General features: G+C 43.4%; 1 protein-coding gene across 1 annotated transcript; it reads right to left on the bottom strand.

Moving 5' to 3' along the window:
* Positions 1 to 45,331: 45,331 nt before the first annotated feature.
* LOC137339250 (cadherin-18-like) lies at positions 45,332 to 282,854 on the bottom strand. The gene is made up of 11 exons (XM_068001882.1): positions 282,392 to 282,854; positions 236,448 to 236,742; positions 211,935 to 212,054; positions 101,785 to 101,952; positions 91,373 to 91,560; positions 91,008 to 91,261; positions 79,926 to 80,062; positions 77,416 to 77,537; positions 76,981 to 77,098; positions 70,855 to 71,106; positions 45,332 to 45,955 (listed from the first exon to the last, which is right to left on the bottom strand). The coding sequence occupies exons 1-11, from the start codon at positions 282,611 to 282,613 to the stop codon at positions 45,465 to 45,467; spliced, it is 2,367 nt and encodes a 788-aa protein (XP_067857983.1). The 5' UTR covers positions 282,614 to 282,854; the 3' UTR covers positions 45,332 to 45,464.
* Positions 282,855 to 288,358: the final 5,504 nt, after the last annotated feature.

The raw sequence follows: 288,358 nt of genomic DNA, 5'->3' as shown, positions 1-288,358 counted from the left end.
AGCGAGCCCAAACCTTGCAGCAGCCTGCATCGATCTCACTGCTTCTGCTGAGCATCAACAAAACTACATACACCCAGAAGGATTTAGACAGTGAAGTTGAGGAAGTAGCACAGAGTAAGTCGCAGTTCATAGGAAAGGAGGAGCAATTAGTGGTAGCTGATCAAGAATAGGCACGACTGACCAGAAGCACAGCACAGTCCTGCCCTTGCATTGAGCAACTCCGACCTTGAGGGGTCTCCTCACACATTGTTGGAGCAGGGCTGTGTGCATAAATTAGTTATATTCGTGCAGAATACACTGAAGGTCTGGTGAATATGTTGGAGTGCACTAATCATAGATGAATTGCTGTCTGCACTGCAATCTGCCATGGAGCACATGGCACACCCTGTTACATCTGCAGCGGAGCCCTGAATAACCCAGGCAATAGGCACGACAATGTGATGATGACCCTTTAATCTGGTTTAGTGATGTTGGTTAAGGGATAAATATTGGCCAGGACACCAGGGAGAACTTCCTTACTTTTCTTCAAAGTAATATCATGGGATCTTTTATATCCGCCCGAGAGGGAGACGGGGACTCGGTTTAACGTCTCATCCGAAAGACAGCACCTACTCAGTGCTCCCTCAGCACTGCACTGGAGTGTCAACCTAGATTTTGTGCTCAAGTCTCTGGAGTGGGGCACACAAGGGAATCACTTAGCAGGAGTCGTATATGGGTATTGGAAGTCAAAAGGCGCCAGAACAAAGAGTAGATCACATTAATACAATGCAAAAAACGAAATAAAGAAAGAAGTTGCATTTATATAGCACCTTTCACGACCTCAGGACGTCTCAAAGTACTTTACAGCCAGTGAAGTACTTCTGAAGTGTAGTCATTGTTATAACGTGCGGCAGCCAATATGCGTACGGCAAGGTTCCACAAACAGTAATGAGACAGTGACCAGATAATCTGTTTTGGTCTTGCTCTGCCATAGTTTTGCCAACCTATTCTTTGACCTCCATGGTGAGGCCTCATTGCAGGGAAAAGTTGTGGAGCAAGAAGCAGATGATTATCACTCAACACCTGGGGGTGGATGGGGATGGTGTGGGAGCCCTCAATCAGTCAAGACATCTGATATGTGACTAAGATCTCAGTAGTATGTTTGATAATCATTCTGGTCTTAGAGTAAGGTTTGTTTTACCTGTGCTCTGCTTTTACCAGTTGTTGGCACAAGGATGTCATAAGCCATGGCTACAGAGGGTGCCCTTGGTTTCCCATGAGCCAACCTTCCACTTGTCCTTAAGTAAATATGGCATAGATGAATACCTTAAAGTGAACTCATTGGGCCCGATGTTAGCAGGGCTGCGGGTTCTCGGCGGGGGGGCTATCAGGCGCGTGGGTAATGCACCTGGTGAAATTAGTCAGCTCCCCGCGCGATTGTAGGATCCAATCCACTAATTGGATCCACTTACCTGCTCCTCCGGGTTCCCCACTGTTGATCTGCGCGTCGGGCGGGCTGCGCATGCGCAGTAAGGTCTGTCAGCTGGAGGTGCTCTATTTAAAGGAGCAGTCCTCCACTGACTGATGCTGCAACAAATAGCAAAAATTACAGCATGGAGCAGCCCAGGGGGAAGGCTGCTCCCAGTTTAATGATGCCTCACTCCAAGTATCAATACATGGGGTGAGGAGGAGGGGGAAGGACACAGATCCTCCTCCCGGCGTGCGGGAGGAAGCGGCCTGCCTCTGCCACCAGGAAGGCCTGGCTCAAGGTGGCAGAGGAGGCCACCAGCGCAACCAACATATCGCCCACCTGCACACAGTGCAATGGCGCTCCAATGACCTCAGTAGGTCAGCCAAAGTGAGTACACGTAGTCTTTCCCCGACACTCCGTCTGCCACATCACTGCCCCCACCCCACATCTCCTTCAGCACTGCCAACACTACTCTGTCACATCACCCCTCATACCCGCTCAAACCTCATCCTCATCTTACCTGCACCTACTCACCTCGCCAGTACTCATCCCGCTATTACCACTCAACCCAATCCTCATACAATCTCATGGCTCTCTCTCTCATACTCACCCTCTTGTGCATCTCTTTCACGGCCAGCCTCACTCAACCTGCCACTACCTGTGCTGCAGCCACAGGGCATGCATCACATATGTGCAGTAGGCAGCGTAAGGCAAATGTGTCGTGAGCATGAAGGGGATGCACAAGGGTGTCTGAGGGTTTGTCATGGGTGTTACTTATATAGAATTTCTGACCAACTCACATTACATATTATATTGGCACCACTACTGCCATGTCTTCGTGAATCCTGTCTGGTTTCTGCAATAATGCCCTCTCCTGAGGATCACTATGAGGACCCACAACTGATGCCACCCACTGTGTCACTGCAGAGTGGGTGTAGGTGTATTTGCAGGGCTCTTTTGCGCAGACGACTGAGAGACATCGGCAATGTCCCCGGTTGCACCCTGGAAGGATGCGGAGGAGAAGTTGTTGAGGGCAGTGGTGACTTTGACAGCAACAGGTAAGAAGATGGTGCTCGGGCCAGCCAGGAGCAGCTCGGCATGAAAGAGGCTGCAGATGTCCACGACTACATGTCGAGTGACTCTGAGCCTCCGTGTGCACTGCTGCTCAGAGAGGTCCAGGAAGCTGAGCCTCGGTCTGTGGACCCTGTGGCGAGGGTAGTGCCCTCTGCGACGCATCTCTCTCTGCGGTAGCCCTCCCTCCTGCTTTACAGGTGGATGTGTCACAGCACTCTGTTGTGGAGCTTCACGTGTCAGAGATGGACGGCGTGGATGGCGAGGCTGGTGAGGCTGGTGATGCTGTTCGTCCTCCGAGGAGGTCAAGACTGCATCTACGGCGGCACCCATCTGCAAGATAGGTACATGTTTCTGGACCCCGGGGTAAGTGTGCAGGTTGGTGACTTTGACTGTCAGGGGGAGGGTAGTGGAGGCCAAACTTTGTCCCAAGGGACAGAGTGGCCTCCTGCAATGGGTGAGGGTCTCCCCCCACCCCCCCTACCTGTCAAATGGACCTTTGCAGCTGCCACAGGCTGACAGCTGCAACACGTCCATTTGACCTGGGAGTGTTTCCCCCAGTGTGTGAAACAGTCCCACTTTGTTCTAAAATCCCACATAGTCCCTTAATCAGGTCAGTTAATGATCTGAAATACCTAAATAAATACTGTCAAGTGGCATCCTGCTGGCTTTAATTGCCTGCGGGATTCCCACCAGCGGGGGCTGCGCGCGCACGCCGGCGCGTCAGCGGTGAACCCGGAAGTGCGCGGGTTCGGGGCGGGCTCCGGTACCGCGCCGGGATGCTCCGATTTTCGGAGCCCCCCCCGCCAGGAACGCACCCGATAGCGGGTGCTAAAATAGAGCCCATTATATAAGCAATCGGGGAAGCAGGTTTTAATCTGCATGATTCAGTACTGATAGTCACATACCAGTTAGCCTATATCAACCAAAAAGGGACTTCACTTTGAGAAAATAAAATACATTTTGACTCATATAGGACACAGCATTGTCCCAGTGGACTATCAACGGTATGGGTGCAATCAGTGCCCCCTGGGGGGGTTGATTTTCATCCTCATTGACTGGAGAGTAACCTGGCGGAGAGAATCACCCAACCGTCATAGGACACACCCAATTTAATTCCATTGAAATCAATGGAATGAAAATCAGGCAGGTTCGATAATGGGCGGGTGATCCACTCCACCGGATTATTGCCCAGTGAAGGTGAAAATCTACCCCCTGTAGGATTGTGTTTATCCAGGTAAGGCTTGGTGGCTGTCCCTGTAAATCTAGTTAGAATACATTTGGGTAAAATTTTCTGGAAAATTGCGCCAAGGGGCTTAAAGCCAGCTGTAGCAACAAAAGACAAAACATGATCCAGCTGAATTCAGTACAAATGTTGCAAGGACAGTTCCAAACTGGTTTTTAAACTGTAGGCTTGAGAGGAAGAACCACGCTACTTTTGAACAAAAACAAGTAGAAATTGGATTCGGCCCATTTTCGGGCCCAAACAAGCAAAGCGCGCACCAGAAGCCAAAGGCCGGAGGCTCACCTGAAATTGAGCCTCGGGCTTTATTTTAATAATATAGGCATGCTGCCGGCGCCTGTCATGCCTCCAGAGGCAGTTCACTTGAAGTCAGATTAAAGTTGGACTGGTCCTCAGTTAATTTCTGGGGTTGGGGGGGGGTGGGGGGTGGTTGGTAGGTAAAGGAAGAACCATAGTGGGGTGGGGGTAATCTCAGGCCAGAAGCGGACTTCAGGAGTGTGTGGAGCTAAGAGGAGCTGACAAAAGTTGCTGAGAGTTCCTTAAACAGGCGTTAGGCCTCTGATTAGCATATGCAAGGGGCCTAATGCCTATTTAATGCAGCCACACGGGATGCCTGAAAATCATCCGAGGCTAATATGGTGTTGGATGCTTTTTTAAGGTGATCTTGGGGCACAGGGCATTGCCCTGAAAAAGTGTTAATTTTAGCCCCCGTTTTCCATCTAGAAAACCGGCTCAACGAGGAACAATTTCTGCCCCAAACAGTCTATTTGTTTTGTCTAGTTAAATGTAACCTTCAAGCTTGCCCGGATTTGCAACGTTGTTGAATTTACCCTTTATAGCATCTTTAACATAGCTAAGCATCCAAGGTGCTTCACAAAATGAGCAAAAAATGAACACTGAGCAGGAATTGGGAGAAGAGTTAGGAGAGGTGGCCAAAGGCAAGGTTGAAGAGGTAGATATTGAGGAAGCTTTTGAAGATGGGGAGAGATGAAACAGACTAAAACAAAAAAAAAATGCACTGCATACTCCTTTGGCAGACATCGGTTTCTGTGTTTTCAATTTAAATATATAAGTAGGCCTAGATTTTCCTTTACCGGGCAGTCCTGGATCATTATTGAGCAAAAAATGGGGCAGGGTGGCCTATCGCTGTTTCCCCACCCCAAGAAAATGCCCGAGTATCCTTCCATGCTGTTGAGGGAGGGCCCCTTCTGTCTACCATATTCTCTCTCCGCTGTGTAAAAATAACAGCAGCGGAAGTGGCTTAGTGGAGCAAGTGAATTCCCATCCCTCCCACTCAGCAGCCACCAGTGGTCCTCTGGAGAGCCAGATGGATTCCACAGCAAAAGGCCACGATGGACCTGGAGCAACCTGCAGGTAAGTTTAGTATTATTTTTATTCAAATATTTATCACAATTTTGTCAAAGTATATTTTCACATCATTTTAAATATATTTTTAAGCATCTTTGATAGCATTTTTTAAAGTTTTAAGACTATGGACTGTGCCTCAAAAAGCAGTGATGTCTCCGTTAGGTCTGCCCCATTCCTTGGCCTCGAGGTAGTAAATAAGGTTGATCAGAAGGACCACTGCAGTGATTGCCAGTCTGCACAAGCACCAGAAGTGACTGCTGGTACCCATACATCCCTAACTCCAGGTCCAGGTGAAACTACTTCACTGTGTCCCCTCAGCAATGCATCAGAAGGCTGCACCTCCAAAACAAAACAACTACTGAGTTGTGCTAGCCACCAGATAGCTGTGAGCACAACTCATGGTGCGACCTACAGCTGCCTAAGATCCAAACCAATTGCCAAAGGAGTCCCGTCGTCATGGTCCATCTTTGGCAATCAACGCAACTCAGTTGCTTGCTCTTCTCCACAACTACCAAGGCTTCCATTTGGAGCTCATTTTGCTACTCATTCATGTAGGCATTCCCTGACCTTGACCATAATCATTCTATACATATCCCATCAGTGACAAAACACATCTCACTGAAAATAAATCTGACAATCTTTCTACTGTTTTAAACCACCGTGCCTCCCTTTGGTGCCTGCTGTAGTTTGTTCTTTTAACGTTAGCCTCCTATTATTCCCACAGTGGCAGGGGGCTCTGAGGTGGCTAGCTGATGTTTTGCAGCTTTATATGATTATATATGGTATTTCCTTTCTTTGGTTGTGGTCCATTTTCCCTTTAGGAAGAAAATAGAGAGAGTGAAGGCACTCTGTGTCATCACATGGAATCTAGCACTAGTTTCAGAAGGCATTCACTGGCAAGCCCTTCCCCTTCCATGGGCTAAAAAGCTAGATCCTCTTTTGCCAGCTTAGATTAAATATAGCTGCAACTGAAAGGGTTTAAACTGTGGGCTTGGTGCCCTGAAGAGTCACAGCTGTCAGTAGCCACATGTCCTCGGAGACTGGCCCCAGAGTCTGCACATTGGTGTGACGTTCTTCGAACATCATTCTTTTCAGTTGAGGAGTGGCACTAACAATTACTTGCATGAAGGACCTTAAATGGTTCCAATGGATATTTAAATCAGCTGACTCCATCAATTATGACAAAGTCAGCACTGCAGAGTGTCAGTAGACACAAAACCGACAAAATTATCCACATGGAATTTGAGGGTTGGTAGTCTGCCATGGCTTCCATTAAAAATCCTATGCAAACATCTTCCTATGCATTTTTCCCTGTTAAATATCTCCACATCTACCTGATCTGCTTGCCCGTTCCCTTGTCTCTGATGCCTGCAGATAGCACAAATAGGATTTACAATATTACAATGAGCACATAGGCGTCACACTGGACCTGTCACACTAGAAAATATTGAAAAAAAAACACTGCTTTGAGTTTGCATGCAATTGCAGGTTCTATAAATCATGCTGGTTTTCCCCTGAGCACTGAATCTTAGATTTTAATTTCTTATATTTATATTTTTGAATGTATATGTTACAATATTCATCTGTTTATTTTTTTTTTATTCGTTCACAGGATGTGGGCATCACTGGCAAGGCCAGCATTTATTGCCCATCCCTAGCGAGATTTTTTTTTTACAACTGAGTGGCTTGCTAGGCCATTTCAGAGGACAATTAAGAATCAACCACATTGCTGTGGGTCTGGAGTCACATATAGGCCAGACCGGGTAAGGACGGCAGGTTTCCTTCCCTAAAGGACATTAGTGAACTAGATGGGGTTTTTTTTACGACAATCCGGTAGTTTCATGGCTATCATTACTGATACTAGTATTTTAATTCCAAATTTTTTTTATTTAATTAATTCAATTTTTTAATTCGCCAGCCGCCGTGGCGGGATTTGAACTCGTGACTCTGGATTTTAGTCCAGGCCTCTGGATTACTAGCCCAGTAACATAACCACTACGCTACCATACCCTGGTATGGGGGCCGGATTTACTCAGCTGTTCAGGCAGAGTCCCACTGTAACTCAAGTTGGAGTCCAGCAGATTGATTGGAAACTCTGCTGACATGCAGATGCACTGTGTCCCAGCCTTGTATGGGGTTTGAGAGTGACCTTGTTTGGGGGAGGAGTCTCCACCCACCTCATACAAGGCCGCTGATGCATAGGGAGCACAGACTCCCTATGCCGGGGATTATCAGTGCCTCGATCCTAATGGAACCTGACCTATGCTCGGAGGCCAGTACACCGAGTCAGACAAAGAGTACTGGCCTCCAGAAGGGTGCAAGTTGCCCCCAACAGCAGGGAGGGTCCAGGCCATGGAAGCAAAGAAGAAAATGTCATTTTTAAAAAAAAAATTCAATCCCCTAACAAAGAGAGCTGAAGGTGGGTGCAGACATGTTTCCTCTGGGGGGGTGGGGGGACACTCCCAGATGGCAGCAGATGCCTGAACTTCAAGTTGCCTGGAGCTAGCATGTGCCCGCAGTGGCACAGGCACCCATCAGTCCTATGCAAAACATGGTGCCCCTTGTTGATCCAACATACTTTGGTGGGGTCAGCACTGGAGATTGTAGTAGTGTTGGAAAATTGTAACATTTTTCTTGCCTTAAATGGCTGTGGTGGTTATTTTTTTTAAAGAGAGAACTTGAGCCCAAAGCTCGTGGCCTTTGACACTGGTATTCTGTGAATTAACCAAAACCGCAAAATTCTGGTTCCTTTGATCATCTTTAGAATTCAATTTGCCATTCATTCTAATGAGCATATATTGGCCTGGTACTCATCATAATTTATATGAATGACATTGAAGCTTTACATAACCTTGAGTGTTATTGGAGTTTAGGTTTGACAAGTATATTTTAGAGTACAATCTCATGTTCTGTGCAGTATTATAAATGTTATGTAGTAACATTAGGTTGATCAGTATTCCGGAAAGGATTCTGACAGACAATATACAAATGGTTAGAATCGCTTAAGAATGACTTGCTTGGAAATACTCTGCCTGTAAAGTGCTCATTAAAAATCAAGACCGAAGCATTTATAAATTTGAAATGCAATAAGAATATGTCCTTGTTGATTTGAAATATTTAAAAATGTGTCAATCCAACCCGTTGTCATCTTATGACATCAATCATTAAAATTGTACAGACAAATGAGACAAAAGGAAAAGTGTTTGAGTGGTTACGAAAATAAATTATTTGTTCAAGTTTACATTGACAAGCCTTTCTCCAGCAAGCTTCCTTCCCCCAAAGCATCGTGCATGACCAATCTTTCCCAAGCCAAATGATGTTCATAATGGCTTTGAGTACTTTAGCATTTACTTATCAGACTTGTTTGCACTGAATACATTTTAAGTGATTCAGTAGCATTTAGCACAACAACCACATCACCTCCTCCACACACGTACAAATAATTTTGTTTCCAGTTGCAATTTAAAATATTTTAGGGGGTTAAATTGGATAACCCCCCAAAACGGGTACAGGGATCGTGATAAACCCATGCCTGTTCATTGCGCTGCAGGTAGCACATTAAATTCGTGCTGCCTGCTGGTTTATGTGATTGCTGCGTGCAGCCAATGATACCCGGGCTGCTCATTGGCTGCACGCAGGGGCCCTGATAGCGTGAGTGGCTAGCACTACTTAAAGGCAGTCTGCACCTCTTAATGGGGAGGTGCAATGTGGCTGCAAGAGGTGATGGGAGTTGTATGAAAACTGAATCTCGACTGTGATACTTTAAGGAATGGCTGAACATGCGAGAGAGCGTGCACCCAGGTTTTCTGATAATGCACTGGAGGCCTTGGTGCAAAAGGTGGAGAGAAGGAGAACATCCTGTATCCACAGGGGGGCAGGAGGCCCTCCAGACATACACTCAGGAGGTAATGGGAGGAAGTAACTGTGGAGATCAATGCCAGGAATATAGCTCCAAGAACATGGATGCAGTGCAGGAAGAAGTTCAATGAACTGACTAGAATTGTCAAGGTGAGTGAGTTCAATCTGCAAATGGCATATCCTACCAACTGCACAACTAGCCTCATCTACTGCTCAATTCACTATAACCCTAACACCCACCTACTAACAATCTCTATCAATCAGTACTCAACTTTTTAATTCATATTCTTTACCTCACCCTCACACATTTAGCACTGTTGCAAGCCTCACACTCACATCTTGCAGCTCATGCGCACTGGCAGCTATTCAAACATGACAGCCACATCATCCAAACATCTTGTAGGACACTCACTGACACGCTTTCATAGGAACATAGGAACAGGGGTAGGCCATTCAGCCCCTCGAGCCCGCTCTGCCATTTGATAAGATCATGGCTGACCTGTGATCTAACTCCATATACCTGCCTTTGGCCCATATCCCTTAATACCTTTGGTTGCCAAAAAGCTATCTATCTCATTTAAAATTAGCAATTGAGCTAGCATCAATTGCCGTTTGAGGAAGAGAGTTCCAAACTTCTACCACCCTTTGTGTGTAGAAATGTTTTCTAATCTCACTCCTGAAAGGTCTGGCTCTAATTTTTAGACTGTGTCCCCTACTCCTAGAATCCCCAATCAGCAGAAATAGTTTCTCTCTATCCATCCTATCTGTTCCCCTTCATATCTTATAATCTTCGATCAGATCACCCCTTAACCTTCTAAACTCCAGAGAATACAACCCCAATTTGTGTAATCGCTCCTCATAACTTAACCCTTGAAGTCCGGGTATAATTCTAGTAAACCTACGCTGCACTCCCTCCAAAGCCAATATGTCCTTCTGAAGGTGCGGTGCCCAGAACTGCTCACAGTACTCCAGGTGCGGTCTAACCAGGGTTTTGGATAGCTGCAGCATAACTTCTGCTCCCTTGTACTCTAGTCCTCTAGATATAAAGGCCAGCATTCCATTAGCCTTATTGATTATTTTCTGCACCTATTCATGACACTTCAATGATCGATGTACCTGAACCCCTAAGTCCCTTTGGACATCCACTGTTTTTAACTTTTTACCATTTAGAAAGTACCCTGTTCTATCCTTTTTTGGTCCAAAGTGAATGACTCACATTTGTCTACATTGAATTCCATTTGCCACAGTTTTGCCCATTCACCTAATCTATCAATATCCCTTTGTAATTTTATGTTTTCAACTACACTGCTTACAATGCCCCAATCTTTGTGTGATCGGCTAATTTAGATATGAGACTTTCTATGCCTTCATCTAAGTCGTTAATAAATATTGTGAATAATTGAGGCCCCAAGACAGATCCCTGCGGGACTCCACTAGTCACATCCTGCCAATGTGATTACCTACCCATTATCCCTACTCTCTATCGCCTTTCGCTCAGCCAACCTTCTAACCAAGTCTGTACTTTTCCCTCGATTCCATGGGCTTCTATCTTAGCTAACAGTGTCTTATGTGGGACTTTATCAATGCCTTCTGGAAGTCCATATAAATAACATCCATTGACATTCCCCTGTCCACTACTTTAGTCACCTCTTCAAAAAATTCAATCAGGTTTGTCAGGCATGACCTACCTTTCACAATTCCATGCTGGCTCTCTCTGATTAATTGAAAATTTTCGAGGTGTTCAGTCACCCTATCCTTAATTATAGACTCCAGCATTTTCCCCACAACAGATGTTCGGCTAACTGGTCTATAATTTCCTGGTTTTCCTCTCTCTCCTTTCTTAAAAAGCGGAGTGACGTGCAATTTTCCAATCTAGAGGGACAGTTCCTGAATCTAGAGAACTTTGAAAGATTATAGTTAGGGCACCTGCAATGTGCTCACCTATTTCCTTTAAAATCCTGGGATGGAAACCATCTGGTCCTGGGGATTTGTCACTCTTTAGTGCTATTATTTTCTTCATTACTGTTGTTTTACTTATGTTAATTTTATCGAGTCCCTGTCCCCGATTCAATATTAGTTTTCTTGGGATTTCCAGCATGCTATCCTCTTTTTCTACTATAAATACTGACGCAAAGTAATTATTCAACATGTCCACCATTTCCCCATTGTCAATGACAATATCCCCACTTTCAGTTTTTAAGGGGCCAACACTGCTCCTGACCACCCTTTTTTTCCTACTATAACTATAAAAGTTCCTCTTGCCTCTTTCTTGCAGGAAAAGGTGGCGCATAACAGTAGGCAGCAGGAAAAACTGGAGGACGACAATCATGCCTACACGTTTTAACCCCCATGGAGGAGACAGTGCTGTCAATCATGCGAAGGGGCATCATTGAGACCATGCCCACTGGACGAATCAATGATGAGGGTCTCTGCATATCTAATCCTCCTTCTCTCTAGACACTTCTCCCTCATCCCACAATTTCTTCTGACTCAAGCTGCAGATGGTGTAAGCATACACTTCTTAATCTCTCTTTTCACATCACCACAACCCAACCATTGTCATTTTTTCATATCCAAGAACTGGAACCTTCCCAGCCAGTGGAGGATGAAGAATCGTGACGAAGAAGAGACACTGTCACTCGATCTTACACTCGCAGCTACCTGCTCAGATACTGATACTGCGCGCACTGCTGCGTGGAGTCTCAGACTGATGCTATCGTGGCTCTGGGTACTACTGTTGAAAGGAGTTTCCAGGGTGTCTCAGCAGTTCAGCAATCCGCTCTCCAACAGATCACTAGGATTGCTGAGGTGCTGTCCCGGGAGAGTGGCACTGGCTCCATGGAACAGGAACCTGCTGTCCTCTCATTCCTGCTCCCACCCCTGTCATTCCGCAGTGCCCTTGCTGTTTTCTGTCAGCCAGCCAGCCCAGAATGCTGCAGCTCAGGCAGAGATGGTACAGTATGAAGCCGGACTGTCTAAGCCCAGAGCTACTCGAGGTCGTCCTCCAAGCCTACCTGTAGTTTCCTCAATTGAAGGTCAGCAGCCTCCACCTCACATGCTGCAGCTACTGGGGAAGCACCTCGAAGGTGCACTAGGAACGGTAAAGGCACACGAAGACAGGCACCAAGAGATTGCACAAGGGTCATTAAGTAATGCATACAAAATTAAACTAATGATTGAATTGATAAATTTGGATTTGAATTTGCATTTGGTGGTGGGTTTTATTTCTGTGGTGATCTGAGGGAGGAACCAATAAGTGTTGTCATCAAGAGGACAATGTGATGGTCAGCGAGAGAGGAAAGGTAGGGATTGAGAGACTGTTGATGAATGGGGAGGTGTAGTTGAGATTACTGGTATTGCTCATGAATAATCTGATCACGTAGAGCCCTGGCAGAAAGGGGCTGTCAACGTTAGAGCTTCCCTTCCTCTTCTTCCACTTTTCCTCCTCCTGCTCCTGCTCCTGCTCCTCATTTTCGCGACTGATCGATGACAAGAGCTGTACTCTCAATGACCAGGCTGCACAGCATACTACCACAAATCTCGATACCCACTCAGCTGAGTACTGCAGGGCTCCTCCGGAGCAGTCCAGGCAGCTGAAGTGTTGCTTGAGGATGTCGATGGTTTGCTCTATAATGTTCCTTATGGTGGCATGGCTCTCATTGTAGGCCTACTGTGCATGTATGTGTGAATTCCTTACTGGAGTCATGAGCCATGTCATGAGGAGATAACCTTTGTTGCCCAGTAGCCAGCCTTTGACTTGCCCTGCTGGTTCAAGTACAGGTGGAACAGAGGACTGCCGCAGAATGAAAGGATTATGACTGCTGCCAGGATAGCGGGCTATGACCCGCATGATGCACTGCCTGTGGTCGCACACCAGCTGCACATTAAGAGAGTGGAATTGCTTTCTGTTCATGAATATGCCCGAGTTCAGATGAGGAGCACATAAGGCAATGTGTGTGCAGTCAATGCCACGCTGCACCATGGGAAAGCCTGCAATGCAAGCAAAACCTCATGCTTGCTCCTCCTGTTCGTCTCTGGCAAGAGGGAATGAGATATACGTGTTTCTCACTGTATAGAGAACCTCAGTGACCTCCCTAATATTGCAGCGCACTGCAAACTGCAAGATGTTGCATATATCTCCAGTAGCGGCCTGAAAGGAACCAGAGGCAGAAAAATTAAAAGCCATGCTCCCTTGACAGCTACAGGCAATGCTGTCCTTGCCCTGCTTTGAAGCTGCAGTTGTGGCTGCAACAGTTGACAAATTTCAGGCAAGACCTCTTTTGTGAACCGAAAATGTCTCACTAGTCATCGCTGAAGTTGAGGTAAGAGAATTGCTCCCTGAAGTCCCTCTTGGATATGGCTTCCTGCTGAATGCCCTGCTCCTCCTCTTCCCTCTTCGAGAGCTTGTCCCACTCTGCGTGGCCTCTCTTCATTCTCCCAGTCATGTTCAATTCCCAGAGGAAGACCTACCAGGCCATCAATGTCTAGAAGTAACTTCTTTCAGCACATTATTTTAAATGACACAAACAGGACCAGCCAGACCACTCCCTATAGAGCAATGAAACTTTAGCCAAATATAGGAAACCTCCAAAAATGCGTATAATTGCACCAGTAGCCAGACGAAATAATCCAGTAGTTAAACTTTAAGTACTTCATGAACCCTTTAAGTAGTGCTGGTGAGGGCCCTTCATGCCGTTTAATGCGAGGTTAAGACAGAGTGTGGAGTTCCAAAATGGCAGCGGTGGATTCAAATCAACGTTGCACTCTGATTCGCATCATAATCTCCCTACTCTGCATGCTGCCGGTGGTCGTTAGGTGCGCCCGCAAACCCGTTTCCCAAGATGGTGTCCTGCACACTTAGTCGGAAGTGTGAGCGTGCATCTTGCACCCCATTTTGAAACTTTAGGTGCCCATGTAGCATCCAGAAAACAGGAGCTACGTGGCCCAATTTAACCCCCTTAAACTATACAAGAAGACACCAATATAAGGACTGCTATCCCTGGGTTTCACACTTTCACACCCTAAATGCACCTATTTTTGGGGTGCAAAACACAGGAAAAAATTAAATTAAAATGAACAAGCATGCATCCTGTCCCCACTGTGATTATGTTTGCTTTTGGCTGCTATTTTGCCTGCAATTAATTATGCTTGTAATAGATGTTCCCATTTAAATTAGATAATAATGGGGTCAAGGGACATCATCCCTGTCTGCTATTAGCTTTCCTGCATTTCCACTGGTCAAACTTCAAGAGCGAAACCCGCCTATAAAATAAAAACAGGCCACAGGGTTTTTGCCTGTGGCGTTCCTGCAGCATTTTTCTACTGAACGTTGTGGGAGTACCTTGTAAAAGTTATCGCAAGGTGTTCCGTGGATTTTGCATTCCTGCTGGTCAGATTTTTTTTTCAGTTCAGAGGCCAGCACTTGGATAGAATTGAAACAATCCCTTTAGAGCGGCCTGCAGCTTCAATCCCTAATGGAGGTTCCTTTAGAAGACCCTTTCAACCCAGCTTATTTAAAGCAGATGCATGAACCCCATTTGGATGTCAGGCAGTACCTGTGTTACCCTCGAACAAGAAATGCATCCTGTCCACTGAATGTTCTTGAACCTGACTTAGGAGCAGGGTCTTCAAAGGCTGTGTTTTACCAGGAAGGTGGTAAGACAGTTTCGTGCCCAGCTGGAGGATAACCTTCAGTTACAGCCCAGGGCAAGCATGGCACTCCCTGTATCTGTCAAAGTGACCACTGCAATGACCTACTTTGCCTTGGAGTCAATACAGGGTGGCACTGGAGATATCTTGAACAATAGGCAGTCTGCAGTTTATATCTACAAGTGACGAGACCCCGTTCATACAAACAAACAACTATATGAAGTTTTCAATCAAGGCCAGATATATATAGGCTCCAGCTTTTTGCTTCTGCTATATAGGATTTCCCAAAGTGCACGGCATACTAGATGGGACCCTTGTGCTCTCTATATGAACAGGAAGGCCTATTGCTCCATCAATGTGCAGCTGGTGTGTGACCATTACATAAAGCAAGTGGTGGCCAGATACCCAGGTGGAATGATGTGTTCATTCTGAGGCAGTCATTTGTGCCCCCACTCCCCACCCTCCCTTTGCAGATGTGATGACCATGAAGCAAAGAGCTGGCTCCTTGATGATCAAAGGTACCTACTACTGCCTTGTGCTTTCTCAGCTGATACGGGCATATTACAGAACAGCATAGGCATTCTGAAGCAATGCATCTAGTGTCTCGATAGGTCAGGGGGTGTACTGCAGTACTAGCCTGAAGTTACCCACTTCATCATGGCTTGTTGCATCCTGCTTAACATTGCAGTGGAAGGAAGCATCTGCCTTGAGGGGCTGCAACCGGCGACTGAAGAAAAAATACCAGGAGCTGCAGAAGAGGAAGTAGAAGCGATAGCCCCACAGGGGCCTGCAACTGCTGGAAGAGCAACTTGTGAGACCCTCATCACAGTAACCTTTGCCTGAGCTAAACACAGTGCACGTATTTTGCTTCCCCACATTAAAGTCTTCTCTTAACCCAGCAGTAAATATTGCTAACCATGCATTACATACAACCACCTATTGCTTTCCCAGAAGTGCCTTGCATCTTCTTTGCTGTTAGTTACCAACTCCCCCAAAATCTGACTGTCCACACTCAACAATTACGATGCCTGAAGTCATTTATTGTGCATATATTTAATGTGTCTCTGTGTCCAGTGCCTGCCACCATGGTGCTTCTTCTTAACATTCATTGAAAACTGTACTTGACTACTTAATATTGTGCTTCTTATCAGTGGAGGCCCCATGATAGGTGCCTGTTTGGTGGCTGGCAGGCCTTGTTTTCAGAAGAGGTACCTGTGATCAAGGAGGCTGTAAATCTTTGTCAATTTAGCCCTCTGAATGGCTTGCTTTAGGCCATGGAACTTTCACTGCTGTTGATATATCCTGGTCCTGCCTCCTTACTGGCTCTTGTGAAGTCCTCATGGAGTGGGGAGGAGTTCAGTGGTGGACTTTCCCATCTTGAAAGACAGAAACTTCATCCTTCTGCAGTTCCATCCAGCCCCTACTGGAAGCCTCCACGTCACTATCTGCAGATCTGTGTTGCAGGAGATCCCATAGCAGCAATGATGTTGCTAAGGCCCCGATCAATAGTTCTGTCCATTTGGCCAAGCTAATCAGATAACCTTTCCAAATAAGAGGTAACATTGCTACCCAAGACCTTTATGGCATCAGTCTGAGCATGCAGGGGAGAGGCAAAGACTGGCATACTTGCCTTTGCCGTGAGGGGCTGTGGTGTGCATGGCCCTGCAATTTCCTCCCCACTCCAAAGTTGTTATGATACTTTGGCAGCCTTGCGATAGCCACATAGAATGGAGCATTCAACATATCAGCCACATGCACAAAGCTACTGGTCATTTCACCCTCAGAATGCAACAATCTCATTCTCAGTAAGGATTCTTCTTTTAAAAGATTGTAAACAATTTTACAACACCAAGTTATAGTCCAGCAATTTTATTTTAAATTCACAAGCTTTCGGAGGCTACCTCCTTCCTCAGGTGAACGATGTGGAGAACTGTTGAAATCCCGACCTCTTAAAAGAGGTCGGGATTTCAACAGTTCTCGAAGAAGGCAACCTCACCTTCTAGCAAGATGCTTCCTCTTCCACAGCCCTGCTAAGCTGTGCTCAGTGCATCACACAATGACCTGCCCTGAAGCTGAGTATTTAAATCCTTTAGGGATGATTGATCTCAATTGGTTCTTGACAGAGACGCAGGGATGTGATGAAAGGTGAGTTCAAATGGTGTCAGCTTGTGTGTTGCAGCAGGCTCCACGTTTAGTTCATTGCCTTCTATTGTGATTGAAAGAGAATAAACTTCCTTCAGTGGGCCAGCTATGTATGACCCCATTAGCAATTGGCCCCCATTAGCAATGGTAAACACCATCAAGATTGTGAGGACAATCATGTGCAGCATACAAGAGATCCAATTGGAAGAGTGTTAGGATTTTTTTTTGCCTGCATTTGCAAGAGAAAGGGGTGTCGGGCAAAGGGCCAATCAATGCAGTGCAGAAGCAGGCAGCGAAGTCAATCCTGCCCTTTTGTGCTCCAACCCAAGAACTTCTTGGGGTGACTGGGTTTATAACCAATGACAGTGCACCACATACATACACATCACACACATTATAAAAAGGAAGAGATTAGTGAAAGTAAACATGGATCCCTTAGAGGCAGAGACAGGAAAAATTAGAATGGGGAATAAGGAAATGGCAGAGACGTTAAAGAAATATTTTGTATCTGTCTTCATTGTGGAAGACACAAAAAACATAACAGTGCAGAACCAAGGGTCTAATGAGAGTGAGAAACTTAAAGTAATTAAGATTAGTAAAGAAAAGTACTGGAGAAATTAATGGGACTAAAAGCCAACGAATCCCCTGGACCTGATGGCCTCCATCCTAGGGTTTTAAAAGAGGCGGCTGCAGAGATAGTGGATGTATTGGTTTTCATCTTCCAGAATTCCCTAGATTCTAGAACAGTCCCCATGGATTGGAAGGTAGCAAATGTAACCCTGCTATCCCAGAAAGCAGGGAGAGAGAATATAGGGAACTACAGGCCAGATAGCCTGACATCAGTAGCAGGGAGAATGCTAGAATCTATTATTAAGGAAGTAGTAACACGGCACTTAGAAATCATTAGGTAGAGTCAACACGGTTTTATGAAAGGGAAATCGTGTTTGACAAAACTGTTAGAGTTTTGAGGGTGTAACTAGCGGGGTAGATAAGAGGGTACTAGTGAATGTAGTATATTTGGATTTTCAAAAGGCATTTCAATAAGGTGCCACATAAGAGGTTGATACACAAGATTGGGGCTCATGGGATTAGGGGTAATATATTAGCATGAATAGAGGATTGGTTAATGGACAGGAAACAGAGTAGGAACAAACGGGTCATTTTCACGTTGGCAGGTTGTAACTAGTGGGGTGCCGCAAGGATCAGTGCTTGGGCCTCAGCTGTTTGCGATATATATCGCTGACTTAGAGGGGACCGAGTGTAATGTATCCAAGTTTGCTAATGATGTAAAGCTAGGTGGGAAAGTAAGCTGTAAGGAGGATGCAAAGAGATTATAGACAGGTTAAGTGAGTGGGCGAGACGGCGGCAGATGGAGTATAAAGTGGGGAAATGTGAAATGATCCACTTTGTTTTAGGAAGAATAGAAAAGCAGCATACTTTTTAATTGGAGAGAGACTAAGAAATGTTGGTAGTCAAAGGGATTTCGATGTCCTTGCACACGAATCACAGAAAATTAGCATGCAGGTACAGCTAGCAATTAGAAAGACAAATGGTATGTTAGCCTTTATTGCAAGGGGGTTGGAATATAAGAGTAAGGCATTCTTGCTGCAATTTTATAGGGTTCTGGTAAGACCACACCTGGAGTACAGTGTACAGTTTTGGTCTCCTTACCTAAGGAAGGGTATACTTGCCTTAGTGGGGGAGGGTGCAACAAAGGTTCACTAGATTGATTCCTGGGATGAGAGGGTTGGCCTATGAGGAGAGGTTGAGTAGAACGGGCCTATACTTTCTCGCGTTTAGAAGAATGAGGTGTGATCTCATTGAAACCTATAAAATTCTTAGCATCTACCTTGTCAAGCCCTCTGAACAGTTGTTTCCCCTGGCTGGAGAAACTAAAACTAGGTTTCATAATCTCAAGATAAGGAGTCGGCCATTTAGGACCAAGATGAGGAAAAATTTCTTCACTCAGTTGTGAATCTTTGGTATTCTCTACCACAGAGAGCTGTGGGTGTTCAGACATTGAGTAAATTCAAGACTGAGTTCGATAGATTTTTGGGTACCAAGGGAATCAAGGGATAGAAACATAGAAAATAGGAGCAGGAGTAGGCCATTTAGCTCTTCGAGCCTGCTCCGCCATTCAATATGATCATGGCTGATCCTCTATCTCAATACCATATTCCTGCTCTCTCCCCATACCCCTTGATGCCTTCTGAATAGAAATCTATCCAGCTTCTTCTTAAATATATTCAGTGACTTGGCCTTCACAGCCTTCAGTGATAGAGAATTCCACAGGTTCACCCGCTCTGAATGAAGAAATTTCTCCTCATCTCAGTCCTTAAGCTCCTACCCCGCATCCTGAGTGTGGCCCCTTATTCTGGACCCCCCCAGCCAGGGAAAACATCCTCCCTCCATCCAGTCTATCTAGCCTTGTCAGAATTTTATATGTTTCAATGAGATCCCCTCTCATTCTTCTAAACTCGAGTGAATACAGGCCAAGTCGACCCAATCTTTCCTCATACGACAGTCCTGCCATGCCAGGGATCAGTCTGGTGAACCTTCACTGCACTCCCTCTATGGCAAGTATATCCTTTCTTAGGTACAGAGACCAAAACTGCACACAATACTCCAGGTGTGGTCTCACCAAGGCCCTGTATAACTGCAGTGAGACATCCTTGCTCCTGTACCCAAATCCTCTTACAATGAAGGCCAACATACTATTTGCCTTTCTAACTGCTTGCTGCACCTGCATGTTTGCTTTCAGTGACTGGTGTACAAGAACACCCAGGTCCCTTTGTACATCAACATTTCCCAATCTATCACCATTTAAATAATACTCTGCCTTTCTGTTTTTCCTTCCGAAGTGGATAACTTCACATTTATCCACATTATACTGCATCTGCCACATATTTGCCCACTCACTCAACTTGTCTAAATCGCCTTGAAGCCTCTTTGCATCCTCCTCACAACTCACAATCCCACCTAGTTTTGTGAAGTCAGCAAACTTGGAAATATTACATTTGGTTCCCTCATCCAAATCATTGATATATATTGTGAATAGCTGGGGCCCAAGCACTGATCCCTGCGGTACCCCACTAGTCACAGCCTGCCACCCCGAAAAAAAAGTTTATTCCTACCCTCTGTTTCCTGTCTGTTAACCAATTTTCAATCCATGCCAATATATTACCACCAATCCCATGTGCTTTAATTTTGCACATTAACCTCTTATGTGGGATTTTATCAAAGGCTGTCTGAAAATCCAAATAAACCACATCCACTCGTTCTCCTTTATCTATTCTACCAGTTACATCCTCAAAAAATCCAGTAGACTTGTCAAACATGATTTCCCTTTCATAAATCCATGTTGACTTTGTCTAATCCCGTTGATATTTTCTAAGTGTCCAGTTGTCACTTCCTTTATAATAGACTCTGGCATTTTCCCTACTACTGATGTTAGGCTAACTCGTCTGTAGTTCACTGTTTTCTCTCTCTCTCCTTTTTTAAATAGTGGGGTTACATTTGCCACCCTCCAATCTGCAGGAACTGTTCCATAATCTATAGAATTTTGGAAGGTGTCAACTAATGCATCCACTATTTCCATGGCTACCTCTTAGTAATCTGGGATGCATATTATCAGGCCCTGACGATTTATCAGCTTTCAGTCCAATTAATTTCTCCAGCACTATTTTTTTTACGAATAATAGTTGCCTTTAATTCCTCCTCCTCACTAGTCCCTTGGTTCCCTAGCATTTCTGGGAAGTTATTTATGTCCTCTTCCGTGAAGACAGAACCAAAGTATTTGTTTAATTGCTCTGCCATTTCCCTGTTCTCCATTATAAATTCTCCCGTTTCTGACTGTAAGGGACCTACATTTGTCTTCACTAATCTTTTTCTTTTTACATACTTGTAAAAACTTTTACAGTCCACTTTTATGTTCCTTGCAAGTTTACTCTCATACTCTATTTTTCCCCTCTTAATCAATCTCTTGTACTTTTTTGCTGAATTCTAAACTGCTGCCAATTCTCAGGCTTGCTACTTTTTCTGGCAACTTTACATGACTCCTCTTTGATCTAATACTATCCATAATTTCTTTTGTTAGCCATGGTTGGGCCGCTTTTCCTTTTGTGTTTGTGCGCCAGAAAGGAACGTATAATTGTTGCAATTCATGCATTCGTTCCTTAAATGTTAGCCATTGCCTATCCATGTCATGCCTTTTAATGAAGCTTCCCAATCTATCATAGCCAACTCACTCCTCATACCTTCGTAGTTTCCTTTGTTTAGATTTAGGATCCTAGTTTTGGATTGGACGACTTCACTTTCCATCTTAATGAAGAATTCTATCATGTTATGGTCACTCTTCCCTAAAGGACCCCGCACAACAAGATTATTAATTAACCCCTTCTCATTGCACAATACCCAATCTAGGATAGCCTGTTCCCTGGTTGGCTCCTCAACGTACTGGTCTAAAAAACCATCTCGTACGCACTCCAGGAATTCATCCTCCACAGTATTATTGCTAATCTGGTTTGGCCACTCTATATGTAGATTAAAATCACCCATGATTACTCTCATACTCTATTTTTCCCCTCTTAAATCAATCTCTTGGTCGTTTTTTTCCTGAATTCTGAATTGCTCCCAATCCTCAGGCTTGTTACTTTTTCTGGCAACTTTATATGACTCCTCTTTGGATCTAATACTATCCTTAATTTCTTTTGTTGCCATGGTTGGGCTGCTTTTTCTTTTGTGTTTTTGCACCAGAAAAGAATGTATAAAAGTTGCAATTCATGCATTCATTCCTTAAATGTTAGCCATTGCCTATCCACCGTCATGCCTTTTACTGGTCTAAAAAAAACCATCGCATACACATTCCAGGAATTCATCCTCCACAGTATCATTGCTAATTTGGTTTGGCCAGTCTATATGTAGATTAAAGTCATGCATGATTACTGTAGTACCCTTGTCACATGCATCTCTAACTTCCTGTTTGATGCCATCCCCTACATTACCACTACTGTTTAGAGGCCTATAGACAACTCCCACCAGTGTTTTCTGCCCCTTGGTGCTTCTTAACTCCACCCAGACTGATTCTACATCTTGATTTTCTGAGCCAATATCCGTTCTCACTATTGCTCTGATTTCATCCTTTACTAACACCACCACCCCATCTCTTTTTCCTGTCCTTCCTAAATATCGAATACCCTTGGATATTCAGCTCCCAGCCTTGGTCACCCTGCAGCCATGTCTCTGTAATCGTAATTATATCATATCTGTTTACATCTATTTGCATTGTTAATTAGTCTACCTTATTACGAATGTTTTGTGCATTCAGATACAATAACTTGAGAATTGTCTTTTAACATTTTTAGACATCTTAACATTTTTTTGTACTATGGCCCTATTTGTCTTATTACCATTTTTTTCTAACCCGGGCCCTATTTGTTAGTGCACTCTTTTGTTTGTACGCTCTGTCTCTTCCTGACACAATCTGGTTATCCTTACCCCAATCACTTTCCTGCACTGCTTCTTTGTCTTTTCTCTTGAGCATTCTAGATTTCTCTCCATTGGGACCCTCCCCCCCTCCCCCTTATTTAGGTTAAAGCCCTATCTACCTCCCAGTTATTCAAATCGCTAGAAGTCTGGTCCCAGCATGGTTCAGGTGTAGTCCATCCCAACGGAACAACTCCCTCTTTCCCCAGTACTGGTGCCAGTGCCCCACGAATCGAAACCCACTTCTCCCAAATCAATCTTTGAGCCACACATTCATCTCCCTGATCCTAATTATCCTATGCCAATTTGCTCGTGCCTCAGTTGCTGATCACTTTGTTACACATTTTTAGCATTTTCTAGGCACTAATTTTTACTATTAGTCGCAAAACTTGAAAAATAAAATCAAATACTTCACACTTCAAGATTCACAGATTGTTCGGTTTTCATGAAACAAAGGTAAAGTAATCCAAAGATAATTTTTGCAACTCAACAGTTTTTGATACTTGAATTGTGTTTTGCATCAAGTTCTACTTTTCTTTCAAGGATGATTGTTGTTACATTTTTGGCTTTTCAGAGACTATTTTCTCATTCAAAGGCTTTGACAACCATTTCCATAAGAGAGCCATAGTCCTTACAATTTGAACTCTGTGTTCTTCATTTTGCATAATTTGCAGAATTCTTCACAGCATCAGCTGCAGACTCAGATAGGTCTAGGAAGCACATTAGTGAGAGAAGAATTGTCTGTGGATCACATTTAAAGGAATGGTGCCAATTAAAGTAAGTATCATGATAGGAGGGGAGATTGGGAGTAAAAATTCTACAAGCCTTTGGAGACCCTCAAAAAGCATCGCAACACATAAGTAGCCTTTTTGCCACAGCTGAAGGGGCAGTGGGTTCGCAAGTGGCAGGCAAAAATGAACAGAGAGAACCCTAGTTGCAGGCATGATTCTGCAGATAAATGACATAGCAGCCTTGCACTTGATCTCCTGGTTGTCTTCTGTGCCGCTTCACAGTGCCTTCTCCATAGGTTAACATTGCAGCATGTCTGCAAGGAGCCAAGTTGCAGGCCACATATGTCCGTTACTGTCCCTGCAAGTACCAGCCCTATTCTGCAAGCATCCTTAAAGCAGATGTCACAACTCTGCATCTGTCCTTCTGCTGACCCTGACCCTGAGGTTGGTGTGCAAATGCCTGCAGAAATGATTGGTAGGTGTGCACTCTTGATCACCCTGGCCCGCCTTTTTCATGCTGTACTATTAAAGCATGTCATGCTGTGATTGTGACGTTTCTGAAGAACCATCCAGCATTAACAGTTAGTCAGATATCCACGTATCTTAGTGATTGCATTGGGAGTCTGCGGGCACTGCTCATTTTTGGAAGAGGAGCTTCCATCCAACACTACATCTGCTAAAGTGAAGTAATTCCACCTCTGTTTTCTGCTGTAGTTGCCAATGGGAGGCGGCCTCTACCACCTAGGAGGACAAGAGCAGCAGGCACATGGGAACAACACCACCTGCATGTTCCCCTCCAAGTCACACACCATCCCGACTTGGAAATATATCGCTGTTTCTTCATCGTCGCTGGGTCAAAATCCTGGAACTCCCTTCCTAACAGCACTGTGGGAGAACCATCACCACACGGATTGCAGCGGTTCAAGAAGGCGGCTCACCACCACCTTCTCAAGGGCAATTAGGGATGGGCAATAAATACTGGCCTCGCCAGCGACACCCACATCTCATGAACGAATAAAAAAAAATGGAACACCAATCGGGCAGTCTGACCTGCCTGGCATTCCTCTATAGGTGCTCTCTTCTTCTCAGTGAATTCCCATTATGAAACCCATTGGTTCCAGTAATGGTGTGAGGGATGAGCAAATAATTATTAACAACAACTGGCATAAAGTCTTGTTTGAGTCTATCTGCCAGGAGAAACAAAAAAACAAATTACTACAAGCGTACCAGAAAAACACATCTTCCAATGCTGTGGCCTTTAAGTGAATTGTCACTTGATCTGTCAGTCCCTAGCAAACCTCAGCTGGTTTCTTTGGTGTGTTGTACTTGGTCTTGTGTGCAGGACAACAGTACTTACTTTTGAATACAGTAATGAGGCTCCTGCCTGTTTTGAACAAGAGCTTCAGATGCCTTTCACAGAGATTGCTGGACAATCCACTGGGTTGCACAATGGGCAGAAATCAGGCTGAACTGATTCCTATCCAATCTATAGCTACATTAAACCCTCTCTGTGGGGCATAACTGAATTTAAAATCAGCTTCAGTATCTTTAAAACAAAAAACCATAAATATACATTTAAATTTGCTTTCTCACTTTTTTTTTATTCTAAGAAGGTGTAAAAATAAGAGTCCCTTGGAATAAAAGCTTTTTTTCCACCTATCCTTTTGGGAAGTTTTATGTAAAGTACATCAACCAAATGCTAAGGGAACCCTTTAGCCTGAACACCTTTAAGAAATTGAATAATATCACAGGAACATAAAAGATCCACTTGTTTTATATCCTTAATTCCTTTGAAGATAAGATAAAGGTGATTTTCACAAATAACAGATGCACTTAATATTTCTCTAAGATTACAATATCATGAAGATGATCCTATAGAATATTAATGAGGAGGTAAATACGCATTGTGTTGAATCTTAGCTACCTCAGTATTTGTAGACAAAAATTTGTGACACTTGCTGACAGAGTTGTACCCAGCTTACAATTCCCTAAAATGCACAATTCAATTCACCTTGATCAAAAAGGTAAAGAAAGCAACCATTTTAGATTTCATAAACTGAGTGGAATCCATTTTAGATCTGGGTTACCAAAGCTTTCCAGTATATATACGACCTTACAACAAAATTACTACATTTGTCACATCTGCAAACACATAATATAAAATATTATAAAACACAGCACAAACCACAAGGACTACTAGGGGTCAATTTTAATTTCTATCGCCTGCTGTTAATGGGGCGTGAATGACCTCAAACTGGGGTTGGTGATCTTACCGCTCTGTTAACATCGCTGAAAAGGCCAACAACATTTTGAAAGGGGCCTACCGCTAGGCTCCCAAAGCGCTCGCATGGCTCAGGCAGTAGGCCCCTTTCAATATGCAAATCAGGGTCCTAAGACCCCGACTGCCATTTTAGGTTGGAACTGCTCGGAGTGTGCGCTGGAGAGGCCCAGCAAAGGTAAGCATGGAATTATATTTGTGGGTCCCAATGGGTCGCTCCTACCCCAGGACCCCCACCCTCTGTGATCGCAACCATCCTCCGCACTTACCTTGCTGGTGGCCAGGGCCAGATATTGGGAGGGCTCAATCCGGTGTGCTGAATTGGGATGCCCATTTGGTGCCCCGCAGCTTGCCAGCCCAATGTTAATGAGGCCTCAAAATAATGCCCGCCTCTTCGCCATTGGTCCGTTTGATCCTCTGCCGATTAGTCACTCGAAAGTCAAAATCCGAAGTCTTTTTGAATTCATTTTGAATAAATCAATCCTGAATATGATGCAGAAGCAAGTAAATAAACATTCAGAAGCATAACACTGATCTTCAAAAAGTAGAATATCATGCACACAAAATATACCTTGCTGATACCTTATTGAAAAACATTTATACAGTCTTTGACATTAAATTTAGATAATTTCTGTATTCATCAAGGTAACTGACATTTGAGCACTCCTAGTTTCCATATCAACTAAGCTGATTAATTGGATAATAAAGGTGTCCAGTTCTATTAATCAACTTAATTTTTCTTGTTTATCCTCCCTCCAAGGCCAGGATATCCCTCCTGAAGTATAGTGCCCAGAACTGTACACAACACTCAAAGTAGGGGTAGACCAATGCTTTGCTTAAACATCAGCATTTTCTGGGATTTGTCCTGTATCCCTCAACTGAAACATCCCAAGATCCTGTTTGCCTTTTACACCACTGCTGCACACTCCATTGGCAGTTTAAGGATGTTTCCCTTTATTACGTCCTGTAGATTTTTCCTGTTAATTTTGTTCACCCTATTGGTTTCCCTTCTTCAGATGTTGCCTTTTTCTACACAAAACATCTCCCACTTTTTGGTTTATCTCCCAACCCATCCAGATCAATTTGCAAATAGTCCACTTGTTGACTATTATTTACAACCCTCCCCCCCCCCCCCACTTTAGTATTATGGGCAAATTTGGAGAGCTTTGTTACAGTCCCTTCCTCCAAATCATTAATAAACATCATAATTAACAACTGTCCCAGAACCTATCCCTACAGTAAACAGCTAGCCATGCTCCAATTCAACCCAATTAGTTATCAAAAGCCCCCTTCCCATTCTGTGCTTTTCTAAGTATATTAAATCTTTGGAGTTCCCTTTGTCAAATAACTCCACTGTATCTTCAAAGAACTCTAGTAGATTTTTCAAGCAAGATCTGCCATCTGTAATGTTATGTGGACTACTTATTTTTACACTGTGTTGCTCCCAATGCCTCATCATTCTTTCAGGATACCTTCTATTACTTGACCCACCACTGATGTTAAGCTCACAGGACTTTAGTTCCCTGGTTTATCCTTCTGTCCCTTTTTTAAACTTGGCAGCACATCCACTTCTCTGCAGCCTTTTGACACATCCATCAAGATATGACAAATTCTATTTACTACTTCCTTTAATACTCTATTGTGAAGTCCATCAGTGGCAGGTGCCTTGATCGCTTTCAGTGTCCTTATTACTTCTTTGTGGGTGATTTTTATATCCATCAGCTTTTCTTCCTCTTGCCCTTTAAAACCTAATCCTATATGGGGAATGCAGTCCTCAGATTCATTTCACTAACACAAAGAATTCATTTCGGACATCTTCAAATCTTTTGTCGTGTTCCTCCAGGATCCCTCGGGGTCCCACTGTTTATTTCTCATCTACTTTCCCCGAATATATTTATAGAAACCTTTCACATTTTGTTTTTATATTTGTTGCAATCCTAATTTTGTTATTTATCTTGGCTCTCCTAACCAGCTTCTTTGCCTTTAAAATCTTTTTTCCTGTACTCATCCCTGTCTTGAATCATACCTATAGTTTTATACTTTTTTAAAAATCTTATTCTCTACATCACCTCTTGCTGCCCACATTGATCTCCTGCTGTCTGCATATTTCACTCGCCAGAAAAGTATGCGGGTTAAATTGGGTAACCCCTGAAAACGGGCGCAGGGATCGCGGTCCATGATTAATCTGCGCCCGGTCTCTGCGATGCAGGCATCACATTACCTTCCTAAAAGCATCCTGCAGCTCTTAAAGGGGAGGTGCATTGTGGCTGCGAGAAGAGGTGGGAGTTGTTTCAAAACTGAATCTGTGCTGTGATACTTTGAAGAATGGCTGCACCTGCGAGAGAGAGTGCATCGGAGGCCTTGATGACGCAAAGATTGGTGGCATTGTAAGTAGTGTAGATGAAAACATAAAATTACAAAGGGATATTGATAGATTAGGTGAATGGGCAAAACTGGCAAATGGAATTCAATGTAGACAAATGTGAGGTCATCCACTTTGGATCAAAAAAGGATAGAACAGGGTACTTTCTAAATGGTAAAAGGTTAAAAACAGTGGATGTCCAAAGGGACTTAGGGGTTCAGGTACATAGATCATTGAAGTGTCATGAACAGGTGCAGAAAATAATCAATAAGGCTAATGGAATGCTGGCCTTTATATCTAGAGGACTAGAGTACAAGGGAGCAGAAGTTATGCTGCAGCTATACAAAACCCTGGTTAGACCGCACCTGGAGTACTGTGAGCAGTTCTGGGCACCGCACCTTCGGAAGGACATATTGGCCTTGGAGGGAGTGCAGCGTAGGTTTACTAGAATGATACCCGGACTTCAAGGGTTAAGTTACAAGGAGAGATTACACAAATTGGGGTTGTATTCGAGAGTTTAGAAGGTTATGGGGTGATCTGATCGAAGTTTATAAGATATTAAGGGGAACAGATAGGGTGGATAGAGAGAAACTATTTCCGCTGGTTGGGGATTTTAGGAGTAGGGGGCACAGTCTAAAAATTAGAGCCTGAGCTTTCAGGAGCGAGATTAGAAAACATTTCTACACACAAAGGGTGGTAGAAGTTTGGAACTCTCGTCCGCAAACGGCAATTGATACTAGCTCAATTGCTAAATTTAAATCTGAGATAGATAGCTTTTTGGCAACCAAAGGTATTAAGGGATATGGGCCAAAGGCAGGTATATGGAGTTAGAGCACAGATCAACCATGATCTTATCAAATGGCAGAGCAGGCACGAGGGGCTGAATGGCCTACTCCTGTTCCTATGTTCCTATGTTGATGCAAGAGGTGGAGAAGGAGGGGTCTCCAGTATCTGCAGAGGGGTAGGAGGCCCTCCAGACATATGCTGAAGAGTCAGTAGGGTAGGAGGTAAATGTCAGGAGCATAGCTCCGAGAACTGAATGCATTACAGGAAGAAGTTCAATGATTTAAACCGAATTGTCAAGGTGAGTGAGTTCAAGCTTCAAGTGGCATATCGTACCAATTGCACCACTAGCCTCATCCACTGCTCAATTCACTACACCCCATCACCCAACTACCAACAATCTCTTCCAATCAGTACTCAACCATTCAAGTCATATGCTTTATCTCACCTTCACACCCACAACTCACAGGCCACACACACTGACAGCTATTCAACCATGAAAGGCACATCACCCAAACATGTTGCAGGACACTCACTGACACACTTCCTTCTTTCTTGCAGGAGAAGGTGGCGCATAACAGGAGGCAGCAAATGGCAGTGGCTCCATGGAACATGAACCTGTTGTCCTCTCTCAGGGTGACAGTATTCCTGTCCCACCCCTGCCACTCTGCCAGTGTCCTTGCTGTTGTCTGTCAGCCAGCCAGCCAGCCCACTCCCTGTAGAGTCTTGAAACTTTATCCAAGGATAGGAAATCTCCCAAACACTTACAAATGCTCCAGCAGCCAGAACGTATAATCCAGCAACTAACCTGTAACTCCTGAATGATCCTGAGGAGTAAATAAGAACTTAACTAATGCAAATAATCACTCCCTCAAATATAAGGTCCAATGAAGAGCTTTAAACGAAGATGGCATCGTAAACAATAAATTGATGAAGTTCATAAAAGACGTGTGGTCTATACAAAAATGGCAAGTAGCTAAAGAAACGTGCCTTCTGCCCAGAAAGTTCAGACAGACCAAAAAGAAAATGTCTGGAGTTTCCCCTACCTCGCCACAAGGGCTAGTACCAACGCCGATTGGCCTAGCATCATCACATGACCAACTACAGTGTGTGTGAAGGTACACTCCATACACACACACACACAAAAAAAATTGTAGTCATGATGTGGAGATGCCAGTGATGGACTGGGGTTGACAATTGTAAACAATTTTACAACACCAAGTTATAGTCCAGCAATTTTATTTTAAATTCACAAGCTTTCAGAGGCTTCCTCCTTCGTCAGGTGACGTCATTCACCTGACGAAGGAGGAAGCCTCCGAAAGCTTGTGAATTTAAAATAAAATTGCTGGACTATAACTTGGTGTTGTAAAATTGTTTACAAAAAAAATGAGCCACTACAATCCCTTTAAATACAGCTGGTAGGTGGGTTCTTCATGCCCTTTAAGTCATGTTCAGCTGTGTGAGGTTAAGACAGTGCGTTGGATGGAGTGTGGAGTTCCAAAATAGCAGCAGTCCCTTTAAATCAGCATTGCACACTGATTGGTCAAAGAGGTTGGTTTTAACAAGGGTCTTAAAGGGGTGAGGGAGCTGGCGATGTGGAAAGATTGAGAGCTAGATGACTGAAGCATGACTGCCAGCCTCAGAGTAAGGCAGAAGCAGGCGGGGGTGGCGGACACACAAAATTACAGATATCAATCCATCATTCTTAATTCCTATAACCATCCCTGACTTTGAATCATATATTTGCTTTTATATTTTCTTTATCCCTTATCCCCTGCATTACTTCATGTTGCCCACATTAATTTCATACTGTCTGCATTTTATCTCTCTGGAATGTATGTACTTATTTTGCTGTCCCCTAATTATGTCTTTGAATACATTCCATTTACTCTCCGTACCTAGCCCATGTTAAATGTATGCTAATCCATTTATTCTGCCATTTACAGCGACTCCTGATCAATCTTTTATTTCTTAACCTGTCCCATTATCACCTTCCTTGCCTTGCACCATCATCCCTTTTGTCATTTTATCACTCCTGCCCTCTACCCGATCACAGACCTTCCCTTTTGTTCTTTCCTCCCCTTCCCTTCCTTACCCCCCCCCCCTTTCCCTGGCTCTGTATTTGCTCAAAAACTTTAACTCTTTTAGTATCTTCTAATTCTGATGAAAGGTCTTCGACCTGAAACGTTAACTCTGTTTCTTTCTCCACAGATGCTGCTTCAATTGCTGAGCTTCTCCATCATTTTCTGTTTTTATTCTTTGTTCCTTTCTTGAAGTTTTCTTTCCTGCAGTTAAAAATCTTTGCTGCATTCCTCTCCTCTTCTATTATAAGCTTAATTTTAAACTCTATCATACTATAGTTGTTGTTAGCTAGCTGCTCACCATTCCCTGGCCATTGTTTAGCAGTCTAGCATTACTCTCCCCTGTGTAGTCTCCATGACCATTTAAATCATGTAATAGTACATAATCATGCCCACAAATAGTAATTCACTTTTCTTATTCCCACTATAATCTGCCCATCTAACCCTAGGTGAACTGAAACATCCCACTGCAATAGTATTTGCTCAATTGTATTAAGGGCACGAAGGCCAATTATAACACTCCAACTGCCATGCCAGCTGAGATCAGCTAACTCAGCACAGGCCAGCATTGAATGCAGGACCTTTTGGTTTGTATGATTTAATTCAACACCAGATGGTGCCTTTACTCACATGGCTATTAGAGGAGCTGGCTTCACTTCTCTAATCTTTCATTGCTGTACTCTGTCCTGGACCATCTGTGTCTCTGACATGGCTGCAGTCAATCCCTATCTACAACAAAACTTGACAATGAACTAGAAACTACAAGAAATACTGGTATTTATATAAGTCTTTATCCTGGCTCTCAGAGATTACTCAAAACATTTCACATCCTATGAATTACGACCAGTGCAACAACTTCGTCTGCAGGCAAATGTGGCATTTGTACACAGCAAGACAACCACAAACAACAATGAGATGAGTGACTAGTTAATTGGTTTTTGATTGTGTTAGTTGAGAGAGCCAGAACACTCGGAAAATACTCGGCTCTTTTTCAAAAAGTGTCATGGAATCTTTAACGTCCATCTGAACAGCCAGACAGAGCCTGTGGTTAACTTCTTAGCCAAAGGATGGCATCTTCCACAATACTGCAATCTTTCAGTACTGCGCTGGAGTGTCAGCCTAGATTATGAGCTCAAGTCCATAAATAGGGCTTGAACCCACAAACACCTGACTTAGAAGCAAGAGTACTAACTAATGAAAATGCTCCTGTGGTAGAGCACTATTCTTGGACACCAAAGAAAATAAATTTTGTATTGACTGCAGCATTGTATTCCAGAATGGGCTGTTAGTCACTTGTACCATACTTTTCAAATTTCACTTGGTTTTATTGATGTTCCTAAAAATAAATGTTTGGAAAACATTCACTAAACGTTTTACTCTGGGATTAAACTAAAAAAATTGTATGTTTTTTTCCCTCTTTTTTATTTTCCTGATCTAGTATGAAAATAAAGGCCTCACTTCACTGGTCAGCCTTTCTTTGTAGAGCCAGTATAAGACACAAGCCGTGAGAGGTGCTTTTAGACAAAATCCACTCAAACACCAAAAACTCAAACTGTGGACTATATTCAAAATGTTGCAAATAGGTTTGTGTTATCTAATATCTGGGATGTCACAATTTGTAGAATCATAGGGGGTAAAATTCTACTTCAGTGCAGGATGCAAAATGAGTGGTAGTTGATTGGCTGCCCATTAAAGACCATGCCTCAATTTTCTCTTCTATTGATGTGAATGGAAAGGAAAATTGGACGAGTCAAAGTTTAATTTTACCCTCGCACAATCTTACAGCCCATTGTGTCTGTGCCAGATCGCTGAAACAACTAGTCACAATCCCACTCCACCCCCCACTGCTTTCAATTTTTTTCTTTTCAAATATTTATCCCCTTCCCTATTCAAAGCTATTATGGATTCTGCTTCTGCCACTGTTTCTAACAGGGCATTTCACCTCCTAACAACCCTCTGCATAAAAAACATTCTGCTAACCTCCTCTTTGTTCTTTTGGTGATGATTTTAAATTTATGTTTTCTAATTGCCAACTCACCAATGAGAGGAAATAGTTTTTCCCTGTTCACCTTATCAAAAATCCTTCAGAATTTTGAACACCTCGATCGGATCTCCTTTTAACCTTGTCTGTTTTAATGAAAGACCCCCAGTTTCTCCAGTCTGTCTTCATAACTAAAGGTTCTCATCCCTGGTATCAACTCTTCTATATCTTCTCCAAGAGTTAGCCATCCTTCCTTATAGTAGGGCTCCTCAAATTCGACACAATATTCTAATTGCAGTCAAACCAACCATTTGTATAGGTTCAGCATCAGCTCTTTGTTTTGATACTCTATGCCCCTATTTATCGAGCCTAGCATCTCATATTTTTGTTGCAGACTTATTAATTTGGGGGGAGAAACTCAGCTCATTTTGCACCTGAGAAATGGGCGGCCAGCGGTTGGAAAGTTGGGGGGCACCTCGGCAGGTCCTTTGATGCCCAAGGCCCATCTGATGAGATATTCAGGCAAGCCTGCAAATGGGTGAGCAGCCTGGTTGCCTGAAACAGGCATCCAGGACCCCAATTGCAAAATTCAGGTACAAATGTGCAGAACTTGTGCCGTCCATGCTCCACCCAGTTGTATCAGGTCCTGAGCGGCCTAACCAGCAGTCTTTAAAGGGACAGCTGGAGGCTGCTCAAAAAACATTACATCTCTCCGCATTAAATTTCATCCAACATTTGTCTGCAAAATTTACTAACCTGTATTCTCCCGAAGTCACTCACAGTCCTCTTCACGTTTAACCGTGCTTCTTATTTTTGTGTTAACTGCAAATTTTGATATTATATCCAAGTCCAGATCATCTGTATATTAAGAAGTACAGTTGTCCTATTACTGACCCCAGAGAACAGAAGAGAGCAATCAGAATGATTGAGGGGGTGGAGGAAATGGATAATGAGGAACGTTTATGTAAATTGGGCATATTCTAACTGAAAAAGGGAAGGTTGAGAGGTGATATGATTACTGTTTTTAGGATTTTAAAGGGATTACATAATGTAGACCATGACAAGCTGTTCTACATTGGCCAGAAAAGTTGAACCAGAGGACACAGCCTGAGCTTGAAGGGGGGTAAATTCAAAACTAAGCTACGGAAACAATATTTTAGTGAGCGAGTGGTCAATCTATGGAACAGACTCCCTAGGGAAACGGTGGAAGCAGTCAGTATTGATTCATTCAACTGCAAATGAGTTGGAATTCTTTCAGAAAATAAGATTTGGGGTACAGGATATGAATAATTTTAAACATGACATATGCTAAGTGTAGCATGCTTGGGAGGAACAAGTGACTTTGGACCTATGGTTCCCAAAGCTCTCCATCACTGAGATTTTCCTTGCATCATGATTGGGTCTGTTGTATACTAATTGCGAGAGACTGATTGTCATAATTAGTCAACAACTCCATCATCATTATATCATACGTCTACCAAGATGGTAGAAAGCAAAGTGATGGAAGGTGTCGTCGACAGTGTAATCAAGCAGCACTTACTCACCAATAACCTGCTCACCGACGCTCAGTTTGGGTTCTGCCAGGACCACTTGGCTCCAGACCTCATTACAGCTTTGGTCCAAACATGGACAAAAGAACTGAATTCCAGAGGTGAGGTGAGAGTGACTGCCCTTGACATCAAGGCAGCATTTGAACGAGTGTGGCACCAAGGAGCCCTAGTAAAATTGAAGTCAATGGGTATCAGGGGGAAAACTCTCCAGTGGCTGGAGTCATAGCTAGCACAAAGGAAGATGGTAGTGGTTGTTGGAGGCCTATCATCTCAGCCCCAGGACGTTGCTGCAGGAGTTCCTCAGGGCAGTTCCTAGGCCCAACCATCTTCAGCTGCTTCATCAATGAAATTCCCTCCATCATAAGGCCAGAAATGGGGATGCTCGCTGATGATTGCACAGTGTTCTTTTGCATTCGCAACCCCTCAGATAATGAAGCAGTCCGTGCCCACATGCAGCAAGACCTGGACAACATCCAGGCTTGGGCTGATAAGTGGCAAGTAACATTCTCGCCAGACAATGACCATCTCCAACAAGAGAGAGTCTAACCACCTCCCTTTGGCATTCAATGGCAATACCATCGCCGAATCCCCCACCATCAACATCCTGGGGGTCACCATTGACCAGAAACTTAATTGTGGCTATAAGGCCAGGTCAGAGGCTGGGTATTCTGCGGTGAGTGACTCATCTTCTGACCACCCCAAACCCTTTCCACCATCTACAAGGTGCAAGTCAGGAGTGTGATGGAATACTCTCCACTTGCTTGGATGAGTGCAGCTCTAACAACACTCAAGAAACTCCAGGACAAAGCAGCCCGCTTGATTGGCACCCCATCCACCCCCTAAACATTCACTCCCTTCACCACCAGCGCACCATGGCTGCAGTGTGTACCATCCACAGGATGCACTGCAGCAACTCGCCAAGGCTTCTTCGACAGCACCTCCCAAACCCGCAACCTCTACCACCTAGAAGGACAAGGGCAGCAGGCTCATGGGAACACCACCATCTGCACGTTCCCCTCCAAGTCACACACCATCCCGACTTGGAAATATATTGCCGTTCCTTCATTGTCGCTGGGTCAAAATCCTGGAACTCTCTTCCTAACAGCATTGTGGGAGTACCTTCACCACACAGACTGCAGCGGTTCAAGAAGGCGGCTCACCACCACCTTCTCAAGGGCAATTAGGGATGGGCAATAAATGCCGGCCTTGCCAGTGACGCGCACATCCCATGAATGAATAAAAAAAATGGACCTTGGTGTTTTCTCGTCCAGCAATTCTTATGTTCCATTGAACACTACCGTTTACACTCCCTGGGGTCAGCATTTTACAAATCCTTGCTCGCTGTTTTTAATTGCTGCCTTGTCTTTCCAGGTATTAATATTATCCTGCATTATGGCCTCGAGAAGTTTACTCACTATTACAACTTATATTTTAAGTTGCAAAATTAATTCTACACCAAAACTGAAGGTGGAATATAAAATCTCCATTTGTGTTTTATATAATCAGTGATGATAAATTTAGAAAACTATCACAGTTGCAGATAATTTTTTTAAAATAATTGAAATTCTTAGAGGTTGTTACAGTATGCTTAAAAAATACAGATTTGCTGTTTATCAATTTGCTAAGTGAGTGTACTCTGTTACTTACTTTATTTTTTCTGGAAGTGATATCATAAAGTGGAGATCAGACTTCAAACTATTAGCCGTCTTCCTGTTATCAAGAATTTTGAGAATTTATGTGAAGAGAATATTGCTTGGGTAGGATATTAAAATATTTGACATCAAAATATGATTTTCATATTCATGTCACAACTTTGAGTGCAGTACTCCGGTGTGATAAGAAATTGCAATGCACAGTTAGCTACTGAGCATCCTTCAAGTAGCCCCACATCCTGTGATGTCTTTTTAAATTATTTATTTTATTGGATCTTAAAGTTTTTTTTACAACCAGTACAACTCATAATAATGCAGAAGAGAAATTTCACTTCCTAAGCCATATTGATTTCCTTTATCCCTAAGTTCTTCATAGAATTACAGAATGTTACAATACAGTTTCAGCCAGTCATCCAGTCAAGCCTGCACTGGTGTTTTTCTCCACATGAACCACTTAGTCTAATCCCACTGTACTTCTCACTCCCCATACCATTTAATATTTCTGTCTTTCAAATAACAATGTAATTCCCTTTTGAGGATTCAATTAAAGAAGTACTTATGGACTCTGCTTCAGCAACAGTTTGAGGCAGAGAATTTCACATTCATGCCATCCTCTGTGCAAATACATTTTTCTAACCTTCCCTTTAATTCTTTTTGTGATTATCTTAAATTTGTGCCCTCTCATTATTATCTCTTCCTCAAGCTAACCTGATGTGGAGATGCCGGTGATGGACTGGGGTTGACAATTGTAAACAATTTTACAACACCAAGTTATAGTCCAGCAATTTTATTTTAAATTCACAAGCTTTCGGAGGCTACCTCCTTCCTCAGGTGAACGATGTGGAAATGAAATCCTCGCAATGAAGTCGCATTTATGATTCACAGAACAATGCTTGGTGATAACAGACAGTTTTTTCAACTGCCCGTTGCCAAGGCAATCAGTGTGCAGACAGACAGGTGTTACCTGCCAGGTCTCAGAATATACAAATCACCAAAAAAAACAACAAACAAAAAAAAAAACAGAGATAGAGAGGTAGAAACATAGAAAAGACAGCAACTGACCCGTTATATTAAAAACAGATAACATTTTTTCGCTGGTGGGGTAACGTGTAGCGTGACATGAACCCAAGATCCTGGTTGAGGCCGTCCTCATGGGTGCGGAACTTGGCTATCAATTTCTGCTCGACGATTTTGCGTTGTCGTGTGTCTCGAAGGCCGCCTTGGAGTACGCTTACCCGAAGGTCGGTGGCTGAATGTCCTTGACTGCTGAAGTGTTCCCCGACTGGAAGGGAACCCTCCTGTTTGGCGATTGTTGCGCGGTGTCCGTTCATCCGTTGTCGCAGTGTCTGCATGGTCTCGCCAATGTACCATGCTCTGGGGCATCCTTTCCTGCAACGTATGAGGTAGACAACGTTGGCCGAGTCACAGGAGTATGAACCATGCACCTGGTGGGTGGTGTCCTCTCGTGTGATGGTGGTATCTGTGTCGATGATCTGGCATGTCTTGCAGAGGTTACCGCGGCAGGGTTGTGTGGTGTCGTGGACGCTGTTCTCTTGAAAGCTAGGTAATTTGCTGCGAACGATGGTCTGTTTGAGGTTGGGTGGCTGTTTGAAGGCGAGTAGTGGAGGTGTGGGGATGGCCATAGCGAGGTGTTCGTCGTCATTGATGACATGTTGAAGGCTGCGGAGAACATGGCGTAGTTTCTCTGCTCCGGGGAAGTACTGGACGACAAAGGGTACTCTGTTGGTTGCGTCCCGTGTTAGTCTCCTGAGGAGGTCTATGCGATTTTTTGCTGTGGCCCGTCGGAACTGTCGATCGATGAGTCGAGCGTCATATCCCGTTCTTACTAGGTCATATCCTGTTGGCCAGGAAGGCCTGCTGCAGCAGGCCACAGCCAGAGATCAGAGGGAGCGAGGGAGCTATCATAGGCCTAGGAGGAGTTCGGCGGGGTGGGGGGGGGTGCCAGGGATAAGATCGGGGGGTGGGGGTGGGGAGAAGATTGGGGAGGGCCGGCGGGCTGAGGAAGAGATCAGGGGTCTCTGGAGATCGGGTGAAGAGCTGGAGGTAGATGGGGCCCACCATGGTGAGGGGAGGAGGTGGCTTCATCACGGGGAGGCGGGGGGAGATTGGCTGATTGCGGGGGTCATGTCGGACAGGTGAGCTTGTTGGGCCTGGATGAAGCACTTCTGTTCCTCTTGGCCCACAAGCAGTGCAATAAAAGATCCGGCCCTTCCCGTCTGCTTTTGCCTGATGTGAATCAGAAGTGATGGGAAACCTTAACAGGTAAGGTTAAATTTATTTATTATTCCAATACACAAAATATTAAGTCCCTCAAGTATCTCAGTGATGCCTTTTTAAAATTTTGGCCTGCCAGCTTTAAGTGGGGATGGGCTTTCCTGGTGCCTGCTCTCCACATGCTGACAAACCTGCCTGGGTTAAACACAGGAGCAGGCGTGTTGGAGCCAGGATGCTGTCCTGCTCTGAAAACCAAATATTTTTACACCCCACCCACCCCCAACCCACCCGTTCTTGAGGGTTAAAATTTACCCCCTAGATATTGAATTTGCTGAATAATATAATCATCCATGCCTTTGTTACATCTGACTTGACTATTCCAATGCTCTCCCAGCTGTCCTCCCACCTTCCCCCCTCCATAAATTGAGCTCATCCAAAACTCTGCTGCCTATATCCTAATGTGCACCAAGTTCCGTTCACCCATCACCGCTGTGCTCGTTGACCGACAATGGCTCGCGGTCCGGCAACACCACGATTTGAAAATTCTCATTCTTATTTTCAAATCCCTCCCTGGCCTCACCCCTCCTGTAACCTCCTCCAGCCCTACAACTCTCCAAGATCTCTGCGCTCCTCCAATTCTGGCATCTTGCACATTGCAGATTTTCATCGCTCCACCATTGGCGGCCGCGCCTTGAGCTGCCTCGGCCCGAAGCTCTGGAGTTCCCTCCCTAAACCTCTCTGCCTCTCTCTCCTCCTTTAAGTCGCTCCTTAAAACCTACCTCTTTGACCAAGCTTTTGGTCACCTGTCGTAATATCTCCTTACGTGGCTTGGTGTCAAATTTTGTCTGATAACACTCCTGTGAAGTGCCTTGCCAAGTTAAACGTGCTACATAAATGCAAGTTGTTGTTACTGATTGTTGTACGTGTGTGTGAGACACAGTATATATATATTGCTTATATTTTAATAAAACTATAAATATTCAAAAATGCAAGGCACCATCAAAAAATGTGATCAAAAACATCAAAATCCATGTAAAAAAAACATTACTAGCACGTCAAGCATAAATTGTAGCTTTTTGTTTTAAAGGGGGTAGGAAAGATTAGAAAGAGTATGCTTTGTTCAAGCTACCTGTGGTGTAGTTTCCTGAGGTTAGATTCAACTAGAGCCATCCAGCATGGATGGGGACATATCCTTGCCAGTAAGAAACTTGCCATTCTGCTGAAATATCAACAAAAAATTCTTCAGGCTATTTTTTTTTCCATAACAAGGTGGGAGTACTAAAACAAAAAGTACTGTCCCAAGACTTGACTGATTTATTTTTTTAGGGAACAGTGTTTGAAGCTTTAAGCTATGGCTTTGAAATCTCACCATGTCAGAAACTCACCCAAGCAAATTCAATCAATAGAGCGAGTGGAGGGGAAAGAAATAGTGCAGAAGCCGATGGACTGAATTAATGTGTCAATGGACATACAGTGGGGCCAATTCCATCAAACGGTGTGTCAGTTCGAAAAGGTTAAGAACTATAGCAGATCTCACCAGAATAGCAATGTGGTAATAGCGCTCAGTTTTCTGGGGAAAACTCACTCGCATAATCATCCTGCAACATCATTCCCAGGACATGGCTGCAGTGCAGAATAAAAAAAAAATCAATGATCTCATCAGGATTGCCAAGGCAAGGATTTTATCTTCACATCTCTCATACTTTGAATACAGCCCCCCAGCACTACTATTCCTTCCCTCCCCTGCTGCTCATTGCAAGCACATCGCAACACAGTACCACACCTTCTTCTGTTCATACTCACTCGCTCAACACTTGCTGCTGCCCTCAAAGCTGGCACAAGCAACATTCTACTTTTATTGCGTTAGAACTGAACTGTTCAGGTAGCTTCTTTCACACTTTGCTTTTGCTTTTTTCCTACAGCCACCTTCCCCTCTGGCAGACATTTGCTGCTTCTCCCTTCCAGCATGCATATTATCTTAAACAAAATCGTCACGACCCTTTCAAAGGGCACTAACACCAAGAACAACTTGCGTCCTTAACATATAGCACCCTTAACATGGTAAAACATCCCAAGGCGCTTCACAGGTGCATTATCAAACAGAATTTGACACCGAGCCACAGAAGGAGATATTAGGATTGGTGACCAAAAGCTTGGTCAAATAAATAGGTTTTAAGGAGTGACTTAAAGGAGGAGAGAGAGATAGAGAGGCGGAGAGGTTTAGGGGGGGAATTCCAGAGCTTAGGGCCTAAGCAGCTAAAGGCACATCCACCAATGGTGGAGCGATGAAAATCAGGGATGCGCAAGATGCCAGAATTGGAGGAGCGCAGAGATCTCAGAGGGTTGTAGGGCTAGAGGAGGTTACAGAGATAGGGGCTAACCAACTACCACTCCCCTTGCAGGACTAGCTGATGAATAATTGAAGGAAGACTGCGAGAAACGTGAAGTGCGGGGAGAGGTATGTCATGTTCCAATGGAGGATGCTGCCATTTATATCATTGGCCGAGGGCGGACATGCAACATTGGAGTTGGCGAGGCTGAAGTTCACATGCACTAGAGTGTTTGACTCTTTACCTTTCCTCAAATCACACATACAGACAGCGTGGCAACCTGGTGGTGCATTGCGCTGCCACTCATCTGCTACTGGTGACCAGTGTTCCTTGTCCTTATTATGACCCAGGCTCTGCAGCTGCACCACCGTTCCGAAGATGTACTGTCACTCACTCGGATCTTTCCAAGCACCAGCACAGAGATGGGAACCCCGGGTAGTCTAGATAGTGAGATATTGGCAGGGTAAGGGTTTCTGTGAGCTTTCCTCCACTTCTGTGAACTCCCTACAACTACACCTGCAGCTCCACGTGGTCCTTCCACCTGGTGCTGCTGCTTCTCTTCCCCCTCCTCCTCCTCTAGCCAGAATGGAATGGCCAAAAAAATTCACATCTTCTGAAGTAGCCAGTAGATCTTGAGCTTTCTGAATGTTATGCAGCCACTACAACCAAAAATTTAACAATTTTGCAGCCAAAGTCGACAGAGAAAAGCAAGTAAGATGTCTACCAGACAATTCCAGTGATCCAAATGAGAGCAGGTGCGTGCCTCTTTAAACGGCACTCGAACTGGTCTCATCCCTCCTGTACCACCCACGATTTGTGGCTGGGTTTACAAAAGCAGTGCTGACTCACTCAAAAATGACTTTGGCGTCCCAAAGACATCATAGGACCCTGATTTAAACATATTTAGTAGGCTCCTGCCTGCTTCCGGCAAAGCCTACTTGAAAATCGCATCGACTGGGCCTCAGGTGGGTCAATCAGTGAATTTTTTTAACTCTAAAAAATGAGACAAAGGAGAGACAAAAATTTTCCCTGGTTATGCACTTGGAAAATTTGGATCGAGGTAAAATTTGATGGGATGGGGAAAATTAAAGGGGGAGGGGTTAAAATAGGACAATAGTCTCCGCATAATTAGGAAAGGTTCAAAAGGAATTTCAAGCCACTGAGGCTGATGGTTGTGAGGGCTAATCGACCAAGTCCAGACAAAAATTAAAGTGAAGGAAACCCAATTGCCCCGATTTTAAAAGTAGGGCAGGAACGGTGTGCGCGAGCCTCAAAGTGGGTGTCGCAGGCGAAGAGTGGAGGCCTGTCCTATTTTTACGGCATTTCATTTAAATGAAAGTAAATAACTACCTGGCCGGCGGGCGGGAGCAGCAATTTGGTGGCAGGAGGCCGCAGCCAGGGACTCATGAGAATGGTCCCTGGCAGTCAGTGGGAGAAGGGGTCTGAAAGCGATCGGGGAGGTGGGTTTCCAGCTTGACCGGTGTGGGGGGAGGGGGGGGGGGGGGGAGTTCGTTTGCTGGAGAGGTCCAAGGACTCCTTGTGGAGTCTGTGGGGATTACCCCTGCTTCTCCTGAGCCACAAGGAGTTCTAAAAGAAACAAATGTTTTAAACTTATCCTGGCCTCTTCTGGCCAGTGGGCCCCTCCCGCCGTGGTTCGGTTGCCGGGCTGCAGACAGTGCGAGACTCCCCTTGATGTGAGGTTAATATTACGCCGTGGCGCCGATGACGCATTGGGCTGCGACTTTTGAACGTTAAGTAGGCCCCCTCCTACCTTTAGCAGGAGCTTCCCCTCCCACACACCATTCTCACTGGGTGAGGGGGTTAAAATCCCAGCCAATGTGCAGGCATTTCAGAGAAGTATTGGTGCAGCCCAGGACTTGACTCTCTATTTAATGGCTGCTGAAATGGTTGATTGGAAGGTGGCCTTTTTTGGATAGTCCATGGCACCATCCCAATATGTCAGCATCATAGCACACCTGGAAAGTTGTGCAGGCAAGCTTGAGGCTACAGCTCATCATTAAATTCACTAGTTGGACCAGCATCCTGCCATACGGTAGTTGCAGATATTCTTGCAGCAGATGTCACATCTCTGCGTCTGACTCTCTCAAAACCCTAACCTGGTGAAAGCAAGTCTCCACAATCATTGCCAGATAGGTATGTCAAGGTCTGCAGATATTATTGGTGACAACTTGGCAGATGCGGTCAATCAGGGTATGTTGGCTGTTGAGTATTCTGGGCCTGCCTTCTTTCATGCAGTGCCACTGAAAACACACCATACTGTGATTGGAGTGCTTTTGAGCAAGCATCCAACAATACAATTGAGCAGGCATTCACATATCATGGCATTCATGATGTCATCGGGTCCACTCTCCCAGCTTCCTTTTGGAATAGGAGCCTCCACATGTACTAATCAGCTGCCAAAGTTCACCTCGATCTGCAGCTCCGTGTGGGCGACAGGAATGCATATTCATCAAATTATCCCTATCCAGGCCTGAGGAGCAGAGGTGAGAGCATGGGGGAGAATGGGAGGCCACTGCTTCCATCCCTCTACATTCTTCCACCATGCTGTTCCTCTTCCAGACTGAAAAATAAAGTGAAATTTACACAAATACCCCATGAAAAGAGAAGAAAAAAAATAGGAGAAAATCAAATTATAGTCCAAATGGTCTAATGTTAGACCACTGAACATCATAGACTTATACACAGGGCATTGTTTGTGCCATTACCATGGAGGTGAAAATGGGTTATGACCTGTTTGCGGGTCCATAACTGACGGTGTGCATGGAGCACGTGCCCGAACAGGGAGTCTGAGGCAGGCCCTAAGCTGGGCCTCATTTCAATGATTTAGGTGAGCTGCCAGCATCTGTCAGCCTCCAGAGATGTCTCGCCCATTTGAAGCAAATTAATTTGATGGCAGCGGCCCTCAGCTAAGTCCCAGAAGGGGAGGAAGAGGACAAAGGAAGGGGGTGCTGCTTGCAGGTCGGTAGCAGCCCTTGAGAGTACTGTGGAGTTGGGAGGAGCAAAGAAAATGTACCTCCCTTTTTGATGGTGGCCGCATCCACACCTGGAAAACCTGAGTGGAGCAGTCCTGACACCTGCTCTGCTCAGGGCAAGCCAATTTCTCAGAGAGGACCTAAAACAGGTTTTAGGCTCCTCATTAACATATGCAAGGGATCTTCTGCCTGTTTCCGGCAGCCGCCAGGGATGCCTGAGTAATCGTCTGACCCAATTTGTAGTTGGACGTATTTCAAGCACCCATGAGGTGTGGTAGACAACAATGTGAAATTGGTACTTTGGGCACTGTTCTGCGTCTGAAAAACGGGTGCAGTGAAGTCCAATATCTACCCAGAAATAAAATACTGCGGATGCTGGAAATCTGAAATAAAATCAGAAAATGCTGGAAATACTCAGCAAATCGGGCAGCATCTGTGGAGACAGAAACAGATCTATTCTGACGATAGGTCATCGACCTGAAATGTTAACTCTTTCTTCTCCACAGATGCAGCCTGATTTGCTGAGTATTTCCAGCATTTTCTGTTCTTATTCCAATATCTACCCCATATCTGTTAAAAAAAACTCACAATCGATTTGCCCATCTGTCTTCCAGTTTCATTCCCCTTTTTTTGTCCCTTCTCATGACTTCTCACTGCCTTACTGAGATATTTTTCATCCCACTTTTGTTATTTCAATATCTCCTCACTGCTCGACTGAGATGATCTAGGTAAATCCCAAATCATCCTGTAGTGTCACCTCTTTTTAGCTTTACAAAAACATGTTCACAGCATATTAACTGTTTCTTTACAATAGCCGTTTGTGTACCTGATTCTTGGCTTTTACCCTTGTTGTTCTCCCCTCTCCTCTTCGCTTTGTTCAGGCCTATACAGGAGTGCATTTGTCTTCCATTTCCCAGTTTCGCTGAAAGTATCTTCCCCTGTGTATTTCCAATATTTTCTTTTCGTTTCAATTTTCCAATATTTACCATTTTTTTTCTTTTCCAATCAAATCTCTACTCAAGAGTGCTTTGAAAATTGAATTGAAAGATTTACTTCAATGTTACCTAATGAAATTAACCAGAGTTAAAAGTAATAAACATCTGATGACTAAATTCCTCATAATTTATTGAGGGGGCTAAGAGCTGTATTGGGACTCCAAGAATGCCAGGCCCAAAGATCTTAATATTGACATTTTAGCTCAGCAAACACAAGTTATTTGTACAATAATCCACAGGAAACCTGTCCTGGCTCTTCAACACACACGCTTAACAGAATATACATAACTTGAATACAGTTCCTCCGAATTGGGAAACAAACTCTAGATTCTGTTTGCAGTGTGTGCAAGCTATTGCTACATTACTACACTTAGTTTAGGAAGCATACTTCACTTCCTTTATTGGGCCAACATTATGATTACCTGCAATTCCTTCTTCAATTACTCACAGCAGCACACAGCATTAGCTATGGATCTCACAGTAGGTTCTCATTGCTAACGGCAAGCTCAATACCCATGAACAAAATGGTCCTGGGGGAAAAAAAAATCTGGCAGATAACTTCAATTTGAGCATGGTAAGAACACCTGCATGAGGTGGCTTAGCTTGAAGGGATCTTCATCAACTTACAATGCATGTTACCTACCATTACTTATAGCTGGAAACCACCACTGTGCTCATCAGTGCAAGCTCTGAAATGAAGGTTTCTTTTAATTAAATATTGTCCAATTCAGAAGTGCTTGCGTATAAGGTTCATTGTTATAGAGCTCTTCTGGTGCTATTGATCTCCCATCTATAAACTGTACTAATTATAAATTATCCACCTCTCTATTTTGGTACCTTGTATATATGAAAAATACTATCAAGGTAGTTTATAAAAAAAATGGTAATGATGCTCTACAACACCACAATTTTAATTCCAGATCTTTATATGCCATACTATATTAACCCATGTAACCAAACTGCCTATTCTTAAACTATAGCACAGTATCTTTATTATGGAACAATGAACTTTATTAAACAATAAAAAATATACACCAGGGAAAATATTTTGTTTATTCTTTATATTTTCAAAATGTGTTCTTTTCATTTGTTTGTAGAACCCATGTTTCAAAATATTAAAAGGGCACTTGTTGCTACAGTAAAATTGTGTAACAATTGTAGCTTGAGAAATGAAAATCTGACTTTTTTTTTTGTTTTACATACAAGTGTTTTACTATGGTAGTGAAAACTAAGTGGTTCTTTCTGATTCTTCTTCTCCATACAGTTCAGCCAGTTTTTTGAACTGAGGTCCCCAGTCACCAAGGTAATTATAATCCTGTTCAGAATGTGTGGTGACTGAATCCAATGAACTTATCGATCCTGCTACGGATCCATGGCCTTCATATGCGTATGTCTGGAGAGAGTCATATGGAGGAACACTTAGATCCAGGTCAGCTTCCTGCAGTTTTTGCTCAATAAACTCATGAATGTCAGGACTGTTCAGGACTGACGGTGGTCTGTGTCGGGGCACGGGTTGTACATCTGGTCTGACGTCTCGACGATATCTCACTTCTTCGGCCGCTGCGGGGTTTCTCAGTGCTGTGATGTCGAATGCCTCCGTGTCCTCTTCCCCTCCTCCCTCATCGTCGTATGTGACCACATTCTCTCTAATATCTTCTTCCGAAATAATGAGAGGCTCTTTCTTACCCCGCTTCAGGGTGATGAACAGAACGACGATAGCTGCAGAGACAAGACAGTTAAAGCAATGAGTTTTCAGGGAAAAGCAAGTTGGGGGATGCAGTCCTGCTGATCATTTTAGCAGTATCATCTCAGATACTCGCGTGAACTTTTTTGCTAAAATTTCAACCCCCTCGGTATGCTTTCTGGAGCATGATGTAACAAAGTAACACTACAAAGGCAAAATAGCAGATTAGCAGCAATTATATTGAACATGATTCAAGATTTTTGAATTTATTTCAACTTTGGGAACATGCGGTCAGATCCAGATGAGAGAACAAATGATTTTTGTCACATGACTCTCGTTTTAAGAGAAAATTTCCAACAGACAGCTCTCAGTGCAAGCACTTCAAATGAACAAGTTAATGCCTGATTTAAAATATTGACCGCAGGAATTTAGTGTAAGTGCCTTAAGCACTCACAATTTCCCTGTATGTTCAAAGTGGTTTGCAATAGTTGCCGCTTCTCAGTCCTATAGTCAATATAGTTTGTTCAGGATAAACAGAGGTGATTTTTTTATTTATTGATGAGGCGTCTCACTAAAGAATAGAATAAAAAAATAGACTGAGATGAATTACAGTGATGCATTTGGTCCAGATTGATTTTAAGTCCACGATGTGAATAAGTGGCTATCTCCAATACACCATCACTGTTGCTTAATCTTCTTTTCAAGTTGCAGTGCATCTTAATGGCTGAAGCACTTGTGTCTTAATTTTTCCTGTAACAATATATTTGAAAAATAGAACAATAATAGGTTTTGACCCAGATGGATCTCAGATGAAGGGAAGTCTGTGAATCATAGTAGCTTCAAACAGGAAATTAATGCCACTCGATAGTGCATTTTCCAACAAGCCAATATTTTTTTATATAACTCGATTGCTTGTGTTGCAAAAAGAAAAATAAAAATAAATTTACTAATATTTGCCACTGGGACACCCCTTTAAGGCCTCACCTTTTTATTCAATCGCCAGTATTTCTCTGTGTTCTTGGCCTGTTTGACAGACATCCCTCTATTTAGGAATTGTAAACAATTTTACAACACCAAGTTATAGTCCAGCAATTTTATTTTAAATTCACAAGCTTTCAGAGGCTACCTCCTTCGTCAGGTGAACGATGTGAAAAATCGTTCACCTGACGAAGGAGGTAGCCTCCGAAAGCTTGTGAATTTAAAATAAAATTGCTGGACTATAACTTGATGTTGTAAAATTGTTTACAATTGTCAACCCCAGTCCATCACCGGCATCTCCACATCATGTCTATTTAGGAAGGTTACTGAATAATGAGCTCATTGAGTTAGCTGGTCCCTGCTGGGATGACAATTGGAGCACTTCAAAATGCCTCAGCATCTTGGGGATAGAGTAGGGAAAGTCCACCAAGGTTTCTGCTCCTGGTGACAATCCTGTGATCCTTATCATACACGTATCCTCTTTGCATGGGTGCGAACAGGATTGGGCTGAGCTGTGATGCTGCCCACAGCTGAATAGTCAGCCAACACTCATTTATTAGGCTCACATGAAGAATGGCTACTTGGCAGAGGTACCAAACGGCACCAATACAGTATACATTTGAAGCAAATTTCAGAAAGACAGTTTTGGTTGAGTAAACTAGAACGTAAAGAAATTGTTGGCAAGCTGGCATTGATATGGAACTAGGAGGTTCAGCTCCAGAAATATACTAGCTTCAATAATTACGCTTCACCTCCCAAGACCTACGTTCCAATTCAGCTCAAGGAAAGAGAATGATGTCTTTTTTCACTGATCACTGTCGAAGGTTGAAATTAAGGTGAGTTTTCACAGTATCAAATTCCCAGTGGATTCAAGTCCAAATAGGTCAACCACAGCTTACTTATCACTGACAGACAAGCATTGTCACTGAACTTCACCAGACCCTAGCCTGAAAGTACAAAGTAAACTTGAAACAAAGTACAATACGTATTGGGGTAGATTTCTACATTTACCCGCTCGGGCAGGAATCTGGCAGGGCAGATCGTCCACTCTTTGTAGAACCCACCCGATTTTCATTCCATTGATTTCAGTGGGTTTTATAAAAGGCGGACAATCCACTACAGCAGATTACCGCCCAGGTGGTAAAGATGAAAATCTGCCCCATCATTTTTAAATGCTGTGTCTGTTCCACAAAGAAAACTATCAGATCATAGAATCATAGAATGGTTACATCATAGAAGGAGGCCATTTGGCCCATCAAGCCCATGCCGGAGGATATGAAATTTTTGTGTAATTCTTTATCAAAAATATTTTAATGATAGCGCAAAATACAGCCACTCACATATGTATGTATATGGTATATAGAACAGATTAAAAAGTAATATATAGTCTTTTTATGGACCACCTTCTTTGGGGGTGGGGGGGGGGGGAGTGCTAGCTGATATAATCACTCCAAGGAATATTTCAATAAGCCCAGTCCCAGAACAACATTTAAATGCCACAGGAGGAGGCCCCCCAACCTAGGATGCCTACTTGCCCCCCACCCGCACAGAAATACAGCTAGAATCCGTTCTGACCTCATAGCGCACAGCTTCATGAAGGCATTTGCCTTATCAAGACCAGCGCACATCCTCTGATTACAAACCAGAGGTTTTAAGTTATACAACTTGACATTGGAACATAGAAACATAGGAACAGGAATAGGCCATTTCGCCCCTTGAGCGTGTTCTGCCATTCAATGAGATCATGGTTGATCTGTGACCTAACTCCATGTACCCGCCTTAGCCCCATATCTCTTAATACCTTTGATTAACAAAAATCTATCAATCTCAGATTTAAAATTAACAATTGAGCTAGCATCAACTGCTGTTCGTGGAAGAGAGTTCCAAACTTCTACCACCCTTTGTGTATAGAAGTGTTTCCTAATTTCACTCCTGAAAGTCCTGGCTCTAATTTTTAGGCTATGTTCCCTAGTCCTAGACTCCCCAACCAGCAAAAATAGTTTCTCTCTATCTACCATATCAGTTCCCCTTAATATCTTGAAGACTTCGATCAAATCACCCCCTAATCTTCTAAATTCTAGGGACTAATTTGTGTAATCTCGCCTTGTAATTTAACCCTTGGAGTCCAGGTATCATTCCAGTAAATCTGCACTGCACTCCCTCCTAGCCCAATATATCCTTCCTAAGGTGCAGTACCCAGAACTGAACACAGTATTCCAGGTGTGGTCTAACCAGGGCTTTGTATAGTTGTAGCAGAACTTCTACCCCCTTGTATTCCAGTCCTCTAGATATAAAGGCCAACATTTCATCAGCCTTTCTGATTATTTTCTGTACCTGTCCATGACATTTTAATGGACCCCTAAGTCTCTTTGGACCTCCACTGTTTCAAGCTTTTCACCATTTAGAAAGTACTCTGATCTATCCTTTTTAGGTCCAAAGCGGATGAGCATGCTGCTATTAATGCAAACCTACCATTGTTGAAAACATGAGCCAAGAAGTGACTGTTGCAGGTATTTGCAGGCAAACGCTTAACAAGTTTGCATGACATTTCTCTATCCACACTTTTAATGGAGCAGTTAACCCATTTTAAAAAAATGGCGATAAATCTACTAATGAGGAAATATGAAAATGAATAAAATATAAGCAGTCAGCGATATGTACAAAGTAGTTTCAAAAATCTTTTCAGCCATTACCAGGGCGGCGGGTTCGCGGTGGGGGGTCGATTGGGCGCGTGAGTAACGGACCCGGTGAAATCAGTCTGCCCCGCGTGCAATCGCAGGCTGATTGGATCCACTTACCTGGTCTTCCGGGTTCCCCGCTGCTGATCTGCGCGGCGGGCGGACTGCACATGTGCAGTAAGGTCTGTCAGCTGGAGGAGCTCTATTTAAAGGGGCAGTCCTCCACTGACTGATGCTGCAACAAATAGGAAAAATTACAGCATGGAGCAGCCCAGGGGGAAGGCTGCTCCCAGGTTTAATGATGCCTCACTCCAGCTCTTACTGGATGGGGTGAGGGGGAGGGGGAGGACAGAGATCATCCCCCTGGCGGGCGGGAGGAAGCAGCCTGCCTCTGCCACCAAGAAGGCAGAGGAGGTCACCTGCACCACCAACATATCACGCACCTGCATACAGTGCAGGAAGAGCTGCAATGACCTAAGTAGGTCAGCCAAAGTGAGTACACTTACTCATTCCCCTACACTCCATCTGCCACATCACTGCCCCCACCCCACATCTCCTTCTGCACTGCCAACACTACTCTATCACATCACCCCTCACATCCACTCAAAGCTCATCCTCATCTTACCTGCACTTACTCACCTCGCCAGTACTCATCCCGCCACTACCACTCAACCCAATCCTCATACAATCTCATGGCTCTATCTCATACTCACCCTCTCGTGCATCTCTTTCACAGTCAGCCTCACTCAACCTGCCACTACCTGTGCTGCAGCCACAGGGCATGCATCACATATGTGCAGTAGGCAGCATAAGGCAAACGTGTTGTGAGCATGAAGGGGATGCACAAGGGTGTTTGAGGGTTTGTCATGGTTTTTACTCATATTTAATTTCTGACCAACGCACATCACATATTATATTGGCACCACTACTGCCACGTCTTTGCGAATCTTGTCTGGTTTGTGCAATAATGCTCTTTCCTGAGGATCACAATGAAGACCCACAACTGATGCCACCCATTGTGTCACTGCAGAGTGGGTGTAGGTGTATTTGCAGGGCTCTTTTGTGTAGACGGCTGAGAGATGTCGGCGATGTCCCCGGTGGCACCCTGGAAGGATGCGGAGGAGAAGTTGTTGAGGGCAGTGGTGACTTTGACAGCGACAGGTAAGAAGATGGTGCTCAGGCCAGCCGGGAGCAGCTCGGCATGAAGGAGGCTGCAGATGTCCACGACTACATGTCGAGTAACTCTGAGCCTCCGTGTGCACTGCTGCTCAGAGAGGTCCAGGAAGCTGAGCCTCGGTCTGTGGACCTTGTGGCGAGGGTAGTGCCCTCTGCGACACATCTCTCTCTGCGGTTGCCCTCCCTCCTGCTGTGCAGGTAGATGTGTCACAGCACTGTGTTGTGGAGCTCCACCTGTCAGAGGTAGACGACGTGGCCGGCGAGGCTGGTGATGCTGTTTGCCCTCCGAGGAGGTCATGACTGCAGCTACGACAGCCCCCATCCGGAAGATGTACGTCTGAGGGGGTCCACAAGGTAGGTACATGTGTCTGGACACCGAGGTAAGTGTGCAAGTTGACGAATTTTGTTGTTAGAAGGAGGGTGGTGGAGGCCAAACTTTGTCCAAAGTGACGGAGTGGCCTCCAGCAATGAGTGAGGGTCTCCCCCCGCCACCTATCAAATGGACCTTTGCAGCTGCCACAGGCTGATGGCTGCAACTCGTCCATTTGAACTGGGAGTGTTTTCCCCAGTACGAGAAACAGTCCCAGTGGTATGTAAAATCCCAACCCTCCTAAAATATCACGTTAATCAGGTCTGTAAACGACCTGAAATACCAAAATAAATACCTTAAGTGGCATCCCGCCGGCTTTAATTGCCGGCGGGAGTTCCACATGCGGGGGCTGCGCACGCATGTCAGCACGTCACTGGGGAACCCGGAAATGGGGCGGGTTGGAGCCGGGCTCCCGACCCGCCCCGGGAATCCCCGATTTTCGTAGCCCCCCCGCCAGGAACGCACCCGATCGCGGGTGCTAAAATAGAGCCCATTATCTTTGTTTTCTCAGTAACTGAAATAACAACAGCAGAAATCAATGCTTGCGACGTAATAAGACATAAAAAGTTCTCAATAGTATGGTTACATTTATCTCAAGAGCCTAAAGTTTGAGTTAAAATTGTTCCCACAGCTAGCATCCTGTCAGCTGAAGAGATATAACCAATATGCTGCAGTCTGAGCAAGCGGACTGTGGAGAGATTGCCCAGTATGCATCAGTATGATTCTCTCAAGTAATTGTGCAGAACAAGTCAAGCATATCTTTCCTCAAGCTGTAATTAAGTGTTTGTTTTATCTTAGAATTTCAAAACAGTGAAAGCATGAACTTTAGAACTATTTGTGGTACCTTTTGGCAGGAATATTGTTGTCAAGTGAGATTGGCAACAGGTAATGGACCCCCCAAACGTGAGAAATCTCATCCCCTATAAAGAGGAAGCTTTGTTAGATCCTCAAAGCTGGAGATAGGGAAGTAGGATGGCAGATGCCAGCTGCAGATTTATGATTACATAATGCTTCTCTCTCTGTGTTTTCTAGTATACCTCACATCACCTACCAGCAAACTACAACATGGAGTTCTCATGTCACTCATTGTGTTAATGTGAACTCTGCTCCTCAGCAACCCTTTCTAATCTCTCTTACACTTTTCTTCCTCTAGATGCATCAGTCGAAGCAGAACCATGCACCGGTGGATCCACCCAGCCAGCACATCAAAGTGAAATCACTCACTCTTCCTTTCGAAGTACCGGCCCAGAGACATCCACTCCAGGGAAATAGAATGTGAGCCAAATGGGAGCGCACAGAAGACAAGCTCAGGGATGTAACACGAGGAGGAAGAATTGCTGACCGGAGGGTGGGGAGACATTATCACTCTACTGAACAGCCTGTGGATTCACATCTGACAGGTCCTGCTGTTAAAAGGATGCATCAAGTGTATGGAGGGCACTGGACTCATGTCAGACATTGTGCTGCAGATGGTTGGTGAAGTGGAGGAGTGCACTTGTGCAGTGCCATGTTGGATGGTGTGATAGCATTACCGTTCACTTTGGAATGTGTGACAGCTCCAAGAACATCTACAGTGGAAGCTCACATGACACAAGCCCTAAAGGCAGTCTATGGTTTCTGCATGCATGTGCACACTGCTGCCATCGAGGCCTCAGATGCCAGATTGGAGAAGGCTGTCCCCTTCCAGCATCCAAATAATTGGGACTGGATTGCAGGCAATTATCTCACATGACTTTGTTGATCTCATTGGTACAATTGGGTCTCCTTTCTTGCAGATCCCCAACCATACGGAAATAGCACCCAGTATGAGTAGTATAGCTGGACTGGCCACTCATGATGCTTTTGTCTCTCAAGATGAAAGCACATGCAGGCTCTCCCTCCATGCCCCTCCGATATCTGCATATGCGGCTGGAAAGGTACAAGGCCAGTTGCTCATATAGCCTAAAATATAGTCTTCAGCTGGTCCATTTCAGACCTGAGCAGCTGTGAAATGAGAACCACCTCAGTCCCAAGAGGCTCCCATAGAAATGCAACAGCAAATTCACCTCATTTGCACCTGTCACACAGGTAACAGCCAGAAGAAACATTGGATTAAGTTTACAAGTTCATCCAGCACATCTCTGTTGTTCTTCCTCTTCCTCCAAGAAGCAAAGATACAGGGAAATTCCCAATTGGCACGTCAGTGTGCACTGTTTGAAAACAGGGAATTCACCTAAAAGATAGAAAATGGGGGGCTGTAATATCACCATGTCATTACCACCTTGTTCGAATGCCCCCAATCGCTGGCTACTGTAAATGACAGTGGAAAATGGGGTGGGCATGAAAGTGGGTGAGGATTCAATATAATGGATCCCAGCCCACCTGATTTGTACCACAAAACTGGCTGGATGTTGATGTACCAGAGAGAGAAAAAGAAAGAGGAAAAGAAAATGAGAGGAGGGGAAGCAAAGAAAGTGGAACTTTTATATATTCTAAATCATCACAACATCTGTGTTTTTGTTTATATAATTAGAAACCAGTGATTGTTCATATAAATTATTTATGTCACTATGTTTTTTTTAATTTATTCATCGATCTGCAATGGGTAAGGAAAATACCATTCATTTATTTACTTTTCAGAAATCAATCTAAAATCACTTTACTGTCTATGTGAGACCTCTGACAAATTTTGGCCTTGAAAATCTGGTTATGCTAGGATGGCACCTGCCAATGCTCTCCAGTGCTGACACTACCAGATTTTGCGGGGTAAAGTGGGAGGACATCTCACTTGCATGGAGTCGGTGGGTGCCCGTGCCACCATGGGTGCATAGAAACATAGAAAATAGGAGCAGAAGTAGGCCATTCAGCCCTTCGAGCCTGCTCCGCCATTCAATATGATCATGGCTGATCCTCTATCTCAATGCAATATTCCCGCTCTCTCACCATACCCCTTGATGTTTTTTGTGTCTCGAAATCTATCTAGCTCCTTCTTAAATATATTCAGTGTCTTGGCCTCCACAGCCATCAGTGGGAGAGAATTCCACAGGTTCACCACCCTCTGAATGAGGACATTTCTCCTGAATGTCCTACCTGTATCCTGAGACTGTGACCCCTCGTTCTGGACCCCTTGGCCAGGGGAAATGTCCTCTCTGCACCAAGTCTGTCTAGCCCTGTCAGAATTTTATATGTTTCAATGAGATCCCCTCTCATTCTTCTAAACTCGAGTGAATACAGGCCAAGTCGACCCAATCTCCTCATACGACAGTCCTAACATCCCAGAAATCAGTCTGGTGAACCTTCGCTGCACTCCCTCTATGGCAAGTATATCCTTTCTTAGGTAAGGAGACCAAAATTGCACACAGTACTCCAGGTGTGGTCTCACCAAGACCCTGTATGACTGCAGTAAGACATCCTTGGTCCTGTACTCAAATCCTCTTGCAATGAAGGCCAACGTACCATTTGCCTTCCTAACTGCTTGCTGCACCTGCATGTTTGCTTTCAGTGACTGGTGTACAAGAACACTTTGTACATCAGCATTTCCCAATCTATCACCATTTAAATAATGCTCTGCCTTTCTGTTTTTCCTTCCGAAGTGGATAACTTCACATTTATCCACATTATACTGCATCTGCCATGTATTTGCCCACTCACTCAACTTGTCTAAATCACCTTGAAGCCTCTTTGCATCCTCCTCACAACTCACAATCCCACCTAGTTTTGTGTCGTCAGCAAACTTGGAAATATTACATTTGTGAATAGCTGGGGCCCAAGCACTGATCTCTGCGGTACCTCACTAGTCACTGCCTGTCACCCCGAAAAAGACCAATTTATTCCTACCCTCTGTTTCCTGTCTGTTAACCAATTTTCAATCCATGTCAGTATATTACCCCCAGTCCCATGTTCTTTAATTTTGCACACTAACCTCTTATGTGGGACTTTATCAAAGGCCTTCTGAAAATCCAAATAAACCATATCCACTGGTTCTCCCTTATCTATTCTATCAGTTACATCCTCAAAAAACTCCAGTAGGTTTGTCAAACATGATTTCCCTTTCATAAATCCATGTTGACTTTGTCTAATCCCGTTGCTATTTTCTAAGTGTCCTTTAATCACATCCTTTATAATAGACTCTAGCATTTTCCCTACTACTGATGTTAGGCTAACCGGTCTGTCGTTCCCTGTTTTTTCTCTCCCTCCTTTTTTTAAATAGTGGGGTTACATTTGCCACCCTCCAATCTGCAGGAACTGTTCCGTAAGCTATAGAATTTTGGAAGATGACAACTAATGCATCCACTATTTCCATGGCTAGCTCTTTTCGTACTCTGGGATGCAGATTATCAGGCCCTGGGGATTTATCGGCTTTCAGTCCCATCTCTTGTGCCTGTCTTCCCCAAGCCCACCATCGGGGTGGGGGTGGTCGAACCAGGCGTCCCCACCCCTCAAGACACCATCCTTCTTCCCCTTGGCCCTCTGTGTAAAGGGAGGTGGGGCTGATCCAATTTTTTTTTCAGAAAATAAACTCACTTTTCTTCAGGGATCCAAGCTATTCTCCTCGTCTGGAATCCCTCGGTGGGCCCATTTGCATCCATCTGGAGGCGGGTATATATCCAATCTCTCTGGGTGTACCATCCTCCAGTAATACACTGGGTCTCCTCTGAGACAAAAATGTGGGAACTCCTGGCATATAGAATCCCAGAACCCAGCTGCCTCCCCCCTTTGGTCTGATTGACCTGGTAAAGGCCGACCGGAAACTCCAAAGTCAGTAGGGACCTGGAATAACCAGCAACCAGCCTTTTTCCAGTGGGTTCTGCCAGACCACTGCTAGAGTATGGTAGGAGTCTAGTGGAACCCTTGAGTAAATTTGCAACTTTCATTCCCAATTCTTTCACTGGACATCTGTTGACCCCTCGCTTGCCACAGTGTAATCTCCAACTAGCTATGAGCAATGCCATGGGAGATCTTCAAGTACATATAAATGTGATTTACCCCAGGATCACGTCAAGTTCACTGTTACAATTTAGAATGTCTTCTCAGCCCTTCCATTGTTTTACTGCTTTGTAGTGTATGGATAGTCAACCAGTATCTTTATGTACAGTAGATTCATCTTAATATTATACACAATCTTACAGAAGGAAATTAAGCAACAGTGTACAGAGAAGGCGGCAATAGGTTGCAATTCTGGACAGGCAAGGTGGGTGAAGGATAAGACCACAGATTGAGTACTTCAATTAAGCTGGGAGCAACGATACAAGCTTGTTTTTAACTTAAGTCACATCAAAGCAAGTAAAACTCATTTGTTTAAAAGGAATTAAACAATTAATAGATTAATTTATAAATCACCTGGCACGAATTCACTGTCAATCATAGTGATACCAGCATCAAGGCAAGGTGTGATAATGTAGAGGTGAGCTTTCAAATTTTAAAAATTCTGGCAAATTGAGACCAGTTGATACCATATACAAGTGGAATATATAAATGAAGTTTAAAAAAAATTCTGCGATAATAAATGAATTGTAATATTGACAGGTATGACAAGAAGAGTCTACGGTAAGTTTAATGGTGATTTAGGAACAGACACCAGAAAGAAAGAATTTGCATTTACTATGGCATGATTTATAACTCTTCCTTTTAAGGTTTGGTTCAATGAGCTGTTCATCAGCTGTTCCCATTAAATGGACCCATTTCTCCTATGGTCTGAAACTTCCAATCCTTTATGAGCTGTGAACAGAAATAATGTGCCACATGATTAACAATTCATCTTTTACCTCGATACTTTACATTGGAAGTTGCACTCTTGATCTTTCCGACAGTTGACAAAACGATTTAGTGAAATTGAAGTCAATGGGAATCAGGGGGAAAACTCTCCAGTGGTTGGAGTCATACCTCGCACAAAGGAAGATGGTCGTGGTTGTTGGAGGCCAATCATCTCAGCCCCAGGACATTGTTGCAGGAGTTCCTCAAGGCAGTGTCCTAGGCCCAACCATCTTCAGCTGCTTCATCAATGAACTTCCCTCCATCATAAGGTCAGAAATGGGGATGTTCGCTGATGATTGCACAGTGTTCAGTTCCATTCGCAACCCCTCAGATAATGAAGCAGTTCGTGCCCGCATGCAGAAAGACCTGGACAACATCCAGGCTTGGGCTGATAAGTGGCAAGTCATTTTGGGGCGGACAAGTGTCAGGCAATGACCATCTCCAACAAGAGAGAGTCTAACCCCCTCCCCTTGACATTCAACGACATTACCATCATCGAATCCCCAACCATCAACATTGGTTACCATTGACCAGAAACTTAACTGGACCAGCCACATAAATACTGTGGCCACAAGAGCAGGTCAGAGGCTGGGTATTCTGCAGCGAGTGACTCACCTCCTGACTCCCCAAAGCCTTTCCACCATCTACAAGGCAAAAGTCAGGAGTGCGATGGAATACTCTCCACTTGCTTGGATGAGTGCAGCTCCAACAACGCTCAAGAAGCTCTACACCATCCAGGACAAAACAGCCTGCTTGATTGGCATCCCATCCACCACCTTAAACATTCACTCCCTCCACCACCGGCGCACTGTGGCTGCAATATGTACCATCTACAAGGTGCACTGCAGCAACTCTTCTAGGCTTCTTCGACAGCTCCTCCCAAACCGGCCATCTCTACCACCTACAAGGACAACGGCAGCAGGCTCATGGGAACACCACCGCCTGTACGTTCCCCTCCAAGTGACACACCATCCCGACTTGGAAATAAATCTTCGTTCCTTCATCGTTGCTGGGTCAAAATCCTGGAACTCCCTAACTAACAACACTGTGGGAGAACCGTCACCACACGGACTGCAGCGGTTCAAGAAGGCGGCTCACCACCACCTTCTCAAGGGCAATTAGGGATGGGCAATAAATGCCGGCCTTGCCAGTGACGCCGACATCCCATGAATGAATTAAAAAAAACAATCCCTCAGTAGTGAACTGGAGTGCCAGCCTAGATGGTAAGCTGAGATCCTGTTATGGAACCCACAAACTTAGAGGTGAGAGTAACAATGAATACATTTCAGATAATGAAGAATAAATTAAAATCTTTAAAATCAATTCTATTATCTGAACAAAATGGAGATATTTTGTAATATTTTAATGGGATAAAACATCACTTCTTTAACCTGATTGAGAAATTATTTTGCACAAAGGCCTAAATTTTTCATTTGCCCTTATTTTAATGCTGGTCTAAGCTTATATCTTCTAATTTTTAAAAATTCAATTAATTTACTTTTTTCCATTTGTATTTATGTTAATAATGAGGTAACATTTGACAGATCGTTGTTATTTTGTTACTGATTAAGAAAAATGAACATTTGAAATTATAAAAGAAATGTATTAAAGCTCCATTATTACCAGCATTGTATAGCCTTGGGGAAACTAACTGATTGGATGGTCTGTCTCTGGCATACAGAGATCATTTAAAGAATGAGCAGGTTTGGTGACCAGGCATTTTGCTATTCAATGGCCAAATTATTTCCCAGTAACCAGCTACAAATTATTACTCAACAAACCTGTTGAAATTGAATCATGAATCATTTAGGGCTCAATTTTCAAAGTAAAAAAAACGGGTGGGTTTGGGGCGGGGGGGGCACTGAAAATTGCCACCATTTCAGACCTGCCCTCAATCCGCCTCCAACCCGCCCATTTCCGGTTTTCATCAGGGCGGGAAGAGGGGAGGGCGACCAACCCATTCCCAGGAGGCGGGTTGGACCTTAAAACCTTCCAAGGAGGCCAGGCCTCCATTTTTCTCGAATTTCCGATTTCAACCCCGGGTGGCCGGGGTTCCCGGGCCTTCTGTTTTATGCCTCGTGAAAGGAGGCAAGACGGCCCGAGACTAACAGGTAGGTGCCTAGAAAGGCACAGCTTGTGGGCCCAGAGAAGCAGGAGTACTTCCCCCAGGCCCAACAAGCCTACCTGCACCGACCCCCCCAACGATCGCAGACACCCAACCCCCGATCACGGATCCCCGACCCGATCGTGGACACCCCTCAATCGCGGACACACGACCCCTGATTGCGAACCCCCGACCCCTGATCGCAGTCCACCCGACCCCGATCCGCCCCCTCTGACCCCCAACCCCGATCCTCCCCCCACTTCGATCCTTCCATCCTGACCCCGAACCTCCCCCGCCACGCCGATCCTCCCACCCCCGACCCTCCTCTTCAACCATTGTGGACCCCGCGATTACCCCCGATCCCGACACACACCCCCCATAATTGACCCCCGATCCCATCCCCCATGACTCACGACCCCATGCCAATCCATGCCCACTTGTGCCAATCCATGCCCACCCCTGCCAGGTGCCCATCCATGCCCTCGTGCCCAACCATGCTCCCCCCCCCCCATCCATACAAACAAAGACTTAACTGCAGACTTATCTGACGACGTCCTCTCCCTGGCTGATCTCCTATTCAACTGAGACCAGCCTGTCAATCAGGCCAGTCAGTCGGACGGGAAACCGACAAAAAAAATAAGAGACGTCCTTACGTCAAAATCGTAAGGACGTCTGGGAAACCCGTACTAATGGATTTCCTGATCTCAATTTGACCCACCCGCCCCCTTCCCGGCTCAGTTTTAAAATTGAGCTCTTAGTGTGGATGTCTCCGAGCTTCAACAACACAGAATAGACTTGCAATCAGCATTCGTTTCCAGAGCTGTTACTATTACGTAACTGAACTAAACCCTCTTATGAAGTTTGTAGTAAATACATTTTAAAGAATGTTACTAATAGTCTGCAGTAATTTCAAGGCAAATAATCTCATTTTAGGATTCAAATAGGTCATATATCAAACAAACCCATCCAAGTGTCCATTACTTTCTATGACATTAAATAAAACTAGAATGTCCTTTCTAAGCATTAAGCACCCTCTTATTAGACTGCTCATGAATTAGATGCCTTGCCTTCTTAAAATAGTTATTTGTTGAAATAAAGAATATTTCTAAATTATTTATTTGCTTTTCATTCCCTTTTCAAAAGGGAAAAAAACATTTCAAATCACATAAATATCTGAACAAAAGAAAACTTGAATTATTAACTTGTCTATACATGTAGATTTCCCAAAGTACATCTTTCTGGTGCTTGGTTCCTATGTCCTGAGCACAGCGAGCATATTTAACAATGATAATCTTATCCCTACAGAGTTAGCTGAGAGATTTATTGGTTTTTCCTCCAGTACTGGTACCTAACATTATTGTGAATCCTTTTATGATGTTCTGATGATTCAAAATGTAATTTTCTACCAGGAACCAGGCCATTGCTCATAAGCAGTCACCATGCTTATCTTGTATGATCAGGCTATTGGGTTCGATTAGCCATTTATTATTATTTGAATGCAAGGGCTTGGTGATTACTACTCTCTGCAGAGGTAACTCTAGTCTTTATGGGCAGTCCAGAAATAAATCTGATTAGATAAGGCGCTGTACAGATCATGTAACTATTGATTTAACAGCAGTCAAGCAGCATATTATTTCAAGCACCTGCCAGTGATATCGCAAATACAGCTTTCAATTATGTAAATAGTGAGTATGGGATACAGAACATCTGTTTAAAACAATTAAAAATACTTTATACATGCTGTTCATTGTGCAAGCTTCATCATGTGCTCCTAGCTAACACCATCTTTGCCATTTTTTTGTGTCAATCATCTGGCTGACTGTATCAAAAGTACATAGCATGATTACAAATTAGATCAGAAATGAACGCTTGGGTTGATTAAGACCTGAATGCCAACACTCCAAAACTCCAATTTTCAAAATGAAACACTTCAAAATCCACCGAGAGCGCAGTGTGGCAATATAAACAAACACATTCCCCCAGTCAGCTCTAAATAAGTTAATATCTGACCTAAATTGCATATACTAAAGCTCCTGCAGTTGATGATGCATCTTGGGGTCAAGTTTATTATTTTCCATACTGTCTCATTCATGCTAAAGTTTAGAAGGTAGTAATTAGAATCTCCGTGCCTAAAACCATCAGCCAACCACCACTGATTCCATCTGCCTCACCGGATGCTGTCTCAGGTTGAACTGGGTTGTTCGCAACCTCGGTATTCTATTTGGCCCTGTGCTCAGTTTCCTGACCCCGTATCCTTTCCAGTACAAAGACCACCTACTTCAACCTCCATAACATCCGCCACTGCCTCAGCCCATTTGCTGCTGAAACCCTCACCCATGCTTATGTTGCCTGCAGACTCGAGTATTCCAATGCTCTCCTGGCTGGACTGTCATCCTCCACACTCCGTAAACTTCAGCTTGTCCAAAGCCCTGCTGCCTGTATCTTAATCTGCAACAAGTCCCGCTCACCCATAACCCCTATGCTTGCTGACCTACATTGGCTCCCAGTCCCCCAACATCTCCAATTTAAAATTCTCATCTTCATATTCAAATCCTTTCATGGCCCTCCTCCTCCCTATCTCTGTAACCTCCGAGCCTACAACCCTCTGGGAACTCTGCATTGCTCCAACTCTGGCCCCTTATGCATCCCCCACTCCCTTCACCCCAAAGTTGGCAGCCGTGCCTTCAGCCATCAAGGCCCTAAGGTCTGGAATTTCCTCCCTAAACCTCTCTGCCTCTCCATGTGCTTCTCGTTCTTTAAGACCCTGCTTTAAAACATATCTCTTTGACCAAGCTAATATCTCCTAATAGCTTCTTTCTTGGCTCTGTGTCAATTATGTCTGATTACACTTCTGTGAAGCACCTTGACATGTTTTCCTACATTAAATGTACTATATAATTGCAAGTTATTATTAATCTTGTTGTTTAATACCTTCCTCAATATAGCATATTAGGAATTTGATACATACAGATTAATGTAACATTGCATGTACTGGATTTTGTAATTTATGATAGTTATTATACTGCTAAATTTAGCATTTTTGTCTCAGCCATGAACCAACAGACTGAATGAAGATGGGTTATCATAGTCATTTGGATGGTAATTAGTAAACAAAAGGGAAATCATTCTGAAGCATCTCATGCCATTCTAATAGAATGGTTCCTGGTGACAATTAAGGGGCCAGCATCAAAAACTGTTAATTTATGCAAGTTTCTGTAGCTTTGATACAATGGAAAGACCCCGGCAAGGTCAGTCAGTTGAAATGGCTAGTCATTGACAAGAATAGGTTAGCAGCAAGGATTGTTTTCATTCAATGTTGTTGATCAGCTATTTTAGCTTAATTAATCAAGGAGAGATATGTTGAAGGTGAAATTGGTTTTCGGCAGTAGCCATAAAACAGGTGATAACGAACTGACAGCCTGTTTTACACCCCACCCAATATTCTATTCCACGGACTGTAACGAAAAAGAAAATCATGTGGAGTGTAAAATGGGCTGCCAATTCACTGCCACCAGTTTTGCGCTATTGCCGAAGACCAATTTCACCCCCATTGCTTCCCCACACTAAGGCCAATTTGGAGCCCTCAGCAATTGACAGCTCAGCGGATTGACAGGATAATAAAGACGTATGGGACAGAGAACTTTCTCTCTTTGTTTCAGTCACAGAATGGGTGCATGGAAACTCAGGCAAGTACTTCTCACGATCATGTGACCATTCATTTTAACGTCAGAAAACGGGCAGTGTGAACTCAAAGTTCCAGTATGTGATCCAGGCAAGCAAGACTCCCCATACCAACAGTGCCGACTCATAAAATTCTCACCATATCAATAATGATTATCAATTTCTTTCTCTTATGGAAGCCAAGAAGGTACCAAGGGCAGGACATGGAGGATTGGATATAACCTCTTATGATGAAACAAAATGCCAGTAATATCCTCTCCTCCCTGAAAACATTGACCTTCCCTTATAAGAGTGTAGCTGTTACCTCCATGATTGTCACACCCAGGATTGAACATCCTCTGTTGAGTGTTACAAGAATTACAGCCAGGAAAACTTACACACTCAATGAGATGTACAAGGGCCTCATGGAGTAAGCAGCATGCAAGAAAAAAGAAAGAACATGCATTTATACAGTCCTCAGGATGTCCCAAAACACTTCACATGCAATGAAGTGTTTTTGAAGAATAGCCACTGTTATGATGTAAGCAAATGCAGCAGCCAATTTACACACAGCAAAGTCCCACAAACAGCAAAGAGAAACATGACCAGCTTATTTGTTTTTTTGGTAGTATTGGTTCAGGAATAAATGTTGGTGGAACACCAACAGAACTCCTCTGCTGTTCTTTCAATAGTGTTACGCGATCTTTTACTTCTACTTGAGGGGGAAGATGGTGCCACGTTTTAATGAATCATCCAAAAGACAGTGTAGCACTCCCTCAATAAATAAATAAAATAGGCGTACATGCATTATGTTTGCTCACAATAACTTATCCATCAATTCTATCAGTACATTTGTATCTTTTATTGCTAAATGTATTTAGCAATAAAAGATACAAATCTAGATTTAGATCGAGAGTCTAGATTTAGGCACATATGGGTTGATTTTAGGAATTTGCGCTTGCGGCATAGAGATCAAATTGGGAATTTGGGCATAGAGATCAGTGGACCCTGCAAGATTTTCTACTGATTAAAATTCAAGAATTTACATCGAGTTACATCGAAACTACAGCACAGAAACAGGCCATTCTGCCGAACTGGTCTATGCTAGCGTTTATGCTCCACACGAGCCTCGTCCCTCCCTACTTCATCTAATCATACCTGGATACCCTTCTGTTCCTTTCTCCTTCATGTGCTTATCCAGCTTCCTCTTGAATGCATCAATGCTATTTGCCTCAACTACTCCTTGTGGTAACGTGTTCCATATTCTTACCACTCTTTGGGTACAGAAGTTTCTCCTGAATTGGATTCATAAGTGACTATTTTATATTTATGGCCCCTGGTTTTGGACTCCCCCACAAGTGGAAACATCTTCACTACGTCTATCCTATCAAACCCTATCATTATCTTAAAGACCTCTATCAAGTCACCCCTGAGCCTTCTCTTTTCTAGAGAAAAAAGCCCCAGCCTGTTCAATCTTTCCTGATAGGTATAACCTCTCAGTTCTGGTATCATCCTTGTGAATCTTTTTTGCACCCTCTCCAATGCCACTATAGCCTTTTTACAATATGGAGACCAGAACTGTGCACAATACTCCAAGTGTGGGCTAACCAAGGTTCTATGCAAGTTTAACATAACTGTTTTGCTTTTCAATTCTGTCCCTCTAGAAATGAACCCTAGTGCTAGATTTGCCATTTTTTATGGCCTTATTAACCTGTGTCACTACTTTTGGTGATTTGTGTATCTATACCCCTAGATCCCTTTGCTCCTCTATCCTGTTTAGACTCTTATTATCCAAGCTGTATGCAGCCTCCTTAATCTTCCTACCAAAATGCACCACTTCACTCTTATCTATTTTGAAATTAATTTGCCAATTACCCGCCCATTCTGCAAGTTTATTAATGTCTCCTTGCATTTTGATGCATTCTTCCTTCGTATTAACTATACCCCCAATTTGGTGTCGTCCGCAAATTTTGAAATTGTACTTCCGATTCCCGAATCCAAATCGTTAATGTAAATTGTGAGCAACAGTGGTTCCAGCACCGATCCCTTGTGGAACACCACTTCCCACCTTTTTCCGGTCTGAGTAGCTACCCTTAAACCCTACTCTCTGTTTCTGTTTTGTAGCCAAATGCTATCCATTCTGCTACCTGTCCCCTGACTCCACATGACCTGAGCTTAGTCATGAGTCTACAATGTGGTACTTTATCGAAGGCCTTTTGAATATCCAAATATATTACATCTATTCTAATGTCTACTCTTTCTGTTACTTCTTCAAAGCATTCAATAAGGTTGATCAAGCATGGCTTTCCCTTCTGAAATCCATGCTGACTATTCTTTATTATATTTTCGTTCTCCAGATGCCTTTCTATTACATCTTTGAGTAAAGAATCCATTATCTTTCCTAGCACCGATGTTAGGCTATCTAGTCTATAGTTCCCTGGGCTTGTTCTATCTCTTTTTATAAATATAGAAATAACATTAGCTGTCCACCAGTCCTCTGGCACTAATCCCTTTTCTAGTGATTTTTTATATATATGTGATGGTGCCTCTGCTATCTCTTCCCTAACTTCTTTTAATATTCGCAAATGCAAGCCATTTGGACCAGGGGTCTGATCCAAGTTAAATTTAGGTATGGTGGTTTTAATGGACAAAAGTTCCTGATATATGCTCTCAATGTGCAAAATTCTATGTCTGGAGCAAAAATTCCACAGGGCAGAAGTACTGAATGATATATTTGGTCACCCCAATTTGGTGACACAATACTAAAGCAAGAATTGAGTGTTGCTGGTACCATTGTGCCGTTAGCAATTTGCATTGTGTAATGCAGCGACAGATAGCATGGGTGATGGCTCCTGCATTGACAACAGGGATTTGTTGATTCGGATCCCTTCCTTAATCTTTCTTAGCAATATGGCAGCATCACTCTCAACGGCAGAATAGAACCAATAAGAAAGACATATATAGTCGGTATGACGTCTACAGTCACCAGCAGAGCCATTGGAGTCACCAATGAGCCCTTTAAATCCATTGCTGCCATTTGGCACAGCTTGGCTATGACCTCCTAATAGACAGGCCAATTTATAGAATTCATCGGGGGTCAATACACTCCTACCCAGAGTGGGTCTGTTCCTTGGTCTCCTGATTTCTCACAGATGTATCACCGTATCTCCCTGCTTTTCTTTGGACGTTTCTTTCAAGTACTAAAGCAGCATACTGCTCTTTCTAAGTTATCCAATTGTAAACAATTTTACAACACCAAGTTATAGTCCAACGATTTTATTTTTAATCCCACAAGCTTTCGGGGGCTTTCCCCTTCCTCAGGTAGTGTGGAAACTTTCCACACTGCCTGAGGAAGGGGAAAGCCCCCAAAAGCTTGTGGGATTAAAAATAAAATCGTTGGACTATAACTTGGTGTTGTAAAATTGTTTACAATTGTTAACCCCAGTCCATCACCGGCATCTCCACATCATAAGTTATCCAAGTTAGGGCTCAAAATCCCTGGAGTACTACTTTACTGCTGGATGTGTGGCGGGGCAGGACTCCCCCCGCCCCATCCACCTGCCATTCTGCATTGACCCTGAACACATCCCAAATTCCAGGGACGGTGTCAATTTGCAGGAAAGAGACAGATGCCTGCTTTGTCAGGGATGCAGGGAGGTAGGGCCGATGCAGCCGAAGATCTTTTCCTCCCCTTAAGAAATGGTTCATATTACTGCTGCTGCTTTCCTAATGACAATCAATCATTCTTGCCTGTATGAAACCAGCATTGCGGGCCACACTTCAGAAAGATGATATCCTGACACATAAATACACCTGCATGCATTACGTTGGGAGCAGAAGAGATGGAATTGGCAGGATTTCTGGTCGACGATGTCATCCCAGCAAACCCGTCTCTTAATTTGATGTTAACACCACCATTGAGATTTTTTGTTATTCGATCAAGAGGCAGAGACTTGGCAGAACCAGGTCCTGCCCCAAATTCCAGCTCTCCCACCCAGCTTCCACTTCAGATGCATCCTCTCAGGCCCAGGATTTTTAGGCACCCCAACTTTAGTGTTTATAATATTAGCAAAGCCTGGTTGTGTAATTTATAGCGTGGATGGAATTGAGGTTCAACTACTGAAAAGACCACCCAAGGTAATTGGACCCATCTCTGATAATTGGCTCAAATGGTGCTTGATAAAGTATACAAAGCTGACATTTCGATGCAGTATTGAAAGGGTTCTGTATTGTAGAAGGTGCTTTATTTCGGATAAGACATTAAACCAAAGCTCTGTCTGCCTGTTCTGGTGTTTCAGGTGGATGGAAAAGATCCCATGGTCCCATTCATATAAAAACAGGGAAATCTCCCAGTGTCCTGGCCAACACTACCAAAAACAGGTAACTGCTGTTTGTGGGATCATGCAGTGTGCAAAATTGCTGCCACATTTGACCACATAACAACAGTGACTGCATTTCAAAAATAATTAATTGGATGCAAAGTAATCTGCGATGTCCTGAGAGACGTGATGATGTACTATATAAATGCAAATTCTTTCTTTAGTGATAAGCATTTACCACTGAGTTAAATCCCATATAGGAAACCAAATTGATTTTAACACTCCCTAAACATTACTTTCTGATTGGTGTTGCGTTGGTGCACAAGTTACAAATTATTCAGGAATTATCCCCTAACCTGGATCTAACAAAAACTTTGGAATTTGTAAAATGGAACCATTTTACTTGGTTTGAAGTAAATCAAATATGAAGGAAGATGTTTCACTGCAGTAACATCCATATAACATCACAGAAAAGAAAATAAGCTGTGCAAATCCTCAGGGCACCATTTCTGTCTCACACATCACAGATGACTCTGCCTGCTCTGCCTCTAAGCAAAGATAATCCAAATGGATTACTAATTTTATTAGTTTCATTCTTTCTTGTCTATGAGTTTAACGGGGAACTGAAACCACTGCCACTGTGTATTAAAAAAAGTCAGTATGGCTTCAAAGTGACAGTACTTCTCTTCAGGTGATACAGTGCATTAAAAAAAGTTGTAAGGTGGAGTCTCCAAAATGTGAGGCACGGATGGTGTGCAGAGGCTAGAGGTACATGTACTGTTGGCCCATTGGATGTTTTTAGAGATGACGTTGTGCAGGAGCTTCATTGTGCTATTCTGATGGTATTGAGGAGGTATCAGTTTGTGGTAACGTACCTTTTTGGGCTGATGAGACAAAGCAACATGATAGTGTATTTCACAGATCTGACCCTACAAAAGCTTTTGCTTTGTTTTACTTTTTTTGAAACCCTCAGAAGATTTTATATACTACCCAATTAAGGGCCCAGAATTTACTCGGAGCTGCTCCCCTTCCGCCGCTATAATTATGTTGGAAGTGCAGCGGAAACTCTGTTATGCATGGGGTTTCTTTTGAGAAGAATGGAAGCGATAAACAAAAAGAAATGTGCTTGGCCAAGGCTATTGGGAATTTGCCACTTTAACTATGACTGGATCTATCCACAGAACTACTGGGAAGGAGAAACACAAAGAAGGGAATTTAAAACTCTTAAATTACTTTCAGATGCCATCCTTCACCTCACTAACATAATTGGCCAAGACTGGTTCAATTGTACCTTAGCCCATGTCTCAGAAGAGCACCCCAACTGCACCAGAATGATATTTCCATATTATCACTCAGTCATTCTTGTGGCATATCTGAGTGAGATTATCAACTTAATACTACTTCTGTGCTGTACATCCATGCTAACTAGGAATTGATTGAGACTACCCAACCTCATTTCACATAAAGCCAAAGGAGAAGAAACCTTCATCTCATCACCTTGGATGGATTGAAGTCCAGACTCATTGGGAGAGGGATGATATGCTAATCCACTGCACTGCCCAATCCCAAATATGAAATTATTGAAAGATATTAATTATTGGTTTGCTGGCAGGTATAGGAAAATTATTGTCTCGCTGAGAAGGATGGTTTTGTAATTCCTCAGCTGGCACATTGCAACACTGAAACAAACATTATCCACTAAGAATAACATTATGTATAACTTAATTGGCAAAGACTGGTTCAATTGTATCTTAGCCCATTTCTCAGAAGAGCATTCAATTGTAATAACAGTCCTAAATTACTAAAAGAAGTTCTTCAAGCACAATTACAAACATATGAAAAAGTACAGAAAAAGCCTGCTACATGGTGACATGGTGCAATCTACATGCACCATCATCTTTTCCTAGTTAGCATGGATCAATTCCTAGTTAGCATGGATGTACATCACCTTTCCCATTCGTCCCCTTCAACGTGCAACCCTGAATGGCATATACAAGACTGGAATTGTCCCTTTCCAAATGCATCATACTGTGCTTGACTTCCATTGAAGTCAATTGGAAAAGAAAATCGGGCGGAGTGTAAAACGGGCAGCCGATTCGATATCGCCCATTTTGCGCTGCCACCCAAGAATGATTTCTTCTCAAATGCATCACATTGCACTTGGCTGCATTGAAATCCATCTGTCAGATACAGATTGCATCTAAATGCATCTAGATCTTCATGCCTTTTGTAAACTTGTGGATCATTTCCCCCAATGCCTTTATCCAGATCATTAGTAAAAATGGTGACGAGCAATGGCCCTAATATAGATGCCTGTAGGACTCCACTAGTGACTGGCTCCCATGCAGAGCTGTTACCATTCATTACGTGTGCGATGTCCGATCTCCGTTCAGACTCCGTGCGGACCCGTATCTTATTTTTTGCAAATAAGAAGTGCAGGCTACCTTTAAGAGATGCGAGCCACTCATGCGATATCAGGGCCCCCCTGCTGGTGAGAAGTCACTGAACGAGCAGCTAGGCCTGGCTGCTCATGCTGGAATCAGGTAAGTGAGCAGGCAGCATGAATCTCACATGCTGCCTGCATTGGAACGACCGGGCGCGGGTTAATCGCGGCGGATTTGGGGGTTATCGAACATAATCCCATACTCTTTAATACTACGAGATGCAGTCTTTCTCTTTAATACTATGGGATGCAGTCTTTCTTAGCAGACTTTTGTATGGCACTTTATCAAAGATATTTGAAAATATAGATACAAAGGCCTAGGAAATCTGTGGGGCTCTTCCTGTTCCCCAAGGGACAGGCGGAACCCCCAGAAAAATGGTCTAAATAGCTATTTACGTCATTTTTTCGATCTCCAATGATTCCAGCCATCTCCCCCCAAAGATTTGGCAAGAGATTGGGGGCATGCACCTTGGTGGAATTTCAGAGCCACGATATCTACCACACTTCCATCATCCACAAATATTGTAACCTCCTAAAAAATTGAGGTGGTGAGATAGGTCTTTCTTTCTCAAAAGTCATGCAGCAATTCTCTAATAGCCCCTTCTCTTTCAAGATGATCATACAATGCATCTCTAACTTACCTATAATTGAAGTTAAACTAATGGGCCTATAGTTTTGTGGTTCTGACTTACTATCCCCACATGGGCCTATATTTTTTAAAATTAAAAATTGGAACACTTTAATTTTGCTCATCATGTCTCCTTTTTATCTACTGAACGTGTCTTTTCTATCCCTTAATTCTTCAAAAACGTTATCTTTCAAGTGTAGATCTTCCAAGTCCTCTCCTACCAGTACATGTCAGATGTTGCTTGCAATATTCCAGTATGGCAGGGGGCAAGGACTTGGCAAATCTACCCTTTAAGTGCTACTTAATTTCTTCACCTTCTTGGCTCCCATTATCATTTTTATAGGTAGCAAATTCAAAAAAGTGAGTTTCAATTGGCTATAAGAATAAAAAAAGTCAATCTTTCAGCCAAACAAAAGCCAGGAAGGATATGGTCACAACAAAGATGAAACCAGGCTGAATCGGTGATGTGCTAGAGGCTAAAAATAAAGTTATGGATGATTGTTGAGTTTTCACCTTTCAAAGCCATTTGATGTACGGGGTGCACAGACAGAATCAAATAGGAATTATCAGAAGGATGATTGACAGATTTAGATACATTTTTTAAAGTGATATGTATCTTTATTTCTACTTCTTAGTGCTGTGGATTTCCATGCATCTTTAAATATTGGAGTGGAATCCATCTTGGGTGGTAAAGCAAAACAGGTGATAGTGAATCAATTGGAAAAGAAAATCGGGTGGAGTGTAAAACGAGCTGCCGATTCACTATCGTCCGTTTTGTGCTGCTGCCCAAGAAAAGTTTCATCTTCATTAAGTTCTTACTACTATCGCTTCTACAAAGGACTTACCCAGCAGGATGACGATGCACAGTAAAATGGCTATCAATGCCCCAGTGCTCAAACCAGCTGCAGAGAGGTATGCTTCAGCGCTGCATGTTCGAACCTTGCCATTCCTCTCACAAGCACACACCCTGATAGTGAGAGTACTGGTGCTGCTCAGAACGGGATTTCCACTGTCAGAAACCACAATTGGTAGCTGGTAGACTTCCTGGAGGTGCCGACTGAATTTTCTTCGTCGTGTCATTACGCTCGCTGTGCTGTCTTTAACAACAAACATTATACAATTGATTACATTTTGGTGAAACATACAACAGAATGTAAAATATTAAAAATAGACACCACAAAGAAAAAAGGACTTTTACTGGACATCAACTTAGAAAATACATGCTGTGACATTAGTGTAAGAATGGTTAATAGACTCAGAAGTTGGAGTTATGGTATCGAAATTTACAGATGATGCCGAATTGGGTGGTACAACTAATAATGTGGATTACTGCACCAAAATACAGGAAGACATAAATAGGCTTGTAGGGTGGCAGATAAATGACAAATGAAATTCAATATAGCGAAGTGTGAGGTGGTTCATTTTGGTAGGTGGAATAAGGAGGCCACTTATTCCTTGGAAGATAATGAGGTAGAGGAGCAAAGAGAACTGAGACTACAGATACACAAATCATTAAAAGTAGCAACACAAGTTGGTAAGGCCATAAAGAATACAAACAAAGTATTGGGGCTCATTTCTAGAGGAATAGAATACAAAGCAAGGAGGCAGGGTTGAATTTATATAGAACATTGATTACACCACACTTGGAGTGCTGTGTACAGTTCTGGTCTCCATATTACAAAAATGTTATTGAAGCACTGGAGAAAGTGCAGAAAAGATTTACAAGAATGTTAATAGAATTGAGAGAATGCAACTAGCAGGAAAGATTGAGCTGGCTAGGTCTGTTTTCTCTGGGAAAGAGAAGACAAAGAGGAGACCTGATAAAGGTCTTTAAATTTAGGGTGGGAAGAGGTAATTAGAGTGGAAGGAGGCTTGGGTGGAGTATAAATGCTGGCATAGACTAGTTGGGCCGAATAGCCTGTTTCTGTGATGTATGTGTCCATCCATCATGTACTGCCTTAGGGCAAGTCCTAACTCAAGTCTCACCCATGAGATTCTTGAGCCATTTAATATGGAACACTAGCTCAAATGGTTTCCCGTTATCTTCCTTGCAATTTTTATCTTTGGAGTACCTTCTCCTAGATGGGCTGCAAATAGGCTAAAGACCTTTACAATGAGGGGGTGGGGCACCCGCACAAGTACTCCCGCTGGATGTCAATCCAGTATTCAGATCTCTGGTCCCCACTTGTCAGGGCTGTCTGGAGTGAGGCCTGAACCCAACACTTGTTACTCAGAAGTGGGAATACTACCGCTGAGCCAGTGGTAACTCCGTCCGGATGCGGGTACCCTGCTGGATGTCAATCCAGTATTTAGAGACCATAGTCTAGTCTCTACTCGCCGGGGCTGTCTGAAGTGGGGCTCGAACACTTCACCTTCTGACTCAGAGGCGGCAATGCTACCACTAAACCAAAGTCTCACTCCCATATAATATGTAATTCTATGTAATTCTATTTATGAAATTAAGTTTGTCCACTATTTTAATGGAGATGCTAACCCATAATTTCAAGGCTTCTTCTATTTTCTGTTGCACTGGCTATTTACTGAAAAATATTCAAATTAATTTTCATGGGGATTGTCCTAATCTACCACCAAAATTACAGCAATATATTGGGTCAAACCCCCACGGAAATTCACGGCGGGGGGAACTTCATAATTACTTGGCCTGGATCTTAAGTTACATTATTGTGTGAATAAGGCAGTGCTGGGAAGCAACTGCAACTTGTTCAGCAATTCAGTCATTATTTATATCTTTTCTTGGCTGTATTGATTGAGTTATGAACTACGAGAGCTGGATCCGCTTTAGGCCCTGAACAGCTATCACCAACACTTCCACCATGTCAGTCGAGATTAAAATCAAAGTCAGGCACTAGAAATTTAAAGACAGATGCTGGGAATTTCCTGGGGGGGGGGGTGGGTGGGGGGAGGGGAGTGGGCGATGAGGGTCTTCTGATCTGTTGTTATTTGGACGGAAGAGCGGCAGAAACCCCAGTTTCCATCAATCTTCCGTTGACGTTACACTGGCCAATTGGGAGATCCCCCCTGAGGAAATTCCCAGCGAACCCGAGGTCAAGTTTCCGCTTGCACACTCCAGTGAAGAACCTTGCCCACTGGGAGAACATTTCGAGAAAGGACATGCACCCGACCCACGATTTTCTGTCCTTTAAAACCATGGCTTGTATGCATGTCATTTCCCAATATAGAGGCCCAGTGGGCAATGCTCAGCACCAGGAGGATTCAACCAGAGAAATAATCCAGACGTCAAAGCACTTTACCACTGCCACCCTCAAAAATAATCGGAAATCAGATTAAGTCTGTAAAATCCCCTTGTTGCATCTAATGTAGTAATATGATTGGCAAGCCGTTCTGATATATATGTGATATATGTTTTAGATATGTGATTGATCAGACTACCAGGCAGCCAGGTAGGGTGTCTTGGGGCAGTGGGCCATCGCTCTATGGGAGGAGGAAGAACTAATGAAAGTGCTTCATTTCAAAACAACCCTACTTTCTCTTTGCTGAGTACCAGCATCCGAAGCAGTGTTTCCTGCCAGGATTTTATAAAACTAAACCAGAGATTTACAGGAGTCTATAAAAGAAACATCCTTTATCCAAAACGCAGATCTCATCTAACACAATGAGGGGAGGGAGGTTCCATTTTACCCCTCATGACAAAAGATTCTTATTGTGTTATGGAACTGTGACAATGCAAGTGAGAATGGTAGTAGATCTAGAGGACCCCCACATACTGTCAGCTGAGACTGGACTTCTTTCTGAAGTGTGTGCATGGCATTACACATTGCAAATTTCAAATATTAATACTTGCATTTATATAACAGCTTATCATGTTGAAACGTCACACAGTGCTTTGCACACTATCCAGGCAAATTGCTCAAATCAGCTAAATGCTGATTAAATTACTGTACAATTCACTGTATAGGATTTGGGTCATGCAATCAATGTTTATTATTTTTAACAATAATTAAAGTTCATTGAGCAGCAAAGTTTAGGGGTCACATTTTTTTGCTCTGGCAGCATTTTCAGTTGTAAGGTATTAGAAATTATAAACCAAGTAATCATGTTTGTTCAGCGAGATAGTTTCAGCTTTCTAATGCTAACAGGTTGAAATCTCTTAATCCCAGTGATCACTCGATACTCGTATAATCTGAACTCCATGGGGGCAATGTTTACATTGGACGCAGCCAGAAAACTGACAGTTGCAGATCAGCCACCCATTACACACCCCATCTAATCTTCCTTTCCATTTGGAAACTCAGGCGGGGTGTATAGCAGGCAGCTGATCCAAAACCGCTAGTTTTCTGCTCACGGCTAAAGTGAAATTTAACCCCCACCATGTCTCACCCATTTATTTTCAATTTAACACAAACAATAAATGCTCCTTATAGGAAGCAAATTTTAGAGATGGATAAGAACAAAAGTTGATAAGTGGCTTTAATATCATTCACATATATATCTTACTCATTAGTCCAAAGAGTTTTTAGTATATTTCTGTAAATAAATATCATCACTTATATGCATATATGTATCGTAGTTTGGATCAAAGATGTTTTCATCTAATTTTCATTTTTTTTCTACTTTTATTTATTTTTTCTTCATATGATTCATGCCCCCATGAGGTAACAATTCTGTAAATATGATGGTGAAAGTGAAATAAAATATTTATGTCTTGAAATTCACCTTCATAATGCATTCACATGAAATTCCATTATCATTTATTGCAATGGAGGGGCTAATAGGTTAAAAACAAATGGTGTAATGCCTCCGTTAAAATCAAAGGCATTAAGCATTCATATGCTAATATGTAAAGGGCCTAATTTCAAGGCATTTATGTTTGAAATTGATTGGAACTCTGGCATGAATTCTCACAGCTGAGAGGGCATGTGAAAATGAGGGTCTACGAAGAAATGGGGATAAAGCCAAACATTTATACTGTTATCCTGTCAGATGTTTCAAATCTAACCATCTATGTGAAAATAAAGCAGTCCAAATGGATGACTTTCAAAAAGAATGCTGTTAAAGATAAATATCATGACACCATCTTCATCGTCAACAGTAAATCGCATACAAGTCAAATTCATTGGGGCATTCATTCATGAACTTGACTTCAAAGCAAAAAAAATCACTATTAGGAAATTAACTTAAAAAAATGCTAATTTTCAAATTAATGTGTGCATTTGAAAATATATTCAGGTTTTATTTCTTAAATTATAAATATGTGCATTCAGTGATTTCTAAATTTATAACTGTATTATTGTATTTTTAAATTCAAGATTAGTTAATGAACTAATTTAAAATGTCAGAGCTGTGATTTCCAGCTCCTTTGACCTGAATATTGAAACTTAATTTTCAGTTTATGTCATGCTTTTAAAATGTCAGTCACTGCTTTGAGAAGTAACCTAGCAACCACTCCAAACACTAAATCAGCTGTGCAGGGGGCTCGCTGTTACCTGTCACTTGTTATGGAAGCGACAGAGTCAATTAAAGTGGAGGTGAGAAAAAAAAAATCTTTACACAGAAGGTAGTCAGAAAATGGAATTCGCTGCCAGAAAGTGTTGTTGAAGCAGAGGTATAAATTCTTCTAAAAGGGAATTACATAGTTCCTTGAAAAAGGGGAATATTAAAGAGGATGAGGAATGAGGAGGAGAGTGAGATTAGACTAGGTGGTTCATGTGGAAATAAAACACTGGCACAGATTTGATGGACCAAATAGCCTGTTTCTGTACTGTATTATTTTTTGATTCTTTATTCCTTGATACTAATAATAGTAGGCTAGAAATTGCTGTGTGCATTGTTGTATGAATGCTTAATAGTCTTGTATCAAATTCCTCTGTCTACTAATTTAAAGATGTGGAGATGCCGGTGATGGGCTGGGGTTGACAAATGTAAAGAATCTTACAACACCAGGTTATAGTCCAACTGTTTTATTTGAAAATCACAAGCTTTCGGAGGCTTTCACCTTCGTCAGGTGAGTGACCTCACCTGACGAAGGAGAAAGCCTCCGAAAGCTTGTGATTTTCAAATAAAACAGTTGGACTATAACCTGGTGGTGTGAGATTCCTTACATTTACTAATTTAATGGAGGTGTTTATCGGTTTAAAATTTGAAAATCGGGGATCGAAAGATGCTTTTTCCTGTGCTTTGGACTCCGAGGGGTAGATCTTGACTTTGTACTACTGAGTAAAATGGGTAATTGCGAGTCGGCAGCCCGTTTTATGTCTTTCATAATTTTTTTTTCCATTGGCTTCAATCGGGAGAGATGTAAAATGAACTGCCGACTCGCTATCAGCCGTTTTACACTATCGCACAAGGTCAAGATCTACCCCATATTTTCTTATTTCCTGTTCTGGAAGAGAACCAGAATGGAAAGACATCTTTGGCCTTTCCTTATATATTGAATGGTATTGAATGTCTTGGATTACCTCAAGATACCTCTTTTGGATATTGGAACACGTTGATGTGTGCTTGGAATGAATCAGCAAATTTTATGTAATTCAATAGTTATTTTGCGAGTGAGATTTCTAAATAACCTCATTACAAGAGAGGATGCTTTTTTAAGGGGAATACCGATTTCCCATGCAGGAGAGCTCAGTACAAATTTCAGCCTTGAATAGCATTCAACCTTAGCTGCTCTCAGCAGTTCAATTTAACTCATTCTTAATCAAGCTGGAAAATGATGCATCCATGATAGCAGAATAGCCTGTTTATGTTATGGGGCAGGGAAGGAGTGCAGGAGAAAGAGATGGATGGGGGATTCAAGTCACTTTGAAAAGTCATAATCCCAGGCCAAAAACTAATGTTGACAGTAATAGCTCAAACCATCCTGCTTTCAGGGTCGAAAGAGTACAGCACAGAAGACAGAAAGGCAATACAATTAAGTGTACGGTAAAGCAGTGTACCAGAACACTTTTTGAAGTAATTTATGTGGCTGATTATATTCTGAGTGGGATCATTACCTTCATTATCTCGCAGTGTAAAATTTGGATTTGGAGGAAACCCCTCCACAAGGGAAAAGTAAAATCTTGGTCCGTTGGCAAAGTCATCCTTGTCCACAGCGCTCACTGTCTGAATGACCTAAAACAAGTGCAGCAAATTACGTAAATCTGAATGATATTTTCATTTGTGTCTACTATAAATATTGATACAACAGACCAATTCTTATTCATATGTTTGTGCAAAAAATACTATATAATATACTTAAAGAAAATTGAAACATAAATGTCATATTTTTCTCCCTCTTTACTCTGTATGCATCGTAACACAAACACAAAGATGTGAATTATAATATTTATCATAGCCAAGTGCTTTTGTTGTTGGTTGATTTCTGTATCTTGTAAAATAATGTTGACAATTTATGGCAGTTAATACAAATGCAAATATTACTGGCATACCTGAGCAGGTTTGGCATTTTCACAAAGGATTGTGTCATAGTCCTTGGCAAGCTCTGGAGTGTTGTCATTAACATCAAGAACTTGAATGGCAACTGGAACTTGAGTAAATTGAGATGGGTTGTCTATGAAATATAAAAATCATTACAGAAATAGGCTTATGTCTTCCTTCTCATCCCTACACTACAACTGGCACGTCTTTAAATGATGAATTCATAGGGGTAAATTTTACAAGCTCGAGACAGAGAGGCATCTCTTCCACCAACCAATGCATATCAGAAAACTGCAGGGAGGGTTGTCTCAATTTTCAACTATGTGTTGGCGGTAGGTGAGGTGCCACACTACCGGCATGGACTCGGAAGATTTAGACCATGGTTTTTAAATATGGTGTCAAGGTTTTAAAATTAGCTTTCTTCAGTATGAGTGTGACCCCAGTTCATTTTTATGTTCATTTTTTTTTCTTCTTTCATCACAGTGCACTTGTATAAAACACTGATTTTTTTGATAGTTTATTCATTGCAAAAAATAACAAATGAGAAACTCCAAGTGGTTAATTAGTCAAAGAAATCACTATAATACTGGGTGGCGGGGGTAATTTTAACCTAACCTGCGGAAATTGATGTGATCGGATGGGCCACCAGTTTTACATCGCACACGATTTTACTTAAGTCAATAGAAAGTAAAATCGGGCGGGGAGTAAAAGGAGCAGCTGATCTGATCCCGTCAGTTTCCCGCCGGGCAGGTTAGTTTGAAATTATCCCCTGGATTTTATGCAGCTTGAAGTAGAAAATCAACAACTTTATAAGAACTTATATTTTGAATTAATTGTTGTGATCATCAGGATGAAATGATGCCCATGCTGGGAAATGGAAGAGCTTGCAACAAGCAAATTTGAGTGGCGGACAGCATGGCTGGATGCAGGGTATTTAAACTCGAGTCAGAAAATTGCACTGTGGCTGTCAGCCCCTAAGTTTTACATAGAATTACATAGAATGAACACCACAAAAACAGACCATTCGGCCCAAGTGGTCTATGCCGGTGTATTTATGCTCTACGTGAGCCTTTCTAGTAATGTCTTTCTATTACATCTTTGAGTAAGGATTCCATTATCTTTCCTACCACTGACATTAAGCTAATTGGTCTATAGTTCCCTGGGCTGGTTCGAACTCCCTTTTTAATTATAAGCTGCCCGCCAGTCCTCTGGCACTATTCCCTTTTCTAGTGAATTTATATATATATATATGTGATATATTAAAAAATTCATCTCTTCCCCATCTTCTAATATGCGCGGATGCAATCCATCCGGATCAAACTTATCCTCTCTAAGTTTGATTAGTTTATCAATCATCTACCCACCCCCCACCCCCACCCCGCTTCCCATCTTAAATGTCTTTATATCTTTTTTGATCTCTTCTTCTAATGTCATGCCCACCATGTTAGTCTCCCTGGTAAATAATGAGGCAAAGTAATTATTTAATATCTCTGCCATTTCACTGTCATTACCTGTCGGTTTATCGTGTGTATCCCTTAGTGGTCCTATCCCTATGCTGATTTTTCTTTTGTTATTTATGTGTCTGTAGAATACTTTACTATTTATTTTTATATTCATTGATAATTTAATTTCATAACCTTCCTAAGTGTTTTTTAACTTCTTTCCTAACCTTTTCATATTCCCTATTGTCATTCTCTCCTTTGTTGTCTATGTACTTAGTGTATGCCTTTTTCTTTAGTTTCAATATTGCCCTTATTTCTTTATTCATACATGGTGTATCATTACGGGCTAGTTTGTTCTTGCTTTCTAGTGAGATATATTTCTCCTGGACTCTATTGATCACCGTTTTAAATGTTTCCCACTGTTGTTCTATTTCTTTGTTTATCTGTAAATTTTTCCAATTTATTTTCCCTAGTTCCATTCTCATCTCCTGAAAATCAGCTTTTTTTCCAATTTATTACTTTGGTCTTTATCTTACTTATGTCCTTCTCAATCTTTATCTTAAACCTTATTATGTTGTGATCGCTTTTGCCTCGATGTTCCCCTACACTTATTTCTCTTATCTGTTGTGGTTCATTTCCCATTACTAGATCCAGCAGTGCTTCCTCTCTTGTTGGGCTTTTTACATACTGGATAAGAAAGGAGTCCTGCACACATTGTAAACACTCAAATCCCTGTACCCCTTTACTTGGCTCTTCTTGCCAGATTTTTTGGGGATAATTAAAATCGCTCATGATCCTTATTCTATGTCCTTTGCTCAGTTCACATATTTGCTTACATATTTCTTCCTCCACCTTCTTTCCACTATTAGGTGGTCTGTAGTATATCCCTATTAGCATGATCAATCCCTTCTTATCTTTTATTTCAATCCATATGGATTCTGCTTCTTTCCTTCTGTTGGTTTTGTCCCTTTTTTCTACTGCCATTATGTTATCTCTAATTAGTATAGCTACTCCGCCCCCCAAAAGTTTGATAACTTTTGTACAACTTAAGTTAGTGAAACATTTAATCTCTTACTTACCAAGTTCTGATGCAATGACTGTGATGTTATGCCAAGGTATGCTTTCTCTATCAAGTTGCTTTGTGGTTTTAATAGCCCCACTGTTAGCATCTATGTTGAAATATCTCTCGACTTCATCACCATGTTCAATGAAGTATCTAATTAACAGGAAATAATTAAAATTTACTTGAAGATTCACAAAAAAGGCACAAAAGGCAAAACTGCAACAATATATAAGATGAACAAGAAATAAATGTAATTGTATGACTTAGATTGAGTCTGAATTAATTATTGCACTGAAAAATGCCCTTCTGCTCTCCTTATTTAAACAACTATCTGTCTGAAGCATCAATGTTTGTTTTCACAGTGAGCAGATTATTACTTAAGAGAACCTTGTGTTTACTTTAAGCAGCCTCCCACTAATCTGAACAGTGACAGAATAGAAAAGTTAGCAATTTTTTTTATTAAGGAACCAAGATTGAAAACAAAAAAGAAAAGCTTGCAATTATATGGCGTCGTTCATGGCCTCAGGACATCTCAAAGCACTTTACAACCAATAAAGTACTTTTGAAGTGTAGTCACTGTTGTAATGCAGGAAACACGACAGCCAATTTGCGCACAGCGAGGTCCAACAAACAACAATGAAATAATGTTTTAGTGATGTTGTTTGAGGGGTAAATATTGGCCAGGGCACCATGCGAACTCCCCTCCTCTGAGTAGTGTCATGGGATCTTTCAAATCCACATGAGAGGGAAGATGAGGCCTCAGTTTAACGTCTCATCCGAAAGACAACACTTCCAACAGTGCAGCACTCCCTCAGCACTGCACGGAAGTGTCAATCTAGATTATGTGCTCAAGTCTGTGCAGTGGGATTTCAACCCACAACCTTCTAACTCAGAAGCGAGAGTGCTACCACGAAGCCAAGGCTGCCAAGAGGAAAAGAAAAGGCTAGGTAAATCAGAAGGTAATTAGCTGTGAAGCTTGGGTTTTAAAAGTATGTACATTGTCGTGTAGAAAGGGCAGACTAAGAAAGATAAGGAGTAGTACTAATTTGAGGTCCAGAAAAAGAATGAGATAGAGGAGGAGACTGTGCAATGAGGCTTGATTTCAACACACTTAGGAAGTAGAGAGAATAAAGTGGGTGTAGAATGGTATGTTTAGAGCTTTAAAGGAACAAAAGAAGCAAGTTCAGAGTGTCCCTAACCACAGTAGTGTCAATGAAATAAAGATAAGTACCTCTATCTTGCGGAGGCTGAACGCCAACTCTCCGACACCTCCTCCTACCTCCCCCTGGACCATGACCCCACCACCAACATCAAGCCATAGTTTCTCAGACCGTCACTAACCTCATCTCCTCTGGAGATTGTCTCCCCACAGCCTCCAACCTCATTGTCCCCCAATCCCGCACAGCCCGCTTCTACCTCGTTCATAAGATCCACAAACAGGATTGCCCCGTTAGACCCATCGTTTCAGCCTGTCCTTGCCCCACGGAACTTATTTCTACTGATCTCAGCTCTATTTTTTCTCCCTTTGTCTAGTCTCCTCCGACTGACATCCACGACTCTTCCCATGCAGTCCGCCACTTTAACAGTTTCCATTTTCCCGGCCCTAACCATCTCCTTTTCACCATGGACGTCCAGTCCCTCTACACCTCCATCCCCCACCAGAACAGCCTGCGGGCCCTCCACTTCTTCCTTGAACGGAGGCCCAACCAGTTTTCATCCACCACCACCCTCCTCCGCCTGGCTGAACTTGTTCTTATGTTGAACAACTTCTCCTTTGACTCCACTCACTTCCTCCAAATAAAAGGTGTCTCTATGGAGACCCGTATGGGTCCTAGCTATGCCTGCCTTTTTGTGGGATACATGGAACATGCTTTGCTCCAATCCTAATCAGGTCCCTTCCCACATCTCTTTTTCTGGTACATTGACGACTGTATTGGTGCTGTTTCCTGCTCTGGCCCCGAACTGGAAAATTTCATCAACTTTGCTTCCAATTTCCACCCTTCCCTCGCCTTTTCATGGTCCATCTCCGACTCTTCTCTTCCCTTCCTCAACTTCTCTATCTCCATTTCTCGGGATAGGCTGTCAACCAATATCTCCTATAAACCCACCAATTACCTTGATTACACTTCTTCCCACCCCGCTTCTCGTAAAGACTCTACTCCATTCTCCCAGTTTCTCCGTCTCCATCGCATCTGTTCTGACGATGCCACTTTCCACACCAGTGCTTCCGATATGACTTCCTTTTTCCTCAACCGAGGATTCCCCCCAACTGTGGTTGACAGGGCCCTCGACCGTGTCAGTCCCACTTCTCGCATTCCTACTCCTCACCCCTTCCTCTCCCTCCCAGAAACATGATAGGGTCCCCCAGGTCCTCACCTTCCACCCCACTAGCCTCGACGTTCAACGGATCATCCTCCGACATTTCCACCACCTCCAGCACGATGCCAAACACATCTTCCCCTCCCCTTCCCTTTCAGCATTCCGAAGAAACCGTTCCCTTTGCAACACCCTGGTCCACTTTTTCATCACCCCCAACACCTGCTCTCCTTCCCACAGCACCATCCCGTGCAAGCACAGGAGATGCAACATCTACCTTTTCAAGTCCCCCCTTCCCAACACCCAGGGCCCCAAACACTCCTTCCAGGTGAAACAGCGATTTACTTGTACTTCTTTCAGTTTAGTTTACTATATTCGCTGCTCATGATGTGGTCTCCTTTATATTGGGGAGGCCAAACGCAGATTGGGTGACCACTTTGCTGAACACCTCCGTTCAGTCCGCAAGCGTAACCCTGCCCTGCTGGTCACTTGCCATTTTAATTGTCCGTCCCACTCCCACACTGACCTCTCTGTCCTCGGCCTCCTACACTGTTCCAATGAAGTTTGAGGAATGGCACCTCATCATTCGATTAGACACTTTATAACCTTCTGGACTCAACAATGATTTCAATAACTTCAGATCATAACCACTGCTCCCATTTTTTTCAAACAGCAGGTGCTGGTAATGGTTCTGCTGTTTCCATTTACAGCTCCTCTAGACCCATCTTTTGTTTCTTTACTTGTCCCATTACCACCCTCCTTGTCTTGCACCATCATCCCTTTTGTCATTTAATCACTCCTGCCCTCCACCCTATCAGAGACCTTCCCTTTTGTTCTTTCCTCCCCTTCCCTTCCCTTCCTCCCACCCTTTCCCTGGCTCTGTACTTCTTCCATTTTTGATGAAAGGTCATTGACCTGAAACGGTAACTCTGTTTCTTTTTCCACAGATGTTACCTGACTTGCTGAGTATTTCCAGCATTTTAAGTTTTCATTAAAGATAAGGAAGGTTGCAGACAGAAATCACCAATCACACAACAAGCAATTAAGGGACATCATGGATTCAAACAAAGAAAAGGTCTGCTTGGACAAGAGAAGTGGGTATTAAAAGGTGTTAAAAGTAGGGATGAAAAATCACAGTGATCAACCATCAATTATCTGCTTGAATGAAAATCAGAGCAGCTTTAGCTGGTAAGGACTATTAGTTCTTATTCTGCAGTCTTTCAAAGTTTCTTTAATTGGTTTCTTGGTGCATTGGATGCTTTTCGACTGTTTTCATCTTTTTCCTATCTGATTTATCAGTTCCCCGACTATGCTATGGGTGTACTTTATCCTCTCAAGGACTAACTTACTTTGTTTGAAGTTCAAGTGAAGGATTTGGCTGAGTGAAAAGCTAATTTAGTCAAGTTGAAAAAAAGCTTAACTCACCAACCAAAGTGTAATGAAGTTCAGTTATATACAACAGACTGCTTCAGTGTCTTTATTTTCTGGATGACTCTTATAAAAACACAGCCTAAAGCATCAAGTGTAATGAATGGGTTGTACTTAAATTATCATGAGCGGATAACTTGTTTAAGTGCTAGGCTGTACTCAATGATCGCAGAGTATAATGATCTCTCGTCTGTATTATATAATATTGTTACTTAGAGAATATAATTTCAAAGATATTCACCAGGAGTAGGTAATAGCTTGAATTTTTAAACCAAAAGCAATACTGCCTGAGGTAATTCTTAGAACATATTTGAAACCTCAGTGGAATTTAAATTTTGCCTACCAGCATCTATAATAAATGTAAGAGACATTAATCTGCCTCCTCTTCTAACATTAAACACTTGTAAACAATTTTACAACACCAAGTTATAGTCCAGCAATTTTATTTTAAATTCACAAGCTTTCGGAGGCTACCTCCTTCCTCAGGTGAACGATGTGGAAACATTGTTCACCTGAGGAAGGAGGTAGCCTCCGAAAGCTTGTGAATTTAAATTAAAATTGCTGGACTATAACTTGGTGTTGTAAAATTGTTTACAATTGTCAACCCCAGTCCATCACCGGCATCTCCACATCATGACTACCATGAACATTAAACACAGTAGACTATTCACTATAGGTATTGTGGAGTTTGCACCTAAATTAAGCTATCATTCTTTAAGAATAACATTTGCATGGAAGTCAGTACTTAAAAAGTATTCCCTCACAGATTCAGCATTCTGAGTCCATTCAAGCTCTCATCACATAGTAATGTATATCCATTTTTATGCTAGAACATTCAGGGCCTGAAATTGCTGGGATCCCACTCCACCATTGGAAGTGTGGCAGGTCAGGACTTCTATTTGTCGACTGCTCTGGCCTTTGATCCCATCCCAAATCCTAGGCATAGGGTCATTTTATTTAATGTGGGTGTCTGCCCCAAGTTGCCAGTCTAATGACTTAACAGGCCATAGAGAGCGAAACAGTTTTTTAATAATTCGCTGCAGGGAAATCAGGGCCTGTAACCTGAAGTAATCAATCCTCTCTAGCCTTCAACCCAGGAATTTTGGGTTCTCAATAATTTGTGATAGACGTAATCATCCAGTGATTGACTCAAGAAGTGCAGAGAAAGGCTGTAAGCTAGGAGCACATGACTGAAGAAGACCATACAATGAACAGCATGCATAGTATATGTTAGTAGTTTCAATCAAAAATGTAACCTAGGACATAAGAAATAGGAGCAGGTGTAGGCCTTGCGGCCCCTCGAGCCTGCTCCGCCATTCAATAAGATCATGGCTGATCTTCGACCTCAACTCCACTTGCCCGCCCAATCTCCATATCCCTTGATTCCCCTAGAGTCCAAAAATCTATCTATCTCAGCCTTGAATATATTCATGATGTGGAGATGCCGGTGATGGATTGGGGTTGACAATTGTAAACAATTTTACAACACCAAGTTATAGTCCAGCAATTTTATTTTAAATTCACAAGCTTTCGGAGGCTACCTCCTTCGTCAGGTGAACGATGTGAAAATTTCACATCGTTCACCTGACGAAGGAGGTAGCCTCCGAAAGCTTGTGAATTTAAAATAAAATTGCTGGACTATAACTTGGTGTTGTAAAATTGTTTACAATTGAATATATTCAACAACTCAGCATCTACAGCCCTCTGGGGTAGAGAATTCCAAAGATTCACAACACTCTGAGTGAAGAAATTCCTCCTCATCTCAGTTCTAAATGGCCGACCCCTTATCCTGAGACTATGCCCTCTAGTTCTAGACTCTCCAGCCAGGGGGAACAACCTCTCAGCATCTACCCTGTCAAGCCACTTCAGGATCTTGTACGTTTCAATGAGATCACTTCTCATTCTTCTAAACTCCAGAGAATATAGGCCCATTCTACTCAATCTCTCCTCATAGGACAACCCTCTCATCCCAGGAATCAATCTAGTGAACCTTTGTTGCACTGCCTCTAAGGCAAATATAACCTCCCTTAGATAAGGAGACCAAAGCTGTACACAGTATTCCAGGCGAGGTCTCACCAAAGCCCTGCACAATTGTAGTAAGATTTCCTTACTCTTGTACTCCAACCCCCTTGCAATATAGGTCAACATGCCATTTGCCTTCCTAATTGCTTGCTGTACCTGCATGTTAATTTTCTGTGTTTCTTGTACGAGGACACCCAAATCTCTTTGAACACCAACACTTAATAGTTTCTCACCATTTAAAAAATATTCTGATTTTCTATTCTTCCTACCAAAGTGAATAACCTCACAATTCCCCACATTATACTCCACCTGCCACCTTCTTGCCCGCTCACTTAACCTGTTTATCTCCCTTTGCAGACTCTTTGTTTCCTCCTCACAGCTTACTTTCCCACCTAGCTTTGTGTCATCAACAAACTTGGATACATTACAACTGGTCAATTCATATAAGTCATTAATATAAGTAATTAATATTAATATGAGGCCCAAGCACTGAGCGTTGTAGCACCCCAACCTGAAAATGACCCATTTATTCTTACTCTCTGTTTTCTGTCTGTTAACTAATCCTCTATCCATGCTAATATATTACCCCCAACCCCATAATCCCTAATCTTGTGTAACAACCTCTTGTGTGGCACCTTATTGAATACCTTTTGAAAATCCAAGTATACTACATCGAGAGGTCCCCCTTTATCTGCTCGTTACATCCTCAAAAAACTGTAATAAATTTGTCAAATATGATTTCCCTCTCATAAAAGCATGTTGACTCTGCCCAATGATATTATGATTTTCTAAGTGCCCTGTTACCACTTCCTTAATAATGGATTCCAGCATTTTCCTTACTACTGATGTCAGGCTAACTGGCCTGTAGTTCCCTGTTTTCTCTCTCCCTCCTTTCTTGAACAGCGGGGTTACATTTGCTAACTTCCAATCTGCTGGGACTGTTATAGAATCTGGGGAATTTTGGTAAATCATAACCAATGCATCCACTATTTTTGCAGCCACCTCTGGATGTAGGCCATCAGGGGATTTATTAGCTTTTAGTCCCATTAGTTTCTCCAGTACTTTTTCTCTACTAATATTAATTACTTTAAGTTCCTCACTCTCATTAGCCTCTTGGTTCCCCACTATTTCTGGTATGTTTTTTGTGTCATTTGTTCACTACAACAGACACATCCAATTTTCAGTTGAATACTGGTATGACATTTTAAAATTATACGTATATTGATGATACTGCACTGAATATTGTTAATTTATGTTATTTCTTGTAGCATTTTGATTCAACATTTAAGTCAACTGACACAAGATTCAGACTCATTGTCATAGCAAGTAGAAATGTTAATTAGCAAACAGAGGGAAGAATATTGTATACTATTTCAAGCATTTCATGCCGTGATGATGGAATGGTTCCAAGGGACACCTCAGCTTCTGGCAATCAAACTGCTTATTTATGCAACTTTCTGTAGCTTTGAAACAATGAAAGGGTTAGTTAGAGGTAAGAGTGATACTAACTTACACTGAGCTACTCCTACCCTTGTCTTGACTGAGATTGTTTGAATCAGCACAGACTGAGGTTCGAACCTGGGACCTTCTTGATTTACATGGTTCAACTGCTCACTGCCTTAACCAACTACTGGTCTTCTTTAGAAATTAAATTGACAGGATTGTATACCTTTGAGCACTTCTATGGTATCTAATTCAAATCTGAACTATCCATTGAATTCTAGGATGTGTGACTTGATCAAAGACTGTAGCTTCTTGTTTCTGCTATCTATATATTTTGGCTCTGACTGGAAAGAATTAAGAAAGCGGCAGCGATCCAAGCTGGCAGACAGGCTTTTGAAACAGAATGATGTTAAAGAGAAAACTTTTGCCCTCACTGAGAAATGCGGGAGGAACCGTTAGTAGTCATCTTGTAATCAAGTAAGATGGCCCACTGAGGTAGGAAAGCATGGCGTATTCTTTATTTTGCATCATTACGGAAAGATAAGTTGTACTGTCTGAATTAAATTAGTCCAATCATAACTGCCATTCTGTATGTTCACCTTACTGTAAAACAAAGGAGCATATTGATTTATATCAGGCCTTGTTTCACCAAGTGTTTAATTGGTTCACCTTCGGGAAGGTGGAAGAAGCATTCAAGTAAAAGACACAAATTTATGGTCCCGATCACAGAATGGATGCTACTGTTAACTCCCCCCAGTCTCCCTCTGGATTGTGCTAATGTGCAAGTAGATATAGGGCAGCGTGAGTCAATTCCCATCAAAATAAGATGCTCAGACCACTTTTGGGAGTGACTGACACCACTGAACCTGAATTTGTAACAATTATTTTATAACAAAACAGAGCAAACTACAGAAATAGGGAGGTAGGTATTTTACTTTGTTATCACTGACTTCTACACGAACAAGCCATTGCTACCATTGTCACTGTGGTTTGACTTTCAAGACAAAATGGCAACATTTATTAGTTAGATTCAATGGTAATCTGTCCAAGGCAATTGGTTTAATTAGTCTTGTAGGGTTTCATAGCCAGTCAGTAACAAATCACTGATTCAAGCAGTTAAGAAGAGGTGCCTCTTGATCAGCATTTGCCTGTCTCTATCAGTTACTAAAGTCACACAGACATCCCATGCTCCCATTATACCACACACGAGGCTGCTGACATGTCAAGATTTCAGCAAATGGAGTCTAATAGTTCACTGTAGTGTTCCCAGGACTGCCCTGATGCCAACTATTGCAATATTATCAAGATCTCCTTCAAGAGATGATCTCACATATATTTAATTTTTCTCTTGGAAGATGGAAGAGGGGAGAAAAAAACAGAACAGATGGGAGTTGTTTTTAAAAGTTACACTAACACCTGCATTGCTATGCTACTTTCTCAGACTGAAAATAACTAATTATTCCTGTCAGCTCATTTAAAACAGAACAAAGTAGCGTAAACGCTTAAATCACACTCAATTCCTATGTAAATTAGAGCTCATAAAGAGTTCAAGATCACCTCCCCAATGGCAATGTAAGCAGCAGAACTATAACTCAATGCTATCTTTTTGCATAGCTGAAGAAATGGAAGCAGAACTCTATTGCAAATCCTGATTAGAATGGGAGTAGAGCAGCTACTTTTTAATGAACTGCTGCTGGAGAAAAATCAAGTTCGACTGTCTTAAGTTAATCTTTTTTTTAATATAAGAAGTGACAAGGTGTACAATTAAATGGTTCTGTTGGCAGCATAAAGCTAAAAGTTGTGCTGACTTTTGCAGTCTTTTTCCTGTTTTCTAATTTGTATTTTCCAATGGCTTTGTCAAGGTGAGGGATGGGTCAGTGCTGCAGAGCGAAACACTTTTCCACTTTTAGTAAACATTTGCAGCAATAAGTAATCCCAGGTCAGGTGCAGCTTAGAGCAGCTGCAGAGTGGTGTTCCCTTTTACTCAGCAGAAAAAAAATGTGATTTGACCCAACCTCAGAAGAACACTCACACCATTGTGACTGACACATTTAATTCAAGTGCCAGCCATCCTCCTAGTTCTCTCTGTTGTGAGCCCACTGAGTTAGTACTTCACCGTTAGTACTTCACCAAACCAGTACCTCAAAGCCTTAAGATGATTCCGAGATAAGAGTTTCATCCAGTCAATCTGGCCTGGATCAAACTCCAGCCACAGTGGTGGAAGGGCCTATGCTAATTCACTGCACCACCCAGTCCTTTATACTTGTTTTTAATTAAAGATTAAAACAAAAATGATGGATGTGACCTGACATCTTGGTATTGCAGATAAAATCATCTTCCATGCATCGTTTCTTTTTCAAAATTGTGAAAGTTTCATGACAGTTGACATTGCCCTTCAACTTAGTGTAAAAAAAAAATCATTTTTTGGTGAAAGCTAGAGCTAAATTATTTATAGCTTTTCAAAATCCCTTGTGTGTTTAAACATCAAAACTACCAAGAGTGTTTTCTGAGTAAAAGATTTACAGGCCTTACTTCAGCCACTTGATACCATATATTGTATTGATTTCATGGCTGGTGGAGTACTTTCCCTCGTGCAATCTCTAAGCATGCTTTGAATTTAAAACTAATCGACTCCTCAATCTCGGCCATTTCCCTTAAATTCATTAATTCATTGTTTAAGGCAACATCAGTAGTGTAAGCATTAACATGAAGATATTTGAATAATAAATTGCAATTTCTATATATATATACAATTGTTCCACTAGCCTGTTGCATAGCAGGTTGGAAGCATTTTCTTCCTGTTATCCACAGTATTGGACACATGTGTGCCAGCTAAGCAGTGGATGGGCTCTCTGTTTAAAGAAAACATATTCATCCTACATATCACCTCTAGTTAGTCCCAAACATGGCACAATTTGTAATATGCCAAAGGACATCAATATACTACGCAGTTTGAATAAATCTTTAATTTTACATTTTCTTGTGAACTCCTGCTACTTTTGCAAGGGAAACACCAGTGTACTCCAATCATTGCTTTGTAAGAGCTGCTGTTGGGAAAAAGATTAAGTGAAACTCCTGTGCGCTACATAATCTTTTGAAGCTTTTAAATCTCCTCTATTCAACTTTATAAAGTACTTAATATTGGGTGTTTTTGTTTTAAACTTTGCTTGATTCTTGATTCATTCGCATTTTATTGTTCAACTTTGTTGTGATGGGAATGTAACATTGTGATACTGTGGCAGAAATCATTGTTCCATATAATTCTGGCTGCAGGTCAGAACTAGCTTAACAAATGCTTGATGCTTCTTTCATTTTACTCAGCAGTCTTTATAAAAATTAATAGATTTTTGTTTCCATTCCTCAACCTTTCTCATTGCTACATCCCTCTCCGTCTGACAGCAGTGCAGTCTGGGCCATGAACTTTGTAACTGCCATCAATGCCAACTTCTTATTGTAATCAACATTCAAATAGTACAAATCAGCTGATGACAGTTTATCCTGTTCCTAAGGTGGAACACTATGTACAGTTCATTATACTGCAGTCCATCCAGAAAGTGAACCAAATCATCTAAGTGAAGCAAGTGGGGTTCAATGTTGGCCAGCTCTGGAAACGTACACATTTCTTATTTCTTTTGGAAAAATATAGACTGGAAACTTCAAATAGCACAATTTTAAATGAACTGAATGCTTGGAAGTGCAATGCTTTAAGTGTGGACTAATAACTTAATATATCAAGCATTAGAAAATTCATTAAATAGGAACTTTTATGATTACTGTTAGCTAGGGTTTTGAACCTTAGCATAATTTACTGTTCAACACGGCTAATATGTAAACTTATAATGGAGCACTAACATTATCGGGTGTTTAATTAAATGTAGTAAGACCCTACCTGATGAGGCTTTTGGCACTGTCAGGATCTTGTGCGGTCACTGCTCCAACCACAGATCCTCGTTTCGCATTTTCATAGACATCCATCACGTAAGAGGGCACTGCAAACACAGGAGCTTCATCCACATCTCCAACAATAATTTTCAGAGTCGCAGTGTCCTTGAATGGGCCCAGGCTCCAAAAGCGAGATTCAATGTGAGTGTTTTCTCCTTCTATTTTAACAGTATACACTTTCTTCTTTTCATAGTTCAACGGCTGAATGCATGAATAGACCACAGAGATAATTCACTTGTCCATTAGATTTAGTGGGATTCAAAACAATAGAAGATCGTGCATTTCAATTTTACAGAAAAAAAAACTTGTTACCTTCTTTAGAATAATAACTCCTTCCCTGGTAGCTTTGTCAGTGGAAATGGTAAAAACCCCTACACCATCTCCATCTGTGATACTGTATCTCATATCTGCGTTCACTCCAATGTCAGGATCAGTTGCCTTAATCTTACCTACAGCCGTGCCCACTGCAGCCGACTCAGGGACATACAGCTGATAGTGTTCTGCGAATAAATTGAGGAGTAGTAAACCAATGATATATTTAAAACGTTGCATGTTGAGCATAACTTAAACGTAATCTCTAACAAAACGTTATCACAGATACAAAGCCACTAGTGAATTGAACTAATATGATGAAGCATGGCGGCATTCCAAAGCTATGTTTTAACTTAGGGCGAGCGGGGTACAGGAGTCCTTCATGGACTCCTCGACATGAGGCCCAAGCCATTTTATCACCCAGATCTGATTTGAATAGTTCAAATCCGTCTCCCACCTGAAAACGGTGAGACTGATGTGATATCCGGTGGGCAGGAATGGGAATCTTGCCGGGAGCTGGACGCCACCGGGAACCCATGCGAACGGTTTCCGTCAAGGTAAGTCGGGCAGAAGGAAGGTCTGGGACAATCGCGGCCGGAGGAGTGGGGGGATAGCCCAGGGCAGAGCAGGCCAGGTGGAGCATTCCTGCTCCTGCTCCTCCTGGACCACAGGGAACCCAACAAAAATGTAAAAATTAACTGCTTACCTAAGCCTCTTCTGGCCCGAAGCTGCATGCCACCAGCTTTACACTATTTATGAGATCCCCGCCTGCCTGCATGCTCCTGAAAACCCGGGAGTTAAAGTGGTACCAGGCGGGCAGGGTTAAAATCACCACTCAAGCTTTTTAACGCTACTTGTTCATATTAATTTTATATTCATGTATATTTGTCAATGTAATAATTATTAAAGAAAATTTAAGTCAAATATTGTTTTGCTTGATGGCAAATAAATGGCACTCAAAGTTAGAGAATGATGAGCGAGGCTCTTTTTGTTCATTTTTCTTGATCATTGTCCTACCACCACTTCATGTTGCAATAACAATCCAGTAACAAACCTAGCTGAGGAATTGGCAGACACACTCCAGCATACAATGAGGAAAGTGAAATGTTAACACAGGATTACAAACCAGGAATTACAGAAAATTTGAGAAGAGTGCAGACTGGTCCAGAAATCAAATCTGAATTTGATCACTTTATTGTCTGAGGCCAAAACTGACTTTTGTCTTTTAAAGGTAAATTTTGGGAAAACACTTTGAGAGGATACTCCCTGCGACATAGTGGAAAGAATTACTCTGCTCGCTATTTGTAACATCATAAAAGCATTTTTAAAAATTTATGACCTATTACACAGAATGACGAGAGCTATTCATTCTTTCATGTTGGCTGAAGGTTGTCAGGAATCCCTAGTTTCAATCAGGCGTATAGAATCAGGTATCTTTATTGGCAGAGCTCATTGTTTCTGTTGAATTATTTGAGACTGTCTTGAGATTCAAATAGCAGTCAAGAAATTACTTAGCCTCCACTAGGAGGAATGTAAACCATTAGTATCCTGTCCAGGAGAAGCAACCATATTAAAAGAGGGCTACAACAGGAAGCCATTGCAAAAAAATAGCAATCAGAGAATGGCAAGCCTTCATTTGGTCAGCCACTGGATCTCATATATAATCTGCTAAGATTAAATGGGAAAGAATTAAGGGTAGGGCTACTAAACTAGATGCCTCCATGTGTTACACAGGATTAGCAATAAGCACATATGTCTGTTTGAGGGTTTTTTTTCACATTCTGTAAATAGGTGCACCCGATGAATGAAACCAGTATAAATGGGTGTGGCCTAGAAGCAAAGGTAGCTTAACAAGGAACAGTGAAACAGAGTATGTGGGTTTGGCTCAGAAGACAAATTAGTATAGGCAGGAACAGTGAGTACAGATTGGAAGTGAAACCAGTACAGTTAATAGGCAGAGTTTGCATGGATAAGAAGCAAATTAAGTGTGGTTGATAGTGGCAATCTGCAATCCAAAAGTAGTAAGTGAACAAGGTTAGTGTGGACAGGGAGCTGAATGAATATGGGCAGGGAGGTAGAGAAGTAAAGATACCACCAATGGAGTTTGAAGTACCTGTGATGGAGAGTGGTGTCCTTAATCCGTTTGATGACTGTGTTAGACTGGCACAGGCTAAATGTGAAAAGCGGAATTAGATATGTAATTTGCGAGATTAATCTTAGATCTCAGAAGGACTGAAAGAAAGTTAGGTATACTGATGTTAGATGGTGTTGGGAGAAAGTGGGGAGAAGCGGAAACTGCCCTGAGTAGGTTATGCAAGCTAGATGTTTTGTTATTAGGGTAGAAATTACAATCAGCATTGTTTTTGTGCAAATATTTAGTGGTAAATTCTTCAATCTTGCACTCCCAGTGGGGAGTCGTGTTGAAAAAGAATGTGGATCCAAGAACTGGCCCTACAGTGTTGCAGTCCTACATACTCCCTTCAAGTGTAGCTCCTTGCTGGGACCATGGGATCACGTGAATTTACTCTTCAATTAGCTATTAGCAGATTCCTCTCAGTGCTATTTTAATGCTCGTGTTGAACATGTGTAAAACCCGCTGCTGCTTAAAGAGGCAAAGGCAGCATTGGATGATGCAGGCAACCTGGGTGACAAGGATAGCAACCAGATCGAAGAAGCTAGCAGAAAACTGTATGGGGGTCAGTCCTGCATATTCTTCTGATGGAGATAGGGAGCAGGAAGGATGGGGTGTTTGGAGTCAGGAACTGGAAACCTGCCAAGGATGAGTTATGCACTTAGTGGAGAGAGGAGGCTGTTATCTTTCTGAATCCCAGAACTCCTTGGCAGTGCAGGAAAAAGTGTAATAACCTCACCAGAGCAGCCAAGGTAAGCTACCTGCTACCCGACCCTTGCTTGCAATCTCTTTATATGTGCCACTCCTTCGTTCGTTGCTATCATGGTGCCAGAGGATCAGAGATGAAAGTGTAATCTGACAGTGGGGTGTGGAGGCTCTGCAGAAGTCAGTCCCTGGCCCCCAAGCTTAGGGATTGAGATCTCTAGGGTCCTGCTCTAAAAAGAAAGATGCTGCATGAACATTGCACACGCATGGAACCACTGAGGATCATCTTAGAGGACCTTTTAACAGATGGCAGACATCATGGCCAAGTGCAGTCCCATCCTTAGTGTTGAGAAGGATTCAACACAATACAAGGTTACCAGCAGTGAGTGATGGCACCACAAACATCTGTATCTGTCTCTCCTGGAATGTAGGCCAGCAGACCAGCCAGGGCACCCAAAGTGGATGCTTTGATGACTGGTCTTCAGTCCCTGAGGGACCATTTGAAGAGAATAATGGAAAGCACATTGCTAGAGTTTGGGGGCACCATCTCTCACGGTTTGCAGGACGTAACTGATATAATTAGGTCGGCCTATTATGCTGTTCAGTGGACACTCAGCTCCAGGACCCAGCGCTAGTGGTGTACATACAAACGTCCGAATTAAGAGCTGGAGTAGGTCATTCGGCCCCTCGAGCCTGCTCTGCCATTTGATAAGATCATGGCTGATCTGACTGTGACCTCAACCCAACTTTCCCGTCTGCCTACTAGAACCTTTGACTCCCTTATTAATCAGGAATCTATCTAACTCAACCTTAAAAATATTCAATGACCCTGCCTCCACCGCGCTCTGGGGAAGGGAGTTCCACAGATTCACGACCCTCTGAGAAAACATTTCTCCTCATCTCCGTCTTAAATTGGAGACCCCTTATTTTTAAACTGTGGCCCCTAGTTCTAGTCTCTCCCACAAGGGGAAACATCCCCTCAGCATCTACCCCTTCTTCTAGTCCCCTCAGGATCTTACATGTTTCAATGAGATCACCTCTCATTCTTCTAAACTCCAGTGTATACAGGCCCAATTTGTCCAACCTTTCCTCATAAGATAATCCCCTCATCCCAGGAATCAGTCGAGTGAAGCTTCTCTGAACCGCCTCCAAAGCAATTATGTCCTTTCTTAAATAAGGAGACCAAAACTACACACAGTATTCTAGATGTGGGGCGTCATTTTAGCACCCGCTATCGGGTGCGTTCCTGGCGGGGGGGCTCCGAAAATCGGAGAATCCCGGCGCGGTACCGGAGCCCGCCTCGAACCCGCGCACTTCCGGGTTCCCCGCTGACGTGCCGGCGTGCGCGCGCAGCCCCCGCTGGTGGGAATCCCGCAGGCAATTAAAGCCAGCGGGGTTCCACTTGAAGGTATTTATGTAGGCATTTCAGGTCATTAACTGACCTGATTAAGGGATTATGTGGGATTTTAGAGCAAACTGGGACTGTTTCCCACACTGGGGGAAACACTCCCAGGTCAAATGGACGTGTTGCAGCTGTCAGCCTGTGGCAGCTGCAAAGGTCCATTTGACAGGTGGAGGGGGGGTGGGAGACCCTCACCCATTGCAGGAGGCCACTCTGTCACTTGGGACAAAGTTTGGCCTCCACCACCCTCCTCCTGACAGTCAAAGTCACCAACCTGCACACTTACCCCGGGGTCCAGAGACATGTACCTACCTTGCGGTCCCCCTCAGATGTACATCTTGTGGATGGGGGCCGCCGTAGCTGCAGTCATGACCTCCTCGGAGGGCGAACAGCATCACCAGCCTCACCAGCCTCGCCATCCACACCGTCCACCTCTGACACGTGGAGCTCCACAACAGAGTGCTGTGACACATCCACCTGTACAGCAGGAGGGAGGGCTACCGCAGAGAGAGATGCGTCGCAGAGGGCACTACCCTTGCCACAGGGTCCACAGACCGAGGCTCAGCTTCCTGGACCTCTCTGAGCAGCAGTGCACACGGAGGCTCAGAGTCACTCGACATGTCGTCGTGGACATCTGCAGCCTCTTTCATGCCGAGCTGCTCCTGGCTGGCCCGAGCACCATCTTCTTACCTGTCGCTGTCAAAGTCACCACTGCCCTCAACAACTTCTCCTCCGCATCCTTCCAGGGTGCAACCGGGGACATTGCCGATGTCTCTCAGTCGTCTGCGCAAAAGAGCCGTGCAAATACACCTACACCCACTCTGCAGTGACACAATGGGTGGCATCAGTTGTGGGTCCTCATAGTGATCCTCAGGAGAGGGCATTATTGCACAAACCAGACAGGATTCGCAAAGACATGGCAGTAGTGGTGCCAATATAATATGTAATGTGAGTTGGTCAGAAAGTCAATATAAGTAACACCCGGTTCTGGTCACCCTATTATAGAAAGGATATTATTAAACTAGAAAGAGTGCAGAAAAGATTTACTAGGATGCTACCGGGACTTGATGGTTCGACTTATAGGGAGAGGTTGGATAGACTGAGACTTTTTTCCATGGAGAGTAGGAGGTTTAGGGGTGATCTTAAAGAAGTCTATAAAATAATGAGGGGCATAGATAAGGTAGATAGTCAAAATCTTTTCCCAAAGGTAGGGGAGTCTATAACGAGGGGGCATAGATTTAAGGTGAGAGGGGAGAGATACAAAAGGGTCCAGAGGGGCAATTTTTTCACTCAAAGGGTGGTGAGTGTCTGGAACGAGCTGCCAGAGGCAGTAGTAGAGGCGGGTACACTTTTGTCTTTTAAAAAGCATTTAGACAGTTACATGGGTAAGATGGGTAGAGAGGGATATGGGCCAAGTGCAGGCAATTGGGACTAGCTTAGTGGTATAAACTGGGCGACATGGACATGTTGGGCCGAAGGGCCTGTTTCCATGTTGTAAACTTCTATGATTCTATGATTCTATGACAAACCCTCAGAATCCCTTGTGCATCCCCTTCATGCTCACGACACGTTTGCCTTACGCTGCCTACTGCACATATGTGATGCATGCCCTGTGGCTGCAGCACAGGTAGTGGCAGGTTGAGTGAGGCCGGCCGTGAAAGAGATGCACGAGAGGGTGAGTATGAGAGAGAGCCATGAGATTGTATGAGGATTGGGTTGAGTGGTAGTGGCAGGATGAGTACTGGCGAGGTGAGTAGGTGCAGGTAAGATGAGGATGAGGTTTGAGTGGGTATGAGGGGTGATGTGACAGAGTTGTGTTGGCAGTGCTGAAGGAGATGTGGGGTGGGGCAGTGAAGTGGCAGACGGAGTGTAGGGGAAAGACGACGTGTACACACTTTGGCTGACCTACTGAGGTCATTGGAGCGCCTACTGCACTGTATACAGGTGGGCGATATGTTGGTTGCGCTGGTGACCTCCTCTGCCACCTCGAGCCAGGCCTTCCTGGTGGCAGAGGCAGGCCGCTTCCTCCCGACTGCCGGGAGGAAGATCTGTGTCCTCCCCCTCCTCCTCACCCCATGTATTTATACCTGGAGTGAGGCATCATTAAACTGGGAGCAGCCTTCCCCCTGGGCTGCTCCATGCTGTAATTTTTGCTATTTGTTGCAGCATCTGTCAGTGGAGGACTGCCCCTTTAAATAGAGCACCTCCAGCTGACAGATCTTACTCTGCATGCGCAGCCCGCCCGACGCGCAGATCAGCAGTGGGGAACCCGGAGGACCAGGTAAGTGCATCCAATTAGTGTGTTGCCTGCTATGATCGCGCGGGCAGCCCACTAATTTCACCGGGCGCGTTTTCAACGCGCCCGATAGCACCCCCGCCGAGAACCCGCAGCCCTGCTAACTTTGGGCCCATGGTCTCACCAATGCCCTTTACAACTGTAGCAAAACATCTCTACTTTTATATTCCATTCCCCTTGCAATAAATGACAACATTCCATTTGCCTTCCTAATCACTTGCTGTACCTACAGACTAACTTTTTGTGATTCATGTACTAGGACACCAATATCCCTCGGTACCTCAGAGTTCTGCAATCTCTCTCCATTTAAATATACTGCTTTTCTATTCCTCCTGCCAAAGTGGACAAGTTCACATTTTCCCACATTATACTCCATCTGCCAAATTTTTGCCCACTCACTTAACCTATCAATATCCCTTTTCAAACTCCTTGGGCCCGATTTTACCAGGGGTGCGGGTTCTCGGCGGGTAGGCCAGCGGGCGCATTGAAAACGCGCCCGGTGAAATTAGTGGGCTGCCCGCGCGATCATAGCAGGCAACACACTAATTGGATCCACTTACCTGCTCCTCCAGGTTCCCCGATGCTGATCTGCGACTCGGGCGGGCTGCGCATGCGCAGTAAGGTCTGTCAGCTGGAGGCGCTCTATTTAAAGGGGCAGTCCTCCACTGACAGATGCTGCCACAAACAGCAAAAATTACAGCATGGAGCAGCCCAGGGGGAAGGCTGCTCCCAGTTTAATAATGCCTCACCCCAGGTATCATTAGATGGGGTGAGGAGGAGGACAGAGATCTTCCCCCCGGCGGGCGGGAGGAAGCAGCCCACCTCTGCCACCAAGAAGGCCTGGCTCGAGGTGGCAGAGGGGGTCACCTGCGCCACCAACATATCGCCCACCTGCATACAGTGCAGGAGGCGCTCTAATGACCTCAGTAGGTCAGCCACAGTGAGAACACGTAGTCTTTCCCCTACACTCCGCCTGCCACAACACTGCCCCCACCCCACATCTCCATCGGCACTGCCAACACTACTCTGTCACATGACCCCTCATACCCACTTAAACCTCATCCTCATCTTACCTGCACCTACTCACCTCGCCAGTACTCACCCCGCCACTACCACGCAACCCAATCCTCATACAATCTCATGGCTCTATCTCATACTCACCCTCTCGTGCATCTCTCTCACGGCCAGCCTCACTCAACCTGCCACCACCTTGCTGCAGCCACAGGGCATGCATCACATATGTGCAGTAGGCAGCGTAAGGCAAATGTGTCGTGAGCATGAAGGGGATGCACAAGGGTGTTTGAGGGATTATCATGGTTCTTACTTCCATTGAATTAAAGAACAACACACATCACACATTACATTGGCACCACTACTGCCATGTCTTCGCGAATCCTGTCCGGTTTGTGCAATAATGCCCGCTCCTGGGTATCCCTATGAGGAGCCACCACTGATGCCACCCAGTGTGTCACTGCAGAGTGGGTGTAGGTGTATTTGCAGGGCTCTTCTGCGCAGACGACTGAGAGACATCGGGGATGTCCCCGGTTGCAGCCTGGAAGGCTGTGGAGCAGAAGTTCGGGAGTGCAGTGGTGACTTTTTGACAGCGACAGGTAGGAAGATGGTGCAAGGGCCAGCCAGGAGCAGCTCGGCATGAAAGAGGCTGCAGATGTCCACGGCTACATGTTGAGTGACTCTGACCCTCCGTGTGCACTGCTGCTCAGAGAGGTCCAGGAGGCTGAGCTTCGGTCTGTGGAACGTGTGGCGAGGGTAGTGCCCTCTGCGACGCATCTCTCTCTGCGGTAGCCCTCCCTCCTGCTGTGCAGGTGGATGTGTCACAGCACTCTGTTGTGGAGCTCCACGTGTCAGAGGTGGACGGCGAGGCTGGTGAGGCTGGTGATGCTGTTCGCCCTCCGAGGAGGTCATGACTGCAGCTACGGCGGCCCCCATCCGCAAGATGTACATCTGAGGGGGTCCGCAATGTCTCCGCACCCCGGGGTAAGTGTGCAGGTTGGTGACTTTGACTGTCAGGAGGAGCGTGGTGGAGGCCAAACTTTGTCCGAAGTGACAGAGCGGCCTCCTGCAATGGCTGAAGGTCTCCGCCCCCCCCCCGCCCCCCCTGTCAAATGGACCTTTGCAGCTGCCACAGGCTGACGGCTGCAACACGTCCATTTCAACTGGGACTGTTTCCCCCAGTGTGTGAAACAGTCCCATGTTTATCCAAAATCACACACAGTCCCTTAATCCGGTCAGTTAATGACCTGAACAACCAAAGTAAATACACTCAAGTGGCATCCCGCTGCCTTTAATTGCCTGCGGGATTCCCACCAGCGGGGGCTGCGCACGCACCCCCGCACGTCAGCGCGGAACCCGGAAGTGGGTGGGATCGAGGCGCGATCCAGTCCCGCTCCGGGATTTCGGGATTTTCGGGGCCCCCCCGCCGAGAACGCACCCGGTAGCGGGTGCTAAAATCGGGCCCCTTATGTCCTCTTCACAACTTACTTTTCTACCTTCCTTTGTGTCATCAGCAAATTTAGCAACCATACATTCGATCCCTTCATCCAAGTCATTGATATAGATTGTAAATAGTTGAGGCCCAAGCACTGATCCCTGTGGCACTCCACTTGTTACATCTTGCTAACTTAAAACTACTTATGCCTACTCTCTGTTTCCTGTTAGCCAACCAATCCTTTATCCATGCTAATATGTTACCCCCTACACCATGAGCTCTTATTTTGTGTAGTAGCCTTTGATGTGGCACCTTGTCAAAAGCCTTCTGGAAATCCAAGTACACCACATCTACAGGATCCCCTTTATCCACGTTGCTTGTTACTTCCGCAAAGAACTCTAATAAATTAGTCAAACACGATTTTCCTTTCACAAAGCCGTGTTGACTCTGCCTGATTACATTGAGATTTTCTAAGTGCCCTGCTATAACCTCCTTAATAATAGATTCTAGCATTTTCCCTGTGACAGATGTTAAGCTAACTGGCCTCTAGTTTCCTGCTTTCTGTTTCCTTCCTTTCTTGAATAGAGGAGATACATTTGCTATTTTCCAATCTGATGGGACCCTTCCAGAATCTAGGGAATTTTGGAAAATTAATATCAATGCATCTACTATCCCTGCAGCCACTTCTTTTAAGACCCTGGGTTGAAGTCTGTCAGGACCTGGCGACTTGTCAGCTTTTAGATCTAATATTTTTTTCAGAACCCTTTCCCTGATGATTGTAAATGTTTTAAGTTCCTTCCTCTCTTTCACCTCTTGATTCACAATTATTTCTGGCATGTTATTTCTATCCTCTACAGTGAAGACGGATGCAAAATATCTGTTCAATTCATCTGCCATTTCCTTATTCTCCATTATTAATTCCCCAGACTCACTCTCTATAGGACCAATGCTCACTTTACTTACTCTTTTCCTTCTGAAAGTTCTGATCATATCCCACTTTAATCCACACTATAGCTCTTATCCTCCTTCCCTTGACCCCATATTCAGACAATGCTGAGTTGTTATTTGGAGGGGGAATACTTCAGCCTCAGTTTCTGGTGTAAACTCTCATTTGCAACAACAATTTAGCCACATATACCAGGGTCAGTGGAGAGGTTTGTGCTGGGGAGAAAATTGAGCTTTTTACATTGCTTTTGACAGGGGTTTTGACAGGGATTATATTTTTTTTTAAAAAGAGCTGTTCTAAGGTAAAGAGAGCCCAGCTGCTAATGTAACTGTCTGTCAAGACCATACGCAGCAGGAAATCAGGGACGGCAGAAATAAAGCAATCGTCTGTGCAATCTACAATGCCGTTGCAATATGACACGAAGCTCTGGTGAGACAGGTTATCATTTTAGAATATGTAGCATATTGATTAAAAATTGATACATACTTTGTGGGAATCTGGGAGGATTGTCATTGGCATCAGTTAGAGTTATATTAATAGTTGTAGACCCTGACAGCCCTCCTATTTGTCCAGCCATATCTTTGGCTTGAATGACGACAGAATACTGCTCTCTTGCTTCTCTGTCCATATTGGGTAAGGCTGTTCTGATGATTCCTGCAAGACATTGGAAAGAAAATCAATACTTCAGTGTCCACAGAATAACAACAGCTTATTTAGTGCAAGAACACCTTTCCACAGAATCCTGCAGCGAGATTAAGGGTTATCTATTAGATGTGTGCCTTGGGCTGGTAAATATCACACACCTTTCCTGAATCACACTAATACGAAATTGGTCTGAGAAAAAAGATCAGTATTGCATACATTAATTTATTGTAGATTAAATACAATATATCTTTTTGATACATATTAATGACCTGGATCTGGGTATAAAGGGTACAATTTCAAAGTTTGCAGATGACACGAAACTCGAAAATGTAGTAAACAATGTGGAGGATAATAACAGACTTCCCGAGGACATGGACAGACTGGTGAAATGGATAGATACATGGCAGATGAAATTTAATGCAGAGAAGTGTGAGGTGATGCATTTTGTTAGGAAGAATGAGGAGAGGCAATATAAAGTAAATGGTATAATTTTAAAGCGTGTGCAGGAACAGAGAGACCTGGGGGTTAACATACACAAATACACAGGCAGCATCTGTGGGGAAAGTTGAGAAGGCTGTTAAAAAAAGCTTATGGGATCCTGGGCTTTATTAATAGAGACATATAATACAAAACCTTTATATATCACTGGTTAGGCCTCAGCTGGAATACTGTGTTTAATTCTGAGCACCACACTTCAGAAAGGATGTCAAGTCTTTAGAGAGGGTGCAGAAGAGATTTAATAGAATGATACCAGGGATGAGGGACTTCAGTTATGTGGAGAGTCTGGAGAAGCTGGGGTTGTTCCCCTTAGAACAGGGAAGGTAAAGGGGAGATTTGATAGAGGTGTTCAAAATCAAGAACGGTTTTGACAGAGTAAATCAGGAGAAACTGCTTCCAGTGGCAGAAGGGTCAGTAACCAGAGGACACAGATTTAAGGTGATCGGCAAAAGAGCCAGGGGCGACATGAGGAAACATATTTTCACGCAGCAAGTTGTAATGATCTGGGATGCACTGCCTGAAAGGGTGGTGGAAACAGATTCAATAATAACTTTCAAAAGGGAATTAGATAAATACTTGAAGGGGAAAAATTTACAGGGCTATGGGGAAAGAGTAGGGGAACAGGACCAAATGGATAGCTCTTTCAAAGAGCTGACACAGGCACGATGGGCCGAATGGTCTCCTCCTCTGCTGTACCTACTATGATACTATGAATGCCTAATGCTTAAAATTTAAAACAAATCAGAAGAAAATTTGTCTTGAAGTAAAAACTGAAAACATTGGAAATACTCAACAAGTCAGGCAGCATCTGTGGGGAAAGAAACAGATAACATTTCAGGTCGATGATCTTTTGTCAGAACTGGAAGAAGTTGAAGATCAAAGAGTTTTTAAGCAAATACAGAGCCAGGCAAAGGATGTGGGGGGGGGGGGGGGTGGGGGGAGGGGGAGGAAGGGGACGGGAGGAAAGGACAAAAGGAAAGGTCTCTGATAGGTAGAGGGCAGGAGCGATTAAATGATAAAAAGGGATGAGGTAAGGAGGGTGGTAATGGGACAGAAGTAAAAGATGGGTCTAGAGGAGCTGTAAATGGCAACATCAGAACAACCCAATTACCAGCACTTGCTGTCCAAAAAAATGGGAGCAGTGGTTATGTTCTGAAGTTATCGAAATCATTGTTGATTCCAGAAGGTTGTGAAGTGTTTAATCGAAAGATGAGGTGATGATCCTCGAGCTTCCGTTGAGCTTCATTGGAACAGTGTAAGAGGCCGAGGACAGAGAGATTAGGGTGGGAATGGTACGGGTAATTAAAATGGCAAGTGACCGGAAGGTCAGGGTCATGCTTGCGGACTGAGCGGAGGTGTTCAGCAAAGTGATCACCCAATCTGCATTTGGTCTCCCCAATTTGGATGAGACTGCAATATGAGCAGCAAATACAGTACAGTAAATTGAACAAAATTCAAAGAAATTGCTGTTTCACATGGAAGGAGTATTTGGGGCCCTGGACGGTGGGAAGGGAGGTGGTGAAAGGGCAAGTATTGCAACTCCTGCGTTTGCATGGGAAGGTGCTGTGTAAACAGGAGCGGGTGTCGGGGGTGATGGAAGAGTGGACCAGGCTGTTGGGGATGGAGTGGTCCCTTTGGAATGCTGAATGAGGAGGGGAGGGGAAGATGTGTTTTGGTGGCATCGTTTTGGAGGTGGCAGGAATGGCGGAGGATGATATGTCGAATGTGGAGTGGAAGGTGAGACAAGGGGGACATCCTATCATGGTTCTGGGAGGGAGGAGAAGGGGTGAGGGCAGATGTACGGACGGACATGGTCAAGGGCCCTGTCAGCTACAGTGGAAGAAAATCCTCGGTTGAGGAAAAAGGAAGTGATGTCGGAAGCACTGGTGAGGAAGGTGGCATTGTCAGAACAGATGCGACGGAGAAACTGGGAGAATGGAATAGAGTCCTTACAGGAAGCAGGGTGAGAGGAAGTGTAATCAAGGTAGCTGTGGGAGTCGGTGGGCTTATAATAGATATTGATTAACAGCCTATCCTCAGAAATGGAGATAGAGAAGTCGAGGAAGGGAAGGGAAGAGTCGGAGATGGACCATGTGAAGATGAGTTGCTGAGGAAAGAGATGTGGCTGTGAAAGCAAGTTTTAGTAGATACCTGATCAATCATGAGAAGGGAAACAGAAAGCTACGGAGGTAAACGAGGTAAAAGAGACAAACTGAAATCCCGTCGGAGAGAGGAGCAGAACTTTTCAAGGTGGGCATTCCCGGAAGAGAAATGGCCGTGAACTAAACACTAAATAAAAAGCAAAATACTGCGGATGCTGGAAATCTGAAATAAAAAAACAAAATGGTGGAAATACTCAGCAAGTCAGGTGGCATCTGTGCAGAAAGTTACAGAGTTAACATTTCAGGTCGATGACCTTTCGTCAGAACTGGAAGAAGTTGAAGATTAAACAATCTTTAAGCAAGCACAGAACCAGGCAAAGACCGCTCTGACCTTCCCCTCTCTGACCCTGAACGATCAATCCTCAGCTTCATCCTTTTACGCCCCTGCCTCAATGAATTTCGAGCTCGACACAATGCTGAGCTCTTCTTCCGTCGCCTTCGCCTACGCGCCCACTTCTTTGGCCAGGAATCCTCCCCCTGCACAGCGGACCCTTTCTCCCGCCTTCGGAATTCTTGTTCCACCTGGATCCCTCCCTCTGGCTTCTTGCCCTCTCTTGATCTTTTCATCGGTCGCTGCCGATGTGACATCGGCCGTCTCAATTTCTCTTCTGCCCTCACTCACTCTAACCTACCTCCCTCTAAACTTGCAGCACTCCGTTCTCTCAGGTCCAAGTCTGACATTGTCATTAAATCTGCTGACAAGGGCAGGACTGTTGTTGTTGGGCAAACAGACCTCTTCCTTGTGGAGACTGAACGCCAACTCTACGGCACCTGCTCCTACCTCCCCCGGACCATGACCTCACCGCCAAACATCAAGCCATAGTTTCCCAGACCGTCACTGACCTCATCTCCTCTGGAGATCTTCCCCCATGACCTCCAACCTCATAGACACCCAACCCCACACAGCCCGCTCTTACCTACTTCTCAAGATCCCTAACAGGATTGCCCCGGGAGAACCATCATTTAAGCCATTTCTTGCCCCCACGGAACTTTTTTCTCCCTATCTCAACTCTTTTTTCTTCCCTTGTCCATTCTCTTCCAACCTACATCCGCGACTCGTCCCACGCCCTCCGCCATTTTAACAGTTTCCAGTTCCCTGGCCCTAACCGTCTCTTCTTCACCATGGACGTCCCTCTACACCTCCATCCCCCACCGGGACAGCCTGCTTCTTCGCTTGAATGGAGGCCCAACTTCTTGATTTGCTAACATGCAATCAGATTCACAAAAAAGGGAGAATGTTCAAAGTAAACTAGTTGCAACGCATTGAACTGCAATAAAAAAAACACCCAAAGCAAGTATTTTGCCACTGGCACACATCACTGAATTGAAACAGTGAAGATTAACCCTTTTGAGTACTGAATGTCTTTTGGAACTTGCACGTTTGTTACCTCCCCATCCGCCACCACCCTCCTCCACCAGGCTGAACTTGTTCTTACGTTGAACAACTTCTCCTTTGACTCCACTCATTTCCTCCAAATAAAAGGTGTTTCTTTGGGAACCCGTATGGGTCCCAGCTATACCTGCCTTTTTATGGGATACCTGGAACATTCTTTATTCCAGTCCTACTCAGGTCCTCTCCCTTACCTCTTTTTCTGGTGCATTGATGACTGTTTCAGGGTCGTTACCTGCTCTCACCTTGAACTGCAAAATTTCATCAGCTTTGCTTCCAATTTCCATCCTACCCTCATCTTCACATGGTCCATCTCCGACTCTACCCTTCCCTTCCTCGACTTCTCCATCTCCATTTCTGGGGATAGGCTGTCAGTCAATATTTCCCACAAGCCCACCGACACCCACAGCTACCTTGATTACACTTCCTCCCACCCCGCTTCCTGTAAGGACTCTATTACCTTCTCCCAGTTTCTCCCTCTCTGTCGCATCAGTTCTGATGATGCCACCAGTGCTTCTGCTATGTCTTCCTTTTTCCTCAACCGAGGATTCCCCTCCACTGTAGATCACAGGGCTCTCGACCGTGTCTGTCCCATTTCCTGCACATCTGCCCTCAACCTTTCCCCTCCCTTCCAGAACAATGATAGGTCCCCCTTGTCCTCACCTTCCACGCCACCAGCCTCCACATTCAACATATCATCCTCCGCCATTTCCGCCATCTCAAGCGCGATGCCACTACCTGACACATCTTCCCTTCCCCTCCCCTTTCAGCATTCCGAAGGGACTGTTCCCTCCGTGACACCCTGGTCCACTCTTCCATCACCCCTGACACCTGCTCCCGTTGACACAGCACCTTCCTATGCAAACTCAGGAGATGCAACACCTGCCCTTTCACCACCTCCTTTCCCAACGCCCAGGGCCCCAAACACTCCTTCCAGGTGAAACAGCAGTTTACTTGTTCTTTCAATTTAGTATAATGTATTCGCTGCCCTAAATACAGCCTCCTTTACATTGGGGAGACAAATCGCAGATTGGTTGATCGCTTTGCTGAACACCTCCGCTCAGTCCGCAAGCATGACCTGACCTTCCGGTAGCTTGCCATTTTAATTCCTCTTCCCTCTCTGACCTCGGCCTCCTATACTGTTCCAATGAAGCTCAACGGAAGCTCGAGGAACAGCACCTCATCTTTCGATTAGGCACTTTATAACCTTCTGGACTTAACATTGATTTCGATAACTTCAGATCATAACCACTGCTCCCATTTTTTCGGACAGCAGGTGCTGGTAATGGTCCATTTACTGCTCCTCGAGACCCATCTTTTGTTTCTTAACCTGTCCCATTACCACCCTCCTTGTCTTGAACCATCATCCCTTTTGTTATTTAATCACTCCTGCCCTCCACCCTATTAGAGACCTTCCCTTTTGTTCTTTCCTCCCCTCCCCTTCCTCCCCCCTTTCCCTGGCTCTGTACCTGCTTAAAAACTGTTCAATCTTCAACTTCCAGTTCTGATGAAAGGTCATCAACCTGAAACATTAACTTTCTTTCTTTCTCCACAGATACTGCCTGACTTGTTGAGTATCTCCAGCATTTTCTGTTTTTATTTCAGATTTTCAGTATCCACAGTATTTTGCTTTTGTCAAATTTGTCTTGAAGCTGGTTAACGACGAGGTAATGTAGAAACATTTGACCAATTTGACTTAAATTATGTTATTTTGCCTCATCAATCATTTATGTTTCAACATTTTAGACTTTAATTAACTACAGTTAACACCAGATAGAATTCCAATGGACCAAATTAGTTTCCATTTAATCTCATGAATATATTTACATCCAGACAAAAACTCTAAATGATTCACAATGCAATTAAAATACCTTATTCACAATGTTAACGCACAATATGATTAATATTTCAATTTTTTGCCTAACTCTGCCTAAAGGCAGCACCTGTTAATATATAATTTTTAATGATTGCACCTTCCTGAAACACTTTTGTATCAACATTTTATAACAGTAAAGTAACAGTAAAGTTGACTTTGTTTTAATCTTAAGTATAATTTTTCCAAATTAATGCTTTTTGTGAATAATGGATTTGCCACTGAATATGTTAAATCATTGTGCTAAATAAAGGGAACAGAATGTTTAATTATATTGCTAAGTCAGTAGAGTATAAATCGGAAGGTGTATTGTGTTGTACAGTCCCTGCCCTGGTGGGACCACACCTTGAGCATGTGTTCAGTTTTAATCACCAAGCCATGGAAGTGGTGCAGTGAAGAGCCACTAAGGTGCTTCCTGGCATCAAAGAATTAAGTTATGAGGAAAGATGAGAGAAAGTGAAGGTTTTTAGCCTTGAAAGGAGGAAATCGACCATATAGAAATATACAAGATATTAATAACACAGCTAAAGTTAATCCAGAGTACTACAAGCCAGGATACCAGAACAAGGGATACAGGTTAAAACTGGTGAAAGGCAAGTTTAGGGCAGATGTTAGGAAAAGATTTTTGACACAAAAGAGTGACACTTGGAATGGTCTTCCAGGTAAGGTGATGGCGGCAAAAATCATTCGGGAGTTAGTTAGATAACAGCAGGGAGGGGATTCTAGATCTTTTATCTGTATAGATGAGCTAAAATGGGCCTGCCTCATTTGTATCTCTCTTGTGATCTTGCATATACACACATTCTTAAAAAAAAATCACTGATCCAAATTAGGGATAGTGTCAGTGAAGGTTGAAGCAGACAAATCATGCGAGTCACATGGTTTGTCAGTGATTCCTACACAAAGTTCAACCATTAGAGTTACTGACTGGATCAATCACATTTCTTTCAAAAATACATTTGTAAATTGAGATCAGCTCAACTGTAGAATTTATTCAACGTTTAATGGTTTTGCTCAGTTTCACAATAAATAAGGAACTGGTTCCCATATAAGCAAGTAACACTCGCGCCGGACAAGTGCCAGGCAATGACCATCTCCAACAAGAGAGAGTCTAACCACCTCCCCTTGACATTCAACGGAATTACCATCGCCGAATTCCCCACCATCAACATCCTGGGGGTCGCCATTGACCAGAAACTTAACTGGACCAGCCATATAAAAAATGTGGCTACAAGAGCAGGTCAGAGGCTGAGTATTCTGCAGCGAGTGATTCACCTCCTGACTCCCCAAAGCCTTTCCACCATCTACAAGGCACAAGTCAGGAGTGTGATGGAACACTCTCCACTTGCTTGGATGAGTGCAGCTCCAACAACACTCAAGAAGCTCGACACCATCCAGGACAAAGCAGCCCACTTGATTGACACCCCATCCACCACCCTAAACATTCACTCCCTTCACCACTGGTGCACTGTGGCTGCAGTGTGTACCATCCACAGGATGCACTGCAGCAACTCGCCAAGGCTTCTTTGACAGCACCTCCCAATCCCGCCACCTCTACCACCTAAAAGGACAAGGGCAGCAGGCGCATGGGAACACCACCGCCTGCACGTTCCCCTCCAAGTCACACACCATCCCGATTTGGAAATATATCGCCGTTCCTCCATCGTCGCTGGAAATCCTGGAACTCCCTACCTAACAGCACTGTGGGAGAACCTTTACCACATGGACCGCAGCGGTTCAAGAAGGCGGCTCACTACCACCTTCTCAAGAGCAATTAGGGATGGATAATAAATGCTGGCCTTGCCAGCAACGCCCACATCCCATGAATGAATAAAATAAAAAAGCAGTATCCTATTATTGATATCACCCATTCATTTTGCAGTCTTATTGCATATCTCTTGAGGAACTCCTATAGGTATGCTTCTTTCAGTAACGTCATTCATCCTGGATTGTCAACTTTTTAATTAATTTTAGTGTCTTAATGCCTAAATTGTGCATAGGGGTGGCACAACAAGTCTTATTTGACAACCAGTCATCAAAACTTTAGGAACAGTAATAAATAGAGATATGACAGGGTTAGCTGGCAGCACGTACATACGGTTTCCTAGAGCAATACGTTATGGAACCAACCAGGGAACAGGCTATTTTAGATCTTGTATTATGTAATGAGACTGAGTTAATTAGTAATCTCACAGTAAGAGATCCTCTGGGGAAGAGTGATCATAATATGATAGAATTTCACATTGAGTTTGAGAGTGACATACTTAAGTCAGAAACTAGAGTCTTAAACTTAAATAAAGCCAATTACATATGTATGAGGGGCGAGTTGGCTAAGGTAGATTGGGAAACCAAATTAAAGGGTATGACAGTTGAAAAGCAATGGCAAACATTTAAAGAGATATTTCAATATTCTCAACAAATATACATTCCAATGAGAAATAAAAACACCACGGGAAAAGTGATCCGTTTGTGGCTAACTAAAGAAGTTAAGGTTGGTATTAGATTGAAAAAAGAGGCCTTTAATGCTGCCAAGAAGAATAGTAAGCCTGAGGAGTGGGAGAGTTTTAGAAACCAGCAAAGGATGACCAAAAAATTGATTTAAAAAAAGAGAAAATAGAATATGAAAGTAAACTAGCAAGAAATACAAAAACGGATTGTAAGAGCTTCTACAAGTATGTAAAAAGGGAGTAGCAAAAGTAAAGGGTGGTCCCTTAGAGGCTGAGACAGGAGAAATTATAATGGGGAATAGGGAAATGGCAGATGCATTAAACAAATATTTTATATCTGTCTTCATAGTAGAAGACACAAAAAACATACTGGAAATAGTGGGGAACCAAGGAGCTAATGAGAGTGAGGAACTTAAAGTAATTAATATCTGTAGAGAAAAAGTACTTGGGAAACTAATGGGACTAAAAGCCAATAAATCTCCAGGATCTGATGGCCTACATCCGAGGGTTCTAAAAGAGATGGCTGCAGAGATAGTGGACGCATTGGTTGTGATCTTCCAGAATTCCCTAGATTCTAGAACGGTCCCAGCAGATTGGAAGGTAGCAAATGTGAGCCCGCTATTCAAGAAAGGAGGGAGAGAGAAAAACAGGGAACTACAGGCCAGTTGGCCTGACATCAGTCGTCGGAAAAATGCTGGAATCCATTATTAAGGAAGTGGTAAAGGGCACTGAGAAAATCATATTAAGATAAGGCAGGGTCAACATGGTTTTATGAAAGGGAAATCGTGATTGACAAACCTATTAGTGTTTTTTGAGGATGTAACTAGTAGGTTAGATAAAGGGGAACCAGTGGATGTTGTATTTTTGAATTTTCAAAGGGCATTCAATAAGGTGTCACACAAGATAAGGGCTCATGGGGTTGGGGGTAACATATTAGCATGGATAGAGGATTGGTTAACGGACAGAAAACAGAGAGTGGAGATAAAGGGGTCATTTTCAGCTTGGCAGGCTGTAACTAGTGGGGTGCCGCTGGGATCAGTGCTTGGACCTCAGCTATTTACAATCTATATTAATGACTTAGATGAAGGGACCGAGTGTAATGTATCCAAGTTTGCTGATGATACAAAGCTAGTTGGGAAAGTAAGCTGTGAGGAGGACACAAAGAGTCTGCAAAGGGATATAGACAGATAAAGTGAGTGGTCATGAAGGTGGAAGATGGAGTATAATGTGGGGAAATGTGAGGTTATTCACTTTGATAGGAAGAATAGAAAAACAGAATATTTTTTAAATGGTGAGAAACTATTAAATGTTAGTGTTCAGAGAGACTTGCGTGTCTTCGTACAAGGAACACAAAAAGTTTGCATGCAGATACAGCAGTCAATTAGGAAAGCAAATGGAATGTTGGCCTTTATTGCAAGTGGGTTGGAGTACAAGAATAAGGATGTCTTACTACAATTGTACAGGGCTTTGGTGAGACCTCACCTGGAGTACTGTGTACAGTTTTGGTCTCCTTATCTAAGGAAGGATATACTTGCCCTAGAGGCGGTACAGCGAAGGTTCACTAGATTGATTCCTAGGATGAGAGGGTTGTCCTACGAGGCGAGGTTGAGCAGAATGGGCCTATACTCTCTGGAATTTAGAGCAATGAGAGGTGATCTAATTTAAACATATAAGATTATGAGGGTGCTTGACAGGGCTGAGAGATTGTTTCCCATGGCTGGAGAGTCTAGAACTAGGAAGCATAGTAAGTGGTCGGCCATTTAAGACTAAGATGAGGAGGAATTTCTTCACTCAGTTGTGAATCTTTGGAATTCTCTACCCCAGAGGGCTGTGGATGCTGAGTCGTTGAATATGTTCAAGGCTGAGATAGACAGATTTCTGGACTCATGGGGAATCAAGGGATATGGGGATTGGGGAGGAAAGTGGAGTTGAGGTTGAAGATCAGTCATGATCTGATTGAATGGTGGAGCAGGCTCGAGAGGCCATGTGGCCTACTCCTGCTCCTATTTCTTATGTTCTTATGGATATTCACATTTTCACAAGCTCATAATCAGCGTCACTGTTGAGCTGTCAGCTTTTAGGGAGCGGTGCAAGCTTTTCTGAGCCAGTTGTTCAGCTTTTTCTAGATTGGCAAAAGACGTTGGACAGTACACCCGTGAGGTACTGAAGGTTGTCAGCACCTGTGAACCATACTCTCAAATGAGTTTGTGCTTTCAGAAGAGGAGGGAAAAAAGCCAAGAAAGAGAAACTGTTCATGTCAGCTGCTGTGAGATGAAAGTTATTTCTTCTTACATATTACAAAAGTCAGTTAAAAGCAGCCAAAATCAGGGGCTGTATAATTCATATGAAGTCGGTTTTACTTTGTGGCGGGATCGGAGCCCAAAGCTTCCAGTACACCCAGAAGAAGATGGAGCAATCCCGATCGATTTTAATTGCTGGACCTGATTTTAATATTTGACATCTGTCTTCCATCAGAAGCCAGCGGGAATGATATCATGGCCAGTGGATGAGAGCAGGAATTGGGTGGGTAGGGGGGGGGGGGGGGGGGGATGGGGAGCTGAATGCCGCTGGGGACCTAGCAAATGGCCCCAGGCATAAAGTATGTGCAGCAGGACGGTGGGGGGAGGGGGGGGAGTTCCCAAGCAGATACCTATGTGGGCACGGAGAGGGAGAGTGGAGGTAGGGGAGGCCCAAGGATTTCTCCTGGGGTCCAGAGGAGCGCTCCTACTCCTACAAACTTAGCTAGGCCTCTTTTGGACCCTCTGCTGCCTCCTGCTAACATTGCGGTGCTGATGGCATAATTGGGCCGTGTCTTTTGCATTTTGGAGAGGCCCCACCTGCCTGCAGCGGGAGCCTCGCATAACTTGAAAGAAAATTACACCATGCGAGGGAGGGGGCTTAAAAATTCCCCCATGATGTCAGTGACAACAAGAGCCAAAACTAATAGCTTTTAAGTCCAGATTATTATCTTTGAAAGAAAGACTGTTGACCATTGGGAATTAAACATATTTCACAAATTTACAACCCTTCAACCATTTCTGCTTTAGACAAGAATCTGGTTGGTTAATGGCTTTTGGCAACACACATGCAACACTAGGTAGAATCCCATCCCAATTCACACTCCCGCCCGCTGGAATAGATTGTGTTGGCTTCGGGCAGGAGACAGATGTCAAATATTAAAATGAGGCCTGGCGGTTAAAATCGGTTGGCCAAGCTCCGTTCTCTTTCTCCGGGTGCGCCACGAACTTGGGGACCTGCATACACTAATCCCTCCCCGGGTTAAAATCGACCCCAGTAATATTTGATGCTATTTCTGTAACTATAATTTCTACTTCCTAAGCCACAATTCTGGATACCAGAATGTAGTAAATTGCCACCAGAGTCTGGCTGATCAGGCTTACCGAAACATGACCTGACTATGTGACTTGTTCCTTGTCCATCCTAATACAATATTTTGTAGCCTCAGGTCATAGGAATACAAGTAACTAACAGTGCGATCAATATACTAACTAAGAGGGAATGCTCAACATTTTATTATTTGAGGTGTCTGTTGAAGCAAACATTGAGGTGTTGGCAGTTAAACATTGACTTACATCAGCCTTTCAATTTTAGGCAGTGCTGTATTGTGAAGTATTGCCTGTAAACAGGAGCAAATCATATCCTTCTGTGTCTTGCTGACTTACATTCAGATACATATAGATTGGGAATCTGAATCTCAGCAAATATAAGTTTGACATTTGTTTAAGACTTTCCTTAACAGAAGCACCTCTTGCTTCTGATCATTTGTTTCTTTCAGTTTTCAAAAGCCCATCGGCAATGATTAAAGGTTACACCTGTCTGTCAATCACTCCAGTACCTCTATTTCTTACAGACACGATAAGCAATACAAGGATAAAAGCCATCAGATTAGGAAAGGAGTCCTATTTCATTCTGATTCACAAAACATTCATGTAACAGTAACCCTATTACTTCTCCACAATCAGTTTGGTAAACGTGAGCATGATTAGATCTCTCAGTTCTTTCAATTTCTTCCAATTCATTCCAATTATTATTTGATCTTCCACATCATTCCAATTATTACTTTGAGCAATATTTGTTCTCATCAAAGGACGACATTCCAGAAGAATTAACATTTTTATACTTAGCATGCAATAACATTATAAGATCAAATAAGAACTAATCAATACAATAAAATATGAAATGAGAAAAGGCTGTTTGTCCCAACAAGCCCAATCCCTGTACAGACCAAGTAGAACTTGTGCTATCATGAACTCTGTCCCACTTAATTAACCTCCTGAGGGAAATGAATAACCATAGGAAAAAAACAATTGCAAAGATAAAAACACATTCTGTGAAACCTCTCCCTGATCCTAGAAGGTAATCGACTGAAAATCAATTAAAACAATCTATTATTATTGAACCTTGATCCATTGCATTCCACAGATAACATTCCCATGCTCCCAAAAGCACATATCCATTGATTATTTGATTTTCTGTATCTGTATTTATCCTCAGCTTTCAATCCTCCTCTTAACCAGTTATTCATCCAGCTCTTTTATTTAAAGGATTTAATCAACGTAGCAATAACCATTTTTGTTGGAAGTCTATTCCACATATCTCTTGCTCTGTGAGGAATAAGAAAAGGAAAATAAATCTTCTAATCTCTAGTCTTGCTTTAGGCTTGTTAATTTTGTACTTGTGTCCTCTAGTTCTGTGATTGCCATTTAAACTAAATTAAATGGCAGCCTTGGTTGAATACAATAAAGAGCTTTCTATCATTATCTTAACAATGTGCTTCAGACGGGTATAAATAAATCCAAGACTAACAACTAAGCAGATCCAAGTACGGTCAGTTAGATTGACTAGGGTTAATTAGAAGGCTATTTGTCTGCAGAACTAGCTTTGGTCCTATTTAAGACACATATAACACATTCACACACACAAAAGGTAGGTAAGATCGAAAGGAAGATTTCTATTTGAATGTTTTTTGGTGTAGTATTTGCCCAAAAACTTGGTACAAAAAGAAGGGTGTCAAATTTTTGGGCAAGTACTACAAATTCACTGAGGGACCAGGACACATTTTGATTAAAATCACATTGTCTGATACTCATTCTAAATGTTTGAAACAACAACTTATAGCTATATAGTGCTTTTAACATAATAAAACATCCCAAAGCACTTCACAGAGATGGAAATAACAGAAACCAAAAAGAAAAGGAAAACAATTAGGGAAATTTAATGCCTTTGTTAAAATAGTGAACAAATACATTTCAAACATGTGCATTAACACATTCGTTACTAATTTCACACAGCTTGATTTCTATTCCACAATCTCTCGAGGTATGGGGGAGGGATATGGGGCTGACCTAATCAGCAAAACAGTGACAACATTTGAGTTATGGGCACTGATTTGCAAAGGAAATTGTGGGTGCGTTGGGGGCGGGGAAATCCTGAGCGGGTGAGAAAGCCGGCTCCAATCCGCTGACTTCCGGGTTCCCCACAGACGCGTCTGTGTGCGCGCGCCTCACGAGTGCGGACGTTCCGCCGGCTGATAGTTAAAGAACCAAATGTACCTCATTGAGGTACTTAAGGTACTTTATTTCTAACGTAGTAGAGAGTTAAAACGATTTTAAACTCACCTGGGTGGCTTTCCCACGGTTTCCGATTCACGCCTGATGAAACAAGGCGTGAAGGGCTGGATCAGGCAAAAATATACAAAATAAATTAAATAAAAAACCAATGCGCAAAGTTAAAAAACAAAATAAACCTACCTTTCCACCCTGCTCCAGTGTCTCCTTCTCCAATCTCCCCCTCTCCCCCCGATCTTCCCCTCTACCCCTCCCCGCCTCGATCTTCAGCGCCCTGCACACTCTGTTCCAGCGCCGGATGACGTCTCTCTCTCTCTCTCTTTCTCCCTCCCATCCACCCCTACCCCCCCGCCCCTCGGCGTTGCAGCTCCTGTTGGCAGCCAGCCTGCCAATTGGCGTGAAACCAGGAAACAACTTTAATCACCATCATTTACATCGCAAATGCGTCGGAAAAGGTACGTTTTTTTTAAACTCGGGTTTGCTACGCACACCTTCACCCCCACCCCAATCCCACCCCCGCCGCTGCCAACCCGTCACCATTTCAAAATTGAGCACATGGTCTCAGATGTACCACATATAACGTTAGATTACTGCTGATACCACATTAACATCCTAAATAGGATCTATGTGATAATGAAATGATGGGAGCGATTTTCAACTGCTGGACATCCATTTCTCACTTGAATAAAGGGGCGGCCAGCAATTTAAAAATCAGTCGGGGGGGGGGGGGGGGGGGTGAGGGCGGGAAGTCACCTTGAAATCCCCATAGTTGTCCAAGGCTCACATGATGCACTTTTTACCAGACAGTGAGTGGTCTAACCAGTGGTCCTTAAAGGGCCACTAAAGAAAAGATCCAGAATTTTTCTTTTTAGGAGAATTTTTGTGGGTTCTCCTGGCTCCACGAAAATACTGCGGCCCACTGCCGGCCAGTGCTCAACCTTCTTCGGGATTGGTTCCCCCCCACCCCCCTGCACTTACAGGGCTAATCTACCGGCTGGCTCAGCCTGGCAGCTAGCTTCCCACAACTGGCAAACTGCAGTGGAGCATCAGCTCGCTGGCGGAATTCAAATGAGGCCCGAACTTGAAAATGGTTCGGGCCTCTTCATGCTGGCTTTGGGTGGGGGCTACTCTGTCGACATTGCACCCATACCTGGAATTGCACCTTGGAGTCTGGATCCTAAGGCTGCTATAGCAACAGTAGGAGCGTTCATGAGAGATACTTCTCTTGCACCAATGACCTTAGTGACCGAGGTCTCCACTTCACATGCCACTGATGTTACTGCATGCTCAATTCCAGTTTTCAGTACAGACAACCAGTAATCCATCATTTGGGAGATGACAGAGCCTTTCCACGGATCCATTACCTCTCACTGTCTTATGTGAGGAAGCAAGTAACGCCTCAATAGAGACCGAGTATCATAATGACCTCTGTGCGTAAAAATGCTAAGGTCTATATTCCCATGCAACTTGGGAACCTTGCAACCGTTCCTACTCTGTATGACCTTGCCACTCATCTTCCATCACCATCGCTACCTTTTCCTTATCAAGGTTCAATGACTCCCATATGCTTCCTCCTTAGGATCAGTATCAAAATCTCCGATAACACGTGCATCTGCACTGCTGTATATTTCAAGCAGGGGTAGTGATGTTTACTACTCTGCTGAGTGCTGCTATTCAGAAATAGCTCAGGGTGAGCGGGTTCTCCTTTCTCTATAAAGAGAATAGAGCATACATTATGAGTGAAGATTTACCTTATGCATTTGGGTACACCTTGTTATTACATTCATTATGATTTGCTTGTGCACAATCGTTGTGTACAACATGCGCAAACCATAGAAGATTTAAATTATAGGTCCATATCAAGAGTTTTGCACTCTCCATCAATCGTTGAATGTTCACACTATACAACCTCTCTTCTAAAAAGCTTTACAGTAGTTTCCTCATAAGGAGTGAGCTGTTTCATGTCTTGGGATCCACAGTGACCTCCTGTTATATGAAAGTTTGGCCTGTAAATAGAACAGGGGATTGACACACAAAATCAAGTCCGTCGAAATTCCTTCCTGCAATACGATTTTTTCCGATCTTGGCATATTTAATGTAATTTTCATAACTGCTATTTTTTGTTCTATTCCTTTATTTGCTGCATCCTTGCTATCAGTTCTTTATATCAGTATAATGCTTTTTGAACATATCTTCAGCAGCTATCAATTTCCCTCGTGCATACATGTCCTGTGCTGTTGCGTGATATTAATATTCATGGACTACTTAAGTGTTCTTTTTTAAGTTGTGCAATTTCTTCTGGACCACCCATTAGGTGCTGAAAATTATCAATACCATGTTAACTGCTGGAGGAATCACTGCTGGATCTATTAATGGGAAATGAACCAGAACAAATAAGAGAAGTAAGCAGAGGTTATCCAAGCAATAGTAATCATGACATAATAAGGTTTAAAATAATGATTAAGAAAGACATAAGTAAGACAAAGACCAAGGTAATAGATTGGAAAAAAGCTAATTTTGAGGAGATGAGAATGGAACAAGGATAGGTAAACTGGATTTTTTTTTTGACAGTCAAAGAGATAGAACAGCAGTGGGAAATATTTAAAACGGTGATCAATAGAGTTCAGGAGAAATATATTCCTCTAAAAAACAACAACAAACTAACCAATAATAAAAACCATGGATAAATAAAGAGATAAGAGTAAAAATGAAACAAAAAAAAAGACATATTCCAAGTACATAGACAATAAAGGAGAGGATGACAAAAGGGAATATGAAGAGGTTAGGATGGATGTCAAAAAAACAATTAGGAAAGCAAAGAGGAATTTCAAAATTAAATTATCAAGGAATATAAAAAGAAATAGTAAAGTATTCTACAGACACATAAATAACAAAGGAAAAATCAGGATAGGGATAGGGCCGCTAAGGGATGTACACGATAAACTCACAGGCAATGACAACAAAATGGCAGAAATATTTAATAGTTACTTCACCTCAGTATTTTCCTGGGAGACTAACACAGTGGGCATGAAATTAAAAAAGGTATAAAGATATTTATGATAGAAAGGGGGAAGATATTTGATAAATTAATCAAAGTTAGAGAGGATAAGACCCCTGGTCTGGATGGATTGCATCCGCCCATATTAAAAGAGGTTGGGGAGGAGATAGCAGATATATTACATATATATAAAAATTCATTAGAAAATGGAATAGTGCCAGAGGACTTAGGACAGCTAATGTTATTCCTTATATTTAAAAAGGGAGGTAGAACAAGTCTAGGGAACTATAGACCAGTTAGCTTAACGTCGGTGGTAGGAAAGATAATGGGAATCCTTATTCAAAGATGTAACAGAAAAACATCTAGAAAATGAAAATATAATAGAGTCGTCAGCAAGGATTTCAGAAGGGAAAGTTATACTTGACCAACCTTGCTGAATTCTTTGAAGAAGTAACTGAAAGAGTAGACAAGAGTAATGCAGTAAATGTAATATATTTGGATTTTCAAAAGGCCTTCGATAAAGTATCACATTGTAGACTCATGATTAAGGTCAAAGCATGTGGAGTCAGGGAACAGGTAGCAGAATGGATAGCAAGCTGGTTACAAAATAGAAAACAGAGAGTAGGGGTTAAGGGTAGCTACTCAGACTGGCAAAAGGTGTGAAGTGGTGTTCCACAGGGATCGGTGCTGGGACCACTGTTGTTCACAATTTACATCCACGATTTGGATTCGGGAATAGGGTGTACAATTTCAAAATTTGCGGAGGACACGAAATGGGTGGGGGTGGGGGTACAGTTAATGCAAAGGAAGAATGCGTAAAAATGCAAGAAGACATTAATAAACTTGCAGAATGGGCGTGTAATTGGCAAATGAATTTCAATATAGATAAGTTTGAGGTGGTACATTTTGATAGGAAGAATAAGGAGGCCACATATTGCTTGAAGAATAAGAGTCTAAATGGGGTAGAGGAGCAAAGGGATCTCGGGGTACAGATACACAAATCACTAAAAGTAGCAATGCAGGTTAATAAGGCCATAAAAAAAACAAGCACAGGGGTTCATTTCTAGAGGGATAGAATTGAAAAGCAGAGAAGTTATGTTAAACTTGGATAGAACCTTGGTTGGACCACACTTGGAGTACTGTGCACAGTTCTGGTCTCCATATTATGAAAAGGATATGGAGGCACTGAAAAAGGTGCAAAAAAGATTTACAAGAATGATATCAGAACTGAGCGATTATACCTATTAGGAAAGACTAAATAGGCTGGGCCTGTTTTCTCTAGAAAAGAGAAGGCTAATGGATGACCTGATAGAGATCTTTAAGATAATGAAATGGATGATAGGGTAGATGTAGAGAAAATATTTCCACTTGTGGTGAGTCCAAAACTAGAGATCATTAATATAAGGTAGTCACTAATAAATCCAATAGGGAATTCAGGAGCATCTTCTTTACCCAAAGAGTGGTAAGAATGTGGAACATGCTTCCACAAGGAGTAGTTGAAGCAAATAGCATAGGTGCATTTAACAGGAAGCTAGATTGACACATGAAGGAGAAAGGAATAGAAGGATGTGCTGATAGGGGTAGATGAAGTAGGGAGGGAGGAGGCTCATGTGGAGCATAAACGCCTGCATAAACCAGTTGGACCGAATGGCTTATTTCTGTACTGTAGACTCAATGTAGTACGGTTGATGTGTATATGGACTTTCAAAACGCATTTGATAAGGTACCACATAATAGACTTGTTAGGAAAATTAAAGCCCGTGGGATTAAAGGGGCAATGGCTGTGTGGATACAAAATTGGCTAAGAGACAGAAAGCAGAGAGTAGTAGTGAACAGTTGTTTTTCAGACTGAAGGGAAGTGCGCAGTGGTGTCCCCCAGGGTTCACTATTAATGACTTGGACTTGGATATACAGGGCATGATTTCAAAGTTTGCAGATGTCACAAAACTCAAAAATGTAGTAAACAGTGAGGAGGATGGTCAAAGACTTCAGGAGGACATAGACAGATTGGTGAAATGGGCAGACACATGACAGATGAAATTTAATGCAGAGAAGTGTGAAGTGATACATTTTTGCAGGGAGAATGAAGAAAGGCAATATAAACTAAATGGTTCCATTTTAAAGGGGGTGCAGGAATAGAGCGATCTAGGGGTGCACATACACAAATTTTTGAAGGTGGCAGGACAAGTTGAAAAGATTCTTAAAAAGGCATATGGGATCTTTGTCTTTAAAAATAGAGCACAGAGTACAAAAACAAGGCAGTTATGCTAAACTATTATAAAATACTGGTTAGGCCTAAGCTGGAGTATTGTGGCCCATTCTGGGCACCACACCTTAGGGAGGATGTCAAAGGAGATTTGCTAGAATGGTACAATGGATAAATGACTTAGAGCAGAGAAGGTTAAGGGGAGATTTGATTGAGGTTTTCAAAATCATGAACGGTTTTGATAGAGTAAATAAGGAGAAACTGTTTCCAGTGGCAGAAGGGTCGATAACCAGAGGACACAGATTTTTTTTTATTCGTTCACTGGATGTGAGCGTCGCAGACGAGGCCAGCATTTATTGCCCATCCCTAATTGCCCTTGAGAAGGTGGTGAGCCACCTTCTTGAACCACTGCAGTCTGTGTGGTGAATGTTCTCCCACACTGCCGGTGTCTAGTGGTCCGATGTCGGGTGGTCCGTCCGGTTTTATTCTTACTATGACTTTTTTTAGCGAGATTGTACAACTGAGTGGCTTGCTAGGCCATTTCAGAGGGCAATTAAGAATCAACCACATTGCTGTGGGTCTGGAGTCACATATCGGCCAGACCGGGTAAGGACAGCAGGTTTCCTTCCCTTAGTGAACCAGATGGGTTTTTATGACAATCCGATAATTTCATGGCCACCATTACTGATACTAGTCTTTTTTTAATTCCAGATTTTATTTAATTGATTGAATTTAAATTCCCCAGCTGCCATGGCAGGATTTGAACTCATGGCAAATTGAACTCATGGCAAACTCATGGTAATTGACAAAGGATCTAGAGGCTGCACAAGGAAATTTTTTTTACGCAGCAAGTTTTTATGGTCTGGAATGCACTGCCTAAAAGGATGGTGGAAGCAGATTCAATAGTAACTTTCTAAATGGAATTGGATAAATACTTGAAGGGGATAAATTTGCAGGGCTATGGGGAAAGAGCAGGTGAGTAGGACTAATTGGATAGCTCTTTCAAAGAGCCGGCACAGGCACAATGGGCTGAATGGCCTCTTCTGTGCTGTATGGTTCTATGATTCTATGAACACTCCATTGCAGAGATGAGCATTGTCCTTTTATGGAGAGATCTTGATTTTGTGCGATTTTGTAGTAAACGGAAATAAAAATCGGGAGAGATGTAAAACGGGCTGCCGACTCGCTATCACCCATGTTACACTATAGCACAAAGTCAAGATCTATCCCTATGTCTCTAATACTGGCCTGTTTGAATCTGCTTTGCCTCTATTATGCATAGAAAGTGTGTGCTCTACAACTAGATAAAGGGATCTTTTAACATTTACACGAGTGACTTGTCAGCTGCTTGGAAGCATTAAAGTATCATTATTACAGTGCGTTGTAAATGGCTGCTGTTCCTCGCTTATGAAATTGCATGTTTTTAAGACGCAATTCTGTAAATGGGTCATAAATTTTGAGTGGAGGTAGGCAATTCTACAATGTTTTCAAACAGAGGGGAATATGGCTCAGGATAACTGACATTATGCTCTTGGACTAATATTACTTTGTGCACTATATTTAATGCACTAACACATTTTTGTCAAATGCCCTTGTGTGCTATTTTAGCCAAGTTACTGACATCTGCTTAAATGACAACATTAAAATAATGGTTCTGACTCCATGAAAATAGCAAAGACGAGAATTTGACCCAAACCCGTTAAATGGTGCACTAAAATGGCGCATAGAAGAACCTCATCCCCTCAGAGGCAAAAATAAGCAATTGCGACAGATGGATATTGTAGAAAACTAAATAACAAAAAATGCTATAAAAGATAAAATAAAAAGGGAAGACCAAAAAAGTAGGAAAATAAATAGAAAAAACAAGGATTTTTAGAGTAAATGAAAGACAATGATGTAATAGTTAGGATCTGGAATGCACTGCCCGAGGGGGTGGTGGAGGCAGATTCAATCATGGCCTTCAAAAAGGAACTGGATAAGTACTTGAAAGGAAAAGATTTGCAGGGCTACGGGGAAAGGGCGGGGGAGTGGGACTAGCTGGATTGCTCTTGCATAGAGTCGGCGTGGACTCAATGGGCCGAATGGCCTCCTTCCATGTTGTAAATTTTCAAAGATTCTATGATTCTATGAAAAAAAATAAGAGAAGCAGCAAAATCATGAAAAAAAAAGTTAAATTATAAACCTCCAAACACTAATGTTCATGGCATTCATAGAATCATAGAAAGTTGCAGCACAAAAGGAGGCCATTCAGTCCATCGTGTCCATGCTGGCTGAAAAAGAGCTATCCCGTTTAATCCCACTTTCCAGCACTTGGTCCGTAGCCCTGTAGGTTCCGGCACTTCAAGTGCACATCCAAGTACTTTTTAAATGAGTTTAGGGTTTCTGCCTCTACCACCCTTTCAGGCCCAGAGTTCCAGACCCCCAGCACCCTCTGGGTGAAAAAAATTCTCCTCAGCTCCACTCTAATCCTTCTACCAATCATTTTAAATCTATGCCCCCTGGTCGCTGACCCCTCTTCTAAGTGAAATAGGTCCTCCTTATCCACTCTATCTAGTCCCGTCATAATTTTATATACCTCAATTAAATCTCCCCTCAGCCTCCTTTGTTCCAAAGAAAACATCCCCAGCCTATTCAATCTTTTCTCTTAGCTAAAATGCCCTGGCATCATCCTTGTAAATCTCCTCTGCACCCTCTCTAGTGCAATCACATCTTTCCTGTAATGTGGTGACCAGAACTGTAAGCAGTACTCAAGCTGTAACCTAACCAATGCTTTATACAGTTCTAGCATAACCTCCCTGCTCTTATATTCTATGCCTCGGCTAATAAAGTATCGCGTATGCCTTTTTAACCACCTTATCTACCTTTCCTACTACCTTCACGGATCTGTGGACAGGCCCTCCAAGTTCCCTTTGTTCCTCTACACCTCTCAGTATCTCCCCACTTATTGTGTATTCCCTTGCCTTGTTTGCCCTCCCCAAATGCATTACCTTACACTTCTCCGGATTGAATTCCATTTGCCACTTTTCTGCCCACCTGATATCCCACATTGATATCTTCCTGCAGTCTACAGCTTTCCTCCTCATTATCAACACATGGCCAATTTTTGTATCATCTGCAAACTTCTTGATCAAGCCCCCCACATTCAAGTCCAAATCATTAATATATACTACAAAGAGCACCTAGTACTGAGCTTTGTGGAACCCCACTGGAAACAGCCTTCTAGTCGCAAAAACACCCGTCAACCATTACCCTTTGCTTCCTGCCAGAGCCAATTTTTGATGCAACTCGCCACTTTCCCTTGGATCCCATGGGCTTGTACTTTTTTGACCAGTCTGCCATGTGGGACCAGTCGGCATTGAACAGTTAAGGGTGAAATTTTGACATTTATTTAAAAACGAGTTATTCAAATCATTTTGCAAGTGAGGCACGTCTGAATTCCACTCCTGCTGTGCACTTTCCATTTGTCATATTCAAGTAGCAGTTCTTAGTTTTAATTATTCTGTGTAACTTGCTTTTGCCGGGGATTTTTAAAAATAGAAAGCAAGCTTGCTGATGTCACAAGGAACTGCTCAAGTGGCTATATTACATTGTCCTACCCTACAGATATTGGGGTAGATTTGAACTGTTGGGCAGCCATCTGTTCTGGTGGCAAAAAGGCCCCCCCCTCACCAAAGAGGCATCCCGAGGAAGCTCGCCGGACTTGGCCCACAGGAATGGTGGCCAGCTGAGGCGCCTGTGGCACTGCGGATAGGTTCTGGGCGGTGGGGGGAAGGGGAGGGGGTTAGGTGGGGAAGCGAGACGTGGGCTGCAGCGGCGTGCATTATTTTGTGGGGCCTGGAGGAGCACTCCTGTATCCCACGGCCCCACAAAAGTAATGTCAAACTTACCTTTACTGGGCCGCAGTCCAATAGCTCGTTCCAACCAGTTCGCTCCTAAAATGGCAATTCTTTCCCACACACTTTGTCTTTCAGGTCTGAGTAAGACGGCTATCAATTGTATCAAATCTGAAACAGTTTTGAATGAGGGATCCGTGTCTAGGTTCATTGGAAATCTGTGGAAATACTGAGTGAAATTTGATGGATAATTTTCAGAATTTATGCGTCTTCACGTAAGTACGACAAGATAAACTTACACTTATGCAGAGCCTTTAACAAAATAAAACATAAGATGAAGTTGGGGGGACGACTGAAAGATTACTGAAAACCCGACCCCTGGTGGGAACGATTGCATGGATTAAGGTTTTAAGCGGCAGTGCAGGTGAGTAAGAATGGAGCCAGGCAAAGTTTTGGAGTTAAATGTCAGCTGTCTCCTGGCTCCAGCCTCGCTCAGTTCTGCCCAGAACTGGACTCAGACTTGATGACTGCTGAATCCAGCTAAGCAGAAATGTGGAGAAAAGCAAGGGCTGATTTTTGACTCTCTAGCTTCCTACCTGTAAATGGGCCGAACGCGGGGTGAGAATCAGGGAAAAAAATTATGCCGACTTACCGCTGGAGGTCCGCCCGTTCTTATTTTCGGGCAGACCTCGATTTAGGCGGCCAGTGCTCCCGCCAGAAACAAGCAGGGGCATTTTAAATATATACAAATATGGGTCAACTGATATTGTCAGCACACCCAATGCTATTTTCGTGTCAATCAGCACTGCCACTGATACCTCCTCAACCCACTTTGGGCGGTACAGGTTGGGAGGCGATTATTACAGCATTCATTAAAGGGGCATTCAGCTGCTCTCGTTTAAAATGCTTCAAAGGTTTGGGAGACATATTGTTGGTAATTTTTTGTGGTTTTTGGCTACTTAACTTAGTTACTGTACAACCTTCTGATAGCTTAAGGGGCTTATTGCAAAACATTTTTTTCTACATTGGGATCATTCTGGCAATTCTACAGTAGCTGGAGGAGGAGGAAGAGCAGCAGCAGCAGAAGGAAGGAGCAAATGGAGCTGCAGCTGCTGGAAGACCAGATAGAAGGAGGTGCACTTGCAGGAATCCTTATCCTCCCAACAGAGTGTATAGGCCCAGGACAATATACCTGCACTTATTTGAGGAGCAGCGCATAAGGGGGCTGTATTTCTTTAACGAAGCTGTCGCAAAGTTGTGTCACCTCCTGTAACCCACTGCCACAGCTAGCACTGCATTGCCTGTTGCAGTCAAAGGTCAATCCATTCCTCAGCTTCTTTGTCTCCAGCACCTTCCAGGCTGCAACAGGGGATATTGGTAACATCAGTCAATCTGCAGATCATGTTCGCATTAGACAGGTGACTGATGCCATGTTTGCGAAAACAAACAATTACATCAGTTTCCCCATGGATAACTGGAAGCAGTATGAAATGACACTGAGGATCGCACTGATTGTAGGTTTCCCCTGAGTCCAGGGCATCTTTGGCTGCACCCAAGTCACTTTGCGGACTCCTTCTGAATGCTTTCGTAAATCGCAAGAGCTTCCACTCCATTAATGAGCAACGGGCACGGGCTCAATGGGCTGAATGGACTCCTTCTGTGATGTAACCATTCTATGATTCTATGGTTTGTGATCACCAGCAGAACATCATACAGGTGTGTGCTTGCTTTCCTGGCAGCTGCCATGGTGCATTTATATCATGCCAATCCTCCATCTTCCCTCTCTTTGTCGCTGCACCTCAAGTGAGAGGCTGGCTGACTGGAAACATGGGCTATACCCTGCACACTTGGCTCATGACTCCTCTCAGGGACCCACATGCGGCAGCCAAACTGTGCTACAATCAGATCCATGGGTCAACTAGAGTGGACGACTGAAGACCTTGAGCAACAATTCCACTGCCTGACAGACCTGGTGTCTTCCTGCAATGCAGCCAACAAAGAGTGTTCCGTATGATAGTAGTTTGCTGTATGCTGCATAACTCTGTTCTGCAACGGGGACAACACATGGTGCCACCATTGGATGAGGATTTCCAGCAAAATGAGGGAGAGGACATCGATGACATATAGGATGACGAAGAAATGGGAGAGCTCTAAAAGTTTCCTGCAGCCAGAGTTCTTTGCCAGTAGTTCAATGAAGAGTGCATCAACTAAACAATCCCTGTGCCCTGCATTAACAGTCCCGCCCAACATTTGCTCAATCCTTCCACTCTCCAATAAACTGCATCTGCCCAAAGACCAACACGTGTCACCTGACATTGCAGTGTCACCAGCTACTACAATCTCTGCATAGAAAGATTTCAAAAAGGCTTATTACTTTACTGGCTTACATAAATGTCTACACACTAATTATCACCCTGGTGTGAGCTCGTGGTTCCTGTCTTAAGTGATGTCTTACCTATTCTAGTACACCCAGTGATTTCAGCAAAGAAGGTGGGAGGCTTCTGTGGCTCATACAAGGGCTCCGGAGATGCTCGGGGAGCAGTCTGACCCAGCTGGCTTTCTGGCACCAGGATAAGCCTTGGTTTAGGGGTGGCAAGAGTACAAATGTGCTGTCATCTTGAGAAAGGGCAACATGTTCCACTCCCATTGCACAACTGCCTGTACTACAGGGCTTTGGCTCATCGCTCCTACTGATCTGCAGGCAGTCCGACTGAAGCCCCTATTCATTTGGATTCCCAATCTGCCTAAGGTAGAGGAGATGGTGAAGCCTAGAGCTTAGAACCTGCATGGCTCCATTATCAACAACCATGAAAAATACTATTACTAGTTTACAGACTCCTGCAAGGAGGTCCAGTGTCCATTGAGATGACTACATGCTCCATGGTTGACTGCAAAGTGTTGATGCCATGTGCCAGAACCCTACACAAGTCAGTAGTTGAGTCCTCTACAATCTCTGACATGCTGCAGTAGCCCACTGGCAGGCAGTCCCAATACATTCAGTAATCACTTGTGCACAGAAAGCATTTCTCTTTTAAAGGCTGGGCCCCAAAGTCTACATTTCTATCCTCTCCATCAGAGCTAGAACCCAAACTTGCCCTTCAGTGAGTTGTTTCCTGGGCTGTCCTTTCCACTTGCAGCTGCTCCTGATTACATGTGAATCATCCTATGTAGACCTCTCTAACTAACTATCTATGCCAATTTGGTACTTGGAAGGGCAAGAGCATGTGACTTTTTTGGGAATGTTCCTCCCCTCGGTCTGTCTACCTGTCAGGCTCGAGTCATCTGAAAAACCTAGAAAAAGGGCAGAGGGACAAGGATTAGCACGTAATGGCAAGGTTAAGCAATGGCAGATGTTGGTAGTGCAATGCAACACCAAGTTGTCATGCTGTGAATGTGTGTGGTTGAGAGTTATGCAAACAGAGGAAAGAAAGAGCAAATGCCCAAATACCCCATTGGGCATGGCCTCCAGCCGCATGGCCTCCAGCTCCAATGCTGTATTCTCTCTCTGCCAATAATGTTGATGGTGCCATCCTCCATTGGAGTCAGAGTTTGAAACGTAATGGTATCGTCTCCTGTTTGAGTTCTCCCTTATCTACCAGCTGCAAGGAGCATGGCAGTAGGTTAGTGTGTGCCCTGTTGAAAGATTTTGAAGATGTGTGAAGCAGTTTAGTGAAGTATGCCTGCTTAGAGGAAGAGCAGCAAGTGTTGGTAAGTTGAGGAAGTCGTTTTGATGGCAGTATCAGGTATTGAAGGTGTGAGTATAATCAGAAGGAGATGTAGTGAAGCATCCCATTCTGATTGGAGGGGAGGCTTAGGACGTGGGGAAGGGCCTCAAGTCTGGTTTTGCAAGGTTGTGCAGAGGATTGAACTGGAGTCTTACCTTAGAGTCCCAGGTCCTAGCAACTATGCTGCTGGCTTTGACCTGCCCAGCCTCCTCTCTCCAGAGCTGCTGGTTAATTTTCCAGGTCACCCATCGCCTATCTGAAGGAAAGAGGACTTCCTTCTCCTTCCTCATTTGCTCCACAAGGACCTCCAGAAAATTGGGGCACCCTGGCCAAGATCTTGCTACCTGCTGCCTCAGCAATGTGCTGTCCACTGACCACCTTTGAAAAGTGGACCTCCAATTTAAGAGTTGCAGCCTGCCTTTAACTGGCAGTACACCTGCTGGATTTTCCACCATCCCAAACTGCGAGCTGACCACAAGCAGCATGATTAACACTGGCAGCTCACATGCTCTATTTAAATTAGGCCCAGCCACTAAAATTGATCTGGCCTCCCGCCAATGTCATTGGGGGGCAGTGCCACATACAAGAATCGATCCTGGAGTGGCCAATCTGGTTCTGTTTCAACTGAGGCAATGTGAACTTAAATTAACCTACGACAGTAAAGGTAGTAAATATTAAGACCTAAAAATATTATGTCTGCTATAAATATCTGTAGCTACGTTGTGAATGCTTAATGTATTCATACCACGTTCTTCTCTCAACAATTTTAACGGAAGAATTCACCTGTTAAATAGGGGCTAATCCCTTTGTTAACAGAATGGAAAGAGGAGTTTGGTATGAATGTATTAAACATTTGTATGGTAATATTGCAGACAACAATTCCCAGGCTACTGTGAGATAAAGCTGTAGGGATATTTCTAAAATCATGCATACACTCTGAGCATTTGTATGCTTCAATGGAATCTGTGAAAGAAAGTATTATTTCCACAATCAAGTCAAATTCCCCGTCTGCAGTTCACCATAGCTCATGCTTGCTAAGAGCTAGGTTTATAACTTGAGCTAACTCATGGCACCTTCTAGCTGTCAAAGAGACAACATTTATGTGCTAGCTTTCAAGCAGCATTCAGGAGCTGTGGTTTGCAGATGAAATTACAATATTTTTAAACATAATTCCCTTTCTTGAGATTTTTCCTCTGTGTCTCATTTCCAGTTCTCAAAGCGTTATAGCACATTTTGACGTTTTGCCTTTCATTGCTACAAAAGGAAATGGAAGCTGCAGCCACGTGATTTTGTGTGGATAGTGGTTTTTATTATCAGAAGGGCCAAGTTAAATGCAGAATGCAGTTATCTGTTCTCAGCAGGTTTACTTGTGCTATTGCCACCCTTCATAAATAGGTTGAGTTTCTTAACAGGTAGCTGAAAGTGAATTTAAAGGGCAGCATAAAAAAACACCGGCTGTATTTCTGTGGAAGTTCAGGTAGTTTCATTCGAGGATGTGTGAATCCATTGGTTGTGACTTACTTCTTTAAGGAACAAATACTTCGATATGGTTCATTTTTATACAATTGTAAACTTAAAATTTTGGACTGATGAAGGTGAGTAATATTAATCCTGCAGAATAAAAAATATTATACTACTTACATGCAGTATCAGCCTTTTCTAGCTTATAAATAATACAGGTCAGCTGTTGAGTAAAACTCTTACACTGCTCTATTGATGCCTTAAACTAAGTCTCAGAAGATCACCCCCTAATTCACCAATATCACCTTTCCCATAAGTGATGGCTTTGATACTGGCAAAATTACTGTATTTGCTGATCTCTCAGCTGCTTACCACACTGTGAATCATCGTGCACTTCTATTGAAACCGGCAAGAATTTTGAGAAATAGCAAAATGGTCCAGGTCATCCCCTCCCTGCTCCAGAATTGACGTTTCTTTATCAATGGTCAGAAAAGTCAGTAGCATACTCAATGGAATGGATTGCCCCAAGGCTCAGTGCTAACACCCCTGCTGTTTAACGACTACACAAGTGACCAACCGGAATTCCCGAACATGCAAAGATTCACCTATGCAAATGATCTCTGCATCGCCACCCAATCGGAAAGGTTTGAGGACGTCCAGCGCATCCTAACGGATTCCCTGAGTGCACTTGGAGAATATCATCATGTATGATCCCTGAATGCCAACCTTTGCAAAACACAAGTATGTGCCTTCAACTTGAAACACCATCATCCAAGCAAAAACTCCAGATAACACAGGATGGTACAACCCACGAGGACTGTGATTATCCAATGTACCTTGGGTCACTTTAGGCCGAACACTGACATTCAAAGAGCACTTCAAGAATCTGAAAAAGAAAGTGAACTCCAGGAACTGTGTATTCAGAAACTGGCCTACATAAAATGGGGAGCTGACCCCAAAACACTTTGAACGACCAGTCAGGCCATGTGTTACTGAGTTTTGGAATACTGTGCCCCAGTATGGTCTTGCTCGAGCCAATGCACATAAAATTAATACTGAACTCAATCAATACTGTAGGATCATTGTGGGGAGTTTGAAACCGACCCCAACACTGTCGCTACACTGCCTCATGGGGATTGACCCACCATCAGTGAGGCGGGAGGGCTTCAGTAAAAAGGAGAGACAAAAACAGGCATGTGATCCTAGACACCCAAGTGGATGAAGTCCAGAAAGGGCTTTGCCTCTGAAAATCCCTTACCCCAAAATACCACTGTGGACGGCTATAGGGTAAGAAAATGGCAGGAAATGCCGATGATCTTGGAGAACTTGGTTCCTTCAGAATAACTCCATCCAGGCACTGATCTTGAATGAAAATGCTGATGAACACTAAATAAAGCGAGGGTGGGGGCGGCAAAGATTGATGACAATATGACCAAGTGGAAGCTGAGAAATGACCCCAGATGTGAACGTGGAGAGTCTAAGCAAGTACTTAAACATTGCCTGATGCAGTGTCCCTTGTCAACATCCTATACTCCCAAGGAACTATTCGAGATAAATGACAATATTAGACACTGGCTGTGGTTTTGGAGTGACAAGCTATGAATTAATAATAACTGATAAGATCTTTGTAACAATATATAGGAATTTTAAATTGAAATGGCATGAAAGGATGCACTAAAATAAAAGTTCTGTGAGGCTATGTATATTTGCAGAAAACTTAGACTAATAATATCCATAATAAAGTTTCACAGATGGAATTTGGCAGTGACTTATCCCAAAACATCATCTGGTGTTAAATTACAAGCTACTTCCATGCCGGCCAATTTTTCGAGGTTTATCACTGTTCATTAACACGCTCTTTGTCACACTCGAGACAGAGCTTAAAAAGGTAGTATCAATATGATAAAATGTAGTACATTTTCCCATGTCTATACACAAAGGAGAGGACAATAAGATGATTGATGACATTATTGGATTGCTAATGATGTTGGATGCTACAACATGGAAAATCCTCAACATAGTTGTCAATGACAACAAGCAAAAGACTGGAAGAACAAAATTTGCAAGCCTGAAGCAAGGTTAGAGATTATAGAAATTGTTTTCCCTCAACAGGATGGAGGACATGTGGAACAGAATCCCAGAGAATACAGTTGACTCGGGAACAATTTGAAGCCCTATCTGCCTGGTCAAGTCCACATAAAAGATCCCTTAACATCTATTGAGGAAGAGCAGGGAGTTCTTCTGGTGTCCTTGCCAATGTTCCTTCCTCAACCAATTACACCTAAAAAAAGCAATTTACTGGTTATTCAAACCTTTTGGTGTTTGTGGGATCATGCTGCATGCAAATTGTCTGCTGTATTTGTCGACATTGTAACAGTGACTGCAATTCAAAAGTAATTTATTGGATGTGAAGCATGGTAAGCCTCTAAAGAATTGCAAGTTTTTGGTTCATCTTGACACTTAAAAGGGAGCTTGATTGAAATATGCTGAGAATGGAGATTGATGGATTGAGAGGTATTAACAGTACTGCTTGGAGTTCAGGAGAGCAAGAGGAAGAAATTTAGTATTGAATTATCATACACAGGCCCTGATGTTAACTTGGAACCAGGAAGAGAACGGGAGTGGGGGGAGGTTTGCAGACGGGAAACCCTTACTGAATTTAATGGTAGGACCTGTTTTAAAATTTTTCAAAATGTTTCCTGCCCGATAACCAGCTTGGTTGACAGGCTGGCTGTCTGTCGGACGGCAAAGCAGCCGGAGAGCGGATGCCAGGAGGGAGGTCACTAATTTGCTGGAGGGCTGGAAGGTGGGTAAATGTTTTAATTATATTTGTACAGTTAGGGGTTGGGTCGGACACTGGGGGAGGGTCTCGTACATCGGGGGAGGAGGTGGTGTTAGACATCGGGGGGGAGTGTCGGACATCGGGGGAGGTGTCTTGGACTTCGTGGGGTCTCGGATGTCGGAGGGGTGTTGGACATCGGGGCGTCTCAGACATGGGGGCATCTCAGACATCGGTGGGGGGGTGGTCAGCTGATCGCGGGGTTCTGATCGCGGCAGATAAGCTTGTTGGGCCTGGAGGAAACACTCTTGCTCCTTCTGGCCCTACAACAGTGCAATAAAGGCACTAACCTCATGATCCGGTCCTTCTTGCCTCCATTTTACGAGATTCCTGAGCCCTGGGAAACCCGTGCAGTCGCAGCGAATTTAATAGGGCTCCTAATTGTATTGTGGGAGCCAAATTTAAATATATTAATGAAGTGCTCCGCCTCTCCCTGGTGGGACACTCGGATGCCCTGATATCCGGCGACGTAAAAAAGACGGCATGTTGGGGACACGTTTCCCGTATTTAAGTCTTTAACCCCCCCACCGAAGCTAACCCGCCCATCATGTGGGGGTTAATAACGAGGCCACAATCTTTGGATCTTTTGTTACACGCTTGTGTTTTAATGGGTGGGGAGGGGTGGTGGAAGGACTCATGCAGGCGGGCCCTGAATGTCCTTGGTGCCCTGGGCCCCAAAAATTATTAATACGGCACTATTTAGTGACTGTCATTATGGCCCATAAAATAAACAGTACCTCTTAGTTCTGCATGAATGAACCTTCAAAATTCAAAATTTTAACTTCATTAAAGTTTTACGTTTAGAACAATGAGCCAAATAATATGATCTACTCCTCTAATTGTTCTTATATTTTAAGGTTGTTCTGATTCAGTTATACTCATTCACAATATTCAGTACTTCTCTACTAATGCATGAGCAGAAGGTTAATCTATATTCTGCAATATAGATTTACTGACTCGGCCATTCTACCTAGAGATTGTCTCTTGCTCCCGTTGTTATTAAGTGAAAGTTGGAGTCAATTGAATGACGTATTAAATTAATTATAAAAAATACAGATTTTAAATTAGAATAAAAAGCTGTAGATGTTATCCTAAATTTGGTTTAACAAAGTATACAGCATTGCATGAAGCTATCTATTCCATTATGAGCCATGTTCAGTCAATAACCTATTAATGCTCACACAGTTTAACATTGAATTCATTAACAATGACAGCTACACTATTGGATGCAATTCGAACATTCATCACAATGTATCATCTGCACTGAATTGAATGCTGCTAGTGCATTTTTGCATTGTACATGTGTATTATGAGTTCCCTGTGAATGCACAGATGTCAAAATTTAAGCTTTGATTTATTCCTCACTTACAGTGTTAGTAATGAAAAGGACAGTTCTTCATCTTCAGAGAAATCAACTTGGAATCATAGAATCGTACAGCACAGAAGGAGGCCGTTCAGCCCACCATGCCTGTGCCGGCTCTTTGAAAGAGCTATCCAATTAGTCCCATTCCCCTGCTCTTTCCCCATAGCCCTGCAAATTCTTCCTTTTCAAGTATTTATCCAATTCCCTTTTGAAAGTTACTACTGAATCTGCTTCCACCAGCCTTTCAGGCAGGGCATTCCAGATCATAACAACTCGCTGCATGAAAGAAAATTCTTCTCATGTCCTGTCTGGTTCTTTTGCCAATTATCTTAAATCTGTGTCCTCTAGTTAATGACCCTCATACCATTGGAAACAGTTTCTCCCAATGTACTCTATCAAAACCCCTCATAATTTTGAACAACTCTATTAAATCGTCCCTTAACCTTCTCTGCTCGAAGGAAAACAATCCCAGCTTCTCTTGTGTCTCCATATAACTGAAGTCCCTCATCCCTGGTGCCATTCTAGTAAATCTGCTCTGTGCCCACTCCAAGGCCTTGACATCCTTCATTACGTGTGATGTCCAGAATTGAACAGAATACTACAGCTGAGGCCTAACCAGCAATTTATAAAGATTTATAATAACTTCCTTGTTTTTGTACTGTATGCCTCTATTTATAAAGCCAAGGATCCCATGTGCTTTTTCAACAGCCTTATCAACTTCCACAGAGAATTAGAATAGTTACAATATACTCTTTCAGCTTTTAAGATCGGCACAAATGTAGAACCATTAACGGTTTGACAATATTGTCAATTTCAATCCAGTGAATAACTCACTATTCAAAAAATAATTCCACTATTTAAAGAATGCAGTGGTTAAATTACTGCAACTAATTCACTGGCTACATCTATGATATTATATGATTGTATAAAAATGCAGAAAGAAAGGTAAAAGTTCTAAAAAAGCAATTGGAAAAAAATTAATAGAGAGATACTATGGAGGTAGTATAATAAACAAGCAAGAGATTGTAGAAATGCAGTAGAACAGTTATGAAGGGATTAAAGTATTAATTCAGTGAGGTTAGAGCTATTTACAATGTTCATGGCACTAATGATGAATGATAATTGACACCTAGGCTGAGCGTGAAGAGGTTTTGATGTGCTTGCATATTAAATTCAGGTCTGTTGATTTGCTGAAGTGCTAAACATTGAAAAATTCATGATGTTAAATGGCCCCTAAGATAGGTTTCAATAGAAATAAATAAGAATTGCCAAGCTGTTTAGAAATCCAGTGCTAATACACTAAATGGATTGTGAGTGAAATAGTCTAATAAGGGAATTTTCACTAGATTTACTTAGCAAAAATAGACATCAAATATAGTTTTGTCATTAGCATTTCGAAGCATTCCTTTCCAGCAAAGAGCCAGGTATATAAAAAATATACTTTCTAAGCATTTATTTCAGAGGATTTGTGACATCAAATAGTGTTTGGCAAACGTGTTTATCATACTTATAAGCAAAGGAGGTTTCATCACATTACCAGGCATGTCTGGCTCTATAAATATAATACTTTGACCTTAATCAGTAGACCAGGTCTCCAAGCAGTCAACTCACAGCAATCAAAAGCTTGTTGTCTGACAGCCAATTCTCTCATCTCTAGCCTCCAACTTCCCAACCTTTTATGCCTTTATTTTATTAATACCACGACAGTCATTATTCCTCTCTTGTTCCTCCTAAGCACCAAATATGTCACTTTGTGTCCTCTTCCATTTTCCTGTATCCTCACTTTGTTGGAACAAGAACTCAACACACAATCTCATTCTTTGCCAGGATCACAACGTTATGGCTCCAAGCATTATCCTCCTCTTAAAACCTACAGGCTCTTAAAACTTAAGCGTGGTGTCACCTGAGGACTACTTTTTGATTTTCTCTCTCATTCTTCTCAAAATTGGTGGTGTACTGCATGATGCACTCTGGCCCTTCAGAAACAAGGCAATTTATTTTTCAGATTGTATCTGGCAACCAACTTGACTGATGGATCTGATATCTCTTTTATCCTTGTCTGCTGATGGCATTTTTAAAGCTTAGAAAAAAACGAAGGCTACCAAAAAATGTTTTGCTTCTGAAATGTCTTAGTTATTGTCAGTATTTGGGATAACAATGGTAAAGGATCTCGCTATTCCCACTACACCCATCCCAAATAATGTTGTGACATGAAACATACATGGTGCTCTTTGCTGTCATCAAGACATTGGACACTGACTTCATCACAATAAAGGGACAATTTTACAAATGTTAAGAGATAAATCAAAAAGTAGGGAGCATCATATTTGGCTTCAAAAGCCTTTACATCATAAGCCTTTTCCACATCGTTCACCTGAGGAAGGAGGAAGCCTCCGAAAGCTTGTGAATTTAAAATAAAATTGCTGGACTATAACTTGGTGTTGTAAAATTGTTTACAATCATAAGAAGAAGCAAAGACTGAAGATGATAAGGACTTCTACAGTGTTGAGATATTTGGAAAAAATACATTACAGTCAGAGGTGGTGCAACAAATCTTAATTTCAACATGCTGACATAATGGGCATGATTTTCGCATGGAAGCGGGAAAGGAGCGGGGGGAAGATAATCGGGCATGAAACCCGGAAGTTAAATTGGCGGGTCGCGATCTAATGAGGGCATTGAATTTTACTTCCATACTTCGTGCTTATTGTGATGAAGTCAGTGTCCAATGTCTTGACAGACTGGGAAGAGGTCGGAGGGGAGGGCTGATGCCAGGAAGAGATCGGAGGTCAGGTGAAGAGATTGCAGAGGTCGGAGGTCGGTCACAGATTGGGAGAAGGGATCAGAGGTCAGGTGAAGAGGTGGCAGGTCGGGAGAAGAGATTGGATGTTGGGTGAAGAGTCGGAGGTGGGGAGGGCACCATCTATGGGGGGAGTCTATCATGGAGGGGGGGGGGTGTCCACCATGGGGTGGGGGGTATCCAACATCGGGGAGGGGGTCGGCTGATTGAGGGGGTAAGATCACGCCGGGTGAGCTTGTTGGGTCTGGATGAAGCACTCCTGCTCCTCCGGGCCCACAAGCTGTGCAATAAAGTCACTCACCTCATGGATCCAGCACTTCCCGCCTACTTTCAACTGACGTGAATCAGAAGCGATGGGAAACCCAAACAGGTAAGGTGAAATTCATTTTACATTTGTAATACGCAAAAAATTAAGTGCCTCAACTATTTCAATGAGGTTCATTGCCCCTTTAAGTATAGGCCCGCTGGCTTTAATTGGGGGCGGGACTTCCGGGTGTCTGTTGCACGCACACATCCTAATGCGCCTGGGTCTCCCTTACTATGTACAGCTATCTGGGAATGACAATAGAGATGTGCCTAAGAATGTAGTCGTTGATCAGAGAGGCTGTTATGGAGCAATACGATATCTCCTTCAGGAAGACTAGAGAGGTACCGCTCCAAAAATACACTATTTTGACTGCCCACCCATCCCCAACCCACCCATACTTGGGGGTTGAAATTACCCCCAATATGTTTTGTGCATCAAATGCAGATTTGATGAGATACCACTTTCAAAGTGACAATTTAAAAATGAAATTCCAGAACTGTACTTCGGTGAAAAAAATCACTTATCCCAGAGTCTCACAGTTTCAAAATCAATTAATGCATTCAATCATCCTCAATAAGCCCTGTCTAATATGGCTTCCCAAATAAATTGCAATAGATACTAAACAAGAATCACCCGTGATAAGATTAAAGAACAAGTCTGATTGATCTTTCTGCACTATGTGCATGATGAAGTTCTATCAATTAATTTTGTGTTCCTGCATTTAGATTTGTTTCAATGTGAATCAATTGAATGTTCAGCATGTACAGCACTAACAGAAGAGTTTAAATGAATTTGGGGCCATCTAGAGCTATTGCTCTAAGATCATATTTCTGTAGATTGCCTTTGAAGACTCCATAGCAACACAGTTCTCACTGCTCAGTTTAACAAATTTAGAATATGCTGGCACAAGCTTTAATGAACCATTGTGCCACATAAGCCTAGGAATTGCTGTTGGCATAATGCTGCATGCTGGCGTCAAATGTGCAATAACGTCAGGGACATAGTTAGGGTTCAATTACTGCCTGTTTCCCAATGCTATCAAAATTGCTGTAATAATAATTTTTACCTTAAGCACTAATGCATTCAATTCATGCAGAAGTGCAATTAACGCAGCAGATTGGGCACTTATAAGAGAAGTGTACCATTAACACATTGTTCATGTGATGCATTTGTCTCTTTCACATGAAAGAGGTGTTACTCAAGAGACTGCAGTAAGAAAGCTGGAATCTTCATTTCAAGCTGATTTGCTTCAAATTTTCTTCCCAATTTCTTGGTTTCTTTGCACAATGAAGACTATATTTAGTGCTCCGCTAGCCCTGGACATGGCAGCAAAGACAGGAAAAGGTTACCCCATGATGACAGCTGGCACACATGGTGTACTGTGAAACCTGCCATTCCGTTACACAGTGGGTTTCCAGTACCAGGCACAGCTACCAGGCAATGACAATGGAGATGTGCCTAAAGAGGCTGACATTTAGCAGGGAGCCATTGCCTTCAAGAAGATCTTCATGCAAAATACACCATGAAATCTGCACTGCCAGCAGCAATCAAAATTGGCGTGGCCCTCAATTTTTATGCATCAGCTTCTTCCAGATTAGCCCTGGAGACATCTGCAGCATTAGTAAGTTTACTGCCTCATATGCAGTTTGCTCACTTAAGTGTCTGACTCACATAAGGGGTAACACGCAGCCGAAAAAGGCCAAGAGACCAAAACTGTACACAGTACTCCAGGTGTGGTCTCACCAGAGCCCTGTATAATTGCAGCAAGACCTCCTTACTCTTATACTCTAACCCCCTTGCAATAAAGGCTAACATACCATTTGCCTTCCTAATTGCTTGTTGTGCTTGCATGTTAACTTTCTGTGATTCATGTACAAGAACGCCCAAATCCCTCTGACTACCAACATTTCTTAGTCTCTCACCTTTTAAAAAATATTTTGCTTTCCTATTCTTCCTACCAAAGTGGATAATTTCATATTTCCCTACATTATACCCCATCTGCCACCTTCTCACCCACTCACCTAACCTGTCTATATCACTTTGCATCCTCTTTGCGTCCTCCTCACAGCATACTTTCCCACCTAGATTTATATTGTCAGCAAACTTGGATACATTACATTCGGTCCCCTTATATTGTATGATGTGGCGATGCCGGTGATGGACTGGGGTGGACAAATGTAAGGAATCTTACAACATCAGGTTATAGTCCAACAGTTTTATTTGAAAATCACAAGCTTTCACCTGACGAAGGAGGAAGCCTCCGAAAGCTTGTGATTTTCAAATAAAACTGTTGGACTATAACCTGGTGTTGTAAGATTCCTTATATTGTAAACAGCTGAGGCCCAAGCACTGATCCTTGTGGCACCCCACAAGTCACAACCTGCCAACCCAAAAATGATCCTTTTATTCTTACTCTCTGTTTTCTGTCCGTTAACCAATCCTCAATCCATGCTGATATATTACTCCCAATCCAATGAGCTCTCATCTTGTGTAACAACCGCTTGTGTTTGCATTTTAACTTTCTGTGATATGTGTCACCTTATTGAATACAAAAAGCAAGGAAGTCATGATAAACCTTTATAAATCACTGGTTAGGTATCAGATGGAGTATAGAATCATAGAATCATTGAATGGTTACAGCACAGAAGGGGGCCATTTGGCCCATTTAGCCTGTGCCGGCTCTTTGTAAGAGCAATCCAGTTAGTCCCATTCCCCCGCTCTTTCCCCTTGGCCCTGCAAATTTTTTCAAGTATTTATCCAATTCCCTTTTGAAAGCCATGATTGAATCTGCTTCCACCACCTTTTCAGGCAATGCATTCCAGATCATAACTACTTGCTGCATAAAAAATTTCTCTTCATGTCGCCTTTGGTTCTTTTGCCAATCACCTTAAATCTCTGTCCTCTGGTTCTCAACCCTTCCTCCATTAGGAACAGTTTCTCTTTATTTATTTTATCTAGACCCTTCATGATTTTGAATACTTCTACCTAATCTCCTCTCAACCATCTCTGCTCTAAGAAGAACAACCCCAGCTTCTCCAGTCTATCCATATAACTGATGTCCCTCAACCCTGGAACCATTCTAGTAAATCTTTTCTGCACCGTCTCTAAGGTGCAGAATATTGTGGACAATTCTGGGCACCACACTTTAGGAAGGATGTCAATGCCTTGGAGAGGGTACAGGGGAGGTTTACCAGGATGATACCAGGGATGAGGGATTTCAGTTATGTGGAGAGATTATAGAAGCTGGGATTGTACTCCTTAGAGCAGAGAAGGTTAAGTGGAGACCTAATAGGGTATTCAAAATTATGAGGGGCTTTGATAGAGAAAGTAGGAGAAACTGTTTCTCTGGCAAGTGGGTCAGTAACAAGAGGTCACAGATTTAAAATAATTGATAAAATACCTAGAGGGGAATGAGGAGAATTTTTTTCACACAGAGGGTTGTTAAGATCTGGAGTGCACCACCTGAAAGGGTGGTGGAATCAGATTCCATAGGAAATTTCAAATGGCAATCGGATATGTACTTGAAGCGGACTAACTTGCAGGGTTACGGGGAAAAAGCTGGGGTGTGGGATTAATTAGACAGCTGTTTCAAGGCACGGTGGGTCGAATGGCCTCCTTCTGTGCTGTAAGATGCTATGATTCTACGATTCTTTGATCCTTTTAGTAATAATTTTGAGTTTATAAACCTCTGGCCTTCCTGAAGGAGATATGGTATTGCTCTATAACAACCTCTCTGATCAACGTCAACATTCTTAAGCACATCTCTATTGTCATTCCCAGGTAGCTGTACCTAGTAATGGAGACCTATTGTGTAGAGAGCAGCAAGACTTGACTACGCTACATGTTTCATCTGACATCCCTGCTCTTGTTGGCCCTCGATATGAAGTCCAGTGCTAGTGGAGCACTGAATACAGTCTTCATAATGCACAGAAATCTAAAAAGTGTAATGTGAAATGAAGCCACCAGCCTTCTCACTGCAGCTCTCCAGCATTGGCTGCTCCATTTGTGTGAGATGAATGTATTGCAACAACATCGAGTTGCTCCTACACTGAGTGCCTAATTTGCTGCCTTAATTCTCCTAACATACAAATTGAACACATTAGTGCTGACATTTCCAATTCTTATTGCAGCAATTTTGTTAGTGATGGGAAATGGGCATTAAGTGAGCACTAGACCACATTCCTAATATGGCTGGCCACTACACACAATTGCAACTGGCATAAAAGTTGATGGTGACAGCAATTTCTAGGCTCATAACACACTGACGAAGTGTTAACTAAACAATGAAATATTTGTTCTCATCTCCATTGACTTTTTAAAAAAACCTATACAAAACAGCAAACACTTATTTGCAGGAAGAATATTTCCCTCTTTCAATCAACTTTTTAGATATTTCAATCTATTATAACTTTTTATTCAGTTCAAAAATGAATGGGTCACTTCATATTCTCTATGAAGAATGTTGTCTCCAGTTGAAGTTGTTTTTTACATTTATCATAAATCATAACATCACAGCCTAGCCAATTTCAGCATTCTGTGCGCAAAAGGGCATCTCAGCATTAAACATTAAACTTCCTCCATCTTGCACAGGCCTTCAATTTAAATCAGATTCAGCATTACAAGATATAATTTCACAATGAATGACAACACATTAAACAACTTTCAGTCATTCAAGTCTATCGGGGAGTCATCAAATGTTTCCAGTACTTGTAGCTTATAATTTTTTCACCCAGTGCACAAAATATCCTGCACCAGAAAGGAAAATACACAGTCTGTCAGCAATAATGAAACACAAAATTCCAAGCAAATGAATATAGTAACTTGAGGGAACATGCACATTAGGCAAACTGCAATTCATATAAGTATTCAAACACTAGTTCCATTGAGAATAACCCTAAGCAAGGTGCATCCGTTAGTGGAAATCTCCTTGTTACTGATGCTAGTGCTATCCCAGGCTGGACTGCAGCACAACTTAGCCTTTGTTGATAATGAGTGTTTATGTTCGAGCACAAATGTACAATTTTCTATGCCACAGACCTGCATCAATCAGCACAATCACTATAAATCAGCACAATCAGGGTGCAAAATTTACATGCTTTTTTAGTTCATAACACCACATGGAATACATGTTACTTTATAAATTACATGGTAACTGTAGATACATATAATGAGGGGGTTATACAATTGCACACTGCTATATATTTGGGTAGTGTTATTTATTGACTGGCTGGGTTTACGCAAAACAGGGAGGTGGGAAAAATGGGTTGATTGGGCATTGGGCTGGAGTAGTATATGGTGAATGTAGAATTTTAGAGTGCTATTTGCAGGTTGATCCCTGACCAGCAATGACTTAGGTTCCCATTGGTTATGTTGTCTGAGGGGGTGACTTAAGTGAAGTGTGCCCACAGGGAGGGGTCTCTACATTTTCTGGTGCTTTACTAGTAACATTTAGATTACAATTAGCCTTAGATCATGACAAATGGATGGGCCATCACCATTGCCATCTTCATAACTTAGTACCAAGGAGGATAGATAAGTGTGGGGTCATTCCCTCCAAGTAGCACACATCAAAAAATAAAGGAAAATAGGGGAGATTTTCCTGGGGAGGAAAATTGGTTGGGTTTCTTTTCCAGGCGTGCGATCCGATCCGTTTGATTGTCCGATATTTGCTGTGCCCAAGCAATCCAGCGAACCTGGGTGGAGACCCAGAAAAATCTCTCCTCATGAACTGACTGTGTTTTTCTTCCCTGCTGTTTGTGTTTTTTGATCACCACATCTGTGTGCTTCTCTGATTTTCACCAATTGTTCTCTGATTTCTGACTGCAGATTATTTTTCTTCCTCTTTTGCTGTTCTACATCTGATTCTCTTACCTCCTTCCTTTCACAATTTACCTTTACTTTGCCCCACAGCTGAAGTCCTGATGCATCAGATCCTGTGACAATAACCCTTGACAGAAGTTTATTCGATGGGATAGATTTCTGGAGCTCCACTCACAACGTGGTGCCTCACAAGTTGGGCACGGACCTCATAAAACCAGGTGCTGAGGTCAGGGAGACCAAATTCGCAGTGCATTACTTTTTGTGGTGGAAAAAAATCTTCCTGGTTTTTGAAAGCTGTGTTGCCAACCAACATGAGTGTCACTAAACCGTTGAATTTTATTCAAGTGAATCCCACAGCAGACTTCACATCTTTTGCACTTCCACTCCTTTCATAGCATATCTCATTCATATAAAACAGGTTCATGACCTTTTGGCTGATCTGGGCCTTTAGAAGTTGGTTTCTTAAAAGGTGCATTGAGATTTTCAGGGCTTGTTGGAAACTTTGATTTTTTATTTCACTTACTGGCTAGTTTTATGTACCATGTCTTTTCTGACAAAAGTCCTGCTTGCACCTGCAATTTCATTTGCAGCTAATCGAGTTCTTAGCATGGGGTTCCAATAGTGGCCCAATGTTTGGAGAGGAGGACGGGTTCATGGGGGCACAAAAAATGACAGGAGCAATTACACCTCAGATGTCGCACCTTAGACTAGGATATACAGGCCTAGTACCTGAACATCCCAGAGGAGACCTTCCTTCACCACTTCCACCTCAGAAGGGAGAGCATCACTAAAATATGCCAATGTCAGGATATTTGTGCAGTTGTGTCTACTCCTGCAGTCAATTTCTACCTCGTCCCATGGTTGTGAGATCACTAATGCATTGAACTTTTACACCACCAGGTTGTTCCAAGCCATCACCACAAATGCCAAATCGGGCAATTGGCTGTCAACAAAAGCAGCAAGCAAATGACATAGGTTTTATTTGCAAGGGACAACATGTCCATCACTTTCCATGTAGAAAGGAGGCATCTGTTCCACAGGGCATAGAAATTTCCTCAGGTAATACAGTTCCCAAGGGAGCATAATATCATAGATGATACTCATTTGGCCATCTGCCCTGGTCCCTGCTCCACCTGCCCGTATGCACTCTGTCTCAATCAGTGCTACCTCAAGTGTTAGTGCTTGTAACCATCATTGAAAGAGACATACGAGACTGTGTGCTGGCACCTTATTCTGAATCACTGACAGGTTACTTTTCCAGGCCTAGAAATATTAGGATGCCTTGGACAAGACTGAAAATATTTGAAATCCTAATTGAACCTTTACAAGTCTGAAACAATATTTTTCTCCCTCCATGCGGTCACTTACCTCTAAAATAGGCACATCCCTTGAAATATGAGCTGCTGGTCAGATTTTCTGCATTTCCCCTTTGGCTAGTTCCCAGCACGAGGCCAAAACTGTGCTGAGAATTCATCTTAATTATTCAAATAAGATGATCCTGAAAAATTGTGGGGAATGAGCTCAGTGTACTTCTGGTTAGAAAATATTATTTTAGTCACCTTGATTCCCTCAGTAATAGTGAGAATAGGACTCATAGGTGAGGTCAGCCCACTGTTCCCACTGTCTGAAACCAATTTATAACTATCCTTCTTACAGTGAGAGAAACAGCAGAGAAGGAGCAAAAACTAACAGAGGCAGATTAGTCTCATGAGATGGACGTGAATGCTGAAATCTTGTGAAAATTAAGATTTTTAATTTTTCTTTCCATATCATGCTTTTGGAGTTCCGCAAAACACTGGAATCCCTGTGGGGTTGATATTATGGGCTGTACAGAGTTGTTGCTCTGCTCTAAAAAGAGTGGCCTTTCAAGCACAGTTGACACATTGGTTTGCTGGTCATTGCCATGTGACTATATATATATATAAAACTGAAATGCTCACATGCCTGAGATGTAAGAAATACAATTTCTAGACCAAATCATAAACATGTATCCCATCCTGCAAAGCTTCAGGCATTTGGCTAAAAAGCAAGGCTTTGGAGAGACCTTTGCATCTGTGAGAACTTACTCCTCAGAATCAGTTTCTTTCTTGGACACACGAATCTCCATCAAAGACGGGCACCTCAGCACCTCACTCTACCGCAAGCCCACGGACAACCTCACGATGCTCCACTTTTCCAGCTTCCACCCTAACCACGTCAAAGAGGCCATCCCCTATGGACAGGCCCTGCGAATACACAGGGTCTGCTCAGACGAGGAGGAACGCGATGGACACCTACAGACGCTGAAAGACGCCCTAGTAAGAACGGGATATGACGCTCGACTCATCGATCGACAGTTCCGACGGGCCACAGCAAAAAATTGCATAGACCTCCTCAGGAGACTAACACGGGACGCAACCAACAGAGTACCCTTTGTCGTCCAGTACTTCCCCGGAGCGGAGAAACTACGCCATGTTCTCCGCAGCCTTCAACATGTCATCAATGAGGACAAACACCTCGCTATGGCCATCCCCACACCTCCACTACTCGCCTTTAAACAGCCACCCAACCTCAAACAGACCATCGTTCGCAGCAAACTACCTAGCTTTCAAGAGAACAGCGTCCACGACGCCACACAACCCTGCCACGGTAACCTCTGCAAGACATGCCAGATCATCGACACAGATACCACCATCACACGAGATGACACCACCCACCAGGTGCATGGTTCATACTCCTGTGACTCAGCCAACGTTGTCTACCTCATACGTTGCAGGAAAGGATGCCCCAGAGCATGGTACATTGGCGAGACCATGCAGACGCTGCGACAACGGATGAACGGACACCGCGCAACAATCGCCAAACAGGAGGGTTCCCTCCCAGTCGGGGAACACTTCAGCAGTCATGGACATTCATCCACCGACCTTCGGGTAAGCGTACTCCAAGGCGGCCTTCGAGACACACGACAACGCAAAATCGTCGAGCAGAAATTGATAGCCAAGTTCCGCACCCATGAGGACGGCCTCAACCGGGATCTTGGGTTCATGTCACGCTACACGTTACCCCACCAGCGAACAAATGTTATCTGTTTTTAATATAATGGGTCATTTGCTGGCTCTCTCTGCCTTCCGGATGTTTCTGCCTCTCTCTGTGTTTTTTTTTCTCTGTTTTTTTTCCCTGTTTGTTTTTTTGTTGAATGTGTATTCGGAGGTTCTGCAGGTAACACCTCTCTGTCTGAACACGGTGATTGCCTTGGCAACGGGCAGTTGCAGGGGCAGTCTGTAAACACCATGTATTGTTCAATATGTATAAATGCGTAGGCTTCAAGGAGATCTTGAAACATTTGCCTGAGGAAGGAGAAAATCTCCGAAAGCTTGTGAATTTAAAATAAAATTGCTGGACTATAACTTGGTGTTGTAAAATTGTTTACATCTGTGAGAATACAAAGGGAGGCAACATTCCACAGGGAATGATTATCTGACATCAGGCAAAGTGATTGGGAATATTAAAGAGACAATAGAAGTGTGAATCAGACACATTGAAGACCAATTGTCAGAAACAGATAACAAGAAGTCCCAAAGACTCAGAACTGGGACACAGACTAATCCTGTTATGTTAATTGCAGAAGCTTTGTGCAGATAATTAGGTAAACTTCGTGATTGGCATATACAGGATGAGACAACTTAAATGTCTGCATCTGAACAATCAAAATACACAGAAAGATAAGGGCTTGTCCCTTCCCCCATCAACTAGATAGGATTGACAATAGTTCACACCATAGAATGGATATCAGAAAGATGTCTGGAACAATGGGCACCCTGAGGGGAAGACGTCCGGGACAGATGACATCATAAGACTAATGCCGTTAAGCTACTAGAAGCAACTATGCTTTCGAAAGATATATAAACTGGGACGTTGTCCCATTAAAAGACAGAAGCAGCTTCTCAGGACGGCGGATGTTCAGATACCCTACGAACCAGGTCTGATCAGCTTGAGATTTCCTAGGAACAGGTTGTACCATCATTGTTTTTTTGATATAACTGTATTAGAATATTGTTATATAAATACTTGTTGTTTGGTATAACCGCATTAGAACGTTGTTCTTGTATCTATAATAAAGCTTGCATGTTCGGTAACACTCAGGCCTGAATCGTCATGGAAGTTGTTATTAAGAAGGATTAGCAACCCTTGGTAGCATTAATAATAGCATATTTCCAACATTTCTGGTGTTCCTGGGTGGCCACGAGTTTTAAGTGATTGTAATATGTGAGATTTATTATAAGACGACCCCGTGGTAAATCAGGGGCTCGATGTTAGCAGGGCTGCGGGTTCGCGGTGGGGGGGCTATTGGGCGCCCGGTGAAATTAGTCAGCCACCTGCGCGATCGCAGCCCAATTGGATCCACTTACCTGGTCTTCCGGGTTCCCCACTGCTGATCTGCACGTCGGGTGGGCTGCGCATGCGCAGTAAGATCTGTCAGCTGGAGGAGCTCTATTTAAAGGGGCAGTCCTCCACTGACAGATGCTCCAACAAATAGAAAAAATTACAGCATGGAGCAGCCCAGGGGGAAGGCTGCTCCCAGTTTAATGATGCCTCACTCCAGGTATCAATACATGGGGTGAGGAGGAGGGGGAGGACAGAGATCTTCCACCCGGCGGGCGGGACGAAGCGGCATGGCTCGAGGTGGCAGAGGAGGTCACCAGCACCACCAACATATCACGCACCTGCATACAGTGCAGGAGGCACTCCAATGACCTCACTAGGTCAGCCAAAGTGAGTACACTTACTCATTCTGCCACATCACCGCCCCCACCCCACACCTCCTTCTGCACTGCCAACACAACTCTGTCACATCACTCCTCATACCCACTCAAACCTCATCCGCATCTTACCTGCACTTACTCACCTCGCCAGTACTCATCCCGCCACTACCACTCAACCCAATCCTCATACAATCTCATGGATCTATCTCATACTCACCCTCTCGTGCATCTCTTTCACGGTCAGCCTCACTCAACCTGCCACTACCTGTGCTGCAGCCACAGGGCATGCATCACATATGTGCAGTAGGCAGCGTAAGGCAAACGTGTCGTGAGCATGAAGGGGATGCATAAGGGTGTTTGAGGGTTTGTCATGGTTTTTACTTATATTTAATTTCTGACCAACTCACATTACATATTATATTGGCACCACTACTGCCACGTCTTTGCAAATCTTGTCTGGTTTGTGCAATAATGCCCTTTCCTGAGGATCACAATGAAGACCCACACCTGATGCCACCCACTGTGTCACTGCAGAGTGGGTGTAGATGTATTTGCAGGGCTCTTTTGTGTAGACGGCTGAGAGATGTTGGCGATGTCCCTGGTGGCACCCTGGAAGGATGCGGAGGAGAAGTTGTTGAGGGCAGTGGTGACTTGGACAGCGACAGGTAAGAAGATGGTGCTCAGGCCAGCCGGGAGCAGCTCGGCATGAAGGAGGCTGCAGAGGTCCACGACTACATGTCGAGTGACTCTGAGCCTCCGTGTGCACTGCTGCTCAGAGAGGTCCAGGAAGCTGAGCCTCGGTCTGTGGACCCTGTGGCGAGGGTAGTGCCTTCTGCGACGCATCTCTCTCTGCAGTTGCCCTCCCTCCTGCTGTACAGGTGGATGTGTCACAGCACTCTGTTGTGGAGCTCCACGTGTCAGAGGTAGACGGCGAGGCTGGTGAGGCTGGAGATGCTGTTCGCCCTCCGAGGAGGTCATGACTGCAGCTACGGCGGCCCCCATCTGGAGGATGTAAATCTGAGGGGGTCCGCAAGGTAGGTAAGTGTGTCCTCACACCGGGGTTGCAGTTCCAGGTCGGTGAATTTTCTTGTTAGGAGGAGGGTGGTGGAGGCCAAACTTTGTCCAATGTGACGGAGTGGCCACCTGTCGAATGCACCTTTGCAGCTGCCACAGGCTGCTGGCTGCAACATCTCCATTTGAACTGGGAGTGTTTCCCCCAGTATGGGAAACAGTCTCAGTTCAGTGTAAAATCCCACCCCTCCTAATAAAACAGCTCAATCAGGTCTGTAAATGACCTGAACGAGCAACATAACTACTTTTTAAGTGGCATCCCGCTGGCTTTAATTGCCTGCGGGATTCCCACCAGCAGGGGCTGCGCGCGCACGCCGGCGCGTCAGTGGGGAACCTGGAAGTGGGCGGGTTGGAGCCGGCTCCGGTCCCGCTCCGGGATTCCCGGATTTTCGGAGCTCCCCGCCAGGAACGCACCCGAAAGCGGGTGGTAAAATGATGCCCTAGATGTCTGAGAGGAGTGTACGGTTATAGTCGATTCCTCTGGATGATTGTACGGTTGGAACCGAAAAGTGGTGACGATTCCTCGGTAGATATATAGATGTATATCTATCTTTACGGAAACCATGGCAAATATGCAAAATTGTTTGATGTCAACACTTCAGAAATATGTTGATGGTAAATTAGGGTTATATAGAACCCTGGTAAAAGATATTAATTGTATAGAAGACTTGGAGGTCCTGGTATGGACCCTCACTAAGGAAAGGAAACTTAAGAAAGGTCGTTGGAAAGCCGTATTCTCACTGTGGCAAACACTACAGATAAGCATGTTAAAGTCAGAAACATGTCAACATGAAGTAGAAGCGGAATAAAGTCAGAAATTACTAGTCGACAAAACACTGTGTTGCGAAATCTGACGGCGTCAGTATTCCGGTCGCAGACTGATAGTAGCACGAAAAATGGGAGAATTCCAGGCAGCCCTAGGAGACAAAACAGAGCTAACAGAGAAACTCGAGGTAAAAGTGGAGGAATTAGCGTCTGCGCTGCGAGGAGTGCTTCGTCAGAATTAAGAAGATCAGTGTAAGGCTGACAAAAAGGGCAATCACAAGCAATGTCAAAAAGTGAATTAAAAGAGCAATTGAAACAACATAAGGGTATAATGTTTGCAGTAGCTGGAAGGCAAATTAGTACCGATAATAGTGAGAGTGGGTCATCCTGGGAGGAAATACAATATAAGCCCCAGGACATTGCTGCAGGAGTTCCTCAAGGCAGTGTCCTAGGCCCAACCATCTTCAGCTGCTTCATCAATGACCTTCCCTCCATCATAAGGTCAGAATTGGGGATGTTTGCTGATGATTGCAGTGTTCAGTTCCATTCGCAACCCCTCAGATAATGAAGCAGTCCGTGCCAGCATGCAGCAAGACCTGGACAACATCCAGGCTTGGGCTGGTAAGTGGCAAGTAACATTTGCGCCAGACAAGTGCCAGGCAATCACCATCTCCAACAAAAGAGAGTCTAACCACCTCCCCTTGTCAGTCAACGGCATTACCATCGCAGAATCCCCCACCATCAACATCCTGTGGGTCACTACTGACCAGAAACTTAACTGGACCAGTCACATAAATACTGTGGCTACAAGAGCAGGTCAGAGGCTGGGTATTATGCGGCAAGCCTCCTGATTCCCCAAAGCCTTTCCACCATCTACAAGGCACAAGTCAGGAGTGCCTGGATGAGTGCAGCTCCAACAGCACTCAAGAAGCTCGACACCATCCAGGACATAGCAGCCTGCTTGATTGTTACCCCATCCACCACCCTAAACATTCACTCCCTTTACCACCGGCTACAGTGTGTACCATCCACAGGATGCACTGCAGCAACTCGCCAAGGCTTCTTCAACAGCATCTCCCAAACCCGTGACCTCTACCACCTAGAAGGACAAAGGCAGCAGGCACATGGGGACAACACCAACTGCACGTTCCCCTCCAAGTCACACATCATCCCGACTTGGAAATGTATCACCGTCTCTTCATCGTCGCTGGGTCAAAATCCTGGAACTCCCTACCTAACAGCACTGCAGGAGAACCTTCACCACACGGACTGCAGCAATTCAAGAAGGCGGCTCACCACCTCCTTCTCAAGGGCAATTAGGGATGGGCAATAAATGCTGGCCTTGCCAGCGACGCCCACATCCCATGAACGAATATATAAAAAAATAAGGATTTGGTTGAGGCAGCCTATGAGTATGTGAACAGGCAAGGAAAAGAGAGGGAGCCACTGAATGAGGGAGAAACTGGCCGAGGTCCCAAGGCTAGTACGATGCCGATAAAGGTACTTTAAGATAAGTGGCTCAGGGGCGCCCAAAGGGGAAACGACCATCCCATATGATAGCCGGTAGTTAAGAGATGGCGCATGGCAACCCGATAATAAAGGTCTGAGAGAATCCTGGTACCAGCCTGTCTATGATCGAGCAAGCCTCCATTCTACATGAATGTGATAACAAGGAAAGGATTAAAGTTATTACTTCATGTATGTCACCCCGAGGTATATAAGGCCTTAAAAATGGGAAAGGTATCTGGAAGGAAGCTAGAGGGATGTTATGGAAAGCCATGGAGCACAGAACAGATTCAAACCAGACAGCCTTGAAAGGGTTACTAGAAAGTAGGCAGGAAAATACTGAAAACCCACAGGCTTTTGCAGACAGGGTTTGGAACCATTATAAAGGTGTCTTCCCAGCAGAAGACTGTAATGGTTTGGACCACCCTGGCATAAAGCAGTGGGTCCAGTACCTCCTAGGGGCATTAAACAATAAATATGGGAACATTAATGTTATTTATGATCCCACGGTAGCAGCTCATGATAAGGCATGGGTAGTGAAGTGGATGAACCGCAAATGGGAACACTATAAGGTACAACCCCACAGAGGCCCAATGGCCCCACCCTGGTGGAACGAGGGTAGATCCCAGCATCGTCCTGTCCCATCAGCCCCAACCAGGGACCGGTCAGGAATGTGTTGGTGTTGCGGCCAGGCAGGTCATTTCTCCCGGCAATGTCCTAAGAAGGTGGTGGGTGCAGCTTGCCCAAACAGAAATAGTAAGGAAGGGAGTCAGAGATGGAATGCTTGCGGAGAAAGGTGGAACAACTGGAAAGGCATTTCGGTAATTCTGGATAAAGGGGCCGGATGGATAGCACCCTGCTGTTCAATACAGATGATTACGGCCAACACACAAGGTGACAATCCTCGGCCTCGCAGGTAGAGGGATCCATTCGTCGATTACATATGGACACCCACGGTAGATCCCATGTAGACGCATGGGTAGGAGGCCATCCCAACGTGTTACTAGTCGACACTGGGGCATCTTACACGTGTCTGTGGAGAGACATACCACAACAGTTTGGTTTTAAGGGATTTATAGAATTAGGTGGATTTGGAGGAGGTGGAGAGAAAGGGGAAATAGTGGAAACAGGCCTAACTGTAGGAAATATTATGACGTGTCATAATATACTGCACACTAGAATGCAGGGAGAGTCAGAAGATGGTATATTGGCAGTGGACTGGTTAGGTAGCCATGACAATATGGTGGATATGGTTAACCGCTATTTGTGGCAAGTAGAAAGAGGAACAAAACAAGGAGGAATTATTATCAAACATGAGGGGAAGATCTGGTCTGTGGGGACAAAACGAATGTATGACCCGGGCCTGCCTTTTACGAAATGAGTGGGTGGACGTTGAGACCACATTGAAGAATGCGGGTTGCTGAACTACACATAAGAATGAGTGGGGTAGGGTGGAATGCGAGGTTCAGATATCAGGACCTGATCCCCCATGACCAGCTGGCAATATCACTTCTCAAGGGAAGCGGAAAGGCCATTGAGGACCATAGTACACTCCCTAATTGAGCAGAGCGTACTATGCAAAACGGCCAGCACCTGCAATTCCCCAATCTGGCCAGTCAGGAAACCTGACGGTTCATGGCATTTGACCAGCGACTACAGGGAAATTCCCACCCCCTTATGCATGGAAATTGTCTGGTGGACTCATACGTCCAGTGGACATCAGAAGGGAGATACAAGCTGGGTAATTTGCTGCGAACGATCGTTCAGAAGAACATTCAGGAGAACAGCGTCCACGACACCACACAACCCTGCCATGGCAACCTCTGCAAGACATGCCAGATCATCGACACAGATACCACCATCACACGAGAGGACACCACCCACCAGGTACATGGTTCATACTCCTGTGACTCGGCCAACGTTGTCTACCTCATACGTTGCAGGAAAGGATGCCCCGGAGCATGGTACATTGGTGAGACCATGCAGACACTGTGACAACGGATGAATGGACACCACGCAACAATCGCCAGACAGGAGGGTTCCCTCCCAGTCGGGGGACACTTCAGCAGTCATGGACATTCAGCCTCCGATCTTCGGGTAAGCGTTCTCCAAGGCGACCTTCGAGACACACGGCAACGCAAAATCGTCGAGCAGAAATTGATAGCCAAGTTCCGCACCCATGAGGACGGCTTCAACCGGGATCTTGGGTTCATGTCACGCTACATGTAACCCCACCAGTGAAAAACGAGTTATCTGTTTTTAATGCAACTGATTATTCTCTCTTTCTCTTCCTTTCGGATGTTTCTCTCTCTCTCTCTCTCTCTCTCTTTGGGTTCTGACTGTTTGTATATTCAGTAGTCCTGTATGTAATGTCTCTCTGAATGAACACTTTGATTGCCTTGACAACGGGCAGTTGGAAAGATTATCTGTAATCACCAGGCATTGTCCTCTGACTATATATACGGTAACCTTCATGGAATCCCACACTCACCTGACGAAGTAGAAAGCCTCCGAAAGCTTGTGATTTTCAAATAAAACTGTTGGACTATAACCTGGTGTTGTAAGATTCCTTACATTTGTCCACCCCAGTCCATCACTGGCATCTCCACATCATAATCCTGTTATGTTAATTGCAGGAGCTTTGTGCAGATAATTATGATTGGCATATACAGGATGAGACAACTTAAATGTCTGCATCTGAACAATCAAAATACACAGAAAGATAAGGGCATGTCCCTTCCCCCATCAACTAGACATGATTGACAATAGTTCACACCATAGAATGGATATCAGAAAGATGTCTGGAACAATGGGCACCCTGAGGGGAAGATGTCCGGGACAGATGACATCATGAGACTAATGTTGTTAAGCTACTAGAAGCAACTATGCTTCAGAAAGATATATAAACTGGGACGTTGTCCCACTAAAAGGCAGAAGCAGCTTCTCAGGACGGCAAATGTTCAGATACCCTACGAACCAGGTCTGATCGGCTTGAGATTTCCTAGGGACAGGTTGTACCATCCTTGTTTATTTGATATAACTGTATTAGAATGTTGTCATATAAATACTTGTTGTTAGAATGTTGTTCTTGTATCTACAATAAAGATTGCATGTTCGGTCACACTCAGGCCTGAATCATCATGGAAGTTATTATTAGGAAGGATTAACAACTCTTAATAACAAACCATTAATAATAGCATATTTCCAACACCTGCTGCCTCAATCAAACAGTTCAGGCTTGCTGCAAGAAAAATACATTTAAAATGGTAATACTTTAATATCTGTTGAACACATCAAGGTACCAAAACAGCCCAGCCCAACAAATCATGGACTGCATGAAGCCTAAAGTAATTAGGCTGAGAGAAATAACTAAAGCAGAATGGAGAAATTTCAGTGATCATTTTTCCCTTCCAGTTTCATGTTAATTAGGATTTGGTAACTATGTATAATATTCAATTCAAATGCCAAAATTAGTAGAACAGAGCATAATCCATTCAACTTATTATTCATGTCTCTGAGCACAGTCTGGAGTCGATTTTTAATGGAAAGAAAATTTGGGTAGGTGGGTAACATAGGCTGCTGACCTACTGTGCTCATTTCCCACCCAGCAGGAACATTTAAAATTGACCCCTCAAGAATGTGTCTGCTGACTAGTTAAAAGATATGATAGTGTGTGTTTAAATAGACTGAAGAAAGTAAGTAACGCTTGATAACATTTGTCACTTCAGAACCAGCTATTCTCATTCTTTATTCCCCTTTCATCTACGTCCTCCCATTTCCAATGCACTTCACAGGCTTGCTGAATAACAATAAGAATTGTCAAAAAGTTATTCAAAAATAATAACGGTATATTCCACAAATGATAGCACAGCTCAACCTCATCCTGCATATTAACTCCCATACCCACCATCTTGATCTTGCCATTGCACAAGGCCATGCCACTTCTAAGGTGCTGATTACTGACAAAACAAGCTCCAATAACTTTCTTGTCTCCTTCAGCATCCACATCTCCCTATCTGACTCCCACAAATCGATCATCATCCTCTGTACCTCGAACAAACTACCATCCAATTCCCCCACCAATACAATCTCTAGCTTCCAACTCCCTCTCCTTTAGCCCTCCATGCCTCATGACATTGCTGTCTGCATCAACCTGCTAAACAGTTGCCTTGTTTCAGCTTTGGACACCCTCCTTCTCACTAAGATCCCTCACTGTCATCCACACCCACCGTTTCCTGCAGTACCATAACCATCTTTACGAGCTTAAGTTTGAGGGTTGCAGGCTTGAGTGTATCTAGCGCATGATTTGTCTGTCTAGTCACTGCCTGATGTGCTTGACCACTTCAAACAACATCAGCTTTCCTCTGCAACCAAATCCTTCTACTACTCAAAGATCACCTGGGAGGGCAAAAACAATTTAAACTTGATAAACCACCTCCCTTTCCCTACCCTCACCTCGCTATGGCCATCCCCACACCTCCACTACTCGCCTTTAAACAGCCACCCAACCTCAAACAGACCATCGTTCGCAGCAAATTACCTAGCTTTCAAGAGAACAGCGTCCACGACGCCACACAACCCTGCCACGGTAACCTCTGCAAGACATGCCAGATCATCGACACAGATACCACCATCACACGAGAGGACACCACCCACCAGGTGCATGGTTCATACTCCTGTGACTCGGCCAACGTTGTCTACCTCATACGTTGCAGGAAAGGATGCCCCAGAGCATGGTACATTGGCGAGACCATGCAGACGCTGCGACAACGGATGAACGGACACCGCGCAACAATCGCCAAACAGGAGGGTTCCCTCCCAGTCGGGGAACACTTCAGCAGTCATGGACATTCATCCACCGACCTTCGGGTAAGCGTACTCCAAGGCGGCCTTCGAGACACACGACAACGCAAAATCGTCGAGCAGAAATTGATAGCTAAGTTCCGCACCCATGAGGACGGCCTCAACCGGGATCTTGGGTTCATGTCACGCTACACGTTACCCCACCAGCGAACAAATGTTATCTGTTTTTAATATAATGGGTCATTTGCTGGCTCTCTCTGCCTTCCGGATGTTTCTGCCTCTCTCGGTTTTTTTTCTCTGTTTTTTTTTCCCTGTTTGTTTTTTTGTTGAATGTGTATTCGGGGGTTCTGCAGGTGACACCTCTCTGTCTGAACACGGTGATTGCCTTGGCAACGGGCAGTTGCAGGGGCAGTCTGTAAACACCATGTATTGTTCGATATGTATAAATGCGTAGGCTTCAAGGAGCTCCTGAAACATTTACCTGAGGAAGGAGGAAGTCTCCGAAAGCTTGTGAATTTAAAATAAAATTGCTGGACTATAACTTGGTGTTGTAAAATTGTTTACAACTCTCCAAGTATGGGGAGCTCATGGATTTCTCTAAAATTGATACTACCCTTCAGCTACCTCTTCAACATCTGAGCACTCAACAGACTTATCTCCTCTACGAGACCCAACACCTGCTCCCTTTACTCTCTCCTAATCCAGCTCCTGACCACTCAAATACATCTCTTTGGGTCAATTCTTTCCAACATGATTAACTGCTCCCTTTCCTCAGGCAGTTTCCCTCCCCCCTTAAGACTGCTTTCAACGCTCAATTTCTGAAGAACCACACCCTTGAACACTCTGTCCTCACCAACTGCCATCTCATTTCGAAACCCTGCATCCTCTGCAAGGTCTTTGAACATATCTTTGACAAAGCTTTTGGTCACCTGACCTAATACCTCCTTATGTGACTTGTGTTAAATTTTGTTTGATAACGCTCCTGTGAAGTGTTTTGGGATGTTTTGCAATGGTAAAGGCACTAAATAAATGCAAGTTGTTGTTGTTGTCATCCATCAACATGCACTCAGAAAATTGCCCCCCAACCAGATGCTCAGAATACACACATTCAACCAGAGAATGTTTTATTTCCATAGTAACTCTTGTCAGCATGCCTTTAGAAATGAATTTGAGCAAAATGTATGGTAGAATTTCCATTGGGATTCCCCTGATCTGCCACCATAACTTCGGCGTAAAATCCCCCTGGAAATTCTACCCCATAAACATCTAAATAAAACTGAATGTAACAGCAATTTATAAACATTTTATAATGGTACCCAGATACACTCAGCCATAGATTAACAGTGTGCTGTCATTACTTTTTCTGGACACCAGAACTGGCCAGCTAATGCCTCCAGTGTAGGATGAAGTTTTAAGCAAGCAAGCTCCACACTCAGTATATCACTGTAAAATTATAAAACTTGTATTATGAAAACCAGTCCATGGAGGCATAATAATCTCCCTGTATAAAATTGTGTCAACATCTAAAGGAAATCAAAAAACATTCATAGAACGGCTTCTACAGGAATTAGCATTATACCCACTGAAAAGCCTATAAAGACAGGTTCACCATGGAGTGCTCTGAAGGAGACAATTACGCACAGCTTTACAGTGCATGAAAAGGATAGGATTCCATTTTATTTGCTTCTGAAAGGCATATCTGTTTACTATTTGGTTCTGAATTACATTTATTTGATGTTGTAGAGCTGGTCCAAATGTTACCTATACTTTATGTACGTAAAATTACAGCATCATTTTTTTTCAGTGAGGGGTTCACTATGTTCCTACTGGTCACAAAATGTCTTTCATGTTTTTGAAATTTAATTTTGCAATACCTTTGCGTTAGAGACAGTAAATGCGGAAAAATAATGTGAAGATTTATAAAATTAAGCTATGGATGCTATTAATATTTATTAATGCTTATAAAACCTTGGACTATTTCAGTTTCATCTAACAATTTGCATGACTGCTTTTTATCTTGTGGTCCATAAACTCTCTTTCATGCCATCTTTTAAGTAGGCCAAGAAACATGTGATCAATGTGTTGGTCTAATATGTTGGAGTCTTAACATCCTGTGCCATCGAGTGGCAGGGAAACAGGCCTACCGAAACAATGGCCAAAACGATGAAATTATACCGTATGAACAGTTAATACATTGATACGATATCCCTTCATCTGCTGTTGAGAAGAGCCATTAACATGTTCATTTTAAACAATTTAAGGCCCTTGTTAAAATGGCTGACAGAGTCATTTGATGCAAGCACATTTATGCCAATTTTATGAATATTATCAGTGGGGAGCCTCAACTACCAGTAAAGCACATTTATAAAGTTGGCCCTATTAAACATTCCTACGCTAATATTCACACAATGTAGTTTCGAGGCTAATAAACCAAAGTACATTCAAACACAAGATGCATTCTGATAACACCAGTGTCGTAAGATCACAAAACATCTCGGCCTACAATATACTTCATACTACAGGTTAAATTTTTGCAAAGTCTAGGTGGGAGCATTGGGTCACAGAGAGTGTATTTAAAATCACAGGGCCGATTCTGCTGACCGCATTCTCATCTAGCGAGGCTCTGCAACAGGAGTGTAGCCAATGAAAAAGATATTAAAAAAAAAAGGTCAATAATTAGACCGTAGGGGTAATTTTATAAAATTCTGTTTCTAGCCTTATCCATTGGAAGCATATATCAGGAACTCTGGCAAACAGTACCCATGATTTTCTGTATGGATTGAAAATCGTGGAGAAGATGCCTCTGAAATTCCCAATTTGTAGTCCCAGAGGGCAAGGCTCCCTGTGGGGGCACAAATTCATAAAATTACAACACATCACTGCCACATAAAATAACTTGATAATTGATGAGGAAGCTAGCGTAAAAAATCTGAAAGACAAGGAAGAAATTTTTTTAGAGTAGTAGAGCCTTATATAGAGAAACACTTAAAATGTAAAGTATTCTCTCCCTGCCCGTTTTTTGCTTGATGAAAAATCTACTAAACCTAAGGAGAAATCATCTTCACCGGGACCATCCCAAACCATTGTGGAAATCCAATATTTCAAATTGGGAGAAGGCTCTTATGCGCAGTCAGCTGACGTGGAATAATAAAATGTTACAGCACAGAATGAGGCCATTCGGCCCATCATGCCTGTGCCAGCTCTTTGAAAGAGCTATCCAATTAGTCCCAATCCCCTGCTCTTTCCCCATTATCATGCAAATTTTTCCTTTTCAAACATATATCCGATTCCCTTTTGAAAGTTTCTATTGAATCTGCTTCCACCACCCTTTCAGGCAGTGCATTCCAGATCATAACAACTCACCGCATAAAATAATTCTCGTTCTTTCGGCAATTATCTTCATCAGGTATCGACTCAAGAATGATCACTTTATTTATCCAGTAGGGATTGGCAGTCTTCTCAATCTTAGGTGTCAATTGAAGTGTGCAGTCATTAAATGTTCCAATGCCACCTGAGTATTGTTGTATATTAAACGTATCACTAAATCAGAAAGGGTTTGATTGCACTTTCTCCAGAGAATATTACTCACCTTTAGTCGGTGGAAAGTACAGATTTAAGAAACTCCATCGGTCAGATCGTTTTAATCAAATTCAGTGAGAAATAAACTTTGTCAGCTAGCTCCAGCAACCTCAACTGTGTGTAATGAACATGTCAAGATGAAATCTGAACAGCATGAAGTTGTTGTCAGATGAATATAGAAACAGTGCTGTTTCTTACCTTGGATTGGTTTACTGTTAGGTAATCAGTTAACCTTCTGATGACTGTTGCAGCATTTCAACTCCAAAATCAAAAATTAATTATTTTTAATGATAATATCTATATACATATATTTTGTTTAGCAAAATAGCACTCAAGTTACATTATTTGTATACTATTCTTAGGCTATATTTAATTTTGACATTACAGATGTTTGAAGCTAGGAAAATTATATTACAAGATTGATCAGAAGTTTTGAATGCTAAGATAACATACTGTGGAGGAGATGTATACTTTAGGCTCTATACCTGTCTGATAGACAAGACAAATTAATACTAACTGTTCTCCAAACGCTACTCATTATCAGCACAGCTGGCCCTGCTTTTGTATTACCTCATCTGCTGATTGCATGAAGCTAGCCAAATAAACATCATACATTAACAAAAATCTGACAATGAGTTATACAAATATGACTGAATATATTCCAGAGAGTAGATAAGTATTCTATGGCAGGCATCTCTCTTTTTCTCCTTTTTCTCCATTTTGTCTCTTATATCAAGATTGGTTTCCAAGTGAATAGACATTATTCACTCGCGGGGAGGTTAACTAGTGCTGTGGAGGAGGGTTTAAACTAAGTTGGCAGGGGGATGGGCACCAGGATGAAAAATTAGAGAGGAGAAACAAGGTGCACGGAGGACTAGGAGGGACAAATAGAGTAAGAAATAGTTTAGAAATAGGAGGGATCAGACAGGGGCAAATGCGAGGCAGATGAGTTTGGTGTGCATGTGCGTTAATGCACGTAGCGTGGTAAATAAGGTGGGTGAGCTGCAGGCTCAAGTTGCCACATGGGACTATGATATAGTGGCAATAACAGAGACCTGGCTCAAAGAAGGAGAGGATTAGGTACTTAATACTCCTGGCTACCAGGTATTCAGGAAGGACAGGAAAGAAAAGAAAGGAAGGGGAAGAGGGGGGGTGGCAGTATTGATCACAGAAACTATTATAGCACCGATAAGGGATGATGTAGTTGAGGGGTCAAAGACAGAATCTATTTGGTTAGAATTAAGAAACAATAGAGGAGCTATTTCCCTACTAGATGTGTACTATAGGCCACCAAATAATTGGAAGGACATAGGGGAGCAAATTTGCAGGGAAATTACAGAAACATGCAAGAACTATAGAGCAGTGATAATGGGGGACTTCAATTATCCCAATATAGAGTGGGATAGTTACAGTGTAAAGGATAAAGAGGGGGAGGAATTCCTGAAATATGTACAAGAGAACTTTCTTGAATAATGTGTTTCCAGACCAATGAGGAAGGAAGCAGTGCTGGATCTAGTTCTGGGGAATGAAGTGGGGCAGGTGGAGCATGTTTCAGTGGGAGAGCATTTGGGGAACAGTGATCATAATATCATTAGGTTTAGAATAGTTATGGAAAAAGATAAGCAACAATCAAATGTGAAAATACTTAACTGGAGGAGGACTAATTTCAGTGAGTTAAAAAGGGATCGTGCCCAGGTGGATTTGATCAAAATAAGGTGGGCAAAACAGTAATTGAGCAAAGGGAGCCCTCCAAGGAGGAGGTTGTCCAGGTACAGAGTAGACACATTCCTACGAGGGGGAAAGGAAGGACATCCAAAGCTAGAGCTCCTTGGATGGCCAATGATATAGAGATTAAAATGAAACAGAAAAAGAAGGCTTATGACAAATGTAAGCATTATAATACAGTAGAGAACCAGGCCAACTACAGAAAGTACAAAGGAGATCTAAAAAAGGGAATAAGAGGGGCAAAGAGAGAATATGAGAATAGATTAGCAGCTAACATAAAAGGAAACCCAAAAGTCTTTTATAAACATATAAATAGTAAAATGGGTAGTCAAAGGAAGGGTAGGACTGATTAGGGACAAAAGAGATTTTCTTGTGGAGGCAGAGGGTATGAATGAGGTACTAATTGAATACTTCACATTGGTTTTCACTAGAGAAGAGGATGATGCCAATGTAGCAGTAAAGGAGGAGGTAGTAGCAATATTGGATAGGATAAAAATAGATAAAGAGGAGGTACTTAAAAAGATTTGGAGTACTCAATATAGAAAAGTCAACCGGTCTAGATGGGATACAATCTAGGTTGCTGAGGGAAGGGTGGAAATTGTGAAGGCTCTGGCCACAATCTTCCAATCCTCCTTAGATATGGGGACAATGCTAGAGGAATGGAGGATTGCAAATGTTACACCCCTGTTCAAAAAAAGGGAGAGGGATAAACCTGGCAATTACAGGCCAGTCAGTCTAACGTCAGTGGTGGGCAAACTTTTAGAGACAATAATCCAGAACAAAATTAATTGGCACTTGGAAAAGTATGGGCTAATAAATGAAAGTCAGCACGGATTTGTTAAAGGAAAATGGTGTTTAACTAACTTGATTCAGTTCTTTGTTGAAGTAACGGAGAGCGTCAATGAGGGTAGTGCGGATGATGTTGCGTATAAGGACTTCCAAAAGGCATTTGAACATAGGAACAAAGAAACAAAGGAACATGAGTAGGCCATTTAGCTCCTCGAGCCTGTTTCGCCATTCAATGAGATCATGGCTGATTTGTGACCCAACTCCATATGCCTGCCTTAGCCCCATATTCCTTATTCCTTTGGTTAACAAAAATCTGCCAATCTCAGATTTAAAAATAACAATCGAGATAGCATCAGCTGCTGTTTGCGGAAGAGCGTTCCAAACTTCAACCACCCTTTGCGTGTGGAAGTGGTTCCGAACTTCACTCATGAAAGTCCTGGCTCTAATTTTTAGGATATGTTCCCTAGTCGCAGACTCCCCAACCAGCGGAAATAGTTTCTCTCTATCTACCCTATCAGGTACCTTTAATATCTTGATAATTTCGATCAAATCACTCCTTAATATTCTAAATTCCAGGGAATACAACTCTAGTATGTGTAATCTCTCCTCGTAATTTAACCCTTGGAGCCCAGGTATCATTCTAGTAAATCTACGTTGCATCCCTCCAAGGCCAATATATCCTTCCTAAGATGCGGTGCCCAGAACTGAACACAGTACTGCAGGTGTGGTCTAACCAGGGCTTTGTATAGCTGTGGCATAACTTCTACCCCCTTGTACTCTAGTCTTCTAGATATAAAGGCCAGCATTCCACTAGCCTTTTTGATTATTTTCTGTACCTGTCCATGGCATTTTAATGATCTATGTACATGAACCCTAAGTTTCTTTGGACCTCCACTGTTTTGAGCTTTTCACCAATTAGAAAGTACTCTGATCTATCCTTTTTAGGTCCAAAGTGGATGACCTCACATTTGCCTACACTGAAATCCATTTGCCACAGTTTTGCCCATTCACTTAATCTATTAATATCTCTTTGTAATTTTATGCTTCCATCTACACTGATTACAATGCTGCCTATCTTTGTGTCATTGGCAAACTTGGATAAGTGGCTCTTTATCCTTCATCTAAATCATTAATAAATACAGTGAATAGTTGAGGCCCCAACACAAATCCCTGTGGGGCACCACTGGTCACATCCTGCCAATTTGAGTACTTGCCCATTATCCCTACTCTCTGTCTCCTGCCGCTCAGCCAATTTCCTAACCAGGTCAATAATTTGCCCTCAATTCAATGAGCTTCAACTTTAGCTAACAGTCTCCTATGAGGGACTTTATCAAATGACTTCAGGAAGTCCATATAAACAACATCCATAGACATTCCCCTATCCACTACTTTAGTCACCTCTTCAAAAAATTCAATCAGGTTCATCAGGCATGACCTATCCTTTACAAATCCATGCTGGCTCCCTCTGATCAGCTGAAAATTTTCATGGTGTTCAGTCACTCTATCCTTAATTATAGACTCTAATACCACAGAATAGAATTGTTAGCAAAATTAAAGCCCATGGGATAAAAGTGGCAGTGTGGATACAAAAGTGGCTAAGTCATAATTTTATATTCCTCAATTAAATCTCCCCTCAGCCTCCTTTGTTCCAAAGAAAACAACCCCAGCCTATCCAATCTTTTCTCATAGTTAAAATTCTCCAGCCCTGGCAACATTCTCGTAAATCTCCTCTGTACCTTCTCCAGTGCAATTACGCCTTTCCTGTCAAGTGATGACCAGAACTGTATATAGTACTCAAGCTGTGGCTTAACCAGTGTTTTATACAGTTCGAGCATAACCTCCCTGTTCTTATATTCAATGCCTCAGCTAATAAAGGAAATTATCCCGTATGCCTTCTTAACCACCTTAACTACCTGTCCTGCTACCTTCAGGGATCTGTGGACATGCACTCCAGGGTCCCTCTGGTCCTCTACACCTCTCAGTATCCTCCCATATAGGATCCTGGGCTTTATTAATAGAGACATAAAGTACAAAAGCAAGGAGGTTATAATAAACCTTTATAAAACACTGATTAGACCTCAGCTTGAGTACACTGTTAATAAGGAGAAACTGTTTCCAGTGGCAGAACGGTCGGTAACCAGAGGACACAGATTTAAGGTGAGCGGCAAAAGAGAAAGGCGACAGGAGGAAATTTTTTTTATGCAGCGAGTTGTTATGATCTGGAATGCACTGCCTGAAAGGAGGTGGAAGCAGATTCAATAATAACTTTCAAAAGGGAATTGAATAAATTCTCGAAGGGAAAAAATTTACAGGGCTATGGGGAAAGAGCAGGGGAACGGGACTAATTGGATTGTTCTTTCAAAGGTTCGTCACGGGCACGATGGGCCGAATGCCTCCCCCTGTGCTGTACCTTACTATAATACTATGAATACTCCAATAGCGACTCTTGTGGAGTCGGGGGGCACTCCTGCTCTTCCTGACTCCAGAGCAAGGGTTTTAAATTAAAATGAAATGATTTACTATTAGTTGGCGGATTTGGGGGTCGCTGATGAATCCTTATTGGGGTAGGCCCAATGACTGCACTGCTCACCACCAAGGAATTTTGAAAAGGGGGTCCTTTAACTAGTGTTAGGCCCCTAAATTTACATGTTTAAGTGGCCTAATGCTGTTCTAGGCTTCTGCCTAGGATGCCTAAGAAAAGGGCCCCATGAATTTAGCATTGGGACCAAAACTTGTACAGATGGGGCGCAGGCCATCCCACTGCTAAACTGGTATAATTTACGCTTGTTTTATGCTTGAAATATAGGCGCAACATGTACCAATTACTACCCCATTGTTTTTGCTTCAGTATAGTCAGTGATTATTAAAAATGTTGCAAAGTTCTGGCTATTCTTTATATTTCTCTAATTCTACTTTATAAAGCCCACATTCAGGAATTTATAAAAAATTATTTTTAAACCAGTTTTTATGGGATCATGGCGACTGTACTTATTTTTGAAAGTTTAGATACAATTATCTTTCCTTTCTTTCGGAATTCAACAAGATGACTCGAGTTGACGTTTGCTTCTAGAACTGAGGGAGAAAACTGAAGAGAAGCCTGTGAATCATGAAATCTTGTAGCATAGAAAGAGGCCATTTGGCCAATTGAGCCAGATCTTTCAGTGAATGTGCATGAATGAGATTCCACCTCCACATCGTTGTGATGGGAGAGACAATATGGGAGACACAAATAGCAGCTGCAATAATCAAGAATACCAAAACTCCATCTTGGATCTTTTGCTAACAAATCATGAACATGTAAGTACTCTTGGAGGTAAGGCAGATCATTTTATGACTCTGTGCTGTCATCGGAGAGCTTCATCCTCCAGCAGTGTGGACTCATAAAATTACACCCATGTCTTGGGCCAAAATAAATTTTTAAGTCACAACCGCTGTCCTTATGAAGAGCAGTGGTGCCTTGCACTGCAGTACGTCTACCTACTTCTGAATCCATTCTGCTCAATAATGTGCCGTAGGGGACGTTTGTTTCACAAAATAGATGTGTAATTGATTTTGTCATAAGTTATCAATGACACTTATTGAAATGACCATAAACTTCCCTCAACATTATATTCAAACTTGATGGAAAATCCCACACGGCCCACTGACCTCCAGCCTGAATTCTCAAAATGCACGCCCAGCAGTCAATGCTCCATGCCAGGGGTGTAAATTTATAAAATTTACCTTTATAGATTACAGATATGAAAGCCAATAGGCGATTACTCTGGCACCTGGCACTGAAGATTTCCTTGGTCCATAGGCTCTGTGAGATTGCATACTTGAAGTGAATTGTATATTCACCCTGTCTTTAATCAGAAAAATCCCCCCTTTTTCCAGGACCACAGCTCCAGGTTTACTGTAGACGTAGAAAATGCTCATTGGGAACTCAGCCGATGGGCTAAAAGTTACATTACACAAGTGTGGACGACTGCATTACAAGCACACAGTTTACTTTGCTTCCAACATAGTTACTTCCTTGCAACTTTATTTTTAACAAAGTTCGAAGGAATCACAAAGATATGGAGAGTGCACTGACATATTCCCCTTGGGAAGGAGAAGTAGTATCACAAAGTACACTATTATGTTCTTTCCTCAATAAATGCTTACAATGATCTATACCAAACTTCCAAGTCCTTCTCAATTATTTATATAATAGCCATATACAATAATTATAATTCAATGTGATAACAGCATTACCAACATCTAATCCTTAGCAAAAAAAGGGAGAGAAGATGAAGCTGTGAAATGGAAGGAATGGGGTCCTTTCCCAACACCACTAACTTACATGTACCATCTTGTTACATGATGAACTCTAAAGAACTACGTCTACAGAAAACCTGGAGCTGTGATCCTGGAAAAAGGGGGGATTTTTCTGATTAAGACAGGGTGAATATACAATTCACTTCAAGTATGCAATCTCACAGAACCTCTGGACCAATAAAATCTTCAGTGCCGGAGGCCAGAATATGGCTTCTGGCTATGAACAGAAATAAATTAATATCTCCATGGACTTGTCCAAGGGAATAGTGACAGACAACTGCAACATGCAAGGTCTAGGACAAATATATTTAGTGTATTCATATTCTTAATCTGCAGAATGGTACCAGGGATGAGGGACTTCAGTTATTTGTAGAGACTGGAGAAGCTGGGGTTGTTCTCCTTAGAACAGAGAAGGTTGAGGGGAGATTTGATAGGGGTGTTCAAAATCATGAACGGTTTTGATAGAGTAAATAAGGAGAAACTGTTTCCAATGTCAGAAGGGTCGGTAACCAGAGGACACAGATTTAAAGTGATCGGCAAAAGAGCCAGAGGCGACATGAGGAAATATTTTTTTACGCAGTGAGTTGTTATGGTCTAGAATGCATTGCCTGAAAGGGTGGTGGAATCAGATTCAATAGTAACTTTCAAAAGGGAATTGGATAAATACTTGAAGAGAAAAAATTTACAGGGCTATGGGGAACGAGCAGGGGAATGGGATTAATTGGATAGCTCTTTCAAGGAGCTAGCACAGGCACAATAGGCCGAATAGCCTCCTCCTGTTATGTACCATCTATGAGAACAAGGCTAAGTACTGATTAACCAAAGAGCCTATCAAAAATAAGCAGGAGTTCTGTAAGTCCTCCACACCCCTTCAAAAGGCAAAGCTTGGTTCCAGTGGAAGAGACAGGCTAGAGTGAATTTCGTCTCATATTAGGGGGTGAAGTTTAATTTCCCAGCAGGAAATTGGTGGGAGGTGGGCAGGTTGAGAGCAATGGCTGCCCAGAGGAGTTAGTGGGGGACCTGTTCCAGTTTCTGGGTCATCCCTTAATTTGCATGGTAGAGGAGAACTGCAAGTGGGAAATATGGTCCCTCAAGGCAAATCATCAATTAGGGGGTAGAAAATTGGGTGCTGCTGCAGGTTCTTAAAGTCTTGGAGCAGCTTAAACAGCTTAAAAGGGTACGGTAGCATAGTGGTTAGGTTACTGGACTAATAACTCTAGAGGCCTAGACTAATAACCTGGAGTACATAAGTTCAAATCCCACCACAGCAGCTGGGGAATTAAAATTCAGTTAATTAAATAAAATCTGTAATAAAAAGCTAGTATCAGTAATGGTCACCATGAAACTACTGGATTGTCGTAAAAACTCATCTGATTCACTAATGCCCTTTAGGGAAGGAAACCTGCTGTCCTCACCCAGTCTGGCCTATATGTGACTCCAGACCCACAGCAATGTGGTTGATTTTTAACTGCCCTCCAAAACAGCCTCGTAAACCATCTTGGTTATACAATCCCACTTAGGGATGGGCAATAAATGCTGGCCTTGCCAGTAACGCCCACATCCCATGAATGAATTAAAAAAAAAACAGGAAGTGCTTTATTGCCACCAAAACAGGGAAACACCACCATTGAGCTGCAGGAAGATTTCCGGGGGCACAAAGAGTTCCAGCAGATCCCTGAAGTTTGTAGACACAGCCATGGAGATGCTGGTGGAGCAAGTTCAGTGTAGATGGTCAGTGGATACCAAGGCAAATTGCTGAATGGACATTGCAAGAGGTGGCACAATATGTGAATGCAATCAGCATTATCTCCAGGTGGTAGTGCAGCAATTGCAGGGACTCTCTACCCATGAGGCAGAACTTTCAGCTTCAGCAGGGGCGTAAAACTGACGGTATCGGATTGGCTGCCTGTTATATACTCCGTCCAATTTTCCTTTCCTTTGTAAATCGGGCAGGGTGTATAATGGGGTCGATCTGACGCTGCCAGTTTTATGCATCCGCCGAAGTTGAATGTTCCACCCTTAGTAACCTGTTCATCAATATCGTTTTAGGTTGTATATGAATCAGGAATATTAGGAAAAGATATAGGAGATATGGAACTGGTTCATTTTCAAAACACTGATTCTATCCTGCATTGGGACATGCAGAAAATACCATCCGAGCACAGATCGTACACCATCATAGACATAGTACAAGGTTTAAAACTATAAGTTCACCTGTGTCTGTTATATTCATGGGATGCAGTTGTTTCATATTCGAGAAAGAGAAATAGAAACAGAACCATAATAAATAAAAGTTTAGATTTCACAAGTCAGCAGTGACCAGCAACTGAACACAGGGCTTCAGCATTACTGCTATAGTTGGGAGAGATGTTTTGCATTTGAGAATCACCTGCAATGGCTTCTCTTCCAGCTCCCGCACTGTTACCCCTGGAGTCCACCAAGGATCTATCCTTGGCCCCCTTCTATTTCTCATCTACATGCTGCCCCTCGGCGACATCATCCGAAAACACATCAGGTTCCACGTGTACACTGACGACACCCAACTGTACCTCACAACCACCTCCCTCGACTCCTCCATTGTCTCTGATTTGTCACACTGCTTGTCCGACATCCATCACTGGATGAGCAAAAATTTCCTCCAGCTAAATATTGGGAAGACCGAAGCCATCTTCAGTCCCCGCCACAAACTCCGTTCCCTAGCCATCGACTCCATCCCTCTCCCTAGCCAAGGTCTGAGGCTGAACCAGGCCGTTCGCATCCTTGGCATCCTATGTGACCCTGAGCTGAGCTTCTGACCCTATATCCACTCCATCACCAAGACCACCTACTTCCACCTCCGTAACATTGCACTTCTCTGCCCCTGCCTCAGCTCATCCGCTGCTGAAATCCTCATCCATGCCTTTATTACCTTTAGACTTGACTATTCCAATACTGTCCTGGCCAGCCTCCCATCTTCCATCCTCCATAAATTTAAGCTCATCCAAAACTCTGCTGTCCATATCCTAACTCGTACCAAGTCCCGTTCACCCATCACCCCATCACTGTCGGGGAACCTCGTCCACTGTGGGAGAGGCTTGTCCAATGTCGGGGAGCCTCCTCCAGTGATGGAGAGGCTTGTCCACTGTGGGAGAGGTTTTGTCCACTGTCGGAGAGCCTCGTCCACTATCGGAGAGGCTTTGTCCACTGTGAGAGAGTCTTGTCCACTGTCGGAGAGCCTCGTCCACTGTGGGAGCGGCTTTGTTCACTGTGGGAGAGGCTTGTCCACTGTCGGAGAGCCTCGTCGACTGTGGGAGAGGCTTTGTTCACTGTGGGAGAGGCTTGTCCACTGTCGGAGAGCCTCGTCCACTGTCGGAGAGCCTCGTCTACTGTGAGAGAGTCTCGTCTACTGTGGGAGAGGCTTTGCCCACTGTGGGAGAGGCTTGTCCACTGTCGGGAGAGCCTCGTCCACTGTCGGGTGAGCCTCGTCCACTGTCGGAGAGCCTTGTCTAGTGTGAGAGAGTCTTGTCCACTGTTGGAGAGCCTCGTCCACTGTCGGAGAACCTCATCCACTGTGGGAGAGGCTTTGTCCACGGTGAGAGAGCCTCGTCCACTGTCGGAGAGCCTCGTCCACTGTCGGAGAGCCTCGTCTACTGTGAGAGAGCCTCGTCCACTGTCGGAGAGCCTCGTCCACTGTCGGAGAGCCTCGTCCACTGTCGGAGAGCCTCGTCCACTGTCGGAGAGCCTCGTCCACTGTCGGAGAGCCTCGTCCACTATCAGAGAGGCTTTGTCCACTGTGGGAGAGGCTTGTCCACTGTCAGAGAGCTTTGTCCACTTGCCATGCATATCAGAAAAGCACTGCCCACAATTTTCCACTTATAAGTTAACTAATTTGCCTTTTTGAGAAAAAGAAGGGATGTCTGTAGGAACTATAGAATAACGAATGTGATCTCAGTATTGCAAAAAGGAAGTGAGGCATACGAAAGAAATATAGATTATTTAATCCAATATCAGTAGTTGGCAAATTAACTTGGAAATTTGTTTGACAACAGAAAGCCTCACAGAAAACAGAAGCAATAAGAAGAAAATGGATCAGTCCATGCTAGGATCAGTGAAGTCCTCACACTATTCATAACAGTAAGCAGGACGGTAATTCTGGTAATAGTAGAACATTTTCTAGTAACGCAAAGCTATGTGATCAATAGCGTAATGCAAGTTGGAAGCTCAAAGGAATCAGAATGACAAGGATGATTCCAGACCCTAAGGCTCAAAACTATGAAGAGAAGCTCAAAGAACTGGACTTATTTTCATGAAAGACAAAAAAAAAATCAAGAGGGAATACAATCTAGTTCTGTAAAATGCTGATAGGCATTTGTAATATGGATGTAAGCAGCAGGCCGTTTAAATTAGACTGTGATTGCAAAACTAGAAGCCTGTCGACAAAATTGGGAAGTTTCCAGGTCCCTAAAGATCAGAAGAAATTGTTTTTTCCCGGAGAGTAGTAGGTATCTAGAATTCCAGCAAAAGCAATCAATGCTAGGTTGATTAAGTATTTTAAAAAAGAACTGGATCAATATTTTGTTAAAAATTGGGATTGAAAGTATAGGCATAGGCGATCACATATTCTATGAAACATGACTTTTTATGCACTTGGGACTGTGAAAATGCCATCTATGCAATACAAGTCATCACAGTGTACGTTGCAATATTGGTTTAATATCCTTGATTTTCTCTGCTGTAGGGGCTCAGGAATGAATTTCTCAGAGCATTATCATCATGGGAGCATTACCTCTGGTTATTTACCTCCTTTAGAAGATCAAAGAGGTTGTCATATGGCAAATTCTGAATGGCCTCCTATTAATGGGTTAGATGAAATCTTTCTCAGTCCATGTATTTTATGGTTTTGGTTAAAAAACGCAGGGCAATTGCAGGCCAAGTATTAGTGAAACAAAGTAACAAGAACTAGGTGCGGACACGCTACAAAATCCATCATGATCACACTACACAGAGGTATAGTAAGGATATACCCAGGATAACCCATTGGCTCCAGACTGTTGCAATATCAGGTGGCTTGGTGGACCTCTGGGCCTGGAGAAAGGTAAGTCCAGGGGAGGGTTTCCGTTCGGGGGTGGGGGGGGGGGGTGGAGAACCAAGTGCAGCAGCAGCCCAGGTTATTTTTGTGTAGCCCAGAGGAGTGTGTGTACGTGCACACATATGTAGGTAAATACAAAGTATAGATGCTACCTTCTAAAGATGGTCCAACTTGTATTACATAGAAACATAGAAAATAGGAGCAGGAGTAGGCCATTCGGCCCTTCGAGCCTGCTCCGCCATTTAATATGATCATGGCTGATCCTCTATCTCAATACCATTTACCATCTCTCCCCAAACCCCTTGATGCCTTTTGTGTCTAAAAATCTATCTATCTCCTACTTAAATGATCATGGCTGATCGTCTAACTCAGTACCCTGTTCCCGCTTTTTCCCCATATCCCTTGATCCCTTTAGCATTAAGAGATATATCTATCTCCTTCTTGAATACATCTAATGACTTGGCCTCCACAGCCTTCTGTGGGAGAGAATTCCACAGGTTCACCATCTTCTGAATGAAGAAATTTCTCCTCATCTCAGTCCTAAATGTCCTACCCCATATCCTGAGACTGTGACCCCTCGTTCTGGACCCCCCAGCCAGAGGAAACATCCTCCCTGCATCCAGTCTATCTAGCCCTGTCAGAATTTTATATATTTCAATGAGATCCCCTCTCATTCTTCTAAACTCGAGTGAATACAGGCCTTCTCATACAACTGTCCTGCCATCCCAGGAATCAGTCTGGTGAATTTTCGCTGCACTCCCTCTATAGCAAGTATATCCTTTCTTAGGTAAGGAGACCAAAACTGCACACAATACTCCAGGTGTGGTCTCACCAAGGCCCTGTATAACTGCAGTGAGACATCCTTGGTCCTGTACTCAAATCCTCTTGCAATGAAGGCCAACATACCATTTGCCTTCCTAACTGCTTGCAGCGCCTGCATGTTTGCTTTCAGTGACTGGTGTACAAGGACATCCAGGTCCATTTGTACATTAACATTTCCCAATCTATCACTATTTAAATAATACTCTGCCTTTCTGGATAACTTCACATTTATCCACGTTATACTGCATCTGCCATGTATTTGCCCACTCACTCAACTTGCCTAAATTGCATTGAAGCCTCTTTGCATCCTCCTCACAACTCACGATCCCACCTAGTTTTGTGTCATCAGCAAACTTGAAAATGTTACATTTGGTTCCCTCATCCAAATCATTGATATATATTGTGAGTAGCTGGATCCTAAGCACTGATCCCCGCGGTACCTCACTAGTCACTGCCTGCCACCCTGAAAAAGATTATTCCATTTATTCCTACTCTCTGTTTCCTGTCTGTTGACCAATTTTCAGTCCATGCCAGTATATTACCTTCAATCCAATGTGCTTTAATTTTGCACACTAACCTCTTATGTGGGACTTGCAACCAAACCCCTATCAGGACAAAATTGTTTGAATTTCACAGGCAACATTCTTCAGTTTTCCACTGAAAGAGACAGAGTTGCCATTTGTAATAGCTGTCCCATCAAGGAGATATCCTGCCTTGAAAGCCTGTGATTAGCACCTGTGATGTGCAAGACCTCTTCTAGCGTAAAGGACTCATCTGAAAGGCAGCACCTCTGACACTGTAGCATGCTGTCAGTACTACACTGAAACATCCACTGAGTTGATATGCTCATCTCAGAAAAGGTTGTGGGGTTCAAGTTCCATTCCAGATACTTGAGCACATAAACTAGGCTGACACATCAGTGCAGTATTGAGAGAGTCAGAGGTTCTGTCTTTGGGATGAGATGTTAAACCGAGGCCCCGTCTGCCCTCTCTGATGGATGTAACAGATCCCACAACACTATTCGAAGAAGAGCAGAGGAGCTCTCTCCAGTGTCCTGGCCAATATTTATTCTCCAACCAACATCACTAAAACAGATTACCCGGTCATTATAGCATTGCTGTTTGTGGGACGTTGCTTTGTGCAAATTGGCTGCCACATTTTCTACATTACAGTGACTACACTTCAAAAAGTGCTTAATTGACTGTAAAGTGCCAATGGTCATGAAAAAGCACTACATAATTGCAAGTCCTTTCTTTCTTTCTTGTCCGTAGTGGGGCTTGAACCCACAACCTTCAAGCTCAACAACAACAGTGATACCAACTGAACCATGCTAACATTAATAATGGTCAATCACATATTTGTACCTTAATGCTTACCTTAATTTTGACAATTTTATAACATGGTACATGCCAAATCATGGGAATATTCATTTAAAGGGAAGCTTTGCTCAGTTGCCAGTTCAATTACTACAGTTTAAAAGTCTTTTTTTTATTATGAAAGGAATGATTAAAGATGGTAAGGAAAAGGAGCCCTATCAAAAGCCCTGACAAAGGGCTTTGATGATAACATGATGAGAAGCCAAGTTATATTATATACTGTTTTTTTATATTTTCTACCTGCACAATAGTTTCCATTTTGTTCTCTCCTTTGTATTGTGCGATTATTATTCTGTAGAGGTTATATTGCAATAGTCTTTTGCAATCTTCAGTGTAAATTAGGCATTATGTCTAACCATCATTGGCACTGTTTTCATTTAAATTGAGACTTGTTAATATTATTATGAATTATAGATAGTGAGGCAAGCATAAAGCTATAATTTAATGTAGGTTTAGATAACATCCATAAAACACTTCTGTTCCACTTTACTAGCCTATGATGTCATTTAAAACCCTAGAGTAAATTACATCTTTGCACTCAGTCCTAATCATCCATAATTCTATATTTAGTGCTTGCCTGATGTAAGTGAGGTAATCCTGTATGATTTCTCAGTTTTTTCTGTATAAACTCACATTGATTAGAAAGTCAAAAAGGAATTGAATATAACTTCCAAATATCACCATGAAAATAGCAAACGATGGTCATGCTTCCTGGAAGTATTTAGCTGTCAAAATATTCTCTGCAATAATTGACAGTGTATCTGGAAATGAATCATGCAAGGAGTTCTACATTAGATGAAATGTAAATCATTTGAGGGGTTCCACGACATGTAAGAATTTTAAAAAGACCTTTTCACAGATATTGTTAAACCTACAATAAACACATTTCTTTGAAAGTGTTTGTTGCCCAACCTCACTGACAATCCCTGTATGGCTGCTGTAGGAAATAGTCCCACAACATGTGCATGTTTCCATTCCTCACTCGGGTGCTTTGATGAATCAATATGACAATGACCACAGTACAACGTGCTTCTTCTTTTGAAAGGGATCCCATACAGACTTGGCAACAGGGAGGGTGGCAGAGAAATTTGAAATGCAAATAAAAATATCAGTGAAAATATCTCTTTTCAAAACTCCTAGTAACACTATTTAAATGAGGTGAATCAGCATTGCTGCATTTCAGACAAGTCTTGAGTACTCAATATTTCTTTGTGTTAAAAAAATGTAGCAGTTGTTTATGATATGTTAGTTTGCCTTTAAGGGGAAAAAAAGTTTACTATTTCTGACTTGTCATTAAACCATAATCCAAAAGAGAAACTTGGGAACAAGAGAGACCAACTGCTGAGCTTGACGTCTTTAAGCAATGAACGCTCAAGACACATCTGTCTTGCGTGGAAGAGTAATGGCGCCTCGACACTGACACATAAAGAACCGTCACATCTGCTAACAGTCATATGTAACTGTCTCACTGTTTGTGATTTGTGAAGTAAAAATTAAATTCATGACAATTAACAGATACAAATTAACAAAAAGGTCAAAATAACATACAGCATCTGCACTGAAGGTCCTTTGAGGTATAATCAGGCAACCTTCATGTTTACGATATGATCCAAAAAGCAAGTAAAAGAGGGCAAGCAATCTGGCTGACACAATTTTCACCATGGGTGATGAATGACTTTGATACTGCACTGCTAAGCTCATGTGTTCTTGTACTCCCTACCTGGTGTGCTCACTTGCACACATTTACAAGGCACTATCAGGTTATGAAGCATTACATTTCTGTGACCGTCAGTAGCCAATCTTCTTCAGTAACATAAAAAGGATCATTGTTTTATGGAGTGCTGTGGAGGTAACCATCTTTAAAGAGATGTCCTATATCATAAAAATGTAAGGAGTCTTACAACACCAGGTTATAGTCCAACAGCTTTATTTGAAATCACAAGCTTTCGGAGCTTTTCTCCTTCGTCAGGTGAGTGTAGGATTCCATAAAGGTACAGCATATATAGTCAGAGAACAATGCCTGGTGATTACAGATAATCTTTCCAACTGCCCGTTATCACACCTCGGCAGAGATATAATCAAAGCAATCAAAGGAGTGGAATGGTGTTCAGACAGAGAAACATTACATACAAGACTACTGAATACACAAACGGTCAGAACACAAAGACAGAGAGAGAGACACACCCGAAAGGCAGAGAAAGAGAGAGAATGACCAGTTGTATTAAAAACAGATAACTTTTTTTCACTGGTGGGGTTACATGTAGCATGACATAAACCCAAGATCCTGGTTGAGGCCGTCCTCATGGGTGCAGAACTTGGCTATCAATTTCTGCTCGACGATTTTGCGTTGTCGTGTGTCTCGAAGGCCGCCTTGGAGAACGCTTACCCGAAGATCGGGGGCTGAATGTCCTTGACTGCTGAAGTGTTCCCCGACTGGGAGGGATCCCTCCTGTCTGGCGATTGTTGCGCGGTGTCCGTTCATCCGTTGTGGCAGTGTCTGCATGGTCTCGCCGATGTACCATGCTCTGGGGCATCCTTTCCTGCAACGTACGAGGTAGACAACGTTGGCCGAGTCACAGGAGTATGAACCATGTACCTGGTGGGTGGTGTCCTCTCGTGTGATGGTGGTATCTGTGTCGATGATCTGGCATGTCTTGCAGAGGTTGCTGTGGCAGGGTTGTGTGGTGTTGTGGACGCTGTTCTCCTGAAAGCTGGGTAATTTGCTGCGAACAATTACATGTAACCCCACCAGCGAAAAAAAGTTATCTGTTTTTAATACAACTGGTCATTCTCTCTCTTTCTCTGCCTTTCGGGTGTCTCTCTCTCTCTCTGTCTTTGTGTTCTGATCGTTTGTGTATTCAGTAGTCTTATATGTAATGTTTCTCTGTCTGAACACCATTCCACTCCTTTGATTGCTTTGATTATATCTCTGCCGAGGTGTGATAACGGGCAGTTGGAAAGATTATCTGTAATCACCAGGCATTGTTCTCTGACTATATATGCTGTACCTTTATGGAATCCTACACTCACCTGACGAAGGAGGAAAGCTCCGAAAGCTTGTGATTTCAAATAAAACTGTTGGACTATAACCTGGTGTTGTAAGACTCCTTACATTTGTCCACCCCAGTCCATCACCGGCATCTCCACATCATGGCTATATCATACAGTGCAGTAACAACTGAATTATCTGGTGTAGATTGCTCTAGAAATCAAACAAATAATTAAGCAAAAATGGACAACCATCTATATTATACCAAGGGACTGAGAGTAGGAAGGATCATGGAGCAACAATACAATAAATCAAGTCTCAGCCACGGCTCAGTGGTAGCGCTCTTGCCTCTGAGTCAGAAGGTCATGGGTTCGAAGTCCACTTCAGAGACTGGAGCACATAATCTTTAGACTGATACCTCACTGCAGTACTGAGGGAGTGCTGCATTGTTAGAGGTGCTGTGCTTCAGATGAGATGTTAAACTAAGGCCCTGTCTGTCCTCGCAGGTGGACATAAACGATCTGAGGGCACTATTTGAAGAAGGAGAGTTCTCCCTGCTGTCATGTCCAATATTCATCCCTCAACCAACATCACAAAAAAAAATTATCCAGTCACATATTTCATTGCTGTATGCAAAATACCTGCTGCATTTCCTTATATTAAAACAGTGGCTCTACTTCAAAAATACTTAATTGGCTGTTAAGTGCCTTGGGACGTCCTGAGGTCGTGAAAGGCGCTATGTAAATGCAAGTCCTTTCCTTTTCTTAAATCATCTTCCAGTCAGTTTGCTACTTTTCCTTCATGCCTGTTAATGCTATCAAATAAGTCTTGTTTGTTGCAAATGTACTATTTTATCAATAACATATAATACATGGGTAAACAGCAGCAGCTTTTCACTTCACAACAGGCAGACCCATTATGTTGTTGTTGCTAACTTGAGAGCTGCCTCACTTCAGTGCATTGAATGGGGCTACTAGCAAAGGCTTCTGGATTTTATTGGATTACCACACAGAATGATGATCTTATGAACCCGTTACTGCAGGTCAAAAAAAAGCACATATTAAGTGCCATTTTTGTGTGTTTTACATAATGTTGGATTATCACGGGAGAGTATTCTTAAGATTATTAAGAATCTTATAGCTGAACTGATCATGCTCATTAATCAATTTTATTCTCACCAGTTGCGCACACTGTGCACTTTCGAACAGAGGCCATCTGCAAATGATTATAGAACGTTTAGAACTGCTCAAAACTCAGGTGACAATAAAATAACTTATACACCAGTGGAATCATACATTTTAAATACAGTATGCCCGCTGAAATCTGCATTGTAACTACAAGTAGATTTACCATGAATACATTTTGAAACCGAGCCCACCAATATGATTTGTGAATTGGTCCAATTATTTTCTTGAAGTCTGAGTTTTACTTTCATGCCTCTCTCTTTCTCTGTCTCATTCTCTCCTGTTCTTCTTGTCTTATTCCCTCTATCACTGTTTCTTACTTGGCTCTCTCACACTCTCTCTCTCTCTCTTCCTATTATTCCCTCTGTACCCCTCTCTCTCATTGCCTTTTTTCTCATTCCTCCTCTCTAATTGCACCCGTTATCCTCCCTTTCTCTGACTTTCCCAAATGACACATAGACTACAGAAGGAACAGTAACCATAAAGCAGGTGGAGGAGTGGCAACATCGGTAAGAGCACACATTGCATTTATAGAAAGAAAGTACAGAAGTTTTGATTGATGCAGCGGAAACAGTGTGAAATGAGTTCAATCTAGCAAAAAGGAAGTTATTGATTGTTTTTGAAGATCTACTAGACAGGGAGGAGAGAATAGACATCGAAATGTTTTTACAGATCATGGAAGCCTGTATGAAGGTCAGAATGCCAGTCATGGGGGATTTCAATTATCTACCAAAGCCGAGAAAAACAGCAGATGGAAAACTAAAGAGGGTGCATGTTTCTAGAAATGGTTCAAGATTGCTTCTTTATTCAGTTTGTTGAACAGTGGTCAGTGACTGTTCTGCTTCTAATCTTTAGAATGATCCAAGTACGTACATAAGGAGAAGAAATCAAACATCTGGGATTCAGTGATCACAATTTCGTTTGAAGTGAAATGATTATGGAGGGCATGCAAAAAGGAGAGTGACACAAATATACTCGACTGAAAGAACAGACATCAAAAGAAAGCAACCTGAGTTTTTAAAAAGGTTAAAGGCAAGAGAAACAGTCAATGTAAGATTTCTGAGAACATCTCGGGGGAAAATAATGGATTTCCCCCCCCCCAAACATATACACAGTAAACAAAGGGGAAAAGAAAGAAAAGCAATATCTAGCGAAACCACAGCCAAAGGAAGGGGCTTGGCAGAATCAGCGGGGAAAGAAGACCCTGTTAAGCTTGTTCCACTTAAAACAATAGTGGAACACTGGAGCTCATGGACAAAGAAATAACAGGATTAATAATTGCTTAACATTTGTCTTTATCATAGGAAACATTACCGAAGACAGTTATCAGATTTCCAGGAATATGAAAGGAGGAGATAAGATGGTATGGAAGTAATAAGGGATATACAGGCTGGAAATGGGCCTCATCTATATTGAATAGGTGAGCTGCCAGCACTGATCATGCTCCTTATAGGTCGCTCGCTGTTTGGGAGAGCGGGGAGTTTGGTGGGGCAGCTGCTAATTAAGGCCACCCTGTAACTCCTTAAAGGGGAGGTGGACTTTTCAAAGGTGATCAGTGGAGGACAAGTTACTAAAGGAGCATATAGCATGATGTTGTCCAAGGTCTGTTACAGTGGATGGAAAAATGTCAGGGTAGAGCTCAGCCGCAACAGAAAATCAAACAGGGTAGAAATCTAAAGGTGCTCTATTATTGCAGTATAAAGCATTGCTGATATTTCACCCAGAGTACGAGGTGCAGTTCTCACCAATTAGGGGTTGATATTAATGCGCAGCAGGTTTTGGGCAGGTGGAGAGCTGTATGGGACTGGAAAGGTGAGAGCTCCCTAAAAGGTGAGCCGCGTGGAGCGGAGGGAGCTGGCTGAAACGCCATATTAGTTGTCCCACGATCGGGCCACCAATGCTGCAAAAAATACAACAACATGACCAGGGCAGGCAAGGTAAGTATCCTCAGAGCTTTAATAAACAACTCAGAATTCTATTATAAGTAATAGATAAAAATTGTTAAAAGTTCTCTGTCTCTGTAATTGTTTTTAAAGAATGGCTTGAAGTGGAAAGGAGTTGTCCTTCTAATTTGTAGAGACGGGGCAGGTTAAGGGTGCTTTTAGGATGAGATCTGTTTGTTTGCTCAAGGCAGAACCTCAAGACAAGTGAGGAGCAGAAAGCAGAGAGTAGTGGTGAAGGGGAGGGAAGTGCGGAGTGGTGTTCTCCAGGGGTCAGTATTAGGACCATTGCTCTTTTTGATATATATTAATCACCTGGACTTTGGTATAGAGGGTATAATTTCAAAGTTTGCAGATGACACGAAACTCGGAATTGCAGCAAATAATGTGTTCTTTCAGACTGGTGAGATGGGCAGACACATGGCAGATGAAATTTAACGCAGAGAAGTGTGAAGTGATACATTTGGTAGGAAGAATGAGGATAGGCAATATAAATTTAATAGTACAATATAAAAGGGGATATAGGAACAGAAAGACCTAGGGGTGTATGTACACAAATCTTTGAAGGTGGTAGGACAAATTGAGAAGGCTGTTAAAAAAGCCTATGGGATCCTGGGCTTTATTAATACAGGCATAGATTACAAAAGCAAGGAAGTTATGTTAAACCTTTATAAAACTCAGCTGGAGAATTGTGTTCAATTCTGGCCACCACACTTTAGGAAGGATGTCAAGGCCTTAGAAAGGGTGCAGCAGAGATGTATTAGAATGGTACCAGGGATGAGGGACTTCAGTTATGCAGAGAGACTGGAGAAGCTGGGATTGTTCTCCTTAGAGCAGAGAAGGTTAAGGGGAGATTTGATAGAGGTGTTCAAAATCATTAACAGTTTTGACAGAGTAAATAAGGAGAAATTGTTTCCAGTGGCAGAAGGGTCGATAACCAGATGACACAGATTTAAGATGATTGGGAAAAGAACCAGATGCGACATGAAGAAACAAGTTTTTTCGCAGAGTGTTGTTATGATCTGGAATGCACCAACTGAAAGGATGGTGGAAGCAAATTCAATAATTAATTTCAAAAGGGAATTGGATAAATACTTGAAGGGAAAAAACTTAAAGGTTGATGGGGAAACAGCAGGGGGTTAGGACTAATTGGATAGCTCTACCAAAGAGCCGACACAGGCACGATGGGCTGTTACATACTACGATACTATGTTGCCATGGGAGACAGTCTTTTCAGAATGGCCAGTTTATGAATTTGACCGTTTCAGTCTTTGTTGAACAAAAGATTCTAATACCTGAAAAGGAGCCCATCAGGTCAACATCTTTACCTCATAAAAAGCAACCCACCGAACCTTTTCTCTGTCTTTTCCCCCTCAGGGCAAACAGCAACAACAACTTAGTAAAACATCCGAAGGCGTTTACAGGAGCATTATCAAACAAAAATTTACATCAGGAGATATTAGCAGAAATGACCAAAAGCTTGATCAAAGAGGAATGTTTTACAGAGTGTCTTAAAGGAGGAGAGAGGGGGAGAGAGGTGGAGAGGTTTAGTGAGGGGATTCCAGAACTTAGGGCCGAGGCAACTGAAGGTTCTCCCACAATGCTGTTAGGAAGGGAGTTCCAGGATTTTGACCCAGCGACGATGAAGGAACGGTGATATATTTCCAAGTTGGGATGGTTTGTGACTTGGAGGGGAACGTGCAGGTGGTGTTGTTCCCATGTACCTGCTGCTCTTGTCCTTCTAGGTGGTAGAGGTCGCGGGTTTGGGAGGTGCTGTCGAAGAAGCTTTGGCGAGTTGCTGCAGTGCATCCTGTGAATGGTACACACTGCAGCCACAGTGCGCCGGTGGTGAAGGGAGTGAATGTTTAGGGTGGTCGATGGGGTGCCAATCAAGCGGACTGCTTTGTCCTGGATGGTGTCGAGCTTCTTGAGTGTTGTTGGAGCTGCACTCATCCAGGCAAGTGGAGAGTATTCCATCACACTCCTGACTTGTGCCTTGTAGATGGTGGAAAGGCTTTGGGGAGTCAGGAGGTGAGTCACTCGCCGCAGAATACCCAGCCTCTGACCTGCTCTTGTAGCCACACTATTTATATGGCTGGTCCAGTTAAGTTTCTGGTCAATGGTGACCCCCAGGATGTTGATGGTGGGGGATTCGGCAATGGTAATGCCATTGAATGTCAAGGGGAGGTGGTTAGACACCCTCTTCTTGGAGATGGTCATTGCCTGGCACTTGCCTAGCGCGAATGTTACTTGCCACTTATCAGCCCAAGCCTGGATGTTGTCCAGGTCTTGCTGCATGCGGGCTCGGACTGCTTCATTATATGAAGAGTTGCGAATGGAACTGAACACTGTGCAATCATCAGTGAACATCTCCATTTCTGACCTTGTGATGGAGGGAAGGTCATTGATGAAGCAGCTGAAGATGGTTGGGCCTAGGACACTGCCCTGAGGAACTCCTGCAGCAATGTCCTGGGGCTGAGATGATTGGCCTCCAACAACCACTACCATCTTCCTTTGTGCTAGGTATGACTCCAGCCACTGGAGAGTTTTTCCCCCTGATTCCCATTGACTTCAATTTTACTAGGGCTCCTTGATGCCACACTCGGTCAAATGCTGCCTTGATGTCAAGGGCAGTCACTCTCACCTCACCTCTGGAATTCAGCTCTTTTGTCCATGTTTGGACCAAGGCTGTAATGAGGTCTGGAGCCGAGTGGTCCTGGCGGAACCCAAACTGAGCATCGGTGAGCAGGTTATTGGTGAGTAAGTGCCGCTTGATAGTACTGTCGACGACACCTTCCATCACTTTGCTGATGATTGAGAGTAGACTGATGGGGCGGTAATTGGCCGGATTGGATTTGTCCTGCTTTTGTGGACAGGACATACCTGGGCAATTTTCCACATTGGCTGGTAGATGCTAGTGTTGTAGCTGTACTGGAACAGCTTGGCTAGAGGCACAGCTAGTTCTGGAGCACAAGACTTCAGCACTACAGCCGGGATGTTGTCAGGGACCATAGCCTTTGCTGTATCCAGTGCACTCAGCCGTTTCTTGATATCACGTGGAGTGAATCGAATTGGCTGAAGACTGGTTTCTGTGATGGTGGGGATATCGGGAGGAGGCTGAGATGGATCATCCACTCGGCACTTCTGGCTGAAGATGGTTGCAAACGCTTCAGCCTTGTCTTTTGCACTCACGTGCTGGACTCCACCATCATTGAGGATGGGGATGTTTACAGAGCCTCTTCCTCCCATTAGTTGTTTAATTGTCCACCACCATTCGCGACTGGATGTGGCAGGACTGCAGAGCTTTGATCTGATCATTGGTTGTGGAATCCCTTAGCTCTGTCTATAGCATGTTGCTTCCACAGTTTAGCATGCATGTAGTCCTGAGTTGTAGCTTCACCAGGTTGGCACCTCATTTTTAGGTACGCCTGGTGCTGCTCTTGGCATGTTTGTCCACACTCCACATTAAACCAGGGTTGATGCCCTGGCTTGTTGGTAATGGTAGAGTGAGGAATATACTGGGCCATGAGGTTACAGATTGTGCTGGAATACAATTCTGCTGCTGCTGATGGCCCACTGAGCCTCATGGATGCCCAGTTTTGAGCTGCTAGATCTGTTCTGAATCTATCCCATTTAGCATGGTGGTAGTGCCACACAACACGTTGGATGGTGTTCTGAGTGCGAAGACGGGACGTCGTCTCCACAAGGACTGTGTGGTGGTCACTCCTACCAATACTTTCATGGACAGATGCATTTGCGACAGGTAGATTGGTGAGGACGAGGTCAAGTAAGTTTTTCTCTCGTGTTGGTTTGCTCACCACCTGCCGCAGGCCCAGTCTAGCAGCTGTGTCCTTCAGGACTCGGCCAGTAGTGGTGCTACCAAGCCACTCTTGGTGATGGACATTGAAGTCCCCCACCCAGAGTACATTCTGTGCCCTTGCTACCCTCAGTGCTTCCTCCAAGTGGTGTTCAACATGGAGGAGGACTGATTCATCAGATGAAGGAGGGCGGTAATCAGCAGGAGGTTTCCTTGCCCATGTTTGATCTGATGCCATGAGATTTCATGGAGTCCAGAGTCAATGTTGAGGACTCCCAGGGCCACTCCCTCCTGACTGTATATCACTGTACCACCACCTCTGGTCGGTCTTTCCTGCCGGTGGGACAGGACATACCCAGGGATGGTGATGTAAGAGTCTGGGATGTTGGCTGAAAGGTATGATTCTGTGAGTAAGGCTATGTCAGGCTGTTGCTTGACTAGTCTGTGGGACAGCTCTCTCAATTTTGGCACAAGTCCCTGGATGTTAATGAAGAGGACTTTGCAGGATTGACTGGGCTTGGTTTGCCTTTGTCATGTCCGGTGCCTCATGGTCCGATGCCGGGTGGTCCGCCCGGTTTTTTTCTTATTGTGACTTTTTTTAGCGAGATTTTACAACCGAGTGGCTTGCTCGGCCATTTCAGAGGGCAATTAAGAGTCAACCACATTGCTGTGGGTCTGGAGTCACATATAAGCCAGACCGGGTAAGGACGGCAGGTTTCCTTCCCTAAAGGACATTAGTGAACCAGATGGGTTTTTATGACAATCCGGTAGTTTCATGGCTACCATTACTGATACTAGTATTTTAATTCCAGATTTTTATTTAACTAATTGAATTTTTAATTAATTGAATTTAAATTCCCCAGCTGCTGTGGCGGGATTTGAACTCATGACTCCAGATTATTAGTCCAGGCCTCTGGATTACTAGTGCAGTAACATAATCACTATGCTACCGTACTGGGGAATAACGTGTGGGAGTGGACACAGAGTGGAGGCAGAATCCCCTGTTTGGGAAAGCTCACTTATCATAGGAACACAGGAACAGGAGTTGACCATTTAGCTCCTCGAGCCTGTTCTGCCATTCAGTGAGATCATGGCTGATCTGTGGCCAGGTCAATAGTTTGCCCTCAATTCCATGAGCTTCAACCTTAGCTAACAGTCTGTAATGAGGGATTTTATCAAATGTCTTCTGGAAGTCCATATAAACAACATCTATTGACATTCCTCTACCACTACTTTAGTTACCTCTTCAAAAAATTCAATCAGGTTCGTCAGGCATGACCTACCCTTTACAAATCCATGTTGGCTCTCTCTGATCAGCTGAAAATTGTCAAGGTGTTCAGTCACTCTATCCTTAATTATAGACTCGAGTAATTTCCCGACAACAGATGTTGGACTAACTGGTCTATAATTCCCTGGTTTCCCTCGCTCACCTTTCTTAAATAGCGGAGTGACATGTTCAATTTTCCAATCTAAAGGAATGCTTCCTGAATCGAGAGAGCTTTGGAAGATTATAGTTAGGGCTTCTGCAATGTTCCCACCTAAGTCCTTTAAAACCCTGGGATGGAAATTACCTGGTCCTGGGCATTTGTCACTCATTCGTGCCATTATTTTCTTGATTACTATTAATTTGCTTACGTTAATTATGGTGAGTCCCCGTTCCTAACTCAAAATTAGTTTCCTTGGGGTATCCGGTATGCTATCCTCTTCCTTTACTGTAACTACTGACACAAAGTAATTATTTAACATGTCCGCCATTTCCTTATTTTCATTTACAATATCACTATTATCAGTTTTAAAGGGCTCACATTGCTTTTGACCACCCTCTTTTTCCTAATATAAATGTCAAAATTTTTTGTGTTGATTTTGATATCCCTTGCAAGTTTCTTTTCATTCTTCCTTTCTTGTGGCTCTTACTATCTGTTTTGTTACCCTTTGCTGTTCTTTGTATCTCTCCCAGTCGCTAGGATCTGTGCTATTTTTTGTATTTTTGTATGCTTTTTCTTCTAGTTTTATGTTGTCCCTTACCTCTTTTGTCAGCCATGGCTTTTTTTTTGGCAAGTAGCGCTTTTGCCCCTTAGGGGTATAAACTGGTCACGTTAAATTATTTTTTGAACACCTCCCATTGATCTTCTGTCATTTTAACCATTAACAGATTTTCCCAGTTTACTGTGGACAGTCTCTGTCGCATCCCATTGAAGTCGGCCTTACCTAAATATAGAATCTTAGTCGCTGATACGGGTTTCTCCCTTTACAATGTTGAACTCGATCATATTATGATCACTATTGGATAAATGTTCACTCTCCATTAACTAAAGCTGGCTCATTGCTAATTATTAAATCTAATGTGGCCTGCCCTCTTGTTAGTTCTCGGATATTATGAGCTGGAATTTGCTCAGAGCTGCGTGGCAACTTTCGCAGCAGCTCCTGCAAAATAAGTGTACAAATTTATTTGCTGCGGGCTCCATGGTGTAGACTTGTGTGATTTGGAAGTTTACAATAAATGCCCGACATCAACCCAGCCTCTGAACAGCGTGGGTTGATTCACATGGGAAATGTCTGTGAGAATAGAAGACATGCCCACAAAATCTGTCAGGAAGAGAAGTCACGCCCACAAGCAGGCAAGTATAAATCATTCATTTCAAGTCAACTATTCTGTATGTCAGTGTAAATAATAATTTAACATTTTTTTCATAAAAAGCCAAGCAAATAATTGAATTAAATTAAAGAGACAGAAGTGAAAAGCTGGAGAAAAATTATTTTTAATTTTTAAAAATGTTTTTAATGACCAAAAAATTTAACAATAAGGAGCAATATGAGACTCCTCATTTTTAAAATTTAATTTTTAGTTTTTTTCACTCATTAAGAGTCATTGTGCTTTTAAAAAGTAGTGTAGGCCTGGTATTTTTCAGCATACCTTTTGGTGGCGTAAGTAATTATGTTCTAGCTGGGTAAGTGTACAATTTTTCTGTGATTTCAATTATTATGGCGCATGATTCCCCTTTAATTCACAGCTGTCAAATAGCCGGTGAACCAATAGGAGCAAGTTCATGATTTCCGGGTTATATTGCGCATGTGATTCACCGTCAGAGACAGAGGATGCCGCTGAGGTACCCTGTTGTTTGGTGAGCAATTTTTGGGCCATGGTTGTAGAAAACTGTTCTGAACACACTCAAGAAATTCGCTACCTTTCTGACATGAGTTCGTCTGCTTATCCTAATCTATGAAAGTTAAAATCGCCTATTAAAACCACTCTGCCTTTGCTACATGCTTGTCTAATCTCTGCATTTATACATTCTGTCACTTCACAGCTGCTATCAGGGGGCCTATACACCACAGCCACTACAGTCTTAAATCCTTTTCTTTTTCTTAATTCTACCCATAAAGCCTCCATCATGAGGACAGGGCCCTGTAGCTGCAGGGTAGGAACAGGAGTAGGCCATTCAGTCCATCGAGCCTGCTCCGCCATTCAATTAAATCATGGCTGATCTGCACCTCAACTCCATTTATCCGCCTTTGCTTCATATCCCTTGATACCCTTACCTAACAAAAGCCTATAATTCTCAATCTTGAAAGCCTATTTGTCTTAGCAAATTTCTACAACCCTTTGTGTGAAAAAGTGCTTCCCGATTTTGCTCCAGAATGGCCTTGCTTTAATTTTAAGATTATGTCCTCTTGTTCTTGATTCCCCCACCAGAGGAAGCAATTTTTCCGTACCTACCCTATCAAATCCTTTTAACGTTTTAAACACCTCAATCAGTGCACCCCTTAATCTTCTATACTCCTCCGACAGCTCCTCAAGTGAGAATCCATTCCCTGTGCATTCTCGGCGGGGGTCGGGGGGGGGGGGGAGGGGGGGAGGGTAATGATGAAATCAGTCCAGTTTCCGGCCATGGCACTCAAGCAACACGCCTTCTCCCTCTGCCTCTTTTCCAGGTCGTCCATGATAATCAAGAACAGGGAAATGCCCAATGGATGGGCCATTAAAATGCTTTCACCTTCCTAACACATAGAAAGAGGTGGGGGGGGGGGTCTTGAAAGTAATTGCCTTCACAAGCGAACAGGACTCTGGATGGCAAAACTGGCAAGAAAAGACTGCCTAAATTAAGAGAATTAGAAAAAAAACTGAGAACGATTTCCTACATTACTACAGTGACTACACTTCAAAAGTACTTCATTGGCTGTAAAGTGTTTGGGATGACCTGAGGTCGTGAATGGCACTATATAAATGCAAGTCTTTCTTTCTTCTTTCCAGGCTGCTGGAGGTGAGGCTCCACGGCTTTTATGGTCCCTTTGTTGGCTTCCCAGGCTGGGGGTCAAGTGAGGGACATAAGTCACGTCAATACCAGGTCACTCACGCCAATATTTTTCAGTCTAAAGTGGCTGCAGTGTGAAAACGGGTGTTAATCCAGCAAATTGGCAATTGCCTTTGACTGCAGTGATGGGCTAAGTGACGAGAACAAACTTCTATCGACTTAGGTGAGGCTTTCAGCGGAGTGGCGCAAATGCCCCAGCAAATTATGGTGCAACTCACTTACTCCATTATTTCCTGGAACTGTTACGGTTAAATAATGGCGCATGCAAAGTTTCCAGCAAATTTAGGCCCAATATAACTGAGTCATATGGAAAAAATAGAAGGGCTTTTTTGGAACAAATGGGTTTTTCCTGTCCTTAAAAACTCTTATTAGCAAATCTTTCAATATTGGTGTTCACATAAGAGACTGAGGAACAACAGGGGCTAAATTGGGCCGCGTAGCCTAAGCCCCGAAAATGGCGACCACGATGCACGCGCACACTTCCGGCGTGACATGTGTAGAATGCCATCTTGGTAAAGGTGGCTGAACGTGGGCAGCATGTAGAGTAGGGAGATCATGATGTAGATCAGTGTGCAACCCTGATTTGAAGCAGTTGGAGCTATTTTCGAACGCCCTGTCCTAACCTTAGGAGTTAAAGGGCATGAAGGACCCCCCCGACCAGCGCTATTTAAAGGGATCATGCAGGAGTTACAGGTTAGTTACTGGATTAGTTTTTCTGGCTGCTGGTACAATTGTGGGTGTTTGTGGAAGTTTCCTATATTGGAGAAAGTTGCAATATTATATAGAGAATGGTCTGGGTGGTCTTGCAGTACTGTTAGTGGCATTTAAAATAGTGCGCTGAACAGACATGGGTGGCCTGCTAGGGCTTTCTCTGGGAATTGAACATGACTGGGAGCATGCAGAGCAGGACAAGCTGGTAGAAGAGGGAGGAGGAGGAGGAGGAGGAGGAGGACATGGAGGAGGAGGAAGTGCAGCAAGAAGCGCAGGAAGAGGCAGGGAGGCAACAAGTTAGACAGGTCCCATCTGCCAGGGCTCTGCATGATCAGATGATTAATGAGAGATATCTCCCCATTCACCAACAGTCCCACACTCCTTACCTTTCCGCTCCCACATGACCATCAAATCATCCTCCTTATGATTACACATTGCTTCCTCCCTCAGCTCATCACAGAAATGAAAGCCAACACCAAATGCAAGTCCAAATCAAAATTTATCAATTAACATATGCAATAAAGCAAACAAAATGAGACTATTCACCCTTGTGTATTCCCTTAGTGCCTGTTGTCCGTGTGCCTTTACCTTTCCTAGTGCTCCTACGAGGTGCTTCCCCAGTGGCTGGAGCATGGGTGGTGGAAGGCTGCTGACCTTCAATTGAGAAGAGTGCAGATGGCCTTGGAGGACGACTTCAAGCAGCTCTGGGCCTGGAGGGCCCGGCTGCAAACTGTACTATCTTGGCCTGGGCTGCAGCAGTCCGGCCTTGCTGGCTGACAGGCAACAGCAAGGGCACTGGCGGAGTCGCAGGGGTGGGAACAGGAATGCTAACAGCCTGAGAGAGGACAGCAAGTTCATCTCCCATGGCACCACTGCCACTTTCCTGGGGCAGCGCCTCAGCAAACTTGGTGATCTGCTGGAGAATAGATTGCTGGAGTGCTGTGATACCCTGTAAGCCCCGTGGTAGTCAGAGCCAAGATAACAGCAGTCTGAGCCAGTAGCGCAGCAGTTTGAGCTTCCAAAGCAGCATGCAGACCTTGGATGGCAGATGTTTGAGCTGCAATGGAAGCTGAGACATCAGTCATCAGGCACTGCATCATGGTGGGTTCCACAGGTGCGCTGATGGAGGTGAACCACCTGTTCCATGTTGGAAAGGATGGGCTTCAAGTTCTGCATAAAGCCATGTGCTAAGTTGGAGCTGCACTCCTCCATGCCCCTTCTCATTGTGCGCAGGCTTTCCAGTGCACGAAGCATTTGGTTGTGTGTGCCCATCAGCCTTCTTCTGCAGCCTGGCCCATTGAAGGCATCATCTGACTCCTCGGCAGCAGAACTAGTGAGCGACCTCGCCATCCGGTTCCTGCGCACTTGTGCTCGGTGTCTCACCACGTGCAGATCCCCCCTCTATCCGGCCTCTAAACTACGCGCAGTGTCAATATCTGAGCTGGTGGCTGCGAGTGTAAGATCGAGTGACAGTGTGTCTGGATCATCACTGTCATCTTCCTCTGCCACTTCTGACTGGATAGGTTCCAGGTCTTGAGTATCTGAAATGACAAAGGGTTGAGTTGAGGTGAAGGGAAAGGAGAAAGTAAGACCTATGTGTTGACACCATCGGCAGCACGTGAGTCAGAAAAGATTGTGGACTGAGCGAGATGTGGGAAGTGAGAAGGAGGATTAGGTATGCAGAAACCTTCATCAATGATACCTCCAGTACTACCAGTGGCCACGGTCGCAGCGAGGGACTGCCCAATGATGGGCAGCATGGTGTTCTCCATTGCGTAGGCGCACCTGTCCTCCTCCAGCTCTTTCCTGCTGCCTGTTGTTATGCGCCACCTTCTCCTGCAAGAAAGAGGGAAGTGTGTCAGTGAGTGTCCTGCAAGATGTTTGGGTGATGTGGCTGTCATGGTTGAGTAGCTGGCTGTGTGTGTGACCTGTGAGTTGTAGGTCTGCGGCTTGCCAGAATGGTAATGTGTGAGGGCGAGAGGCAATATCTGATCTGCAGAGTTGCGTACTGATTGAAAGAGTTTGTTGATAATGTGGGTGATGGGAGGTGTCGTGCGTGGAGCAGAGGATGAGGCAAGTGGTGCAGTTGGTAGGATATGCCACCTGACCATTTAACGCACTCACCTTGACCACTCGTGTCAAATCATTGAACTTCTTCCTGCACTGCATCCATGTGCATGGAGTGATGCTCCTAGCATTGACCTCATCCACCACATTCTCCCACTGCCTCTTTAGGATGTGTCTGGATGGCCTCCAGCCCCCCTGCAGATGTTGGATGCTCCTCCATCTGTCCACCTCTCCCACCAAGGCCTCCAGTGCACCGTCTGAGAACCTCGGTGCCACTCTTGCGCAGGCGCAGCCATTCCTCACTATCTTCCTGCTCAGAAATCACATTGCACCATTTCCTACAGCCATACAGCACCTCCCCTTTAAGAGGTGCAGGCTGCTTTTTTTCAGTAGTGCTCGCCACTCCCGATATCGGGCCTCCCCCTGCTGGTGTGTGCAGCCACTCATAGTGCAGGTAGCGCTGGCTGCACGCAGCGATCATGTAGATCATCAGGCAGCACAACTGTTACATGCTGCCTGCATCTCAACGACTGGGCACGGGTTAATCATGCACAGAGATCCCTGCACCTCTTTTTGGGGGTTGACACCAATTTGACCCCCAACATCCCTGCAGTCCTCTTGTCAAACCATGCAAATAACAAAAGTCACTTTAACTGGAGTAATTCGGAGCCAGCATGCCTTGTTAAGTAACATTGCTGGATTTCACAATCCATTCAAAGTCAATTTGCAGAAAATGAGCCCACTTTATCATAAGCAAAGTTAAAGGAAGTAGAACAGTAAACTGAAGCATTATTAAAGGCACTGCTCAGATATGACAACGAAAGATTATTTCCAGTCAGTGCATCTACATTACCAGCTGTTGCTTTGACACACACCTGAATATCAAACACTTCCTGCCTACCTCTTAAGAAGTATATTATAGGAAAACTTTATTGTATAATAGATTGTGTTTTTACAAATGTGGACAGAAAAGAAACAGAAGTAGAGCTGACATCTGATGAATATCTTTGTGCCACAACAATGAAACATAATCGTGTCCTAATTTATAATTAATTATCTGCTCCCTTGGTTTAATATAGACTTCTTTGATTCTACTTATTTAGACATTTGAATCTTAATTTGAAACATTAGTAGCAAAAAGAAGCCGTTTCTAACATAAAGCAAAACATCGGCATCCATATAGGACAATCACTGTACAGTTTTTGGATGGTCAGCGATTTGGGATGAGGGAGCACCCAAGCATATTTATTACCCTGTATTTTTGTTCTACTCAGTTGGAACAGTGGTTCATTCATCCATATTTTACAGAAATACTGGAAGTAGTAATGCACATTACGGTGCACTAGTGTTTTGTGCCACGTTATAATACAACATGGGTTTACTCAGGATAGTCGCCAGAGTTTCTAAAGTTAACAGCATTTTCTGTATGAGTTACTGAACAAAGGCAAGGGTCTAGAAATTGGTTTGTGCTGGACTGCTGGCAGGTATTGGGCACAGGGAAAGCTGGAATGGGTAGGCCCGAGGCAATCGGGCCCTATTTGCATGAGGCCGGTGAGCCGCAGAAGCCTGCTGGGCAACCCCAGGCAGCTTGTCGGTGAAGAGGATTTCAATTTTGGATCTCTGCATTGCCAACAGCGACCCTCAGGTTGGTCCTGGGAGAGACGGGGGAAACGATCGGGAGAGAGGGGAGTGACCGAGAGGGAGGGTGGGAGCCGATCGGGGGCCGGCAACGGTCTTTGGCACTGCATTGGAGCCAGGTGGAGCACTCCTGCATTTCCCGGCTCCACATTCAGCTAAGTATTTCCAAAAAAAAGAGACCTTTTTAGTGGTGGCCTCCAGCGGTCCCTTTAAGGACTGCTGATTAGGCCATAGATAAACCACGTTTTCCTAAATGCAGCCGGCCCAGTGCCGGTTGCGTTCAGGGCAGCACAATTTTGGATAGGGGGCCTCAAACATGCGTTCGGCCCCCGTTTTGCATATGCAGAGGGCCAAATGCCCGTTTCAGGCATGGACCCTGGACATCTCTTTTTCTGCCTTCACTAATATGGCGGATGGCGTAGATCCAGCATGTAATGAGCGCAAGCTCCCCGCCCGCCCGTCACATTGGATGCTTAGACACCTGTTTTGCGCCTAAAAAATGGGCGACATCGAATTTCTAGGCCGGGGGAAGGGGTTGGAAGAAAACCAAAGCACACAGCTACTGAACATCTTCTTGTCTCTGGATCAAGAGTGATATTGGCTGTTGATGCCAATATCAAGAGAATTGGGATCTAGTTGCACACTCACCTTCTTGGGATGGGAATGATACTAAGTACAGGCAAACTTCAAGAGAAAAAGAATACTGTAAAAGAATATTTGCTAGTATCATTATTTTACGCGTTGCTATTATACTTTAAGGTGGATGTTTCATGAAGAGCTGTCACATGTTCAGAAAACTGTCTTTAGTGACTCACATCAACAGACAACAGAACAGCCCTTTGATATCCCTGAACACACATTATAGGCTATGTAAAAAAGAACACATAAATAGATCTCCCTTTTTAAAATAAATGTTCTTGAAGAATACAATGAAATAAATGCTGAATGTAATCTGCTAGGTTATAAAGTACGCAATTGCTTTTGGTTACAAAAAGTGACATGGACAAAATGACACATTGACGGTCACTTTTGTACTTTCCATCCCACTCAATCGAAGTCAATGGGCCAGAAATTGCTCTACAAGTAACGGTGAGCCTAACAACTCTCACCATTATTAGTGGCGAAATCGAAAAGCAATTTCTGGCGACCGCACGTGCGCAGATAAACGCAGAAATCTGGAACTTGCTCTTCCTCGTTCGCCGGCGATCTGACTGCATCCTCTTAAAGGGACATCGATGGCTGCAATCAATAGAATCAATGGACCAGCGGAAACTTGCTCTCCTGCCCAGCTGGAAACTAACTAATATCGCTACAAAATAGGTACGCCAAAATATATCAGGTCTAAACTAAGTTTTAACAGCGTGGTAAATCTTAATGACTGCCAAACAACCTCTCTAGCACTGAAAATTAAACTTTAAAAATGTGGAGTTTCAATCATTCCGATTATAATAGTTGTTGGACATTTAAAAAAAAATTCTTTTATCTTTCTGTCTTTTAATTCGATATTTCTTAGCCTCTCTTTATTTCACAGTCTCTAACTGTTCTTTTGATGATTTTGCTATTGTAGCTTTCACTCCCTGGTTTTGACCCTTCGCGGCTTGTCAATAATGCTGCAATCTGAATAGTCGAGGGGAGAGAAAGATCCTCTTGCCGGCCACATAGGTCCTAGCTCTGCTGGAGTTAACGCTGGGCTCTGTTCAGGTTCACATTAGAGGAAGTTCCCGCAGTAAAGTTTGTGTGTGAATATAAATCTATGGAGCTGTGAACGATGTTCGTTTGTCGCTGGGAGCAATTTCCAGCCCACTATTTCTACTATGATTATAGGATGGAACTTGTGTTCAAGAACCAGAAGCAAAAGGCTCAAGAAATAGCACTGTAATCAATCCAGTGCCCCTCCAACTCTTTGATTTTGCTCCATTCCAGTGTGACACTGAGACTGTTGTGATCATCAGCAGAGCCACTGCTTACACAAAACAATGAGTAAGGAATCTTACAACACCAGGTTATAGTCCAACAGTTTTATTTGAAAATCACAAGCTTTCGGTAAATCACCGGCATCACCACATCAAAACAATGAGAACATTGCTGTGGAAACAACTACCGGCAGACAGTAGCTTGTTATTTCTGTTTGTTGTTGGCAGAATGTTAATAAATAAATCATAGTGAAAAAGATAAAGGACTTTCTCGGATGATTGTCCTCTATAAATCCTCCAATTGACAACGATAAGAAAAATTGTTGTAAATGTTCTAGACTAATGTACGCATTTTAATTAAACCTCTCCGAGGCTCATATAAAGGGCTTCATGAAGGTGTTAATTAATGTATAATACATTTATAGGATTAAATTCCGATATAAAAATCATTTTCCATTTTCACGAGACGGCAAAACCACTTAAATGTTACCATTACCTATAAATTAATTAATCCAACATAAGATCAAAGCTATTACAGTTTTTGATTGCCGAAATGGATTTAGCATTCGAGCTCTCGAAGTAAAATAGGGCCCCGATTTTAATTGCAGTCTGGTTTCTGGCAGACGAGTTCTGGTGTCAGTTCCGAGCTCAACCGTTGCAGCAATGAAGCGGCCTGGGGAAATTTTAACTCCTGGACCTCATTTCAGTGTCACCGGCCAACTTCCCTCCTGTTTCAGGCGAAATTTGACAGGAAGCGATGGAAATTCACGCAGCCCAGAAGCTGCCCGCCTGAGGCCAGGTAAGTGGTGGGACCATCTACTGGGCCCTCCCAAGTGGCTCCCTGCGAAATGGAGGTGGCACGATTTTGTGGCAAGGGAGGCTTTCTTATGGGCCCGCAGGAGCACCCGTGCTCCTCACGGTCCCACAAGGAAAAGAAAAAAAATTAACACTTAGGGAATCATTTTAATCCTACCCACCCAGTGGAAACCAGGTGAATGGGCAGTTAAAATCGTCCATTTTACTTACGTACCCTTGAGCTACTGGAGGAGGACCAGTTCAGATCATCACCTGCTCTCGTGAGCAGGCAGCATGGACACCCATCCAAAGCCAGTCCTTTATAACATATGTATGTCAGGTCTAAGTGACATCATTGGGAGCCGGCTGCAATTTTTACTAGGCGGCCTAAACGGGAAACAGCAGTGAGTTTCACGTTAGGCCAACCCAGTGGCGAAGTGGACCAATGCCAAAAATTAAAATTCTAACTTTGTATTTAATTTTCTCTATGGTCTTGCCCCTCCTTACCTCTGTAACCTCCTCTAGCCTTACAATTTCTCATGAACTCCTCATTCCTCTGATATCTGCCTCTTTGTGTAACTTTCCCTCTCATTGCCCCACCTTTGTGGCAATGCCTTCAGTCACCTAGATTCCACTCTCTGAAATTCCCTCACTGGAACCCTCCAACTCTTTACCTCCCTCCCCTTCTTTATATCCCACCTTAAAAACCCACCTCTTTGCTCAAGTCTTTAGTCTCCCCTTGTAATATCTCTTTGGTTCGCTGTCTGTTTCTAAACATGCCTCTGTGAAGCACCTTGGGAGATTTTTAGTATGTTAAAGCTATTAGATAAATCCAAGTTGTTGTTGCTTAGCTGTTTCATTTAATACAAGAGCAGACAGTCTTTGTGAACGAAGGTCAGATGGTAAACTGATTTAAATTGCTGATGGGCAGATCAATGAAAATAGCAGAGGCTTCTTGTAATCTCCAAGAGCTGATTGCTGGGTATCTGTAAATTGTTTGTTACACTTGACTAACAAATGCTTTTTTTCTGGAAATGTGTGAATTGACTGGGTTTTCACAGACAAAAAAAAAGTGTAATTTTCTACTGTATATGGCATGAACCCTGTTAAGCTGCACATTTGCATAATGTATTTATTTGTACATTTTGGTATCTAGCATTGCCCAATGTTTATATGAATGCATTATTGCTACATTCATCAGTAACGTTGGCCTCAAAAAAATTAAGAAGTTAAAGCCACTGTAAGGAGTTTTGTGAGAAGATAACTGATTCTCTGTAGAACATTTCAAGAGAAAATAACTGATCCACTACAGGACGTTTTGTGAGAAGATAACTGATCCACTGTAGGATGTTTTGTGAGAAGATAACTGATCCACTGTAGGACGTTTTGTGAGAAGATAACTGATCCACTGCAGGATGTTTTGTGAGAAGATAACTGATCCACTGTAGGACGTTTTGTGAGACGATAACTGATCCACTGTAGGACGTTTTGTGAGACGATAACTGATCCACTGTAGGACGTTTTGTGAGAAGATAACTGATCCACTGTAGGACGTTTTGTGAGAAGATAACTGATCCACTGTAGGATGTTTTGTGAGAAGATAACTGATCCACTATAGGACGTTTTGTGAGAAGATAACTGATCCACTATAGGATGTTTTGTGAGACGATAACTGATCCACTGTAGGACATTTTGTGAGAAGATAACTGATCCACTATAGGACGTTTTGTGAGAAGATAACTGATCCACTGTAGGATGTTTTGTGAGAAGATAACTGATCCACTACAGGACGTTTTGTGAGAAGATAACTGATCCACTGTAGGACATTTTGTGAGAAGATAACTGATCCACTACAGGACGTTTTGTGAGAAGATAACTGATCCACTATAGGACGTTTTGTGAGACGATAACTGATCCACTATAGGACGTTTTGTGAGAAGATAACTGATCCACTATAGGACGTTTTGTGAGAAGATAACTGATCCACTATAGGATGTTTTGTGAGAAGATAACTGATCCACTGTAGGATGTTTTGTGAGAAGATAACTGATCCACTATAGGACGTTTTGTGAGACGATAACTGATCCACTGTAGGACGTTTTGTGAGACGATAACTGATCCACTGTAGGACGTTTTGTGAGAAGATAACTGATCCACTACAGGATGTTTTGTGAGAAGATAACTGATCCACTATAGGATGTTTTGTGAGAAGATAACTGATCCACTGTAGGATGTTTTGTGAGAAGATAACTGATCCACTACAGGATGTTTTGTGAGAAGATAACTGATCCACTATAGGACGTTTTGTGAGAAGATAACTGATCCACTATAGGATGTTTTGTGAGAAGATAACTGATCCACTGTAGGATGTTTTGTGAGAAGATAACTGATCCACTGTAGGACGTATTGTGAGACGATAACTGATCCACTGTAGGACGTTTTGTGAGAAGATAACTGATCCACTATAGGATGTTTTGTGAGAAGATACCTGATCCACTGTAGGATGTTTTGTGAGACGATAACTGATCCACTGTAGGATGTTTTGTGAGACGATAACTGATCCACTGTAGGACGTTTTGTGAGAAGATAACTGATCCACTATAGGATGTTTTGTGAGACGATAACTGATCCACTGTAGGATGTTTTGTGAGACGATAACTGATCCACTGTAGGATGTTTTGTGAGAAGATAACTGATCCACTATAGGACGTTTTGTGAGAAGATAACTGATCCACTGTAGGATGTTTTGTGAGACGATAACTGATCCACTGTAGGATGTTTTGTCAGACGATAACTGATCCACTGCAGGATGTTTTGTGAGAAGATAACTGATCCACTGTAGGACGTTTTGTGAGAAGATAACTGATCCACTGTAGAACGTTTAGTGAGAAGATAACTGATCCACTGTAGGATGTTTTGTGAGACGATAACTGATCCACTACAGGACGTTTTGTGAGAAGATAACTGATCCACTATAGGACGTTTTGTGAGACGATAACTGATCCACTGTAGGATGTTTTGTGAGAAGATAACTGATCCACTATAGGATGTTTTGTGAGATGATAACTGATCCACTGTAGGATGTTTTGTGAGACGATAACTGATCCACTGTAGGACGATTTGTGAGACGATAACTGATACACTGTAGGACGTTTTGTGAGACGATAACTGATCCACTGTAGGATGTTTTGTGAGAAGATAACTGATCCACTGTAGGATGTTTTGTGAGAAGATAACTGATTCACTGTAGGATGTTTTGTGAGACGATAACTGATCCACTATGGGATGTTTTGTGAGACGATAACTGATCCACTGTAGGATGTTTTGTGAGACGATAACTGATCCACTATAGGATGTTTTGTGAGAAGATAACTGATCCACTGTAGGACGATTTGTGAGATGATAACTGATCCACTGTAGGACGTTTTGTGAGACGATAACTGATCCACTGTAGGACGTTTTGTGAGATGATAACTGATCCACTGTAGGATGTTTTGTGAGACGATAACTGATCCACTGTAGGATGTTTTGTGAGAAGATAACTGATCCACTATAGGATGTTTTGTGAGAAGATAACTGATCCACTGTAGGATGTTTTGTGAGAAGATAACTGATCCACTGTAGGACGTTTTGTGAGACGATAACTGATCCACTGTAGGATGTTTTGTGAGAAGATAACTGATCCACTGTAGGATGTTTTGTGAGACGATAACTGATCCACTGTAGGACGTTTTGTGAGACGATAACTGATCCACTGTAGGATGTTTTGTGAGAAGATAACTGATCCACTGTAGGATGTTTTGTGAGAAGATAACTGATCCACTATGGGATGTTTTGTGAGACGATAACTGATCCACTACAGGACGTTTTGTGAGACGATAACTGATCCACTATAGGACGTTTTGTGAGACGATAACTGATCCACTATAGGATGTTTTGTGAGACGATAACTGATCCACTGTAGGATGTTTTGTGAGAAGATAACTGATCCACTGTCGGACGTTTTGTGAGACGATAACTGATCCACTGTCGGATGTTTTGTGAGAAGATAACTGATCCACTGTAGGACATTTTGTGAGACGATAACTGATCCACTGTAGGACGTTTTGTGAGAAGATAACTGATCCACTGTAGGACGTTTTGTGAGACGATAACTGATCCACTGTAGGACGTTTTGTGAGAAGATAACTGATCCACTGTAGGATGTTTTGTGAGAAGATAACTGATCCACTGTAGGACGTTTTGTGAGAAGATAACTGATCCACTGTAGGATGTTTTGTGAGACGATAACTGATCCACTGTAGGACGTTTTGTGAGAAGATAACTGATCCACTGTAGGACGTTTTGTGAGAAGATAACTGATCCACTGTAGGATGTTTTGTGAGAAGATAACTGATCCACTGTAGGATGTTTTGTGAGACGATAACTGATCCACTGTAGGACGTTTTGTGAGACGATAACTGATCCACTGTAGGACGTTTTGTGAGACGATAACTGATCCACTGTAGGATGTTTTGTGAGAAGATAACTGTTCCACTGTAGGACGTTTTGTGAGAAGATAACTGATCCACTGTAGGATGTTTTGTGAGAAGATAACTGATCCACTGTAGGACGTTTTGTGAGAAGATAACTGATCCACTGTAGGATGTTTTGTGAGACGATAACTGATCCACTGTAGGACGTTTTGTGAGAAGATAACTGATCCACTGTCGGACGTTTTGTGAGAAGATAACTGATCCACTGTAGGATGTTTTGTGAGAAGATAACTGATCCACTGTCGGATGTTTTGTGAGACGATAACTGATCCACTGTAGGATGTTTTGTGAGAAGATAACTGATCCACTGTAGGACGTTTTGTGAGACGAAAACTGATCCACTATAGGATGTTTTGTGAGACGATAACTGATCCACTGTAGGACGTTTTGTGAGAAGATAACTGATCCACTGTAGGACGTTTTGTGAGAAGATAACTGATCCACTGTAGGATGTTTTGTGAGACGATAACTGATCCACTATAGGACGTTTTGTGAGAAGATAACTGATCCACTATAGGACGTTTTGTGAGAAGATAACTGATCCACTGTAGGACGTTTTGTGAGAAGATAACTGATCCACTGTAGGATATTTTGTGAGACGATAACTGATCCACTGTAGGACGTTTTGTGAGAAGATAACTGATCCACTGTAGGACGTTTTGTGAGAAGATAACTGATCCACTGTAGGATGTTTTGTGAGACGATAACTGATCCACTATAGGACGTTTTGTGAGAAGATAACTGATCCACTATAGGACGTTTTGTGAGAAGATAACTGATCCACTGTAGGATGTTTTGTGAGAAGATAACTGATCCACTGTAGGATATTTTGTGAGACGATAACTGATCCATTGTAGGATGTTTTGTGAGAAGATAACTGATCCACTATAGGACGTTTTGTGAGACGATAACTGATCCACTGTAGGATGTTTTGTGAGAAGATAACTGATCCACTGTAGGATGTTTTGTGAGAAGATAACTGATCCACTGCAGGATGTTTTGTGAGAAGATAACTGATCCACTGTAGGATGTTTTGTGAGAAGATAACTGATCCACTGTAGGACGTTTTGTGAGACGATAACTGATCCACTGTAGGACGTTTTGTGAGAAGATAACTGATCCACTGTAGGACGTTTTGTGAGAAGATAACTGATCCACTGTAGGACGTTTTGTGAGACGATAACTGATCCACTGTAGGATGTTTTGTGAGAAATATGTCAGAAATCAGGATTTTATCTTTCAGAAGTAGTAAGATTTTTAATTTCTAGCTGAAGAAGTTCTCATGGAGGGCAATTGTCTCAATGTATCATTAGTTATATATTATACTTCTAGCATTTGCCATTTTTGAGCTTCATATTTCTAATTAGTTATAAATAAATACATCAACCAATTTGAAGAGTATTTGGTAGCCTAGCCGTATTCGGATTACTGTAAGGGGAGTAATTTTTCACCCTTAGTTCGCACACTTCTGTTAAAGTGAGATTTTCAAAAATGCACAGATCGTAGGGAACAAGGCATCCACTGTTAAACTAGCAGATGGTGGCTAAATCATTGATGTAATTTCCCATTGTGTCCTGAAATCATACAGTGTTTAAACAACATATCTAGTGTGAAGTATGTCATGACTAATGGTACTGGGTTTATTACTCCAATAAGCCCTTTCATTGATGCCATCAGATAGAATCAGTCAACCATATCAATGTAAATGACCCTGGTTAATGTCTTTTATTGCCCATTAAAAAGAAAAAGCTAGAATTGCTCAGACACGTATGCAATCCACTCACATCTCTCCATTAATTTAACAGAATATCAGAGAAAATAAAGAGCTCAGTTTACAATGACTGGCTCATGTTGAGTCAGTAACTCATGTTTTATTCATCATGTTTTGTACTGGAGATATAATTGTTGAAACTCTCCCAGAGGACTCCCTGACCAGATAATTAATTATGGCCACCTCTGTAGTTGATGTCAGAGAGATGGAGTGGAAGCCATATACATGATAGCAAGAGAGAGGGAGAGGGGAGTACTTTGCTCTTTCTGGAACGACAATGAGAAAATATCCAATAATAGATTTGAGAATGGTTCTTAGTGCCAGGCCCCACATCTAGCAAACAGCAAACTTAACATAACTAGATTCAATATAAAAATTGAAAAAGAGAGGGAACTGTCAAAGATAAAAGTACCTGACTGGAAAATAAGCCAATTTCAGTGATATAAAAGGGAACTGACCCAGATAAAATGGAAACAAAAAATGGCAAATAAGACCGTGCACTAACAATGGGAAATATTTAAACAGGAGATGATTAAGGTATATAGATATATTCAAATAAGAAGTAAAGGCTGCAGTTTCTTGGACGGGTAGAAAAATTGAAATTAAAAAGACTTTAAAAATAAGTATATGACAGAGCTAGGGCTAATAATAGGGAAGAAATTTATGCTGCATGTCGAAAATATAGAAGGGAAACAAGAGAAGAGGTCAGAAAGATTAGGAGGAGCAATGAAGACCAGTAGGTAATGTAAAGGGGAATAGTAGAACATTTTATAAACACATAAAAAATAAAAGAATAATTAAGGAAAGGGTAGGGCTGCTTAGAGATGAAAATGGAAATCTTCTTGTGGAAGATGAAGGAATGGCGGGGATACTAAATTAGTTATTTGCCTCGGTTTTGACAGAAAAGTGTGGTAGAAATAAAAGGATACAAGAGGATGAGGTGGAGCAGTTGGATAGGATATCTACAGTTAACTAAGTAATACTGAAAAAAAAGGAAGTCAAAGTGAAAGAGACACCAGCATGCATCCTAGAATGCTGGGGAAATCGGAAAGGAAATGGCAGAAGCTTTGACCAAAATCTTTAGATATGGAAGTTCTGCCAGGGGACTGGAAGGTTGACAATATAACACCTGTATTCAAAAAGGGAGAAAAGGATAAACCACTTAGCTATAGACCAATTAGTCTAATATCAGTATTGGGTCAATTTCGACAGGCCACAATAAAGGTTAAAGTTAATTATCACCGAAAAAACTGGGTTAATTCAAGACAGACAGCATGGATTTGTAAAAGGCAAGTTGTGTTCAAGAAAATTAATAGAATTGTTTAAGGAAATAGCAGAGTGAATGTTGCGTATATGGATTTTGAAAAGGTGTTTGATAAGGTTTCACATAGGATGCTTTTGATTAAATTAAAACATATGGGGGATAATTTTTTCATGGAACGTTAGTATGAAAGGGCAATATCAGAACAGCTGCTCATTATACATCTTTCATTGAAATTTCATATGAAAATTGGGAGAGATATATAACGGGCCGCTGATCTGATATCGCCTGTTTTACATGATCGCCCAGAGTCAAAATTACCCCCGTGGAGGTCAATTTCATGGGGTAAATTTTAACCCCACGAACGGGTGGGTTGGGGACGGGTGGAAAGGGAAAAATTGTAATAAAAGTAAAACCCGACCACAACTCGCCCACTTCCAGTTTTAACGGAGGCGGGTCGAAGGGCGGGTGACCAATCCACTCTCAAGGAGGTGGGTCAGTAAGTAATATCTTTTAAGGAGGCAGCGGTCCTCCATTTTGAGAGGTTTTTTATTTTTAACTTCCGGTGGCCCGGATTCCCAGGCATTCTGCTTCACGCCACGTAAGAGGAGGCAAGAAGGCTGGGACAACAGGTTTTATTGCCTTTATTGCACTGTTTGTGGGCCAGAAGGAGAAGGAGTGTTTCCTCCAGGCCCAACAAGCCTACCTGCCGCGATCCCACACAGGTGATCAGCCGACCCCCTCCCCATGTCCGACTCCATCCACCACAATCTCCGACACTCCCAAGATGTCTGACTCCCCCGATGTCCGAACCCCCATGACTGAGCTCTGATAGCCCCCAATAACCGCCGACCCCAATGACTCCCCCCGATGACTGACCCTCCAAATGATCCCCGACCCTCCGATGACCGCCGACTCTGATGACTCCCCCGATGACCAGCCCCTGATAACCCACCCCAACCCTGATGACCCCTGACTCTTGATGGCCCCGATCCCGACCCCCGATGACTGAACTCCCCAATGACCCCGACCCCTCCCGATGACCCAGACACTGACTCCCCCCATGACCGACCTCGACCCCCTGAAGGCCTTCGACCAATGACCGACCCCGATCCCCCAATGACCGACCCACTGATGACCCCCGACTCCACCCCGAAGACTGACGTCCCCGATGACCAACCCGGACCCTGATAACCCCCAAGCCCACGATGACCAACCCCCCTGTGACGACCCCGACATCCCAATGACCCCCCACCCCGACCAATGACCGACCCCTCCCATGACTGACTCCGACCCCACGATGAGCTCCAACTCCATTCGATGACCGACCTCCACCGATGGCCGACGCCATGATCCCCGACCTCCCTGATGACTGACCCCCCTGATGATCTCCGACCCCGACCCCTGCCCCAACCCCCCTTCTAAGACTTACCTGCTGGCATCCACTCCCTGGCTGCTCTCCCGTCCGTCTGACAGCCAGCCTGTCAAACTGGCTGTCAGTCCAGCGGGAAGCCTACAGAAAGAAAATAAGACGTCCTTACGTCAAAATCGTAAGGACATCTGGAAAACCTGTCCTTTTAGGTTTCCCATCAGGAATTCCCAGCCCTCTTTCTGTCTCCCCGTTAAAATTTACCCCCATGTCTCCATTTATGCTTAAAAGCGGGGTGATAGCCGGTACGAGGTACTGTGGGACATGGACGTGCTGACTTACCACTGAGCTCCCAACCGCTCCAATTTTCGGGCGGATCTCGATTGAGGTGGCCAGAGCTCCTGACGGAAACAGATGGGAGCCTCATGAATATATACCATTCGGGGTCAAGTGACATAGTTACAACCCCCAAAACAATTTTCCTCTCTGCCTGCCAGTTTACCGCCAGTTCCTGCTCTCAGCCACCAAACATAACTGTTAAAAGTTGTGAGGTGGCCATTTTGAGCATTCATTAAAGTGATCCTCAGTTGCAGTCAGCGATCCAGGTTTAGCACACTTTTTTATGCCAGCAACTTGTGGGTTTTGAGGCTTAAAGGGTTTCACATTTAATCTCCATGTTGTTGTAGGTAGTGCAAACATTTTACCCACTGATCTCAGACTGGTGCTTCCCTTCACTCCCAGCACCTCCACACCTCCCATTTAAGATGCACCAACTGGCCCTTCAAATTCGGCTGCCCTGCTGGATTTCCTGCCCTCCCAATCAGTGAGTTGCCCATAGGGAGCACGTTTCATGTTAGCAGCTCAGTCAATTCATTTAAATTGGGTTCCGACCATGCAAATGGCATGTGCCCCACCCCGACTCCTTCAGGTGGGTGCAGCGCATGCCCCGCCCACTGCCCACTTGATATGTGCTCCACTCCAAAATCGTCCCCGTGGTATTTAAAGGAGCATCCCAGCATGGCGAGGGAATTGGTTAAAGATGAGGAAACAGAGAGTAGTGATAAATGGTTTTTGTTTGGACTGGAGGGGTGTAAACACCCCAGAAGTCAGTTTTGGAATCATTGCTTTTCTCACCCAGGAGTCAGTGTTGATGGGGGACCAACATCAAAATTTGCAGATGACACAAAAATAGGGAGGCTGGTTAACTGTGAAGAAGACTCTAAGTGACTTCAGGAGGACATAAACAAGTTAATAGATTGGGCAGATAGTGGTGAGATTAAATTTAATGCAGAGGTGATACATTTTGGGAACAAGAATAAGGAGAGGACATGTACACTGCTTATAGTAAAAGCAGTACACTGCTTATAGTAAAAACTGACTTCTGGGGTGTTTACACCCCTCCAGTCCAAACAAAAACCATTTATCACTACTCTCTGTTTCCTCATTTTTAACCAATTCTAACACGGGACGCAACCAACAGAGTACCCTTCGTCGTCCAGTACTTCCCCGGAGCGGAGAAACTACGCCATGTTCTCCGCAGCCTTCAACATGTCATCAATGATGACGAACACCTCGCTATGGCCATCCCCACACCTCCATTACTCGCCTTTAAACAGCCACCCAACCTCAAACAGACCATCGTTCGCAGCAAATTACCCAGCTTTCAGGAGAACAGAGTCCACCACACCACACAACCCTGCCACGGTAACCTCTGCAAGACATGCCAGATCATCGACACAGATACCACCATCACACGAGAGGACACCACCCACCAGGTGCATGGTTCATACTCCTGTGACTCGGCCAACGTTGTCTACCTCATACGTTGCAGGAAAGGATGCCCCAGAGCATGGTACATTGGCGAGACCATGCAGACGCTGCGACAACGGATGAACGGACACCGCGCAACAATTGCCAAACAGGAGGGTTCTCTCCCTGTCGGGGAACACTTCAGCAGTCAAGGACATTCAGCCACCGACCTTCGGGTAAGCGTACTCCAAGGCGGCCTTCGAGACACACGACAACGCAAAATCGTCGAGCAGAAATTGATAGCCAAGTTCCGCACCCATGAGGACGACCTCAACCGGGATCTTGGGTTCATGTCACACTACACGTAACCCCACCAGCGAACAAATGTTATCTGTTTTTAATATAACGGGTCATTGACTGTCTTCCTTATCTCTCTCTCTCTCTTTTTTTGGGGGTTTGTATATTCGGTGGCCTTTTTAGGTGACACCTTTCTGTCTGCTCACTGTGATTGCCTTGGCAACGGGCAGTAATCACCAGGCATTGTTTTGTGATCTTAAAATGCGAAGGATTCGAAAATGTCATTTCCACACCGCCTGAGGAAGGGGAAAGCCCCCGAAAGCTTGTGGGATTAAAAATAAAATTGTTGGACTATAACTTGGTGTTGTAAAATTGTTTACAATTGTCAACCCCAGTCCATCACCGGCATCTCCACATTATAGTAAAAGCAATAGAGGAGGAGAGGCTTAGGGTTCGCATACACAAACCTTGAAAAATGTGAGAACAAGTTGATAAAGCAATTAAGAAAAAGTTTGATAATTAGGGGCTTGGAGTGCAAAAGTAAAGGGAATACTAAACCTATACAGATCATTGGCTAGGCTGCAGTTAGAATGTTGTATCCTGCCTTAGAAACAAAATCCAGGCGACGGAGAAGGTGCAGAAGAAATTTGCTAAGATGATACAAGGGATGCGAGATTTTAGTTATGAGGTGAGACTAGAGAAACTGAGACACTTTTCATTCGAACAAAGAAGGTTAAGAGGAGATCTGATAGAGGTGTTCGAAATTATGAAAGGCAATGACAAAATAAATCGGGAAAAATATTTCCATCGGTCAGTGAGTTGGAAACTCGAGGGCATAAATTTCATATTAATACCAAAAGAACAAAGGGAGAGGTTCAGAGATTTTTTTTCCGCAGAGGACATAGAGGGATTAAATTGGTTAACCCCTGAATCCGGGCGCGGGCATCGCGGTGCACGATTAATCCGCGCCTGGTGGTTCCGATGCAGGCAGCACGTGAGATTCGTGCTGCCTGGTCATTTACCTGATTGTAACGCATGCAGCCAGGCCTAGCCGTGACGTTCTCACCAGTTTCGTACTTCTCACCAGCAGGGGAGCCCAGATATCACGTGAGTTGCTCGCACCTCTTAAAGGCAGCCTGCACCTCGTAAGGGCAGCCTGCAGCTCTTATGCAAAATATAAGATATGGGTCTGCATGGAGTCTGAATGGATATCAGACATCGCACACGTAAAACACAGATGCAGGTCCCATCCCTATGTTTACAAACTGATGAATTATGTTAAAACATTAAATAAAGGTTGTGCACTATTAAATCCCAAATCCTCCAATCTGCACACCAGACTTCACCAATCTGCTGAACAGAGTTTGTACCAGGCCTACGAGAGTGAACCAAGCCTTGGTGCAAGAGGTGGACAGAAGAAGGGGCATCCTATATCTGCAGGGGGGGGCAAGAGGCCCTCCAGACATATGCTCAAGAGGCAGTGGGAGGCAGCAGGGGACGAAGTCAATGCCGGGCGCACAGCATCATGAACATGGATGCAATGATTTGACAAGAGTGGTCAGGGTGAGAGAGGTCAACTGTCAAATGGCATCTCCTACCAACTGCACCACTAGCCTCATCCACTGTTCCACACAATACACTCCCCATCACGCACATACCAACAAACTCTTTCAATCAGTACTCAACTCTTCCAATCAGATGCTTCTTCTCACCCTCATACATTACCAATGTTGCAAGCCGCACACCCACAACTCACAGGTCACACACACTGGCAGCTATTCAATCATCAGGCACATCACCCAGACACAAGTCCTGCTTTCTTGCTGAAGGAAGTGGCTCATAACAGGACGCAGCAAGTGGCAGTGGCATTTAGCACCTCAAGCCTGTTCTGTCATTCAATGAGATCCTGGTTGATCTGTAACCTAACTCCATATACCCGTCTTAGCCCCATATCCCTTAATACCTTTGGTTAACAGAAATCTATCAATCTCAGATTTAAAATTAACAACTGAGCTAGCATCAACTGCCGTTTGCAGTACAGCGTTCCAAACTTGTACCACTCTTTGTGTGTAGAAGTGTTTCCTAACTTCACTCCGGCAAGTCCTGGCTCTAATTTTTAGGCTGTGTCCCCTAGTCCTGGTATTCAAGTACAGGAGACCTCCAAACACAGGAACAAATGTATTCGCAAAAAGAAGCAATAATCCAGCAACTAACCTGTAAATCCTGCATGGTCCCTTTAAATAACACTGGTGGGGGGTCCTCCAGGCATTCTAAGACATGTTCAGCTGGTTGTGGTTAAAGCTGTGCATTGGTTGGAGCAGTGAGAGCCAAAATGATATCTATCCCTTTAAATCTAACCCATGTTCTTCCTACTTTATATACTGCCAGTTTTCGTTATCTGCGCCTGCGCGAACCCCTTTCCCAAGGTGGCATCCGGCGCACGGCACACGCGCGCGCATTCTGGACGCCATTTTGAGACCTCATGTGGCCGTGTAGCACCTGAAAAACGGACACTACATGGCCCAATTTCTAGCCCAGAATGTCGTGCCAGAAATGATGGAGGAAGCAGAATCCAATAATAGCCTTTAAAAGGTAAATGGATATATATTTGAAAATTTAAAAAAAAATGACAGTAAATTTTAACCCCCAAGAACGGGTAGGTTGAGGGAGGTGGGGGGTAAAAATCCTCCGTTTTCAGAGCAGGATGGCATCCCGGCTCCAACACGCCTACTTCTGGGTTTAACCCAGGCAGGTTTGTCTGTGTGTGGAAAGCAGACACCAGGAAGTCCCACCCTCACTTAAAGCCAGCGGACCAAAACTTAAAAGGGCATTGTACCTCACTGAGATACTTGAGGTACTTAATATTTTGTGTATTAGAATAATAAAATAAACCTAACCTCACCTATTCGGTTTTCCCATTGCTTCTGATTCACGTCGGGTGAAAGCAGGTGGGAAGGGCTGGATCCATGTGGTGAGTGCCTCTATTGCACTGCTTGTGGGCCCAGAGGAGCAGGAGTGCTTCATCCAGACCAAGAAGTTCACCTTGGGCATCATCGGGGATGGGGCGGGGGGTGGGGGGGTCGGCCGACAAGAGCCCCGCGATCGGCTGACGCCACCCCACCCCCGACGATGCCCCCCCTCTCGGTGGTGGACCCCCCCCCCCCCCCCCGCCCCATGATGGTGGACCCCCACCTACCTCCGACTCTTCGCCCGACCTCCAGCGGCCTTCGATCTTCTTCTCAGCCCCCTAATCTTATCACAGTCCCCTTGACCTCTTACTCAGCAACCAGATCTGCTTCTCAACCCCCCGATCTCTTCCTCAGCATTCCCCACCAATCTTCTCCCCGGCCCTTCCCTCCCCGATCTTCTCCCCGACCCCTCCTCTCCCCCCAATCTTCGCCGCAGCCTATGTTCCTCTCCCCCCTCTCTCTGATCCTCGGCTGCAGCCTGCTACAGCAGGCCTTCCTGCCCGACAGCCAGCCCCGGCTACCAGGTGCGAAACCTGGAAGTGCAATTGATGGGCCTCATCGAGGTGACGATCGTCCACTTACCTTCCGGGTTTCGCACCCGGAAATCTTCTGCCCCGCTCCCTTCCGGGCTGGAAGTTAAAATTTATCGCATGGAGTGAGGGTAGGGGTGCTGGACCAAGTGGATAATTCTTTCAGAAGGTGATATGCATGCAATGGGCCAAATTGCCTCCTTCCATGCTGTAAAATTTTATGGCTCTGATATTCCTGGGCTAGAGGGTCTATAAGGGGCGTTTCCTCCCGGTGAGGAGGCCTAGAAAATGGATTGGATCCTGGGTCTACCTGGATTCTGCCCATTTGGAGTGAAACATGGGCAATCTGCCATCCACCCCTCGCCCCATCCAATGTCAAGGGGACGTGTCAAGGCGACTTCCCTGGCTATGCCAGGAAATTTCTCCCTTTACCTCTTTCAAATGTCTGAGCAGAACCCATGCCGGTTGAAATCTTGGGTGAACCCCTTTGAGGCCTTCAACAAGCCCCAATCCCGTACAAGCATAAGGTAATCGATCTGGAAGGGGATTGATTACCTTCTCTAGTTGGAGTGGCTCCAATAGGAGCTGAAGAATGTGAATATTTCTTTCTTCAGTCCATTTGGGCCTCTGGGAGACGCCGCTACCCCATAGAAGGGTGAACCAGCTAGGCCCGGGGAGGCTGCCACTGATGCACCCTTACAGGCCCATCCCCCTAAGCAAATGACCCTATCCCTGGAATTTGGGACAGGATCTCTGGTGCTGGGAGAGGGAGGACAGGGGTTCCGATCCATCGCATGCGCACTGGTTCTATTCTGTGATCACATTAGAACATAAGAACATAAGAAATTGGAGCAGGAGTAGGCCAATCGGCCCCTCGAGCCTGCTCCGCCATTCAATAAGATCATGGCTGATCTGATCCCAACCACAAATCGAAAGAACACAAGAAGTCGGAGCAGGACCCGGCCACATAGCCCCTGGGCCCTCTCCGCCACCCACAGGGCATTGACCGATCCGAACTCAGCTTCATGTCCAATTTCCTGCCCGCTCCCCATAACCCCTAATTCCCTTTACTTCTAGGAAAGCCAACATTGCAGGCAAACATTTGAAAAATGAGGCATGAAACATTGAAAATGTACCATAACTGTTCAGATCAAATTGAGGCAAGCCAGGCATTTTGAACAAATAAAAGCATTTTTCCCCTTTGCTTTCAGGTTTCATATCAGTTAACTATTTCAGTGCAAATAGACGTCTGTTGCAATTAAACTCCAGTTCTAGTTCTGTTTTTTCCTACCAGTATTCTGAACATTTTTTTTCATCGATGTTGCAAAGATCCATCTGAAACAAATTCAATGAACTTTTGCATATTCATTTCACAGTGCTAGTTTTGAGACAATTATTTTGATCTGGTCCAAAGATCTCATACAATTGTTTAATGCACATTGCCACATGATTATGTATTGAGTTTACAAAACAGGGAAAAATCACTGCAATTTTTTTCTTATTATTCATTCTCGGGATGTGGCTGGCGTTTGCAAATCCAGCATTTATTGCCCATTCATAGTTGCTTGAGGAGGTGGTAGTGAGCCTTCTTCTTGAACTGCTGCAATCTTTAGCGATTTGATACAACTGAATGGCTTGCTAGGCCATTTCAGAGGATAGTTAAGAGTCAACAACATTAGTGTGGGACTGGAATCACATATAGGCCAGACCAGGTAAGGAAGGCAGCTTTTCTTCCTGAAATGGCATTGGTGAACCAGTTGGGTTTTTAAGACAACAGTTTCATGGTCACTTCTACTGATTTTTCACCTGAATTCACATTCTCAAACTGCCATCGTGGGATTTGAACTCTGGATTACTAGTCCAGCAACATATCCACACTACCGAACCCCACAAGTAATAATACTTCTGGCAATCAAAGTGGTTAGAAACCTGTTGTATCCACAAAACAAAAGCAATGGAATAAGAGCAGAAGGAGAAATAAATTCCCAAAGTTACTGTCTGAAAAGTGAGCTTTGCATTAGGATTGATCAGAAACCTCAGATTTACACAATTTTCATCTTTTGTGGAGATAACTTTGAAAGTTACAAAACAAAAAAGCCAACACAAATATGAGATATCTGTAAACCAAGGCAGAAATATTTTGATTAATTCAATAATTGGTAACTATGTTTCTAACACAAAATGGAATCTCCCTCACATCCGTTGCCTAAATGTTAACACTGTCGAGCTGTATACATTCCAAAACACTGCATGAAAAAATATAAAACAAAAGGGTATGAGAATCCTACCTGTTTTGGGATCCACAGAAAAGTATGGCTGTCCCTGCAGGATACTGTACACCACCCTGGCACTGTTTCCATACGTAGGATCATCAGCGTCTGTAGCCGTTATCTGAAGCACAGAAGTACCTGCACACAGACACAGAGACAAGGACACCATGAAAAATGTTCACAAAATGACTCATTGTCATTTGGAAGACAAGGGAGTATTACTATATATTTGAAAGAAGAAAAGAAAGACTTGCATTTATACAGTGCCTTTCATAATCTCAGGATCCGCCAAAGCACTTTACAACCAATTAAGTACTTTTTGAAGTGTAGTCACTGTTGTAATGTAGGAAACACGGTAGCTACTTTGGGCACAGCAAGGTCCCACAAACAGCAATGAAATAAAGACCAGATGATCTTTTGTAGTGATGTTGGTTGAGGAATAAATATTGGCTTGGACACTGGGGAGAGCTCCTCTGCTCTTCTTTCAAATAGTGCAATGGGATCTTTTATGTCCACCTGAGAGGGCAGACAGGGCCTCAGTTTAACATCTCATCCGAGAGACAGCACCTCCGATAGTGCAGCACTCCCTCAGTACTGTACTGGAGTGTCAGCCTGGATTTTGTGCTGAAGTCTCTGAAGTGGAACTTGAACCTATACCCTTCTGACTCAGAGGCAAGAGAGCTACCACTGAGCCACTGACTGACACCGTATATATATATATGTATATACATAATCTCATACAAATGACATTACAACAGTTCTGACGCAAGGTCTTTGACCTGAAATGTTAACTCTGTTCCTTCCTCTACAGATGCTGCCTGACTTGCTGAGCTTCACCAGCATTTTCTGTTTTTATTTCAGACTTCCAGCATCCGCAGTATTTTGCTTTTGATTACAACAGGTCTCACTGTTATACTCTACTATGAGTGCAAGAAAAATAATTTCATGAGGCTTCTTTCCTTTGCACGTTCAATATTTACTGAGGGAGCAGTTGCTCCTCTGGGTCAGCACCTCTGTGACCTGAGAACAAATGCAGCACAAAGCAATATGATGATAACCCTCTATCTAATGGGCTCAATGGTCCCAAAATTAAATACGAGTGGATAGTCTTAACATAGGTCTTTATGAGTAAACAGCATAACACTGTCTGTAATTTAGCAATAATCAGTAACTATACTCAGAGGAGGTGAAAATGTCTGGTGTGTGAAACTTTACTTGAATGTATTTTTATTCTTGGATACAAAATTTATTTTCTTAAGAAACATTTCATATAAAAATTTCCCATTTACCCTCATTTTTCTTCCCAACAATCATGGATTTAAACATGATCAGCTATTACATGATCAACAATAAAACTACATGCTTGCAGGTACCAAATCATCCCTGATTGTTAAAAGATGAGAGGGCTGAAATTCCATGGCTCCAGGGATGCAAAGCTGTCATTAGTTAGGCAAGTGGAAGCAGAATTTGGAGCAGGACCTATTCATGCCAAGTCCCCACCCCTTTTAGCCCTGTCAAAAATTCCTATGGATTTGGGCAGGTGTATTATGGCATTATATAAATGAGGCAAATGCGTCACATGATGTATTTCTTTCATTACGTCCGAGCAACATTGGACACAAGGGACATCTAGCATCGAACATTGCTGAAGGCCCAGGAGGAGAGGATTTAAACATTAAAAGACACTATTCATCAAAGCAATTGCAGAACAATGAATTGCTTTCAGCAAACGAGCCTCCAGAGAAAGCGGCACCATCTTTGAATTTCTTCATGTTTTTGGGCTAGCGATGCTGATTGACTTCCATTGACTTCAATTAAAATAAAAATCGGGAGAGATGTATAAGGGGCGCCTGAATCGATAACGTTCATTTTGCACTATCAAGGTCAAAATTACCTCTATTGTGTCTTATGCTTATAACTACGGGTAGAAACATTTTAGCTCCAATTTTAACTCTGGGCAGGAATCGGTCAGTGGGGGCCCAGTCATGCGTCAAACCACCTCAGATATCACCAGCACGAGGCCAAGGCGATTTTAATGGGTCGTCAAGATCGGGTGGAGCCCAGGGCAGGGGAGGCCTAAACTTTCCCTATGGGGCCCAGAAGTGCACTCCTACTCATTCTGGCTGTACAAGGAAAGTCAAAGTAAGTAATGTTGACCTAACGGGAAAGCCATAACCTTTTCCCCACTCAGGCACAAGGTTAAAATGACAGCTGATGAGGTCATCGGAGTGAGATCTGCATATTTAAAGGAGGACCCCTCCGGTGTCCTTTTTTCCTGCTCAGAAGAGCAAGTTAAAATTGTAGCCTGCGAGAAGAGATCAGGATATTGGTGAGGGAGTCCCACGGACGATTTTAATGCCCACCCAGCTGGTTTCCGCCGGCCAGGAAGGATTAAATTCGCCCCTTTGGTGTAGATCTCTTCCTAATATGATATAAATTCAGCTCCCGTGCAATCATGAATTGGGGATTATACGCCCAAACTACTGTCTCTAGTCATGATCCTCCTGGAGCGGAACCTCTTGATATATACCGGGGATATTTTACACATGTCTGTACCCAGACTATCTCCAGCTTGCAACCATGAAACATAAAACATGATAAGAGGTGCCTGAGATGTGCTACAATGACATTTCAATGCAGATCACAGGATAATATGATACAAGTGTGTAAAATTATAAAAGAATTAGTGAACCAGAATTATAGAACCAGACTGTTTCCAGTAGTTAAGGGGTCAAGTATGAGGGGCCATAGATACAAGATTAAATGTAAGAGATTTAGAAAAAAATGGCAGGAATAACTTCTTTAATAAAGAGTTGTGAAGCTGTGGAATTGTCTTCCAGGATTAGTGGTTGAGGCAGAAACTATGTCAACTTTCAAGATTAGGTGGGATAGGTGGATGAAGGAAAAAGCTTTGAAAGAATATGGGAACAGGGTGGGTAAATGTCATTACAACAACAAATTGCATTTAGTGCCTTTAACATAGTAAAACATCCCAAGACGCTTCACAGGAACATTATCAAACAAAATTTGACACCGAGCCACATAAGGAGATATTAAGACAGGTGACCAAAAGCTTGGTCAAAAGATTAGAATGATTTGCTCGCATGGAGAGTAAATGCCAACAGAGATTGCTCGGATGACATGGCCTATTTCCGTGATGTAACTTTGATGTATTTCCATGTGCATATAGCTCACGGTTATGACAAAGGGCTCCCCTTGAACTTGAATGCCTCCCAACTGGTGAACATTTATCAATGATGTTGTTTCCAACAACGTTCACCTGAGGAAGGAGGAAGCCTCCGAAAGCTTGTGAATTTAAAATAAAATTGCTGGACTATAACTTGGTGTTGTAAAATTGTTTACAAACATTTATCAAGAACAATTGTGGTTCCTACTATAATTGCTTTCCAAAGACAAAGTCTTTTTTAAAAATTTTGATTACATTTTTTGCAGGATCGACTTTTTATTGAGACCTATTTTATTACCCACGCACCAGTTTTTTGCAACACAGGGGGCTTGTTGGATGTTACCTAGGAGAGTACAGTGCTAACGACTTCAGAACCAGGAAGTGCCTGTTCAGAAGAACTGTTAAAATGTTCTTTAAAATCACCAGCCAGTGAACAGTGACTAATTGTTTAACAGGTGTCCACCACTCATATGCATTAATTGTCTTGGCTTTGAGGACATTTAGCATGGTACCCAGCTATCTCCAAACAGAAGTGAAAGCTGCCTCATATATTTGAAGTGTTAAAATATCCCACATGTCTATAATGCTTCCTAGTAAAATTAAGTCACAAGTATTTTTGTTAAAACAAACACATTATTCTGGTTATTAATTTCCATTAGCTTGTGGTATAAATAGAATGATCACTGGGTGACTGAGGCTCATACTTTCACACCACTGCAAAGCAGTTTCCAATTCACAGCAATTCAAATGTGACATAACCTCAGATGCAGGTTCCTATCAGTCTCTGAAACGCAGCAATGTGAGACCCCTCAGGGAGGCCATTTCATATCTTTTAGTGTTGATATGACATGATGTATATCTCCAATGGTGTGTCCGGCCACGTTTAAAAAAAGTGCTCAATGTTTTTTTTGAAGTAGCAGATGGTCCCACCCATGCACTCAAACATTAAACATTTACTGGCCAGGTGCTGAGTTTGACACACATCATATGCATAGAGTTCTCTCCGGTCGTTGGTGTGGAATTTTCGGTTCCACAATATAAATTGAGTGCTGCCTGTTGTGTGAATTGCACTGTGTAGCTACCAATTGTACAATATAACTTCAGCATAAAAGTTATCCTTTAAATATTTTTGTTTGCCACACAATCCAAACTCATAGCTGTCAGTACCTTAAGAATTTCTACCTCTGTCGGTATAATAGCAATCACATATTATGGGCTTGAATACTACAATATTAACTTTAAATGTTGATAAAGTTATTTCGCACACACGTGAAAAACATTTGGTTTAATTCCTCAAGAATTAACGAAAGGTGAATCCATTACAGCAGTATTTTTGCTAAGCACACATGCATGTTTTTATTCCCGCCATTGGGAATGCCAATTATTAATGACAACAAGCATTAAGTAAAGACTGTTTCTACAAATTAATCGTCAACAATAAATCGCTAATTATTAGTTACTGCACAGTGCTTGTGTGTTCTAGTATATTTGATACATTTTGTTAGGAAGGAGGAATGAAGAGAGGCAATATAAACTACAGGGCACAATTCTAAAAGGGGTACAGGAACAGAGAGATCTGGGAGTATATGTACACAAATTGTTGAAGGTGGCAGGGCAGGTTGAGAAAGTGGTTAAAAAAACATACGGGATCCTGGGCTTTATAAATAGAGGCATAGAATACACCAATGCTCAAATTGGTTTCCACCAGGGCCACTCGGCTCCAGACCTCATTACAGCCTTGGTCCAAACATGGGCAGAAGAGCTGAATTCCAGGGGTGAGGTGAGAGTGAGTGCCCTTCACATCAAGGCAGCATTTGACCGAGTGTGGCACCAAGGAGTCTTAGTAAAATTGAAGTCAATGGGAATCAGGGGGAAAACTCTCCAGTGGCTGGAGTCATACCTAGCACAAAGGAAGATGGTAGTGGTTGTTGGAGGCCAATCATCTCAGCCCCAGGACATTGCTGCAGGAGTTCCTCAGAGCCTAGTATCCTAGGCCTAACCATCTTCATCTGCTTCATCAATGACCTTCCCTCCATCATAAGGTCAGAAATGGGGATGTTCGCTGATGATTGCACAGTGTTCAGTTCCATTTGCAACCCCTCAGATAATGAAGCAGTCCGTGGCCGCATGCAGCAAGACCTGGACAACATCCAGGCTTGGGCCGATAAGTGGCAAGTAACATTCGTGCCAGACAAGTGCCAGGCAATGACCATCTCCAACAAGAGAGTCTAACCACCTCCCCTTGACATTCAACGGCATTACCATTGCCGAATCCCCCACCATCAACATCCTGGGGGTCACTGATGACCAGAAACTTAACTGGACCAGCTACAAGAGCAGGTCAGAGGCTGGGTGTTCTGTGGCCAGTGACTCACCTCCTGACTCCCCAAAGCCTTTCCACCATCTACAAGGCACAAGTCAGGAGTGTGATGGAATACTCTCCACTTGCCTGGATGAGTGAAGCTCCAACAACACTCAAGAAGCTCGACACCATCCAGGACAAAGCAGCCCGCTTGATTGGCACCCCATCCACCACCCTAAATATTCACTCCCTTCACCATCGGCGCACCATGGCTGCAGTGTGTACCATCCACAGGATGTGCTGCAGCAACTCGCCAAGGCTTCTTCGACAGCACCTTCCAAACCCACGACCTCTACCACCTGGAAGGACAGGGGCAGCAGGCATATGGGGACAACACCAACTGCACGTTCCTCTCCAAGTCACACACCATCCCGACTTGCCGTTCCTTCATCGTCGCTGGGTCAAGATCCTGGAACTCCTTACCTAACAGCACTGTGGGATAACCTTCACCACACGGAATGCAGTGGCTCAAGAAGGCGGCTCACCACCACCACCTTCTCAAAGGAAATTAGGGATGGGCAATAAATGCTGGCCTTGCCAGTGACGCCCACATACCATGAACAAATAAAGAAAAAGGAAGTCATGATGAACATTTATAAAAATCTGGTTCAAGCACAACTGGAGTATTGTGTCCAGTTCTGGGCACCGCACTATAGGAAAGATGGGAAGGCCTTCGAGAGGGTGCAGAAGAGATTTACTAGAATGATTCCAGGGATGAGGGACTTTAGTTACATGGATAGATTGGAGAAGCTGGGGTTGTTCTCCTTGGAGCAGAGAAGGTTGTGAGGAGATTTGATAGAGGTATTCAAAATCATGAAAGGTCTAGACAGAGTGGATAGAGAGAAACTGTTCCCATTGGCGGAAGGGTCAAGAATCAGAGGACATAGATTTAAGGTGATTGGCAAAAGAACCAAAAGTGACATGAGGATAAACTTTTTTACACAGCGAGTGGTTAGGATCTGGAATGCACTGCCCGAGGAGATGGTGGAGGCAGATTCAATCAAGGCCTTCAAAAGGGAACTGGATAAATACTTGAAAGGAAAAAATTTGCAGGGATAGGGTGGGGGAGTGAGACTAGCTGGACTGCTCTTGCATAGAGCCGGCGCAGATTCGATGGACCAAATGGCCTCCTTCCATGCTGTAACCTTTCTATGATTCTATGATCTACCATGTGGTCACCCAAATAGGACAAGTATAAGCTGTGTAAAATGGGAGGTACGATTCAGTACCTTAGTGTACAAAGTGGAAAATGTGACAGCGATGCAAAAATCCAGCCAGTGTAGGGTAGATTTTCCTCTTCTTTGCCTGGGCAGTGATCTGGTGGAGTGGATCGCCCACCAGTTATAGGAACCACCGTTTTTCATTCCATTAATTTCGTCAGATTACCGGTCATGTAGTGAAGATGAAAATTTACCCCAATGCGTCAGATGCATCTGCCTGATCCCTGGTAGCCAGTGGAGAGAAAGGTGCAGGCCGCTTTGCTGAAAGAGTAGTCGGAGACTTTGTTAATCAGCAATAAATGTTACATAATGCAGGTTTAGAGAAAGACTTTGAGAAATTTTTATGCATATAAATATTTTTTGCTCTTTTTTTTTGAAAGGACATTTGCCATAGATTATTGTGAAGATGAAGAGAACAACATGTTTCAGAACTCATTACTATTTGAGTCCTTCACATTAGACAGCTTATTTCTTTCATCTATCGTGATCAAAATAGGTCAAGATCCACTTAATTGTTAATTAGTAATCAGAGTTCATATATTTCTCTAAAACGTCCTTATGTAACCTTTCTTGCTGATTAACAAAGCCACCGACTACTCTTTAAGCAAAGCTGCCTGCACCCATATCTCTACAGCTACCAGGGATCAGACCGATGCAGCAGACACATGGGACGGGAGGGAGAATTTTAACCTCCACCACCTGGCGGTAACCAGACAGGGGGCACTTAAAATGGAGCAGACTTTTCCACTGCCCTCCTGTCTCCATCCTGCTGACTGCAATTTTAAATTGGAGGCACCAAGGGCACTGGTCCGTTCCCTCGGGTCCCCGGTGGCAGCCTCCTCCCAAATGAAATCCCACTCCTGCTCGTCAACCTCGTGGCCATTCCGACCGGCTTTGGGCAGAGTCTGTCCTGCAGAATGTAAATGAGGCCAGGCCATTAAAATTGGCTGAGCCTCTCCACTGCTGCACCCAGATGGGCCAGTCCTCCTATTAGGCCTGGGGAATTAAATTCAAACCCATGCTGATAGTATTGTTGTCACATATTTGATTTGTAGTAGATCATTTCTCAGTTCAGTGTCTCTGGGCCTCACATCTCCTAAAGTCTGGAGCGCACCTTGTCAAACCTGATATCTAGGGAAACAATCACTAGACCCAGGAATCAAAGCCGAGAAGCCTTACTCTGTACACTGGCTACTGGAATGTATCGCATGCAGCCCCATGATTTTCCTCTCTTCAAAAGTGGATTGAATACTCTTACCAAACCAAACACTCAGGCTTTTGCACTGTCAAATGCTTTTGTTTACAAGATAGGTGAGTTATCAGTAAAATGTAGAACACCCTGAGAAATATTTCTCTACCCATCTCAATGCATAAAAAATAATAAAGGTGTCCCTGTAAGGTCAATGGGATTGAATATCGGGCGGGGCGTATAATCGGCAGGGTATATATCGGGCGGCCGGCCCATATGATGCCACCCTTTTTGCATTACCGCCCAAGGCGAATTCCTACCCCACAATCTTTATCGGTAAAAAATGTCAATTAGCAGAAAAAAGTTATTTGCTCTGAAGGAAATTAGCATTCATTCAAAAGCAGTTTGGAGATAGCTTTTTCAGAAATCTACACTATGCTGAAACCCTGGTGCTTTCAGAAGTGAATGCAGGGATACATTGTCCCAAGAAACTGGCACATTAATGATACCGATCATCATAAAACAACTATAAGACCATAAGAAAGCATGGAATGAGAAAAGGTAGTTCTTCCACAGACCATGCAGAATCAGACAAAGCTGTAATCAAACTGTACGACACTCTGCTCAATTCACACCTTGAGTAGTGTATCCAGGTCTGGTCACTGAGAAACAAGGAAGACATTCAAGCACTGGAGGCAGTATACAGATGAGCCAGAAGGCTGCTCTCTAGTGTCAAGGGTCTGAGTTATGAGGAAAGACTGGAGAGATTTAGGCTTTTCAGTCTGGGAGGGAGGTGTCTGAGCGGTCAAAGATATATTAGATAGTAAATAGTATAGAAAACTATTTTAACTTAATTAGTGGGAGTGGGACAATAGGACACAGACATATACTAGTAAAATATAACCTTAGGACTGATATCAGGAGGTTCCCCTTCATGCAGAGAGTGATCGACACTTGAAATGGAGTGATGGAGGCAAAAACCCTGGAATGATTTCAGAAACAACTAGATGCAGCAGTGGGGTCTGTAAGGTTTTTCTGGATGGAAGAATTAAAATGAGCTGAATGGCCTTATTCATCTGGAGATATATTGTGATCCCATCATGGATACTGCGCCATCTACCTAATCTCCAAAGGAAACATTCTGCATCAATACTCACTGTTACACCAAAGTAATCAAGGAAAACTCCTGAATATTCAGTTCCTATGGATTAGAATCAACTAAATTATAAATTTATCAGACTTGATGCCTAAGAAGACCTTGAGGGCATCCGCAAATGTCAAATATTCAATAGGGTATGGAGTACAGATTGTTCCTTCATATTACCTGCTTTCCTGTGATGTAAAATAGAATCATCAAGTTTATTCATTGAGCTGCCCAAAAAAAAACTTTCCATTTGTCAAATGTAACTGCCTTTAGACAAACAATTGCAAATAAGGTCTTTTCCCTTCCCCTATAAATCTTGCAGGACTCACATTGCAGCCATCAATACAGTTAAAAGAAACACGATAGTCAAGGTGTTCATCTTGCAAACACATGTCCAGGGTTACAAGAAAGGGAAAATTATTCCAAGTTGTAAAACTACTTTGATAGTGCAAATTAACATAGAAGCCCTGGAATTCCTCGAGTTAGGACCCCACTGGAGTTTGCGGGGTCAGTGGGGTTCGTATGCATTCAATGAGCATTCATTTGCATGGGTCAGACAGGTGTGAGCGCCACTTTGAGCACATCTCTGACATCCACCTGCTTGTGCCTGCCAGAATCGCTGAAGTGTCCATGGATCTCTCTCTTCGAACTCCATGGATGAGGGAACAACATTAAGCAACCTCTGCACGTTTCCCATTGACTTTGTATCTTTGGTAAACCCTCCAATCTCTTCTGAATAGATAAGTTCTTAAGTTCATCCGACCATAATTTTGTTCAGTATCTTGAAATCATAATTAAAGCAGGTTGAATTATAAAGAGGAATGGTTTTGGAAGTATTTTTCCCTTCTGTTGACAAAAATAACAGGTACATTTAAAAATATACCTAGAAGAGCATTAACAGGCTGTAATGTACAACTGTACCAGTATTGTAGCAATAAATCAAAAATCTTCTTGATAAACTGCACATGCTTTCAATATTTCCTCTAACAAGGCTGTGGCATACACACGGTCCTTTCCCTGGTTACCATGTCTGGGAGGCTTAGATTTCCCTTTTGCGGTTCGTGGGCCTAAATCGTAAACGCCTTTATCATCTCATTAAAATACAATGCAAAGAGCAAAACTCCCCCCTCCCCAGTCTTTGCAAATAGGGACACAATACCTGTTGGGATTATAGGATCTGAGTCATATATATTGTTCTTCATAAGAATGCATAAAAAGCCCTATTTATCTGTCGATGGTGCTGAAGGATGTTACTATCAGTCGTCTATGGCAGTGAAGCACACTTGCTGTTGCCTATGCAACTGACATAGCAGCAACCAGCCAATTATATTTGCGTGCTCACAGTAGTGCTATTGAGGTGGAGCTGCCCTTTCACCCAGACTGACAGTAGTTTATTAAGTTTTTTATTGATGTGGATAAGCTTATGGAGCCTCTCATCCATGAACTCCAAATGTTTATCCTTTTTGGTATGTGTCTGTTTTTTCCCTACAGACATCACTAATTACACTGCCGTGCAAGACTGCTTTGCCACTCTCTCATTGGGCAGAGAGTGAGATATCCAGCATAATATTATGGGTACAAACATCATTTAATTGCTTTTGGAGAAATGTCAGGAAGAGTTTAGTCACCGCTTCCATGACCAAAATCCCCAGTGTCCATAATTAATGCTATTTGAGGGAATCAGAGACATCGATGAAACCTGTATTGCAGCTAAAGAACCTGTGGTTGTGGACAGCAGAGGACAATATAGGTTTTTGTTGGAGTATAATGTGGATGGTAATTATATTTTTAAGGGTATATCCATACCAAATCCTCTAAAAGACTAAATTGTCACTGAGTGCACTGACCCTTTTGCAGCACAGAACGCAAATAAGCAGAAGTATAGAATTTGTTGTGCCGATGTTAATAATCATATTGAAGTTTCTTTCTGTAATGACATGTTCCCACCAAAGATTTTTATTGTTCGCATTCCCAGCACAGAGCTTCATGTGCTGCGATTATGTACTGGGAATTCAGTCATATGCCTGATTTGGTGCCCCACAATTACTCACTATTAAAGTATGGCATCCTTCTACAAAATGCCTTTTAAAAAACAATTAAGGAGTTTTTCAGAAAACTTTACCAGATTGCAATGCACCTTTAATGCATTTATCTCACTTTATAGAAATAAAACTGGGGCCCTGGCATTCCAAGAGCCGGAGAGGGCAGAAAGTCTGATTTCTACTGGGGTGGGGTGGGGAAATGAATATGGGATGGAACTTAGTAATGCCGGGATTCTGCCCCATTTAGGAAGGTCAACAACCTTCCATTTGAGGGGAGCTGTGGGCGAATCTTTCACAGATCCCTCACATCAAAAGAGCATGTCCGGCTTGCTAGTTGACAGCTGGCGTGAGTTCCGTGGTGGCCCTTAGAAAGGATTGGTAATTGATCCCATAGAAAGATCGATGACCTTCTCCATTTGGCCCTTTTAATCCTTGCAGGCGTTAGAGGATGGAACCTTGCCACAATTCTAAGGCCTTTCAATGGCCTCTTCATATTGTGGCGGAGTAGTTTGGCACTGCTGCGATTTTTCACAATGCTGTTTAGGAAGGTGTCTCTGATGTGTCATTACAGGCACGGGCGACCCGCCTCGACCACAATAATGACCACATCCCTGGAATTTGCGACAGGATCAGCATCTGTCACGATGGGCGCATGGACATCTTGCTCGCTATTCCTACATCAGTGGAGACGGGACCTCAGAATTACATGGCCTTGGAATGAAATAGAATGACACTATTTCCAGCCTCATTATTAGCTTAGGTAGTTAACAATAAAGGAAACAAAGGATGGAACTAAATTGAGCCAATCTCACTTTGTAGTCACAACAAATCAGCAATAAAATTCCAAGTGGCAATGCTCTGCATAATATTTAATCAACAAACACCTCTGCAGACTGGCAATACTGTGTCGTGGAGTTATCTCTCACCACCCATATTGTTTCTTAACGACACACGAGTGCATTCTGTTAGTGAGCTGTATAATAAAATAAACAAGGAAACCTGATTGTGCTGTAAGTAAAACATAAGACTTAATACTATTCAACGGGCAATCAGGCACTGCAACATACGGATTATTGGAATTAAAGAATGACATTTTCATACTTCTAAATTTTAATAAGGCTGATAGATATTTCAGCAAAAATACATACGGACAAATTACAGTACTGATTATGCAATTGTGTTTGCTTAAGGATTACTGCCGTCACAGCGATGAGTTTTTAAGCCACCTCCCAAACAAAACTTAATTGGCACTTTGCTTTGTTGGATATTAAACAGGCTCACGCCGCACCTAATCCTGGAAAGCTAAGATAACCCTGGCTTCTTTTCTTCACTACAAACTGTCTCCTTAAACCCCTCTCCCTACCTTTTCCACCCTCAACTCCAAAAAGTGCGAGGAGCTCATGGACTTCTTTGTTGCTAAGGTTGAGACCACGGAGGCGATTTTAACTTTCGGCAGACTTCGCACTGGCACAGGACGAGCACTTGCAGGTCCCAGCCAGAAATAGTGAATTAAGGGAGGATAGGGGAGGCAATGATAGAGGGGTGTGTGGGGGGGGGAGGGTGCTCATGGAAAGGCCGGCAGTGGGGTGAAATATTTTTGTGGCGCTAGGAGAAGCTCAAAATTCTCTAACAAAACTTGTACTTACCTTTTAATGTGTGGCTTGCAGCGGTCCCTTTAAGGACCGCAGGTTAGGCTGTTTAACGCCTGGTCCAAATGTGCAGAGCACGCTTCACCCATTGGTACCTTAAAATTGCATTGGGGTCATATATATCTGACTGATTTTGTTTGGGGTTCAAAATTTTGTACAAAATTCTTTAGCTTGGGTGCTGGGATCAGCTATAGCAACTTGCAGAATTGAATTGCAAACTTAAATTTGAATGTAGGATTCAGCTATCGTATCAACTAAAGCGCACCACCCACTTGATCCGACTGCTCAACCCGAAGTTGGTAATGCTTTGTTCCTCGGAGAGTTTCTTTTACCTGTGCCTTACTGCTGGGCTGCTATTTATAATCACAGTGAATGTCACTGTGAGGGATAAATTAGACAGGCACTTACTAATGTTCAAAACATCCATGCACAAAACCAGTGACTTTTATTGTATTTGTAATTATTGGACATAATTTAAACTATAGTTGTTTTTGCATGAAAGCTAATTACGTTCCCTCTCCCCCACCAAAATCAACTGTGCGGGCGTGACTTACAGTACCTAGAGGGGAATTTTATTTAAAGAAAATTAATCATGTTCTGAAGAAGGATACATACCCTAAACCTGATAACCTGTATTTTCTCGCCACAGATGTTCACAGACCAGCTGCATATTTGCAGAAATTTCTATTTTTGTTTCAGATTTCCAGAATGTTTAGTTTTTCCTTTTTATTGGCAATTTTATTTGATATTTTTATGACTAAACAGAGACCTTCCCGCCTGTAACAGTAATGTGCTCTGCACACAGAGTCTATTTCTTAATATTGTAAGACTAATCAGAAGTTATCATCAGGAGATTGGAAACAGATACTGAAGGAATTAGAGACATTGTGGAATAAAAGTTTGCAGCTTAATGACACAGGGGCCCCGATATTACCAGGGAGGCAGGATGGCAGTAGGGGGGGCGACTGGGCACGTGGGTAACCAGCCCAGTAAAATCCGTTCGTTCCCCAGGCGATCGCGGGTAAATTGAAGGCACTTACCATGGCTTCCGGGTTTCCCATCGTCAACCTGCGCAGCGGGCGGACTGCGCACCCGCATCACAGGCTGTCAGCTGGAGTAGCCCTATTTAAAAGGGCAGTCCTCCAATGGCTGCACCTGCAGCAAAGAACCAAAATTATAGAATGGAGCAGCCCAGGGGAAAGGCTGCTCCCAGATTTACCGATGCCTTACTCCAGGTCCTACTGGATGGGGTGAGGAGGAAGAGGGATATTTTCTACCCAGCGGACGGGAGGAAGTGGCCTGTCTCTGCCACCAAGAAGGCTTGGCTCAAGGTGGCAGAGGAGGTCACCAGCAGCAGCAACGTCTCCCGCACATGGATCCAGTGCAGGAAGAGTTTCAATGACCTAACTAGGTCAGCCAAAGTGAGTACACTTACTCATTCCCCTACACTCCATCTTCCACATCACTGCCTCCACCCCACAACTCCTTCTGCACTGCCAACACTACTCTGTCACATCACTTCTCACACCCACTCAAACCTCATCCTCAACTTACCTGCACTTACTCACCTCCCCAATACTCATCCCACCACTACCACTCAACTAAATCCTCATACAATGTCATGGCTCTGTCTCATACTCACCCTCTGATGCATCTCTTTCACGATCAGTCTCAACCAAACCAATGCATTCAGCGGTTGGCCACATCACCATCCCTCACTCACGCCTCTCTATCCACTTATAGGAGAAGAGAGCCCTGAATGCACGGGAGAGGGCGAAGACCGGAGGGGGGCCATAACATCTGGTTGTCCTCACAGACGTGGAGCAGGATTCTCTTGAACTAAGCCGCACCCTCGAGTGCCTGTCCGTCGGGGACGCCGAGACTGCCACCCGACAAACGGCTGGTGACAGAACTTTAACATTCAGCACTCACAATATCAATTGATGTTAACATGCCCTGCCAGCTTCAGCACCCTCAACGTCTGTCATCATGCTTAATATTGCCTTCTGTTCTCTTACAGGGCCTTCAGCGACCGCTGTGATGGCGGAGGGCGATTCTTCATAGGACCTGCCAGCATCTGAGGGGGCACCGTCATGTCTCAACAAGCCATCCACCAGCGCAGATACACACAGTTCGGTGGGTCCCCTTCCTCACTTAGTTGGGGTCGCACATGATGATTCACCACATGCATGAGCACGAGCAAACACTGGTGGCAGGGGCAGCTGTGGAGAGTCTGCGTCGGTGAGAGCACTCTTCTCCAGTCTCTGCTCAGCTGGACACAGATGCTGAACCCTGGGGGCCCTCCTTTAAAAGGAGAATGATCGAGGGGCAGCAGCACATATGCGAGGTGCTGGAACAAGTGCCACGCGCACTCTCCACAATCGCGCAGAGGATGGAAGAGTCCAACTCCTGCATGAGTGGAATGAGCACAGGTACTTGAGGGAATCTCTGAGATACTGACACAGGAACGTGAGGGCATCTCTGAGATAGTGTCGCGGGTAAGTGTGGGAATGTCTGCGATGGAGGCACTGACAACGGCCCTTTGGACTCAGGGTGAGCAACTTTCTGCTGCCTTAAACAGGCACGTAGATACTCTGGCACTGGCCTTACAAGGCTTCACACATGCCCTCCAAACTGTCGTCCAACAGGGTGGTAGGAGTGATGTTGGCCTGGCCCAGGGGAGGGATGATGGCTGTTAAAGTAAAATTTAAGCTGTTGGGTTAAAGGCAAAGATGAAGTGACTATTGTGTGCGTGGCTGCGGTCACTGCCCCGAGACCACACTGAAATGCGCTTTGCGCAGACCAGACTAACCATAATTAAAAGCTTAAACATAACATATGACAAATTAGTGTACTACTAAACAAAATGGACTCTACTAAACAAAATGGATTCTGCTCAAGATGGACTGTGTGAGAAGACATTAAAAAGTGCTGAGCTTGTGTGTTTAGAAAGCTGATTTACAGACTGGAGTTACAAAGACATTTCACAACGAGCTGATAAAAACTACAGAACCAGACTGGATAGACAAAGACCAGACTGTCTTAAATTGATAACAGTTGTTTTAATGTGATTGGAGGTCAATTGTTGCTGTGGGGGCCTAATTGGCTAATGTGTAACTAATCAAGACTAACAATGTAATAGCTGCTGAAAGTCTGTACTTGAAAGGTATAAAAAAGCACGACAACGATTTTGAAGTTGAGAAGGTGGCTGCGTACACTGCGGAGTGTCCAGTTCTTCTCCCAAAGTACTTTGTCCAATAAACTGCATGTTGAATCTTTAAGTCTGACTCCAAGTGGTGTTTTCCCACAACAAATTGGCGTAGTCGGCAGGATCTCACTGCTGGTGAGCTGATCGGTTGGCCTCGATCGGCGAACTGGAGTAGAGATTATTGAACTGTGGGAGTCAGACTGTGCCAACAATGCAGTTAAAAACGGGGGAAAGTTAGGGGAAGTTATGGGACTGTTGGGTAAAAACAGGAACTGATTGCTTGTGCTGATCGACTAAGGACAAGGGAGTGCCTGTCTCAAACGCGCAGCCTTAGACCGGTTGATAAGAGGGGAGATCCCCCACGCAAAGGTCAGGACCATGAAGTGGGCGTAGAGGCGCAAGGGGCACTTAGGATCGTGAAGCACAAGTAGTCAGGGCCATCCGGCATCAGCGAAAGGGGACATGGAAGTGGGGACGCCAATCAAAGCGCTCCCACGTCTCACCCGTTGCCCCCCTCTCAACCAGTACCCACAATGCTGCCTCCTCTCCAGGTGGCCGAGTCTGCCCCTGCATAGGTGCAGGTGGAGCAGTCATTGGAGGGGCCCGCCGGGCATTGAAACCCAGAGGGCGTAGGCCCAAAGCATCTAATCAGTCAGGGCATGAACAAGAGCAACCTGCCACTACCCCTGCTGCAGCCAGAGGGGAGGCACCACGTAGGAGTACTAGTAAGCGTAAGGCAAAGGTTTTGTGAGCACAAAGGGGATGCACAAGGGTGCTAAAGGGTAGTCATGTTTTTTATTTATATTTGCTTTTTGTTAATGGCACATTAAATATTATTATTGTCACCACTACTGCCACGTCTTGGCCATTCTTGACTGGCTTCTGTAATAAGTCCCTTTCATGAGGTTCACCATGAACACCCACAATTGATGCCACCCATTGGGTCGCCCTACAACAGGTGTATGTGTAGTTGCACAACTATTTTGTGCAGGTGCCTGTGGCGCAGCACTGTGTTGTGGAGCTCCACGTGGCAGAGGTGGACGGTGCGCTTGGCGAGGCTGGTGATGTTGCTCATCCTCATCCTGACGGTGTGAGTTTGCGGGGGTCTGTAAAGTGGGTAAATGCATTTGCACAGCAGAGTTTAGGGTATAAATTAAGCATTTTGAGTGGAAAGACAAAGGTGTTGCAGTCAAAACTTTGTCTGAAGTGGCAGAGTGCCCTCCTGCAATAAATGAGCTTTTCCCCCCACCTGTCAAATAATCCTTTGCATCTCCCACTGCCTGCTGGTTGAAACACGTCTGCTCCAACAGGGAGTGTTTCCCACAGCATGGGAAACACGCTGAGGATCCTTCAAAATTGCACCCCTGTCAAAATCTCCACTCAAGGAGGTCCGTCAAGTACCTCAAGTATCTAAATAACTATGTAAAGCAACATCCTGCCGGCTTTAATTGCCAGTGGGAGTCCCGCATTCGGGAGCTGCGCGCGCACCCAAACGGTCACTGGGGAACCCGGAAGTCAGCAGGTTGGAGCCGGGCTCCGAACCCGCTCCGGGATTCCGCCATCTTACAACCCCCCCCGCCCCCAATGCACCCGCTCGGCTATCCAAAAATCGGCCCCAGTATGTTCCCAAATAAGATATATATTGAAATAAATCCTCATACAGAAATTATTAAACCACATGATTTTCATCTTTTAAACTGCCTATATCCTACAACCTATATGGAAGGGCCGTTGGCTGGACTACTCCTAAGTCACAGGCGACTCTGTAAGGGCCAGGAGATGACTTGTTCGAAATCTTCATTTTCCTTGCAATTTGTCTTTGTTATTAGCGCCACCTGATTGGGAACTCCATCAGCACGGTAAATAGTCTTCTGAACTACACTTCAACAAAGTACTTCATTGGCTGTAAAGCACTTTGGGAAGTCCTGAATTCGTGAAAGGCTCTATATAAATGCCAAGTTTGTTCTTTCTTTCTTTCTTTTTGCTGCCTAGCTCATGCAAACGTGTGGTACAGTCACCAAACCTCTGAATTTCAGTTGTTCGACACTTCACATATTATGAACTAGAAGTTTAAGTGTGAAATTATAGTTCAGAGCCTGCTTCAGAGACATGACGATGCTTCAGCTATTTCAACTGCTTTTGTTATTGAGCCGTTACAAATCAACTAAGTATTTTTACAATTACCAAAGATATTACTGAAGTCAGTGATATTTTCTGTTTTGAAAAACACAGCAGAGTACCAAATGTCTATTCTACAGATGAGAGTGATCATATAAAGACAAAAAGAAAAAGAACAATTTTAGATCATGGTAGCAGTAGTAGTTTTAACTACACAGGGGGTTAGGGGCTAATTTTCACCCCTCCAGGACGGGCAGGGGGCAGGAGTTAAAAATTTAAAAATGGGAAACCTGATCCCAACCTGCCTCCAATGTGCCTACTTTCAGTTTTAACGGAGGCGGGTTGGGGGTTGGGCTGCTAACCTACTATTTTAATGAGGCTGCTTGCCTCAAATTTTACCTCTGTTTCAAATTTAACTCCTGGGGGCTGGGTTTTCTGGGCCTCGGGAAACCCGGCAGCTAAAGGGAGGCGAGAACTGCTGGAACCAACAGGTAAGTGCCTTTCCAGAACTGCTTGTGGGCCAGGAGGACCAGAAGTGCTTCCCCCCGGCCCCCCAGGCAAACCTGTAAACCATCCAGCGATCTGACCCCCTCACCCCTGATGTCTGACCCATGATATCCGACCCACGATATCCGACCCCCAACTTTGTGACCCATGAAGCCCACCCTGCAATCTCCCCCTGATGTCTGACTCCCCCCAACCCCCCCCCGCCCCCGCCGATGTCCGGCTCCCCCCCCCACCGCTGCAGATGTCCAACTCTCCCCCTCCCCCCCCCCCCGCAGATGTCCGACTCTTCCCCTCCAATGTCCGACTGCCTCCCTCCACTCCCCGGCTGCGGCCTGGTGCCGCAGGTCTACACGTCCGACAGACAGCCTGTCTCTCAATCTGGCTGGCTGCAGGTGCTGTCATTAAACTAAACCTCCCTTCCCGCCTCCCCATATATATTGGGGCCTTAGAGTTCTCCCACTTATCCACCTTAACAGTGGACGATTGGAGAATTCCTGTGGAAAGTTACCCTCAAAGTGCATTTCAAACAGCAAATTTGTTGAAGATGGGCCCAATTTGCAAAAATACAATTTGATAATTGTTCAATGCATGTAAGTCTACCTTTCATATGAGCACAGAATTCCAAGAGAGAGAAAAAGAGAGAGAGAAAAGTGAAAGTGATCATAAGATTGACACTGAGCCAAAGAAGGAGACATTAGGACAGGTGACCAAAAGCTTGGTCAAAGAGGTAGGTCTTAAGGAGCATCTTAAAGGAGGAGAGAGAGGTAGAGAGGTTTAGGAAGGGAATTCCAGAGCTTAGGGCCTACATGGCTGAAGGTGCTGCCACCAATGGAGGGGCAAATTATGCTCCTGCGAAGCGCCTTGGGATGTTTTCCTACTTTCTTGGTGGTATATAAATGTAAGTAGTTGTTGTTGTTATCATAGCTAAAAAGAAATATAATTGTCCAGAAATGAAAAATGTCTGCCCCCATATGTCAAACTTCAGCAATATGCCACAATACTAATGTTTGATAGTCAATGACAGTTCTTCATCTGGACCGTAAGCAATGACAGGTTGTTTGACCTTGGGAAGAAACAAAGCCAAGCCCAGACCTGCGCTCACCTGACACTCACACATGCACTTCCCAGCAGGTATTACTACATAACAATCAAGCATGGGACCTCTGGCTCAGTGACTTATTTGTGTGAGCCATCTTCCACAAGGATCCCCTTGGTCATTTGGTGCTTCTTTCTGCCACCATGAAAGCATAAAACTTAAAAAAACAAAACAGCCATTAACTAGCAAAGTGTCTGTGTAACAGTGTATTAGAACATGCAAGTGGTAGGATATGAACTCACCACAGTGGACTGAAAATTGAGAGAGATTGTGCCCTATTTTCTGATAAGCACTTACACCCTGCCAAGCTCTAACACCCAGACACCGAGGAGAAAAATCTGCTCCTGTAGCTTTCTGTATACCATGACAGAGTGTACATTGGCAGAGTCTACTGGAAAAAAAAATCTGCTGGACTATTTACTTTCAACTGGATAAAGTCTGAAGCTTTGAAAGAGTGAATTAATCTCACCTAGACTGTTTTCGGCTCTTTTACAGACATTTGACCATTTCCCATCTTTTTACTCACGCGTTGAAAGGACGGCGGATTGGGGCTGATTGTAATTTGAGGTGCATAACAAGTGGTTGACGGGCAGAGTATCTCCGTCGACTATCCGCTGTTGCTGTCATTGAGTTCCCGTGCCATTTTGAGGCTCGGGCCTAATTTACAAGCAGGTGTGGGTTCCAAATTGATGCTCTTGAGGTAGCTCGATGGTGAGGAGGGAGGGGAATTGGCCGGCTCCTTGCAGGAGAATGGGGGGGGGGGGGGGGAGGGGGACTGATGGGGGGAGCCCTCCTCCTGACCCCACAAAAATAAATTTAATTAAACATCGGCCGTTTACTGAGCAGCCTCCAGCAGTCCCTTTGAGGACCGCTGATTAGGCCGCTCAATGCCGGTGTAAAAGTGCACGCTCTTGACCATTTGTAGCACAAAATTGGAAACGTGGTCCTATATACGTCATAGGACCTCAATTTGCATATTCCAAGTGGTTTCCCATCTGAAACAGGCGGGCCCTCTGGTCGCCCATTTGAGGACCCTCCCAAGGTGGCTGTGGCTGGAGTAAGTGATCCAGCCCTATTTTCAGGCCACTACTACCTGCTTTATGCCAAGCAGGGGCACTTAAAATCAGCCATGGTGAATGTGAATGCAGGACAGAATGGAGAAGGTGAGGCCCAATATGTAATCGAGCCAAATTTCAACTGTCTCACAAAAAAAGGGTAAAAAAAATGGCAACGTTTTTGAATTAAAATAGCACGAGCAGAAGATGCCCAAGTTTGGGCCCAATTGTGCATGCATGACTGTACCTGGCTGTAAGACACGGAAATGGGGAACAACGGCTAGTGAAAGAAATTTCGCTGCACACAAGAAGGAAAAATGAGTCTCAAGTGCCCAATGCACAGGTAGGAGTCTGGAAGCAAACAGTTGTGTCGGAAAATGGAATACCATAGAAGGAAATGCATAGGCATCTTTAATGAATCTAGGGACAATTATGAAATTTATACAAATATATACCTGCTGGTTAATAAACACGTAACAGTACCTACTTTGAAGAAAGAAAAGCAGCAAAATGATGAGATGAAATTCCAGCCTTTCAAGTGATTGCTTTTCAGTGGGTTGCTACGGGTTCTTTGCTGATCTTTTGGACACCAAACTTCAGGAAGATTCACCAGAATTATACCATTGCTTAAAGGGTTGAATTATGAGGTCAGATTGCATAAAGGTGGCTTGTATTTCCTTGAGTTTAGAAGGTTGAGGGGTGATCTAATCAAGGTATTTAAAATGATTAAGGGTTTCGCTAGGGTAGATACAGAGAAACTATTTCCTCTGGTGGGGGTATCCAGAACGAGAAGTTACCCTCTTTATGGACCATTCCTAGATATATTTTTTTACTAATCAAGCACAATTCAAATAGAGCAAGTAGAGTAGAACTGCAACATTAAATCTCTGATTTAGGTCTCAGATGTATAACCACATACAGCGCACTGCAGGGGTCCAGATAAAATTTGAAAAAACAGCTGGATACTACTGACATTTTCAAAGTTAATACATTAAAAACATTGCAATGAGCGTCTACTTTTGAAAGTCATAACTGATTCCTACATGCTTTTTAAAATCTGATTATATCTCTTAGGATTTGCATTATATTTGCATAAAGAGTGCTATTTTACATGAGAAATTAAAGAAGAACAGCACTCTTGGGGGTGATGGTGACCTAAAGAATTTTGCTTTCCAGTATACTTCTGTCATTGAATAAAAATTCTCAGTTGAAGGGCTCATGCACATTAATTCAAGGGAGTTTGATTTCATCTAGCCTGGGGAACTGAGTGAGCTCTGCTGCATCGAATAGGGAAACCCATGTGATGTACATCCATGGCCATCATTATTTTAATTTATTTGGTATTTTTCAGATTTATTGGGAGTTATGTTTGTCAGTTTAAAGGAGACACTGGCCCTGAATGTTAAGAAGAAGGTCCTCCAAGTGTTTTCAATGGGGCCTGGGCTGGGCAGAAGTTCTATCCACTCCATACAAGGTCCCTGGCGTGACAAGTGGATGGGCCAGCAAGAGAGCTTCCACCATCAGAATCCCAGAGCTCCCACCTCCCTTGCTGCCAAAGATCTGGACAAGAAGAAGAAAACAGGAGCGCAGGAATTGCCAGAAGAGAAAAGACTAAGGTCCATCTAGTTTGCCTTCTACCATCCTGGTAGTCACATGATACAGCAATAATGACGAATAATAGCAATCAATCGCTATCAATTAGTCTACAACGGACCCAGACATGACGCGAGGAAAACTCCAGTGGTGGAGAACTTTGGGAAGCATAGATCAAAGGTCAAATGTTCCTTCCAAGCATGCTACACTTACCACATGTCTTGCACAGGCAAAAGTGGAGCCCACTGGGGTATCCAGGTGAGGGTCATGGCATGAAAGACCCTGGAACTAACTTCTACAATTTTTTAACACTGGATCTCTTATAAGTGGGGCAGATGACATGGGGAGCTGCACGTTTTTGGGGAGGGCCCTCACGAGTAGCAACCCCCTGCTACTGTCCGGCATTGTGCCTTCTACCCCGCTTTAGCAGGCACCCAATACTGGCCTCTACTGGGGCGGGTGCCCAAAACATTTAGATCTGCATGACCCCACCATGGCCACGGACACTCCGGCAGGGTCAGAAGCGGAGGTCAGCGGCAGAGTGGAATTCCCGCTTCATCCACTGTCTGTATGAAAGCATGTTGACAAAATTTTTCTTCATCGTATTTGGGGAGGGAGTAGAGCCAAAAATGTTATGTACGACTGTGGACATTATTTTCAAATAGTACAAAGATAGGAGAGCATGGTACATGAAAAAGAACATTCTGCACATCACAGCCACTCTTTCCACAGACCATATACAACATAACTTATCTTGCTTGCTGTGTTTAATCTCCTAGCAGAAAGTTCAGTAAAAATACACTCTAGTTCCTGAGGCCAATCAAGCAAACTTCAAAATGTTCAGCAATCTGCACATGTCCAGTATAAAACCCTGGTCTATTGCCTTCCACAGCTAACAACCCTCTCCCCCACAAACCTGGCTCCGATAACACAGGAACAATCGTATCTTGTGGAGACTTTGATCATCTCAGTCTAGAACAATCTGAGAAATCTTCAGTCCTATTAACAAACTAATATACTTCCATCTCCTCTTTGAAGGAGTTCATTAGTACTGCGTTTGGTTTGAGGTTGTGCTGCAATGCATTTATATGGTGTTCATTTGTTCACTATTCCAACAAAGGCCTTAACCCATCTATTTAACCTGGTTATACCTTCATTAAAGTGACAAAGAGATGAATGTCACTGGAACCTGTTGTTGAGTTCATTATCAATATCACACAGTATAACTTCAGCACAATCAACTGTTGTTGCTGCTAAGATAATGCATCCTAATACTATTTGTGACGTTATGGACCCAGTATTGCTCCCCCTCCACCCCCCCCCCCCACCTGGATGTTGGTCAGGAGGAGCTAACTGGAAGGGCCATCATTTGCTCAAAATTAGCAGGCCAGACTATTAGTATGGCTGAGATGCACCCCAAGCACATGCCTGCCTTCTAGTAGGACTTTGCACTAGAAATAGGGAACAGGAACACAGGTGATGCTGTGGGTTTGGTTTTTGGTCTTGGGGCCCTTTGACTACTGTTGAAGAAAAGCAGCCGGAAGACTCTAAGTCCCGAAAACCTGGTGGGCCATGAAAAAAAAGTTTGCTTAACTTTTGGGCCCTCTTCAAGTTGTGCCAGGACCTCTCACACCGTCCCATTTTCGGGCAAGGGCCATGGGTCTAAGGCAAAAGGCCACTGCCAGTTTTAGCTGGCATAATTAGAAATGGGCACGTGTTGGTCATAAGAAAAGGTAATTGAGACGGGAGGGGCGAGAACACCCAGTCCCACCTCATTTCCATGGGAACACTGGAAATGCACCTATTGCAGATGCAGGCATAGGCACAGGCACAGTCCTGCCCATTTGTGGAAGACCTACAAGTACTGGGACAATGTCAAAGGGGCAAAGACCTGACAAAACACTAGTTCTCTCTGTAGCACCAGGAAAATGAGTGTTCCACAAGCACTATGGTCAGGAATATGAGGGCCTATGCCATTTATAGTTTTCATTAAGACAGTGTCCTATTAATATAGTACCTACCCTGATAGTTTAGATTGAATTAATCTGCAAACAAAGAATACATTAACATGTGCAGAATCATTGACCCTAAATATTAGCTCCACCAACGGTGCATTAAACTGCAGTGAAAGAAAGCTCAAACGGTTTAAACAAAACCTTACCAACTTCAGACATTTCGGGGACAGAGGCTGAGTAAGGTCCTTCCAAAAATGCCGGCGCGTTATCGTTTATATCCTGCACCTTGATGATGAACTCGGATTCAGGTTCAAGAGGCTTGTTTGTTTTTCTGTCCAGGGCTTGAGCATGAAGAATGTAATGTGTCTTCTGTTCACGATCCAGACTTTTTGTTGCGTGAATGTCTCCTGTGCTGTCATCAATAACAAATATAGACCCAGCTCCTTCCCCTGAAAGGATGTACTTGACTGATCCATCGCCTTTATCTGCATTTGAGTGAAGCTGGAAAAAATATGATGGAAACATAAGAACATGTGTATTATGTAGGCATTTTAATTAAATCCTGTGCTGTTTTCACCTTCTCATATTAGTCTCCCAATTGAGTTTCCTTTTTTTCCCCAAATATTCTCCCGACTCTTGGTGGGGTAGGATTCCATGGATGTCAGTTGCATTCTGATACCTTACCCAAATGCCCATTCTTCAAGTGTGAGCCTAGATAGTATTGACAAGCTGTTCAACCATGGGGATATTCCAGATGAGCCTAATTCTGTCCTCATCCAATATCTACACCTTCATTTTCCAGCAGAGGTTAATCAGGAATAGAAAGCCTGGCTGATTTTCCGTTTCCCTACCCCAGGTCAATTTTAGCATCCTAACTACTACTCCAGCTGAGATTAGCTAACACAGCAAAGTAGGAATCGAATATGCAATATTTTGGTCTGTATAACTTAGTACTACACAGGGTAGTACCTCTAACCATTAGACCATTGGAGAGCTTAAGATTAAGTCTTTGAATAACAATGGTTCTCAGACATTGGTATCAACCAAATATGTCACAGCAAAAGCTTCATTTATGAAAATCATAGCATTTCGCTGATTGAATCATAGAGTGGTTACAGGACAAAAGGAGGCCATTCGGCCCATCGAGCCTGTGCCAGCTCTTTGTAAGAGCAATTCAGTTAGTCCCACTCCTCTGCTCTTTCCCCATAGCTCTGCAAATGTTTTCCCTTCAAGTATTTATACAATTTCTTTTTGAAAGCCACAATTGAATCTGCTTTCACCACCCTTTCAGGTAGCGCTATCCAGATCAAAGCTACTTGCTGCGTAAAAAAGTTTTTCCTCATGTTGCCTTTGGTTCTTTTGCCAATCACCTTAAATCTATGTCCTCTGGTTCTCAACCCTTCCTCCAATGGGAACAATTTCTTTTTATTTACTTTATCTAAACGCTTCATGATTTTGAACACTTCTATCAAATCGCCTCTTAACCTACTCTGCTCTAAGGAGAACAACCCCAGCTTCTCCAGTCTATCCACGTAACTGAAGTCCCTCATTCCTGGAACCATTCTAGTAAATCTTTTCTGCACCCTCTCTCAGGCCTTCACATCCTTCCTAAAGTGTGGTGCCCAGAATTGGACACAATACTCCAGCTGTGGCCAAACCAGTGTTTTACAAAGGTTCAACATAACTTCCTTGCTTTTGTACTCTATGCCTCTATTTATAAAGCCCAGGATCCCGTATGCTTTTTTAATCACTTTCTCAACCTGTCCTGCCACCTTCAAAGATTTGTGCACATATACCCTCCGGTCTCTCTGTTCCTGCATCACCTTTAGAATTGTACCATTTAGTTTATATTGCGTCTCCTCATTCTTCCTGCCAAAATATATCACTTTGCACTTCTCTGCATTAAATTTCATCTGCCATGTGTCCACCCATTCTACCAGCCTGCCTATGTCCTCTTGAAGTCTATCACTATCCTTTTCACTGTTTACTACACTTCCAAGTTTTGTGTCATCTGCAAATTTTGAAATTGTGCCCTGTACACCCAAGTCCAAGCCATTAATATATATCAAAAAAGGCAGTGGTCCCAGCACCGACCCTGGGAAACACCACTGTATATCTTCCTCTAGTCCGAAACACAACCGTTCACCATTACTCTCTGTTTCCTGTCACTTAGCCAATTTTGTATCCATGTTGCCACTGCCCCTTTTATTCCATGGGCTTCAATTTTGCTGACAAGCCTATTATGTGGCACTTTATCAAACGCTTTTTGAAAGTCCATATACACATCAACTGCATTGCCCTCATCAACCCTCTCTGTTACCTATCAAAAACTCAATCAGGTCAGTTAAACACAATTTGCCTTTAACAAATCCGTGCTGGCTTTCCTTTGTTAATCCACATTTGTCCAAGTGACTATTAATTTTGTCCCAGATTATCGTTTCTAAAAGCTTCCACATCACCGAGGTTAAACTGATGGCCTGTAGTTGTCGGGTTTATCCTTGCACCCTTTTTTGAACAAGGGTGTAACATTTGCAATTCTCCAGTTCTCTGGCACCACCCCTCTATCTAAGGAGGATTGGAAGATTATGGCCAGCACCTCTGCGATTTCCACCCTTACTTCCCGCAGCAACCTAGGATGCATCCCATCCGGACCGGGTGAATTATCTACTGTAAGTACAACCATCCTTTCTAGTACCTCCTCTTCATCAATTTTTAGCCCATCCAGTATCTCAACTACCTCCTCTTTTACTGTGACTTTGGCAGCATTTTCTTCCTTGGTAAAGACAGATGTAAAGTAATTTCAAAGTAAAGTAATTTCCATGTTTATGATATTACAGTTTAATTGCACAATGGAATGCTGAGGACATATTCCATGCATCACTTCAATTCTTCTTGAAAATGAAAAGCCATTGAAAAAGAGCAGTAAACAAAGTAAAATTCTCATTGATCGGTATACTGAGATAACAATTTGGACATAAACAGTTTTGTTAAGGGTATTTCTGACACGTGAAGAAAGCAGCTTTGAAAATTTCTCTAAGTCTAGAAAAGTTCTAATCAGTGCTTTCATTCGACACAGTTCCTCAGAGTATCTCCTATATTTTTGCATTGAAATTAGAGTCTATAGAGATCATGGGGGAAGGGGAATTTTCGAATTTTTTTTTATTCGTTCATTGGATATGGGCGTCGCTGGCAAGGCCAGCATTTATTGCCCATCCCTAATTGCCCTTGAGAAGGTGGTGGTGAGCCGCCTTCTTGAATCACTGCAGTCCGTCTGGTGAAGGTTCTCCCACAGTGCTGTTAGGAAGGGAGTTCCAGGATTTTGACCCAGCGACGATGAAGGAACGGCGATATATTTTCAAGTCGGGATGGTGTGTGACTTGGAGGGGAACGTACAGGTGGTGTGTTCCCATATGCCTGCTGCTCTTGTCCTTCTAGGTGGTAGAGGTCACGGGTTTGAGAGGTGCTGTCGAAGAACTGCCGGCAGTCCCTTTCTCACCTGAAAAATAGGCGAGCGACAGAGGAAAACCTGTTGTGCACCTTGACCTGCCTGATTCAATTTTTAGGCAGGCATTTAAATGGGCACTCAGCACCTTCCCAAAACAGGTGGCATGGAGGTGCTTTTTAAATATGCCAATCAGGGTCCTACGCCAGTTGTACAATTGGGTGGAGTATATGATAGCCTAGGTTGTACCGGTCAGTGAGCAGTGGATCAGGGAAAGGTAAGTTTTTTTTAAAAAGATTGTATGGTGCCAGGAGGAGCACAAATGTAACCCCCCACTCCCCCGGCAACACAGAAATTCACCGGTCCGCTGCTGGTCCTATCTCGCCACCCCCCTCCCCCATTCAACACAATTCATTCCACCCTGCCGCCTCCCCCTCCCCCCCCCCGCCCCACTCCGGCAAAAAAGGCCCGACCTGTTGGCGCTCTCTGCAGGAACTGTCCCATTTTCCACTATCCAAAACCAGCCAGCTACAGTGCAGCGCCCATTTGGTGCCCACAGCTCGCAGGTAAAATTTCACTGAGGCCTGAACCTCAAAATGGTTTGGGACCTGCCGACTGTGGTTCATGGGCAGGCACTGCAGGATGAAGTTGAAAATCCCTCCCACCCCCCCTTATTTTAATAGACAACTCAGCTTCAGAAATTTCTAAAGATCCATTCGGAATATAGTAGAGAGTTTGACGGTTGTTGCAATGAATTCCTTGTAAAGTGAAAACTGCTTTGTCAGCCCTCTGAAGTTTGCAGTAGTGAGATTAGACTCTATTAGCAATCTGGAAATTTAGAGCAGCTCGATACAGTAATTTATTTCCCGCCAGATGGTGACAGACCCAAGTCCCAGGGCTGCCTGTCGCCAGCTTGGATGTTAATGCTTTGATGTGAGTGTTTGCCAGTTTTTGTCAGGAATGTTGTGCAGCACCTCAACATGGTAGGAACCTCCTTACTGGAAGAGCTGGAAAAGTTGGTACATTTGGCTGACTTTTTTTTTTATTCGTTCACGGGATGTGGGCGTCACTGGCAAGGCCAATATTTATTGGCCATCCCTAATTGCCCCTGAGAAGGTGGTGGTGAGCCATCTGCTTGAACTGCTGCAGTCCATGTGGTGAAGGTTCTCCCACAGTGCTGTTAGGTTGGGAGTTCCTGGGTTTTCACCCAGCAACGATGAAGGAACGGCGATATATTTCCAAGTTGGGATGGTGTGTGACTTAGAGGGGAACGTGCAGGTGGTGTTGTTCCCTTGTGCCTGCTGCCCTTGTCCTTCTAGGTGGTAGAGGTCGCGGGTTTGGGAGGTGCTGTCGAAGAAGTCTTGGCGAGTAGCTGCAGTGCATCTTGTAGTTGGTACACACTGCAGCCACAGTGCGCCAGTGGTGAAGGGAGTGAATGATCAGGGTGGTGGATGGGGTGCCAATCAAGCGGACTGCTTTGTCCTGGATGGTGTCAAGCTTCTTGAGTGTTGTTGGAGCTGCACTCATCCAGGCAAGTGAAGTGTATTCCATCGCACTCCTGACTTGTGCCTTGTAGATGGTGGAAAGGCTTTGGGGAGTCAGGAGGTGAGTCACTTGCCGCAGAATACCCAGCCTCTGACCTGCTCTTGGAGCCACAGTATTTATATGGCTGGTCCAGTTAAGTTTCTGGTCAATGGTGACCCCCAGGATGTTGATGGCGGGGGATTCGGCTATAGTAATGCCATTGAATGTCAAGCGGAGGTAGTTAGACTCTCTCTTGTTGGAGATGGTCATTGCCTGGCACTTGTCTGGTGCGAATGTTACTTGCCACTTATCAGCCCAAGCCTGGATGTTGTCCAGGTCTTGCTGCATGCGGCCACGGACTGCTTCATTATCTGAGGGGTTGTGAATGGAAATGAACACTGTGCAATCATCAGCAAACATCCCCATTTCTGACCTTATAATGGAGGGAAGGTCATTGATGAAGCAGCTGAAGATGGTTGGGCCTAGGACACTGCCCTGAGGAACTCCTGCAGCAATGTCCTGGAGCTGAGACGATTGGCCTCCAACAACCACTACCATCTTCCTTTGTGCTAGGTATGAATCCAGCCACTGGACAACTTCCCCCCTGATTCCCATTGACTTCAATTTTACTGGGGCTCCTTGGTGCCACACTCGGTCAAATGCTGCCTTGATGTCAAGGGCAGTCACTCTCACCTCACCTCTGGAATTCAGCTCTTTTGTCCAGGTTTGGACCAAGGCTGTAATGAGGTCTTGAGCTGAGTGGTCCTGGCAAAACCCAAACTGAGCATCGGTGAGCAGGTTATTAGTGTGTAAGTGACGCTTGATAGCACTGTTGACGACACCTTCCATCACTTTGCTGATGATTGAGAGTAGACTGACGGGGCGGTAGTTGGTCGGATTGGATTTGTTCCGATTTTTGTGGACAGGACATACCTGGGCAATTTTCCACAGGCTGAACATATGCCTTATATTGGCCAGTCATGGTCTTAGTAGCACACAGTGATCAACCATGGGATTGTCCATGACAGCGTTCACAGAATCATAGAATCATACAGCACAGAAGGAGGCCATTCAGCCCATTGTGCCTGTGCTGGCTCTTTGAAAGAACTATCCAATTAGTCCCACTCCCCTGGTCTTCCCCCATAGCCCTGCATTTTTTTTTCCTTTTCAAGTATATATACAATTCCCTTTTTGAAAGTTACTATTGAATCTGCTTCTACCACCCTTTCCGGCAGTGCATTCCAGATCATAACTACTCGCTGCGTAAAGAACTTTCTCCTCATCTACCCTTTGGTTCTTTTGGCAACGATCGTAAAATCTGTGTCCTCTCGTTACCGACCCACCTGTCAGTTTCTTCCCTCTCCCTCCTCAATAATGGCATCAATGGAAATAAAAGAGGAACATAAGAACATAAGAAATAGGAGCAGGAGTAGGCCATACGGCCCCACAAACCTGCTCCACCATTCAATCAGACCATGGCTGATCTTCGACCTCAACTCCACTTTCCCGCCCAATCCCCATATCCCTTGATTCCCCTAGAGTCCAAAAATCTATCCATCTCAGCCTTGAATATATTCAATGACTCAGCATTCACAGCCCTCTGGGGTAGAGAATTCCAAAGATTCACAACCCTCTGGGTGAAGAAATTCCTCCTCATCTCAGTCTTGAATGGCTGACTCCGTTTCCTGCGATCTTTAGACTCTAGCCAGGGGAAACAACCTCTCAGCATCTACCCTGTCAAGCTCCCTCAAAATCTTATATGTTTCAATGAGATCACCTCTCATTCTTCTTAACTCCATAGACTATAGGCCCATTCTACTCAACCTCTCTTCTGAGGACAACCCTCTCATCCCAGGAATTAATCTAGTGAATCTTCATTGTACCGCGTCTAAGGCAAGTATATTCTTCCTTAGATAAGGAAACCAAAACTGTATGCAGGTGAGGTCTCACCAATGTCCTGTGCAACTGTAGTAAGACTTCCTTACTTTTGTACTCCAACCCCCTTGCAATAAAGGCCAACATGCCATTTGCCTTCCTAATTGCTTGCTGTACCTACATATTAACTTTCTGTGTTTCTTGTACAAGGACACCCAAGTCTCTCTGAACACCAACATTTAATAGTTTCTCACCATTTAAAAAATATTCTGTTTTTCTATTCTTCCTACCAAAGTGAATAACCTCACATTTCCCCACATTATACTCCATCTGCCACCTTCTTGCCCACTCACGTAACCTGTCGATATCCCTTTGCTGACTCTTTGCGTCCTCTTCACAGCTTACTTTCCCACCTAGCTTTGTATCGTCAGCAAACTTGGATACATTACACTCAGTCCCTTCATCTAAGTCATTAATGTAGATTGTAAATGGCTGAGGCCCAAGCACCGATCATTGCAGCACCCCACTAGTTACAGCCTGCCAACCTGCGAATGACCCGTTTATCCCTACTCTCTGTTTTCTGACCTTTAACCAATCCTCTATCCATGCTAATATATTACCCCCAACCCCATGAGCCCTTACCTTGGGTAACAACCTTTTATGTGGCACCTTATCGAATGCATTTTGAAAATCCAAATATACTACATCCACTGGTTCCCCTTTATTTACCCTGCTAGTTACATCCTCAAAAAACACTAATAAATTTGTCAAACAGCAATAGTTTAAACAAAAATACATTTCCAATTTGTGTTTACATTGGAATTCTGTATGAAATAAGATTGTCAATGAATGTTTAAACAGTTATATACGCATACAGAATGTATATAGTTAAACTCATAGATAGTAAACACTTCACTGGAAAGCTAACCGCTGTACTGAAAAATAAACACAACAGGAGCGGTGTTTGAGCAGCACTCCTGCTTCTCCCAGCCCAACAAAAATACAGTAAAACCTCTTTGGCTAAATCACCAGCTGATATTGGGCAGAGTGTGTGCAGTGCATACTTCATCCAGTACTGTCCTAAAATAGCAATCAGAGACCTTAATGCATCATAGGACCCAGATTTGCATATTAAAAGGGCCTAGCACCTGACTCAGGTGGGTGGTCCAGTCGCTCAGGCCTGGGGGAAGATTGTGGCTGCCTCGACAACAGCAAGAATGCAGAGGCAAGTCATTCTCCACCCTTTTTGGGGCGCTACTGCTCCCTTTCCGCTCGTCAGGAGGCTTCAATATTTCCCTCCTCTTCTATTTCCATTGAAATTCAAACTGGGACACAGGACACAAAATGATGTCTTTCACAATTGACGAAAATTATATTTTTCTCCCTTCATCGCTCCTGGCATCAAAGAATCAGGCTATCTGACATGGATGGAGGACCTGCAGAGGGATGCCAGACAGGTCTGAATGCACAAAAGATGCTCTGTGCTCAGCCTCTAGTACACACATATCTAGGTCTGTAGAAAGTGGTGAATATACCTTTGGCAGATGATTAGTGCCATTGGAGATTTGTCCTCCCACAGGACGCTGGGATAGCAGACTAGATGGCATCACACAGATATGTGAATCCCTGATAACTATAATATTGGATGCTTACTCAGAAGCACTCCAATAATGGTACGTCCTCTTTTCAGTGCCACAGCATGAAAGAAGGCATGCCATGTTGATCAAGAACCAGCATAACCTAATTGGCAGTGCCACCAACGTGCCATCACCCATTTCTAATGATCCTGAAACATCTGCCTAGCAATGACCATGCAGAACTGCCTTCTCAGCAGAAAGGCATATGTAGAGTTGCTGCCATCTGCTATAAGGGCACCTGAAGCTACCATGCAGCATAAAGCTGCCACATGCAGTGCCAGCATTGCTCAGCTGTGGCCAGAAACTTGGCTCCACCTCATTGCAGGCGTTCTGACCTGTGGGGATGGTACCATGGAGTGGCACAGAAAGTCACCCTCCACAGCATCACCTCCACTCCAGCAGCCATCAAACAGATGGTCAGATGTGAAACTACTCTGTCACTTGCCTGCCATCATTTGCCTGTTATCACTGGCCTGCGCTTTGGCTTTCCTCTTCCTTAAATTTTTTTTTCCCATCCCTTCTTAGTCCCATGCCGAGGCACAGGTTGCAAATGGATTGAGAAGCCTTTGGAGACTCTCCAAAGGCTTTCAGAGTTTGTGTTCCCCTAGTATGACACTCCCCTTTCTTTATCTGAAATCCTTTAATTTAACTTACATTCAATTTTCAAGTCCTAATGCTCGTCTGTTTTTAAGATTGTCCAAACGTACACCTGATGTTATGCTAATGAGCTAACAGAGAAAAATGCATGGAAGCAAACCTCTTCCATTTCAATCTATGTCCCACTAATGGCCATTTTGGCAGTAATAACATAAAAAGAGGAAAATTTGGGTTCACATCTCCAATTTCTGACAGTTATGCATGATCTCCAATTTATAATTTCACTGTTAGTTGGTAGTGTAAATATCTATAGGTTTGCATCTGTTCCATATTTAAATCTGTGCAAGTCTACACTAGGGAGGATGAACTGTACTTCATTTAACTGCAGGAATTTTGTGAAAAGGATGAAATCTTGTATTAGCTTCCTTTGAATGCAAACAAGACATAGTTCTCTCCATCACATTTTGCTTCATTATATTACTCCCACTTTGTACCAATGCTGTTTCAGTTGAATATTCTTATTGCAACAGTAACCTATGCAAGTCTTCATTATGATTATCCTGGGATCCATTGAATTGTCTATTCATTCTGTTATAGTTTTGAACAACTTATTCACTTAACAGTGTTTGGTAATGGGGGTTAGTCTTAAAATACACCTTCACCGGATATTATTCAACTCAACCTAACGCAAAAAGCAATATAAAAGTGAAATAACAAATATAAATATCTATTATCTATTAACAGAGTCTTATATCCTCATATTAATACAGTATGAAGAAAATCTAACAGCAATTACAATGCCTATGTAAAGTTAAATTACAAAGGATTGTGGAGGCACATGTTGCTTATGGAAGTGATCCATAACTGAGTATGTTAAGTGCTTTTAGATGATTGCTCTTGTTGTCTTTTTGTTATTACTATAATTATTCTTTCTAACGAGTATTTTGCTTCAAATTTTGAAATTAAGCCTTTCAACACACCTCAGTTATAACCACGTGTGACATAGTAGCATCTACAATTTTGGAAAATAAAATGGAAAATAATAGACACCCGAGAGTGATTACAAGGCTATACTCTAATCAGGAGGCTAGGGAATTTCATAACATTGTACCCACAAGAATAAAGCTTAAGTGAGAGAAGATTATGGGTTTGAAATAATTCCCTTAAATGCATTGCTTAGTATTCAATCTAGTCTGTTTTTCAATGACAGGGTTTGCCAATGTGTATGCTAACTGTCAGTCTGATTCATTTCAGGATAAGCAAATACATTCACAATGGAAAATTAAAAAACAAGTATCATCAGTGTAAGGCTTTTGAGAAACATCTGAAGTTGATTATCTGAAAATCCTACTTGTATGAAAGTTCATACTAATAAATTATATTAGGATATGTTGAGTTAAATAATATCCGGTGAAGGTGAAGGTGTATTTTAAGACTAACCCCCATTACCAAACACTGTTCAGTGAATAAGTTGTTCAAAACTATAACAGAATAAATAGACAATTCAATGGAGCCCAGGATAATCAAAATGAAGACTTGCATAGGTTACTGTAGCAATAAGAATATTCAACTGAAGCTGGGAGCCAAAACAGCATTGGTACAAAGTTGGAGTAATATAATGAAGCAAAATGTGACGGAGAGAACTATGTTTTGTTTGCATTCAAAGGAAGCTAATACAAGATTTCATCCTTTTCACAAAACTCCTGCAGTTAAATGAATTCTAGAGAAGGTTGCTTTATTCATATCTAAACTACATCCATGCCTGTGAATAAAATGGATCCTTTTGGGATCCCATGACATGCTTCAGTTAATTAGGTCTATTAGTGCATTAAAAGTCTTTGGATAATGTGTGCATTAGATATCTACATTATTTATTGGATTAGCTGAATTCCAGAGGTGAGGTGGGAGTGACTGCCCTTGACATCAAGGCAGCATTTGACCGAGTGTGGCACCAAGCAGCCCTAGTAAAATTGAAGTCAATGGGAATCAGGGGGAAAACTCTCCAGTGGCTGGAGTCATACCTAGCACAAAGGAAGATGGTAGTGGTTGTTGGAGGCCAATCATCTCAGCCCCAGGACATTGCTGCAGGAGTTCCTCAGGGCAGTGTCACAGGCCCAACCATCTTCAGCTGATTCATCAATGGCCTTCCCTCCATCATAAGGTCAGAAATGGGGATGTTCGCTGATGATTGCACAGTATTCAGTTCCATTCGCAACCCCTCAAATAATGAAGCAGTCCGAGCCCTCATGCAGCAAGACCTGGACAACATCCAGGCTTGGGCTCATAAGTGGCAAGTAACATTTGCGCCAGACAAGTGCCAGGCAATGACCATCTCCAACAAGAGAGAGTCTAACCAGCTCCCCTTGACATTCAATGGCATTACCATCGCCGAATCCCCTACCATCAACATCCTGGGGGTCACCATTGACCAGAAACTTAACTGGACCAGCCATATAAATACTGTGGCTACAAGAGCAGGTCAGAGGCTGGGTATTCTGCTGCGAGTGACTCACCTCCTGACTCTCCAAAGCCTTTCCACCATCTACAAGGCACAAGTCAGGAGTGTGATGAAATACTCTCCACTTGCTTGGATGAGTGCAGCTCCAACAACACTCAAGAAGCTCGACACCATCCAGGACAAAGCAGCCCGCTTGATTGGCACCCCATCCACCACCCTAAACATTCACTCCCTTCACCACCGGCGCACTGTGGCTGCAGTATATACCATCCACAGGATGCACTGCAGCAACTCACCAAGGCTTCTTCGACAGCACCTCCCAAACCCGCGACCTCTACCACCTAGAAGGACAAGAGCAGCAGGCACATGGGAACAACACCACCTGCAAGTTCCACTCCAAGTCACACACCATCCCGACTTGGAAATGTATCGCCGTTCCTTCATCGTCGCTGGGTCAAAATCCTGGGACTCCGTTCCTAACAGCACTGTGGGAGAACTGTCACCACACGGACTGCAGCGGTTCAAGAAGGCGGCTCACCACCACCTTCTCAAGGGCAATTAGGGATGGGCAATAATTGCTGGCCTCGCCAGCGACGCCCACATCCCATGAACGAATTTTTAAAAAATTTATCTGATAGTTATTGGATATACTGATGGAGAAGTACAATTTTATTCCCTTACAAAGTGAAACACTTGGGTATAGTTTTGCAGTCACTACCTATTACTACTTATGGGAAATGGATGATAACAGCTAATGTGGAGCATCTTTGGATACCATATTGTTGCAAATTGTGAAATTTTGTACATTTGGAACATTTTACATAAAGAAATCCAATGTCACGATGGTGTACTCCAAGGTCACAAATATCATGTTCCAGATGCAGGGTAAAGTTATGTTTTCTTTGACCCAATAATATGGCTTTACCCCAAACACATCCATTTCCCACACAATACTCTCCCTGTGGATTCCTTTCAGATGGATTATCAATTTGTGTTGAATTAAATGCAATTTTGTGTTATGGTTCTGAAACCATTAATCATTGCAGTGAGCTTTTTAAAAATTTATTCTCGAGATGTGGGCAACACTGGCAAGGGAGCTTTTTATTGCCCATTCCTAGTTGCCCTGAAAATGTGGTAGTAGGCATCTTTTTGAACCACTGCAGTCCTTGTGCTTATGGTTGTGTTCGGTACGGAATTCCAGGATATTGACCCTGCGATGATGAAAGAATAGTAACAAATGTCCAAGTCAGGATGGTGTTTGACCAAGAGGGGAGCTTGCAGGCGATGGTTTTCCCATGACATTTCTGCTCTTCTCCTTCCTGGTGATTGTAGTCGCAGGTGAGGAAGGTGCTGTCAAAGTAACCTTGCAATGTTGATACAACGCATCCTCTAAATCTTCCATACTGCAGTCATAGCGTGCCGGTCGTCAAGGGGGTGGATAATGAGCCTGGTGAAAGGGGCATCAATCAAACAAATTACTCTGTCCTGGATGGTGTCAAGTTTCATGAGTATTTTTGCTGCTATACCCATCCAAGCAAGTGATGATTATTCCAATTCTATTACAGTCCTGACTTGAGCCTTGAAGATGATGGAGAGGCTTTGAGGGGTCAGGAGGTGAGCTATTTGTCGCAGTGTACCCAGCCTCTGCTCTTTTAGCTATGGTATTGGTATTACTGTTACAGCTAAGCTTCTGGTCGATGGTGACCTCATTGATATCAATGGTGGGGAACATGGCAATGGTGGTGCCGATGAAAATCTGAGGGAAATGCCTGGGCTTCCTCTTTTTCATGATGGTCATTACCTCGTACTTATGTGATCTGAGTGCTACCTGCTACCTGTTGGCTCAAACAGGCTATAATCCAGGTCCTGTTATAGGCTGGAATGGGCTGCTGCATTATCAGAGGACTTGGGGATGCAGTTGAGCACTATGGAATTGTCAGAGAACAGCCTTACTCCTGACCTTATGATGGAGGAAAGGTCATTAAAGAAGCAACATCAACTTGCATTTATATAGTGTCTTTAATGTAGTAAAACGTCCCAAGACGTTTCACAGGAGCATTATCAAACAACATTTGACACCGAGTCACATAAGGAGATATTATGACAAGTGAAGAGGTAGGTTTTAAGGAGCATTTTAAAGGAGGGGAGAGAGGTAGACAGGCGGAGGGGAATAGGGAGGGAATTCCAGAGCTTAGGGCCTAGGCAGCTGAAGGCATGGCCGCCAATGGTGGAGCGATGGTGGAACTGAAGATGGTTGGGCCAAGGTTGTTTCCTTGAGCAACAATGCCCTGGGACTGTAATGATTGACATCTGATGACCACAACCATCATCTTTGTGTCAGATCTGGCTCCAGCTACTGGAGGGCTTTCCCTCTGACAACCACTGAATTAAAGTTTAGCTTGGGCTCCTTTGTGTAACACTCAGTCAAATGTTACCATGATATCGAAGGCAGCTGCTCGCATTTGGCCAAACTAATTACACATCGGATCCTCAGAACTGGCTGGGAAAGTAAACTTTCATCCCATTTCTTTGAGCAGGATTCTACTCCAGATGCCAGAGGTGAAGGGCAGTTTGCTGACCCACACACTCATTCCTCCTTTTGCGATACTTCCAACTATAATTTAAGATTTTCCAAAATGTAAACTCCTCTTTACTATTTTTACTTTTAACTTGCTGTAACTCAGTAGATTGTAGAAATTAGTTATGAATTGTGTTACACAGAAGACCTTGATGTAATCTGGACTGATAAGCAATCTGAATAAAAATGTATTCCCTTAGCAGGCATTTGAGTTAAAATTGATTTATTAACAGGTATCAATATAACAAGGTGCTTATAGAAAATGGAATTGGATTTTCAATTTTCATTTACTAAATAGAAATGTCTCACATCTATTTACTTAAATGAAATCAACTGTAGCTGTATATATTTCTGAAACAATCAAACCTACAAATAATTGCACCTTATGGGGGTCATTTTCATTTTGGGGACAGGCAGAAAGCTGGCAGTTGCGGATCGACCATCGGTTATATATCCTGGTCGAATTTCCTTCATATGGACTTCAATGGAAAGGAAAATGAGGCGAGGTATATAACGGGTGGCCGATCCCCTACCACCAGTCTTCTGCCTATGCCCAAAGTGAAAATCACTCCCTATGTGCTTTGGAACTAATGGCAACATTAGGATTGAACAGAGTGGGGTAGATTTCAATTTCACTGCCCGGGCGGAGCATTGTAGAACCTGCCAAATTGTCATGCTATTGAAATCAATGGGACGATGATCAGGTGGGTTGTGCAACAGGGTCCGTTCCAACAGGTTACTGCTCAAGTGGTGAAGATGAAAATGATCTCGAGTGAGCGGTAGACATTCAGGTCTGCCATAGATACCTTGTCGGGTCCAGCAGCATTAGACGCTCCCTAAGTGGCTTGAGCATCTTACTTTTATGGATGTTGACTCATACGGTCCTTTATCCAACAACAACAACTTGCATTTATATAGCGCCTTTAAAGTAGTAAAATGTTCCAAGGCACTTCACAGGAGCAATTATCAAACAAAATTTGATACTGAGCCACATAAGGAGATATTAGGACAGGTGACCAAAAGCTTAGACAAAGAGGTAGGTTTTAAGGAACGTCTTAAAGCAGGAGAGAGAGGTAGAGAGGCGGAGAGGTTTAGGGAGGGAATTCCACAGCTAAGGGCCTAGACAGCTGAAGGCATGGCCGCCAGTGGTGGAGTGAAGAAAATTTGGGATGTGCAAGAGGCCAGATTTGAAGGAGCGCAGAGATTTCAGAGGGTTGTAGGACTTGAGGAGGTTACAAAGAAAGGGAGGGGTGAGGCCATGGAGGGATTTGAAAACAAGGATGAGAATTTTAAAATCGAGGCGTTGCCGGATCGGGGGCCAATGTAGGTCAACGAGCACAGAGGTGATAGTGAACGGGACTAGGTGTGAGTCAGGATACAGGCAGAAGCGTTTTGGATAAGCTCAAGTTTACTGAGTGTGCGAGGTTGGAGGCCGGCAAGGAGAGCATTGGAATAGTCGAGTCTAGAGGTAACAACAGCATGGATAAGGGTTTTGGCAGCAGCTCAGCTGAGGCAGGGGCAGAGATGGGCGATGTTCCGAAGGTGGAAGTAGGTAGTCTTGGTATGGAGAGGATATGGGATCGGTAGCTCATCTCAGGTCAAATAGGACACCAAAGTTGCGAACAGTCTGGTTAAGCCTCAGACAGTGGCCAGAGAGATCGAAGGAGTCGGTGGCTGGAGAACGGAGTTTGTGTTCGGTCTTTCCAATATTTAATGGAAGGAAATTTCTGATCATCCAAGCAGCCTGACAAATCAGAGGCAGTGGAGGTGTTGAGGGAGTCGGTGGTGAGGTAGAGCTGGGTGTTGTCGGTGTTTATGTGGAACCTTGTTTTCGGACAATGTCACCGAGGGACAGTATGTAGTTGAGAAATAGGAGGGGGCCAAGGATAGATCCTTGGGAGACTCCAGAGGCAATGGTGCGTGAGCGGGAAGAGAAGCCATTGCAGGTGATTCTCTGGCTATGACTGGATAGATTGGAATGGAACCAGATGAGGCCAGTCCCACCCTGCTGGATAAGGAGGCGAGGCATTGGAAGAGGATGGTGTGGTCAACCATGTCAAAGGCTGCAGACAGGTCAAGAAGGATGAGAAGGGATAGTTTACCAGGATCACTGTCACATAGGATGTCATTTGTGACATTGATAAGGGCCATTTCAGTACTGTGGCAGGGGCAGAAGCCTGATTTGGAGGGATTCAAACATGGAGTTGCGGGAAAGATGGACACTGATTTGGGAGGTGACAACACGTTCAAGGACTTTCGAGAGTAAAGGGTGGTTGGAGATGGGGTGGTAGTTTGCAAGGACCAAGGCGCCAAGGTGATGACGGCAGATTTGAAGGGAGAGGAACAGTTCCTGGGCATAGAGAACCGTTAAAAATATCAGCTAATATAGTGGCCAGTCACAGGAAAGTCTAATCCAGAGGAGTAACAATAGCATCCCCCTGTGACCTGGATATTCGTGTCTTCTGCATGAATGCATCTTCAATCTTTCTTAAGATGGACTGAGCAATCACTTGGTGAGACAAATTCTGATACAAATCAATCAGAATGTCAGTTATAATCAGACTCACTTCATTCAAATAGCACACCCTATCCTAAAACAATAGTATAATATAAAGAACTTGCCGTGCTTCCCATGTCAGTGGGTCATCTTGGTTGACTTAAACAAGCTATCTTCTAACTGTTCGTCCAGAATTTCTGATTTTCTGAACCTGGCTAAAGCTTTTACAGCTCTCTGTTTAAAAAGCTGACTGCCTGCGCAGTATCCTGTTTCAAAATGTCTTTTCACCAGTCTGCGTCCCAGCATCAGGGAACAATTTTAACCTTCTCTGTCTTGTGAGAACCAGGCAGTTTAAATGACCAGTGTGACTTGTCCCTCTGGTCATGCTGCTTTCCCGGAGGTCCCGATATTAACCTGTTCCTTTTAGCAGGACACCCAGTGGAAGGCAACGGGGTCTTGCTTTAAGAATGCAGATTGGGCTCTGATGACATCATCATGGCCTGAGCGCAATTTTAACTCCAGGCCTGCGTGGCGAAGCCTGTCTGGTTGAAGAGTCGAGACAAGAAGAGGGCTAGGAAAGGTGAGTTTTTTAAATTTTTGTTTCCTTGTGAGCCAGCAAGAGCAGCAGTGTTCCTCCGGGCTCCACAAGGAAACCTTGGGCCTCCACTCTCCCGGGCTTCCCTCCCACTCTGATCGTCCGACCACCCCCACCCCCCCTCTTACCATAGTTCTGGGTATCATTCTTTTGGGTCCTGGTGGCAGTCCCTTGTTGCCCAAAATCCCTTTCCTGCCCACTGGCCAGGTAGTGCTTCCAGCTGGGTTCAGGTGGGAGATTAACGGCAATCATGCAGATGAGGGCTAAGAGTTAAAATCTCCAGGGTCTCACGCTGCAGAGGACTGGGCAGCTTCCCACCCACCTTGACCCCTGGTCGTTCTTCATTAAAATTGCTCCCTCTATTATTTTATTTCCACCTGTTCATAGACAGACAGAAATCAAAGGACTTTCCAACACAATGGGTGTATGTTTTTTTTGATTACTTAGACAAGCTAATAAATTGTTTCGTGTTTAGCCTCCGAGAAAAACAATTTCCATTTCATATATGAAGCACCTTTCGTCTGGCTTGCTCAAAATTTACAAGAATATACTTTGCTTAAAAAAAATTAAAAGTAACTCTTTTTCAAATACTTTCTGTAGAATAATGGTCAAAAAAACCTGAAATGTGACCATGATTGTTTTGTGTACTATTCAGTGGTGTAATTAATTACTTTGAAAACACTGGGCGGGCAGAGTCATCCCAGACACAGCTTATGGGGCTTTTAGATGACAGGAAATGGTAATGTTCTCTGCAGCCATTATTTTTAAATGTGGTTAGTGAGTGAGATATTGAAATATCTAAACTTTTGCTGCCAGTATTCGAGTCTTAAGTTGAAATGAAAAGTATCCCTGAAAGACAAGGGAAGAAGAAACTTTTTTTAAAAAAAAGAATTTATATATCACCTTTCATGACCTCAGGATATAACAAACTGTTTCACTACCAATGAAGTACTTTGAAGTGTAGTTACTGTTGTAATGGAGGGAATTTGATCCTGAAATCAATACTAGTTGAATGCAATTTAAAATAAAAAAGATACACTCGGAGGAATTTATATGGCTTGAGTTCTGCTTGAGGACAACAACATTTCCTTTAAAGAAGACTTTTACCAGGCAGAGTACTAGAGCTGTTGGTTGTTAAAAGTCAAAGCAAAGAGAATTTCTGTCACCCACACAGGTGGCCAGCTATCACTTCCCATGTGGGTACTCAGTGGAAAATGGGATATCAAGTGGAAAAACTGGAAAAAGTTATTGAAAAATCAAACAGTGCTCATTTTCCCCACAGGAAAGTACTCTGCTATAATGTTCTATTTGTACATGTAGCGTAATATGTCCCTGTTATATAAAAAAAAACAGATATGCTGAGAAAATTGGTTACTGCAATGGATTAGGGCACTATCCGTTCATCTCTGGATTTTGGATTCAAACTTAGCCCAAACTGATTGGGTGAAAGTATCTTCTCTCCAAATGAATGCAAGAGTCCGAAGTAAAGTCAGCTTGGTTAGTATAATCCCAGCCCCAATGAGGACAAATCGACCGCACAAATGGCTCCAGCTGGCACAAAATTGGCAGTCTCACTCAGAGAGCCCAGAATGACAGCTGGTGCGGAAAATGGACAAATTCACACTACTGCAATAGGGAATATTCTTCTGAGGCTGGAATTAAGCTATGTTGCTGAAGGAGCTTTATTCTGTTTCAAAACTGTGATTTATTTGTCTTGTGGTGCTAAAGCAGGGTGCAAAAAGGGATAAATGTTTTGTTCTGTGCTTCATTATTACTCATCTTATCAAGAAAAGGTTTGTTTAAAGGGACAGTGTATTAGCAAAAGACAAAATAAAATAGAATTATGTTTTTGATTGGATCAAGTATGGGGGTGGAAGTTGCTATCATCCTTTTGCTACAGTAATATGTATATTAGAGCATGGAATGACAGTGTTGGAAAAGCTGTGGCAAATCCAACACTGTAGGGTTAATTTCTCTACAAGACATTAGTACATTAGAATCCTGATAGCGCCTGGCTGAAACTGAAATGTTGACCCTAAAAAGACACTCATAACAGAGGGATTTGATCAGGTCACAAAATCATACCTTTCAGCCAATGTCCCAGACTCTTCCATCACCATTCCTGGGTATGTCCTGTCCCACCGCCAGGACAGACCCACCAGAGGTGTTGGTACGGTGATAAACAGTCAGGAGGGAGTGGCCCTGGGAGTCCTCAACATTGACTCTGGACCCCATGAAATCTCATGGCATCAGGTCAAACATGGGCAAGGAAACCTCCTGCTGATAACCACCTACCGTCCTCCCTCAGCTGATGAATCAGTCCTCCTCCATGTTGAGCACCACTTGGAGGAAGCACTGAGGGTAACAAGGGCACAAAATGTACTCTGGGTGGGGGACTTCAATGTCCATCACCAAGAGTGGCTCGGGAGCACCACTACTGACCGAGCTGGCCGAGTCCTGAAGGACATAGCTGCCAGACTGGGCCTGCGGCAGGTGGTGAGCGAACCAACACGAGGGAAAAACTTACTTGACCTCATCCTCACCAATCTACCTGTCGCAAATGCATCTGTCCATGACAGTATTGGTAGGAGTGACCATCGCACAGTCCTCGTGGAGATGAAGTCCCGTCTTCGCACTGAGGACACCATCCAACGTGTTGTGTGGCACTACCACCGTGCTAAATGGGATAGGTTCAGAACAGATCTAGCATATCAAAACTGAGCATCCATGAGGTGCTGTGGGCCATCAGCAGCAGCAGAATTGTATTCCAGCACAATCTGTAACCTCATGGCCCAGCATATTCCTCACTCTACCATTACCAACAAGCCAGGGGATCAACCCTGGTTCAATGAGGAGTGTAGAAGAGAATGCCAGGGGCAGCACCAGGTGTACCTAAAAATGAGATGCCAACCTGGTGAAGCTACAACTCAGGACTAAATGCATGCTAAACAGTGGAAGCAACATGCTATAGACAGAGCTAAGCGATTCCACAACCAACGGATCAGATCAAAGCTCTGCAGTCCTGCCACATCCAGTCATGAATGGTGGTGGACAATTAAACAGCTAACGGGAGGAGGCTCTGCAAACATTCCCATCCTCAATGATGGCAGAGTCCAGCACGTGAGTGCAAAAGACAAGGCTGAAGCGTTTGCAACCATCTTCAGCCAGAAGTGCCAATTGGATGATCTATCTCGGCCTCCTCCCGATATCCCCACCATCACAGAAGCCAGTCTTCAGCCAATTCGATTCACTCCACGGGGTATCAAGAAACGGCTGAGTGCACTGGATACAGCAAAGGCTATGGGCCCCGACAACATCCCAGCTGTAGTGCTGAAGCCTTGTGCTCCAGAACTAGCTGCGCCTCGAGCCAAGCTGTTCCAGTACAGCTACAACACAGGCATCAACCCGACAATGTGGAAAATTGCCCAGGTATGTCCTGTCCACAAAAAGCGGGACAAATCCAATCCGGCCAATTACCGCCCCATCAGTCTACTCTCAATCATCAGCAAAGTGATGGAAGGTGTGGTCTACAGTGCTATCAAGCGGCACTTACTCACCAATAACCTGCTCATCGATGTTCATTTTGGGTTCTGCCAGGGCTCCAAACCTCATTACAGCCTTGGTCCAAACATGGACAAAAGAGCTGAATTCCAGAGGTGAGGTGAGAGTGACTGCCCTTGACATCAAGGCAGCATTTGACCGAGTGTGGCACCAAGGAGCCCTAGTAAAATTGAAGTCAATGGGAATCAGGGGGAAAACTCTCCAGTGGCTGGAGTCATACCTAGCACAAAGGAGGATGGTAGTGGTTCTTGGAGGTCAATCATCTCAGCCCCAGGGCATTGCTGCAGGAGTTCCTCAGGGCAGTGTCCTAGGCCCAACCATCTTCAGCTGCTTCATCAATGACCTTCCCTCCATCATAAGGTCAGAAATGGGGTTGATCGCTGATGATTGCACAGTATTCAGTTCCATTTGCAACCCCTCAAATAATGAAGCAGTCCGAGCCCGCATGTAGCAAGACCTGGACAACATCCAGGCTTGGGCTCATAAGTGGAAGTAACATTTGCGCCAGACAAGTGCCAGGCAATGACCATCTCCAACAAGAGAGAGTCTAACCACCTCCCCTTGACAGTCAACGGCATTACCATCGCCGAATCCCCCACCATCAACATCCTGGGGGTCACCATTGACCAGAAACTTAACTGGACCACTGTGGCTACAAGAGCAGGTCAGAGGCTGGGTATTCTGCAGCGAGTGACTCACCTCCTGACTCCCCAAAGCCTTTCCACCATCTACAAGGCACAAGTCAGGAGTGTGATGGAATACTCTCCACTTGCTTGGACGAATGCAGCTCCAACAACCCTCAAGAAGCTGGATACCATACAGGACAAAGCAGCCCGCTTGATTGGCACCCCATCCACCGCCCTAAACATTCACTCCCTTCACCACCGGCGCACAGTGGCTGCAGTGTGTACCATCCACAGGATGTACTGCAGCAACTCGCCAAGGCTTCTTCGACAGCACCTCCCAAACCCGCGACCTCTACCACCTAGAAGGACAAGAGCAGCAGGCACATGGGAACAACACCACCTGCACGTTCCCCTCCAAGTCACACGCTATCCCGACTTGGAAATATATCGCCGTTCCTTCATCGTCGCTGGGCCAAAATCCTGGAACTCCGTTCCTAACAGCACTGTGGGAGAACAATCACCACGCAGACTGCAGTGGTTCAAGAAGGCGGCTCACCACCACCTTCTCAAGGGCAATTAGGGATAGGCAATAATTGCCGGCCTCGCCAGCAATGCCCCCATCCCATGAACGAATAAAAAAAAAGGTAAAAATCTTTTGGCTGGCTATTAACGAGTGTGAATATCCCAATCTTTGGGTCAAATCTCAAACTGCAACTTTTAATTGAGTGCAGATTTGAAGAACCCACAAAGATAAAGTTAATTGGATAACTAAAATTCATGGTCCAGAATATCCACATGGATGTAATCCCAGCAATTATTCCAGGATCGCAGCAACCACTGAGCTCCGCCATTGACCTCAATGATGTTCACGGGATTAGGGATAAGGGCCAAGGGGATCCAGGAGCAAGCCTATAGTAGTATGGAGGTACATCTATGGTAACCCACTCCTCAATCAAAGACACCCAGAAACGCTTGGATCATGGGTCAGAGGACTGATGTAATTTTTTTTAAAATTCTCACCTTATCCCCTGAATCTTTTGGATCCAGGCTAGGAATCACGGGCTGGACCCCATAATTTCACCTATCAGGAGGTCAGTGTGCATCATCCCATTCAGCACACCACAGCCTTTTAAGGCTGAGGAAGTAGAAACTTCCAGTATATGACGTCCCGGCTCTCAACCCCACCCCTTCTGCATCGTTGACAACAGGAAATACCATTGCAAGTCCAGGTTCTCATGTATCTGGGTTCCAGCGGAGTTTTCGGATGTTCCAACAGAATCCAATTGGAATGGCTGAGCAATTTAGGGGCCTGGAGGTGTGTTTGTGCAAGTTTAATTAAAACTCTAACCTTGATGCAGTCATTAATTGGTCTGGCTAGCCCAAAGTAATGCTTAAATCCTGATAAGTCAAGACATTAAAATTAAAGGTTTTTGTTTTAGGATGTTTGAAGAATGCACGTGAAGATGTGTAGACAGATGTGCAAAGTGTGGAGAATGTTTAGATAAAAGTGTTTTCAATAGAGCTTACTCAATAGAAATAGAAGAAATATAATGTAACAATACAAGTGCACGCAGGTAAGAAGAAAAATACAAATATATGTCCAGAGACAGAAATCAGTATGTTGTAAAGGAAAACCGACCTATTTTGATACAGCAGTTAAAGTGCTACCTGATTACAGAAGTCAAATCCAAGCTTTAGACTTAAATGGAAAGCATATGATCGCTATCTGATACATTGCTGCTTAAACTGCAAAGGGATAACTTTGTCAAAAGCCTAAATGCATCCTTCAAAACTGAACATCGATGTTTTGTTAAGTTGAACCTAGCTATGACAGTGACACTATAACACAAACAGAAAATGGTTATTGCTGAAACATTAACCTGTCTTTTCTTCGTATTGCTGCCTAACACTATGTATTTCCAGCATTTTCTGCTTTTGTTTCAGATTTCCAACATTCCTTTGCAATTAATTTCTAGTGTGATACTGCTATGCTGAAACTGTGAGATTAAGTATTAAGTCTGAAACCAAGTTATTCTGTTTTTAATGAATGTCAACATAATAAATAATCATATTATCCTTGACTACATAGAAATAATAAAATAAAGTAGTTGTTAGTGATAACATCAACTTATCTCCTGTTTCTTCCTTGAAATTTTTGAGGTAAGGTAACATTTATACGGCACTTCAATCAGTGCTGTATTGCATTCATACTAATTGTCACTCAGTGGCTGGATCCTTTTAAATCAGTTGATTTATGCAGAATGACTCATAAATGTCAATTTGGGCAGCAAAGAGTAGATTTTACAAATTTGCATGCTGGAAGTACATTTTGGAAATTCAAATTTGGAGATCAGTAGGCCCCAAAAGATTTCCTGTCTATTAAAATGAATGGACAGTAAATCCTGCTGGGCCTACGGACCTCCATGCTCGAATTCCCAATGTGCGTTTCTAGTGCACCAAGCTCCATGCTGGAAGAATGAATTTGTAAAATCTACCCTCACATATAATACCCTGGACATAAATCTAAATCCTGATCCATTTTCCTACATACAAAACTTACCCTTGTCACAGCAGAATGTTATTTCTCTGCTTGGACAATGAATGCTGAGGGACATATTATAATTATAGATAAGTGGCACCCAGCAAAGCAGATCGGTTAGTAAAATAATCCTATGAAATTCTCGTTGTGACATTGTAACACTTTGTGTATACTGGGATGTTTATGTGTCAACTACTTGCAATTTGCCTTCAATTTGCTGTGCACAAATGTCTAGGGGGGTTTTCAGAGATGTACAACAGGAAAAATGCAATTAGAGTATTATAGCTGTACTTGACTAAAAGGTTGATGGTTAATTAAGTGATAAATTGCTGCCTTCGATTGAATAATTGATAATCAGTGACCTAGTAATCTAACCATTCAGCACATGTTTCAAAACAGCCAAGTTTAACTCCAAGAATGATAACCTGTAAAATTAATGTTGTGTTTCCCATCTTAGATGGGGGTCGGGGTGCATTCACAGGTGGTACTAATGATACACAGGGAGAATTTCAAGGTTGTGCTGGGAAAGAGTGGATAAGTATTATTCACAATGGCTCTTTAGCTTCAGCTTCTAGGTGGTATTAGGGGAATTGTATTACTTGGATCAATTAATTTCCTCTCTCTTGGTCCACCATCGTAACTTCGGAAGAAACCCTGTTTATGCGCAAAGTGCATTTGTGCTATGGATACTGTAGTGGAATGGGAGAAGACCTGATGAAATTCACCCCCGAATAAAAGTGACTCTTCAACCATCTTTATCATATCTGGAGCTTTCCTCATCTTAGCAAGATATCATGTTTACCTTTTGAACATTCTCTTAGTTAGAGGAGATTTGATAGAGGTATTCAAAACCATGAAGGGTCTAGATAGAGAGAAACTGTTCCCATTGGCAGAAGGGTCATGAACCAGAGGACATAGATTTAAGCTGATTGGCAAAAGAGCCAAAGGAGACATGAGGAAAAACTTTTTTACGCAGCGAGTGGTTAGGATCTGGAATGCACTGCCCGTGGGGGTGGTGGAGGCAGATTCAATCATGGCCTTCAAAAGGGAACTGGATAAGTACTTGAAAGGAAAAAAATTGCAGGGCTACAGGGACAGGGTGGGGGAGTGGGACTAGCTGGATTGCTCTTGCACAGAGCCAGCATGGACTTGATGGGCTGAATGGCCTCCTTCCGTGCTGTAACCATTCTATAATCCTAATTGTTTAATAATGTAGCATAATGTCAAATTTTGTTTGATAATGCTCCTGTGAAGCCCTTTGAGACATTTTATTATGTTAAAGACATTATATAAATGCAAATTATTGCTGTTGTGGTTAAAATTTTCATTTATGTCCACGGGAATGACGTGTCTAGTATACAAAAAGCATCAAACAGATTTGACATTTTGGAGTATATGCCAAAAAAAAATTAAGTTATCAGTACTAACCGAATTCAAGGTAATGCCACCTGAAGCATAATTTGTTCATACCTGAATATGGATTTGTGCTAGTAAAAGGGTTGAAGCCGTTTTAATGATATGCAGTATTTTTGCTCTTTATACATTACTCCAGAGTGTAGTATAACATGGACTACTATAAAGCAAGATGCCACCATATTAAAACTATCTACACACATTGAGGCAGGATGTTAGGTGATGCTCAGTAAGAAGGCGGTGACCATATTGTAGAGCAGCCTGGCACCTCCACCTCAACAACTGCGACACTCATTTCTCTAAAGACCAACAAGCCACAGAAATGAGTTGGGGTTCGGAAGGAAGAATGAAAGTCCTGCCACACCGGAACTCCATTGAGAAGAGGAGAATTCCGGCCTATGGGTCAATTCTGTGCAATGTACTCCTCAACAAGATCTTTTAAAATGAGTAACTGATCCTACTTAGTGATGGGTCATTGTGTCAGATATCGATAACAAGACAAAGTAACTTTTGAAACTGAAAGCTGAGTTCAATCACAAGCTAAACTCCAGCTCTGGAGTTACAGATTAAGAAACAATGTGGACATGAATGTCTTTGGAGCCTCTCCTGCTCCGTTGCCGTCACTTCAGCGGATGTGCGCCGGAAATCCTAATTATGTGCATAAACGGGGTTTCTGTTGCATGTCCGCTGTGGTTACGCTGACGGAGCAGGAGAAGCTCCGAGGACATTCACCCCAATATTATCAAATTAAACTTACCCAGTGAAGATAACTTTGCTGATGACGCACTGGTGGCATTTGGGAATTTGTCATAGTATCCAGCAATAAAGCTGTCTTAAGTGCAAGCGGCAAAAGTAAACTCAGGGGACATAAATATTAACACAAACAGGTATGATTCAGCTAAATCCGGATCAGTTTTGCACCACTAACATGCATTTTAGCCAACTAAATTCTGCACGCTGCAGAATATTAAAAAAAAACTCACTAGTTTCCACTTCAATGGATATTTCTCATAAGTATTTAGTCAGAAATCACTACACTGAAAAATGTTTGGGAAATGAAATAGAACCAAAATAATGGAATATGCAAACCACCAAGAAAAGACATTTATGATTGAATGAACCAGTTATGATATTTTGTGTGCAAACAAAAAAAAGAATAAATTGATTATGAGTTGTACATATTTGACTAAAAGCACTTAGAGGGTGAAAAAATAATTGCAATGTAATATATTTGTTGTAGGCTTCAAAAGTGACTCAAACCCAACACTGGGCGCAACTGAGAACTAGGATAGACTACTAATGAGTTTTGGTTGTCCCAGTCCATTCAAACAGAAAAAAAAATTGAGATGAGGTAGCACAGTGGAACAGAAAGGCAGATGCAGTGCAAAATCTGTGTTCTCTGATGGCTGCAAAGAATCCTAAGTGCAGCTAGTTTTTGTATTCTCAATCCATTTCCCAGTGCGCAGGAATTCAAGTGGACATATTAAGGTACAGAGGAAAGAGAGGTCTCCTGCAGCTGGAGTTGAGGAAGTGACACACATTGTCTTCAACGTGTGGGTTTTGAATTTCCATAGGGGTTGTCCCAGGCTCCCACTGAAACTTTGGCAGAACCCCCACAGAAAAGGTGCAAATGGCTGAAAATAGCCGCTTATGCCATTTCTCTGGGTATCCACCATTCTCCCACTGAAGTTACAGCGGGACATTGGGACAACCCCCATTAAAATTCATGGCACTGGTGACATCACTTCGCTGGACCAGCCATATAAATACTGTGGCTACAAGAGCAGGTCAGAGGCTGGGTATTCTGCGGCGAGTGACTCACCTCCTGACTCCCCAAAGCCTTTCCACCATCTACAAGGCACAAGTCAGGAGTGTGATGGAATACTCTCCACTTGCTTGGATAAGTGCAGCTCCAACAACACTCAAGAAGCTCGACACCATCCAAGATAAAGCAGCCCGCTTGATTGGCACCCCATCCACCACCCTAAACATTCACTCCCTTCACCACCGGCGCACTGTGGCTGCAGTGTGTACCATCCACAGGATGCACTGCAGCAACTCGCCAAGGCTTCTTCGACAGCACCTCCCAAACCCGCGACCTCTACCACCTAGAAGGACAAGAGCAGCAGGCACATGGGAACAACACCATCTGCACGTTCCCCTCCAAGTCACACACCATCCCAACTTGGAAATATATCGCCGTTCCTTCATCGTCGCTGGGTCAAAATCCTGGAACTCCCTTCCTAACAGCACTGTGGGAGAACCGTCACCACATGGACTGCAGTGGTTCAAGAAGGCGGCTCACCACCACCTTCTCAAGGGCAATTAGGGATGGGCAATAAATGCCGGCCTTGCCAGCGACGCCCACATCCCATGAACGAATAAAAAAAAATCACTTCGCTGCTAAGGATTTCTACAAAGTTACACAATGTAAATTTTTCCCCTATAACATAAGGGCCCCAAAATTGTGCAGCCATTCCAAAACAGCTGCAAATTCAGGATCCAGGTATGCAGGGTCCCTGCCTTGCGCTTCAGTTTCCTATATAGTTGGGGGCGCAGCCTCTACCTACTGACGTAAGGGGGGTTGAGCACTGATAAAGGGGGGTTGGGCAGAGACAGAGGCAGGGACACCCTAAGTCAGGAGTTCCTGCTTTAGGCTGTCTGTCAAGGCCCAGTGTGCAATTAGCATAGGTTCGCCTGGTCACAGCTGGCATACCCACCTGATCCCAGGGGAGCCCACCTGTGCCCCCAAATGGCTGACAGCGCACTTGTAGCAGCCTGCATTTGATGGGATCAGTGATAGAGTTCTGCAGTGGGAGTGAACTCATGTAACTGCAAGGATTATGCTACATCACTCTAGGATTTACAATGAAGCTGCAAGTTTGCATCACCACTAGAAAGCAAATACATGACATAGTTTCCTACGTTGCCTTCAAAAGTGAGTACAGTCACTGACCAAAGGAATAAGAAACAGTTTAGAATTATAGAGGTTGAATGGAATGAGTAAATAATGCCGTCATTTTGACTCAGTTGGTAGCACTTCTACCTCACTCCAGGTCTTGAGTGCAAAATCTAGGCTAACGACCCTGAGGCAATACTGAGGGAGTACAGCACTGTCAGAGGTGTTGTCCTTCAGAAGAGAATTAGGCCAAGGGGCCTGTTCCACTAGTTCAGGTGGATGTTAACAAATCTCATGGCCTTGTTTCAAGAAAAGCCAGGAGTTCTGCTGGTGCCTGGACTAATGTTCCTCCCTCAAATAACAATCACCAAAACAGATAAATTGGTCATTCAACGCATTGCTGTTTTTGGAATCCTGCTGTTTGCAGAATGACTGCCTTGCTTGCCTATATAATCTCAGTCATTGCACTTCAAAGTAATTCATAGGGGGTTAAATTTGATAACCCCTGAATAAAGTCACAGGGGTCACGGTGCGCGATTAACCCAGGCCCAGTAGTTGAGATGCAGGCAGCACGTGAGATGGTTGGTCATGTACCTGACATTTGCGAGCAGCCAGGCCGAGCTGCGCTGTTGAGTGGCTGCTCACCAGCAGGGGGGCCCCAATATCGCATGAGTGGCTAGCATCACGTAAAGCCAGCCTGCACCTCTTAAAGGCAGCCTGCAACTCTTATTTGCAAAATATAAGATACGGGTCCACATGGAATCTGAACGGAGATCAGACAACGCACACGTAAAACATTGATGCAGGTCCCATCCCTATGTTTACAAACTGTTGAGTTATGTTAAAACATTGAATAAAGGTTGCGCACTACTAAATCCCACATCCTCCAATCTGCATGCCAGACCTCACCAAACTGTTGATCCGAGTTTGTACTGGGCCAGCGAGAGAGTGTGCATTAAGATTCTCTGCTGATGCACTAGAGGCCTTGGTGCAAGAGGTGGACAGAAGGAGGGGCATCCTATATCCGCAGGGGGGGCAAGAAGCCCTCCAGACATATGCTCAAGAGGCAGTGGGAAGCAGTAGGGGACAAAGTCAAAGCCAGGTGCATAACACCACGAACATGGATGCAGTGCAGGAAGAAATTCAATAATTTGACATGAGTGGTCAAGGTGAGTGTGGGCAACTGTCAAGTGACATCTCCTACCAAATGCACCACTAGCCACATCCACTGCTCCACCCACTAAATCCCCCAACACCCACATACCAACAAACTCTTTTAATCAGTACGCAATTCTTCCAATCAGATGCTTCCTTTCACCCTCACACATTACCACTGTTGCAAACCACACACCCACAACTCACAGGTCACATACACTGGCAGCTATTCAATCATGACAGGCATATCACCCAAACATCCTGCAGGACACTCACTGACACACGTCCCGCTTTCTTGCAGAAGGTGACGCATAACAAGAAGCAGCAAGTGGCAGTGGCTCCATGGAACATGGATGACAGCATTCCTGTCCCACCCCTGCCACTCTGCCAGTGTCCTTGCTGTTGCCTGTCAGCTCGCCAGCCCACTCCTTGTAGAGTATTGAAACTTTATTAAAGGAACATAGCAAGGTAGCAACAGGAGTAGGCCATATAGACCCTCGAGCTTGTTCTGCCATTCAATGAGATCATGGTTGATCTGTGACCTAACTCCCTATACCTGCCTTAACCCCATATCCCTTAATATCTTTGATTACCAAAATTCTATCAATCTCAGATTTAAAATTAACAACTGAGATAGCATCAACTGCCGTTTGCAGAAGAACGTTCCAAACTTCTACTATCCTTTGTGTGTAGAAGCGTTTCCTAACTTCACTCCTGAAAGTCCTGGCTCTAATTTTCAGGCTATGTCCCCCAGTCCCAGTATTCAAGTATAGGAGACCTCCAAAAACAGGTACAAATGCATCAGCATCCAGAAGCAGTAATCCAGAAACTAACCTGTAAATCCTGCATGATCCCTTTAAATAGCACTGGTTGGGGGGGGGGGGGGTTCCTCCATGCTGTTTACAACCTGTTCAGCTGTGCGAGGTTAAGACAGTGCGTTGGCTGGAGAGTTGAGTTCCAAAATCGCATATATCCCTTTAAATCAGCGTTGCATACTGATCTAACGCATAATCTCCTTACTTTACATGCTGTCGGCGTTCGTTATCTACGTGTGCGCAAATGCCTTTACCAAGATGGCGTCCAGCGCACGTCACGCTAGAAGTGTGCACGTGCATTCCGGACGCCATTTTAGATCCTTGGGAGGCCGCGTAGTGCCTACAGAATGGACGCGACACGGCCCAATTTATAGTCCATTGTGTTTGAAGCACTTTTAGATGTTTCTGAGAGAGATGATAAATTCAAGTCTTTCTTTCTTGCAATGAAAGAAATGTTTTCACCAGAAAAAGCAAAGCTTCTTGTCAAATAAAGAAGCACCACAAGTTCTCATTCTTACTATTCCTGACTATGAATGCTTCTTTGGAAGCTGCTGACTATTGAAGGAGCTGCAATTTTAACAGTAAAAGTTTAGCAACTACGAAAGTATTTCTTCAAGTATTATTAGCCTGCGTGCATGCAAATAGGTTAAGAAGAACCTAGCTGTACAGTCATGTTCACCTAGTCCATTTCTCAGATAGTGCATACTGCAGCGATAGATGGTTGCTTTCACCCTGCTACTCCTGACAGAAGGGTGGTAGAATGCAAAGCTAACTGATTTAAGCTCTGATGTCTTAATTTTAAAATTCTAAAATTAAAAGTTAAAATTAATGGGTGCCCTTCCTCTAGTCAAAGCATGCAGTTAGTGATTCCTACTTATGGTTGATAAGAAATAACCCAGTGAGTTTTAGATGGATTATGGGTTTTTAGGATAACCCTCAAGTTCCTCATTTTGAGCGTTTCTGCTATTTACCGATATGATTGACTACACTAAAAGACATTCCACAGTCGCTGCTTCGCCACTGTAAGTGCAACGGAGCAGAATTCGTGGCTGTTGATATTGCAAAATGTTGACTGCATCTCAAATTACAGGCACAAGTCAGTTAAATAGTGCGGTTGCGTGGCCTGCACCTGTAAGATGCTACCGAGCTGTCCGTCTCACTGTGCCAGTAGTAGTCAAACGGGCACCATGAGGTTCCGACAGGGGGAGATGAAGATAAAGGGACTCAAATTTTTTTCCCTAAGGGAGCAAGTAGGCATTCTTTGAAAGATAATTGATTCCCTCTCAGATTGCTTACCTTTCTCTCGGGGAGCCTTGTGGGCCTTTATTAGGCCCAAAACAGAGCTACTGCCAACTCACAGCTAGCATGGCATTCATTGGGTTTAGGGAGAGTGTCAAGTGTGGAATTCCAGGGGTAGCCTAAGATCTTCCCCAAACCTGTCCCCAGAGTTTTTCTTGATGTAGGGGAATGAGCAGAAGACTCACTTGCTTATTCCCACCCCGCCCTCCCCATCCAGAATTTGGGCCAGATTTGCCATGGGGAGGAAACCTGGTGGATCCAGGTTCAGCCACAAATTTTGTCTCTCTGGTGGGTGATCCACCTCACTTCTGCCTTCCCATCCTACCCTGTATGTCCCTGTGTTTAATGGAATACAATTGTTACCTTGAAGGCTATTTATAATCAGCACATAGAAGGTTTTGATTACTGGAGCAAGTTCTGTATTGAAGCTATTTGCATTTGTATTTTTTGTCCATTTGCCAAAAATTATGAAATTGTGACTGTTTTAAATAACTTTTTATCCTTGAATGCAATTTTTCTATCACTTATTTAATTTAGAAAACAGTAAAAAGATATGCTTTATGTTTCTATTTCCCAGTAACATTTCTCAAAGCCAAATGCAGGATTTTGGACTGCAAGTAACACATTGCTAATTATTTTAATACGACTGTTTCTCCCATTTTCAAACCAAACTTACCTGGCAGGCCAGACACTTCAACAATACTTAAATGTACTGCCATCTCACATTGATATAGAATACCATTCACCACAGCTTACAGTGGTCTTTTATTATTTATACTTAGTCCCCTACAGACACCGAAGATGACGTTAACTGATTCATTTCTGACGCTTTAAATTTTATTCTTGTCCATCCGATTGCCTGATCCAGCTGTGTTCGCTCAGCAATATTCTTGTTTTGTTCAGAACAAAGAGCAATGAAAACTTGAATTAATAGCATGTTATCTCCTGTCTTTATCGTACTACCAACAACACTGCTTTTTAACCACACACATTATCCCCTCCATCATTGGTGACAATATACATCCCATTGGAGTTCTTAACTCTTAACACTTTCATATATTTCCTGGTCAAAGCATTGATGAACTGCCTACGGAACTTCACTGTGACTCCCAATATCTCCCCTGTGACACAAAATAACTTCATACCCTAACAGTTAGAGGAAAAATGTTGAAAAAAAAGAATGGTAAGTGAAATAGAATAAATTAAATAGTTCTTTATATTCCTTCCTTTCACAAAGAAGTTCCATATCAAAGTACAACCAATATCACTTAATTTAGCATCCAATTCAGAAATAGTGACCAAAAACCTGAACCTCAAGACAACTGGAACAATATAACTCTCCAATTTAGAAAAATAACCCAAATTACATACAAAATTAAACCACATGACAAAGGTTTGCATGGGAAACAACACCCTTCATCACTCAGGATTGTTAAAATGCAGTGTATGATTTATTAAAGAGTTATTAGACCCAACAGTTGTCTTTAAACCTAGTCAGAGTTTGAAGACAACTTGAAGGGATGAGGCAAATGCTTTATAAGATATTTTACACAGCACTAAGGACAAGAATAAGGCAGAAACTGGATTAATTTTATACATCTATAACTGATTAAAAATCTTATGTCTGCATGCACTTCCTGTCTACAAAACCTTACTTCCTGTTGTCATGTTTTTGCTGTTTTTGTGTGTCAAAATTAAAAATTCCTGTGTCCATATTAATAATGACAACTGCCTAGGTAAACCTATGATGCTGTAATTACATCCTCTCTCCAATGGTGGTGCTGTAGCATCTTACCTACCCTCTCCTCATCTTGTAATCCTGAGGAATTCCTGCGCTCCTACCAAATTTAATTCTCTGCTTCCCAAAGTGCTGTAGGTTTTCAATTAAACTATAAATAATAATATAAAACCAAAGTCCTGTATAAAAATAAGGACAGAGCAAATGGCTTTGAAATGAGGACTTAGTTTAATTATCCCCTGCTTTTCCTGAAGATTACACTTGGCCTTGACTCCCCATGTGCAACTCCACAGAAGATCAACTAGTTTCCATTGATTGTTAGTGATCCAAGAAGCTTCTTTTTTTATATATAAAATATTTTAAATGCACTTCTCCTTCAGAGTTTAACTTCAAAGTAGAAAATAAAGCAGAAATGATTGAAGTACATTATGGCTCAGGATTCTGTACGCTGTGGAAACTCCACTGTTTATTGCAAAAAGATTTCCCCAGCAATCAGAACAACGGCACGCACCCTTATTCTAAAATTGTAGTTCAAAACTTTGTACTTGGCAGCTCTGCCTTCCCCAGTTAATTCTAGCCGTAATGATCCATACAGTTCAGGAAGCACAAAACGATTTTGCTGGCACACAGAGGTGGGCTGAGCCACTCAGCTAACAGTGAACAGAAAACGTAGCTGCCTCCAGAGACACGCCAGAGGCATCTTGTTCAGTTTACTGACTTCGAGCACTGGCCCTCCTGTTAGCAGCAATGTGCTAAAACAAATGTGCTACAAGAGACTAGAAAGACTTGTGAATATTAGAAGAATGAAAAACTGTAGCTAGACATTTGAAATGAGAACTATTTACATTGCAGTATCATAGAATCAAACAGCACAGAAGGAGGACATTAAGCCTACCATGCCTGTGCCGGCTCTTTGAAAGAAGTACCAATTAGTCCCGCTCCCCTGCTTTTTCCCCATAGCCCTGTAATTTTTTCCTTTTCAATTATATATCCAATTCCCTTTTGAAAGTTACTATTGTAGTGTGGGGCACAGAAATCAATGGCTACTGTTGAATTTTTGAGCACAAGTATAGTTAGACATTTTTATTTATTTAAACTGGTTGGTGAACTAATTTACCTGCAAGAAATTAATTGTTTGCTAGCTGAGAATCAACGAGAACTATAATTTATAATAACTTATCGCAAATTTATAAACCATCAAGAAACTCCCACATTTGTTTTAAATAACAATTCAACCTGTATGGAAGTCGACAGGGGTAGATTAAATAAATATCAAGAAATTTAAAAAAAACTTTTCTTTGAATTGCACAGACCTCTCCATAGGCTTTTCATTTTGGGTGCTGGAATTCTGCATATGAGAGAGCAGAATCACGTGAGGGAAGAATTTTTCCATGCTCTAAGTGTTAACAGAATTGAAACCATGTCCTTTATAAAAGTCTACTGCACAGCAAAAATCTTCCTCTGGTTCTCCATTGGTTTTATTTAAATGCTCTTCTACAGTCAGCAAGAAGCAGTCTCGAAACAAAGTAACCATTCCGGGCACTACTTCTCCAGTAGCAAAACACTTATCAGTAGCTGACTCAGAAACTTTAAGCAACTACCAGGCAAATACTAATCAGATTTGTTTCTGTTGTTACTTCAGATTTCCAGTATCTGCGGTATTTTGCTTTGTTGCTGTCTTGTCTTCTTTGAGGAGAGGAGCTTGATATTTTTGATAATTGTGGTCAATTCCTCATCAAAGATTAAGGAAGAGTGTTGTTTAACTCTGAATATGTTGAATATTAAAATTAGCACTTTAACTGAGTAACCATTTCAACTGCAGCTGCATCCTGATGAATTCATACTATTTTGCCAATAAATGTGCTTGGATCAGGTGTTTTTACGAATTGCAAATCAAAATAATCTGGCTGCAAATCTTTTTTGTCATACTTCAATCTATCAGGTATTCAGCAAGTCAAGTTAAATAAAAACAGAAAATACTCACTGATCACCCAATGACCTCTGGTTACCGACCCACTTGCCAGTGGAAAAAGATGCTCCCTATTTGCAGTATCAAAACCCCTCATTATTTTGAATACCTCTATTAGGTCTCCCCTTAACCTCCTCCTCTCTAAGCAGAACAGTCTCAGCTTCTCCAATTTCTCCACATAATTGAAGTCCCTCAATCCTGGTATCATCCTGGTAAACATCCTCTGTACACTCTCCAAGGCCTTGACATCCTTTCTAAAGTGTGGTGATGATAAAGGTTTAGCATGAAATGTGCATTTAAATTGCATCTCTTAGTAAAACTCTTTGAGTGCATTAATCTTATTTGGTCCACTGAGATTAAATGCTTCAGTACACTGGAATTTTATGCTTTAATACGAACATACGAATTAAGAGCAGGAGTAGGCCATTCAGCCCCTCGAGCCTGCTCTGCCACTTGATAAGATCATGGCTGATCTGATTGTGACCTCAACCCTACTTTCCTAACTACCTACTATAACCTTTGACTCTCTTGTTAATCAGGAATCTATCTAACTCAGCCTTAAAAATATTCAATGACCCTGCCTCCACCGCTCTCTGGGGAAGGGAGTTCCACAGACTCACAACCCTCTGAGAAAAAAAATTCTCCTCATCTCCGTCTTAAATGGGAGACCCCTTATTTTTAAACTGTGGCCCATAGTTCTAGTCTCTCCCACAAGGGGAAACATCCCCTCAGCATCTACCCCTTCTAATCCCCTCAGGATCTTATATGTTTCAATAAGATCACCTCTCATTCTTCTAAACTCCACTGTATACAGGCCCAACTTGTCCAACCTTTCCTCATAAGATAACCCCCTCATTCCAGGAATCAGTCGAGTGAACATTCTCTGAACCGCCTCTAAAGCAATTAAGTCCTTTCTTAAATAAGGAGACCAAAACTGCACACAGTATTCCAGATGTGGTCTCACCAATGCCCTGTACAACTGTAGCAAAACATCTCTACTTTTATATTCCATTCCCCTTGCACTAAATGACAACATTCCATTTGCCTTCCTAATCACTTGCTGTACCTGCAGACTAACTTTTTGTAATTCATGTACTAGGTCACCCAGATCCCTCTGTACCTCAGAGTTCTGCAATCTCTCTCCATTTAAATAATACACTGCTTTTCTATTCCTCCTGCCAAAGTGGACAAGTTCACATTTTCCCACATTATACTCCATCTGCCAAATTTTTGCCCACTCACTTAACCTATCTATATCCCTTTGCAGACACCTTGGGCTCGATTTTAGCGTCGGGTTTCCGGCGGGTTTCCAGTGGGGGGGCCCCGAAAATCCCGATATCCAGTCACGTGACCGGATCGAGCCGAGATCCCAGCCACTTCCGGGTGCCGCGCTGACGTGCAGGGCTGCGTGCGCAGGCCCCACTGGTGGGAATCCCGCAGGCAATTAAAGCCAGCGGGGTTCCACTTGAGTGTACTTACCTTGCTTGTTGAGGTCATTAAATGAGCTGAAGCAGCTGTCAAAACAGGAAGTGTGGGATTTTAGCTTCAAGGCAGTGAGTTTCACACACTGGGGGAAACAGTCTCCCTTCAACCGGTCGTGTTCCAGCCAGCAGCCTGTGGCAGGTGCCAAGGTGCACTCCACGGGGGAGAGCCCTCACCCACGCAGGAGGCCACCGCATCACGTAGGGCAACCCCTGCCCTCCACCACCCCCCGCCAAGCCAGAGGACAGACCGACGTGAAACCGCAGCCCCAGTGCGAGGAACCACCTACCTACCCTGCATAACCCCTCAGACCAACACCTGCCAGATGAGTGGTGCGTTGACATCCTCGGAGGACGAACAGCATGACCAGCCCCAGCAGCCTCGCAGTCCACGCCGTCCACCTATGACACGTGGAGCTCCACAACAGAGTGCTGTGACACATCCACCTGTACAGCAGGAGGGAGGGCTACCGCAGAGAGAGACGCGTCGCAGAGGGCACTACCCTCCGCACAGGGTCCACAGACCGAGGCGCAGCTCCCCGGACCTCTCTGAGCAGCAGTGCACACGGAGGCGCAGATTCACTCGACATGTAGTCGTGGAGATCTGCAGGCTCTTTCATGCCGAGCTGCTCCTGGCTGGCCCCAGCACCATCTGCTTACCTGTCGCTGCCAAAGTCACCACTCCACAACTTCTCCTCCGCATCCTTCCAGGGTGCAGCCGGGTATACCGCCGATGTCTCTCAGTCGTCTGCGCGGAAGAGCCCTGCAAATACACCTGCACCTACTCTGCAGTAACACAATGGGTGGCATCAGTGGTGGGTCCTCATAGTGATACCCAGGAGCGGGCATTATTGGACACAACAGACAGGATTCGCGGAGACATGGCAGTGGTGGTGCCAATATAATGTGTGATGTTTGTTGCTCTGAAATTCAATATAGGTAACACCCATGACAAACCCTCAGACACCCTTGTGCATCCCCTTCATGCTCACGACACGTTTGCCGTACGCTGCCTACTGCACATATGCGATGCATGCCCTGTGGCTGCAGCACAGGTGGTGGCAGGTTGAGTGAGGCTGGCCGTGAGAGAGATGCACGAGAGGGTGAGTATGGGATAGAGCCATGAGATTGTATGAGGATTGGGTTGCGTGTTAGTGGCGGGTGAGTACTGGCGAGGTGAGTAGGTGCAGGTAAGATGAGGATGGGGTTTGAGTGGGTATGAGGGGTGATGTGACAGAGTAGTGTTGGCGGTGCCGAAGGAGATGTGGGGTGGGGGCAGTGTTGTGGCAGACGGAGTGTAGGGGAAAGACTACGTGTTCTCATTGTGGCTGACCTACTGAGGTCATTGGAGCGCCTCCTGCACTGTATGCAGGTGGGCGATATGTTGGTGGTGCAGGTGACCCCCTCTGCCACCTCGAGCCAGGCCTTCTTGGTGGCAGAAGCAGGCCGCTTCCTACCGCCCGCCGGGTGGAAGATCTCTGTCCTCCCCCTCCTCCTCACCTCATCTGATGATACCTGGGGTGAGGCATCATTAAACTGGGAGCAGCCTTCCCCCTGGGCTGCTCCATGCTGTAATTTGTTCCATTGGTTGCAGCATCTGTCAGTGGAGGACTGCCCCTTTAAGTAGAGAGCTTCCAGCTGACAGATCGTACTGCGCATGCGCAGCCCGCCCGACGCGCAGACCAGCAGCGCGGAGCCCGGAGGAGCAGGTAAGTGATTCCAATTAGTGCATTGCCTGCTACGATCGCGCGGGCAACCCACTAATTTCACCGGGCGCGGAGGCCACGCACCCGAAACCCAACCCGCCGGAAACCCGCCGGCCTGCTAAAATCAGGCCCCTTATGTCCTCTTCACAATTTACTTTCCTACCTACCTTTGTGACATCAACAAATTTAGCATCCATACATTCGGTCCCTTCATCCAAGTCATTGATAAAGATTGTAAATAGTTGAGGCCCAAGCACTGATCCCTGTGGCACTCCACTCGTTACATCTTGCCAACCTGAAAATGACCCATTTATGCCTACTCTCTGTTTCCTGTTAGCTAACCAATCCTTTATCCATGCTAATATGTTATCCCCTACACCATGAGCTCTTATTTTGTGTAGTAGCCTTTGATGTGGCACCTTGTCAAAAGTCTTCTGGAAATCAAAGTACACCACATCCATGTTGCTTGTCACTTCCTCAAAGAACTCTAAGAAATTTGTCAAACACGATTTCCCTTTCACAAAGCCGTGTTGACTCTGCCTGATTGTATTGAGATTTTCTAAGTGCCCTGCTATAACCTTCTTAATAATAGATTCTAGCATTGTCCCTATGACAGATGTTAAGCCAACTGGCCTGTAGTTTCCTGCTTCCTGTCTCCCTCCTTTCTTGAATAGAGGAGTTATATTCGCTATTTTCCAATCTGATGGGACCCTTCCAGAATCTAGGGAATTTTGGAAAATTAATACCAATGCATCTACTATCTCTGCAGCCACTTCTTTTAAGACCCTAGGATGAAGTCCGTCAGAACCTGGTGACTTGTCAGCTTTTAGTTCTAATATTTTTTTCAGAATCCTTTCCCCGGTGATTATAAATGTTTTAAGTTCCTCCCTCCTTTTCACCTCTTGATTCACAATTATTTCTGGCATGTTATTTGTATCCTCTACAGTGAAGACAGATGCAAAATATCTGTTCAATTCATCTGCCATTTCTTTATTCTCAATTATTAATTTCCCAGACTCACTCTCTAGAGGACCAACACTCACTTTACTTAATCTTTTCCTTTTTACATACCTGTCGAAACTCTTATCCTTTTTAAATATCTGTCGAAACTCTTACTATCTATTTTTATATTTCCAGCTCGCTTTTTCTCGTACTCTAATTTCTCCCTCCTTATTATTCTTTTAGTCATTCTTTGCTGTTTTTATATTCTGTCCAATCTTCTGATCTGCTACTAATCTTCACAGAATTGTACGCTTTTTCTTTCAATTTGATACTATCTTTAACTTCCTTAGTTAGCCACGGATGGTATGTCCTTCCCCGAGAGTCTTTCTTTCTCACTGGAATGTATCTTTGCTGAGTGTTATGAAATATCTCATTAAATGTCTGCCACTGCATCTCTACTGACCTATCCCTTAACCTAATTTCCCAGTTCACTTTAGCCAGCTCTGTCTTCATGCCCTCATAATTGCCCCTATTTAAGTTTAGGATTACTGTTACCTAGAGGCTCCTTTACAATGAGGTCATTAATTAAGAACATAAGAACATAAGAACATAAGAAATTGGAGCAGGAGTAGGCCAATCGGCCCCTCGAGCCTGCTCCGCCATTCAATAAGATCATGGCTGATCTGATCCCAACCACAAATCTAAAGAACACAAGAAGTCGGAGCAGGACCCGGCCACATAGCCCCTGGGCCCTCTCCGCCACCCACAGGGCATTGACCGATCCGAACTCAGCTTCATGTCCAATTTCCTGCCCGCTCCCCATAACCCCTAATTCCCTTTACTTCTAGGAAACTGTCTATTTCTGTTTTAAATTTATCTAATGATGTAGCTTCCACAGCTTCCTGGGGCAGCAAATTCCACAGACCTACCACCCTCTGAGTGAAGAAGTTTCTCCTCATCTCAGTTTTGAAAGAGCAGCCCCTTATTCTAAGATTATGCCCCCTAGTTCTAGTTTCACCCATCTTTGGGAACATCCTTACTGCATCCACCCGATCAAGACCCTTCACAATCTTATATGTTTCAATAAGATCGCCTCTCATTCTTCTGAACTCCAATGAGTAGAGTCCCAATCTACTCAACCTCTCCTCATATGTCCGCCCCCTCATCCCCGGGATTAACCGAGTGAACCTTCTTTGTACTGCCTCGAGAGCAAGTATGTCTTTTCTTAAGTATGGAGACCAAAACTGTATGCAGTATTCCAGGTGCGGTCTCACCAATACCTTATATAACTGCAGCAATACCTCCTTGTTTTTATATTCTATCCCCCTAGCAATAAAAGCCAACATTCCGTTGGCCTTCTTGATCACCTGCTGCACCTGCATACCAACTTTTTGATTTTCTTGCACTAGGACCCCCAGATCCCTTTGTACTGCAGTACTTTCCAGTCTCTCGCCATTAAGAAAATAACTTGCTCTCTGATTTTTCCTGCCAAAGTGCATAACCTCACATTTTCCAATATTATATTGCATCTGCCAAATCTCCGCCCACTCACCCAGCCTGTCTATATCCCCTTGCAGGTTTTTTATGTCCTCCTCACTCTCTACTTTCCCTCCCATCTTTGTAGCATCTGCAAATTTTGATATGTTGCACTCGGTCCCCTCCTCCAAATCGTTAATATAGATTGTAAAGAGTTGGGGACCCAGCACCGACCCCTGTGGAACACCACTGGTTACTGGTTGCCAGTCCGAAAATGAACCATTTATCCCAACTCTCTGCTTCCTGTTTGATAACCAATCCTCCACCCATGCCAGAATATTACCCCCAATCCCGTGATTTTTTATCTTAAGTAATAATCTTTTATGTGGCACCTTGTCGAATGCCTTCTGGAAGTCTAAATACACTACGTCCACTGGTTCCCCTTTATCCACCCTATACGTTATATCCTCGAAGAACTCAAGCAAATTTGTCAGACATGACTTCCCCTTCATAAAGCCATGCTGACTTTGTCCTATTAAATTATGCTTATCTAAATGTTCCGTTACTGTCTCCTTAATAATAGACTCCAAAATTTTACCCACCACAGATGTTAAGCTAACTGGCCTATAATTTCCAGCCTTCTGCCTACTACCCTTTTTAAATAACGGTGTTACATTAGCAGTTTTCCAATCTGCCGGGACCTCTCCTGAGTCCAGGGAATTTTGGAAAACTATCACCAAAGCATCCACAATCCCTACTGCCACTTCCCTCAAGACCCTAGGATGGAAGCCATCAGGTCCAGGGGATTTATCCGCCTTGAGTCCCATTATTTTACTGAGTACCTTCTCTTGAGTGATTTTAATCGTATTTAGCTCCTCCCCCCCGAGAGTCCCCTGTTTGTCCAGTGTTGGGATATTCTTAGTGTCCTCTACTGTAAAGACTGAAACAAAATATTTGTTCAGCATTTTTGCCATCTCCATGTTTCCCACCATTAATTTCCCGGTCTCATCCTCTAAGGGACCTATGTTTGCCTTAGCCACCCTTTTTCTTTTTATATAACTATAGAAACTCTTGCTATCTGTTTTTATATTTTTTGCTAATTTCTTTTCATAATCTAACTTCCCTTTCTTAATCAATCCTTTAGTTACTTTTTGCTGTCTTTTGAAGAATTCCCAATCTTCTATCCTCCCACTAAGTTTGGCTACCTTATATGTCCTTGTTTTTAGTCGGATACTATCCTTGATTTCTTTACTTAGCCACGGGTGGCTGTCATTTCTTTTACACCCTTTTTTCCTCAGTGGAATATATTTATTTTGAAAGTTGTAAAATAACTCCCTAAATGAACACCACTGCTCATGTACCGTCTTACCCTTTAATCTATTTTCCCAGTCCACTTTAATCAATTCCGCTCTCATACCATCATAGTCTCCTTTATTCAAGCTCAGTACGCTTGTTTGAGAATCAACCTTCTCACCCTCTAATTGGATATGGAATTCAACCATGTTGTGGTCGCTCGTTCCAAGGGGATCCTTAACTAGGACATTATTAATTAATCCTGACTCATTACACAGGACCAGGTCCAAGGTTGCCTGCCCCCTTGTAGGATCAGTTACATACTGCTCAAGAAATCCATCCCTGATGCACTCAATGAACTCGTCCTCAAGGCTGCTCTGCCCAATTTGATTTGTCCAGTTAATATGATAATTAAAATCCCCCATAATTATGGCTGTTCCCTTATTACATGCCCCGACTATCTCCTGATTAATACTTCTTCCAGCAGAGTTGCAACTATTAGGAGGCCTATATACTACGCCCACTAATGTTTTTTTTCCCTTATTATTCCTTATCTCCACCCAAACTGTTTCATTATCTTGATGCTTTGTCCCAATATCATTTCTCTGTATTACAGTGATTCCTTCCTTTATTAACATAGCCACCCCACCTCCCCTTCCTTCCTGCCTGTCCTTCCTGATTGTTAAATACCCTGGCATATTTAATTCCCAGTCGTTGTCACCCTGCAGCCATGTTTCTGTAATGGCCACAAGATCATACCCATACGTAGTTATTTGTGCCGTTAACTCGTCCATTTTATTACGAATGCTACGTGCATTCAGATAAAGAACTTTCAAATCTGTTTTGTGACGCTTAGTTCCTGCTTTTTCCTTTTTTAACACTTTACCTATTACTCCATACCTTCTGTCCCTTCCTGTTACGCTTTCCTCTCTCTCCCTGCTCATTACACAGTGCCAGATCTAGAATAGCCTGCTCTCTGGTTGGCTCTAGAACATGTTGCTCCAAGAAATTGTCCCAAAAAGCAGTCTATGAATTCATCCTCCAGGCTACCTTTGCCAATCAGATTCTTCCAATCTATATGTATATTAAAATCACCCATGATTATCGCTGTTCCTTTCTCACAAGCCCCCATTATTTCTTCCTGTATACCCTGTCCTACAGTGTGGTTACTTTTAGGGGGCCTATAAACTACTCCCACAAGTGACTTCATGCCTTTACTATTTCTTATCTCTACCCAAGCTGATTCTACATCATGGTCTTTAGAACTAAGGTCATTTCTCTCTATTATACTCATGTCATCCTTAATTAACAGAGCTACCCTTTCACCTTTTCCTAGCTTCCTGTCCTTCTAAAATGAATATTCAGGTTACAGCCTTTGTCATCTTGCAACCATGTCTCTGTAATGGCTATCAGATAGTAAATATATATTTCTATTTGAGCTGTCCATTCATCCATTTTTTTACAAATGCTACGCACAGAGAGATGCAAAGCCTTTAGTACTATCTTCTGACTATTTTTGCAACCTCTAGCCTTACCTGCTGGCGCACTCTTAAGTTTGCATGCTCTTTCCCTTCCTACCACTCTCTGATTATCATTTCCCTTATTGCTATCTTGCTCCCTTGCACTGTCTTCTTTCTTAAATTTATCACATCTTCCCTTACTTGATCCCTCGCCCCCACTATTTAGTTTAAAGCCCTCTCTACCGCCCTAGTTAATCAAATAGGAATTTACCTGGAATTTGCTGCATTTGTTGTTGACTATTGTGTACATGGCTCGATACATGTGCAAACATCTCCAACATTGCTGTCAACAAAAATGGAAAGCAGTGTATTCTTTATAATCAGTAGCTGAATCTTGATCACTAAGTAGCTCAAAGTCAGCTCAAATTGTCCAAGTCTTTAGCTGTGGAGAGATACAATAATCATACATTTCTCACAGCTATGAAGTGTTTTAGCAAGGAAATGCTAGTTCCAAATTCCCCCCAGTGAATGGCAATCTAATTTGTATACTAAAACACTCAATTGTCTATTTAGCAATTTCTAAGTAAAATCCACTAAACTATGCCAATAGATTAAGCCAAGTGCACAGCAGGAAATATTTCCTAGGAACACAAGTACGCATCAACTTAAGGAGAGCACTGGGAAAACATTTTTTTTGAGGTCAAGGTATGCATGAAATTAAACTACAGCAGAATGAGAAAATCCCAATGGTCCCACTGCTACAGATGAAGTGCTTTAAAGACTCTTTCATTGGTCTGTGGAAGATGGTTGGAGATGGACCCTATAAAATGGCAAACTAATTATGCAGAATCCAATTACACTATTCAGCAAACATCAATTATAGTTTATGTTTGTGTAAATACCATGATAATCAGATAATTTTATTCCCCTTTACTGTGATAATTGTAAACAATTTTGATGATCAGAACAAATCAATAATGGGAGGAAGAAATGTTAGGAATCCTGGATTACGGTCTTGTTAACTAAACAAATAAATTCAGAGGGCAGAATTGGAAACAGTGATGGTATTCCACAATATCATACTTCATATAACATATCAGAAAGATAATTTTCATGTCATTCATATCAGCAATGCTGTAGCTTTTATCATGTCATCCAATATAATTCAGATTCTATCTTATCAGAATTGAAAATACAAACAAATCAAAAGTACCTCCCCATCAAAAGAAACAGATCATAATAAAAATAAATTAAAATTAATATTCACCATTCACTACATACTATAAATTATAACTAATATCTGAAAATGAATTTAAGGCACTAAAAATGATCTGAGCACCCCATATTGGATTATAGTATTGTCTTGTCATTCAGTTACAGATGTCCATTATTCTCAAAATATAGTTTTCTGCATCAATTACCACAACACCAACATATCATATTGCTATATTACTGGGTGTAGTTACTCTGTTGATAAATGCTTGTTCAATGGCAAATATTAGGCATTATTATAATGATGAATATTAACCCGGTTTTCCCAGCTGTAGCACTGGATCACTATTACTGCGCAATTAACCAATAGTGAGAAGTCATGCATTCAACATGTTCAATGAACAAAACTAAGATTACATCTGGCCTTGAACTATGATCACAACATAAAAGATCAGTTTCTTCCTCTCCCAAGCACAGTATTTAGCTGCAAAACAAATTAAACTTCTTGTGCCAAGAAGTTTATGTCTGTAACTTGGCATTAGAAAGTTTTAACATGCAGCCAAAAAGCTAGATGATCACTTAATATAGAACAACCACATAGAAGTTGCTTTGGGCATAGAATAATGTAACTGCATTATACAGGTCAGCCATAGAATCCCTTTTCTCTGAGAGATTATAGAATCGTACAGCACAGAAGGAGGCCATTCAGCCCATTTTGCCTATCCCAGCTGTTTGAAAGAGCTATCCAATTAGTCCCACTGTTCTGCTCTTTCCCCATAGCCCTGCATTTTTTTCCTTTTTATGTCTATATCCAATTCTCTTTTGGAAGTTACTATTGAATCTGCTTCTACCATCCTTTCAGGCAGTGCATTCCTGATCATAACAACTCGCTACCCAAAAAAAATTCTCTCCATCTCTCCTCTGGTTCTTTTGAAAATTATCTTAAATCTGTGGCCTCTGGTTACTGACCCTCTTGCCAGTGGAAACAGTATCTTCTTATTTACTCTATCAAAACCCTTCAGATATCACACAAACATGGAGCAAGTGCGTTGAGGTACACAGGGACATGTCAGAGCTTTTCCACTCCTTAATGCATGATCCTGAACCCTGGTTCGTCAAAGCTTAAGAACTCTGCATTTGAACATCTAAGTAGGCAGTTATAGTCTGATGCATTATTTGGTCCTTTGCTTCTAGAGGGGGGGGGGGGGTAAGAAAAGGAATGTGGGATGGATGTTCTCCAGAACTGGATAATCTGAGGATTTATTAACTGTGTTTGAATTCTCACCATGATGTGATTTCAAAGAAAAAATATCAGAAAGCGATTGTTCTCTCACTGTGATATTATAAGCACTAAAAACTTTACCTTGCCCACGTACTGAGCTTCTGGTCCTATGTGTTCTTCTAAAACAAAGAATTGGTTCCAGACCCAGCCACGCTTGGGACGATGATGTACTTGTTTCTCTCCCTCTAAGTGCTTGCTTTGATTTTTTGCCACCTTAATAGAGTTCTGGAGAGACGTTGTGAAACAAACGAAACACAGGCAGAGCAGCACAGGACACAAGGAAAGAGTGGATGGAATTTTCATTGTGAGACCAAGTCTAGTTTGATCAAAATTCCTTTGCTGTTTTCAAATGTTTTCCTAAGTGCAACTCTGGCACCGATAAATCCAATATCAGAAGGCAACCCGAGGAGATCTTAATACTTCCATGGTTTGACCACCCGCTGGGTAGAATGTCAGCATTTATTCACATCATGGAAAAAAAAATCCAATAAGCAGGATGTTGATGTTCTGTAGATCTTATCAAATCTTCCTGTGATTTAACATGTTGGACCTATTGAGAAGATAAGCAGAAATAATATTTAATCATTATAATCAGAAAAGCGAAAACCTTCCATTGACTCATTCACCTGAGGCATTTGAAAAGCATCCATGCGCTTACTGTTATCTGACACTCAAGAACAGATTGCAAGGTTCTTTCATGAAGCACAATGGCCAGAAACATCAATAAGAACTAGATTCTAGCAAATTTAGTGAGACGCAAGTTGAGCCATGTTTCGGAATGTTTGTATTTTATTTTTAATCCGTTAAGCTGTCAGTATTGTGGTTTGGTAAGAATGTTCCACAGTGTCCACTCTGGACAGTTAAGGCTTGAATTGTTCTCAGCAACTATTACATATTATTACAGATTTTACTGAAGAAAATGTATTTTAAAACAGTATCATGTGCAGAGAATGCTACAATTAAATAATATGGTGAGATACAACCTAACACTGAACAAAATGCAAACATTAAGGAATCAAATGGTAAATCTGACCAACACCCCATCACCATTTATGGTGCGTCAACTGGAAATTTCAGAAATAGATATAGAAATGAAAACAAATGTGGTACACATGTATGTCTGTGTATTAGAAAAATACTTTTAATTTATAGAACAGTTTAAATGAACAGCTAAGTCTCTAGGAGATAAATGAGCAGTTGACAAGTTAGTATGTGCACTATAGAATAGAAATACATTCCACTGAGCTACTGGTTTGCTCAAAAATAATTTTTACTTTATACACATAACAGACTGGCTGACATTTAACTTAATGGAAGGCTTTTAAAAAATGGTATTCTGAGGAAGATTTACAATCAGTTGATAAACATTGAAGTAAAACGTCAAGTTCTAAAAAAAAATTGTTCTCAGGATTTGGGCGATGTTGGCAAGGCCACATTTATTGCCCATCCCGAGTTGCCCTGAGAAGATGATGGTAGGGCTTCTTCTAGTGAGTGGTTTGCTAGGCTAATTCAGAGGGCCTTAAGAGTTAACCGCAATGTGTGAAACTGGAGCCACATGTAGGTCAACATACTCCTGCTCCTCTCAGCCCCACAAAAATAAATTGAAACTCATCTGCTGGGCTCCTCTTTGGCTGGATTGCCAGCTGATACTGAACAGAGCATGCAGAGCACTTGGAACGACCCATAGTCTCCTAAAATGGCAATCGGGGTCCTATGTACGTCATAGGGTCCCGATTGGTATAATGAAAGTGCCTACCACTTGACTCAGGCAGGCGCTCTGGCTGTCCAAGATAGGTCCTTCCAAAGTTGCCGTTAGATGTATCGGGAGCAGGAACGGGGCGGTAAGCTTTTCCCTACCATTGTAGGGATGCTCACGTCCAGTTTCTGTCCAGTGGCACCAGTGAAAATCTACCCCTTGTTTTCATAACTTTAATGTTTATTATATCTCTACTGTCTAAACCACATTTTAGAAATTGGCCATTATAACTTTTAAAAAAGGTATAATGGCACAACTATAACCAATTTACCGGGTCAGAGACCCGCACCCGATCTGCATTCGAGATACTGCTAAAGCGGTCAGGGCCTTTTTTTTTTAAAAGACGCCTTATTGGCCGTCTGGAATGAACGCAGGCAACACTGAACTGAAGCTCCTGCACCCAATTCAGACTCGGATTGTTAAATTTGATACAAGCTACAATTGGTATTTCGAGGCGTTGAGCAGCCTAAGCAGCAGTTTTTAAAGGGACCTCAGGAGGATGATAGCAAAACCCCCCAAAACTTACAGGAATGTGAGCCCCAATATTTACGGGGAGGCAGGGAGGGAGCAGGGGCGTCGTCAGCGGCGGAGGGGGGAGGAGATCGGAGCGCGGGAGAGGGAGATTGGAGCGCTGGGGAGGGAGATCGGAGCGCTGGGGAGGGAGATCAGACCGTGGTGGGGAGATCGGATCGCGGGGGAGAGAGATAGGTTCGCGGGGGGAGAGATGTGATCACGGGGGGGAAGAGATCGGATCGCTGGGGAGAGATCGGATCGCGGGGGGAGAGATCGGATCGCGGGGGGAGAGATCGGATCGCGGGGGGAGAGATCGGATCGCGGGGGGAGAGATCGGATCGCGGGGGGAGAGATCGGATCGCGGGGGGAGAGATCGGATCGCGGGGGGAGAGATCGGATCGCGGGGGGAGAGATCGGATCGCGGGGGGAGAGATCGGATCGCGGGGGGAGAGATCGGATCGCGGGGGGAGAGATCAGATTGTGGGGGAGACATTGCTAGGGGGCTTCAGCCGACCGCAGCAGATTTACTTGCGGGGGGAGTAGGGGGGAAGCACTCCTCCTCCTCCTGGTCCACAAGCAATGCTGGATAAACACTTACCTGCTGGGTCTGGCAGTTTTCACCTCCCTTTAGCTGCCAGGTGAGTCGGGAAACTCATGCTGGAGGAGTTAATTCCAAATTGGTGCTGGGTCCCCAACTCTTTCCAATCTATATTAACGATTTGGAGGAGGGGACCAAGTGTAACATATCAAAGTTTGCAGATGATACAAAGATGGGAGGGAAAGTAGAGAGTGAGGAGGACATAAAAAACCTTCAAGGGGATATAGACAGGCTGGGTGAGTGGGTGCAGATTTGGCAGATGCAATACAATATTGGAAAATGTGAGGTTATGCACTTTGGCAGGAAAAATCAGAGAGCAAGTTATTATCTTAATGGCGAGAAACTGGAAAGTATTGCAGTACAAAGGGATCTGGGGGTCCTAGTGCAAGAAAATCAAAAAGTTAGTATGCAGGTGCAGCAGGTGATCAAGAAGGCCAACGGAATGTTGACGTTTATTGCTAAGGGGATAGAATATAAAAACAGGGAGGTATTGCTGCAGTTATATAAGGTATTGGTGAGACCGCACCTGGAATACTGCATACAGTTTTGGTGTCCATACTTAAGAAAAGACATACTTGCTCTCGAGGCAGTACAAAGAAGGTTCACTCGGTTAATCCCGGGGATGAGGGAGTGGACATATGAGGAGAGGTTGAGTAGATTGGGACTCTACTCATTGGAGTTCAGAAGAATGAGAGGCGATCTTATTGAAACATATAAGATTGTGAAGGGGCTTGATCGGGTGGATGCGGTAAGGATGTTCCCAAGGATGGGTGAAACTAGAACTAGGGGGCATAATCTTAGAATAAGGGGCTGCTCTTTCAAAACTGAGATGAGGAGAAACTTCTTCACTCAGAGGGTAGTAGGTCTGTGGAATTTGCTGCCCCAGGAAGCTGTGGAAGCTACATCATTAAATAAATTTAAAACAGAAATAGACAGTTTCCTAGAAGTAAAGGGAATGAGGGGTTACAGGGAGCGGGCAGGAAATTGGACATGAATTTAGATTTGAGGTTAGGATCAGATCAGCCATGATCTTATTGAATGGCGGAGCAGGCTCGAGGGGCCGATTGGCCTATTCCTGCTCCTATTTCTTATGTTCTTATGTTCTTATCGTTGACAAAATCTGAGGCCCAGAGTCTCATTAATGTATTATAATTACTGACCCGCTTCCCCAGGGCGGGTTACTTGCTCGACCCCCAACCCACCGCGCCTAAACCAGAAGTAGGCACATTCATGCAACGTTGGGGTCGGGTTTCCCATTTTTAAGTATTTAACCTCCCCCTCGCCCCACTGCCACTGTCCCGCCTGTCCTGGGGGAGGGGGGTTAAAATTGCCCACGTGGTATTTGGTGAGTCAGAAGGAGCAGGAGTGCTCCTTCTATCTCAACAGAACAACTGTGAACTGCTGCAGGCCTGCCTTCACTCCCCCTCATGTTTGCTAACCTTCCCCGCCACCCAGGACTTACCTTTGGGCCGTGGGACTGGCTCATATTGGTTAGCCCCCGATAGGCCAGCTGTGTTAGGTTGCCTGATTGGCAACCGCAACTTGCCTGAATTATTATGATGAGACCTGACCACAAATTTAGGGTGGTCCCAGTGCCTCTCCGTTCCAGTGTGCCATTGCTGGGCGCCAACTAATTTACAATAACTTGCATTTATGTAGCGCCTTTGACGTAGTAAAACGACCCATGGCGCTTCTCAGGAGGCGTTATCAAACAAAATTTGACACTGATCCACATAAGGAGGTATTGGGTCAGTGAACAAAAACTTGGTCGAAGAGGTTGGTTTTAAGGAGTGACTTAAGGGTGGAGAGAGAGGTCGAGAGGTGAAGTGGTTTCAGGAGGGAATTCCAGAGCTTCAGGCCTAGGCTGCTGAAGGAAGGGCTGTCAATGGTGGGGCAAAGCAATTTATGTCCTTCTGTGTGTCTGCAGCTGGGTATTTAATACTGGAAGTCTCATTCTGCAGTTCTATCAACTGGTTCCGTGGTGATAATCCATCCAACTTTCTATGTCTCCATGTTATGCAGTTCACAATGTGTGACTTGGAAATTTGGGATGCATCAATATCCAGTTTGATTTCGCGTAACTACTAAAGCTTGCTGAAACAAGCAAGAATAAGTATTGCCATATAGAAACAAGATAGAAAGTATTTGTATTTAAATGGAGCCTTTCACAACGTCCCAAAGCACTTTACAGCCAATGAAGTACATTCTTTTTAACGCGTAGTCACTGTTTTAATGTAGGAAATGTGGCAGCCAAATTACCGCACAGCAAAGTCCCACAAACGGCAATGAGATAATAACCAGATAATCTGTTTTAGTGATGTTGGTTGAGGGATAAATATTGGCCTGGATCGTGGAAGAAACCCTCCTCCCCCTATTCTTCTTCGAATAGTGCCCTGAGGTCTTTTACATTTTGGATAATGTGCTCAACTCTCTGGAGTGCGACCTGAACCCACAACCTTCTGACTCCTTAAGGGAGGAAGTTTTAACCTCTCATGACGGGCGGGAGAGGGGTTGGGGGGAGGGTTAAAATTTCAAGAACTGGAAACTCGACACCAACCCAGCTCCAATGTGCCCACTTCCGGTTTTACCGGAGGCAGGTTGGGGGCGGGCAGCTAAGCTGCTCTCCAGAGGCGGATCAGTTATTTAAATATTTTAATGAGGCTGCGTGCCTCAAATTTTAGCAGGCTTTTAGATTTAATGCCTGCGGGCCGGGTTCCCTAGGTCTTGTGAAATACGGCAGATGGAGGGAGGCAAGAACAGCTGGATCCAGCAGGTAAGTATCTTTCCAGCACTGCTTGTAGGCCAGGAGGAGCAGGAGTGCATCCCCCCAGTCCACTAAGCAAACCAGTCCATGACCGGTTGATCCCCCCACCGCGATCCGATCTCCCCGCAACCCCTGATCTCCGTTCTCCCCAAGGCCTCTGATCTCTCCCCAAGGCCTTTCTGATCTCCTCCTTTCTCCCTCCCTCCTCTCCCTTTCTCGGCTGCGGCCTGTTGCCACAGGCCTTCCCGCACCGCAGCCAGCCAGCCAGCCATTTTATAATGAGGTGAAGGAGAGAATACTATCGCCTTTTCTTTAGTTGTTTCCAAGCCTTTATTCATTGAGATTCCCCTTAAACACACACCACACCCTAGATAAGCTCTCCTATTAAAGGATACAAGACGGTCCCCAATTGATACC

This window comes from Heptranchias perlo, chromosome 2 (assembly GCF_035084215.1).
Source record: "Heptranchias perlo isolate sHepPer1 chromosome 2, sHepPer1.hap1, whole genome shotgun sequence".
Classification (NCBI taxonomy): domain Eukaryota; kingdom Metazoa; phylum Chordata; class Chondrichthyes; order Hexanchiformes; family Hexanchidae; genus Heptranchias; species Heptranchias perlo.
The sequence above is the reverse complement of the archived record's forward strand: the minus strand, read 5'-3'. Positions and strand labels throughout refer to the sequence as shown.

Coding starts and splice junctions, on each gene's coding strand:
- LOC137339250 (XM_068001882.1), bottom strand. CDS start 282,613: ATGAAAATTCCATCCACTCTTTCCTTGTGTCCTGTGCTGCTCTGCCTG. Junction 101,953..211,934: donor TTCTGTGGATCCCAAAACAG/GTAGGATTCTCA, acceptor AATGTCTTGCAG/GAATCATCAGAACAGCCTTA. Junction 91,561..101,784: donor TCCTCCCAGATTCCCACAAA/GTATGTATCAAT, acceptor ATTTATTCGCAG/AACACTATCAGCTGTATGTC.